General features: G+C 42.6%; 2 protein-coding genes across 9 annotated transcripts in view; one reads left to right on the forward strand and one right to left on the reverse strand.

Annotated features, from left to right (window-relative positions):
• Positions 1-4,624: 4,624 nt before the first annotated feature.
• On the reverse strand, positions 4,625-223,008 carry wnk1b (WNK lysine deficient protein kinase 1b). Of its 8 annotated transcripts, none has more exons than XM_060903417.1 (30): positions 222,324-223,008; positions 216,165-217,240; positions 118,598-118,770; positions 94,404-94,624; positions 90,477-90,634; positions 66,929-67,017; positions 61,343-61,562; positions 60,946-61,255; positions 56,761-56,957; positions 52,143-52,376; positions 42,809-44,041; positions 41,088-41,177; positions 40,714-40,749; positions 38,964-39,110; positions 33,839-33,909; positions 32,422-32,575; positions 32,225-32,341; positions 31,196-31,303; positions 30,992-31,046; positions 30,759-30,902; positions 29,670-30,640; positions 26,089-26,169; positions 25,150-25,236; positions 23,632-23,668; positions 21,155-21,207; positions 20,481-20,980; positions 18,806-19,008; positions 18,484-18,684; positions 7,857-8,062; positions 4,625-6,412 (listed from the first exon to the last, which is right to left on the reverse strand). In XM_060903417.1, exons 2-30 carry the CDS (start codon positions 216,873-216,875, stop codon positions 6,107-6,109), a joined length of 7,113 nt encoding a protein of 2,370 aa, XP_060759400.1. In that variant the 5' UTR covers positions 216,876-217,240; positions 222,324-223,008; the 3' UTR covers positions 4,625-6,106. The 8 variants fall into 8 exon arrangements, with proteins under 8 accessions (XP_060759400.1, XP_060759399.1, XP_060759398.1 ...); XM_060903416.1 differs by having other exon boundaries at positions 29,670-30,637; positions 60,934-61,255; XM_060903415.1 differs by having other exon boundaries at positions 60,934-61,255.
• A 45,307-nt stretch (positions 223,009-268,315) lies between these two features.
• The window catches only part of ninj2 (ninjurin 2), an 87,930-nt gene continuing 67,887 nt past the window's right edge, over positions 268,316-288,358 (forward strand). The window contains exon 1 of the mRNA XM_060903713.1: positions 268,316-268,412. Coding sequence (XP_060759696.1) covers positions 268,380-268,412 — 33 coding nt within the window. The 5' untranslated portion in view covers positions 268,316-268,379. The remainder of the gene's footprint in view (positions 268,413-288,358) is intronic.

The following is a 288,358-nucleotide window of genomic DNA, read 5'->3' on the forward strand; positions in this document are numbered from 1 at the left end:
TTCCCATTTACCGTATGTAGCATACAAGAGTCAAGGATGGAGATACTATCCACTCAGAAATGTATTTAAAAATAAAGGTTCTGCGTATCTGCTTTAAGGATTTTTTTTTCTCTAAATTTCCAGTTGGGGAGGAGTTGGGACAGTTCATCATGTTACAGGTTTTTTTCTTGTGGATTACAAATATATAGTTTTAAAATTGTTGTTAAAAGTGTGGGCGTGTCCCTGTATGAGGATTAAACTTTTCATTCCTTCTTGAGAATGGAATTGTTTTGTTGAGTCGGGTTTTGGGTAAACTGACGTTTTTCTATCGCTGTACCAGCATTGTATGTTCATACAGTTCAGATGGTACAGGATTTGATGATAAATAATTAAACATGTAGGATTAAGCGAGGTATTTTATTTTTGTTCCAAGTCTCCCCTGACTGTCTCATGTCTCCTCACAAAAAATAATGACAGAAAACGTGACTCCTTAAGGCCAGGATATGTGGCAAGCTGAGAAACTAGCGTTGTGGTAAGATGGTAGAGTAAATACTCTCATATGAACGTGACGCTACCTGCAAAGAATTTCACACAATCTACGAAAGCTGAAAACATATCCCAAGTCTCCCTGCTCTCCCCCGGTGCTGCAGCATACAAAAACATTCTATACAGTTGTGTGCTTCCAACAGTCAAACTGCAAAAAATGATATCTTAAGAGAAAATGTCTTTAATTTGCGTGAATTTATATACTATTCCTTATTAGATTATGAGAACTCAAATACAAGATTATTTAGCTAACTTTTAGACGCTTTCATTTCAAGCTGGTTGGTTATTTGGTTGGCAGATAATTTTGTGAACTTTAAGCATTTAATTCTAGAAAGAAGCAAAATGATGTCAGTAGAATAAGAAAATGTGAAGCTTGAAATGAGTAAAAGCCTCTAAACCTTAGCTAAATACTTAGATTTGAGTTCTAATAAGAAATATTAGATAAATTCACCCATAAAGATATTTTCTCTTCACAAGATATCATTTTTTGCAGTGCAGGTGTCCATAAACTTTTGGCAATATAGTGTATATTGTTGTGAAAATCAGCAGGCGTTCTGATCGTCTTTCAAAGTTACTCAGGAATATCAGCCCCCCCAAAATAAATAAATAAATAAATAAAAACCACCCTGTAACGTGAAATATGTACATTATGGGCAAATTTATCTAATATTTATTTTTATAGAGTATGATAAATTAAATATGAGCTTATCCAAGCCAGTTTTTAGATGCTTTTACACATTTCAAGCTTTAAATTTTCTTCTTCTATTGGTAGATAATCTTTCATCTTTCTAGAAATGTTTAAAATTAGAAAAAAGATCTGCCAACAGAACATTCAAGCTTGAAATTAGTAAATATATCGAAAAATAAGTTTAATTCTTATATTTTTGGTTTATTGTACTTTTATCATAGGAAATACTAGATATAATTGACTAAGACGGCATTTGTTGCACTGAATTACAAATTACATAAATAAATAGATTAAATAAAGAATGAACAAGGAAGAAATACGAGCTGGATGGAGTTTGGCAGGAGATAGATATTTTACAGCCTAACATTTAAGAGGACAGGGTTCAGAGCACAAGATGTGCTTTTCCACTCATCGAAGCCAAACAGTACGATTTCTTGAAATGCCTTTTCATTTATTAAATTTACAAATAAGGTAACAAATTGTGATTTATTGGAGCGCAAAGCGCAGTTTTATATGAAGCTTCAACATCCTATAGTGCAAACATTTAAACAGTTAAATGCTGCCAATGATTCATTGCATGTTTTTGCTTGGTTTTCATTTTATTCAACCTTTTTTTTTTTTTTAACATTTTGCACAATGTTAAATAGTGTATGGGGGAAAAAAAAATCACTGAATTGAAGTCACTAAATGGCAGAGACACAATGTAAAATAAAACGAGAATTCAGATAGTAGTACAAAACAAAATAACTTAATGACAGGTCAGTAGCATTAAGTAAACACACTGTTCGGATGCATTTCTTTCCACAGGAGACAAAATGGAAAAATTGGGGGGGAGAAACAAAAGAAAACAAAAAAACCCTCATTCCAATTAATGCAGGAGATTGATGCGACATCATGGTAAATATCACCTGTGACCAAAGAGGCATGCAAGTTCTTTTTCCCAGAAAGAAGAGCATATTTATTTATTATTATCTGAATGGTGTCCGGTGGTGCAGTGAACTGCATTTCTACATATTGGCACTTTGCGAAGCGGCATTTTTAACAGTTGGAAGGTGAGTGAAGATGTAAACAGAATAATATTTTGTAAGATGGTAGTAGCAGTGTCTACGTTCCAAATAATAATAAAAAAAAAATTATTTTATGATATTGGAGTAATAACACGTATGAATTCAGTAAATTCTCCTTACTGATGGAGTAAACCAGGGACATGGTCTCTACCCAGTGTATCCCATTATTAGATATATTGCATATTCTGCACTGCAGCTACTAAATATCACTTTTCTAACCGTAAACAAGGTGCTCAGTTTATGGAATTAAAATCGGATCCAACTACAACTCATGAGAAATGTAGGAATGGCACTCAGTCGTATGCTAGTTGAATTAACGGAACTGGAAAATTTGGATTTGCTCGCAACTTGAAAAAAAAACAAACAAACTAAGCACTTTGTTCTAGATTTACAGATAAAGCACTGAGTACAAACTAAATGGTGGGAAAAAAAATGTGTTAAAACCTTTTGTTTTTAAATACTGTAAGTACAATACAGCCACTCACAGAGAAAGAGAGAGAGAGAAACGTTTACTAATCTATTTTGTAGTTCTCTATAAAAGGACTGTATTAATAACGTGAACTTTTCTGGTACCAGATGCAGACAGCAAGCTTTAAGGCAATGGCGTGTAGTCTAGCAGGTCCTATCAGTGATCAGTAGTTAGGATGACAAGGTTCACTGCTCTATACCTTGTAGTTGTAACATGCTCATGCCAATCTATGGATTTGTAAAGCTGCCGTTTTCTGCTCTATGTGATTTTCACAGGTATGCGGCGGCACATCCACCGATTGGGTCTACACAGACGTTCTAGCCATAGAACACACACATACACGCACGCACGCACACTGTTCGGTTTGTTTTTTGTTGACTTTCTGAGTGGCATCAAGTGACTGCTACGAAAAGACCTTTTAAACAAGCTACTGATCTGCATGAAAAGCACAAGGCTGTTTTTTTTTCCTATAATAAACTGAGAAGTGGATGAGATAAAGGACAGCGTGAGGAGGAACGCAGTGCTGGTTCAGACACTACAGCAGAGCAGAGGCAGTCTAGTGTTAGTGAGGTGCCACCTACCACACTTCCCTTCCTGGTCCTACGACTGGACTGAACTGAACTTTCACTGTTGCATCGACAAGAATACAGGCCTCACTGGTTAAACACAGATGGTGAAAACAGAAATCACTGAAAATGCTTACAACCAGTGGGCTGGGACGAGTATTCTTCAATAGTTTCTCTCAAAATCCTCTCAACGTACCAGCTTCACTCGACTTACTTTCCTCATCTGGACACTTCTGATCCACAGCCAACACAAGACGACTGCCCTTGCTGTGAGCGCTGACTCTAATGGTTCGTCTATGCTAAAAGACAAGCTTTATTTAATATGGGACACATTTTTACACACACACACACACACACTATACAACTCGGTGTAGCTCTTCTTTAACTGATCATCGGCAGTGTGCTTGCTTACCTCCTGCAGAACCCTGCGTTCACACAGCGTGTCGTCGTTCACTTATGCGGTTCCTAATCTATCTCGACACTGGTTGCCATGATTTCTTTGGTATCTCCTCGATAAACTACAGAGCTAGCTGCAGAACGCAGGCTCGATCACAAACTACAAATGGTAGTTTTCATCAGCAGATGTCTTCTAGACGTATTCTAGAAATACCACTCGGATAAAGTTAATTTCACCCTCGCCAATGGTCGCTCTGCATCCGAAGCCCTAAACGACCGACTCGCGTTGGCCGTGCTGTGTTGCGTCCCATCACTCAGTGCCAGTGGAAACACAGGGTCACTTTCTGATACCACCTACCCATCTGCTGTCCCAAAGAGAACTGTGTAACTTACAGAACTTATAACTATCGTGGCAAGTTTACATGCTACTCCAAGGTCTTTGAAAGGGGGTGCGATTGATGTGAGAACGTTGGCAAGGGCAGGAAACTGAAGACAAGATGTCCACCAGTCTTCAGGCCAAAAAAAGCTCATCACTGATCTTCAGTGCTAGATAACGCTTTTAAACAATTCATACGCCCTTTCTAACAGTAATCAACTAGAACTATACATCACAAGGTCATTTTGGTCTTAACCAAATGTAAAAAAAAAAGGCACCAAACCCACAATCTTTTCCCTACAGTATAGTAGAGCAAACAGCATGTTTATCTTCGTCATGCGAGCCTGACTAGGCACTGACACACCTCTGCTGCCAAAAAAAAAAAAATTTAAATCGCAAAGCAAAGAAAGAAAGAAAGAAAAAGAAAGAAATGCAAGGCACTAGAAACTCCAGTACACTCATTGGGCACTGGGAAGGGAAGGGAAGGGAAGGGAAGGAAAAAACAGACTGGTTATTCAAGTACATTAATTGAAACTGTTTTACATTCACATTTATCTAATAAAATGAAAGAAGTACAAAGTGGGGGAGGGAAAGGGTTAAAGTGTCTCCAATAAGTTCTGTAATAAGGTAAATAGCTAGCCTTACATCACCTTTTACCTAATAGCAACAAATCCTCCTCGTTTCCACCCTTTTTCTACCATTGCTTTAAACTTATGTTGTCCAACAACATTTATAATAAATCACAGTGTTTCAACATCAATAACTGATGGATAAATACAGGTCCGTACAGAACACAACTTTTCTCATTTAAACATACAATTCAAAAAAAAAAATCAACCTGTCGTAAAGAGGTCCCTAACGCGCTTATGATTATAAAAGCTGTAACAATGCTAGCAGATAGTAGATTTAAAGCTTCCCCAGCCTGCAGTATGCGTGAACAAGCCAGACAGGCACCCCCTTCGTCAGTCAGGGTAAATAAACCTCGACCTCACCTCCAGCCTCTCTGATCGCTCGTTCCAAAACTGAATTAATAACGCAGGACGCCTTTTTGGCTTTAAAGAGAGTAAATTTGGGTTAATTTATCCGTTATAACAGGAGGCACAATGACCCCCCCCCAAAAAAAAAAAAAAAGGAGGTGGCGGCACTTGTATACCTACATTGTTAAACTAACATTGTATTGTTAGTTAAATAATTTTAGGGCAAATAAAACTCCCAAGAAGAGATGTGGAGGTGGAGGGTAAGCATGACTGTGTATTACAAAGCAAGCTGGGAGTTCTGTAGTTTTATAGAGTAGCTTTGCAGTCCAAACTCTCAGGGGTGGCTGAATGGCCACTGAGCACGCGAAATTCCACACAACTTTAAAACCATACCCCGATTTTTATACAAGAGAGAGAAGTTGTACACGAATACTCGTTTTCTCTACTAAAGGCCACTTTCTGTGTTTTTAAAATGGGCTTTTGATTTCTTTAATTATTGCATTACATAGCATTAGAACAGATACCAGGATGCCGGAAAGTCTGTAATGGAAAAACGGGGCACATCCATGACCTTCCTCGTTTTCCCCTCTTCCATCACTGGTTCCAGGGACCTCAACTGACTAAAAGTGTGTGAAATAAAGTGAAACAGTCAGGAAAAGCTTAGCAAGCTAGTCCCAGGCTACTCTGGAGCAACATCGTGATACACATTCATGAGATTTTTAAACAAGGGGTGGGGTGGGGTCACCATCCTCTTTGGCTGCTTTAACATTGCTCCCATTGTATTCATTTATTTTTCATCTCTTCTTTGTCCTCATGTCCATTCACCTCAGGGTATGTAAACCTGAGTGCAGGAGTGATTCATGCACACAAGATGTGTTTAAGTGTACGTGTCCACAAACCCTGGCTTATCTCTGTCCCATTTTCCAAAGGTGCAACACACGTGCCTAAGCTCACACCAACTTCGCCACCAGTTCATGTCTCAGCCCCCCTTTCTTTCTCTCTCTCTCTCTCTGTTGTAGCCTAGCACAGGCTAGACCCAACCTTATGTGGTCCTTAAATTATGCCCTCCTGGGTTGCTGACTGATTTTTGCAGCGTGTTGATGTGGAAGGCCTGCAGGGTACCCGGGGCTGCCGGAAACTGTCCGAGGGCCTGAGTGTGTGCGGCTGAGACACTGGCCCACGGGCCGTTGAAAGGTGCAGAGGAGTAGCCGTACTGCGGCGCAGGGCACATCGAGCCTTTACGTGCCCCCAGAGAGGTAGCAGGAGGGTTGAGCATGGATGAAGCCATGTTGGGACACAACTGACCCGGAGCGGAGAACTTCCGGGCCGTGCTTCCAGAAGGAATCATCTGAGGAGACACAATAATTAAGTTTGAGCTTATATCTAGAATTATTCTTTCCACATTTACTGGATATGAGCAATCGTGCACTCTGAGTGGCTACTCGACTACTAGGATATCATCTCATATACCGTGAGTAGAGAAAAAGAAAAATGGCAGAGCGTGCTGCTGAACCAACCGAGGATGAAATAAAAATTCTACTCGAAAACAAAACCTCCAAAATTGCTATTAAGTATTTAAAAGAAACAGAAATAGCTAAAAGAAAAACAAATCACAGATTATGCCCTCTCAATATGGCCTGTTCCACACTCCAGCCCAGTCGGTGGCAGTAATGCACCTGTAAGATGGTTTGCCAACCACCAAAAAACCCTAAAGAAGAACCCCCCCCCAAAAAAAAAAAAAAATATATATATATATATATATACACACAAAAAAAGCAACAAAATATGGAATAAAAGTATTTGATGGTAAGAACACACACATTATATAATTTCAAGAATTATCATCATCACATTTTTCACAGATTGCTCCTGTCATTTCGCCGGTTTGTTTACATTCTAAGCGGAAATGATTTTGTCGGACGTTTTGTATAAAGTTTTTATTTATCGAATTTGCAAAAAATAAAAATGCTCCGTTTCTCAAAATCCAGTGAATGTGGAGAGAATAAAACAGTTATTCCACTCAATCTCATCATACATGGATTACAGACAACTCGGTGCTACGCGCCTCGTCGACTATCAGCTCATGTACGACTCGATTTTGTGGAATAACTTAAATATATAAATGATATAGTTTTTTTTTTTAAAATGCAGCACCAAAAACGATTAAATGGATGTATAGATATTAAGAGTAAAAACCAAACCCTTTGCCTCTATAACAGTCACTGATGTCTTGTACCCAATCTTTAGATCCTCTCAGTTTTAAAAGGGTTACTACCAGTATATTTCTGAAATATCTATTATAACTCTACTATATTTTATAGGTTGCCTTGTTCAAAATAAGTCCAGGGTGGGAAAAAAAAAAGAAAACAAAGAAGTCAAAATATTTTGCTGTCTTGTCTACATAGACATCTCATTTGTAAAATATGAAACTCCTTATTTTTATAGAGATCAACGGTAGATATGTTTGGTTTTTTTTTTTTTTAAACCTAAAAACCATGGGTATACAAACTTTTGCACACGACTGTATTTATATATTTATGCTGACATTGACTTCTCAGCCTTTTCTATGACTATTCAGGCACTGCGTTTTGACTTAGACTAGGGTTACTAAATAGACGCTACCTTCTAGTCCGAGCCAAAGTCGACCATATGTAATCAAGCTCCTCATGAGTCTACTGGATTAGAAAAAAAAAATTAATCAAAATGTTCACTACATTCATTGTTTCCTGGATTTAAAAAAAAAAAAAGAAGAAGAAGAATGACGGCTCTCGGGGGCGAGTGCGGTATCTTACTTCATAGCTGTGGCCCTGGGATGGGGCCTGGTGCTGGGGTTTTGAGCCCCTCTTGCCCTGTGACAGGTTCATGGCATCTCTGGCCCAGTTGTCCACCAGTTTGTGCAGGTCGTCGGTGAATGTGCCCTTGCGACTCTGGGATGCAGTGGAAGGAGGCTGTGTTTGGTTCTGCCCCTGCCCGCCCACCGTGGTTGTGCTGTTCGTTCCTGTAGCCAAAAAAAGAGACAGGGATTTAGGGGCTTCCTGTTATAAACATGCTCAACAAATACAATCGAAGCACACAGAGCATATCGAGGTGTTCATGTTCATGTATATTCTCATATACATCACATCAGACTAGGTGTGTAAGGGAAGAGTGACGGTGGTGAAAAGCCCTAATGAGCACCTGGAGGTCCGCTCTGAGGCTAAAGGGGGAATTTTATCTCTCTGAATCCAGCCTGAAAAACAGGGGCACGGTGAAAGAGTTAAGACATCAGTGAAGGCACATTCACAGTGCTCCAGTCTCATCTCATCCCAGTTAGGCTTCAATCTCACGCTCTGGCTTGCTGCAGTGAGCTACAGCGGCGTTAGAGGGAGCCAAAGAGCAAGACATAGCAATGGAAATGGAGTTCACTGTGGAGTTGAGGTTTCCACTGCTGTAGCCTTAAATGAACTGTGATGACTCCAACTTAAAGTGGATCCTGGAGATTACTATGGGCTTCATTTGTTTTTTTTTTTCTGGGGTGAGCCAGATTTTCCTCTGACAAGTCACACAACTGCAGCTAGTCATGAATTAGTCGTGAAAATTAATAACTGAAATATTTCTTGCTAGTGAAGGTGTTTAATCCTGAGTGGAACAAAATCTACTTCTCGCCTATTAGACTAAATTCTAAGAAAAGTCAATTTCTTGATATAAATCAATCAAAGTATCCGTGTACGATTTAAATTTAACTATAGGGATGCTTATATATTAAATGCATCACCTTGGCTCCCTATGGACATGTCTGAGGATAACTGATGCTCGTGTGTTATTACTCATGTTCATGTCTCATGTATATGAGTTAAAACAAAGAGCGGCAGACGTGTACAGCAAAGGAACTAAACATGAACATAAATGACCTGAATGAAAGCTTAGTGCACGGAGCTTTTGGGCTGTCAGAAACGAAATGGAGAAACACGATATTTTTCTGATGATGATAGAAGAGGATCAGTGCAAGACAAAAAGCATCTAATAAAGCAGCAGCATTGGAAGGTAAAAATATAAAAGTTAAAAAAAAAAAAAAAGGGACATGGCACCAAGAACAACGCCAGAAGCAAAAGCAAAGCTATTCACAGAAGGAAAACACGAGAAAGAAGGAAGTTTGACACGGCTCGACTTCAGCATTTAACCGGATGACGTCCATTCACTTTGCTTTGATGACGAGTTTCAGAGCTATGTGCGGTTTACGGCAGGTTCTATACGCTTCGTAGCACACGGAGTGCTTAACTCACTAACCATGTTAGCTCCTTAACCAAGGATTAGACAAGTAAGCATGTTAATCTGGGCTGTATTATAGCTCTGCTGGGTGAGGATAACATAAGCGAAGAAAGAAAATAGCTACTACTAATAATTATTTGGATTATTATTATTTTTTAAAAACCACAAAAAAAAAACCACATAAAAGTATTTCTTTACAGCATTTTAATCAACTAATATGACTTGAGTTAGTTAAATAAGAGGTCACCAACAGTAATAGAACATTATTAATATTAATATATACACACACAACAGCGCTGTTCAGTGCTTAATTCTGATTGGTCAGAAGATGTTGACTGATTAATTCAGTGCTTTTTTTTTTTAACAGCTATTCCACAACATTATATGCAACTGTAAATGGATAAAAATTATCCTGCGTCATTCTTGAATAAATATTAATAAAAAATTTCAATCGTCGGCAAACTGCTGTTGAATTAGAGGAATAAAACACAATGGGTTGCTGATTATTTTCCTCCAACAGCACAACCCACTTTTCTAACTGATCATACCATGAGGATACAATATGAATTTTTTTTTTTTTACTCAGACACCCAAATTAATAGAAGTTCTCAAAAAATATTCCATACTTTTTTTTTTTTTAAACTCTATTTCAGGGTGACCAATAGACTGATGGTCTGAATTACTGAGGAAGGTCTTATCTTCACCAAATCTCTGATTTGTTCAATTCTGGTCAGTCACATTCAAAATAAAGGCAAATATCTACAGACTTTCTCTCTAACTAACTAAAAGACTCAGATTTGCCATATTTGCGCGGAGCGAATCATTTTCAACGTGTCAATTCGACTCCAAAGCTTTGGGTTTGACTCTTAGTTTTCAGTGCCTGGAATCAGGAAATCATTCGAAAGTTTGGGGTCACCCAGACAATTTTGTGTTTTCCATGAAAAGTCACACTTTTATTTACCACCATAAGTTGTAAAATGAATAGAAAATATAGTCGAGACATTTTTCTGGCCATTTTGAGCATTTAATCGACCCCACAAATGTGATGCTCCAGAAACTCAATCTGCTCAAAGGAAGGTCAGTTTTATAGCTTCTCTAAAGAGCTCAACTGTTTTCAGCTGTGCTAACATGATTGTACAAGGGTTTTCTAATCATCCATTAGCCTTCTGAGGCAATGAGCAAACACATTGTACCATTAGAACACTGGAGTGAGAGTTGCTGGAAATGGGCCTCTATACACCTATGGAGATATTGCACCAAAAACCACACATTTGCAGCTAGAATAGTCATTTACCACATTAGCAATGTATAGAGTGGATTTCTGATTAGTTTAAAGTGATCTTCATTGAAAAGAACAGTGCTTTTCTTTCAAAAATAAGGACATTTCAAAGTGACCCCAAACTTTTGAACGGTAGTGTATATGCCACTGGATTGAAAAAATAAATAAGTGAACAAATAATAGCTATCAGCTAACTGATTCAAACAGATTTGCTTCTTGTGGCCGAAATAATTTATTATCGATTTAGCCCATAGGAAGAAAGCAACCCAAGTGTATAAGGGTTAGTGCAGGGAATACGGGGCTTAGCTCTGATGTAATCGGATGAGAGCTCAGACTAGTCCGTTTGGATTGTACTCGATTGCCTGCTAAGGTAAACAGCGCTAGGAATAGAAATGCCTCTCAGCGAAGTGCGGGATTTATTTTCTTTTTTTGCAAGAAAAGAAGCACAAATAAGCAAATTGATGGGAATGATTCCACTGGCACAAATTTAGTGGAAAATATGGTTATTAAAGTTGACGTGCCACATTTACAGCACAGGAATGGATCATCAGGACGGAGAAATGCTCAAGTCAGGAATGACTGCTACGCAGTGCTCAGCGTGCCATGCTCAAACACCACACACACACACACACAAATACAGAACAGGACAACAGGAAGTGAGGGAGGAAGGAGGAAGGGACATAAAAAAGAGAGAAAGAGAGAGAGAGAGAGATAATTACTACAGAGTTGGTTGCAGGGGCACACTTTTTTCACCATCTTCCCTGAAGCATGGAGAGAAGCACGGGATTGAAGAGAGTCAGTGTTAAAGACACTCCACTTCCAACACAATGCATTACAGGGAGAGCATGTTTACCTGCTATGCTAAAGCTACCTCACGCCACCTCTGCGCCTGATATAGCAACGCTGTGCACTAAAACTTAAAATGGAAAGGAAATAGAGCAAAGGAGCTAACCTTCAGCATGACTTTCCTCATTTCAATAAAGTCACCTAAAAAAAAAGTGGACTGGCCATCATCCAACTGAAGCTCTATATAGACTTTAATAAGAGATACAAACGTTTGTGCACCCCATTTTATTATTATTATTATTATTATTATTAAATGATGCCACCAAAAAGACATTTCCTTCATCATAACATATGCTGTATGAATTTCTTCCATATTCCTCCTAAAGTCTTAAACATCCTGCTGCTTCTTTTTGGATTTTCCTGACTTATTTTCCACTCTTTCCTCACGTCTATACATCTGCGTTCTGCATTTCATGCTTTTCAACCGTTTCACAGCTCTACGAAAGATATTCTGTTTTAAGTCTTGTGATGGATTTTTCCCTGATTCCCCCCCCCCACACACAGAACTCGGAGAAAACAGCTGGAGGGTTTCACCCTGTTTGAACTTTCCAAGCCTTAAATGAGACTTAAAACAAAAAAAGTGAACAATTTTACTTTAAACCATTATGTGGCACATTCTAATAAATAAATACTAGGGATGCAGACATTTGAGCTTGTTAATGAAGACTCCTGATCTACACTATACTGACGTAATATTTAGGATGTGTCCGAACAGATTTTTAAAAACTGTATTCTTTCATGCAGAAAAGAAAGAGAGGGGGATGCAAATTTTTGCATTCGACTATGGATAAAGCGAGTAAATCCGAAACTATCTGACGTGCACAAGTACATCATGTTGCAATGAACCAAACACAAGAAATCATGATAAAATAATCCTTGGCTTATTTTAAATAATTTACATTTTAAAAAACCTCAGATATTTCAAAATGAATTAGTGGTTTGGTTTTAAGTGTCAGAACAAGAAGTTAAATAATCAATAAAAATGAAGGCACAAATGTATTAAATAGTTATGGTAAAGGTTAAAGTGTTTAGTATTTGAGTGAAGTATAATGCACTTTAATGCATGGCTGAGGGGTTAAAACAAGCCCAAAGAGTTGTGTTTTGGACTGAAGTGTGAGAGCATAAGACAATGGAGAATCACAGATGATCTTGGAATAATAAAATGGGCTAAAACTGGGATCACTATTAGCACGGAGGTGTCTCGGTATAGAAAATTAGCCTCCACAAATAACTAATCTCAATAATAAGATGCAAGGATCTTTTAATTATCTCCAAAAATATCAGTCTTCCCTGTTATAATCAGTAACCCAAGAATTCATTCGGTCATTAAAAGTTCCTGTAACTACATGGAGGCATAAACCTATTCCATGCTAGTACATAGTGACTCATGATGTTGGTTTAGTGGTTGAACCATTTTAGTGGTGAATTTGGATCATTTTGAGATGGCACGGTCCAGAAAGTGTTCCCAAAACAAGAATCACGTGAGAGTGTAGGAAAGAGACAAAGGAAAAGCGTTACACACAAAGAGCCAAGCACGGCGTACTCAGAAAACGGGTCCTTCTGCCACCTGGTTTGAAGGTCACTCTCTCCGACCCACAGCTGAACTTTACACAGCCTGTGGCACAAAAAGAGGAGAGAGAGAGAGAGAGAGAGAGAGAGAACAAGGTACAAAAAAAAGGAGAGGAAGAAGGAGACATACACAAATACACAGTAGGAAAATGGAAAACAAGGTCATGAGATCCAGAGAGAGAGGGAGAGAATGGGGAGGGGGGGGCAAAAAAGAGAAAGATGGGGAGGGAGAGAGAGAAAGAAGGGGGTAGAAGGGGGGACAAAAAGAGAGACACAGAGAGAGAAGGGGGTAGAAAGGGGGGACAAAAAGAGAGACACAAAGAGGGAGAAAAAGAGGAAGCGACAGAGATTGGGAGAGAGACAGAGAAGGGGGGGACAAAAAAAGGGACAGACAGAGAGAGAAGGGGGAGAAAGAGGGGGACAAAAAGAGGGAGAGAGAGAAAGAGGGGGACAAAAAGAGGGAGAGAGAGAAAGAGGGGGACAAAAAGAGGGAGAGAGAGAGAAAGAGGGGGACAAAAAGAGGGAGAGAGAGAGAGAAAGAGGGGGACAAAAAGAGGGAGAGAGAGAGAGAAAGAGGGGGACAAAAAGAGGGAGAGAGAGAGAGAAAGAGGGGGACAAAAAGAGGGAGAGAGAGAGAAAGAGGGGGACAAAAAGAGGGAGAGAGAGAGAGGGGGACAAAAAGAGGGAGAGAGAGAAAGAGGGGGACAAAAAGAGGGAGAGAGAGAAAGAGGGGGACAAAAAGAGGGAGAGAGAGAAAGAGGGGGACAAAAAGAGGGAGAGAGAGAGAGAGAGAGGGGGACAAAAAGAGGGAGAGAGAGAGAAAGAGGGGGACAAAAAGAGGGAGAGAGAGAGAGAAAGAGGGGGACAAAAAGAGGGAGAGAGAGAGAGAAAGAGGGGGACAAAAAGAGGGAGAGAGAGAAAGAGGGGGACAAAAAGAGGGAGAGAGAGAAAGAGGGGGACAAAAAGAGGGAGAGAGAGAAAGAGGGAGACAAAAAGAGGGAGAGAGAGAGAAAGAGGGGGACAAAAAGAGGGAGAGAGAGAGAAAGAGGGGGACAAAAAGAGGGAGAGAGAGAGAAAGAGGGGGACAAAAAGAGGGAGAGAGAGAGAGAAAGAAGGGGACAAAAAGAGGGAGAGAGATGGGGACGAGAGAGAGAGAGAGACGGAGGGAGAAGGGGAGAAAGAGGGGGACAAAAAGAGGGAGAGACAGAGAGATGTGGAGAAAGAGGGGGACAAAAAGAGAGAGAGGAGAGAGAGGCAGAAACAGACAGAGACAGACAGTAGTGGTAGCTCAAAAGATTGGTGAGCATGGAGATTCACTGCTCAGTGAAGGAGGCAAGCAGCAGCACACTACAGCTACCATCTCCAGAGGCATTTAAGCCAAATCATGCACTGGTGAGTTTCACAAAGAGGAGGCCACATCAACTTGTACAAAGTGATAAAAAGATTAATTGATAGAAAAGCAGGGATTCAAAAACACTAATGTCGAAGGTAAAGCTCACTCTGCATCACTCACTGTACAGAACATACACGATAAATTACACCCTGCACCATTTTCAGCAATTTTTAGCAAATGAGTTACAACCCCAAAATCAGAAAAAGTTGGGACGGTATGGAAAATGCAAATTAAAAAAAAGAAAGCAGTGATTTCTAAATTTACTTTGACTTGTATATTTCATTGCGGACTGTATGAATGAACCCAAGATATTTCATGTTTTGTTGGTCAACTTTTTCATTTAATATACATCTGTTCCTGCGTTTCCGACCTGCAACACATTCCAAAAAAAATTTGGGACGGCAGCAGTTTAGGACGAGTACTGAGGTAAAACAATTAAATAATAATGTTATTTGAAACAGCTGATGTCAACAGGTGACGGTAATCGTGATTTGGTATAAAATCAGTATTCAGGAAAGGCAGAGTCTTTGAGGAGCGAAGATGGGCCGAGGATCTCCAGTTTGTCAAGAAACACATGAGAAAGTTATTGAAATGTTTAAAAACAATGTTCCTCAAAGAAAGATAGGAAGGGATTTGGATATTTCACTCTCAACGGTGCATAAGATCATTAAACGATTCAAGGAATCTGGGGGAATTCTGGTGCGTAAAGGGCAAGGGCTCAAGCCTAATCTGAACCCCCGTGATCTCTGATCCCTCAGACGGCACTGCATCAAGAACCGTCATTCATCTACAGCTGATAGAACCACATGGGCTCGGGATTACTTTGGTAAACCTTTATCGAGCTACAGTACAGAGTTACATCCACAAACACCAGTTAAAACTTTACTGTGCAAAAAGGAAGCTTTGTGTTAACTGTGTCCAGAAGCGCCGTCGACTTCTCTGGGCTCGGAGGCGTCTGGGACGGACCATCGCACAGCGGAAACGTGTATTGTGGTCAAATGAATCAGTATTCCAGGTCTTTTTTGTAAAAAACGGACTATGTGTGCTCCAGACCAAATAAAAAAAAGGGCCATCCAGACTGTTACCAGGAACAATTCCAAAAGTCAGGGTGTGCCACGGTATGGTATTGTGTCAGCACCCTTGGCAAAGGTAACTTACACTTCTGTGATGGAGCATTAATGCAGAAAAGTACACTGAGATTTTGGAGCAACATCTGCTGCCTTCAAGACGACGTCTTTTCCAGGGAGATTTCAACAAGACAATGCAAAACCACATTCTGCTCACATTACAAAGGCGTGGCTGTGGAAGAAGAAGAGGGCGTGTCCTTTCTGTCTCCAATAGAGAATGGGTGGTGAATTTTGAAATGAAAAATATGACAACAACCCTGTACACCTGAAGACCTGTTTGGACGAAGAATGGGAGAAAACACCACCTGAAACGCTTCATCGCTTGGTGTCTTCAGGCCCTGAACATCTTTTAAATGTTTTGCAAAAATCAAAATTGAAATGTGTTTATTTTGAACAAACAAAACAATACAATTCATGAGGTGAAACATCAAATAATGTGCTGTTGTATTGTTTTGAGTGCAATACAAGTCAATTATTATTTACAAATCATTATTTTCAGTTTTAACACCAGTTTCAACATACCATACCAACATTTTCTGATTTAGGGTTGTAACTTTAAGCAACATTTCCATGTTCTGACACCGAGTTGTTGTTGTTTTTTTTTAACCCTCTGGGGTCTGAGAGTATTTTCTGGCACTCTAATGATTTTGTCATGCTTTGATTTTGTGATCAATTTCAACAAATCTAAGCAGTATTTTCAAAGTCATATGACTTTTTTGTATTCAGCACAAGTTCAGCTACAATAACATCTATGTAGTATGTATGTCATGACTGTAATTTAAAACAAACAAACGAAGATGTTGTAAAAAGCAGTTTTAGAACTGTGTCGAAATGTGTGAAAAAACATGACCTTACCCATTCTGTCAAACCGTTTTGATCACTTGAGGTGCTTCTGTTCAGTCTTAGGAATGTATCAAGCACAAAAACTTAAATCTGCTCCATTGATTTGGACAATTAACTGGCCACCAAAAAAAAAAATGTCCTATTGTTTTGGGATAAAGGGTTGGCAGTGGGAAAGGTATTCAATGAGAAGTGTAAAAAATTTCCATTCCATTCAATGAGAAGAGTGAAAACCCCTCCCACTGCCAACTCTTAATCCCATCAGGTCAAGTGATTAAAAGGTTCAACGCAATGGGTAAAGTAATGTTTTTTTCACACATTCCAACACAGTTCTAAAACTGGTTTTTACAACATCTTCATTTATCTGCTATTTGCCTTTATTTTGGTATTTGACTCTATTCAGTGTGTCTTGAAATTAACTCTTGTACTATTTTACTCAGTTCAGAGCCACAACCAACTCTGTTACACAATTACTCTGTAATTTTGCTCCCACTCCAACTTTTACTCTCTAAACTCAAAATCAAGCAAAATTAACTACTTTTGAGGAAACTACTTTTAACTCTGGAAAAACTACTCAGTCATTTTTCCTGTGTATGCACTACAGCGCACGTATATCAACCAATCTGATCATAATAAATAGAAGAAATATTTACACTTACTCGAGTTGATCTTCGGCCGGATCGAGTTGAAGGGGGGGGGGGGGGGGGGAATAAATAAATAAAAAGAGCACCGCTCATCATCAGTGTCGCAGCTCTCGATTGAACTGAATCGCTGTCCTGAATCATCCGAAGCGCATAAAATCCGCGTGCCATTTCGCAACAAGTTTTACCTCCAAATAACCTGAACTATGTCTGACAGATTTTATCCTGTTTACGGTGGGCGCTCCCACTGCGGAAGAGAAACCAATCGAAAGCAAAAGAGTGAAAGTGATCATCCTGCCGTTACCATGTGAATAGTCTTTTATGAATGCGCAAGTGTGCGCTCAGTGCTCCGACTCCGGTGTGACTGAGTAAGATGACAAGTTTTATGTTTCATCTAATTTAGGCAATTTAAAAACTATAATATTATTGGCCAGTGGGCACATAGGAAAGTGTAAAGTTTCTGTCAATATGTTTATCATGCTTGTATGATGAAAAACTCGAAGATATTTATCTAAATACATGACCTACTCATTCTAAACCTGCCGAGCTTCACTGGCGAAGCTCTCGACCCCAGAGGGTTAAATAAGAAAATCAAACTAACACGCCAGTGCTGTTGAATTCTCGATTCTGATTGGTCAGAACGTGTTGACTGATTTTCTAGAACATCAGTCCTGACAGTATTACAGCTGCAAATGACTGATAATGTTATCATTTCTATAGTAACAGCTCATTCACTGGGAGTTAAGTGGCTATAATTGTTGACATGGCACAGTTTTCTTTAAGGAGATATTTATTTAAACGTTTATAAGAGGACTCTGCGGCGTCGGCACTTTGTAACAGTCGGCAAGATTTCCGATTCAGGAACGTCTTCAGGACAGAAGAGTTTACGGTAATGCTTTCTGCTTTCGCAGTATCGTAACAAGCTGAATTTCTGTCTTATTAACTTTAAGAGAAAGAAAAAAAGATGGGCTGGTGAGGGCCGTTTATAGCAACTATAACGTAAGTGATGACGAGAACTAACTTGGTTTTTTTGCAGATGTTCTGTCAGATGACAAACGTTCAATTATTTAATTAAACTGTAAATGCTGGCAAACTGTTGTGGCATATGAGAAATAAAACGCTTCAGGATTTGCTATTACAAGAATAGTATCACTTGAGGGAACAGTGCATCATGCATCACATTACCGTCATTAATTACCTTCCTAGAACAGCACACCTGAAGAGTCTTATTTATTCTTTAAATAATTTAGAAGAAAAAGGTTGTGTAACATAATGACATGGATTTATTCAAACCTTTCTGTAATGATCTCGAGAACTTTGTCTCTAAATCTTTAAAAGGTTTAAAAAAAAAAAAAGGAAGAAAAAGCTATCAATCCCAGCAAAATCTGCTCATTATGCTGGCATGAAAGGCCTGCGGCTCAGTATAAAGGTTAGAAGAGGGGGCATGTGAGTGAATTGTTTGTGTGAGAAGGTTACCATGCGTGGGCAGACAGAGGCTGGGGGCGGACAGGGTGGCGTCACTGGTGTAGGGTGAGTATAGGTTCTCACTGGAGGGTGAGGGCTTAAAAGCCTGGAGCAGGGGGTTGCTCCCTGTCTCTCCCAACCCACCAGGGGCGGGACAGGACTGCTGGGTCAGGTACAGCAAAGGAGCGCTTTGAGTTGATAAAGTGGTGCTCCCTAACACACACAAACACACACACACAAACAGCAGCTTGTTATTTTCAAGGCCATGCTTCTATGCATAATGTATAATATAATCAGCACCCACTTTGTTTTCTGGTGTAGAATAAAAGCGTACCAGGCTGAACCGGGCTCTTACTGCCCTGAGAACTTGTGCGGCTCGATTTACTGCTTTTGCTTTTGGCCGGTCGGCGTCTGCGGCCAGCCAGATTTATTGCGGGTGGGTTAACGATAGCGGGTGGGACTTTGCCAACTCGGGCGAAAAGGGCATCGATCTCCTCTTTTTGCCGGGCGTACAGCGCCTGACTCTCCATCATGTGCCTGAACACAATAATAAGAAATGTGTGGAACATCTTAGACTTCAGCAAGAGAACCATTTATTACACAAAGTATTGCTGAACACTTCAATGTGAATCTCTCAAGACTACAAATAGTAGATCATCATCATAAGCTTCACTGAGAGGTCTTGTGGGTAATGGCTCAGGCAATGACGTGAAAGAAAAACATGAATGAAAAATAAAAGCTAAAGTAAGTGACGTAATACAGTGTAGGGGATGATCGGAAATGTAAAAGTAAATAAAAAAAAGTGTGTTAATTATTCAAATGATTATTAAATTTATGATTTGGAGCACTCCCATCTACTAAACATGCATGTATATTTTATGATTAATTATTTTGCATTTATATAGCATTTCTCAATTCACATGGAGGAGGAGAAGGAGAAGAAAGAAGGAGGAGAAAGAAGGAGAAGAAGGAAAAGAAGAAGGAGGAGGAAAAGGAGAAGAAAGAAGGAGAAGAAGGAAAAGGAGAAGAAGAAGAAAAAGGAGGAGAAGGAGCAGAAAGGAGGAGAAGGAGCAGAAAGAAGGAGAAGGAGCAGAAAGAAGGAGAAGGAGGAGAAGGAGCAGAAAGAAAGAGAAGGAGGAAAAGGAGCAGAAAGAAGAAGGAGGAAAAGGAGCAGAAAGAAGAAGGAGGAAAAGGAGAAGAAAGAAGAAGGAGGAGAAGGAAGAAAAAGAGAAGAAGGAGGAGGAAAAGGAGAAGAAAGAAGGAGGAGAAGAAGAAAGAAGGAGAAGGAGGAAAAGGAGAAGAAGAAAGAAGAGAAAAAAGGAAAAGGAGAAGAAGAAAGAAGAGAAAAAAGGAAAAGGAGAAGAAGAAAGAAGAGAAAGAAGAAGGAGGAGGAAAAGGAGAAGGAGGAAAATGAGAAGAAAGAAGGAAAAGGAGAAGAAGAAGGAGGAGGAAAAGGAGAAGAAAGAAGGAGAAGAAGAAAAGGAGAAGAAGAAGGAAAAGGAGAAGGAGGAAAAGGAGAAGGAGGAAAAGGAGAAGAAAGAAGGAGAAGGAGGAAAAGGAGCAGAAAGAAGGAGGAGAAGGAGGAAAAAGAGAAGGAGGAGGAGGAAAAGGAGAAGAAAGGAGGAGAAGAAAGAAGGAGAAGGAGGAAAAGGAGAAGAAAGAAGAGAAAGAAGGAGGAAAAGGAGAAAAAAGAGAAGAAGAAGAAGAAGAAAGAAGGAGAACAACAACAAAAGGGAAAAGAACCTAATAAACCTAAACTCCAAGACCAGGTAATTGTACCAAGGTCTTTAATTTGTAAAATGTAATTTCAGACTAATTAGGATGTTTAAACAATGTGCAGACATGAAACTGTATCTCTCCATTATACAGCATCACTTCTTCTTTTTTTTTTTGGGCTGCGACACTGTTAACAAAACCTCAACAAAACTGAACATTGTGATGTGTACTGTATATTGACATCATATCCAAGTAATAGTTTTTCATGAGCAGTGAAACAGAGAGAAACGTACTTCTCACGTAGCTTGCTAATTTCCTGTTTGAAGTCCTCGTCTTCAAACTCGGAGTCATTATCGCTGCTGAAGTAGGAGTTCAAGGAGTTGTTCAGGCTTATCAGGCTCTTGCCCTCAGGACTGAGTGCAGGGCCATTGCCCACAGCTGGAGGACTCTGGGGTGGCGGCGACGCCTCTGGAGACTCTGCATCCCCAGGTGTGGGAGCTATCGGCTCATCAGGGGCTCGACTCACTGAGAAACGACCCACTGTGGTTTCAGTGTTGGTGGTGACCTGGAGGAGGCCGACTCTAGCAGGCTGGCTGGGGGGTGCGGGGGGCAAATCGTCCACTATGTCAGCCACTGACTTGCACAGAGGAGGAGGAGAGGCCCTGTGCAGTGTGTTCTCAGGACTGGAGAGATTAGAGGAAGAGGAGGAGGTGGATGAAGAGGTGGTAGAGGAAGATGAGTCACCGGAGGTGACGGGTGGCAGCAGAGGAGAGTCATCAGCTGCTAATGACACCTGGAATACACGGAGAGAACAGAAAGAAACAAAGGGCCATCAACGAGCATGAAAATGGATGTCAAGAATCAGTTTTACAGGATGATAATTCACTACAGAATAGTAAAACGGAAACTTCTTTGGTTAAATAAGAAAGTTATAAAACTATGAACAGAGAGCTGTAATGGTCACCACCTGAAATCTGCCCAGTGTGAAGCCTCCAGGTACAGGCACAGCTCCTGGTTCCCCTTCAAGAGAAAGTAGAACTGAAATCATTAATAATTAACATCATAAATACAGTCGGAGGAAAATGTTTGTACACCCTTTGGGATTTTTTACATTTCTGCCTAAATTGGTCATAAAACATCGCCTGAACTCTCCAGCAATCTTAAGAATGAACAAACAGTGTCTGCTTGAACTAAAACCACCCAAACAATTACATGTTATCATATTTTTATTGGCCATAAGATGGAAATATTGACAGGATAGGGAGGCATAAGTAAGTACACCCTTAGCTAAGGCTCATCCAAGAGCTAATTAGACTAATTATGCCGCTTTTCCACTACAAACGCGGCTGAGTCGTGCCGTGCTGAGTTGGGCTGAGTCGAGCTGAGCGGGGCTGTTGGAGTTGCATTTCGACTACAACCGCGCTGAACCGTGCTGGCTGGAAGTGGGTGGACACATTGGGTGGAGTTAGCGAAAGTGGGTGGACGTCACGTGATGTCGTTAAGCAGCGCAAACAGTGACATCAGTGAGCTTTTAAGCGGTAGTCTCACGACCCGAATAGTAAACAATAAACATGGAGTCGTTAGTGTTGCTGGTCTTGGTGCTGTGGCTTGTTGTCACCGACAACGCCAACAGATACTGGCAAGAGCGTATAGATGAGGCGAGGCGCATAAGGCTTCAGAAATTCTCGTAATTCGTAATTCTTCTTCTTCTTCTTCCGGGTTTACAGATCCCAGCGTGCTCGCGGGGCGTGTGTTTGCATGTGAGGACACTCCTCCTCACCAATCAGTGCACAGGGGAGTGTCTGCTCACGCCCCCAGCCTCACTCGGCTCGCTTTGGCTCGCTTCAGCCCCACTCCAAAACGGTGCGAGCTTTAGGGGCTAAGCAGGGCTGAAGCGAGCCGAGTCGTGCTGTTCTTTGGTAGTCGAAACGCGAGCCGTGTCGGGCTGAAGCGAGCTGAAAAAGGGTAGTGGAAAAGGGCCATTAGATGATTAAACAATTTGACTCAGGTGTGAGCCAACCTGATGTCCAATCACTGAGGTGTGTCGTAAGCTACCCACCCCACTGGAAAACCAGTTAAAAGGTGTGTTTTGATGACAGGCATGTTCTGTGCATCATGCCTCGCTCAAAGGAGCTGTCTGAAGACTTAAGACACAAAATAACTGATTTGTATAAAGCTAAAAAGGGTTACAAAACCATCTCTAAGACCCTTGGTGTTCATGTGTCTACAATTAGAAAAATTGTGTATAAATGGAGACAATTTGGAACGGTTGTTACTCTGCCAAGGAGTGGCCGCCCTGCGAAGATCACTCCAAAGTCACTGCGAGTCATCATCAATGAGGTAAAAAAGAATCCAAGAGTGTCCGCTGAAGACTTGAGGAAATCACTGAAACATGCAGACATCTCTGTGGACACATCTACTATAAGAAAGACACTGAACAAGAATGGGATTCATGGGAGAAGGCCACGGAGGAAGCCATTGCTGTCCAGAAAGAACATTTCTGCTCGTTTGGAGTTCGTGAAAAAGCATTTGGATGCTCCTCAGCGCCACTGGAAAAAATATTGTGGTCTGATGAAACCAAAGTTGAATTGTTTGGGGGGAACACACCACATCATGTGTGGAGGAAAGTCGGTACAGCACACCATCAGCAAAACCTCATCCCCACCGTCAAGTATGGCGGCGGTAGCATCATGGTGTGGGGGTGCTTTGCTGCCTCTGGGCCTGGACAACTGGCTATAATCAATGGGAAAATGAATTCTCAAGTATATCAAGATATTTTGCAGAAAAACCTGAGGCAATCTGTCAAAAAGTTGAAACTCAAGAGAGGATGGGTCCTGCAACAGGACAATGACCCTAAACACAGAAGCAGATCGACATTAGAATGGTTTCAGAAGAACAAAATTCACGTTCTGGAATGGCCCAGTCAAAGCCCCGACCTCAATCCAATCGAGATGTTGTGGCATGACCTCAAGAAAGCCATCCATTCCAGGCATCTTGCTGAATTGCAACAGTTTTGCAAAGAGGAATGGTGCAAGATTTCTCCTGATCGTTGTGCCCGTCTAGTCTGCAACTACAGGAAACGTCTGGTTGAAGTTATTGCAGCCAGAGGAGGGTCAACCAGCTACTAAATCAAAGGGTGTACTTACTTATGCCTCCCTATCCTGTGAATAATTCCATCTTATGGTCAATAAAAATACGATAAAACGCAAATGTTTGGGTGGTTTTAGTTCAAGCAGACACTGTTTGTTCATTCTTAAGATTGCTGGAGAGTTCAGGCGATGTTTTATGACCAATTTAGGCAGAAATGTAAAAAATTCCAAAGGGTGTACAAACATTTTCCTCCGACTGTAATTAAGTACCCATTATATTGGAGAATAGAATAAAACCGTGGTCAAACACAGGGCTAAACTTATTCTGGATTTGAATGAAAGAGGAAGCACACACCTGGCTGCCCTCCAGCAGGTATCCCGGCATGAGAGGACTGCGGAAGAAAGAGAATTACACGTCATGTCCTGCGCACACAGCACAGAGTTCACAGCAATGCAAAAAGCAAAGCTTTAGACCCCGTCCACACGTAGCCGGGTATCTGCTAAATCGAAGATATTTTTCTACGTTTTGGCCTGTCATCCACATGAAAACACATCAAAAACGAATATTTAAAAAAACTCCGGGCAAAGTGAAGATTTTTGAAAACTCCGTGTATGCCTTTTCGTGTAGACAGAGATAACCGGAGTTTTGTGTTTTAGAACGTCACAATCTGCACCAAAAAAATGACAACAAATCTGCCCTGACGTCAAACGTGCGACCTTTGTTTACTGCAGAAGCCAGATTAAGCATGGACTTAAGCTAGCCGCACACCACGGCGATCCACGCGGTACCGAACCGACCCATTTCAGAGCCGACTCCCGACAGGGCACGCACATATCCCCCGACTGTTGACGAGTGCAGTCGCGATTGAAGCGACATGTGACAACTTAATAGCTTTGTGATTGGCTATTGGATATAGTTACTGTTAAATCCAACACTTGAAGATGCTACAGGCTGAATTACAAATGACACAACACGGAATATGTAGCGCACTATCTAGGCTGCATGAGCTATTATTCCCAACCTTAAATAGTGCACTTATATAGGGGAGTTAAAGCGATTTGGAATTCAGCCACACAACTTGAGCAGAGTGGCTTTCCAGCCCACTGTGTCTATGGATAAAGCTTCAGTCTATGGAATTACAGTATATACCTGCATTAGGTGCTACCAACACGCATTTCTCGCGCTAGAAATTGTGTTTAATGATGTCACGTGTTATATGCGAAAGATATGATTGGCTATTGCTAGCGACTCTCGCCGATCAGTCTGGCTCCCGATTAGTTTTTCGAATCGGCTGTGAGATGAGTCGGTACCATCGAAAACTAGTCTTTACGCCTGACTCGCGACTTCAGTTGGCTCGGTACGCTGAAAATCGGCGTAGTGTGCGGCTAGCTAAAGAGTAATGGATCGGAGTAGTGCCTTGAAAGTGTTAATTATTGTGCAGGTGCTATTTACATCTTTAATTTTAGAAGCCCAACTACTGCTCCAAGAGCACAGGCGATGTGATTAGGGGGTAGGATTTGGGGAAATAATGCCATCTACAGGTTTGGAATGCTTATGAATGTGATTGAAAACGCAGATGTTCGGTTATGTGTGGAAGGGATTTTTTTCGAAGATGAGGTGGTGTGGATAAAACATTTTTATAAACGGAGGGGGGGAAAATGTTCGGTTTTAAAAATACCCGGCTACGTGTGTACATGGCATTAGTTGAGCTCATGTTGGTTTTGCCGTCTATGTTTGTGTTTTGACTTTTTTGTCGAAAACAACTGCATGAACATTCATCTTCATCATTATCTCGAGATCAAGTACGCACACGCGTCACAAACGGCTGTCTTGTCTAACTCATTTAAACGCATGTTAGTGTGCGCTGTGCACCTGATGAGTGACGTTAGTAATCGACACAGTCTCAGGACTCAGAGCTCGTCTCAGCTGGGCATCCAGATCCTCCAGGGGCTGCTGGGACTGAAGAACAACCCGGTTAACTCATTAGTGAAGTCTGTTTAGTCACATCGTACAAAACCACAAATCATCACAAGAAAAAAAGCAGCTTAATTACATTCTTAAAAAAAAAAAAAAGCTTTAATGCAAGTCTCGAGTCTGCTGAACTTTTTCGACACAAACATTGTTCTAAATCAAACAACAAAGTCCTTTTTTTTAAAATCGCGTTTAATCTTTTTTTAAACAGGAAACTAAATGCTCTGCTTAAGTGTTCAATCTGTTATGAAGCGATTTGTATTAAGTGGCTTGGAGCCAGGGAAATTCACAGCTTCTTTCAAAAGCAAATGATATCCAAGTGTCTTGATGATGATTGAAGAAACGTCTTTTACAGTGCATGATGCACAAGGATATGAATATGGATGAATGGCTTTCTGTAAGATTACAGATTTCATATTTCCAAGTCCAGTACTAAATATATACAAAAATAAAAAAAAAAACCTGATGTAAAAAATAAATTAATTTAAAATAATAATAATAATAATAACAATAAACTCCCACCATTCCCTAAACTTCTCAAATAGAGAGAGAGAGAGAGAGAGAGAGAGAGAGAGAGAGAGAGAGAGAGAGAGGAGTTAATAAGAATCACAGGCCTAATGACGTTTACAGAAATGTGATGCCATGCAAAATTTATATTAATCTGATTAGCAAGCTCTTTGCATGCCTCACTTGTTTTTCAGGACAGTGGAAGAGAGAAGTCGTGGAGAGAGAGAGAGAGAGAGAGAGAGGGGCAGGAGAGGGTGAGCTGAGTGAGGAAAGTACAAGACAAGACTACACAACAGAAGTGAAGCACTGAAAGAAAAGGGAAGAATAATGCACCTGAGTTAGACAAGGTCCCGGGAAGAGAGGCGGGTGTTCTGTGGGTGGCGTGCCGGCCTGCTCAGAGCCGACAGGCAACACCTAACGAGAATAAGATGAAGATCAAACCACAGCATTTGGTACAGAGTGCTAGCAGAAAATGCTACTGTGCCACCTACAGCCCCCATGCAGCTTACAAGAGAGACGAGGCCCACCCTTAAACGTGCCAGACAGTATGGAGACTCAGCTACTGTTTATTACATTTAAAACCTATTCCACTAAAAACATCAGGTACTTAGGTTCTATTGCTGCGCTGTGCTACGGTACAGTATGTCCTGAAATACTTCCCTCCATGGAGCCCCTCAGTACAGATTTATTTTATAACACAATCCAATAAATAAGCTCTTTGTTTAATCGCTGAGGCTTATTTGTTTTTGAGTTATTGAGGATTTGGATTAAATAGTTAAACAAGAGTGCTCTGAGAGCACAATATCCCCCGCTGGCAACGAGGCCATAACTCTGGTAAAATGCGACTGAACTGAACAAAATTGCAATATGCGTACTACCAACATATAACAAGGAATCCTGTCAAGTTTCGTGAAATTCCTCCAAAAATTGTGAGAGGAGTTGATTTCAGAACGTGAGTACCCTTTCTGGGACGGACAGATGGACATCGCCACGACATAATCCCCCTTTCGGCCAGTGGGGGATAAAAACTTTTTGCCAAATTACATGAAATTCCTCCAAAAATTATGAGAGAAGTTGATTTCAGAAAGCAAGCACACCTTGATGAAACTGCCAAAGTACAAGTTTGTTAATATTCAAGGGCATAACTCTGGTAAAATGTGCCCAAATTAAACGAAATTTCGATATGTGTATAACGGTCATATAACAAAGAATCCTTCTGAGAAGTTTGGTGAAATTCCTCCACAAATTGTGAGAGGAGTTGATTTCAGAAGAGCGTACACCCTCATGAAATTGTCAAAGTTATTTAATCAAGGGTCAAAACTCTGGGAAAATTTTCAGAAACGAAATTAAATCGCAATCTGCGTATTACCGTCATATAACAAGGGCTTTTACCAAGCTTCGAGAAATTCGTCCAAAAATTGTGAGAGGAGTTGATGTCAGAACCAGGGCTTTGAACCGGTTCAAGGAACGAAAACGAAAACCGGGAACTTTTTCTATTTCACATGGAACAGAAACGAAACCAGAAACTTTATAATTTTTAATGTTCCGGAACAGAAACGCTTATTAAAAATAATGGTAACCGGTTAATACCGGTTTTTATTTCGTTCCTCAAAGTTTCTGTAGCCTACAAATAGTCATTCTTCTCCTGCGCAAGTTTCTATGACCCGCTGGGGTTCACTTCCTGTGTGACGTTCGCTGATTGAATGGAGAGAGCGGGAGGGTGGACTGCTATCACGTCTCCATTACTGAGTGTCTGAGCAAAGAAGAGCCTGAACGATGCAACCTCCCTATTGGCTGTTTATTGGCTGTTTGTAAAAATGCATCAATTGTTGCCCTTCCCACGGGAATCATCGCGGGCTCGAGAGACGAGACCTGACGAGTTAGTTCGTTGGTAGCAGAACAAAATGTCTGGACACAAATCGGGTTTTCAGAAAAGGAAAGAAAATAAGGAGGGCCGAAAATACAAAAAAGGAGGCAGAAAATGCAAAACGAGTTTTAAGGTAGGACAACAAATGGTTACTTTTCTGAGGCAGCCCGCCGTGGCTGCAGGCTTTCAGTTGTGTCATTGAATGGTTAGTTTTCTGAGGCAGCCCGCCGTGGCTGCCTGCAGGCTTATTTATTATAGCCCATTTAGTTAAAATAGTTGATATAAAATGTTTATAGTTATAGTTATGTGATGGTTGTCCTGATTTAGACTGTTTTTTTTTTTTGGGGGGGGGGGGGGGGGTGTTTGCGCGATGTTGCACCCGGGTCCAGATTAGGGCAGAACCGGCCCTGGCTACATTTCAGGTGTAGTTTGTTTTATGTATGTATGTACTTGCATAGATGTGTACTTCCAATATGGCGCCTAACAAAATCTCACGGCGCGGTGACGTCATGCGGTAGCCCTCTATAGGGCCTGACTAGCCTTTGGTAACGCACTAAACGAATTATCTTTCATTTTTGGCACTTTTTCTGTTTGTGTAGATGGGAAGACATATTGAGAATCCAAATCGCCAACATTTGAAATAATAATTGTTTTGAATTATTTCTTGTCTTATTTAATGAAGGTTGTAATAGAATTAGCCTACATTTGGCTTAAGCTGGATGAGACAGAGACAATTTTATAGCCATTTGTTAAACAGCTGACAGGGAACGTAATTAACCGTTCCGGGAACGAAATTTTTTTGTTCTAACCGGTTCGGGAACGTCTATTTAATGGTGGAACCCAAAACCGGAAACGTTAAAATTCCGTTTCTGTTTGGAACGAACCAATAGGAAAAAAATTCCGGTTCAAAGCCCTGGTCAGAAGGCAAACAGACCTTCATGAAATTGTGAAAATACAAGGTTGTTAATCAAGGGCTGGAACTCTGGGAAAATACAGCCAAATTTAATGAAATTACAATATGTGTGCTACCGACATACAACAAAGAATCCTGCCAAGTTTCGTGAAATTCCTGCAAAAATTGTGAGTTAATTTCAGAAGGTGAGCACCCTTCCTGGGACGGACGGACGGACATCGCCACGACATAATCCCCTTTTGGGCCTTTTGGCCAGCGGGGCATAACTACTAAAAAAAACATAAGTATTTTAATGATGTTATACCACAGCACTGCTGAATGCTTGATTCAGAAGGTGTTGATTAATTTTCTAGAACAGCCTTAGTTCGGACATTACCCTTTTTTTTTTTTTTACTAACACCTTACACAAGGACTTGTAGGGTGGACATGCTATATTAATGGATTAAAAAAAAAAAAGCATGTAATTGTTGATACGGCAAGGTTTCTGTAAGGATATATCAATTTAGCGTTTATGGAAGGGGTCTCCAGTGTCAGAGCTTTGTTACAGTCAGTCAGAGTTAAACCCGTAAAGTTAAGTCTTCAGGACAGGACTTTTCACGTTCTGGTTTCTCGATTACATGCCGAGCTGGATTTATTTTTGTCCTATTAACTTTGAGGCAAAAGAAAAGAAAAAAAAAAAAGAGGCTGGTGAGGGAACGACTGTTTGTAGCTGCTATAACATAAGTGATAACAGGAACTAACTTGTTTTGTAATATAAACTAATAAAAATATGATACGTGATTCTTTAAGAAATAATCACTGTGGCACAAGAGGGAAAAAAAAACACTTCAGGATGAACTGTTAGTGGGAAATAAAGGACTTCAGGGTGGAAAAAAAGTATTATTTTCCGATAACAGCACAACCACAAATGGTTTATTCCCCACATTAAAAAAAAAAACCAAAGATCACATGCATTAGATCTTGTGAAGAAGCCAAAGTTGTATGTGTGTGTGGTGTTAAACAGCAGAATAGTCATTCCATAGGGTGTTAGTGGTTCCACAGAATGAGGCTGCTGACAGAGAAAGGAAATAAGTGTTCATGTCAACTGATGCTTGGTTCTAACATCATTAACATCCAGACACAATGGCCACTCACCGGCAATCGGGACAACGGTGTTTTGCTGACAGGGGTGGCGCTAGTGACCGGGGTGGTCACAGGAGAGCTCAGAGGTAAGCTAGTGGGAGGAAGAGGGGTGGTGCTGGAGGTGGTAGGGGAGGATGTGCTGGGAGCAGCTGGCTCTGTGGCACTGGTGTCGGCTTGGGAGGAAGGCGGGCCAGCGCCCATGTCCATGAAGAGTGAGCGCAGCTTCTTGTCTAGAGCATGGATATCATCGATACCCGGGGTTTTGCTCTGAGGGTCGCTCTCACACTCGGTGCAGTGAGAATGACCCTGATTGGGCAGCGTGGAAGGCTGCGGTTGGCTGTGAACGAGCGTGGGCTGCACCACAGGGGCACCGCTGGTGACTGGCACCTGTGGCAATGGTGCGGTGACTGGGAGTGGCGTAATGACACTAGGGGTGAGCTGAGGAGTTTGAATGGCTGTGCTGGGGGTAGCGGGAGGAGTCATCTGGGCTACACTGGAAGTGACAGGAGGATGTTCTGCGATTCCTCCAGGAAAAGTGTGTTGGCAGGGCAGAGCTATGCTACTCGGCACTGCTGTGCCGATAGCGGTGTGTACTGGGACTGTCGGCTGGGGAAAAACCGCAGACGGGGAGGAAGAGGGCGGAGCTGAGAAAGGCTGACCCGCCATACTGGTCACAATAGGTTGACTGACAGGCAGGGGAATCTGAGGGGGTAAGGAGACCGCTACAGGAGCGAGTGATGGAGGAGGAGAGGACGACGAGGAGACGACTGTCGGAGGAGAGCCAGCATGCTCGGATGACCGTGGTGGAGATGACAGCATTGTAGTGGAGGAGGGAGGTAACAGCGGAGGAAGGGAGGTGTTGAGAGTAGGGGGCGCTGTACTCGGCCCAGGGTCATACTGTCCCTGACGGATCTCGGCAAACGCCTGCTGCAGAGAAAGCACTGATGCGGACTGAGACAGACCCATCGCAGGTGGTCCTGCTGCTGAAAAAAACACACACATATAATCGTTGCTATGTAACCAGCACCATCAGACCGTCCGTGAACAATTTTGATGATTCATGCACAATCACAAAAGAAAAAAAAAAAAAATTCAGCTTACATGCTACAGGCTGCTCAAAAATCGGAGCAGGGAGTTGAACCGCACTGAAGAATTGTTCCTCCAGTCTGGACTCGGGAACAGGACTGACGATGAACCTGCGGCCCGCCGAGGTCACCACCTGTGTCGTCATACTCGCACCAGCACCTGGACGAAGAGTGGAGACTCAAACTAACTTTTCTAAAGAAAATAATATTTAAAGCATGAAAAAAGACACCAGGATTGTGAGGTTCTACCTGGCTGGGGAGGTGTGTATGGAACAGTCAACTGCTCTTCAGGATTGCTCACAGTCTACAGAACAAGAGCAAGACGAGGATTAAACAGTTCGCCATCGTGGCATGAAGTGAAGGTGTTGTACAAAGCAGCAATTTCAATTCCGACTAACTGTTGATTAAAACAAGAACAGACTGTGTCGGCTCCAGATGTTTTGGATGCAGTACCTGGCTGCCTTCCCTTTCAAGACCCCTTTCATTTGCAGTCTCAATGACCTCCCGAACCTGCTCGATAAAGGACTCTCGCTCGCTCTCCAGAATAAACTCGCTCTCAACCTGGTGAGTGAAACACAAAGTTAACACAGTATGAATTTTATATCGCAAAAACAAAGCACAAACAAACACTTAGTGAATTGGAAAGGAAAAAAGTACATTCCATCCACGACCCTAATTTTCCTTTTGCTTTTAAACAGTGATGCCAAATACAAAATTTAATTAAAGTGAAACTAAATCAGTGTTCTAAACACTAGCCCATAATCAAGTCTGTTGTTCCTGGGATGTTATTCAATCTTGAGCTATCATGAGAACTCATTTATGGCCTTTGACAGTACATCTCAGTACAAACATCTGGTTAGTGCTGAAAAAAAAAAAACACGATACACTACCGTTCAAAAGTTTGGGGTCACCCAGACAATTTTGTGTTTTCCATGAAAAGTCACACTTTTATTTACCACCATAAGTTGTAAAATGAATAGAAAATATAGTCGAGACATTTTTCTGGCCGTTTTGAGCATTTAATCGACCCCACAAATGTGATGCTCCAGAAACTCAATCTGCTCAAAGGAAGGTCAGTTTTATAGCTTCTCTAAAGAGCTCAACTGTTTTCAGCTGTGCTAACATGATTGTACAAGGGTTTTCTAATCATCCATTAGCCTTCTGAGGCAATGAGCAAACACATTGTACCATTAGAACACTGGAGTGATAGTTGCTGGAAATGGGCCTCTATACACCTATGGAGATATTGCACCAAAAACCAGACATTTGCAGCTAGAATAGTCATTTACCACATTAGCAATGTATAGAGTGGATTTCTGATTAGTTTAAAGTGATCTGCATTGAAAAGAACAGTGCTTTTCTTTCAAAAATAAGGACATTTCAAAGTGACCCCAAACTTTTGAACGGTAGTGTACATTTCCCCCCAAAACTAGGAAATCAGGCCTGATGATGATGACGATGATGACCAGTATGTGCGGTTACCATGATCTGAGCAATTTCCTCAGGATTATCTCCATCCAGGTCGAACTTAAAAGTCACCATTTTTTTGTTATGCGTTTCCAGCTGGCACTCTGCAACCCTGTCGCCGATATTAGAGATCTAAAAGACAAACATCAGAAGTGCAGTTAAGTCTAATTAAATTTAAAAAAAAAAAACAGGATTGTATGCAGGAGACGTACATTGAGCACGTTAAGTTTGGCTTTGGTGATCTTGTCATGGCGGGAGCGGCTGCGTACGGATCTGCGCTGGTGCCGTTTAGCCGAACGACCTTCGTGCCTGCCGCCGGTCACGCCCTCGTTTCCGTCACTCATGCCGGACGCCACGTCAGAGTGACTGTTGAGGGAAACGCACACAAAACACATTTTAAAATGTGATGAACAGCTACACGGTAAGAAATAACGCACTTCATGAGACACTGTTACAGGAAAATAAATCAACAACAGGATGTTACGAAGCAGTCCAATCTGAAAAGCAGCTACTGTTACCATCCTGAAGCTGTTTATTTTCCAATAACAGCACTTCCTGAAGTGTTCGATTTCTCTTACGTGACAGAAATTTGCAAACAATTACAATTTTTAAAACGTGTTAAATGAGCTGCATATGTATTTGTCCATTTATAGTTGCATTTTATATTGAACATTTGCAAAACTAGTTTCTCTTCTCACTTACATTACTGTTTTCCTCACTTTTTTCCTTCTCTCTTGAAATTATAAAAACTCAAAATATCGTTACAGAAAAAAAAAAAAAAGTCCAAGACAGAGAAAATCTACTGTTGCACACTGCTGAAACTGGAGACTCCCTCCATAACAAATGTTTAACAAACATCTCCATACAGAAATCATGTTACGTTTTATTAAAACTTGTACGTTTTAATAGCATCATGTGTTTTCACGTTTGTTTATTATTAGGTGTACAAGTAAATAAAGTAAATGAACTGTTAAATATTATATATTAAAAAACAGTTATTCCACGAAATCGAATCGTACATGAGCTGATAGTCGACGAGGCGCGTAGCACCGAGTTGTCTATAATCCATGTACGACGAGATTGAGTGGAATAACTGTTTTATTCTCTCCACATTCACTGGATTTTGAGAAACGGAGCATTTTTATTTTTTGCAAATTTGAGAAATAAAACTTTATACAAAATCATTTCTGCTTAGAATATAAAACCGGCGAAATGACAGGAGCAATTTGTGAAAAATGCGATGATGATGATGATGATAATAATTCTTGGGGGAAAAAAAAGGATACGTCCTGTTGCTTTTTTGGGGTTTTGTTTTCGAGTTTTTATTTAATCCTCGGTTGGTCCAGTAGCACGCTCCGCTGTTTTGTTTTTCTCTATGCACAGTATATGAGCTGACATCTTAGTAGTCGAGTAGCCAATCAATCAGAGTGCGCGATTGCTCATATCCAGTGAACGTGGATAGAATTAATAAATAATTTTATCTATTAGGTATTAGAATAGGAACATTTAAACTGTGATTTGAATTCCAGCTAAAATTCTGTCTGAGCAAAATTAATAAATCGGTCAGAATTAAAACTGATCGCTGAGCAACGTGGTATGGAGGTATAAAGAAAGCGATAAGAGCTTTACCTTTCCATTCCACAGGGCACTGGAGCCTGAAGCTGTGACATATCTGCAGTCTGAGAACTGGTCTGGGATGCCTAGAATGGAAAATAACAAAATTGAACAACCACCTCACGATGAGATGCAGGCACTGAGTAGGATAAGCGGCTGAGTTTAAAAAAAAAAAAAAAAAAAGGGGGTGGGGGACTCAAGAGTAGTGTAGGCGAGTCTGATGTATCAATCATCCTGTGTATTCTGATCTGTCTTGTTTACTCCACATTAATGAAAAATTCTGATTAAAAAAACGGTCTAAGCAGCTTACTGATATAAATAACCACCAAACGAATACGAGTTAAAAACAAAAAAGAAATTAAATCAAATGCAAATTCACTGCAACACAATAACAGAGTCAGCTCAGTTTGATGTTGTTTGGCATGGCATCCTTTCCAGAGGTACCTGAGCCGGGGAGTCTGACGCTTGCTCAGTAGGGGTGGGGACAGTAGCCACACAGATTGTTGGCACAGTGGTCGCTAGCGGTAGAGGAGGAAGCATCATTTGGGGCTGCGATGATGCAGTGAGCAGTGTTGAGGGAGACGCTGATGGTACGGTTCCTGGTGCTGGGGACGAGGGAAGTGATGAAGCCACCACAAGGAGCGGCTGCTGTCCCTGGGCCACTGTAAGTGGCAGCGACTGAGCGGGCAGTGATACAGAGGGCACGAAGCCCAGGCCAGGCACAGACGGCTGGGGGAAATAGGAGAGGGGCAGTGGGGTAAGTGTGACAATCGGTTGGATGAAAGGCGAGAGATCTGGAGTCTGGATGGGCTGGATCGGAGGGGGCGATGAAGGCTGCAAGGCCAAATTCCGTAAGGGAAGAACAAGGTTCCATTTAGGCATGACCAATCAATCAATCAATCAATCAATCAATCAATCAATCAATCAAACAAACAAACAGAACAAAGGAGCAGGGATCAGCATAACATCATGCCTCAAGCAGAAACATGGCAGCACTGAAAACTTGTGGGGGGTGGGGGTGGGGGGGAGTGGCACTTCAAATACCAAAACAGTCCAGAGTGTTCGCAAAACCAATCCATGGAACAGGCATGACGAAAATAATACGAACAAAACACACTAAACCCACAGAATCAGTTCTGTTATCAGTGTGACACACACACACACACACACACACACACACACACAGGTTAACGCACACCAAATCATGGTGGTGAAGGCTAAAGCCTAGGTCACAACCGGACATACGATTTTTTTGGCCGTGCGATTTTTGGCGTTTCCCAAATCGCTGCATTTTTTTTTTGTTCGTGGAGAAAGACGCACGTTGGTCGTAAGTTTGTCTTGCAACCTGAAAAAAAACGTAAGCGCCCGTAGAGTTTGTTTGACATGACAAAGAACCTCTGCGGCCAGTCTACGGCTCGAAAATCAGCACGTCACATGCGCGCCCTCCGTGCGTTTCTTGCGTGTAGACCGGCCGTAGGAGCACGTACGGCCGGTTGTGACTGAGGCATAAAGTGAGCGTCCACCCAGAACGGCTACCTGTACCAGAGCGAGCTGAGCCGCCTGGTATTGGAAGAACAGACGCTCCACACACGGCGATGGGGACACAACCTGAGGACTCGACTCACTAACACACTGCTGACAACCATGCAAACACACACACACACACACACACACACACACACACACACACACACACACACACACACAGAGCATGCCAAGAGACATGTCAGACCTGAACCGACACACTTAAGGAGATGTATATGAGGTTCAGGTTCAGATATATTGTTCCCAATAAGAGGAAATGGGTATTAAAAGCTCAGAGAAAGATTGCGCAGTACATAATGAGAAGTTTTCTGTATATTAAATGAGTTACAGCTGTGGAAAGGTCCAGTCAGACCTTTCAATACGATTTGCTATCTTAAAGGAACAGTCCACCGTACTTCCATAATAAAATATGTTCTTCTCTGAATTGAGACGAGCTGATCCGTACCTCTCCGAGCTTTGTGCGACTTCCCAGTCAGTCAGACGCGCTGTCACTCCTGTTAGCAATGTAGCTAGGCTCAGCATGGCCAATGGTATTTTTTGGGGCTGTAGTTAGATGCGACCAAACTCTTCCGCGTTTTTCCTGTTTACACAGGTTTATATGACCAGTGACATGAAACAAAGTTCAGTTACACAAATTGAAACGTGGCGATTTTCTATGCTATGGAAAGTCCGCACTATAATGACAGGCGTACTAACACCTTCTGCGCGCTTCGACAGCGCATTGATACCTTCACTCCTGTTTTTTTTTTCTCTCCCCCGCCCCCCCTAACTTCCGTCAATACAACCAACGTGACGGGGGAGAGGGGGAAAACAGGAGTGAAGGTATCAATGCGCTGTCGAAGCGCGCAGAAGGTGTTAGTACGCCTGTCATTATAGTGCGGACTTTCCATAGCATAGAAAATCGCCACGTTTCAATTTGTGTAACTGAACTTTGTTTCATGTCACTGGTCATATAAACCTGTGTAAACAGGAAAAACGCGGAAGAGTTTGGTCGCATCTAACTACAGCCCCAAAAAATACCATTGGCCATGCTGAGCCTAGCTACATTGCTAACAGGAGTGACAGCGCGTCTGACTGACTGGGAGGTCGCACAAAGCTCGGAGAGGTACGGATCAGCTCGTCTCAATTCAGAGAAGAACATATTTTATTATGGAAGTACGGTGGACTGTTCCTTTAACTGGTTTTGCGCTCTCTCTCTCTCTCTCTGTGCGTGTGTGTATATTATATATATTTACACACACAACTTGATATTATTTACATCAGTGAAATAAGGAATAAAACACTTACTGGGATGTGCTGTTATAGGAAACTAATCAAAGACAGAGAGCTGTGATACCCTAGCACCCCCACAGTGTTTTATTCCTCTTATACCACAACAGTTTAGCAACATTTTTTATTTATTTTTTACTACACTTTTTTTTTTTTTAGCAAATAGTTCCTATTTATTATATAACGCTGTGGAAAATCTGCAAGGAAAGTTAGCTCCTGGCATTACTTGCGTTATAACATCTATACATAAAAAAAAAAAAAAAAAAATTCCCCAGCATCTCTTTCTCTCCCCGTCATACAGGACAAACACAAAGCATAATCTCCCCTACACTAAAAACATTCCCACTGCAGAAAACTTGCACTGGAGACTCCTTCCGAACTGGAAGCTGCACTACATCACCTCCGTTTTTAAATCTGTTTATTATATGAGCTGTTACTATGGAAACGATATCTTATTAGAACAAGTGCTTTAGTATTAACGTGTGATTTGTACTACAGCCGGTATTTCCGTCAGAGCTGCTGTTATGGAAAATTATTCAGCAGCACTGTGGTGTAATTCTGATTAACTGAATTGCAGCCTTGAAAATAAAATGCTTACCGTATTTTCCGGACTATACGTCGCTCCGGAGTTTAAGTCGCATCAGCCAAAAAATGCATTATGAAGACGAAAAAAACATATATACGTCGCACCGGACTATAAGTCGCACTTTTTTGAAGGGTTATTCTATCCATAGAATCTGTGATTGTATCTGATAAGCGGCGCGCGGTTACTGCGCGACTGCATTGTTTATTTAATAAACGAACAGCTGAGCAGTGATAACGCGCCCTTTGCCCTGTAAGTAGCCTAGTCTGATTATTTTAAATATCTACTACTATCTTTAATACTATCACTATCATTATTACTAATAGCCTATATTATTATTATAACTAATATTAGTAGCCTATTACTGATGCATTAATCAGTTTGCTTTTAGAATATTTTTACCGGTAGGGCTTATTATCGCCCCATGGCTCTTTCATCTTTGTTATTAAAGCTGTAGTCATCATCGAGGAGAGTCATTCTTCATTTTTGTCGAATTTTATTTCATTAAATCAGAGGTCAAGTAGGCTATAGGTATATCATCTCCAAAGACTAACCGTCTAGTGAAAAAAAAAAACAACAACCGCTTTTAAATACCCTACTTAAATCCTTAAAAAGAGTGATTTAACTCATGTGTTGTGTGATCTGATCTCCAATGGTGAAATAAACCGGTTGTGATATGAGTACAGTCTGTTATTTTAGAAGATAAATGTAATATATAATTTAATATATAGCCTAATAAAAATATTTTATAACATATCACGACATATTACTGTCTGTAACTGTTTGTCACTAAAGCGTTTTCTAAGATCATAATGTCTGATATTATTATTATTTTTTTTACACACACAATAAGCGCGTGTGCGTAAAGTTATAGTAAACCACCCCCGCCTTTTTTTTTTTTTGAGTCGCCGGACCCACCCACCTCCTGCGTTCTGGGACCTCCCACTTCACAAATTAAGCACTGCCTAAAATCATTACATAAGTTATTTAAATAACTATAGGCCTATCATTAATAATAAAACACAGGTCAATCAAATTTATCAAGCTGGCGATTTCACTCCAAATCAGCAAATCCATTGAATTCCTCATCCTCGGTGTCGCTTCTGAACAACTCTGCCAACTCCAGCGGCAGACGAAGCCCCGTTTCCTCTTCTTCTGCGTGGCTGTCGTCAGACTCAGCATCAGCTCCAGTTATTCCGTGGTGAAAAAAAAAAAAAAAACATATATACGTCGCACCGGAGTGAGTATAAGTCGCATGGCTAGCCGAACCATGAAAAAAAGTGCGACTTATAGTCCGAAAAATACGGTAAATTAATTGCAGCAAAATTGCTTTTTTTTTTTAAATCGCCAATCTAACGGTTCTATCCTGGTCATGGATATTTAATAAAGCTGGCCATATCTCTAATGTAAATTTGGCTTAACCAGTAGTAAGAGAACTAAGTGTTAGTCACCTGATGAAATTATTTCCCCATGGTCCTACAGATGTTTCCTCCTGTATTCAGCTACAAGACTATTATAACTCCATGTTACTAACGATTAATAGACTGAACAAACCTACTATTGATATGAACGAGTGCTTATACACTGGAGATATGTTAAATATCATATTAGATGAAAGTGTGAAGGTTTGTGTGGTAAGATCTAGATCTGGGACTTTGTGATGCTGTGTCTGGAAATAGTATGAATGAGAAATTCGTACTAATGTTAGCAATGTGTGTATGTGTGTGTGTGTGAGAGAGATACCTGAGAAGCAGGAGACCCAGGTTGGATGTGTGTTTGTGTGATGCTCTGTAGGCCTGAGCTGGCAGGCTGCGGTGGAGACGGCTGCTGGGGCAACGAGGCGCTGGGCTGCTGGGAAGCAGCGCTCAGAGGAATCTGCTGAGGAACCACCTGGAGCACAAAGTGCAACATTCACATTTAAGAAGCAGCCCAAACTGACATTTCAGCATGTAGCACACCTGGCAAAGTAGCCTTATCCAACCAAGTCCTCCTGATTAAAGCCGCAGTCACACGAGAAACGATCTGTTCATGTCTTTAAAACACAGGACAAGAAAATTGGCGATGAAAGAGCCGTCAATTTTTGGTGCAGTTAACAATCCTACAGCGCTAGTGTTCCCCATTATCGACTATTTGTTGGATCTATAATATTCCCAAAGGTGGGCTAGAGGAGATGGAAAACTATCTGAACAACAATCTGACTGCATGACATGCAAACACTTTTTGATGAAATGACTTACATTCGGGATGAGAAGTATTACATACAACCTAATGCCTGTGTCCTCCATTATGACTTTTTTTTTTTGTCGTTTAAAAAACAAACAAACAAAAAAAAAAAAACACCCCTTCAGAGACGGATGTTATTACTTGTGCTATTCATAGACACAGACATTTATTAAAGCAAATGTAATTTATTCACACCACAAATCTGGGACGTGCTGCTTGGTTGAGGTAATTTCTATTCAAATTTTGTTGAAAACAATGAGCAGTTAGAGTGACTGGGCACTTAAAGGAGAACTGAAGGCAAATTTATCATCAAAATTCTATTTCTCATTTTATTAAATATCGGAATGCATTTTGATCGCTATTTTGTCGCTGCTATAGCAAGTTCTGAGTGTTTGAAATATGCTCTGTAATACATCAGTCCATATGTCAAAGCGACGGCCGTAAACGAGATTCGTCGAGACCTGTGCGAGACATCGTAGGACGGAAGTAAAACGTACAGCGGAAATCAAAGCGACCGACATCTGCCAACGCTGTCAAAAGACGCGCGCGCCCTCTTTCGAATGCTGATGTGATCAAGCCGGAAGTTTAGTTTGTTTTGATAGCAATCAGGAAAGTTTGAAAAAAGTCGGCAGTAATCGTCATTTAAACTCGTTTTTGTGCGATATTTCGTTTGGAAAACAGTTTTCAAAATGGCGGCACTGACACCTGGCTGACACTTGACGTTTCGAAGTCTCGCACAAGTCTCGTGAAGATCGCGCGGATAAGCGACGCCTGCCGTGGACCAAACGAACTAAATTCAACACGGCTAAAAACCGAACAGGCCGATAAGTATAATATTTAATTGCGATTAGTTGCCAATACGAGTCACGATATAAGGTTACTAAAACTGAAAACGTAATTGAATAACACGTTAATTAAGAAATAAAGCAAGTTTAAAAATGACTTCAGTTCTCCTTTAAGATTGCCGTTTCTCTTTTTCTCTCATTACTCTAGGCGTACAAGCAGCATTTGTCCATAGAAATGAAAAATATACAATCTCACTAGAGGATACGAGATCTTTCATAAACTCTTCAAGAGAATCAAGAGAAGAGATTTATATAATGGACAAGGCTGATTCATGATGCACTAAGAAAAAGTGAAAACTGGAGAAGGCCAGGAGTGACGCAGCAAAGAGAGGTATGTGTGAGTGAGTGAGTGTGTGAAAGAGAGAGAGAGAGAGAGAGAGAGAGTTGGAGTGGTGGTGATGGTGGGTTTGGGGGAGTTTCTCTACCTGCGAAGGGACTGCTGGGATGTAGTAACCTCCATACTATAAGAAACAAATACAACACAGTGTAAGAAAGATAGATAGATAGATAGATAGATAGATAGATAGATAGATAGATAGATAGATAGATAGATAGATAGATAGATAGATAGATAGATAGAGACAAAGAGACTGAATGAGTGAGTGAGTGAGTGTGCAAGAGAGAGAGAGAGAGAGAGAGAGAGAGAGAGAGAGAGAGAGAGAGATATCGATCTCTGGAGTCCACAGCTTTCACACGCAGGAGAGAATTCAGAGAAAGAACAAAAATTTGCTTTGCTTTTGTCCACACTGGCCTCTTTAATAACTAAACTGCCAAAATGTACACCTCTGGATTGTCATACCTGCTGACTGACCGGATCGCTCCAGGGTGTGGCCTGGGCACTGGTGGAGACCATAGGAAGAGCTGTACTGGACTGGGGAGGTGGAGCCTGCTACAGTATGGACAGCGAGAGACAGAAAAATAGGAATGGAGGAAGAGAGAGATGGTAGTGGTGGAAACAGATACAAACAAAAAGAAAATTCAAGTCAGAATCACGGTCATCAGAAACCAGATAACTAACTGTGGATTAACAGACATGCATACACAAAGCGTGACCCTTCTGAGGAACCACTGAGGCGCTCAGAGGAGACCTTGCTCTTGGTATATGCTTGGAACATTTCGCACACAGACGGCATCATGTGTTAGTATGGGAGTGAGTTGGACATCATGCATGTGGAACTCTTAAGATGATTCGGAGCTCTAAGTGACTTAGCACTGAAAAGGTGTGCGGGTTGTGCTCGGTGCTGCTGTAACCACATCCCGCAATACATCAGGATATATTCGCTAGCTTACACACGTTTCCATCATGGAAGGGTGTGAGAGAATGAACCCTTAGAAAGCTGTAGGCAAGTATACTTGTCTCGCTGCCTCTCCGTCGGAGCGCGCAAGTATAGTTGCACGAGGCAGTTTTGCCTTACCTTGGCCTTCTGCCTTATATCAAAGAGCTATATAGAAGCAAAAAAAGTTCCCCAAGCAAGTGAGATGGAAGAAGTAATGGGAAAAAAAAAAAAGAAGGAAGCGAGAGACAGAATTGCAGGATGGCGCCGATGTCAGATTTCTAAGGGTTAAATATGAACGAACTCTCACCCTGAAGGCAAACCTAAATCCATTACAAATCACAAATTATACATCACGGTATGCGTCCTTAACAGAGACTTAAACAGAAAATTAAAAAAAAGTGTTATACTGTTTTAACCATTTCCAGCCAACTACAACAAAAGCACCAGCTCTAGAAAAGCAGCAATTAATATCAATATTTATTTATAAAAAAAAAAAAGGAAAAAAAAACCAATACATGTGGCTGAAATCACTAGTTGCAAAATTAAAAAGCAGGTTAAGGGAATATACATGTGTGGAGAAGTAAACCTGCTCAAACCCCCAGTTTTTGTTGTATGTTTGCGTGTGTTTGAAAATGCAAGTTCTCCGTTTCCTCTGGAACCCTTTTCTTGCGTCGCGATTTATCGTACGCACGTCACTTTATTCATTAAAACATTTTTTAATAAATAAACGTTCTCTTCAGAGTAAGGGGCTCCATTCAACGTTGAATTTGCATGTTAATGTTACAGATATACAGTGAATATTATATAGACTATATATCTTCAAACGCACACGTTTATATGAACATACACACAAAATAGTACTTACTCTTAAAGACTTCAGGAAAATAACAGACAAAGATTTAAAAAAAAAAAAAGACAATGCAACAATAAATCATCTGTTAAACGAACAAATGGAAAAAAAAAAATCCACCCAAGAAGACAAGGGGATTTCATTCGTCAGGTTTACTTTCACTTTGACCTACAAAGCCCCCGCATAAATTACAACCTTGTATTGAGGTTATGCATGGCTGGAGAGGGTTAAAACCACAACCACAACCACAGGAACAAACTGAATCAGGTAACAAAATGAGAATGTGTGTGTGTGTGTGTGTGTGTGTGTGTGTGTGTGTGTGTGTGTGTGTGTGTGTGTATGGGGGGAGGGGTTTCAGGGAGGAGGGTAAGAAGAGCGGGTGGGTGTAATCACCAAAGTAGAACCCTGTAGGCTCAGAGCAGACTCGTGGTAGGAAAACTCAGGATGGATGACGGTTTGTCGGGCCCAGGCGCTCTGTAGAGTGCTGATATGAGCGCTGGATGGCTCAGACGGAGGGATGAAGAGATAAGAGTGATGAGTAGGGGGATGGCCGTCGCATGTTCCGCTCCCTCTTTCGGGTGCGTAAAGCTGCGTCGTTGTCTGGGGGATGGACTGAGCGAGCGAGGCATCCAGACTCGGGCGTCCTGCATGCGGCAGAGGCGGCGAGTTAAAGTCTCCGGCGTCGGATGAGGTCAGAGAGTCGCTGGAAGGATCCGGGCTGCGCTCTTTTTGAGCGTGGAGTAACAGCAGGCTTCCTGGAGGCAGCGGCATCTCCGGGCTCACGTAGCTCCCCAGCTCCTCAGTGACCGGCTGCAGCCGGCTGCACGGCCCCGTGTTTCCTGACGCCTCCTCTAGATTGAGCTCCATGGAGCCGCGCCGGGCTCGGTACAGTCTCGCAGCCAGCGTCCCTGACTCTGATTGGATGTTGTGCATGTGGAACTCGAAGGCACTGCCAGGCTCAGGAGCGTGTGCCAGCACTGGAGGAGCAGAGTGAGGGAATGACGGGTGAGGCTGGTAGCAGGATTCTTGAGGATTCTGAATGATGGGACTTTGGCTCAGGCGCATGAGGCTCGGGATGTGCGGGTGTAGGTAGACCGGGCTGGGCTGAGGGCTCTCGTACGCCAGACTCACAGCAGCAGCAGCCTGCATTTGCTGGTGGAAGGTGAGCTGGTTGAGCTGATGTGCTGTTATCGGGTATCCACTATGCGCCATGGCCTCCAAATGGTCCAGCAGGACGGCCTGGTTGAGACTCAGTCTACGCACGGCCTCCTCCTGCTCCATTCGGATTTCCTTGTAGCTTTGCAAGGACTCCGCCGAAGCCTGCATGTGCTCAGCCAGTCTATGAGCCGCTATGTTCTGGAGCAGAAAGTGTGACGGCTCATGAGCGTCGATGCTAGAGAACGGGTGGAGGCTGCTCCCGTAGCTGCGGTACGCTGGCTGAAAGTGGCGCGTATGGGCCTCTAAGATGGAGGTGCTCTTGCGGCGCTGCACATTGAAGCCTTTGGGTGGGCAGGACGGCGGTGGAGAGAAGGAGACGGGCCGCTCGGGGATGGAGGGGAAAGAGAGCGGTGGTTCGCACACACCAGAGCCCTCTCCACCACCATACGGCTGAGCCAGAGACTGTGGCTAAAGTGACAATAATAACAACAACAACAACAACACATGGCATCGTCGTGAGGTAGCAGAAAAAAAAAATGCAGCATCAGACAAATACACAAAGAGAAACAGAACGTGTACGAAAGAGAATACATAACACAGCAGGTGAACTCATGAAGCACAAAGATATGAAATACATTCAAAAGCAGGAATCGTTGCAGTATATAGGTGTGGAATTAAATACAGACACGGTAAAGGTTGCGTAGCTCCAACTTCACTGGTTGCTGATGCTCTGGTGGTGATAAAAATACCGTACATCCACCAGGGGAGCAGCAGTCAGTCCTAGTTTCCAGAACGCAAAACCCCTAAGCATCTGTATTTAATGTGAAAAGGAGCGCTCGTGGTAGGCCAGCACAGGGAACACAAGGCACACAAGCATCTGAAAGCATTTATCATCAAAATGCAGATTTTCATTTTTGATCGTTCATACCGTTGAGCGTTCGTGTCAAGACGTCTCCGCTACTGCGTCGTGCTGTGCTTTCCAACATTCGAGCTTTCATTCTGAGAAATACGCGAGTTAAGATTCCTATTAGGGCTTGGTCAATAAAACCAGGTGATGGGAACATTCCAAATAGAGATTAAGGGTGTATTCAGACCAGGATAGTTCGATAGTTCACTTGCTTTGGTCCGAACCAAATGTTTTTTTTATTTTTTCATTTTGGTGCGGTTCGCTTTCACACTGTACATTTTAGTAAGCGGACCAAAATCTGTCAACAAAGCCACGCGCCCTGAGGCCGTTCAGCTATTGGTCAGAGACGACACGCGCACAAAGCATTAAGTTCAAAAGTAGTCACGGAGGATAGCGCTGATGAGCGCACATCATGTTGTGACCGTTCTGGCTCTTCACGCAAGTCGCTAGTACCGCCACTTTTTGAAAGAATGTCCCTGATTTTAATGTAGGTCTGACGGAGTTTCTTCACTTTTAGCCGACATTGTTCTGGGGAGCGCGTGAACCCCTTCTCCTTCATTTTCTCACTGAATACAGCAAACACGTCGGCATTTTTGTGTGTTCTCTCCAAAAGCTCAGATATGTGGACATCTGCCCATATATCCACAAGGGTACGCGTTTCTTCCTCGGCCCACGTTTGCCCCCTACTCATTTTTTGTACTCGCCTACCACTGGTGACTGAACGACTGTTGTAAGGTTCCCTTGACAACCGAAAGTGTTTGCACTTTACGGTGGAGTGTCAAGACTCTGTTTCCCATAATGCTCGACAAACGACGGAAGCTCCCGAGGTACAAAAAAGCAAAACTGTCAGATTAGGTCCGGTCTATTTTCACACCTCCAAAAGGTCCGCACCAGGGTTCCTTTGGTCCGGACCGAGTCCGACCTTGCAGCTCGGTCTCGGTCCGCTTGTTTGGTCCGGACCAGAGTTTGGTGGTTTGTATTCAGACCAACCCAAAAGGTCCGGACCAAGGGAAATTTGGTTCGTTTGGTCCGGACCAAACAACGTAGGTGTGAATACGCCCTTAGGATATCGGTAATTCAGGTATGAAACACAAATAGCACTTTAGAATGACTCATTCGTTTACAATGCTTATTAACGCCTCAGGTCATGGAGCTTAAGATCATGACCCACTTTACCCAAAGCTCAAAAGGATTTTTGTTGGTTTGTTTATATTACCGACATGATTTTCTGGATTACTGTCTCTGCAGAGTTTTAAAGTGGGGAGAAAAAAAAAAAGAAGTGTCTGGTTAATTTCATCTCTCATATCTACTCCGTCCTGATACCGAGGGAAAAATGACGTACGAGGTAGTTTAAAATGAATGTATTTTATCGAAGAGGGCCAATGAGAGATAACGTTGCTAAGTAACGAACATGAGGGTTAAAACTATTCAGCTATTTAGACTGAATGTGCTGTCACTGAGGCAGGCCTTAACCTGAAAAACGGTAGACATTTAATGCTGTGTTAAAGGGATGAACAACACCTCTGAGAGAAGAGCACAGTGCTCAAGCACCAAGTAAAACAGGAACAGGAACATTTATACCATATCACTACGGAAGCCGAGAGAGGCCCTTCATATAATCCTTTTTTTTTTTTATTCACCTTGTTATCCCGAGATAACGACATAATTAATTCAGGATCTCGAGAAAACAACACAACTAATTCGAGATCTTGAGAAAACAAAACCGTTATTTCGAGATCTTCTCATCTCATCTCATTATCTGTAGCCGCTTTATCCTGTTCTACAGGGTCGCAGGCAAGCTGGAGCCTATCCCAGCTGACTACGGGCGAAAGGCGGGGTACACCCTGGACAAGTCGCCAGGTCATCACAGGGCTGACACATAGACACAGACAACCATTCACACTCACATTCACACCTACGCTCAATTTAGAGTCACCAGTTAACCTAACCTGCATGTCTTTGGACTGTGGGGGAAACCGGAGCACCCGGAGGAAACCCACGCGGACACGGGGAGAACATGCAAACTCCACACAGAAAGGCCCTCGCCGGCCACGGGGCTCGAACCCGGACCTTCTTGCTGTGAGGCGACAGTGCTAACCACTACACCACCGTGTCGCCTTATTTCGAGATCTTGAGAAAACAAATTATTTTATGATCTCGAGTAAACAGCTGAGACGACCAAAGTTGCGTCTATACAGAATGAGAAATAGCCCCAAAGTCAGCATATCACAAGTCTCTTGGCGCACCTGAATGAACCATTTCTCAGCTGTTTACTCGAGATCATGAAATAATTGTTTTGTTTTCTCGAGATCTCGAAATAACGGTTTTGTTTTCTCGAGATCTCGAATTAGTTGTGTTGTTTTCTCGAGATCCTGAATTAATTATGTCGTTATCTCGGGATAACAAGGTGAATACCTAACAACGTGTTTTTACCTAACAACGTGTTTTCTTTCTCCCCCCCCCCAATCTGTCCCTCTGAGTTACATGTTGATCCTGGGATTGAGATGCTGGCCTCTTCTGCCCCTCGGACCTGCTTGATCCATCCTGGTGCCCTGTGTCTGGTCAGAGTTTTATCGCCCCACTCCTGTGAAGGACGGCCCCATGAGGACAGTTGAGGGTTATACCTGTTAAAACTGTTAATATTATAGTCAGGCTGTCTGTTGTTGCCCAAATGAGGATGGGTTCCCTTTTGAGTCTGGTTCCTCTCGAGGTTTCTTCCTCATGTCGTCTGAGGGAGTTTTTCCTTGCCACCGTCGCCACAGGCTTGCTCATTGGGGATAGATTAGGGATAAAATTAGCTCATGTTTTAAGTCGTTCAAATTCTGTAAAGCTGCTTTGCGACAATGTTTATTGTTAAAAGCGCTGTACAAATAAACTTGATTTGATTTGAATAAAAAAAAGATTATATGAAGGGCCTCTCGCAGCTTCCGTATATCACCATATATTTAATTCAACTTTATCTGAATTATTCTTATAGATTACTAATTACAAGTGAGTTGTGAATGAATTGGTTCAATACGATGTTAGTGCTAACTTTTTGTGCATGAGATTGACAATGTGTGTCATATGTCTAAAGCTGGAAACCAGAACGTCAAGGACGTAATCGCTCATCTGTCCTGCCATCAAAACCACCATGACGACCAAAACATCACGATGTGAGAGAGGACCAACCTCCACGACAAACTGTTTACAACAGGAACGTCAACAAAGGACTAAATTTTGCTCCCGGATTGAAGATCTTCCCAAAACATCAATCAGAACTGAATTCGCATTATAAATGAGAGATATCTGTGAAGAATCTCAGTCATCCAGGTACATAGTAATCTGCGGTTGGTTGAAGAGAACAACTGGACTTGCTTGAAGATTCTTGAAAACGTTTCGCCTCTCATCCTAAAGGCTTCCTCAGTTCTGTCTGACTAAAAGGGAGTATCCAGTATTTATCCTCTCATGGATCATCATAGAATCCGAATCAGAATGCTGATGGCTGCATTGTAGGTGGCTGATAAAAGATGTCATAGACACCCACCTCTGTTCAATGATGGTCGTTCCAGGTTGACAAAAATGAACGATCCTCTCTGGCTAAGATGTCTGCCAGCTTTCTGGAAGTCCTCTCATACTCCCGCACCAGTCGAAGGGATCTCATCCCGAAGTGCGTAAAAACATATCTGTGAAGAAACTCAGTCATCCAGGTACATAGTAACCTGTGGTTGGTTGAAGAGAGCAACTGTATGGATGAGAGGCGAAACGTTTTCAAGAATCTTCAAGCAAGTCCAGTTGCTCTCTTCTACCAACCACAGATTACTATGTACCTGGATGACTGAGATTCTTCACAGATATGTTTCTACGCACTTCGAGATGAGTTCCCTTCGACTGGTGCGGGAGTATGAGAGGACTTCCAGAAAACTGGCAGACATCTTAGCCAGAGAGGATCGTTCATTTTTGTCAACCTGGAACGACCATCATTGAACAGAGGTGGGTGTCTATAGGGGTGTTCACACGGCAACTTTTACTCCGGTGTAGCACCGGGGCTGCCCCGGTAGAAAAAGTTATACCGGTGTAGCCCCTGAAAACTGCTTAAACCGGTGCAAATCTAACCCTGCTCGGGAGGTGGTTTAAGAAATTTACTCCGGAGTAAATGCTAGTTTGCGGGGCAGCACCGATATAAAATGGGACGTCTGAACGCTACAGGGGTAGACTCGCTACGCGTGAGGAGAGTTGATTACATATGGGCATTGCATAATTTGCATCCTGGTATTTTGCGCTTCCAAAATGGCGAATATCAACAACAACAGAACTGCGTGTCTTCCAGTGTTGCCAGATTGGGCGGTTTTAAGTGCATTTTGGCGGCTTTGAACATATTTTGGGCTGGAAAACGTCAGCAGTATCTGGCAACACTGGTGTCTTCATCCACATTGTTTTCCCGCCGCTTGGTGATGCCATGACAACCGGGAAAAGGAAGTACATTTTCACGCATGCACATATTTCATTTCTGCATTATTACTATCGGAAATGATAGTAATAATGATAGGAAATGATAGTAATAAAAGGAAATGATATCAAAACTTTATTACTATCAAAGGAAGTGATAGTAATAAAGTTTTTGCAACTATTGCACGGTCGCAAAAACTGCCGTGTGACCGCAAGTGGGGCTGCACCGGTGCTTACACGCTTCTCTCTAGTAAGCAGGGTTGTGACGTGTGAACGCTCCACAAAATTTACACCGGTGTAAGATATATCGCAACAAAATACATCGGTGCAGCATCGATGCAAATATGTGCCGTGTGAACACCCCTTATGACATCTTTTATCAGCCACCTACAATGCAGCCATCAGCATTCTGATTCGGATTCTATGATGATCCATGAGAGGATAAATACTGGATTCTCCCTATTAGTCAGACAGAACTGAGGAAGCCTTTAGGATGAGAGGCGAAACGTTTTCAAGAATCTTCAAGCAAGTCCAGTTGTTCTCTTCAACCAACCGCAGATTATAAATGAGAGCGGAGATACAATTCTAGTCAGAAGAAAAATGTGTGTTAAATTGACCTAATTAGCAGTTTGTTCGCAAAAAAATTGACAATACAATGACAGAGTGTTGCGCAGAAGGTCAAGTTCTTTCAAATGAAACAATCAGAACTGAAATCAATTGAGAACTGAGGGAGGAGATACGATTTAACTGAAAATAAACTAATTGTTTAAAACAGGAAAATCAACAAACGAACGACCAAGTTTTGTTCCTCAAGGGAAGATCTACTCAAAACATCGATCAGACCTGAAATCGGATGAGAGAGGAGATACCGTACAATTCAAGTGAGAGGCCTGGAAAATGCCTTAATTTGGCCTAATTAGTAACTCATTAGCAAAAAAAAAAATGAAAACAACGACCAAGTTTTGTGCGGAGTGATGAGTTCTTTCACACAAAACAGTCAGAACGGAAATCCGTGGAGAACTGACGGAGGAGATACGATTTAACTGAATTGTGGACGACGGACGCCACACCGTGGCAATTGGCCTTATGGCCAGATGAGCTAATTTATAACCAGAGGTGGAGAGTAACGAAGTACATTTACTTGAGTTCTGTACTTAAGTACACTTTTTGAGTATCTGTACTTTACTTGAATATTGTTTTTTTTTGGAAACTTATATGACTTTAACTTCACTACATTTGAAAGACAAACATAGTACTTTTCACTCCACTACATTTCTATCAAGGTCCTCGTTACTATGAAGCGGCTTTGAAAGTGGATTGTTTTTTCTCTTTTCTTTTCTATAATGTGACTGATTTTTCCCCAAGTCAGTGCGTTTACATGCACATAGAGAAAATCGAATTTCTGCCGTAGCTCGACTGAAATCGAAGTTCTAAATGCCATGGAAACACCTTAGCTCGGCTGAAATTGAACCGAACTGGATTTCTCGTAATCGAGCTACGCGACCTAGATTATGCGACTGTAGCCGAGCTACTTAGTGCATGTAAACCCTATCGAGCTACATACTTCAGCACTGACCCTTCCGGAAGTGACGAGTGACGAGACCACAAGCGGGAAACACAACAGCCTCGGTCGGCATGACAACAGTAATAGTAGCGAGCAGCAGAAGAGGTCAGGAGGAACAACATCTCTCGATGTTGCTGTCCTCGTTGTCGTTCTTCTTGTGAACACGGAACTGATAACTTTGTTTATACTCTTGAATAGCTCTTCATGACGACAACCGGAAGTGTACCAACACGATGGGGCGTGTAGCGCCACCTGTGGCTCGGGTGCACAATGTACCTCACACAATAGCTCGATTTCCTTGTGTGCATGTAGGATTGGATTTCTCTGGCACCCCTGCTGGGACCCTCAGCTCGATTACCGACAGCAGCTCGATTTGGATGTGCATGTAAACGTACTGAGGTGACACTGAGAGCCGATCAGTAAATCACTCGGGTCACGCCACGTCCATAGACTGTATAAAATCAAGTTCAGTGATTTCTCAGCAGCGTTATTTGAACACGATCAGTTGATGTCAGAATGGAAGGAGGCGGTTCTTCTGGAGAACGCATGCACCCATGGCCCGAGGACCCGTGTTTCAGTTTTCTGAAAGGATTAAAGATTCGTTTCGTTTTAAATATTTGCTTTGTTTGCTGAAAACGAACCACATCACGGCCTACAAAAACTCGCCGTCCAACCTGCGGAAGCATATTGAGGGATGTAAACGTTTTATTCCAAGAGAAAGCTTGCAATGAAGTTGTCTGTGCTTTTAGACCTAGCGATAATGTTACAATAGCTATACAGTCTGGTTAATCAAATGACTTTCTATGGATTTGCCCGCCAAGTTGCCGTAGCCTTGTCCACAGCTAACGTTTACACACAGCGAGTTAAGTTGGACACTGTTAGTTAGTATGTAAAAATGGAGTTACGCTAACATGAATAACGTTAACTGATCTGAAGTCGTTTCAGAAATATGTTTTAGCACAATCTTGCCAAATAAACAGAATGTAGAAATCTTTCTTTTCTAGTAGCGTTAGCTACCCGATATGATTTTGAGTTTGAAAAGAGTTTACTAGCATGTCAGGTGGAGCTTCACTGACTAGCTAGCTTAATGTTAAACCACCATGACGGCACAGCACGCGCTCATTTTGTAAATCCAGTCGGTCGCTTCAGAGGCATTAGGTTTTGTAAGCGTTGTGGCAATAATACAACGATGCATTGACGGAAAATGTACTTTTAATACTTAAGTACTTTTAAAAGCGAGTACTTCAGTACTTTAACTTAAGCAAAAATTTGACTGGACAACTTTCACTTGTATCAGAGCAACATTTGACCAGCGGGATCTGTACTTCCGCTAAGTAATTAAGTTGGGTTCTTTGTCCACCTCTGTTTATAACTAATACATAATTGCCTTTATCATCACCGATCTGAAATTTTACATCCTTAAAATTAGTACCTGGCCTAATTTCTCTGCAGCATATTGAGATAATGATGAGAAATAAAGCTATTCAATTTATTCATTTTGTGTATGATCTATAATTTTAATAGGACCTAAAAGAGGTCTGAGAATTAAAGAAATGAAGTTTTTCTTCCAAGTGTGGCCAGTTCCTGAGTTTCAGATGCCAGTGCCTGAATGTGCCGCTGAAGCCCGACCCATCAGGACGCTCCTGTTTCACCCCAACACACTAACATACAGGGCTGGCAAAGAGTGCTGGGAGGCTGGCACGGCGCCGAGGTAAGACACACTCCAGAGCCTTGGACAGACGTCCTGCAAACGTCTCGCCGTCTGACATCCCCGGACTGGGCGAGAGCACCGGAGGAGGAGTGGAGGGAAGCTTGGGAGGGTATGATGGAGAAGGAGCACAGGGAAAGCAGGGCACGCAAACGGACATGCTACGACCACGGCGTGCAGCGGGAGGTGGAGAAGGCTGCAGGCGAAGGAGGGGGTAGAAATATAAATGTACAGAGGAATTGATGCAAACCGAGGAAAACGGATAAATGATGGAAACAAGAAAGAATGAATCACAGAAGATAAAACATCAGCGCAGAAACTTAAAACAGAAAGAGACGTAAACAGAATATGAATCCTCACACACAGACACGCAGTCTGAATTCATTTAGGTTAAGAATACACACTGAATGCTATTGGAGATGTACTTTAAATCCACCTGATGTTTATTAAAAAAAAAAAGAAAAAACCCACGTTTACGATTTGTAAAAATAAATGTTTAAAAGAAAGACCACTGAAAAACCTGAACATTAGCACTACATTTTTAAAATGCTCATCATACAGTGTATTTTGTATTTTTTTTTTTTTTACTTTAAGATGAAATTTTTAGGACTGTACAGACATTTGATAGCACAGAAAACAAATTAGAACACATCAAAACACAAGGATAAATAATAATAAAAAAAAAACAACAAATAACATGTCAGAAATAACAATGAATACAGTTAAACAAGTGAATAAAAACGGTTTGAAAAACATCAGTGCGATGCAGACTCCAGACTCATCATCAGTTTCTCAGTGAACTAGTTAACATCAGGTGTCTCAGGTACGGATATTTAACATTTCCAGACTACCACAGCAAACAAGCTCAGGAGCACTGAATCCGTGACTCTGACAAATTCCAAAATAAACGTTTCCAAAAAAAAAAAAAAACAGAAAAAGCACCAAAGAAAAGCAAGAAAAGGGATAAGACACTGAAGATGGATTTTAAAATATTTTACCCAAAATATCACTAGTTTCTCTGATACCAAATCAAATTCAGTGTCGATATTCCTTTTATATGAAAAACCCATATCAAAATTATTATGGATGACAAAACCATGAGATGCTTAATGAAGTCCCCAAACTCATGGAAAAGCACGATTCATTTAGTTTTGGAAACATTACCCGAAGTGTGCCGTTACATCTCTGAAGGTAAGAATAAAATATGCAAGTGTTTAATAAACTGGACTCCTAAAGTGTGTGTGAGAGAAGGGGGGGGGGGGGGGGGGGGGAGAGATGAGGAGTAATGGGGGGGGCGGGGAGAGAGAGAGAGAGAGATGGCGAGATAGAGAGGGTGGGAGATAGAGAGAGCCGGGGGGGAGGGGAGAGAGAGAGAGAGAGAGAGAGAGAGAGAGGGAGGGGGGAGATAGAGAGAGCCAGAGAGTGAGATGGGGAGATAGAGAGTGAGATAGAGAGAGGAGGGGAGATAGAGAAAGCCAGAGAGAGGGGGGAGGGGAGAGGGGGAGAGAGAGAGAGAGATGGAGAGAGAGAGGGGGGAGATAGAGATGGGGGGAGGGGGAGAAAGAGAGAGAGAGCACCAGCACAGGCGTACAGGAGTGATGGACTGATGGGAGTCTGGCAGTATGGAGAGATGGGGAGAGAGAGATGGAGGACATAGAGAGAGAGAGAGAGAGAGAGAGAGAGAGATGGCAAGATAGAGAGAGAAAGGGAGGGTGGGAGATAGAGAGAGCCGGGGGGAGGGGAGGGGAGGGGGGATCGACAGAGCCAGAGAGAGAGAGAGAGATAGATGGGGAGATAGAGTGTGAGATAGAGAGAGGGGGGGTGATATAGAGAGAGCCAGAGAGAGAGAGAGAGAGAGAGAGAGAGAGAGAGAGAGATGGGGAGATAGAGTGTGAGATAGAGAGAGGGGGGTGATATAGAGAGAGCCAGAGAGAGAGAGAGAGAGAGAGAGATGGGGAGATAGAGAGAGAGAGAGAGAGGGGGGAGATAGAGAGAGCCAAAGAGAGAGACAGATGGGAAGAGAGAGAGAGAGAGAGAGAGAGAGAGAGAGAGAGATGGGGAGAGAGAGAGATGGGAGATAGAGAGCGAGCAAGCGAGAGAGAGAGAGGGGAGATAGAGAGAGCCAGAGAGAGAGATCGAGAGAGAGAGAGAGATGGGAGATAGAGAGCGAGCAAGCGAGAGAGAGAGAGAGAGAGAGAGAGAGAGAGAGAGATGGGGAGAGAGAGAGATAGAGAGAGAATGGGGGAGGGGGAGAGAGAGCGCCAGCGCAGGTGTACAGGAGTGATGGACTGATGGGAGTCTGGCACTCGGCACAGCACTGTTGTGTCTCACAAAAGAACAAAACTCCGTGTGGACCAATAAACTGAACATGACACAAATAAGGAACTCATAAATAACATAGAAAATAAAAGTGTGGGAATGTGGAGGGGAGCCAGCGGGAGAGTGTACAGGGCAGTGATACATAATGAGTGTGTGTGTGTGCGCGCGCACGTGTGTGTGTGTGTGTGTGTGTGTGTGTGTGTGTGTGTGTGTGTGTGTATGAGAGAGAGAGAGAGAGAGAGAATGGACTATTTGAAAGCAATCCCACTGGTGGTGTTTTTGGTTCAGTAGATTTACTGCTGTCTTTCACAGGCATCATTCCTTAAACAAACCATAACCTCAAACAACCTCGCCATGTTACCACACCATCAAAACAAACCTGGGTAAGGCATGCATCGCAAACATTCACACAACCTTCGCAAACACACCAGCAGCGTTCATGACGTACATGCATCTCATCTCATCCCGAGTCTAGTACCTTATTAACTTCTTTATCTTTAATGTCGATGGTTTGTGGGTTCCTTAGGGCGAATTCTCACAATACCCATTTTATAGAGTGCGTTCATCTCAAACACCTTAAACTCCCAAAACAAAGTCTCGCTTTTCACCAGGAAACAGATTAGGGGGAAAAAATCCAAGTAGTGGATGTGATGCGGCAAAATTTAGCTGTTTACACTGAACTTGTGAACCATTTACAGTAATATTACATTGAAGCTGGTTGCAAAAAGATTCCGTCCCTTCTCTGCTTTATAATAAAATATATTTTATCTTCTTTTGTAAAGATCGGTCGTTTATACCACAGTGCTTACGAATCGCCAGTTCTGATTGGTCAGCAGCTCTGACAGTAGCGCAGCTGCAACACAAATCACAGGTTTATATTTAATCCAAGTTTTTATTTTTATAGTTACGAAAATTAACTTGTACAGAGACTTTCATGGTGCACGAGCCTCGTAAACAGGTTACAAAACATGTAATTACTGAAACTGTGATTTTTTTTTTTTTTGGTAAGGATACTTTTTTGGAAGGAGTCTCCAGTGCGAATGCTTTGTAACAATCAGAGGTAAAGCTGTAACTTTAAACCGACTTGTTTCGTGGCCTTTCCACAACATTAAATTAAACTATAAATGGATAAAAATGTCCAAGTTGTAATAAATAAAAAAAAACAAATAAATAAATAATCAGTAATTGTTACCCAACTGCAGTGGTGTAGGAGGAGTAAAACACTCAGTGGAGTGGTGTTATAGGAAAATAATCAACACCAGAGGTGGTGTGAAATGGCCTGAAGTGATGCAGAGCTCCTGTTCCCACCCTGAAGTGTTTCATTCCTCACACAACACGGCGTCTTAACTGCCAGCTGCTCCATTTTACTTTTGCGCTCCATACAATTTGGGTCTTGTCCCAATCCCAATGCTATGATGTAAACTTTCCTGATCAATTAACGTGACATATGTTCGATTCATTTAAATATGATAAACCTCAGCTATTAAACGCCTCGTTCTTGTTGCTGTATTCATTTCCTACGTATAGGTAATCGTATGGGGCCGAGTAAAATTAAGGATTAATTTCACGAGTGATTTCGAAGTTTTGAAAATTGCCTGAATCGCGAAGTGACAAGGGCAATTTCAAAACTTTTAAATCACGAGTGAAACTGATCCTTAATTTTACGAGGAACCATACGATTACTTGTTTATAACATATCGGGCCAAATTCAAACTTCGGAAGCCATTCAAGTTCACAACATTTGTCATTCACGTTTTCTGAACCAATCAGGGCGCGCGACTATCTTGCACGTTTGAATCAGTTTCTAAAGCGTCTTTCATCGTGACACGGCGACACGACACGAAGACCGCATTTCCACAGAATACCTTCTTCTTGTTTCGTCAGGCTTTTGGACTTGTTTGGCTTTTTACCCATTCCAACGAACTAGCCAATAGCATTTCAGAAATACGGCCCCGTGTTAAGGAAAAAAAAAAAGCCCTCCTTGATTGACCAATCAGAATTGAGTAATTTAGCCCTATGTATTATAAATGTCGTAATTACGAAAATATTCTTCAAGTTAAATAAACTGAATAACAAGTTGGGAGTTTAAGGGGTTAATGCATGGGCTATGAGCTACATCAAATCCTTAATCACTGTTTCAGCAGAACAAAGCATGACAAGGACAGGCTGCATGGTGGGAAATAAAACGAGACCGAGTCAGATTCAGACGCTTTCTGCTCTGCACTAAGCTGCCTCTCGGTCACTGGGAGTGTGGGTCTTACCATGGGCTGTGGGGAGAATACAGGGTGCTGCTGGGTAGCTTGTGAGGCAGTGGGGTAGGAGGGTTGTGCAGGCTGCTGCTGCTGCTGCAGGGGAGTCTGATGAGATGCTGTAGGAGAACTATACGGCATGTTGAGCTGACTCAGCGGCGTCTCGGAGAAGATGGATGAACCTTGTCTGCTATCCACCGTACCTTCAGCTGGGAAGAAAAAGTGCAGTATAAATGCACACACGTAACACACTCCAACGAGGGATGAATCCAAAGAATTTCCGAAGTTTAATAAATAAATGAATGAATAAGATATGGAAGGTCCCGTTTATTAAGTCCAATAAGCATTCTGAATACTAGAACATTCAGTGAGATCAGGGTGGTCAAATTCTTTTAAAAATTGCATTTCGATTTAAGCAGCTACTTCGATAAAACGATAAAGGGCAATTCCATGTAAATGTCAACCTCACCATGCAAAAATAAAGCAACATGTAATACATCAAAACCACTCCCAGAGATCTCACCTAGGCCTGTATTTTACAGATGTGAATAAGTTGAACCAATTTGTCACAAGAATTGTTCCCTTCGCCTTCACTACTTTAGCTAATGACACGAATAACTTCGATCATGTACAATTCTATATTATTGCCACAAGCCACAGAAATGTATGCTAAAATCCACAAAACAGCAAAACAATAGCCATCCTAAATATCATTTAAGAACTTTGATAGTTTTAGCTGATATTTAGAGAGTTTTTCAAAGGGTTATGGTGGTTAAATTGCTGATTTTCTAAACGTATGCCATGTCTATTTCAGACGCGTCACATCCATAACGGAATTTCGTCACATCCATAACGCTGACTTTTCCTTCCGAAACTCTGCATGAAATACAAAATATTTTAAACAAAGATTTTTTAATATTCACCTTGGACCCCTCTATCAAATGGATATCTCCATTTCGACATTAGGTTTACAATTTCACAGAGTTTGATAAAAATGTACAGTCACCCAAGAAAAGTGATACTTTTTCTGTCACATCCATAACGCATCTTTTATTGGCGTTTTCTGGCATGCCCTAGATGTACTATGGGAATTGTTCTTGTTCTATCACTTCTCCAGTATGGTACAGCCTTAAAATATGCAACACCTGTTTAAATACTGGGAGACAATAAAACATGCACTGGGTCATTTGTTGCCATTTTGAGTTCAAGTGTCACGTCCATAACGCTGGAATTGCTCTAAACGCTCAAACGTGTCCGAGTATTAATTAGCTTCGCAGCACGTCACCACACAAAATACAGAAGGTGAAAAATCTTAAAGGAAACCTTCAGAAAACTCTTAAAAAGTATTTCACTTTGAGGTTACCCTGGAGATATATATATATATATATATATATATATATATATATATATATATATATATACACACACACACACACAGGGTGCGATTTGTCAAAAAACCAGAAGGGGGGATGTTTTTTTTTTTTTAATCATGAAACGTCACAAAATTAAGGTAACAATAGGCTAACAGCTCAATAACATCCGATGATATCAAATGAATAACACTAAATGAAAACGAACACATCTTCCTATCTCTCTGACTAAATACACGAACACTAACACACAACAAAGTTCGCATTGCTGTGATGTTTCTCTCCCTCCGGATTAAATGGACAGTGACTCGAAAATCACTAAAATACATGAATAATAAATGAATAGTTTGCTCTGATGGCGCAGGTCATGTGGCCTTTTCTGCTTTCCCGTCGGTGCGCTATCCGCCGCGTTTCGCCCTTCTTTAATCCACATTTCTGCGAATTTCTCAGCAGGGAAGGAACGCACGTCTGGCCCATTGACAGCGAGGAAAAGAAGGCTGTCAGTGTGGATACATTCATTCTGTTGCGCTCATCAGTAAGGATGTGATTCATGGCGCTAAATCCACGTTCACACTCTGGATATTGTTATTATCTACAATGCATCTATTTGCTGGGGACGTTCGTGAACATCAAAGCTGCCACTTCGGGTCATTTTGAAAGTGAGTGCAATGTAGACCATAGAAAACTGTGTCACAACATGCCTGTCATGTCAACTTTATTTCTGGTTTGTTTGTTTTATTGACGGGGTTGTCCCCGAGGATTTTTTTTCAGCAGAGATAAAAACCAGAGGGGGGGATGATCCCCACCATCCCCCCCCAGCAAATCGCACCCAGTGTGTGTGTATATGTGTGTATATATATATATATATATATATATATATATATATATATATATATACACATACATATACACACACACACACACACACACACACACACACTAATAAACACCTTAACGAAATATCCTCGTCTGCCGAATGCTTCGATAGAGCGGTGCTACAATACCAACATGGCCTTGACAGCAGTGGCTATGAGCACCGCCTAAGTTTTGATGCGACCAACGCCCAAAGACTCCGCGCCAGACGAAATCGGGGCCGGAAGATAATGCGGTTTAACCCCCCCCTACAACAAACAGGTTAAAACAAACGTGGGGAGAAAATTCCTAGCAACAATCAAGGATTGCTTTAGACGTGGGCATTCCTTGGCCAGGATTTTCAACAAGAACACCCTTAAGTTGAGTTATTCCTGTATGCCAAGTTTGGCCGCCAAAATCAGCGCACACAACAAGAAAATACTGATGGAAACATCGGAGTCGCCCAAGATGTGCAAGACGACCTGCCCCCTCAACGGTGCGTGCCTCACAAAGAACATTATTTACCAAGCCACCGTTGAGAGTGAGCACGGTAAGGAAACCTATATCGGGCTTACGGGGGACACATTCAAGTCACGCTATGATAACCACACTGCGTCATTCCGTCACGAGGGCAAGCGTCACGCAACAGAGCTGAGCGAACATATATGGACTCTAAAGGAATCCGGAGAAAATTATATACTGACATGGGACATTATAGCACGCGCTCCGGCATATAATAATAATAGCACCAAGCGCTGTAATTTGTGCCTTGCAGAAAAATATTATATTGTATGCAAACCACATCTAGGCACGCTAAATAAGCGCAATGAACTAGCCAGCACGCTAGTAGGTTTGTTTTAGCAAACATCTTTTGAGTATAAAAGTAGCCGTGTACTGATATTCTTGCTGCACCTGATGAGAGAGCAAGTCACTCTCGAAACAGGCTTGTCGTGCGCAATAAAACCATGCGTACAAATTGAAGTATTTTCTCCCTTTATTTTGTTGTATATATATATATATATATATATATATATATCTCCACATTCACTGGATATGCGCAATTGTGTGCTCTGATTAGCTACTCTACTCGACTGCTAGGATATCAGCTCATATACTATGAGTAGAGAGAAACAAAATGGCAAAGCGTGTTGCTGAACCAACCGAGAATGAAATAAAAACTACTTGAAAACAAAACCCCAAAAATTGTAATCAAGTATTTAAAAGAAACAGAAATGGCTAAAATAATTTATTGCCCCCCCCCACCCCCATATCTCCTGGTCCATACTCCAGCCCAGTTGGTGGCGGTAATGCACATTTAAGTTGGTTTGCCAACCGCCAAAAAAAACTTTAAAGAAGGAAAAAAAAAATGCAAAAGCAACAAAATATGGAATAAAAGTATTTGATGGTAAGAACATATCTTTTTTTTTATTTTTCAAGAATTATTATAGCATTTTTCACAAATTGCTCATGTCATTTCGCTGGTTTGTTTACATTTTGAGCGGAAATTATTTTGTCGGACGTTTTGTATAAAGTTTTTATTTATCGAATTAGCAAAAAAATAAAAATGCTCCATTTCTCAAAATCCAGTGAATGTGGAGAGAATAAAACAGTTATTCCACTCAATCTCGTCGTACATGGATTATAGACGATTCGGTGCTACGCACCTTGTCGACTATCAGCTCACGTACGATTCGATTTCATGGAATAACTGTTACATATATTCATCAATGTTCAAAACAGATTCAGTGACAGAAACATTCCACTAAGTTCATGCCGGGAATTAAATACTACTTTAAGGCACGGATTTGTACGTTAAACCTGAATAGTACCCGAACGGTTAGATTCATTTTCAATGAGCTCATATGGGCCTGTCAAATACTTTTTTTTTAATATAAACAGCATGCATATTTTATATTATATATCATTTTTTAAATTTAATTGAAGCATCACTCCGTGTACGTACAGGAAATGGCACCTTGCTGGTACTGTAGTTGTTGGTGTTGGTCTGCTTCACACTCGTCTGGTTCGAGCTGTACAGGGCCGGCAGTGGGGGTCTGGAGGCTGCACGGAGTCTGAGTGGCTCCTGGAGTTCCTGGAGGGCCGAAATGCAAGGCCTTCTGAGACTCGCTCAACTGCTGCTGTTGATCAGCTTCCTGTTTGCGCTTCTCCTGCTCCTCTCGCACCAACTTTCTCTGTTCTCGTTTACGGCAGATCAGCGACACGCGGTCTTTGATGGCCTTGGTCATGGTCTTGTGGTCAGCCTCGCACACGTACCCAGACTCAACCTGCGAATCCACAAAGACAAATCCCCATCAGCATGTTAGACAGACATGCAGCTGAGATCTACAGAAAGAAACCGCCGAAGAACGCACCATTTCTTGGGCCACATCTTCAGGAACATCCTTATGGAGGTCGAAGGAGAACTCGATAGCTTCGTTGTCTTTATATTTGCCTTTCAGCTTTTTGGCGTCTTCGATGCGCAGCCAGAGCTTGATAGCGATCATTTCCCCATCGTCTTCCTCAGCCAGTTCCACTCGCACTCCTGTCTCCTCTTGGAAGAAGGCGTGATTCAGCAGGACTTTGATAGCATATCTGTGATGGAGAGATACAGAGAAAGAGATGGAGATGATACAGAAGGATCAGTTTCATTAAAAGTTAAACCAGACAACTAAAAAATCAACAAAAATTAAGATCGACATGACTTGGGTTAGACACAGAAATTAATCCGTATCAATCACAAAATACTCTGCTGATGTAGAACGGTTCCACACGCCGGTAACAATGTTTTTCTTCAATTTTACTATTTTAGAATAACAAAAAGATAAACAGTTTCAATGTGAAAATATAAAGGAAACAAACATGTTCAAAAATCCTTCCCTAGAAAACTATTCTAGATGTTAAAGTCTCCTAGCATTTTTGATAAAGGCTTGTACACACTCAGGAGCTTCGACATGAAACTTCTCAATATGAAAATGACTTGTTTGGGGAAATAATAAGTTTAAGTAAAATCTACTGACTAAAAAAACAAAACAAAAAAAACCTTTCAATTCAGAAAACAAATTCAAAAATATCTTTCAATTCAGGAAATATCTCAATTTCAACAATAACTTAAATATCTTTCAATTCAGGAAATATCTTTCAATTTAGAAAATTATTTCAAAAATATCTTTAAATTCAGGAAATATCTTTCCAATCAGAAAATTTATTTTTTTCACGGTACGGTTTCCATCAAATCCTACGCCCTGATTGGCTGGCGAGCGGGTCCGTATCCTACAGTATGGACCCCGGTTACGTACCTCTGGCGACTCGCTCGTTCACAACAACAACAAACATAGTAGCAATTTTTGTCAACATTTATCTTTTTTATAAGATTTATTTATAAGATTTTATCAAAAATCTTATACATTTTTGCCAGCATTTCTCAGCATAATAGCATTAATTTTATAGCATGGATAGCGATAACGACAGTGTTCACAGCGAAAGTGAGTTTTACTACCCTGAGGAAGAAGAAATAAAAGAAAACATTTCAGGAGAAAGCTAAAAACCTCTAACTGCTGCTAACGCCGAGCAAAAACATGGCTGAATCATGAATTACACAATTTTGTATAAATAGGGGACTACATAGGCGGCAAAATGTAGTTTTTTTCCTGCCATGGAAGTGCACTTGTATACCGAGGAGGAAGCCATTTGCATTACAGCCGTGAATGAGGATTCAAAATGGCGGCTCGGCTCGGTTTTCCCTTTTGGGCGCTCTCGTTTTCTGTTAGAATTTGGTAAAGAAAAAAATAAAATATATTATTTACCAGCTTAAGGCCGGTCCGTATGGTGAAATACCGTGACCTCGGCCCAGATGGCCTCGCTCAGTACTTTCAAGACCTCGGTCACGGTATTTCACGATATGGACCTCCCAGCTGGTAAATAACACACACACACACACACACAATATATATAAATTTTTTTTTTTCAATTTCAAAAATAATTTCAAAAATTTCAAAAGTATCTTTCAATTCAGTCAAACATTTGATTTAGAAAGAAATGTCTAAGAAAATAAAGTCAATCCAAACTATCAGTAGTGTACGTGTTATAAATAAATAAATAAATAAATAAATAAATTACCTATTTATTTACAAATGCTGTTACATGAATGTTACAGCAACAGAGTCCAAGTCGGCAACTGCATTCATTAACACGCTCCTAAGTTTGCATCCCTCTTCATACGCTCCATTTAACGCGCCTCATTAATGTGCCAAATTTAAACGTGCTTAAAGTTTTGAACCATTTGGTGTGTGAGATAAAAACACAGCCAAAAACTGGGACCCAAGACAGAACATATTGTCTGGAAAGGGGAAGAATATGGACATCATGAGCGACGGTGAAAATAACTTCAGAAATGGAATAAAACACATACATCAAGACATAACCAGAGTTTTGGAAAACAACTGAAACAAAAAAAAAAATTGACCTTACTTACATTACATCATTTTTAAAATAAGGGTGTTCAAACTTTTACAATCAGAATGTACCAAAGCAAAGACAGAGCAACCAGTTTCCTCTAATTTGTTTGTCCACCATTATCACATTCGTAACCCTTTTACAAAGCTTGGATCACAAAGGCTCTTTTCAGAAACACGGAGTTGTGGTAAAGACAAACCACACGGGCTTCTAAATGAAATCAGCCCAGCACCTGAACCTGGTCGAACAACATACAATTCCATTAACACCGCCACTAAACACCGACAAATCGAATACTAATGTGTCTAAAGAGCGTGTGTAACTCAACTACGCTGGACAAAAGGTTCCAGGTGAGGACTGAAAAGCCTTCATTATTTGGGAGAGCTGTGCTGGTTTTCAGTCTCCTGCCAGCTTTAAGGTTCCCACTGGAGGAAATCAGTTCCACAATTAACACCGTCGGGATATTCAGCTTGGCTTTAGCTACCTTAATATGACCGGGACTAATGGAGACCGAAAACAAAAAGCTGGAAGATCTTGATAAATGATGAATATCCACATATCTGTGTCAGGTCAGGATATTCTTGCTTTGTAAAAAAATATCTACACTGAATAAATCCCCAGATTTAAGTCATTAGGTTTTATAGAGCTTCATCAGCAAAATACTGTCCTCATTTTGTAGCTCTCTCTCGTTCACACACACCTGATTTTTTTTTTTTAAAGCTAGATGGCCTTTCAGATTTTTCAAGTGTAGGTCATAAAAATAATTTTCTCCAACACCCAATTATGTTTGTTTAGTGGACCAAAAGCTACTGAATTTGAATCATAGACTTCTAATTTTATTATTATTAAAAAAAATAGAACAATTAATAAATTTAAGGCCACATGGCCCTAAATTCTCCACTATTTTTTCCTGCTTCACCATGACCCAATTCAAGATACTACGTCATGCATCACGTGGTGGGCTTTCCTCATTTGTGCAAGGCATTGTGGGATACAAATTTGAAACAGGAGAGAAAAATGGAGGACGCGAGTGTGCGAAATGTGAACCGTGAAAGACCGACTACAGTAACGGAAAGCAAGAAGAAAAGACGTTATGTTATATACGAAGGAAAGGAAACGCAGGACCAAACTAATAAATATGGGCGCTCAGCGAGCACCTCGGTGTGATCAGCTGTTCGTTTAGAGACAGAATGATGGAACTGTCAGTGCACGCTCAAAGGGAAACCTGTAGATGGCAGTAATGCAACACTGTGGATGCCAGCTGCCGTAAAACCCAAAAGAAGAAGAAGGTAAACCTGCGCATGCGCACACGGACTTCCTCTGTCTGCTTGACTGCGCCAAGCGAGCGATTTCATGCACATTATTTGCTTTAATCCCCTCAAATTAAATAACTTCCCAGCCACAGAATGGCCTGATATTTTGAGAGATATTACAGAAATAAACATAAATCACAATGACCTAATTTCAGACGGAACTAAATTTCACCGATTTTATGAAATCAAAAGGCCGTCTAGCTTTAAATGCTTATGCAAAACTTTGTACTTATTCTGCATTATAAGGCATTTTTTATTATTAACATAATAGTAATTCAAGTAATTCAAATGCAAGTAAATGAAATATCTGCTTAGCTTTTCTTTAGTTTCTATCTAGGAGATACCACTTTTTCATTCCTGATACTGAGGTCAAAACCAATGCTGAGGTCAGCCAATACCAAGACCCATCCGATATTTTTTTCTTTAAAACTATGAAGCTTTAAAATGATTTTTAAAAACTGAAACACTTCACAAAACAGAATTTTACAGGGTTTTTTTTTTTTTTACAGTTAAACTTGTTCACAAAAAAAAAAAAAATCACTTGCATATAATCAAGTTAAAAAAAAAAAAGTATAAAATCAGTCTAAACAAAAAGAAATACATACATGTTATTTACCAGCTGGGAGGTCCGTATGGTGAAATACCGTGACCGAGGTCTTGAAAGTACTGAGCGAGGCCCTCTGGGCCGAGGTCAGTATTCAAGGCCGAGGTCACGGTATTTCACCATACGGACCGACCTTAAGCTGGTAAATAATAGATTTATTTTTTTCTTTACCAAATTCTAACAGAAAACGAGAGCGCCCGAAAGGGAAAACCGAGCCGAGCCGCCATTTTGAATCCTCATTCACGGCTGTAATGCAAATGGCTTCCTCCTCGGTATACAAGTGCACTTCCATGGCAGGAAAAAACTACATTTTGCCGCCTATGTAGTCCCCTAGTTATACAAAATTGAGTCATTCAGGATTCAGCCATGTTTTTGCTCGGCGTTAGCAACAGTTAGAGGTTTTTAGCTTTCTCCTGAAATGTTTTATTTTATTTCTTCTTCCTCAGGGTAGTAAAACTCACTTTCGCTGTGAACACTGTCGTTATCGCTATCCATGCTGTAAAATTAATGCTATTCTCCTGAGAAATGCGAAAATAAATGTTGACAAAAATTGTTACTATGTTTGCTGTTGTTGTGAACGAGCGAGTCGCCAGAGGTCCGTAACCGGGGTCCGTATCGTAGGATACGGACCTGCTCGCCAGCCAATCACAGCGCGGGATTTGATGTAAACCGCACCGCGAATAAAATCAAATATTTTTAAATGTAGCAATAATATTTATTTATTTATTTATTTTTAAAAACACTAAAGGAGGGTCAGGAAACATTACATTTCCAGTGTTTACATTACATCAGTAAACATTTACATTTCCAAAAAATAAACTTTTCCAAACCCAATTACAGTCTTTTCCATTTTAACAAGATTGGATCAAATTCATCCTTTTTATTCTCCGATATCCAATCTACCAATTTTTTTTTCCAACGTATCAACCCCATACTGATCCTGTGCATCAGACCGGTGCTATCTCTAATCAGACCCAGAGTCAACAAAATGCGTGTGCGCATATTTTTTTATATAAGACACTTTAAAAAAAAAACTCTCCTATGTACACAAGTTTTATTTGAAAATGAAATTTTTAAGAGGACCTTAAATTTTTGGACTTTTGCTGTGCAAGTTTAAAAAAAAAAAAAGTCAGTGAGATCAGACAATACTGTCGTCACCGAACAGGATTAGGGAATATAAGGACAGGAAAGTATTACGAGACACCAAAATACTTGACAGAAAAATGTGTGTTTAAGTATATTTCATAACTACACCTATTTATTTATTTTAAAAGTATTATTAGGGCACTATTTATACTGAAATCAAATACTCTCAGCTCTAAGAAAAAAAAAACTTTTTACCCTTTACTTTTTCATTTCGACCTCCCGAGTCCTCGTTACAAACGGCGGCAATCTGAAGAATTCTGTACTTCAGTGAATGATAGTGTTCTGTGTGGTCCTGGCCCAAACCTGCGAGTGTGTATGGCGTGTGTGGTTCTCATAATCAGCTCCGAGGATCTGCACGCTCCAACACGGCCCTCATGATTCCTGCTGCTTATTTCCCCCTGTTGTTAGCTGAACCTTCAAAAAGCAAGGAAACAACTGCTTACCTTTCATCTTTGTCCTGTCGAATGCAGCCTTCGATGATCTCCTTCACCTCAGGTATGGCCACCTTATCAAAGCTGCTCGGTTTCACACCCTGCAGAGTGAAAACGCAGATAAGACTGGTGAATTATTGTGTGTTAAAGACCCACTGACAGTCATTTCGTATTAATTTTTAAACAAACAATATATGACTCCAAAGATAAATTCTGGTTTTAATTCTTGGTTTAACTGTCCGTTTTAAACATCAGAAGTAATTTTAAATTTCGCGCAGGGAGATTGACCTGGATATGAACTGGGCTCATTCAGAGATGCCGGAAGTGACATCACATCAGTGTGTTGTTTTTGTTTACAAGTCACTATGTTGGTTCAGTTCTCACAAGTCTTGTGATATTGAGCTGTGGTTTTGTTGCGATTTCCTTGCGTGAAAAAGTTAAATGGTGTCGAACCGAAAAGGGATTATATGTGTGGCTTACGGGTGTTCTAACACCACGTCGGAAGGAGTGAAACTCCATTCCTTTCCTTGGAAAAAACACCCTGAAATAGCAAAAGAGTGGGAAAGAAACGTTTCCAAAACACGTGCGAACTGGAAGCCAACAAAATGGTCACGTCTCTGTTCAGCACATTTCGAGGAGCACTGTTTCACTTTGTCGTCCAGGACTCGAAGAACGTTTGATCCAACTTATCCACTGGTGTTGGAGGAGTCGGCTGTGCCGACGTTGTTTGACAGGCCCGGGCCGAATCAATCTGTCAAAAGAGAAACAGATGACAGCAGACCCCCCGAAGGGGCGGTCAAAAAGCGAAAGTCCGGTGGTGCCTTTGCCAAAAGAGAACGAGCCAGGGTACGTGGCTGTGTGTTGTTATTCAATACATGTATGTTGTTTAAAATTTGTTGTAACGTCACAAATGCGTCTTATACCATTGCATATTACTTATCAATAGGCCAAAGCAGCTAATACCAGTAATGTACAACAACTGAAAGGCCAATACCTTGTTTCATATATTTAGTTAGGATAATATACATGATATATGTGTGGACTGATAGATATAAGATGTCATCCGGCATGTTTTTTCCTATACCATAAAAGAAAAAAAATTACAACAAATTCCTTTCATCACCCCCTCCTCCGTGTCTTATTATAGAAATCGAAATACTGACAGACTATAATATAATGCAACTTTCTTCAAATTAGACGCTCCAAGAAATAGAAGACTCAGAACCCAATGTACATGTGCCAGATCATGCAGAGGAGGTTATTCCAAATATTGAATCTGAGGTTTGTCACAGACCATGCAGACACTGTTTTCAACTTCTACATGCCATGAAATTGTTCAAATGTTCTTTTGTCTCTTTATGGCCCTTTTCCACTACCCTTTTTCAGCTCACTTCAGCTCGACACAGCTCGCGTTTCGACTACCAAAGAACAGCACGACTCAGCTCGCTTCAGCCCTGCTTAGCCCCTAAAACTTGCACCGTTTTGGAGTGGGGCTGAAGCGAGCCAAACCGAGCCGAGTGAGGTTGGGGGCGTGAGCAGATACTCCCCTGTGCACTGATTGGTGAGGAGGAGTGTCCTCACATGCCCACACACGCCCCGCGAGCACGCTGGGATCTGTAAACACCGCAAACCCGGAAGAAGGAGAATAATTACGAATTACGAGAATTTCTGAAGCCTTATGCGCCTCGCCTCATCAATACGCTCTTGCCAGTATCTGTTGGCGTTGTCAGTGACAACAAGCCACAGCACCAAGACCAGTAACACTAATGACTCCATGTCCTCCATGTTTATTGTTTACTATCCAGGTTGTGAGACTACCGCTTAAAAGGTCACTGATGTCACTGTTTGCGCTGCTTAACGACATCACATGACGTCCACCCACTTTCGCTAACTCCACCCAATGTGTCCACCCACTTCCAGCCAGCACGGTTCAGCGCGGTTGTAGTCGAAATGCAACTCCAACAGCCCCACTCAGCTCGACTCAGCACGGCACGGCTCAGCCGCGTTTGTAGTGGAAAAGCGGCATTAGGTTATTCTTATTTTTAATAATAATTAATTATGATATTATGATAATTATGATTATCATTATTTAATAATGATAATTTTCAGCGTCAGTCTGTGACTGAGTATCGCCAGGAGTGTCTGAATCCGAGTTTGATGCCGACTGTGTTGGTTCGAACTGATACGGTAAAACGCCGAGTTTTGGATATTCTTCATAACACTCTTCTTCATGCTCTGAATCAGAAATATCCGCATATTCGCCACTGAAACTTGACGAAGAACAAGAGAAGTGATCGTCTTCGACATGAGCCATGTTTTGTTTTCATGCAATCCAGAACGACATACACTGATGTGACGTCACTCGCCCTAGCGGCAAAAACGGGCAAATGGCTCATGGCGCTTGTAGAAGCCGGGGCAAAAAACACAAAATTGGCTCTGAAATTCTTGATTTTCTACAAAGACGACCCTTTATTCAAGTTGAGTTTTGGATATTTTATTTCACAATACAGCAATAAAACAATAAATATACATATTACGTGGTGTAAAAAGTTGTGTCAGTGGGTCTTTAATTAGAAAAAGGAAAAAAAAAAAATTTTTTTGACCTATGTTGTGGGCAGGGCCGCTGACAGCTTTGGCTGGGCCCGGGACAAAATGCTCTGAATGGGCCCCCCCAACAACCCCCCGGGCCAACCCACACACACCTCTCTTATCCCAGTCTCTACTCACTCCAACCCTTAAATGACAGGTATTCAAAAACCATTCAACCGGTCAACAACCATTTCATTTTAGCATTTCAACATTTTTACAGTTTTAACATTTTAACATTTCCTTAGTCTGCAACTATTCAGGTGCGAAATGCAATGCGCCGGACTTTTGTTGCGCGTGCGTGCGTACTGTCCAGTGTGAAAAGCAGAGAAGAACACACCGCTCGAGAAACGGCGGGATATGATTGCGGGCTAATGTGAATATTCTTAGCTTCAATCAGATATATGAAACACAATGTTATTAAGCCGCTGTGGTTATGAAATGATTCAATGCCCTGTGCGTTTGATATGGTGTTCAGTGTGACTTGCTCTCCCCTCGTTTGTAACATGAATTGCGTGCCGTGCGTGCCTTGGTTGGGGTTACTTTACGGGGCTGGAAAAAGTTGGCTGTGTCTTACCCAGTGATGGGAATAACAGCATTACAAATAAACGGCGTTACTAACGGCGTTACTTTTTTTTAGTAACGAGTAATCTAACTAATTACTTTTTACATCGTTATAACGTCGTTCCCGTTACTTACAATAAAATACTATGCGTTACTTTATTAAAGCTGTTCTCATCTGGCACGCTGCTCGTTCAGCCTTTCTTTACTCTGCTTTCGTGTGGGGCGGGGAGACGCGAGACAACGGCACAGTAAGCCAATCAGAGTAGATTTGGACAACATACGTAGGTAGGCCACGCCTACTGCACTACTGCGCGCTCTTTCAATCGGAAGACCCAGCGATGGCGAGCGGTCAGCCCAGCACTGCGCTTTCACATTGGAAATACAGCCAGTACTTTTCATTACTTGAAATAAAAGGCAAGAGTGTTTACGTGCAATGCACATTATGTCGAGGAACAAAGCGTTTGTCCTCGTCAGTGGCCAGTAATTAGTAACATAATTTTAAAAACTACAAAAATATTACATTTGATAGATGTCTTATCTCACACTGTCCCACAAAAATATTAATATAGTGTAGATAACGTTACTAATTGGTTCTGTTAAGTGTCCATTTCAGTCATTAAACACATTTAACATTCACTTTTATTATGATTACACTAATTGAATTTGATTTTTTTTGAGGGGGAACAAAATGTAACGGAATAATTACTTTCCCTGGTAATTAGTTACTTTTATGACAAAGTAACTCCGTTACTAACTCAGTTACTTTTTGGGAAAAGTAACTAGTAACTATAACTAATTACTTTTTGAAAGTAACGTGCCCAACACTGGTCTTACCTGGCTCAGCTGCCCCACTGCCTTTGCTAGTACCTGCTGCATCATCCCAATCTTTTTTAAAATATTTATGCAGTGAGCCCCTGAGTCTCTTGGTTTCTTCCTCTCTTTTCTTTTCTTTGCTCCTGACTTGTGCATGTTGGCAAATGGCACGCACGCTGATTGTCGAAGCGCTATGATCGAACGATGTCATTTTTTTCCCCTTAATCAAAGAGTCAGACCAAACCATTTTTGCATTAGGGGTGGTAGGGGGTTCTTGACGCCTTTTTCAAAGACAATAAAGGGCCCCCCCATTCCTGGGCCCGGGACAACATACCCGTTTGTCCCCCCCCCCGTCGGCGGGCCTGGTTGTGGGTGAGGTGAAACTGAAAACTATATAAAATCAATCCATACATTTCTAATTAAAAAAAATTCTAAAATCATTCACTACACAATTTGATACAGCAGAAAAAGATATCATAATATCTGCGATCTGTCAGAAAATATATTGTGACAGAGTTCATCATAATCTCAATATTCTCAAGGCATTTTAATTTTCCCTTTAAACCACTTCAGTGTAGCTTTAGCAGGATGTTTAGGGTCATTGTCCTGCTGGAGCGTGAACCTTCGTCCCAGTCTCCAGAATTGCCCTGTATTTAGTGCCATCCATCTTTCCTTCAGTCCTGACCAGCTTTCCTGTCCCTGCAGATGAAAAACATCCCCACAGCATGATGCTGCCACCACCATGCTTCACTGTAGGAATGGTGTTCTCAGGGTGTTGGGTTTACGCCACACGTGGCATTTCCCATGATGGCCAAAAAGATCAATTTTAGTCTCATTTGACCAGAGAATCTTCTTCCATGTGTTTGGGGAGTCTGCCACATGCTGTTGAGTAAACTCCATACATGTTTTCTTAAGCAATGGGTTTTTTTCTGGCCACTCCTCCATAAAGCCCCGCCCACTCTGTGGAGTGTACGGCTTAAAGTGGTCCTATGGACAGATACTCCCATCTCCGCTATGGATCTTTGCAGCTCCTTCAGTGTTATCTTTGGTGTCTTTGTTGCATCTCTGATTAATGCCTTCCTTGCCCAGTCTGTGAGTTTTGGTGGGCGGGGCCTTCCCTTGTCAGGTTTATAGTGGTGCCATATTCTTTCCATTTTGCTATAATGGATTTAATGGTGCTCCGTGGTATATTCAAAGTTTGGGATATTTTTTATAACCCAACCCTGATCTATACTTCTCCACAACTTTGTCTCTGACCTGTTTGGAGGCTCCTTGGTTCTCATGTTTCTTGCTTAGTAGTGTTGCAGAGTCAGAGTCCTTCCAGAACAGGTGGATTTATACAGACATCATGTGACAGATCATGACACTTTGATTGCACACAGGTGGATCTTCATATCAGCTCATTATCTCTAGCCGCTTTATCCTGTTCTACAGGGTCGCAGGCAAGCTGGAGCCTATCCCAGCTGACTACGGGCGAAAGGCGGGGTACACCCTGGACAAGTCGCCAGGTCATCACAGGGCTGACACATAGACACAGACAACCATTCACACTCACATTCACACCTACGGGCAATTTAGAGTCACCAGTTAACCCAACCTGCATGTCTTTGGACTGTGGGGGAAACCGGAGCACCCGGAGGAAACCCACACGGGCACGGGGACAACATGCAAACTCCGCACAGAAAGGCCCTCGCCGGCCACGGGGCTCGAACCCGGACCTTCTTGCTGTGAGGCAACAGCGCTAACCACTACACCCAGGTGGATCTTAATCAACTAATTATGTGACCTATGAAATGAATTGGTTGAACCAGCTCTTCTTTAGGGGTGTCATACAAAGGGGGTGAATACTTATGCACACTCCAGATTTCTGGGTTTTTTTTTTCATCTTAATTATTGTTTGTGTCACAATAAAACAGCAATGGGCACCTTTAAAGTTGTAGGCATGTTGTGTAAATCAAATGGTGTGAACCCTCCAAAAAATCCATTTTGATTCCAGCTTGTAATGCGACAAAACAGGACAAACACCAAGGGGGATGAATACTTTTGCAAGGCACTGTATCATCATACTAATTGAATTGGACAGTCGATAAATACTATCGAGGTAAATTCATAGACAAAATATGTTTTTAAATGAGAGAGAGAGAGACAGTACTGTGCAAAAGTCTTAGCCCCCCCCTTTTTTATACAAATTTTGTTATAGATTTCTATTTTATCATTTCTACATTATCAAGTCAGAACATTACAAAAACATTTTAGACTCCAAATGTTCCTTTTCCAGCACAAAATTAAATGTTACAGGAAAAAAAAAAAAAAAATCTTTGTATCTGAGCAGCGTATTCCATAAGAGATCACTTTTCAGATGGAAAAAGAAAGCATAATGAAGGCTGCTGGGTTTTGGTGTAAAATGAAGAAGTGAGTGTGACGGTCAAAGTGTCCAGAAGAACTGTGGCTGGTTCTGGAAGATGCTCAGGAAAACCTACAGATCATTTCCATATAAAACTGACCTCACTGGACCTGAGATGGATATTTTTTTTTTTTTTAAAGCAAAGGGTCGTCTCACATCAAATATTGACTTTAATTTATTATGGCTCACTGATTACTGTTTATAGTATTTATTTTAATGTTGAAACTAGTGCTGTCAAGCAATTAAAATATTTAATCGCGATTAATGTCGCGACTGTCATAGTTAACTCGCGATTAATCGCAAATTTTTGTCACATGAAAAACCATTGTAATTCTCTTATCAGCATAAAAAAGTGAATGGGCTTGCTCACCGTTCGAACTACGGGGGTACTCGGGGGATCCGAGATCCCCTGAAACAGACATGAGATCCCTTGAAAACATGATTTGGGAAATGTTGGGGGGTCTCTAAAATATTGGCAAAATGATGTTTATTGACATAGCAATCGTGTGTAACGGGAAGCATTTGCATATCCGAAGTGAGCGCGCGATGGAGATCCGCGCTCTGAGACAAGCGCAAGCACCCCCCCCCCAGGGAAAAAAAGGGACCCCCTGAAAATATCGGCATAGTTCGAACACTGGTTGTACCAATGTTTTTTTTTTTTTTTTTATTACAGAGCATAACACGTCTTGTCACAGCCACTGCAAAGTCGGGCTGGAGCCGCCGATGGGAAAACGAAACCTAAGCCGAGCACCGTGGCTCTTCGGGGGAGGGCAGAGGACTCTGGCTGTGCGGGGCGTGGCATTACAGTCTAGCTGCTATCGTTTTTCTAAGCAAAGTCTCTGTTCCAAGTCCCTGGCAGTTTCAAAAGCTTATGAAAATCCTACATCATGTCACAGAGCGTTAATCTCGCGATAAAAAAATTATCGCCGTTAAAATTGAGTCAAGTTAACGCGTTAATAACGCAACATTTTTGACAGCACTAGTTGAAACATTTCATTATTTTCATTTCATTATTAGATGAGTGATACATCTCAGAGACGAGAACCTGGGCTCTACAAACTTGCACACAGTCCCCAAACACTTAAATAACGGAATTAATGTCAGGGTTTTGTTTTTTTTTAAAGAAAAGAAAAACCTTGATTTCTCACTAATAGGGTTTTAGCTTGATCGTACACTTAAACCCTGAATTATTTGTACCATCATAAGGATCTGTTTTTCATGGACAGCACAAGTCACTTCTCTAAGTGGATAAGAACACGTGTTAAAGGCTGCAAATTTAAACTCGAAAAAGGACATCATGGCACTCAGGAAGAAGTCTTAAAAGCAACACACAGTATAACTGGGCTTTGTAACAAACACCTTCACACAACAAGTGCAATAACATCAAGTGTAACACTAATATTTGTTCAAATTGTGCATCAAAGCAGCGCGTTATGCGTCGCCTGAAAATGTCAGAATTAAAACGGTGGAGTAATTAATCTATGAAAAATGGACCCATATCAGCATGGTGTTTTTTCCTCGTTAGCCACACAATAGCTGATGCTTGTACTTTGTACTGCGTGACATGTCATAACCAACACCCAAATGCAATACATGTCACGTCTGCACTTAAATGTAACTATAAAGATGGTTCTAATTTGATGTATAAACATGAAGATACAGTTGTGCTCATAAGTTTACATACCCTGGCAGAATTTTTGCTTTCTTGGCCTTTTTTCAGAGAATATGAATGATAACACAAAAACTTTTTTCCCCACTCATGGTTAGTGGTTGGGTGAAGCCATTTATTAATAAACAACTGTGTTTTCTATTTTTAAATCATAATGACAACAAAAAACATCCAAATGACCCTGATCAAAAGTTTACATACCCCAGTTCTTAATACCGTGTATTGCCCCCTCTAACATCAATGATGACCTGAAGTCTTTCGTGGTAGTTGTGGATGAGGCTCTTTATTTTCTCAGATGGTAAAGCTGCCCATTCTTCTTGGCAAAAAGCCTCCAGTTCCTGTAAATTCCTGGGCTGTCTTGCATGAACTGCGCGTTTGAGATCTCCCCAGAGTGGCTCGATGATATTGAGGTCAGGGGACTGAGATGGCCACTCCAGAACCTTCACTTTGTTCTGCTGTAGCCAATGACAGGTCGACCTGGCCTTGTGTTTTGGATCGTTGTCATGTTGGAACGTCCAAGTACGTCCCATGCGCAGCTTCCAGGCTGATGAGTGCAAATTTGCCTCCAGTATTTGCTGATAACGTGCTGCATTCATCTTTCCTTCAACTGCGACCAAGTTTCCTGTGCCTTTGTAGCTCACACATCCCCAAAACATCAGTGATCCACCTCCGTGCTTTACAGTAGGAATGGTGTTCCTTTCATCATTGGCCTTGTTGACACCTCTCCAAATGTAATGTTTATGGTTGTGGCCAAAAAGTTCAATTTTGGTCTTATCACTCCAAATTACCTTGTTCCAGAAGTTTTGAGGCTGGTCTCTGTGCTGTTTGGCATAAATTTTTGTTGGTCTACCTGACCGTGGTTTGGTTTTAACAGAGCCCCTGATTTTCCATTTGTTAATCACAGTTTGAACACTGCTGACTGGCATTATCAATTCCGTGCAGTGGCGTAGGCACATAAGGGCAACAGTGGGCCGGTGCCACTATGATTGACGGCTGGCCCACCCTATCGGAGGTGTCCAACTTGATTGACAGCTGGCTCGCCCACCATAGAGGAGGTGTTTTTAACGTGAAATTCAATGAACAGCAGGATAACAATAATGTAACACGAAACAAAACACTTTGAATTAAGTGTAATGTTACAACTATTTACAGAAATTATATTTTTGTCAGTGTTTTTTTTTTTCTCTATAATCATTTTGATTGGCTAATGCCCGCGTTTTTGATAAGCGGCAAGAAGCAAACATCCGTTGCTATGCCAAAAAACGGAAGTCATCGCTGACCTAGAATGCTAGTTTAGCTGCGCTAACTTAAACAGAAAATGTCTAAACAGACATCGCTGTCCTCTTTCTTTAATAAGCCAAAAAGATCGAAATCAGAAGAAACAGATGTGGACAATGATGATAATGCCGTCCCGGTATCAAGTTCGACCTCCGCCACCACACCAGATGCAACCCGCTCCACTCTCCCCATGACTAGCCCTCCTTCTGCCTCTCAGCCCAGCAGCCCCCCTGCAGACCTGTCCGCTCTCCTGGAACCGGCTACCCAGCCCGATCTGAAAGAATTCCCACGGACCGTGATGAACGGAAAGGCCAGGTCGTTTTCGGCGAAATGGTACAAAGAATTTCGTTTTCTAGAGTACAGTATTTCAAAAGATGCGATATTCTGCAAGGCCTGTCGTCATTTCCCTCCAGAGATGCAGGACCGTGTATGTTTACTAACTATTCATTATTACTATTTTATTCGTTTATTCTACTGCATTAAATTTAGACTTCAAAACGGCCATGTTTTTAAAAATTCTGTTGTTCTTTTTGTGAAAAATATATTTTGTTCTCTCTTACAAAACAATAGCGAATAAAGACCCGTTGTCTATAATGTAGGTTTTTTTTTTTTTAAAGTAAGCAAAATAGGGGGGTGAAAGGGTAGGGTTGTCAACTGTCCCTTACAATACGGAATCGTCCTGTATTTCAAAACAAAAGATCTGACCTGCTCTGAGCTGAAACTTGACACGATTCTTAATCTTGCCATTAATCAGAGGGCTGTGAATCAGATGGGATTTGCTAATATATTCACCCTAAAATTGGTTAGAATGCAGGAAATTGCATCTAAGAAATACAATTTTTTCTGGGGGAGGACCCCCAGGCCCCCCGCTTACAATGGGGTCCACTCTATTTCATAGAAGTCCACAGTATTACAAATTTCTGCCTACGCCCCTGATTCCGTGGATATCTTTTTGTATCCCTTTCCTGTTTTATACAGTTCAACTACCTTTTCCTGTAGATCCGTTGACAATTTTTTGCTTTCCCCATGACTCAGAATCCAGAAACGTCAGTGGTTGGATGAAAGATGCAAGAGTCTGTCTGGATCCCAGAAACTCACTCAGCTTTTATGCACACACACTGATTACAAGCAAACAGATCACAGGTGAGGACGCTACCTTTAGTAGCCATTCAAACTTCTGTGCATGTTATCAGGCCAAAATCACCAGGGTATGTGAACTTTTGATCAGGGTCATTTGGGTAGTTTCTGTTGTCATTATGATTTAAAAAGAGAAAACACAGTCGTTTGACAATAAATGGTTTCACCCAACCACTAAGCATGAGTGGAAAAGATGTTTTTGTGTTATCATTCATATTCTCTGAAAAATGGCCAAAGAATCATAGATTCTGCCAGGGTATGTAAACTTATGAGCACAACTGTACGATTCGGTGCTCTGCATTAAGGATTACGTGTCCAGAGGACAGACGACAGCTGTGCTGAGCCGTTAGCGAGTGCGATTAGCGAAGCCGTGCAGTGTAATTGAGTTTGGGTCAGGGCAATGAACTGCACATTATCACACCCTGAACCAGTAAACAAATACGAGCGCCCAGAACCCGTCCTTTAAAGAAGCACGAGGAAACACGGGTGTGGATTTCGTCCTTAGGAACGACCATTTCGAATTCTTTGCCATAGTTTTATCCCAGGAAGCAAGTTTGAGCAGCACTCTGAATCCTTCAATATCAAAGCAGAGCATGGAAAGTCTAAACAAAGCTGTTGAAACACCACATTGTTTCCAATAAAAGAAAAGAAAAGATCTGAGGAACTTACCGGAGATAACCTGGTACACAGAGTGCCGATGGCTAGGACGCTGTGATATTCTAGTCTGCTGCACTATTTACAAATCTAACAAAGTCTCTCTCTCGCTTATATAAGCATGTGCCTTCAGTCAAATTCCAACGCCAAACAAAGTTAAGGATGAGCCATGATTTAATGCAATTAAGCCAGAAAACCCTAGGTGATTAGTATGGATGCTTGCAGAGAAACGGTCTCTTTAATCCCAACACATGCTGCTTTATGATTTTTCACAAGCCAACAAAATGAAGGACTAATCAGAGCTAATCAATCAATTTCTTCGACTTCTGAAAGTAAGAGAAGTGGGAGGTAGACACGATGGTGGAAGCTGACTGATGTTTAAAAAAAAAAAATTACAAAAGCAATTACGAGTCGCAGATCTCGCTTTATACTTCCCGTGTAATGGTTTTATTTTCCGCTCGGGTTCTTTTGAGCAGCGTGCGCCATAATTGTGTTTAAGGGTCTGTTAAAGCCGTTTCCATGAAAACGAGAGACTAAAATAACTCGGACATTATCTCCAAATGACTGAGTCCGAGTCGAACTGTCAGATCTGGCGGTGAGCCGCTTGTTAAAACGCAGTCATTAAAAAACAAAGTTACAGCGATGAAGTCGAGGAAAACGTCAGACACAAAGTCTGAATGTGTGAAGCTCTGAAGAACACAAAACTCTCGAAGGTGAGCCTGATTTACACCATTCAACCGGTTTTACCGTATCGCACTCCATCTCCGTCTCCATCCGTGCGCATCAAAAGCAGCATCAAAGCACGAGCGCTCAGAATAATAATCCCTACTTCCTTTTATGTTGCACAGATGACGGGTAGAAATAATCCCTTTGAGAAGTTATCATGTTCGTTGTTCATTTTCTAACATTTCCGTGCGCCCTCATCCTGGAAATGCATGTATTTTTTTTGGGAAATCATGTTCCAGATAAATAACACACAGTTCTTAAAGAACTGAAGGCAAATTTTTTTATCATCAAAATCCGATTTATCTCATTTTATTAAATATCGGAATGTATTTTTGATCGCTATTTTGTCGCTGCTATAGCAAGTTCTGAGTGTTTGAAATATGCTCTGTAATATATCAGTCCATATGTCAAAGCGACGGCCGTAAACGAGATGCGTTGAGACCTGTGCGAGACATCGTAGGACGGAAGTAAAATGTACAGCAGAAATCAAAGTGACCGACATCTGCCAACGCTGTTAAAAGACACGCGCGCCCTCTTTCGAATGCTGATGTAATCAAGCCGGAAGTTTTGTTTGTTTTGATAGCAATCAGGAAAGTTTGATAAAAGTCAGCAGTAATCGTCATTTAAACTCGTTTTTGTGCAATATTTTGTTTGGAAAACAGTTTTCAAAATGGCGGCGCTGACGCTTCACGTTTCGAAGTCTCGCACAAGTCTCGTGAAGATCGCGCGGATAATGCCGCTTTTCCACTACAAACGCGGCTGAGTCGGGCTGAGCCGTGCCGTGCTGAGTCGAGCTGAGTGGGGCTGTTGGAGTTGCATTTCGACTACAACCGCGCTGAACCGTGCTGGCTGGAAGTGGGTGGACACATTGGGTGGAGTTAGCGAAAGTGGGTGGACGTCAGGTGATGTCGTTAAGCAGCGCAAACAGTGACATCAGTGAGCTTTTAAGCGGTAGTCTCACGACCCGAATAGTAAACAATAAACATGGAGGACATGGAGTCGTTAGTGTTGCTGGTCTTGGTGCTGTGGCTTGTTGTCACCGACAACGCGGACAGATACTGGCAAGAGCGTATAGATGAGGCGAGGCGCATAAGGCTTCAGAAATTCTTGTAATTCGTAATTCTTCTCCTTCCGGGTTTGCGGTGTTTACAGATCCCAGCGCGTTCGCGGGGCGTGTGTGGGCATGTGAGGACACTCCTCCTCACCAATCAGTGCACAGGGGAGTGTCTGCTCACGCCCCCAACCTCACTCGGCTCGCTTTGGCTCGCTTCAGCCCCACTCCAAAACGGTGCGAGTTTTAGGGGCTAAGCAGGGCTGAAGCGAGCCGAGTCGTGCTGGTTTTTGGTAGTTGAAACGCGAGCCGTGTCGGGCTGAAGTGAGCTGAAAAAGGGTAGTGGAAAAGGGCCATAAGCGACGCCTGCCGTGGACCAAACGAACTAAATTCAACACGGCTAAAAACCGAACAGGCCGATAAGTATAATATTTAATTGCGATTAGTTGCCGATACGAGTCACGATATAAGGTTACTCAAACCGAAAACGTAATTGAATAACACGTTAAGAAATAAAGCAAGTTTAAAAATGACTTCAGTTCTCCTTTAAATTACAAGTTTCATCATATTAACGACATATTTGCAACTGGACCAGCTTTAAAGGGGTACCAAATATAATATATACAGTTGCTGATGTGACAAAGTAACGTATTCTTAAGTATTCTATCAAATTTATATACTAGAAAACAACAAAATATCTTGGTAATTGTAAATATAATACTTTATACGCTAAACCGCACAAGAGTCGCCATTTTTAAAAGACCGTGACGTCAGCGCTACCCACTGCACTAGGAGAGAAGCGTGTAATCATGGCGTCGGGCGCATCAAGTGAAAGCGACAGCTCTGTCGAATCATACGAAGAGATCCCGCAAGACACACTGCAAGCAGGCTATGGCTTAGAAGGGTACCAGTTTGAACCTAGGAGAGGTACTATGTAGTGGAAGTTCATTATGTCTAACTATTAAAGCTATTTTAAGTTCGTTTCTTAAGACAAGGATTTTTTAAGATGTTACCTTGTTGACAGTTTCGGCGAGAATCTTCCGCCTTCTTCAAAACAGTCACCAGATGTCGAGTGGTGACGTGCCTTATCAGCTGATGTTACGCTACGGAGGCGTGAACGTCCCGCCCAATTTGACAGGTAGCTCACGCCTCCTGCTGTCAGGTCGCTCCCCCAGGACACATCTGGTGACTGTTTTGAAGAAGGCGGAAGATTCTCGCCGAAACTGTCAAGGTAACATCTTAAAAAATCCCTGTCTTAAGAAACGAACTTAAAATAGCTAGGAGAGGTACTCTCGACTCCGGTGATGAAATAAGAGAAGAAAGCTCGGATGATGGCGAGAATGAGACTGATGCTGACCATGGGCGTGGCGAGGGTGGGGCAGAGCGTCTGCGTGCAGGTGACACGGCGTGGTGCTCGTGCGGAAAATGTAACGTGGAGTTGCTCACGAGTCCAGCAGAATTTATTTGCTGCAATGAGATAGGCGCCACCCGTGGACTTGCGAAATCGTCGCAAGAGGCAGAAACAGGTATTTCACACGTGCTAGTCCCAACCTCAATGAGCCAACACAACTGGGCACATACATACGTCATGAGTGTTACGCAGAGAAAATGAACGTGCATTCCGATTGGATAAAATTAATATCATGGCGGGCTGTTCAAACTGTGGAAATAGTTTGCTCGAGCTACTTTCAAAACACTATAACTTTCCAACCTTAGAACAAAAAACTTTTGTAAGTCTTGAATAAGGTTCGTTAATGTGTGTTTTATTGTTATATTTACTCTATATATTGCCCTCTGTTCCCCTTTAAAGGATTTAATACAGTAGCTATCTTGCTAGCAACCTCGGCTACTGGTTTACACAATAAAATAACCTGAAGTTAGCCAGCTTTCTACCGGTTGGTTCGCAGCACCTGATATGATAGCAGAGCGTCAGCGACGCAGCAGCTCACGCGGCCGTACCGATCACAAAACCTGGGAGTAACGATTGTGCAGACTGATTAGACCTTCCGATCAGTCAGAATCAAAATCCACTGAAAACTCCGGGAGGAGTAGCAATTTTCGTGAATTGTGGACGGATGACGGACGCCGCGTGACGGCAATAGCTCATCGGGCTGTGGCCGTGTGAGCTAATAATAAAAAAATAAATATATACATGTAGCGTGCAAAAATCTCGTCAACAGTAGAATACACAGCCATGGAGGACTGCTAAGTGATAAATTAGCAACTTGTAAATAAAAATTCAACAAACCCAATAGTAATTTTTGTGAAGACTCACAATCATCCAAATCCATCTATTTTGGCCTAGTGACGTGGCCGCTCTGACAGCTTCAGCCATCAAAGTGTCTAGGGAGCATTACGGTAGTGGTTTCCCGTTGCCTTCTACTGGATTATTATGGAGGTTTTCTCTTCTCAACCATTCACACTCGCATTCACACCTACGGACAATTTAGAGTCACCAGTTAACCTAACCTGCATGTCTTTGGACTGTGGGGGAAACCGGAGCACCCGGAGGAAACCCACGCGGACACGGGGAGAACATGCAAACTCCGCACAGAAAGGCCCCTGTCGACCGTTGGGCTCGAACCCAGAACCTTCTTGCTGTGAAGCGACAGTGCTAACCACCGTGCTGCCAATCATCCCAGTAAAACAATCAAAATAAAAACCCACAGAGAACTCTACTAGGAAAAGCAAATTTCCAGAAAGTTCATCACACAGCTTAATTGGCAATTTCTTAATGAGAAATCAACAAATGAAATGTAGCCTGGCTAACGCGACTTCAAAGCTCTGCGAGCTATTGGTCTGGCCAAGATATTAAGCCCAACCGTTTCCCAGAGCCCGTGGTTGACCCGCCTCCCTGAAATGCCTCAGTTTGCTACTGGTCGAAGCCAGAAAAGGCTGTGACGAAGCTTAAACCAATCACATCACTCTTTCCTCTGACGTATGTGACGCGACGGGGCTAACTGGTAGATTAAACTCTTACCGAAGCTGGTCGGGAGCAAGGCGAAAACGTCCTTCCTTTCAATAAATACCTCCAGGGCTGCTCTTTGCTCCGTTTTCAATGAGAACTTCCCGTTGAATGCTTTCAATACAGCATCTATGCGTAATAGATGCGGAAGCGTGAATGAAGCGCTTCCGGCATAGATTCTGTAAACAATCTATGGCTTCCGGTCGCAGTTCTACTACGTCAGTGCCTTGAACACGCCTCTACCCAGGGCCGTTGGAGATGCTCAAAGTTGATTGGTTCCCGATTTTTCGGGAGCTTGGAAGAGCTGTAGATAGCTTGCCTGGCCAGACTAAGCTCGCCCTCGTGTTGCGTCACGCTTAGGATGGGCGGGCCCAGGCTAAATGAAATGGTAACTTTTGTGAAGAACAATGAGAGCTTCAAAGGAAAACAATCAGAATCAAAATGTGTTAAAAGCTCAGGGAGGAATAGCGATTTTCCTGGAAGTTCGTTAATCAGCCTGATTGGCAACTTGGTAACGAGAAATCACAAAACCAAAGAGTAACTTTTGTACACAATGATTAGATCTTCCAAACAAAACCATCAGAATCCATTGAAAACTCAGGGAGGAGGAGCGATTTTTGTGAATTGTGGACGGACGGATGGACAGACGGACGCTGCGTGACCGCAATAGCTCATCAGCTATGACCGGTGAGCTAATAACCTACATAAGTACCACGATATAATATGAGCTAACTTGTTAGCAAAACTTGGTCAAGTTAAACAGCTCCAGCTAGAGAGGCAACATTAGCTTAGCTAGCCAAATTAGCGCACTGCTGTGTTTAAGTAGCTGGATGGCTTAGCTAAATCTTGACATGTTGATTCTCTTCTTCTTCTGTACTCATTGGCATTTCTTAAACTCCCAAAGCTTTACTTGAAGCGCAGAATGGAAATTATATTATTCATATTAATGCTTATATAAGCCTTTCTAAAGCCTTCTTTATAAAAACATGCATAAACATGAAGGCAAGTAAATATGAAGATAAATACAGATTTCCTGTTTGTACATACTCTAGAACCACTTGCATTAAGGGATAAAATTGTTTCGCCCTTACAAAAGAACACTCTAAATCACTTCAAAATGAGAAATTCTTTTATGTAACAGGTCTCGGAGGGGGCTGGAAGGAACAGATGTGTCCGAAGGGTGAAGTCAAGATCTTTAAATGGCTTCCGACTGCATCGGTTTAATTTGCTTCTTTTCAAGCTCTTTAGACAGAGCAGCAGAATCCAGGCCATGTCCCGAGATTCTTGTGTGTCAACAGATGCAGAAGAATAACCGTCACCTGTCCGTCTGTCCCCCCTCGCAAAGTGCTAACAAATACAAAGCTGCGTCACCGTCATCATGAGGCCCGAGTTTCGACCGGATATAGCAAGTAATGAGTCAATGATATCTGTTTGAACTGAGATTTCACTGCTCAAATTCATACATGCATTTCATTCTAGTGTGGTAATGGGTCAGAGATGAAATGCCTTTTTGTCTGAAATGTCTGATGCAACAAATAGATTTACAATTACTATATATCTGACCTTTCATAAAACTATTTACCAGAAATTAATTAGAATAAAAATAAAAGTTCCAAGGTGACAAGATCCAAAGTACGCCCTGTTTAAAGTTTGTTCCAAAAGATACAGGACCCAAAATTCCAAGCTTCGATGTTACAAGTCCTAAAGTTCAGAAGAGCCAAAGTACCAAGTTGCAAATTTCAAAGTAAGTCCTGAAGTCACAAAGCTCCAAGTTCTGAGCTTCCAAAGAGAAGCGCCAAAGTTACTTGTTTGAAAGTTCCAAAGCTCCACGTTCCAGTGATCTGAAGTTACAGGTTTGGAAATTAAATGTTCTGAAGGTCTGACGTTCCAGGTTCAGAACCTAAATGTTACGAAGTTCCAAAGCACTGAAGTTACTTCAGAAGTTACTTCCACTCTCTCTTCCTTCAAAGCCAACTTGAAAACTTCTCTTTACCTCACACTATTCTTCCTAGTTTTTTTTTTTGGTGGTAATTCTTTTGTAAAGCGTCCTTGGGTTTGTGAAAGGCGCTATATAAATTGAACTTATTATTATTACTTGTTCGAAAGTTCCAAAGCTCTATGTTCCAATGCTCTGAAGTTACAGGTTTGGAAATTAAATGTTTTGAAGAGCCAAAGTTCCAAGATCCGACATTCCAGGTTCAGAACCTACATGTTATGAAGTTCCAAAGTGCCGAAGTTACTTGTTTGAAAGTTCCAAAGCTCTATGTTCCAATGCTCTGAAGTTACAGGTTTGGAAATTAAATGTTTTGAAGGGCCAAAGTTCCAAGATCTGACTTTCCAGGTTCAGAACCTACATGTTACAAAGTTCCAAAGCTTCAAAATTCTGATGGTCCTAAAGTTACAGGTTCAGAGTTCTAAAGCTTCAAAGTTTGAAAGGTCCATGTTCTGAAGATATCAAAGTTACAGTTTCTGAGTTCTGAAGTTTCAAAGTTCCAAGTTCTGAAATTACATGTTCTAAAGGACAACCATTTATACCAAGAGTGTTCTTTTAACGAAGTCTAAAACACTTTAATATTTTAAAGGAAGACAGCGGCAGAGCAGCCGGGGAAAACAAAGACCATGACTCGGCACTGCCCCCAACTGGTGACCTAGCCTGCACGAACCCCTATTTTTATTTCCACCTATTGCATACGGACAACTAAAAGTAAAGCGAAAAGCACAGCCTTGCTGGTTCCAAGCTCAGGTTTAACGTCAGCGTGCACTATATATTCTAAATTCATAAAAACTGGATTAATTCTGGATTCATGTATTAAATAAAACGGGAAATGATCAGAAACGCTGTTTTGAGAACATTATTGCCTTGATATTGCAGCCACCACAAATAATTCTCCAACACAATACTGGGAATGCTATGGTTGCTCAAATTAAACAGCCTGTTCTCCTGCAGCCTCAGGACTGGTTTATTATCTTCCAGCAGAAAAACAAGCATTTTGTGGAAGGAAATTAAAGGCCACCCATTAAAGCCTACATTTAGACTGGGTTTATTTAGGAGAACAGGACAGAACTTCTACACAATTTCTAACAATGGCCTGAACACACCCTGCTTCATGGTCCCCACACACACACACAGTTTCATGGTAAACAAGCTGCACTGGGCTTAAACAAACACTGCACATCTATAAATGTCTTATAAGGACAAACATGGATATTTGACGCTTTGGTACCGCACACTGATTTGTCAGAAGAACGCACTCAGGGCTAAAAGTGAAGCGCTAATTTTGCATTACATTAAAAAACAAACATTATAACACTACGACTGAAACCAGATGGTATATGAGAGCGTGTTAACGTTTCACAAAAATCTTCAAGTTTTATTTATAACTGGCCTAAAAGGGACGACAGGAGCTAATTATAAATCAAGAAAACCTTGAGTTTTGTTTGGTAACACAATAGACTGCGTAGCGTTTGCGAGGCTGGAGCTTTCAGCACAGGGTGACGTCATTTAAAGAAAAGATCCCGAGAGCACTTCTGAGAGTCTGTGTAGTTTTTTGAACGTGAATTTTTTTCCCCCAGCACTTTCTGGGTGGATAATCAGACTTGTTCCAGTATGACCGAGATTAACAGTTAAGCTCAAAATTGTACGGTTTTGGCATAAACAAGAGCACACGAGCCACTAAATTCCTAAGCAGAAGGAGTTCTAATGCTGAACGCCTTGAAATGATACAAGCCAATGATCCCGTTCTAGGCGAGCTGCTAGACTGAGTGTTATAATGTCTCTGGAGGTCCCAAACGTGCAAGAAAATCCATTATATCATGCAGAACTTGGAATATGTTTACAATACATGTGTTTGGTTCTTGTTGTAACCATGTCAGCCTGCAGCTTTGATTTTACAGCCAGTTTATTTCGCGAACTGTGAACAACCTCAATTCCAAAAAAGTTGGGGCACTGTGTAAAACATGAATAAAAACTGAACGTGAAGATTTGCAAATCATGGAAACCCTATATTTCATTGAAAATAGTACAAAGACAACATATCAAATGTTGAAACTGAGACACGTTATTGTTTTTTGAAAAATATATACTCATTTTGAATTTGATATCAGCAACACGTTTCAAAAATGTTGGGACAGGGGTGTGTTTACCACTGTATTGCATCACTTCTACTTTTATCAACACTGTAAACGTTTGGGAACTGAGGAGGCCTGTTGCTGTAGTTTTGAAAGAGAAGTGCCATCCCATTCTTGCCTGATATAAAATTTCAGTTGCTCAATCGTTCGGGGTCCCCTTTGTCGTATTTTTCACTTCATAATGCACCAAATGTTTTAAATAGGAGACAGGTCTGGACTGCAGGCAGGCCAGTTTAGCACCTGGACTCTTATACTACAGAGCCATGCAGTTTTAATATGTGCAGAAAGCGGTTTGGCGTTGTCTTGCTGAAAGAAAGGCGGCCTTCCCTGAAAAAGATTTTATCTGGATGGCAGCATATTGCTCTGAAATATGTAGATATCATTCAGCATTAATGACGCCTTCCCAGATGTACAAGCTACCCATGTCACATGCACTAATGCCCCCTCATACCATCACAGATGCTGGGTTTTGAACTGTGCACTGATAAGCCGGATGGTCCCTCTCCTCTTTAGCCTGGAGGACATGGTGTCCATGATTTCTAAAAAGAATTTCTACTTTTGATTCGTCAGACCTCAGAACAATTTTCCACTTTGCCTCAGTCCATCATAAAAGAGCTCGGGCCCAGAGAAGGTTGCGGTGTTTCTGGATATTGTTTATATCTGGTTTTAACTTGCATTTGTGGATGCAGTAAGGAAGTGTTTTCACAGATGATGGTTTTCTGAAGTGTTCCTGAGCCCATACAGTGATTTCCACTACAGACACGTGTCTGCTTTTAATGCAGTGTCTCCTGAGGGCCTGAAGATCACAGGCATCCAATGTCAGTTTTCAGCCTTGTCTCTTGCATACAGAGATTTCTCCAGATTCTCTGAAGCTTTTAATGATATTATGGACCATACATGATGTGATCCACAAATTCTTTGCAATTTTACACTGAGGAACATTATTCTTAAACTGTTGCACTGTTTGCTCTCGCAGTCTTTCATAAAGTGTTGAACCCATCCCCATCTTTACTTCTGAGAGGCTCCACCTCTCTGGGATGCTTTTTTTTTTTTAATCCAGTCATGTTACTGACCTGTTGCCAATTAACTAAATTATTATTTTTTTTTAGCATTACACAACTTTTTCAGTCTTTTGTTGCCCGTGTCCCAACTTTTCTGAAACGTGTTGCTGACATCAAATTCAAAATGAGTATCTCATCTCATCTCATGTCATTATCTCTAGCCGCTTTATCCTTCTACAGGGTCGCAAGCAAGCTGGAGTCTATCCCAGCTGACTATGGGCGAAAGGCGGGGTACACCCTGGACAAGTCGCCAGGTCATCACAGGGCTGACACATAGACACAGACAACCATTCACACTCACATTCACACCTACGCTCAATTTAGAGTCACCAGTTAACCTAACCTGCATGTCTTTGGACTGTGGGGGAAACCGGAGCACCCGGAGGAAACCCACGCGGACACGGGGAGAACATGCAAACTCCACACAGAAAGGCCCTCGCCGGCCCCGGGGCTCGAACCCAGGACCTTCTTGCTGTGAGGCGACAGCGCTAACCACTACACCACCGTGCCGCCCAAAATGAGTATATATTTTTCAAAAAACAATAAAATTTCTCAGTTTCAACATTTGATATGTTGTCTTTGTACTATTTTCAATTAAATATAGGGCTTCCATGATTTGCAAATCTTTGCATTCTGTTTTTGTTTTACACAGCGTCCCAACCTTTTTGGAATTGGGGTTGTATATTTTACTCAAGAAAACAAAATTAGCTGTGAAACTATGAAACCTCCGCCAAGGAGGTTATGTTTCCAGTGCCGTTTGTTTGTCTGCTTCAAGTAGGATTGTGCAAAACCGACTGACACAATTTCCATTAAACTTGGTGGAAGGGTGTCGCAAGGGCCAATGAAGAACCCAGTGGCGGATTGGTGGAGGTCTGCATTCATACATCTTAAAACCCTTCAGAAGATAATAAAATTCAATAGTGGCAAAACATAGCCAATGTAGAAATACAACGCCTCCATATCATAATCCACATTCAAGTGCATCAGTAATTCTCTGGAATAAACACATAGGCACACAATTCTAATAGATTTGGAAATCTATCCAGATATATAAAGTGCAGAGTTGATTTTTATCCTTGATGGAGGTTTGCGCTCTCCAAGTGCATTTCTTGCTGAATGATATAAGAACTACTTATAATGAAAAACTTCAGTATTTTCTGGCCATTTCTTCAGAATCAAAAAGACTTCACACAAGTGAGAAAGCCAGAAGCAAGCATGGGTAGCAATGAACGGGTTAAAGTGCTTGTGTTCATCTTTTAGTTTTCCATCTTTTGTTTTTTGTGTGTGTATATTTGTGGAATTAGAGCTGTGTTACTTCCACCTAAGCCGAAGTCACGCGTATTTCCGCTATTGTACGTGACTGCGCCCTGTACTGTCTAAACAGAATTACAATGAGGAAAAAACTAAGATTACGCAGCCTGATAATAATCACAATTCATTTTTTATTTCAACGATTCAAATAGTCAAAAATTTGGATCGCAGTTTATCATCACATGATATATGGTTGTATGCCTAAAGCCAGTATCGCACTGGGCTGCGACAGCTTGCGACAAATTGCGAACGTCATTCGCGAGAGAGTTTCAAAAGTGTCTTGACACATTTGCGGGGCTTCTCAATTTCCTCGCATGAGTCGCAAAGTGTCGCTCCTTCGTCGCTGAAATTTTGAACATGTTCAAAAACTTCATGCGACAAAATTTCTCTCAAAATAGCTGCAAATGCGTCGCTGGTGTTGCAAAGCCGTCGTGAACCCTTCTCAAGTCAGTTTCCGTGAGGCTTCCTCTACTTCCCTGCCTGCCGAGGGAAAGCCGGGCTGTGACAGCCTGCGACTAGTTGGAGACGCAACAATTGTGGTAAAATATGCGAATATCAATTCAGTGTGATTCCAAGTGAAAATTGTCGCTAATTCGCACATTTTATCGCAACTGTTGCGTCTCCAACTAGTCGCGGGCTGTCGCAGCCCAGTGAGATACTACCCTAACAGACATCCGCAAATAAACTAATCTAATCCGAACAGGGTTATTTTATTTTTTACAGCTGAACTGATGTTAAAAGTACTGTACTGTCAAATAGAAGAAATATTTTTTTTTCCATACATTTCAGGTTTAAGTCAAGCCTTCTACAGTTTACAATTCAAACTTCCCACAATTTTTCCCTTTTAAATACAAACACTTGTGTTTTGTTAGAAAACTTACACATCATGTACAGAGGAAATGAAATGAGGAACGTGTCATGAAATTATATATTTTTCTAATCAGCCACCTGTAAGATCAGAGACGTACACTCGTTATCGGAATAAGATATATAATTTAATCTGTTTTATTTATATAACGCTTGCGATACAAGGAAAGGGAGTGTATTCTGGTGTGGGTGTGGTATGTTTCAGCTTATGACCCGCCCCCTAGTGGAGGTACACAGGTGAACATGTAAGCGATTGCACTTGCATTAGCTACAGCATTTACAGAGTACACAATATAACCGCGACAGGCGAGCAGAGTTGTGTTTAAGGTGAGGTGAGGTGACTCACGCTGGTGACCCGCCGGTAGATCTGCGCTGGGTTCTGACACTCGGAGTACGGGTACTCTGAGGTAGCCATCTCCAGCATGCACATCCCAAAGGCGTACACGTCCACCGATTCGTCATACTTCTCCTCATACATCTCAGGCGCCATGAACTCGGGCGTACCTTAAAATCAAAAGAACCATTCAGAACTCTGAAACTGGCACTTTTACACACGCAGTGGGGCCAAGGAAGGGAGAGGAATGAGAATGCTCCGGTTTCCTGCTCTGCATGTCCCTGAGAGGAAAGAGAGAAGGGAGGCAAACAGATTTTTAAAAATAGGTACCCCTGGGGTCTATGTGGCTACTGCTTATAAATAAAATAGTTTTCTGATCCCATGTCCATACGGTAAATACAGCAGATATGCATGTTATCAATGATACTCGCCTCATCTCTTACAAGCATCGCCAAGCTGTGAGCAGCATCAGGGCTGGGAGTATTTTGGTTACCGATTTTGTTCACTGTGTTTTGTTCAAAATACAATGCTGTGAACTATATTTTCAAAATAGTAAGAAAGCAAGCACTTGTTCATGAATTGTCGGACTTAGAAGCATTATTTGGTACTAATGAGCAGATTTTTTCACAAGTGTAGTGTAAAGACTCGAAAAAAATTTTAAAAATGAAAGCGAACGGCAGAAGTTTGATATCGGCTTCTCAATATATCTGTCACAGAGCGCCAATTTAACTAACTAACTAACTAACTAATAATAATAATAAGTTTAACTTATATAGCGCCTTTCAAGAAACCCAAGGACGCTTTACAATTATAAACAAAGAAAAAAATAATAACAATAATAAATAAAATAATAAAAAGTCCACCAAGTAGGAGTCAGGATGTAATTCCAGTGGTGTAGCAGCCACAGTCCCACCAAAAGGCGCATGAAAACGAGTCCCACATCTCCAGCACCGCCGCCGTGACGCCGTCAGCAACATCGCTCAAACACCACGCCGTGGATCCACAAAGCGAGCAGAGAAGCTCCGCCACGCAGAGCGCTGGTGTGTCCCAAACCGCCTGCACAGCCGCCACGACGCCACCGAGCAACATCGCTCGGAACATCACGCCAAGCATTAAAGCGCAGAGCGCTGGACAACCATGAATGTTAAATGAGCAGCGAGCTCACTGCAGTCCACAGCTGGGAGCGCAGGCATCACCCACAGCGAACCAAGACCTGGAGGGAACCGACGCCCAAAACTGGGCCCGGAGCTACACCACAACCGGCGGACAAAACACTCAAACAAACATCAAACTACACAAACACACACAAAAAATAAATAAGTAAAATTAAAATTGAAAAAGAAAGAAAATAAAATTACAAAAAAAAAAAAGCTCTGGTGAGAAGCGGCAGCCAGAATGCGCATGACGTACTCTCAACCGGAAACAGAAACTAACTAACTAACTAACTAACTAACTAACTAACTAACTAACTAACTAACTAACTAGCTAGCTCGAATAGCAGAAGTTTGATATCGGCTTCTCGATATATCTGCCAAAGAGCACCAAATAAATAAATAAATTAATTAATTAATAAATTAAAGCAAATAGCAGAAGTTTGATATCGGCTTCTCAATATATCTGCCAAAGAGCACCAAATAAATAAATAAATAAATTAAAGCGAATGGCAGAAGTTTGATATCGGCTTCTCAATATATCTGCCAAAGAGCACCAAATAAATAAATAAATAAATTAATTAATTAAAGCGAATAGCAGAAGTTTGATATCGGCTTCTCAATATATCTGCCAAAGAGCACCAAATAAATAAATTAATTAATTAAAGCGAATGGCAGAAGTTTGATATCGGCTTCTCAATATATCTGCCAAAGAGCACCAAATAAATAAATAAATAAATTAAAGCGAATGGCAGAAGTTTGATATCGGCTTCTCAATATATCTGCCAAAGAGCACCAAATAAATAAATAAATTAATTAATTAATTAAAGCGAATAGCAGAAGTTTGATATCGGCTTCTCAATATATCTGCCAAAGAGCACCAAATAAATTAATTAATTAATTAAAGCGAATAGCAGAAGTTTGATATCGGCTTCTCAATATATCTGCCAAAGAGCACCAAATAAATAAATAAATAAATTAATTAATTAAAGCGAATAGCAGAAGTTTGATATCGGCTTCTCAATATATCTGCCAAAGAGCACCAAATAAATTAATTAATTAATTAAAGCGAATAGCAGAAGTTTGATATCGGCTTCTCAATATATCTGCCAAAGAGCACCAAATAAATAAATAAATAAATAAATTAAAGCGAATAGCAGAAGTTTGATATCGGCTTCTCAATATATCTGCCAAAGAGCACCAAATAAATAAATAAATTAATTAATTAATTAATTAAAGCGAATGGCAGAAGTTTGATATCGGCTTCTCAATATATCTGCCAAAGAGCACCAAATAAATAAATAAAATAAAGTCAAAACTTACAAAACCTTTCATTTGACCTTTCAGAAGGACCAAACAAAAGCTGCGATGATCAAAAGGTACATTTTCTTAAAATAAACACCACTTACTCCATATCGAATCGGTAGCCTTGGCGAATCACGAGGTGAATTTCGTTTATCTTTTTATCTGCCGATTATCTTCCGATACTACGAAGTTATAACAAGGTTTCTCTTATTTCGTTTCTGGTTCTGATTGGTTCCGAAGTTTATCAAGAAGCAGAACGGGTACTCAAACTTGATCAAGTGCTGACTGGTTACGAAGTTTCGCTATTGTTACACTCGTTCTTACAACATGACATAGCGACTTGTTCTTGTGTACCTTTGATGATGCGTGATCAACTGTTCGTATCGCGAGATCACGAGTCGCCGTTCTGGTGATTGTACTGCTTATGCGCAGTGCGCGACTGTTACATTCATTCTTACAACACGATGACATGGTGCTTTGTGGCTAGTAGCCACAAAAAAAAGTGAAGGGGGGTGGAGGGGTTCAGTCTCAATTATTAAGCGGGAAAAGATTCCCTCCCCCCTTTGGGCCAGACCGTTTGCTTTTAGCGTACAGATGCTGGCGCCCAGAGAAAGTTGGCGGATTTTTAGGCATCACAAAGAACATAGTGACAAAATGAAGTGCCCAAGTTAGGATCAGTGTGACCTTAGATGTGCGTTTCATACATTTGATTTGGACCACTCAGATAAAAAAAGAAAAAAAAGAGAGAGAAAAGAGCACAGGGAAATCATTCAGTGAACCGGTTAAGTTTGATAAAAGAAAAGGTCTCACATGGGGGAGGAAAAAAAAATTATTCCATTTAATTTGAATTATTTCAAATTTGTGGGCATGTTAACTTACCAGAACCACGTTAGAGTATGCTTAAAATCCTTGTGCTTAAAATCCTACGATTTTGATGCAAAAAAAAAAAAAAAAAAAAACACACACACGCTAAAGAGAGGCATAAAATGAAATGAAATAAAATAACAGACATGAAGAAGTGCAGGCAGCTTTAAAGAAAGAAAATCACAGCGTCTTAAACTCCTGAGAAGGAAGGAAAACACAAGTGATGACGCAGAGAAAAGTTCTTCAACAACATTAAAATTTTATCCGTTACAGTCCACGGTTCTCCAAAGCAAAGCATCGCTGTTGATCAGCCATGAGAGAAATCCCATCCCATGCAGCTGAAACACCAACACCGACTGCATAACGTAGCCAGGATGAAATTATAAACTTCAACAGGCCACATTTTATGGAAATTTAAAATGCTTTCATTAGGATGCTTTACAAGCCAATTAGCTGTTTGTTGTGCTTGTTGTTATTGTTTTCAGCAGGAGAGCAGAACTAAAAGGTGTTTTCCTGCAATTAAAAAGAAAAGCCTCCAGATTCTCCACTCGGCTTCCAGGAAAACCGTGGTGCTGCCGGAAAGTGAGAAACGGAGGAAACGGTTAAATCTAGGCCGTACCTATGACGCTCTTAGCAAAAGAAGAGCACTTTAGAGTAGCCAGGCCCAGGTCGCCGATCTTTACAGAGCCGGTGGGACCCGTGATGAAGATGTTGTCGCACTTCAGGTCCCGATGGATGATGGGAGGAGTCCTGGTGTGGAGGAAGTGAAGGCCCTTCAGGATCTGACGGCACCAGCTTCTCAGGACCTTGATCTTCATCACCTTAAATCGCTTCAGGTACCTGCACACATCACAGGAACATTTTACCACTCGGACTGTAGTTTTAATGATGAATATATCCCGTTTAATATTCATGCTGTCAACATGGACTTGCACTGCACTGAGAATACGAAATGTGAGTTTTTCAGTACAGCAGAAAAACAAAAACTTTTTTTAATAGAATATTTGTACTAGGGCCGTCAAAATTAATATATTAATCAATCATTGCGATTAATTACAAATATTTAACGTGTTAAAATAAATTAACACAGCTACGTTTGGTTTTCTTCCTGTGTGGGGGCGGACCTATGAAACCTTATCCGAGCCAGAGACGATCCCTGGCGAAAGATGGAGACGAACAGTGAAGTAGCTTTGGGCGGAAAGTTTCAGTATAAAAAGTTGCCCGACAGGACCAGTGAGAAAACTAAAAGTAATTTGCGCAGCTTACAAAGCCGAATTTAATTATCACAGAAACATCTCGTCTTTAAAAGATCACCTTCACGCAAAACACCCTGCGGAACCCATCTGTGCTGCTCGCCAGTCTACATTACAGGAGTGTGGTACTCATGGGCAAATACGGGTGCGTCTCAGAAACTGCTCTCTCATCTGGGACATTATGGTCAAAAAATAAATTTTCTAATTTTATTATTTTTTTTGCATTTACCCAACACTCAATGTTTCTTTTGTCATCTCATCTCATTATCTCTAGCCGCTTTATCCTTCTACAGGGTCGCAGGCAAGCTGGAGCCTATCCCAGCTGACTATGGGCGAAAGGTGGGGTACACCCTGGACATGGATTTGTCATGTTTAATAAAAATAAAGATAGCGTCTTGCTTTATCTGGCCTCCACTGTGGAAAGTTTTTTTGATTACAATTCAAATGCTTTTGTAAAATTGATTTCCATATAAAATAACTCCATCATGAAGAATTAAAGCCCCTCCTTCACAGAGGAGTGAAAATACTGAATAAATTTCCTCTTTTTGATTGCTTGGGTTAAAAATGCCAAGTTATGATGACTGAATTGATTATTCACTTAAATATGAATAATATGACACATTTTGGGGATTTGATACGGCGAAATAGGACACGATGGAAAAATCAAGAACACACCGGAAAGATGAGAATAACGGCGCTGGTAAAAGAACAGCGACTGTACCGGCTGAGGTCGCGCGGGTCTCTGCTGCGGCGCACGAGCAACGGGACATCACTACCGCACCGGACGGAGCGACTGGCCGTAGATTCTATCAAAAGTTCGATCTAAATTGACCATGGCTGCAAAATATTGGCCAAAAATACGCAAACACTACGAAATATGAAAGTAAGATGAAAAATAAACATTCTGTTGCCTTGTACTGCAAGACTAAAACAAAATAAAACTGTCAAAACTCACCTTTTCAGTGATAACGTCCGAACAGATCACCCGCGTAACAGAGAGACCGCAAATGGAAGCATGATCAACTTCTAACTGTTGGAGTGGAAAATTCCATTCTACACATGCAAATTGTTAATGCGTGTCCTTCCCCGCACACAAATAACACGCTACGGTAAAAAATAGACCACGACTCATTTTATAGCTCAGAAATTCACACAAGACCAGCTACCATCGTAACATATTCTGAAAGAAACATATTCTATACCTAACTTTCAGCTTTCGTTTTAAAAAACAAAATCGCAGATTTATAACTAAATGTTTATACAGCGTAGTGATTTTAAGTTCCTACTTTTGGTGAGGTCGTGACCTCGACCCTGAGGCTTTCCGTTTAGATCAAAACACACGATCGTATTGGTTTTGGGTTTGCGGAAAATGGAGTTACGACGGTGATGAAATATTTTGCATGATGTTTTATTACGGTTATGATTACTCTGTGAGCGCACCAATCCTTAGGTGGATAAAGTTACAACTTAAAATACAATTAGTGATAACTGTAGACTTTTCAGTGGACTACAACCTTTTTAAGGGAACGCGATGTGGTCAACCGTTTATCATGTCCCAGATCAAGCCGCCATTTTTCCACAAATTTGCAGAATTTTTGCCAAATTCTGAATATTCACATTAAAGATTGTTTTATCTGTATTATTTCTTTCATCATTTTATTTCAAATTAAAACCAACATCACCAGTCAAAAACGTATAGTTTATTGACTGTGAGTATATTTAGTGGGGGACCCCCACAGTACCCAGTTTCTGAGACAGACCCATAACTAAACCAGGAAGTGAAACGGTTACCAATGCTTTGGCTACTTGGAGAGCTAAAAACTGCCGACCCACAAGCGTATTGTTTTCTGCTGGTGCTTTCTGTATGTGCATTCTGTGTGTGTGTGTGTGTGTGTGTGTGTGTGGCCTTGATTTTGAAATCAACTGGCACTTTACAGGCCCGAGTTTTCTTTCTGCAACTACATAGTCCTGTGTGCAGTTCTGTGTTTAACCCCTTCAATGCCTGTGGACGAGTCACGTATGTCATGAAATCTTTTACCGCTGTGCCTTATGACATACGCTACTCGTCATAAACACCTCCTTTTATGTACCTTACATGGCACATTACTTTTACTTCACAGTGGCACGTTACCGTGAGTTGGCCTAGTGGTTAGCATGTCCGCCTCTCAATCGGAAGATCGCGAGTTCTATTCACAGTCGGGTCATACCAAAGACCATCGTAAAAATGGTACCCGGTTACTTGGTGTACATTGTGTTTTCAAGTACTAGTATTTCATGTTTATGGACAGGTTCTCATTGACAAGACCCACTGTCTTGGAGGGTTTTTTTGGATGTTTTTGATTACTAAAAAGTTATTTTTACTCTACAACAGTGTTTTTTGTGATTTTTCTATACAAATATTAAAAATATAAAGTTCTGAACAAGTTAGAGAAAGATAATCAAACTATCCCAATTTTAACCTATTTTTGTCCTATATGCCTGACACATTACAGTTAATTATGGGTGGCAGCCAAGGGGTTAAAGATGCTATTAAACAATGGTGTCTGAAATATACATCCTTTGTGATTATTCTACATTAATTTGGTGATTTTGCATTTAAATATGCGTGATACCAAGCTTTAGTCTTAAGAAGAGAAACAAGTTTTTTAAAATCGCAATTAATTCATTGCAAAATGTGTTATTAATTAGTAAATTTTTTTTAAATCGATTGACAGCCCTGATTTATATACAATTTAAAATCACAGACTTTATTTAGGTCAAATGAAACAATCGTTCCAATAACTTGTAGCTGAAACGAGCAACGGCGTCAAACAAGAAGAATCTGATCACCGCCATAGCGGACAATCAACATACGGTATAAACGACATTGATGACGGTCTCAGATTATGTAAAAGATTCCATATCAGTGCAAAACAACGATAGAAAATATACAAACTGCATAATAAAATCAATTGATCTATGGGGCAATGCAAATAAAGGTTTTGCTTTTCAGTACGTAATGTTTTCTGCATGTCACTAATGAAAAGCAATGTCTTTCTCCCCCACCACACATTTTTCAATACTTTTTCTCTCTGACGTGACTCTGGCACACAATTTCTAACATACATTTCATCAAGCAGTATTAGATCCGGGATGCAACCCAGGCTCTGGAGTGAGTGCAATATACACTGGAGATCAAAATTAGAGAACAACTTATAAAAACTTGAATAATTTTGAAATAATACCATCTTCACTGCTCAACAGTTTAAGGACATTTTGTTGTGTCTATACCATGCTACAACAACACTTTCACAAAATGGATAACGCATTTCAACAAAAAACCTGCATTTTGCAAAAAATGCACTGATCAAAATTAGAGAACACTTTCAGGTGCCTCCCACTTAATGGTGCTAATCTAGCACATGGTGCTAATTTCCTTGATTATCAGTCAACCCCTATTTAAGTGGCATTCTAACTGCCAGTTTCATTGACTTTGCAAGATGGTGGGTCGTTCTAAAGTGACTGAAAGCCTCCGGCAGCAGGTTGTCCAGATGAAAACCAAAGGGATGACCCTATCAGCCATAGCAAGACAAGTTGATCATTCCAAATCTGTGATTTCAAGAATATTGAATCTTTACAAAACTACAAACTCATTCAAGTCGCCCAAGAAGGCTGGTCGTCCACGGAAGACAAATGCAAGAGAGGACAGGTCACTGCGAAGGATGTCAATGGGTAATCGTTTCCATACTGCAGGTGGAATTGCTCGCCAGTTCAGTGCTGAACATGGTAAGGATCTGTCTCGCCATACAGTGGCTCGCCGTTTAAGAGCATTTGGACTGAAGGCCCACACTGCAGTGACCAAACCTCTCATTAGCAAAAAAAATCAAAAAGCTAGACTGAGCTTTGCTGAGGAGCATGTTGTGTGGACAGAGGAGAACTGGTCCAGGGTTCACTTCAGTGATGAAAGCAAATTTAATTTATTTGGGTCTGATGGGAAGCATTATGTTCGGCGACACATTGGAGAAAGACTAAACCCAAAGTGTGTAAAGAAGTCAGTGAAAGATGGAGGAGGAAGTTTGGGGCATGTTTTCTGCTGCGGGAGTTGGGCCTCTTGTACAGCTACATGGCCGAGTGAATGCAAATGTGTATCAGAACCTTCTTCAACAGCACATGGTTCCTTACTTGCGTTCATCGCCCAATCAGCCTGCAGTCTTTATGCAGGACAATGTTCCATGTCACACAGCAAAACGGGTAAAGAATTTCCTTGAAGGTGAAAACATTGAATTAATGGCATGGCCTGCCCAGAGTCCTGATCTCAACCCAATAGAGAACCTCTGGAAAATCCTTGGTGACAAAGTTATGGTCAAGAAACCCTCTACAATCACCGAACTGTGGAGGAGGCTGGAAGAAGAATGGACCAAAATCACACCAGAGCAGTGTGAGAGACTAGTGCTATCCTGTGGCCGCAGATGTGCTGAAGTCATTCACAGCAGAGGCCTGTACACTTCTTACTAATTGCTGACTGTTGTAACCTTCAGATTTTTGTTCCAGATTGTTGTTCTCTAATTTTGATCAGTGTGTTCTCTAATTTTGATCAGTGCGTTTTCTGAAAAATATTTTTTTTTGTGAAATGCCTTTAGTCATTTTGTGAAAAAAATGTTGTTGAACCATGATATGGACACAATAAAATGTCATTTAACTGTTGAGCAGTGAAGATGGTATTATTTCAAAATTATTCAAGTTTTTATAAGTTGTTCTCTAATTTTGATCTCCAGTGTATACCTGGGGAAAAAAAAAACCCAAAACAGTAGCAATGTGGAACAATTTACCAAAAACTAATTAATGAAGTAAACAAAAACAATTTCAGCCATCAAGTCTTACAACAAATGAAATCAAATTTTTACAATCAAATTATAATTATATTATTATTAAACTATAAGTGGGAATATGTATTCACGATTTTATACTAGTATTTGTATGAAGACATATTTCATTTATATATATATGTAATTATGAATGTATACGGGTATGTATATACAGTACATATACGTGTGTGCATGTATGTGGGTGTATATGTATGTAAATATATATTTTTATTTATTTTCTTGCATGTATATGTGTGTATGTATAGACATCTTTTTAATATTTCCTCCTAGTATAAACTGTTTTAGGAGCAATTTCATTAAAGGGGAACTGAAGGCAAATTTTTTATCATCAAAATTCTACTTCTCTCATTTTATTAAATGTCGGAATGCATTTTTGATCGCTATTTTGTCGCTGCTATAGCAAGTTCTGAGTGTTTGAAATATGCTCTGTAATATATCAATCAGTCCATATGTCAAAGCAACGGCTGTAAACGAGATTCGTTGAGACCTGTGCGAGACATCGTAGGACGGAAGTAAAACGTCCAGCGGAAATCAAGGTGACCAACATCTGCCAACGCTGTCAAAAGACGCGCGTGCCCTCTTTCACTGATGTAATCAAGCCGGAAGTTTTCCCTGTGTCCAAAATCACTCCCTACTCACTATATAGTGGGGACACCATTTTGTAGTACTGTCCGAAACCCCAGTGAGGATTATGTGGGAAATGTGCTCAGTATAATATGTATTTATCACAAAAATACATGCATGTACTTTTTTTGCAGTTCGGTTTCCATCAAATCCTGCGCTCTGATTGGCTGGCGAGCCAAATAAAAAATAAATAAATAAATAAAAAAGAGAAATGTTGACAAAAAATTCTACTATGTTGTTTGTTGTGAACGAGCCGTACCGTAGGATACGGACCCCAGTTACGAACCTCTGGCGACTCGCTCGTTCACAACAACAAACATAGTAGAATTTTTTGTCAACATTTCTTTTTTTTTTTATAAGACTTATAAGATTTATGATGATGCCCTTTATTATCACTAGTCACATGCACCAGCGAAATTAGCCGTCAACCTGTCCGTACATATACAACATACAATTAACATAAGGTAGACAGGACAGGATTTTTTTTATCAAAAATCTTATAAATTTTTGCCAGCATTTCTCAGGAGAATAGCATTAATTTTACAGCATGGATAGTGATAACGACAGTCTTCACAGCGAAAGCGAGTTTTACTACCCTGAGGAAGAAGAAACAAAAGAAAACATTTCAGGAGAAAGCTAAAAACCTCTAACTGTTGCTAACGCCGAGCAAAAACATGGCTGAATCCTGAATGACTCCTATTTGTATAAATAGGGGACTACATAGGCGGCAAAATGTAGTTTTTCCCTGCCATGGAAGTGCACTTGTATACCGAGGAGGAAGCAATTTGCATTACAGCCGTGAATGAGGATTCAAAATGGCGGCTCGGCTTGGTTTTCCCTTTCAGGCGCTCTCGTTTTCTGTTAGAATTTGGTAAAGAAAAAAATAAATCTATTATTTACCAGCTTAAGGTCGGTCTGTATGGTGAAATACTGTGACCTCGGCCTTGAATACTGACCTCGGCCCAGAGGGCCTCGCTCAGTACTTTCAAGACCTCGGTCACGGTATTTCACAATAGCCTATGTACCTCCCAGCTGCTAAATAACATATGCATTTATTATTTTGAAAACCCACCAGCCGCCTGATCTGGCACGTTTTAATTGTGTGACAGTAACGACGTAAATACCAGCGCAACAGACTCGTCCTTATCCTGTCGTCTTTCCAGCTCTTCTCTACTCCACATTGTTTCGAAGTTGTATGGAATAATCTCCATCACTGATGAAGCTGGCAAATCTCAAAATTAATCTAAATTGGAATGATATGGCGATCTGGCCACTGTGTAAACAGTTTTCAAAATGGTGGCGCTGACGTTTGAAGTCTTGCACAAGTCTTGTAAAGATCGCGCGGATAAGCGACGCCTGCCATGGACCAAACGAACTACTGTACATTCAACATGGCTAAAAACCAAAAAGGCCGATAAGCGTAATATAATATGCCAATACGAGTCACGATATAAGGTTAATAAAACCGAAAACGTAATTGAATAACACGTTAATTAAGAAATAAAGCACGTTTAAAAAAAGACTTCGGGGTAAAGTTAGTTTTCATCAGTCCTCCTTATACCCACAGAGCAGTTGATTACTCTGAGCTGGATTAGCTCGAGGTTTCAGGACATGAAATGTTTTCTGCTCTGTCTGGGATCATCATTTCAAAGAAGACGGCTGACGATCAACGTCACTTCACTGGCTACTCCGACAGAACGGTAGAATACATACGCAGCTCTGTTACATCAGCCAATTAATGAATATTAATTAACATTTCATATTAATGAGTAGTGTCATCACGGTCTGAATGGAAAACAGGTTGTGAGTTAGAGAGATAGAGAAAGGGAACTGAACAACAGCCATTTAAAATAACGAAGGATGAATTTTAAAGTAAAATACATGAGGTTTCACGGACGCTCTAAAAGACGTGGAAAATATTACTCAGTCAGGATCAGTTTATTTTGCGTGTTCGGCATGCGAGGAATCGGTCTTGCTGTGTTACACATTAACACTATGGGGAAGCCTAATAGTTAGAAAAGCACCTTTGGGACCAAAAGGTTGCCGGTTCAAGTCCCTGGAAGAGCAGGAATGGCTGAAGTGGCCTTCAGCAAGGCACCTAACCCCCAAACTGCTCCCCAGGCTGCTATGGGTATGTCGTACATCGCTCTGGATAAGAGCGTCTGCTCAATGCCATGAATGTAATGTAACAGAGTGGACAATTATACAGCTTACTATGCCATAATGAATAAGGCGAGGGATAAAAGCAGATAAAACGGCGCTAAATGTGATGGTCTGTTGAGGGCCGTACAACGATACATGTTTAGTGTGCGAGATATTTTTACTACAATATAGTAATGTGCATCATCATTATTATTATTATTATTATTAAGCTAGAGTAGGTTATAGGTTAATAAGGGCCACAGCTTTGGGGGTAAAACCTGTTCGTGTGCGGTGTTGTGTTGGCTTTGACAGCATGGAGACTTCCACCAGATGGAATAACTGATGAAGAAGAGGACCTTTTAGAAATTCAGTTGCACCAGTTAACTGGATCAATCCCAATTTCCATTGGGAAAATAGTTGTACCAGTGTGATTAATGAGCAGTGGTCCATAATGTGACTGTGGTAAACCAAATCTCAGCCAAAAATGCACGGCTACCTCAAACTCAATACACTGTGCAACTAAAATTACACACAAGTGCTTATTTCAGTGCAAATATTTCCAGCTATATGCCGTTTTATTCCCTCAAATAAGCCACGCTTCACAACGCAACAGCCGATACTGAAGGGGTTAAAATAAGCTCGGAGAGGTTTATAGAGGGCTTGTTAAATACCCTATAAAACCCATTTAAACCATTTCAAAAGCCCATAGCTAATCAGCGTATACACATGGGATAAGAGAAAAGTACCGAGAGAGCAGCTGTGATATTATTTAACGTGGAAGGGTGGAGTCAGGCTGCAGCATAATTAAAATGAAGATTTTTTTTTTTTAATGTTAATATTGGGTATGAATTTTTTGATCAGCCGTCACACATAATTGTCACTTAAAAAAAAAAAACAAGAGTGCTCTGAGAGTACAATATCCCCCACTGGGCAACTGTGCCATAACTCTGGTAAAGTGCGACGGATTGAACGAAAGTGCAATATGCCTATTACCAACATATAACAAAGAATCCTGCCAAGTTTCGTGAAATTCCTCCAAAAATTGTGAAAGGAGTTGATTTCAGAAGGTGAGTACCCTTCCCGGGACGGACATCGTCATGACATACAGTAATCCCTCTTCGGGCCTTTCGGCCAGCGGGGGATAATAAAAATGAGGGAAGTTGATTTCAGAAAGCAAGCACACCTTGATGAAACTGCCAAAGTACAAGTTTGTTAATATTCAAGGGCATAACTCTGGTAAAATGTGCCCAAATTAAACACAATTTCAATCTGCGTATAACTGCCATATAACAAAGAATCCTTTTGCCAAGTTTGGTGAAATTCCTCCACAAACTGTGAGAGGAGTTGAGTTCAGAAGAACGTACACCCTCATGAAATTGTCAAAGTTATTTAATCAAGGGTAAAAACTCTGGGAAAATTTTCACAAACGAAATTAAATCGCAACCTGCGTATTACCGTCATATAACGAGGCCTTTTGCCAAGCTTCGAGAAATTCGTCCAAAAATTGTGAGAGGAGTTGATGTCAGAAGGCAAACAGACCTTCATGAAATTGTGAAAGTGCAAGGTTGTTAATCAAGGGCTGGAACTCTGGGAAAATGTGACCGAATTTAATTAAATTCCAATTTGTGTACTACCGACATACAACAATGCCTTTTGCCAAGTTTGGTGAAATTCCTCAAAAAACTGTGAGAGGAGCTGATTTCAGAAGGTGAGCATCCTTCCCGGGACGAACGGAAATCACCACGACATAATCCCCTTTCCAGGGGTTTTTCTAGAAAAATTTAGTATGAGGGCGCTCACCATGGCGAGGGAGCGAGGCGGGGTATGGTGCCGGTTGTCCGTGCGAAGCCTTTGAAAAATTGAGGCTACAGTGGGACATTCTGAGGCTATCTGACAGGGAAATTGTAACAAATTGTCAACACTGAAAAAGTAATCGTCTTCTGCCCCGGACAGTCTTTGGCTTTCTTCCGTTTCGTGCCGCGGGATGACATCTTTAAATGCCCAAGTGTCAACAAAAACAACTCGCGAACTACTTCTGTCAAAAGCTCCCGCGCCGGTGGGTGAAAGGTCATTCAGTCTCGAGAAATCTCGCTCTACAAGTCAGCTGACCTTGTATGTAACCCATGTCAAATCTCGCGAGAGCAGCCGTGACAAGTAAACAACTAAACAGCATGGCGCCTCAGTCTGGAAAACGCCAATTCGGACTGTTTTTGCACCGTCTGGCGGTGCATCTACTATGATTGGAATATTTTTGGAGTAATTATAACGTATTTGATGATCAGACATATTGTCACGTGGTGTTGCTGGGATGTTTTCACGGAGAAAAGATCGTTTTGAGAAAGATTGCATGTTGTGCAGCAGCATATAAGTGCATGGCCTAAGTGTGACTTGGGGTTCAATCGGCATTTCGGTAAGAGGGCGCAGCGCCCCTGTTCCCCGGTTTAGACGAAAGCCTGCCCTTTCGGGCCTTTCAGCCAGCAGGGGGGACACAAAAAAAAAAAAAGTGTAATAAATATCCACACACCATCATTTATGCATGTAATGCAGTTACACTGTTTGCAAACCAGGGGTCGCAATCTGTACAACCCATAGAGTTAAAGTATACAGAGAGCACACTGGTCACCTGATCGTGTTCTTTTGTGGAGAGCTTCCGAGATCTGCTATTGTGAAATCCAATCGCAGCAATCAAACACGCTTTATACGGTACCATGTTTACATGACCATGTTATAGCAGTTATTTTTGATAGCTTTCAAATACCAAATGGCCACTTTAGCCAACTTTGGAGCTCTAATTCTATTATTAAACCTTAGTTCATAGCAGTTTTTAATTTATTTCCTACAGACCAAAAAAAAAAAAGCATACCGTTTTGCATTGTTTATGATTCAGGGGGAAAAAAAGGGAGTCTTTTCAGTCATTTTTTTCTCCATTCATGTTTTAAATATTCTGAGAGCTGTATCAAATCAAATCAAATCGTGACAGTGTAGTGTTACACTCCTAGAATTTATTACGGAGTTGTGAAAACCAAGTAATTAAAGCTCAAATAATCGTGATAGACATTGATGTAATAAAGTGTAGGTATTTGTTTTTATTAAAAGAACAAGGGACAAATGAGATGATTAATCAATCAATCACCTGTGCCCTTGCTCAACCGGTTTGTCGTGAGAAGAATCAGATAAGGCGCCGTTAGTTTACACAACTTGTTTACTTTGAGCTTTTGTGTCCTGCAGAGTATAAAAGCGTCAGGTCTGTGTTCAGAAGCTCAAGCTGTTGACTGGACCAGACATCACTTTATAGCTTTGGGTGGTTTCAGGTTCGTTCGTTACGCAAAACACGGCCAACTTGACGGAATGGCCTCGAGAGAAGAACCTGAATTTATTTATTTATTTATTTTCAAATCAGAAATTACATCTTGGCTCTGTCGCAAATATGAGAGCGGTGACACGTCAAAGAATTTGATCGTTTAAAAAAAATATATATATATATATAGCTACATATATGTAATTATATTAATTACACTTGCTGCATAAGCTAGGTAAATTTTTAATGGGTGGTTTCCAGCTAGTAAGGATTTATAGCAGATAAAAAGGGCGAGGCTCTTTTCAAAGGCAGAATCTGATTGACGTTTTGGCCAACAGCCAAATTCGAGCTCAGACGTAAAGACCCAGAAGGGAAACGAAAGAAAGCTCACGGTATAAATGTCACATCATTCACCAACTCCAGCACAGCCCAAAGAGCTCCACTCATATTTCTCAACGTATTCTAAAGAACAGAAAACGCTGATCACACATTAAAGCACCTTCCTGAACACCACCGCAGCTTGGGAGAGCCAACTATTCAGTGGACGTTTGTTTGGCGCTGACAGACAGCAGAGAGGAAAGCTCTTAAAAGGGTATTTTCCCAACCCCTTTAGGAGGTCTGGAGTAATAAACCCTTTACAATCTCTCACACAAAGTGAGCAAACGAGTTACAACAAAACAGACAAAAGTCACAAGATTTATTGAGGGAGATTGGGTGTCCTGCTGTCCGGATACGACACTACCACACACACTAACCTTTAAACACACACTCCCTGTAGGGGGAAAAAAAAAAAGTCTTTATTAATCTTTATGAGCATTATTAACTAAAGTAGGCGGCACGGTGGTGTAGTGGTTAGCGCTGTCGCCTCACAGCAAGAAGGTCCGGGTTCGAGCCCCGGGGCCGGCGAGGGCCTTTCTGTGCGGAGTTTGCATGTTCTCCCCGTGGGTTTCCTCCGGGTGCTCCGGTTTCCCCCACAGTCCAAAGACATGCAGGTTAGGTTAACTGGTGACTCTAAATTGACCGTAGGTGTGAGTGTGAGTGTGAATGGTTGTCTGTGTCTAATGCCGCTTTTCCACTACCAACGCGGCTGAGTCGGGCTGAGCCGTGCCGTGCTGAGTCGAGCTGAGCGGGGCTGTTGGAGTTGCATTTCGACTACAACCGCGCTGAACCGTGCTGGCTGGAAGTGGGTGGACACATTGGGTGGAGTTAGCGAAAGTGGGTGGACGTCACGTGATGTCGTTAGGCGGCACAAACAGTGACATCAGTGACCTTTTAAGCGGTAGTCTCACGACCCGGATAGTAAACAATAAACATGGAGGACATGGAGTCGTTAGTGTTGCTGGTCTTGGTGCTGTGGCTTGTTGTCACCGACAACGCCAACAGATACTGGCAAGAGCGTATAGATGAGGCGAGGCGCATAAGGCTTCGTAATTCTTCTTCTTCCGGGTTTACGGTGTTTACAGATCCCAGCGTGCTCACGGGGCGTGTGTGGGCATGTGAGGACACTCCTCCTCACCAATCAGTGCACAGGGGAGTGTCTCCTCACGCCCCTAGCCTCACTCGGCTCGGTTGGGCTCACTTCAGCCCCACTCCAAAACCGTGCGAGTTTTGGGTGCTGAGTAGGGCTGAAGCGAGCCCAGTCGTGCTGCTCTGAGGTAGTCGAAACGCTGAGTGTTGGGCTGAAGTGAGCTGAAAAAGGGTCGTGGAAAAGGGCCATATGTATCAGCCCTGTGATGACCTGGCGACTTGTCCAGGGTGTACCCCGCCTTTCGCCCGTAGTCAGCTGGGATAGGCTCCAGCTCGCCTGCGACCCTGTAGAACAGGATAAAGCAGCTAGAGATAATGAGATGAGATTAACTAAAGTAACTTTAAACTGTTATTGTTCTATGAAACATTCCAGAATGTTCTATGCAAAATAAGATCAGTTAGTTCTCAAAAATAACGTGTTTGTTGTTTATTCGCTCAAACAAACAATATGAGAGTTTAACATAAAATGATCATAAACTAACGCCAGTAATGTTCAGGCTTTGTCATAAAAAAAAAAAAATCCTGATTCACAGGAATGTAAGACATCCTCATGAACAGATTTGCATTTTGTTTATCACCTGCGTCTGCTCTCGCCTCAAGCCATCTTCTCGGAGTCTGCTCTTCAGTGGCGCATGGCGTAAATTCATCTGATAAAGAATTTGATCGCCGTTGTTTTATAACTAGCTCCTGTTCTACTTCATCGCCTATTTAAGATTAAAATTCACTTCACGGTACAATTTTTTTTTTTTTTTAAATTAACCACCTTTAAAAAGGGTCAGTGAGTCAGAGAATGAGCAGATCAACTGGTTGCTTTTCGCACATGATGGTTCTCTTGGCAGGCTTGTAGCACTCGAGTCCAGGACTCGGACTCGGGTCCGACTCGTGCCCTAATTTTAAGGGCTCATGACTTGACTTGGACTTGAGCGCTGATGACTTGAACTTAGACTCGTGCATGAACTGCATTCGGACTCGCAAACTGGAGACGAGGCCTTGGATTTTTTCTTTATTTTTTGTAGCATGCCATAATAATTTGGCATAAGATATTTATACCTACGTTAATTTTTGTACTAATTTCGTGCAAGAGTGTCACACCAGCGCGCCTTGGCGCGTGGATCAGATAGATTCTCGGGTGCGCCGCGGACAGCGCTCGCACCAAGCGGACTTTTGCGCACGCTGTAAACGACACGCGCCTGCACAGGATTAAGGCACAGTCAGTTCGCCGATATAAAAACTGTGAAAACATACTTACTTTGCGAAGTATTGAGTTGCATTGCTGACACATTACCGAGCCTTATTTCCTTGGTTGGGTTCCTGATCCCTGATTTCCTGTTTCTCGTCTTTGATTCTGCCGAGTCTATAATAGCCCGTTTGTGTCTCACTCGATCTATCGCCCGTTTCACCGGCCGTTCTGGATTGTTTACCGGCTTCATTTGTATTAATAAACACACCTTCTGCACTTACATCCGTCTCCCAACCATCTCTGACAGAATACTTCACACTCCCTGATAAAGAGAAGCACATTCACCTGTTCATACGCCATGTTCAGGAACAAACTCGCGTTAATGGCGCTGAAACAGCTGTTGGAGGTTGAAGTCTTGTTATCAGACTTGACTCAAAATTTTTTTAAGGACTTGGACTTGAGGATTCATGACTCGACTACAACACTGCCTCCTGGTAATTCCTCAGGAATTGCATCTCAACCATGATGTGGTTGGGACTCTTGTACTGACATTTAACTCATTCTTACTAAACTGACGTTGGATTATTAAAACAGCATGTGCTTGGGTGAAAAGGGTTTATCGTCAATCTGTCAAGTGAATAGGAGTGAGTGGCAGAGTACTTAACTAGAGTACAGAATGTTCCAGTATTTATTTAAATTTAACAAAGGAAAAGAAAACACACAAAGACTGGCTGTCCTAGTTTTCTTTTTGCTGTACTTTTGTTCTTTCTCAATCATCGTGATCTTTAATCATGATTATAATGACGGTGCTCTTGTTCTGCGTGAGATCATGAACACACTCAAGCCTTAACTACAAGTTCAGCACACACAGCTTCAACCAACGTTAGGAAGCAAGAACAACCACCTTGTAATCCCGACGTCTAACCTCACTCATCCTTTAAACACTCCATGGAGCTCAGTTTTCTACGTTTAGAATCCTACCCAAGCAAGCAAATCACATGAATGCATTCAAATTCAGATATTCCTGATTCTATGCAAAGTGAAGTAAGGAATTTGGCTAAAGAAAGAAAGGGAAAAAAAACATCAAACAACTGGTTCTCGGAAATCCCTCAGGGCAATCCTCTGAATCCCCTGATGTAGGACGACTGAAGTCTGCTGAAACTTCTACTCTCACATTTCCACCAACATGAACTAGGTACTAGTTCTGGGCTGGTGCTAGCGTTGGTTCAGAGTTGACTCAACTTGTGCACCTTCCAAGACCTGGTTTGCTTTTCCATGGGCGAGAGCGTCGCCATAGAACCATGCCATTGTGTCACTGTGTACACATCTCCACTTTCCCAGCAATGCTAGCACCAAGCACAACAACAATGATGGGCTACTGGAGTAGGCAGACCAGATGCTCCACCAGCTCTGTTTTTCACAATGGTGGTCAAAAAGTTTTAGTTGGTCTTACTGGTCAGGATAATCCTGTACCATCCCCATAAGCCATTAGTGCTGCTTTCGAATCAGCTTTCCTGGCCAATAGCTGGTTCTTTGGCTGTTGAAACATGAAGAACTGGTTTGAGATTAGGCCCTGGCTCCAAACCAGCTCTTGAACTGCCTCGGTAACAGATCACTTTTTCATTTTCTCTCCACTTTTCCTGCTGGGGGGTCTTGATGGCTGAGAAGCTCAGCTCAGCTCAGCCATCCCTATAACCCCAGAAATGGAGTCTCCTACTAGAGAATCTTCCCATGTCAACGGTCTCTCAAACAAATCCTCTTTCCCCCCCCCCCCCCCACAACCTCTTCATCCAATGTCTGAAAAGGCAGAAGTTGACCAGGCACCCAAACCACCTTGACAAGTTCTTCTTGCTTTGGAGGAGCAGCAGCTCGACTTCAAGGCTCACCCTGATCGCCAAGCCGTCGTGCTAATGAACAAACGACACTAAGGCTACGTTTACATTACGTCGAATCAGCGGATCATCAGATTAACGTTCTTAAAACGATTCGCGTTGACACTAAAACCGTTAGCCGTGCACACAGCAACACCAATACACGGATACGCTCGGCTCCGCAGGCATCCTGCGCTCCAAATCACTCCGCCCTGAACAGCGAGTGCCCTCTGGAGGGTGCGCACTCCGGCCCTGCGCAGCTCACAGAGCGCGCGAGTGAAGTGAACAAGCCACGATTCGGGACTGAGCCGCTGTGTGTGAGATCCCAGCGCAGATCACTTATTACTTGCAAGTGGAAGGATGACAAGCCTAAAGACAATCATAACTACACAATGGGCAGTATTTGCATCAGTATTTGCAGTATTTTCATACTTTTATACTCTTTAATGAAAGGTGATACAAGGCGGAAGTCTGCGCCGTTTTTCAGCAGTCGTGTCACATGACCAACGCCAGCGAATCAGGAAGGTGGATGTCACAGTGACGTTGTCCAATGAGACGCCAGCTAGAGCTCAGCACAGCGTATTCGCGTATTCTCAATGTTTACACAGCACCGGACCAGACACGATCTAGATTGAATACGTGGACGCTGGCGGATTCCCGTTTCCCTGCTTTTTCAGGGGGGTTAATGTAAACGGACAGTGCGTCCGCGAAGAAAACGAGACAGATACGGTCTAGTGTAAACGTAGCCTAAATGTCAGCGATCTGGATGTATTTGATGATTTAATGATGGCAATCAAATTCTAGCAGACTGCAAACTGTGCTCTGTGAAAATCAAGAGGAGGAGCTACAGCATCTTCCTACAATACAATACAAGTCACCTGATAAAATTCAGCATGAGGAGTTCATTGCTAGCACGCACATGCTAGCTATGGGAAAACAAGATCAACTGTGAGCTACTGCTCACTTGCGTATACCCCCCACTCTCCCTTATATCAGAAAATCCAGGCTACATGTTTCGTAAATACATTGTCAGCAAACAGGAAGTCGATGTGCGACAGATCTGAAAACGGTATACACGGTATAGAACCCCAAGCTGAAGCTCGGTACCAAATATCAAGCAGGTGTGATTTGGAGTTGCTGAGAAAAATGTTATGAAAATTTTTTAAATCCATTCTGCATGTTTTGTAAATAAATTCAGTCGGTAAACAGGAAGTCGATGTGCGACAGACCTGAAAACGGTAAACACGGTATAGAGCCCCAAGCTGAAGTTTGGTACCAAGTGGCGATGATTTGTGGTTGCTGAGAAAAAGGGTGTTTCGATTGGACGGACAGAAATACAGACGGACAGAGGTAAACCAGTATACCCCTCCTTCGGAGCGGGGTATAAAAAATGTCTACAAATGACACTAGGTGAGTGAAAAATCGCAGCTGTTTCGCAACGTTGCTGCTGATCAGCCAGTCATCGACAACGAAGGAATTTTCACGCAATTTAAAAACAACCCCCATACAATTTACTTACAGCTATACAGAAGCGCTTTATCAAAGTGAAATAAACCCCCCTCTTTTCCACTCAATCTAAGGAAGCTAATGTAAATAGCTTAAAATCAACTTCAAGGAGATACTGTACGCAGAGTCATGGCCTCACTTTTCGTTTATAAATGCCTTGAGACCTCAAGAATGGCACAGGAATAGTTTTAAGCGTTAAGAATAAATCTAATATAGTAATTTTTTACAATTAAAATGATTCATAGGAGGTAGCGGTCTGAGTGAATGACCTTGACATCTGTAACGTCACTGCAGGAAGTCTATCGGTCTCATCACCATTTCCGCTATACTAAAACACAGAGCTGACTGCGACTCCGATCCTCCATTTTGAGCTAATTTATCGCCGTGCCACGTAGATGTGTTGCTGGTGGATGCAGCAACACAACAGAAGGTGGATTTACGTTGCATTCATGGCCCAAGAATGTTCAAACTGCAAAGATTTCAACGCGGCACATTTTACTGAGGACTCGTACGAGACCTCTGATCTGCTGAGGAGCGTTGGCTATAAGCCCGTATTGAAAGAGGGTGCAGTACCAACAATTAAAGGAAAGGAAAACTACAAGAAAAGGAAAGCAAGTTCAGTTGCACCAGTTCTCCTGGAGCGTGAGCCGAGCAGTAATGGCGGAGTACTCAGTATGGAGAAAACGGCGAATGAGTGGCCCAGTCGTCAGATTTCTCGACTGGATATGCTTTTTTTTTTCCACTGGATATGCTTGTCTCGGCAGCAATATCTCACCCTTACGTGGAAGAAGCAAACAAACGAAGAACTGAAAGTCAGATTGTTTCAAAACAAATCGGCCTTCAAGAAGCGAGAACACAGACGGGTAAGATGCGACTCTCATTTGGTTACATAACACTCATTATTTACCTGTGTTTGGATTAATACATGTAACTTGTACTGTGTGTTTAAGTTACCGGTATAAGATTATTTAATTTGCTTCAGAATGTGATTGTCTCAGTTCATCTGATTATTTAATTAGCCTTTTACATTTTATCAGTGAAAATGCATGCATGTTGCATAAGTTATAACACCTATCCTGTTTTAACGAGAGTCACATGAGGTTGTCAGTTCAATTCCATCCAATTCTCTAGATGGCTTTATTCTCTGGCTTTATTTTGTAAGATGGGGGGCTCCGTGGCCGACGTGTTACTATCGGATTCACTTTCCGACGGTTCGAACTGATACGGTTCTGTGTGTATAGCAGTAGCATGTACACACACTCCAATTTCAGGACTATCACAGTCAGATGTATAACTATCTCAGGAATCCGAAGAATCTCCAATAAATCCGAACAAAGAGGCCATCGCAACCGTTCTCGCCTGCCAAGTCCGGCTTTGCACGGCTCGAAATTCGCGGTGGTCCGGTCGCCCGAGGCGACTTAATTTGTCATTTGGCGGGTAATTCCTGTCACTAGGCAGCCCGGCTGGCTAGTTGAAAATAAAAAATATATATGAAGCGAAGATTCAGACACACGGTCAACTAAAGCCGCCACATATTAAGCGCGTGCCGTGTCTGTGTTAATCGATGTGTTTATCAGCAGGACAGAAAATACCGAAGAATTCCGAATCATATCGTGTACGAGTCAGGCTGTCGGTTTTTCACTACTGCGCACGCATATAACGCATCTCGTTGAATATAGCGGTAATCACGTTCTCAAATTCAATAGATGTGGCCACATTATCGCCCATTTAAACATGTGTTTTTGTTGTTGTTTACATCTACATCTGCCAAAGCTACGTTGCGATGTGGAATTTTCTGAAAGGTGTCCAGAAACCTCCAGAGACGGGGACAAAGCGACCTCGGTCTGAAGAGGAGAAACGACAAAGGACTTGTAAGCAAACGTGGGAGCAGGGTAGGCCTCGGCTGCGATACGATTTTTATGGAATAATTAATTTTTTTCAAGTTGATTCCTAGTCAATATGAAGCTCCGAATGCTTTCTCTCTCATAAATGGTTAAATACAGAAAACATGTTGGACATATTTTGGGTGCTATAGTCATGATAGTAAGTATATTTGTTTTCAATACTCGTACACCAAGTTGCCAAGTTTTCCAATATATTATTATTTGTTGATATTATATTATGGTGCTCTGTGTTGTTCTCGTTTATGTATTTAACAACAGTATCAAAATACTCGGGTCTTGAAATAAATGCACATTAAGCCCTATTCGCACGGGATAAGTATTACCTGTGGACCTCTGGTAATTCGGAATAATTACAGAGAATGTCTGAGTTCTTAGTCCCGTGCGAATGCGCCATGTCCGTAATTTGCCAAGTAATAATTCCGCCGCGAATTACCTAGTGTGTTTCGGCAAAACACAGACGTCCAGTGGTAATACAAGTCCCGTGTGAATGCGCATGTCTGTGTTTGTAATTATTAAACGCGCGTCTCTTGTACTTTTCTGGAGTGAATAACGGAGGATACGAGCGAAATTTTGATAAACAGCATTTCGGGGCAAGTGGTAGTAGGCCTATCCTGTATTTGAACCAGATAAGCATTTTGAACTCCTGTCTACTAGTGTTGTGACGTTCGCGAACGAACCGATTCTTTTGAACGGCTCCTAGGCATGAACGATGAGAACCGAGTCTCGAGCTGGGGGAGCCGTTCTTTCTGTCGTTCTTTTTCTGTACTGTGTTTCAGATGAAAAAGCTTTTGCCCAAGGACAAGAAGTAGGCTAAACAGCATTTGCCTTTTATTTATTCAAGTTTTATATATGTTTGCCTAATAGTTCAAATTGTTTTGTATATAGTTTATAATGTTGTTGCGTGATATTAATGATAATATTGTGGGAAAACTACTTTGCACGGACGTTTATTTAATTTATTCTATCGTCATTTTGTTTCTTCTATTTCTGTGTATTTTATTTATTTATCTGTTTGTCTAGTTGTATCTATTTTTCTAATAATATATTTTTTGCATTAATAGTTTGTTTTTTCCTATTAAAATAATCTTGTGTTCTTGTTATAACTTTATTTATCTGACTGTTTAATTGTATCTATTTTTGTTACAATTTCAATATTTTTAATATAGAAAGTTTGTTTTTTTCTATTAAAATGTTCTTGTGTGATAACTAGTTCTTGTGTTATATTTATTGTAGTTGTATCTATTTTGTATCTCAGACTTAAATATTTTTGTAAAACAAGTGTTTTTCTATAAAATATTCTTGCGTTCTTGATAACCATGTTCTTGAGTGGGTTCTTTTTTTTTTTTACAGAAAAGCCGTTCTGCATGGACATTCATTGAAGCCCTCATTGTTTTTTAATGGTTATTTATGAGCGTTTAGGGGTTACAATAATGTAAGTCTAGGTTGCTTTATATAAAAGGTATGTCCAGAAATATTGACGTCACTGTCTAAGCAGAGGGATCTGGCTTCTTTAGACGCTGTCTTCTTAAAACTGAATAAATATTTAAAAAGAGCCAAATGAGCCAGTCTTTTGAACGGCTCTTTTCAAAGAACGGATCACAAAGATGCGGATCCCATCAAAGAGCCATAAATCCCATCTCTACTGTCTACAAGACGAAACAGGATGCTGTGAACTTACGACACATCCGGTCACAATGTCTGTAAATTCAGTGAATTACAGACTTTTGCTTATCCCGTCCGAATGCGCCACACAATAACACAGAGGTGCGGGGGTAATTGCGAATTACCAGAGGTCCATAGGTAATACTTATCCAGTGCGAATCGTACTTTAGTCATGAACAATGGTAACGACTCTCTTTTGTGTTATTTCTGACAGAAGTAAAATTCATACATGAACAAATTTTGGCGAGTTGATTTTCTGTTTGGCGAGTTACTTTGGAAGGGAACTAGTCCGGCTGGCTGGTGGGAAAAATATATGAATTTCTAGGCCTGCTTTGGTCTAGAGCACCGGTTCCCGCTGTGACGTCACGCCCTCAGGGCTGGCTGGCTCAGCGGGGCAGCTCGAATGCCAACTTTGTGGTCGATTTTCTCATCTCATCTCATTATCTCTAGCCGCTTTATCCTTCTACAGGGTCGCAGGCGAGCTGGAGCCTATCCCAGCTGACTACGGGCGAAAGGCGGGGTACACCCTGGACAAGTCGCCAGGTCATCACAGGGCTGACACATAGACAACCATTCACACTCACATTCACACCTACGGTCAATTTAGAGTCACTAGTTAACCTAACCTGCATGTCTTTGGGCTGTGGGGGAAACTGGAGCACCCGGAGGAAACCCACGCGGACACGGGGAGAACATGCAAACTCCGCACAGAAAGGCCCTCGCCGGCCACAGGGCTCGAACCCGGACCTTCTTGCTGTGAGGCGACAGCGCTAACCACTACACCACCGTGCCGCCCGTGGTCGATTTTAACTCTCCAAAAAAAAACAAATTTTTGTTCCATTTATGCAGCATACAAGAGTCAAGGCTGGAAATACTATCCACTCAGAAACGTATTTAAAAATAAAGGTTCTGCGTATCTGCTTTAAAGTTATACTCAAGTAGGTTACTTAGCATCAGAATCCATATCGGTGTGTGAAAGAGTGCCAGGAATCATGTCCTAGTTTTCTGTCTGGTAGCGATGCACATCTGTGTGTTACGTGTCAGGAAGAAAAAAAAAAAAAAACACGAGAAAACGCATAGCACGTGAGAACAAACAAACACGTTATAAATATAAATACAAAATGAACCATATTCAATTCTCCTCTCATTAGTTCCTGACTTTTCAGACAGCAGTAACACGGTGGTGTATAAATCTCAGAGCAGAACTTAAAAAAAAAATAAATAAATAAATAAATAAACTCTGAATGTCTAGACAGAGCAGGGTTGGACAGATAAAAGCCGTGTGTGTTATGGCGTAACGCGCGTGCGTGCACGCCACATGAGGGAGCTGCTCAGCCTGGAGTCTGGACTGCAGCTGGGTCTCTTGTTCTCTCTGGTCAGAAGCGCTGCGTCTCTTTCACTCACCCCTTGCAGGAATGTGTGGAATCTGTAAGAGCAGCAGCTGGCGAGAGGAAAGCAGCCCACACCGCACCTCTCACATGGAAGTGGCACGCCGCTCTCCTCCTGTAATTGCCCCCTCCCTTCTCTTCACAAATCCTCTCTATTGTGATTCAGCTTTATGAAACAGACAGCAGAACTGCTGTTCTGCTTTATATAAACCGTAACAGACACACAGCACGGCCTGTGAGTGACATTCTGGTGAAAAGAAGCCTCCCTACAGGCCTCAACAATGTTCCTGACACTTTCTGGATAAACAGCACATAAAAAAAAAAAAAAAAAAAAAAAAGCGCTATACGAGCATCTTTCAAGCTTTACAAAACATAACGAGGGCAAGATGTTAAAAGAAAATCAAAAGCCTGTGATTGAAGTGACCTCTTTTAACAGAAAAGATGTCACATTTTGCAGGAAGTAAAGAATAAAAAACAGGAGGGATGCTGTTCCAGGAAAATCAATCAATCAATCAATCAATCAATCAATCAATCAATCAATCAATCAATCAATCAAATCAATGACAGGTTGGGATGATGCAGCCTGATAAGAACTGGAGCAACAACTCTGAAGTTGATTATTTTCCAATAACACTTGCGTCCTGAAGCGTTTTATTCCTCTTACACGACAGCAATTTTGAATTTATTAAAGACTACTTGCTTTTTTTTTTTTCTTAATCCCTTTATAGCTTCTTTTAAATGTTATGGTAGTTATAAACGGGCGATCCCTCACCCTCTTCTTTCCTGAAGTCTTTAACGTGTCAGAAACTGAAAAATAAAGGCTTAGAAAGTGCTGAGCGCATATAAATTATAACGGATTGTCTTTCTTGCTTTTAATAACTACCGGAAGGCTGCGATTACATACAGTATCTGTTACACAAGTTCCTGGGAATGAGCCGTTACCATAGAAACGATAATGTATTATAGCAAACAAATATTCACGTTAATATAAACCTGTGATTCATGTCGCAGGTGGAACGACTGTCAGAGCTGCTGTTATTTAACAATTATTCACCGGAGGTGAAGTGAAGATCGGTGAACGGTACCCGAGATGAAGTCGAGGTCATTATTCACAGAGCCTAAGAATTGTTTTAGTATAAATACACAGGTGGTCATTTTAAAAAATGTAAAAACATATATATATATAAATTATTTGAAACTTCAAAAGCGGCATGTAAATCTAATAACGGTGCGGCGCAGACTTGTCTCACTTATCTACGGCGAGTCACGTAAAATATTTTGTTTTGAAATCAATAAAATAAATCCCAATCCCACTTCCCTTTTAATAGTTTTAGACCAAACTTTGTAGCATCTTTAGTGCTTTTAGGAACAGCGTTTTTTCTCATAACGTGTAATTCTTCCTCGCTTACAGTGACTAAGCGATCGGCCGCCATTTTGCCGAGTCCCTCGAGGCGATTATCGAGAAACAGTCTGAATTTTTCGACCAATCAGTGCGCTCGATTTTCTATAATCACCTTTGTATTTATACGAAGACAATTAATCAACTCCTTCTGACTAAGTCATGTGTACCATCAAAGCAGGACAGAAACTCACGTTTTCAGCGTGCCTGATGTCATGAGCTCCGTCACCAGGACGATGCACTTGCGGCCTTTTGAAGGAGACTCCCACGAATCATAGAAGCGCACGATGTTGGGGTGCTGCAGGCCCTTCAGCATGCCGGCCTCCTCTTTAAAACGCTGACGCTCAGATTTGGACAGCTTACGATCCTGTATCAAACACACACACACACACACACACACGTTAGACACGGAGCATAATCAGTATTTATTAAACCAACAAACCAAATCATGATTAATGGGTAACTGGACAATAAGCAATGTACTGCAGTAAAAGTTAAATAAATAAGGTATTAATGCAATATTCTCCATTTCTGTCATAAATACTGCTTTATTGAGAGTTACAGCTTATTAATATATTCATTACATGACAAAACAGTTGCAGATCACTTATAATTAAAAGCCTTGAACTTTTACTTTCTGTCAGAACTGCATTTATTCAGGGACACAAGCTCACAGAGAGCCGACAGACTGGCGAAGCTCTCCGGCAACACTGTTAGTGTGTTTAGTGTCCGGACAGTTGGAGAGCTGCCAGTGTATAAATCTGAGTCTCATCACTACATTAATGCACACACAGTTCTTCTCCAACACTTACATCTGCAAACCATTAGCAACTACTAATCCCCATGAGAGACAGAGAGAGAGAGAGAGAGAGAGAGAGAGAGAGAGAGAGAGACAGCTAGATATTGGGGGGGAGAGAGAAAGAGATACTAGGAGAAAGAGATTGGGGGGAGAGAGAGATACTAGGAGAAAGAGATTGGGGGGAGAGAGAGACAGCTAGATACTGGGGGAGAGAAAGAGAGATACTAGGAGAAAGAGATTGGGAGAGAGAGATACATATTGGGGAGGGAGAGAGAGAGACACACAGACAGACAGATAGATATTGGGGAGACAGAGAGAGACAGACAGACAGCTAGATATTGGAGAGAGAGAGATACTGGGAGAAAGAGATTGGGGAGAGAGATACACTGGAAGAAAGAGAGAGAGATAGATATTGGGGAGGGAGAGAAATACTGGGAGAAAGATTGGGAGAGTGGGAGAGAAACAGCTAGATATTGGGGAGGGAGAGAGAAAGACAGACAGACAGCTAGATATTGGAGAGAGAGATACTGGGAGAAAGAGAGATACACTGGAAGAGAGAGATAAATATTGGGGAGGGAGAGAGATACTGGGAGAAAGAGAGATTGGGGAGAGAGATACTGGGAGAAAGAGAGATCGGGAGAGTGGGAGAGAGAAAGAGACAGCTAGATATTGGGGAGGGAGAGAGAAAGACAGACAGACAGCTAGATATTGGAGAGAGAGAGAGAGAGAGAGAGAGAGAGAGAGAGAGAGAGACAGACAGACAGACAGCTAGATATTGGGGAGAGAGAGACTGGGAGAAAGAGAGAAAAACATATTGGGGGAGAGAGAGATGGAGCTAGATATTGGGGAGAGAGAGAGACTGGGAGAAAGAGAGAGATTGGGAGAAAGAGAGAGACAGACGGACAGATATTGGGGGAGAGAGAGATACAGCTAGATATTGGGGGAGAGAGAGAGATACAGCTAGATATTGAGAGAGACAGACAGCTAGATATTGGGGGAGAGAGAGACACACAGACAGCTAGATAATGGGAGAGAGCAAGCTAGATATTGGGCAAGAGAGACAGGGGTTAGGGACAGACAGACAGCTAGATATTAGAGAGAGACAGAGAGACAGACAGACAGCTAGATATTGGAGAGAGAGATACTGGGAGAAAGAGAGATTGGGGAGAGAGATACACTGGAAGAAAGAGAGATAGATATTGGAGAGGGAGAGAGATACTGGGAGAAAGAGAGTTTGGGAGAGTGGGAGAGAGAGAGACAGCTAGATATTGGGGAGGGAGAGAGAAAGACAGACAGACAGCTAGATATTGGGGAGAGAGAGACTGGGAGAAAGAGAGAGACAGACAAACAGATATTGGGGAGAGAGAGATGGAGCTAGATATTGGGGGAGAGAGACTGGGAGAAAGAGAGAGATTGGAGAAAGAGAGAGACAGATGGACAGATATTGGGGGAGAGAGAGATACAGCTAGATATTGGGGGAGAGAGAGAGATACAGCTAGATATTGAGAGAGACAGACAGCTAGATATTGGGGGAGAAAGAGAGACACACACACACACAGCTAGATAATGGGAGAGAGCGAGCTAGATATTGGGCAAGAGAGACGGGGGTTAGGGACAGACAGACAGCTAGATATTAGAGAGAGACAGACAGATATAAATAGAGAGGGGGACAGACAGACAGACAGACAGACAGACAGACTAGAGCAAGCAAGCAAGAGGACGGAGAAAGAAAAAAGGAAAGAGAATCAAAAAGAGACAAGAGATCAAAAAGAGACAGAGAGAGAGAGAGAGAGAGACTGAAAGAGACAGAATGTGTATAAAGGGGAGAGACAGACAGAGAGAATCCAAGAGAGTAAGAGATCAAGAATAAGAGAGAGGGAGATGGGGAGAGATCGGCTGACAGATCAATATATGAGAGGGAGAGAGAGAGAGAATATAAAGGAGAGAATAAGAAGGTGAAGTGAATCTTCAGAGCTGTGAACTCATCATGTCCGTGTTAGTGTTAAGAAGGCAAACAATCAGAACTTGTTCCACAGTTTAATCAATATTTCATCCAGAGAATTTTCAGCCGAGTCTTTAAATGAGTCGGACAGTGAGAGTTCATGCTCTCATATACGACACGACATGGTTCTCCGTCACATACTCGCACGTTTTTAGCTCATCATTCTTCCCGTAACATTACCAGAACCTTAAATAATCACCTCGGCAGACCACGAGCATCCTTTTTAACACCCTGCTGCTTAAAATACAAACACAAGCAGATGTGTGCTCTTTCCATTCATTTAATGCATATAATTAGAGCAGAAGGCTAACAGACCTTTAATCAGACAGCTCAGCAGCCCATGTACGTACACGGCTGCGTGCAGCGCTGACGGACTTCTAGAACATTCAAGTCAACAATTCTGAAAATAAATTAACACTAGGTACTCTGTTTTACTCTCAGTGCAACAGAGAGCTAGTTTAGCTAGCGCCTAAACATTCCACAGAAGCAGGAAAAGCTCTCAGGTAGAAGAGCTGTTTGTTTGTGTGTGTGGTTTGTTTTTTAAACTGGAACTCAGTAGCCGGATTGCATTAGGAGTCGTTCAACAGAGCAGCACAAACCCCATTAGGTCCATGGCTACAGATGGAGTCTGATCATACCATTAGCAGAAAGTCAGCTGGGGAGCAGCAGGGACCACAAAGAAAAGAAAAAAAAAATCAATGCAATCATCAGATACGTTCTACAAAGGAGACTGAAAAGGAGGTGGTGCAGAATCTTGGTGAGACTCGCCCGAACACTGCACTCGAATAACCCCGAGCTGAGAGCAGCGTTTGCAGCACTGGTGCGGAAATCACTGAAGCCAGCAGGGTTTTTTATTCGGCACCCCAGTAGAATACGGCAGCGGGGAACGATACAAGAGACAGATCAAAAGACCTGCAGCAACAAAGTGGGCATTAACCCAGTAATAAACCCCAGAGCTCGCTCTCTCTCTCTCTCTCTCACACCAATAGATAACGTTTATTCCAGTGTTATAGTCAAGTCACTAAACCTCGAGTCAGAGTCCAGTCTCGAGTCCCCGGTGTTCAAGTCCGAGTCAAGTCCAAGAACAAGACTCCAACCGCACCATCTGACGGCGTCTGTTTCAGCACCATTATCATTAGTTTGTTCCTGAACATGGCGTATGAACAGGTGAATATACTTCTCTTTATCAGGGAGCGTGCAGTATTCTGTCAGAGATGGTTGGGAGACGGATGCAAGTGCAGAAAGTGTGTTTATTAATACAAATGAAGACGGTAAACAATCCAGAACGGCAGGTAAAACGGTGAAACAGACAATAGATCGAGCGAGGCACAAGCAGGCTATCGTAGACTCGGCAGGGTCAAAGACGAGAAACAGGAAACCAAAAAAAGAAATCAGCAATACAGCTCAATACTTCGCAAAGTAAGTGTGTTTTCATAGTTGGCGGCTGATTGCACCTTAATCCTGTACCAGTGCGAGTCATTTACGGCGTGCGCGCTGTCCGGAGCGCGCCTGAGGGCCCGTTTACACGAGGACGCTGTCGGGTAAAAACGACTAAATATTTTATCGGAAGTGCCTTTCGTCTACACGGGGACGGCGTTTCTGAGGCTGAAAAACGGAAAAAATTGAAAACGCCTTCCAGAGTGGATAAGTTAAAAACAGCCCCCGTTGCATATCCGTCTAAACTACCCAATACGCGAAACTCTGCTCGGATCTGCTCACGTCGGGTACGCGTTTACGTCATACATATGTCATATACTGTACATGCCAGCCCGGGAAGTAAGAAAGTAAGTAAAAAAGTAAGAGCATGTCTGGTTACATCGATCCAACGGACCTTCAAGCTGCTCTGGCAGCTTTAATAAACGTCCAGGAGTCCTTCGAACATCTATACCGAATCTGCACATATACCGTTAATGAACAGAGGCGGGTATAGTATGCTCTTACTTACTTTCTTACTTACCATAGCCAGAGTAGTCAAAGTTTTCGCGGCGCAGATGTGCAGATCAGACAAGACGGAAGACGTTGCGCATGCGTGCAGACATAGTGGAGGTCTTTCACAGCACCGCCTAGCCGCCTGGCATGCACATCCAACTGAATTCCACACATTTATGCGTCACCGTATAGACGCAGATTTCCTCCTTGAAAACGGTCGTGTAGACGCGGAAAAAAGTGAGAACGAAAACGGACTTTTGCGTTTTTGTTTCAGACCGTCCCCGTGTAAAGTGGGCCTGAGAGTCTCTCTGATGCACATGCCAGATATGATGTGATATTCTTGCACAAAATTAGTACAAAAATTAATGTAAATATAAATATCTTATGCCAAATCATTATGGCATGTTACAAAAAATAAAAGTAAAAAATCCGACTCCTCGTCTCCAACTCACGAGTCCGAGTCAAGTCACGAGTCTTTAAAATTAGGGCACAAGTCCTGGACTTAAGTACTACAAGCCTGGTTTATTCGCCATTCTACACGTGTAGCACAAGTTCAGGAGTAGTGCTTTATCGTGCATTTTTCACAATTACGACACAAGCAATTCAATACTGTAGCTACTCTAGAATGAACTATCTGCCCTCTTCCACATACCAGCTCACAATGCGTCACTAATTAAAGGCGGAGTCATCGATTCTGGAGAAAGATTGTTGAAATCTGAACTCAACAGCCAAAACAAATACGGGCAATTCCATGTAAATGTCAACCTCACCATGCAAAAATAAAGCAACATGTAATACATCAAAACCACTCCCAGAGATCTCACCTAGGCCTGTATTTTACAGATGTGAATAAGTTGAACCAATTTGTCACAAGAATTGTTCCCTTCGCCTTCACTACTTTAGCTAATGACACGAATAACTTTGATCATGTACAATTCTATATTATTGCCACAAGCCACAGAAATGTATGCTAAAATCCACAAAACAGCAAAACAATAGCCATCCTAAATATCATTTAAGAACTTTGATAGTTTTAGCTGATATTTAGAGAGTTTTTCAAAGGGTTATGGTGGTTAAATTGCTGATTTTCTAAACATATGCCATGTCTATTTCAGACGCGTCACATCCATAACAGAATTTCGTCACATCCATAACGCTGACTTTTCCTTCCGAAACTCTGCATGAAATACAAAATATTTTAAACAAAGATTTTTTTAATATTCACCTTGGACCCCTCTATCAAATGGATATCTCCATTTCGACATTAGGTTTACAATTTCACAGAGTTTGATAAAAATGTACAGTCACCCAAGAAAAGTGATACTTTTTCTGTCACGTCCATAACGCATCTTTTATTGGCGTTTTCTGGCATGCCCTAGATGTACTATGGGAATTGTTCTTGTTCTATCACTTCTCCAGTATGGTACAGCCTTAAAATATGCAACACCTGTTTAAATACTGGGAGACAATAAAACATGCACTGGGTCATTTGTTGCCATTTTGAGTTCAAGTGTCACGTCCATAACGCTGGAATTGCTCACACACATCTCCTTTCGGTTCTGCTTCAGAAGCTCCGCCCCTTCAAATTCATGGACGTGCACTGCCAAGGGAACAACACTAACACCACAACGCCCTATTTTCCCTTCCCCCTCCTTCCTCATGTCATGTGCGTGGGTCATGATCGCCTCCCGTTTCTGATTGGCTGGAACGGTATCGCGTGGTTCGGTCCGAGCAACTTTCTTAGTTTTCCATTTTGAGACCCAGGGCTGTACAGGAACGCTGGATTTTTTTTTTTTTTCTCAGCACTCGCGCACACAAAATGAAGTAACGTTAGATTAAAGTAACATTACATTATTTTTGTCTTATTAGCTTCAAGAGAAAGCGCAAGAACAGCCGTCCTAACAACGTTCCACAACATTAAACGCAAACACGAGTGGATAAAACATACGTCATTCTTTAAATCAATAAAACAAATGAATGGTTGGTAATTAGTTGCGGTATAACAGGAATAAAACAGACATGCAGATGGAGGTGGTAATAACAACTCCAATCAACTTGGTATGAAAGACGTTGATTATTTTCCTGTAGCAGCATTCACATTCAACATCGTTTTGTACGGAAGCCGCGAGAGGCCCTTCATATAATCTTTTTTTTTAATTCACCTTGTTATCCCGAGATAACGACATAATTAATTCAGGATGTCGAGAAAACGACAACTAATTTGAGATCTCGAGAAAACAAAACCGTTATTCCGAGATAACGACATAATTAATTCAGGATGTCGAGAAAACAACACAACTAATTCAAGATCTCGAGAAAACAAGACAATTATTCCGTGATCTCGAAAAAACAAAACAATTATTTCATGATCTCGAGAAAACAGCTGCAATCTCTCCCCGTGTCAACCCCTGATCAAAATATTGCCTTATTAGCAGGGCTTTGAACCAGAATTTTTTTCCTATTGGTTCGTTCTGAACAGAAACAGAATTTTAACGTTTCCGGTTTTGGGTTCCACCATTAAATAGACGTTCCCGAACCGGTTAGAACAAAAAAAATTTCGTTCCTGGAACGGTTCATTACGTTCCCTGCCAGCTGTTTAACAAATGGCTATAAAATTATGTCTCTGTCTCATCCACCTTAAGCCAAATGTAGGCTAATTCTATTACAACCTTCATTAAATAAGACAAGAAATAATTCAAAACAATTATTATTTCAAATGTTGGCGATTTGGATTCTCAGTATGTCTTCCCATCTACACAAACAGAAAAAGTGCCAAAAATGAAAGATAATTCGTTTAGTGTGTTACCAAAGGCTAGTCAGGCCCTATACAGGGCTTTCCACAAGCGCCGGCTGCCGCCATACAGCCGGCACACAATTAAGTCCAGCCGGCTACTTTAATGACTATTATTTTTGTAGCCCACAGGTTCTAAATATTAATTTTCGATTTTAATAAAATTAAATGTTTATCTAACGGACTGACAATGTCAAACTGAACCGCACTCATTTAAGTCGTGATTCGCGCTGTTTGTACCGATAATAACCACAAATTCCCCGCCGACTTCGCTGATCCGCGGCCCCGACATGCGGTGTGCGTGTGCGTGCACTTGGCGGAGGCAGTAGTGTGCGCGCACTTGGCGGAGTTTATTTTATTTATTTTTTTTTAAAGATATTTTTTGGGCTTTTTTTCACCCCCATTGGATAGGACAGCGCAGAGACAGGACAGGAAACGAGTGGGAGAGAGAGACGGGGAGGGACCGGGAAACGACCCCGGGCCGGAACCGAACCCGGGTCCCCGGACCCATGGTATGGCGCCTTAGCCACCTGAGCCACGACGCCCCCGGCGGAGTTTATTTTGTGTTTAACACCACCCCCCAGCTGGCTACTTATTTGTCATGGCTGGCTAGTATGAGCCTTAGTGGAAAGCCCTGTATGCATTGATAGGCTAACAGAGGTTAACGTCATTTAATGTTCGTGAGCCTCTCATTAACGTGGACAAATATATCGATATCGTGTTTGAAATTGACGTTTTTGAATAACGATAGACTGCAATATTTACCTCTTATTTAAGATGTGGAGACGTGATAGTAGTCCACCCTCCCGCTCTCTCCATTCAGTCAGCGAACGTCACACAGGAAGTGAACCCCGGCGGGCCACAGAAACTTGCGCAGGAGAAGAATGACTTATTTGTAGGCTACGGAAACTTTGAGGAACGAAATAAAAACCGGTATTAACCGGTTACCATTATTTTTAATAAGCGTTTCTGTTCCGGAACATAAAAAATAATAAAGTTTCTGGTTTCGTTTCTGTTCCATGTGAAATAGAAAAAGCTCCCGGTTTTCGTTTTCGTTCCTTGAACCGGTTCAAAGCCCTGCTTATTAGGTGATCGATTATTCCAGACATTCTAATGACCAAAGTTGCGTCTATACAGAAAGAGAAACAGCCCCAAAGTCAGCATATCACAAGTCTCTTGGCGCACCTGAATGAACCATTTCTCAACTGTTTACTCGAGATCATGAAATAATTGTTTTATTTTCTCGAGATCTCGAATTAGTTGTGTTGTTTTCTCGAGATCCTGAATTAATTATGTCGTTATCTCGGGATAACAAGGTGAATAAAAAAAAGGATTATATGAAGGGCCTCTCGCGGCTTCCGTAGCTTTGAATGGATTTCTGCATTTTTTTTTTTTTAATCTGCACAGCTTAAGAGAGAAGAAATACTAAGGGACAGCGATGTGGATAATTTAGTTAGACCATGAAGTCATACATCATCAACGCGCCTATTCTGACCCATGATAACCTCTACGTTACCTACAGTCCGACATTTCATTCTCAAAGTGTCCGTTCGCTCTATTCACTTTCCTCCCCAAGGAGGCGATGCGTTTGTGACTGAAGTCAAATACGAGGAAAGAGAGGCTAGATTTTGTCTTCTGCTTGAACTGCAATGACATCTGTGCAAAGACAGGAGCCAAAAGAAAAAAAGAAAAAAAAAATTGGCATTACGCCCTGGTTTCTAGGAGCAGTGCTCTGTAATGGTGACGGTACTTTTCCATAATAACACAATTCAAATGGGAAAATCTTGTTTGGCCTCTTGCAGAATAGAAAACCCATCAACCGAGCACATCGGTTGCTCTTATCAGTCATTTCCATGAGTGAGACGCAAGCTCTCCTCCTTTTGGCTTCGTGAGCACTTTGTCAGAGTTAATAGATGGACCGAGTCGATCATCCTGTCCCTGGTGGCCTTTGAGGGATTCATATTTCACCCTGATACACTCCTTGCTAAAAATAAAGCTCATGGCTGATACCCAGAGTGCTCTAGATACCCGACGCTCCCTACGAGCTGAAGAAGCGGAGATAAAACGAGTGCATGCAGGAAAAAGAAAGCCTCAAAAACACCTGTGTGTGAGGGAAATACGATCTTACGGACGAGAGCAGAGAAAATCCAGACGCATGACCATGAAAATACAACAACTGCTCCGATGACTGCACTCTTACGCAACACATACAGTACGATGATCAGATCAATCCATCGGTATTCAGGGACGAACGTATTGCCGTCTGTATTGACGAAGACGCCGGTTTAAACAAACGACTCAAAGTCCTCTAGCTGTGAAAGGAAAAGCAACGGCACAAAAACAGGGTAATCATGAGGCTCGTCTATTACAGAGTGACCCGATGGCCCTTCTCATGACTGCTCTCTTCCCTCCAAATATCATAAGACTTCCATCTGATGGCTTAAAAATATCTGGCGTCTTGCTTTTTTTCATCACAAATTAGAAAATTGAGCACACTGTCCATTCTAGATGCTTAAAACTAGAGTAATGGAGTCCAGATCACCCACAGAGTAAACACACGGAGCGCTGATGGTGTGAGCCACGTGTTTTCGTCAGGCTCATTGCACTTCTCGGCTGCTAGAGAGAGAGAGAGAGAGAGAGAGAGAGAGAGAGAGAGAGAGAGAGAGAGAGAGAGAGAGATGACTTCTGACTTGTTGACGAGAAAAGCAAAATGTTTACTGGCTCTCTCTTGCTGGTCACATGAAGCCCAGGTCATCAGTTCATATTTCCCCATCCAATTCAGCTAATACTTCTTAATTAGGAGGAGTTTCAAATGACCCTGAAAACACTCGCCGGCCATGCCTGAATGTGAACCTTTCCATTTCAACACTTATCCATGATCAATATGGGCATACGGTACAATATTCAGGAGCCTTGAAGGAGCGGGGGGGACCCCGCACAGCTAACACCTTTAATCAGGACAAGACTTTCCACAGAGACACGGGTGGGCGGGCGGGCGGGCGGGCACGTGTTCGGGATGAGGACTACGTGGGTGGTTTTCCCTGTTGAGCGTTTTGTTGTTGAGAAGTAGTCGTTTCCCAGTGGCCCTGAGAGCAGGGCATCGCATCGACCCATCCGGAGGGATTTCAAGGCAAGACACAGGAAACAGAAAAGGAGGAGAAATGCATCTGCTTCGAGTAAAGATCTCCCACTTCAAGTAGACAGCAAACAAAGCCCCAAGTGTAACAGTAAAACTCCTCCGGTGCCTCCTTTAAAGTTTCGCTCGGAACATATACGTCTTCACTATAGGTTCGGTAAAGCGCCATGTATTCACGTACATGACCATTAATCCTAAATCCTCCTACAAGTCTTGGGAAACTTGCAGAAGAATTATACACGCTGTGGTCTTCCAGACTCCAGGAGAGCTACATGATGAATGAATCGATGTCTATACATTCGGGAAGCGTCACAATCACATCCAACAGAAAGTCGGCCATGTCCGCTCTGACAGCCGACAGATTTACATCAGGTTCAACCGTAATTTGGTCGACTGGATGTCGAGATATACAGGTTGCTCAATTACAAAGGAATTTTGGATACCTTAAAATGGTGTTGCCATGGCAATGCGATCATGAAACACCCCTTAAATGTGCTCATGAAAGAAACTCTCTTTGTGCTTGGGCTCTCCAGTCACTGATTATAGCTCTTGGGACTCTTTTTTTTTTTTTTTAAATGTAAAAATAAATAAATTTATTTATTCTCCCGGACATCTGGGTCTTTTTAAAGGAACAGTCCACCGTACTTCCATAATGAAATATGCTCTTATCTGAATTGAGACGAGCTGCTCCGTACCTGTCCGAGCTTTGCGCGACCTCCCAGTCAGTCAGACGCAGTCAGACGCGCTGTCACTCCTGTTAGCAATGTAGCTAGGCTCAGCATGGCCAACGGTATTTTTTGGGGCTGTAGTTAGATGCGACCAAACTCTTCCGCGTTTTTCCTGTTTACATAGGTTTATATGACCAGTGACATGAAACAAGTTCAGTTACACAAATTGAAACGTGGCGATTTTCTATGCTATGGAAAGTCCGCACTATAATGACAGGCGTACGAAGCGCGCAGAAGGTGTTAGTACGCCTGTCATTATAGTGCGGACTTTCCATACCATAGAAAATCGCTACGTTTCAATTTGTGTAACTGAACTTGTTTCATGTCACTGGTCATATAAACCTATATAAACAGGAAAAACGCGGAAGAGTTTGGTCGCATCTAACTACAGCCTCAAAAAATACCATTGGCCATGCTGAGCCTAGCTACATTGCTAACAGGAGTGACAGCGCGTCTGACTGCGTCTGACTGACTGGGAGGTCGCGCAAAGCTCGGACAGGTACGGAGCAGCTCGTCTCAATTCAGATAAGAGCATATTTCATTATGGAAGTACGGTGGACTGTTCCTTTAAAGCCCGTCATGTCACATTTCATTTCATTTGTATTTTATTACACTGTCGTTTACAATTACCTCACATTATTGTATTGTTCAACACACTTGTCTTTAAAGGAGAACTGAAGGCAAATTTATCATCAAAATTCTATTTCTCTCATTTCATTAAAGATAAGAATGCATTTCTGATCGCTATTTTGTTACTTATGACAAAAGTTCTGAGTGTTTGAAATATGCTCTGTAATATATCAGTCCATATGTCAAAGCAATGGGCGTAAACGAGATTCGTTGAGACCTGTGCGAGACATCGTAGGACGGAAGTAAAACGTACAGCGGAAATCAAACCCCATGTCTGAAACTGCTCACTCGTTCACTACTCCCTATATAGGGAATTACAATATAGAGGACTATATCGTGAGCTTATTGGCAAAATGAAAAGAAAAAAAACCCCGCTTTCGGACACTAGTCCGCCGTGCTGGTATTTACTTCATTACTGTCGCACAATTAAAACGTGCCAGATCAGTCGGCTGGTGGGTTTTCAAAATAATAAAAAACACATGCATGGGCGCATTTCCCACATCAATCAACACAAAATCCCGACATCTTTCAGTTCTTTTAAATCAAGGCTGAATGCTTTCTTCTTTGCTGCTGCCTTTTATTAAATCAAATTTGAGACTTTTAATGTGATTTCTTTCAGCGCGACCGCAATGCATGATGGGATATATTGCTTTGGTTAGTGACCATTACTGTACACTACTTTTCATGATGCATTGTGGGATACTTTGAGTGCACTATATAAGGTGTAAATAATCCTCACTAAGGTTTCGGACAGCACTACAAAATGGCGCCATCACTATATAGCGCCCTATACAGTGAGTAGGGAGCAATTTCGGACACAGGGAAAGTGACCAACATCTGCCAACGTTATCAAAAGACGCACGCGCCCTCTTTCGAATGCTGACATAATCAAGCTGGAAGTTTAGTTTGTTTTGATAGCGATCAGGAAAGTTTGAAAAAAGTAATCGTCATTTAAACTCGTTTTTGTGCAATACTTCGTTTGGAAAACAGTTTTCAAAATGGAGGCACTGACACCTGGCTGACGCTTTACGTTTCAAAGTCTCGTACAAGTCTTCGTGAAGATCGCGCGGATAAGCGACGCCTGCCGTGGACCAAACGAACTAAATTCAACACAGCTACAAACCGAACAGGCTGATAAGGATAATATTTAATTGCCAATACGAGTCACGATATAAGGTTACTAAAACCGAAAACGTAACTGAATAACACGTTAATTAAGAAATAAAGCAAGTTTAAAAATGACTTCCGTTCTCTTAAATGTACTACATTAAAAAAAAAAAAGGCGATAACTTTTTTTTTAAAAACAACATACAAGTGATCGTATTCAGTGATGCTCTTCACCGCGTGATTGAACTGGCTGAATGTGTAACCTCGTAAGCCGCTAAGTAAAGACAACTGCACTGCTAACCTACATAATCCTTCAAAAAATATGACGCGGCTTTATTTATATTTCAGTGCCTTCGTTGGCTGCTGCCATTTGCATCAATTAAGGCTCGAGAGGTTTCCATCTGATCCTCATTTTCACCGGCTGACTCAATAAAGAGCTCCTGCTGTAAGGAGACTGAAGCACGAGCACTGCGCGCTTCAAAACTCTGACCTCTGGAAAAGGTTTATAAGCAAAATCAATCAGTGACATTTCACTTGAACAAGAATTGTTTTAAGGTCAAATACAAAATGTCAAATGTACAAATCAAAATCAACTGAATTGTAATTAAAAACAGGGTTTAAAAAAACAAAAAACAGCCAGTCAGTGGGATAAAACAGTATAATAGTCGTGGTGATGTGATAAATTAGGTCACGATACACTTTTCAAAAGATATCATGGTTATCACGACGCCTTTTTACAGCCTTTTGTTTGGTTTAAGAACAGTTACCACCTCTGATTGGAAGCAGCTGATTTGATGCTAACATATATATTAGTGCTGTCAAAAATGTCGCGTTATTAACGCGTTAACTTGACTCAATTTTAACGGCGATAATTTTTTTTATCGCGAGATTAACGCTCTGTGACATGATGCCATGCCCCGCACAACCAGAGTCCTCTGCCCTCCCCCGAAGAGCCACGGTGCTCGGCTTAGGTTTCGTTTTCCCATCGGCGGCTCCAGCCCCACTTTGCAGTGGCTGTGACAAGACGTGTTATGCTCTGCAATTAAAAAAAAAAAAAACATTGGTACAACCAGTGTTCGAACTATGCCGATATTTTCAGGGGGTCCCTTTTTTCCCTTGGGGTGGGGGGGGTGGGGGTGTGCTTGCGCTTGTCTCAGAGCGCGGATCTCCATCGCGCGCTCACTTCGGATATGCAAATGCTTCCCGTTACACATGATTGCTATGTCAATAAACATCATTTTGCCAATATTTTAGAGACCCCCCCCCCAACATTTCCCAAATCATGTTTTCAAGGGATCTCATGTCTGTTTCAGGGGATCTCGGATCCCCCGAGTACCCCCGTAGTTCGAACGGTGAGCAAGCCCATTCACTTTTTTATGCTGATAAGAGAATTACAATGGTTTTTCATGTGACAAAAATGTGCGATTAAATTGCGATTAATCGTGAGTTAACTATGACAGTCGCGACATTAATCACGATTAAATATTTTAATCGCTTGACAGCACTAATATATATATATATATATATATATATATATATATATATATATATATATATACACACATACATACATAGTTCCTCCTTGTCTTCTATGTTAAATAATTTATTTTCTTCAACACTAAATACAAAATCATCCATACAGCACACTTTTTCAATGGAATAAAAACGTGTTCTATTCCCTTCTAGCAGGTTTCATTTATTTGGTTTGACAGCACGCAATATTGTTAGCATATCGCTTATCCTACGTGTATTACGTCACTCTACCCAATGGAGAACGAGCGTGCAATATTGTTATAATATTGCACGCTGTCAAGACATGACGTCACGCGTCGGAACTCGTGTGAGTATCCAATGACAAAACTTTTCTGCTGCGCCAGGAAAGCGAAAAGACGAGGCTAATCCAGTGCTACTGCTAGGAGTAGCTATGCTATAATTAAGCACTAAATAAATAAAAACTAAAAAGATGCGTTGAACACCTGAAAGGCCATCAAAACTTCATTCGAGATATTCTTCACACATATTTACAAGAGAAAAACATACCGATGGACATCGAAAAACTGGAAAAGAGACACGTCGGAGACGTAAAACTTCCGCGCAAGTGAGCGACTGTGACAATTTGTAAACAAGCACGGCTGCTAGGTTTGCTTTGTTAAATACGGAAGATTTTGAGAGAATTTTGGCCGTCAGGTCGCGCCGCTGTGTGTAGCTGTCGATGTTGATTTTAAAAGTAACTTAGGGAAATTAATCCTTAAGTCTGAGTGAAAAATACCATAGTGAGGGTGCAGCGTGGAAGAAGAGTCTGGAGACAGAAATCTTAGTTTCTCGGTCGTTAGCCTGTAGCTCTTAATAGATAGCACTGGCTTGACCGCTTCATTAGCTTTCGCTAACACTACTGATGAATGCTACACCAGCTGGACGGTAACTGGACTGCTGCGCTGACAGAGCCGGCTCACGGGTAAGCGTGTGTTGGCATTCGAGTATGCTGATATGAAGAGAGTGTGTGTATGTATAATAAAAATAATAATAATAATAATAATAATAATAATAATAATATTGGCTAGCGTTGAGTGGTATATCAGATATATTCCATTCAGTTAGACTCGTCTTCGACTCGCTCGATATCATGCTAGCTGAATGGAATATATCTGATATACCACTCAACGCCAGCCAATATTATTTCATTATAAAATCAGTTTTTGGCTGTATTCTTAAGACCCTTTTCATGTGACATCACAACAAACGCGGCCGCCATTTTGGACATGTACTACCAGTAGTTTACCACAGCCAGCATTGAGGAACGTCAGCAAAGAAAGTGTTTATTTTCAGCAAGACTTCCATCATGCCACTATATTGTTGTGCACCTGGATGTAGTAACCATCAACAAACAAGGCAAGGGTTATCATTTTATCGGATCCCGACGGAGAAGATGGATAGCGGCCATAAACAGGAAAGATTGGCAGCCCTCGGCATACCAGCGCTTGTGTAGTGACCACTTTGTTGGAGGTAAGACGAATAAAATTAGCCAGAAAAGGCATTACATTGCTGTTAACATTCTGTGGCGGCGAGTGTGTAACCAAATAGGCTAAAATAACCCATTGTAACCTCTTTGTTCTTCTGTAGTAGCTATTAGCTCACGACATTAGCTAGCGTTGTGTTCCTTTGCTGTTGGTAGACTGTAGGACAGATCAGAGGCAGTGTCCTACAAACAGCGCTTAATTTGAGGGGGAGCAAGCCGGAGCGCGCTCCGGAACCTCGGGCGTTGGCTCCGGCAGCTATTTACACTGGATCCAGTGATCCGACACCTCTTTTGACTATGTAACAAAAAAAAAAAAACCCAAATAATTAAATAAAAAAATGCAAGTTTATTTAGTGTTAATGTCTGATTTTGATATCTGTCTTGTTGGTGATTTCTCTCATGAAACGACATCCACAAAATATCTGCAGATGAACTTAATTTGCAGTGTTATTACAAAACATGCCCAGAAGTGCAGCGCCGCGCCCCCCTCCCCCCCTCTTTTTTCCCGCACTGGAGCCGCTCATCCTCTGCGCTCCGGGACCTCCCACTTTACAAATTAAGCACTGCCTACAAATAAGTGTTCAAAACAAGAGGAACATGTATTTGTCTCTTAAATCCAGGCCGTTCCCTGTAATCTGTAACAACGGTTGGAGAAAGTAATGGCAAATAGTGAGTGCACAAACCATAGAAGGTAAACTGTACACAGCGCCAGGGCAGTGTGATGGTATGTCTACTTTTAGATTGTGTTAGCTTATCAATGAACACACTCGTCACTCGACGAGTTTCACGTCTTTACGACGGATACTTAAATGTGTGTTAGGTATTATTGTTGCAGTCTAAGCAGTCATTGTAGCAGCTAGATGAGCGAGAACCGAAAGGGTCTGTGCCATAAACCGTTATTTCTGTACGTCGTTGCTAATGTGTCGTTACTGTTGTCATTTCTCCCTCTGCTCGCCCTGTAAATGCCCTACGTTGCTGGATAGCGAAGGTATTTTCTGCATCTCGCTCCTTTTTCTTGTGTGTTCTCCGTTTGTCGCCTTCCTCGCATTCAAACCAATTCGAGCCGAAGTCCGCTACATGTCCAAAATGGTGGTCGCGTTTACGAAGGTCACGTGACTGAAAAGGGTCTTAAGGGGGGAAAAAATGCACTATGGTTTGACTGGCAATTTGCTGCTGTTGTTATTGCTGTCATGATCCATATTAAATATCACAGAAATGTCTGAGTGTTGTGATGTTTTTATATATATATATATATATATATATATATATATATATATATATAGATAGATATACACACACATATACACACATATACACACACACACTTTTTTTTTACCTAAAACAGTGTATGTCTCTCTAGGGGCATTACCATGATCAGGGCCACGCCCCTCCCACGTTCTGTGGAATTTTTTTCCAATTTAACATTACACATACCGTATTTTCTGGACTATAGAGCGCACCTGTATATAAGCCACATCTGCTCTATTTAAAAAATAAAAATAAAAAAAAGATATACAAGCCGCACCGGGCTATAAGCCGCAGATATCTATGTTGAAAAATTAGATATTTACTGCATGTACAGAACGATTTTGTACTGTAAATGTACATGTATGTACCTGAACAGATTCTTTCCGAACAGAGCCTTTTAACACGGCAGCAACTTTGCTGATTAAAACGGAACAGAACCAAGAGAAAATAACCGGTATTTATTTACCTTCATTTCTCCTGTGTTTGAAACCACAAGTCACTTTAATCATCTTCGCTGGATTTGAAAATAATTACCAGTTAGTAATTTGTCGTGCGTGTTCTATCTGCTAAAGATCTGCTAATTCTTCTTTGCATTGATTTTTCATCTATCTTATTTTTGATTCTACTTCCGGTTAGAGCGCCCCTAGCGGTGGAAGAAAAATCCACAGAATAGCCGCACCTTTGTATAAGCCGCATGGTTCAAAACCTAGGAAAAAAGTAGCGGCTTATAGTCCAGAAAATACGGTAGCTTACATACAAACTAGCCTTACAGTAGTTTAAAAAAAATAAATGTTCATCTGGCTTAAATAAACTCACAATTTATAGTCAATTTACCTGATAAAGCTATAACTGAACACATTACCACATAGCAAAAAAATGCAAGAGCAAAACAAAACAAAATTAAACGGATGATCTTTCTGGCTTTCCATGTCCAGTAGTAGTTACTCGCTTTTACAGATGAATCAACCGGCGAAATCTAAAGAGGAGACGTGGATGAAGGCTGAACAGAAACGGAGTAGAAAAGTGTTTATTCGGATAAGGTTTAAAGGAGAACTGAAGTCATTTTTAAACTTGCTTTATTTCTTAATTAACGTGTTATTCAATTACGTTTTCGGTTTTAGTAACCTTATATCGTGACTCGTATTGGCAACTAATCGCAATTAAATATTATACTTATCGGCCTATTCGGTTTTTAGCCGTGTTGAATTTAGTTCGTTTGGTCCACGGCAGGCGTCGCTTATCCGCGCGATCTTCACGAGACTTGTGCAAGACTTCGAAACGTCAAGTGAAGTGTCAGCCAGGTGTCAGTGCCGCCATTTTGAAAACTGTTTTCCAAACGAAGTATTGCACAAAAACGAGTTTAAATGACACCTACTTTTTTCAAACTTTCCTGATTGCTATCAAAACAAACAAAACTTCCGGCTTGATTACGTCAGTATTCGAAAGAGGGCGCGCGAGTCTTTTGACGACGTTGGCAGATGTCGGTCGCTTTGATTTCCGCTGTACGTTTTACTTCCGTCCTACGATGTCTCACACAGGTCTCAACGAATCTCGTTTACGGCCGTTGCTTTGACATATGGACTGATATATTACAGAGCATATTTCAAACACTCAGAACTTGCTATAGCAGCGACAAAATAGCGATCAAAAATACATTCCGATATTTAATAAAATGAGATAAATAGAATTTTGATGAAAAAATTTGCCTTCAGTTCTCCTTTAATTGGTTCATGAAGGGAAGGCTTTGACCATAATAAATTAATCAAAAATGCATTCCTTTTTTTTCCTTTTCTTCATTTTATCCTGTGCAGCTCCTGATTTTGGGTTTGCTAAAGATTTTTTTTTCCATTTTTGCACATCATTTAAAAGCAACCCACAATTACGATCACAGAGTGCCGTGGTTTTTAAGGTCTTGCTTGCATGCAGGAGTTCCTTCACAAATCCAAGACTATTACAACGGAGCGGATTTCCACATGCTGGGAAATTGTGTCCTCGTTCAGCTCAAAAAACAAATAATTTAGCCCCCACAGCACAGCACATGGAGGCCACATGAACCTATTAATAAACTCTGAAAACAATAAACACAAAACAGCTCCAAAAAAACAATTGGAGAAAAAAAAAAAAAGGGCGTATGGTGAGATTTAGTTAAAACAAGCCTGGTTCACACTGATACTCTGAACAACATGCGAGTGCTGTAAGCTGTAACTCAGTCAGGAAACAAGGCCTCCTCAGTACTGTCATCTTTCCATCATCAGCCGTCGACAGCGAGGGTCAGGAGGTCGGACGAGCTCACCATCAGAGCCCGGCACACAGCGTCCCAGTGTCAGCCGGAGACAAGCTCCTTTGTCCAACAGATGGACTCGGAGTGACTACAGAACTGCGTCCAGTTTACCACCACAACCACCACTCATTCCCTTTTATCCAGTCTAATCCACTCCTTCACGACTGGGACAGGACTGTCGGCTTGGGCAATTTAAATCATTCCGACACAATCTTAGCTCATGAAGAAAAAGTTTACTCGGATTACATTATATTACCAATTGTGCAAGTTTGCCATTTTACTCTTTTTAATTGGTAAAAACGCATGAGATGTTAGTCTTGGAGGAAAGCGCTATCTGCCCTCTTCCTCATACAGGAGCTCACAGACGCACGCGATTGGCTACAGCCGGTATGACTGGGCGGGAGGGATGGCGCATTTCTGTTCCCCGGTCAGAGAAAATGACTAATTTACATGGGTGCAAGTATAAAATTTTCAAAAACCTGAAAAGTCTGAGGCACGGTGGTGTAGTGGTTAGCGCTGTCGCCTCACAGCAAGAAGGTCCTGGGTTCGAGCCCCGGGGCCGGCGAGGGCCTTTCTGTGCGGAGTTTGCATGTTCTCCCCGTGTCCGCGTGGGTTTCCTCCGGGTGCTCCGGTTTCCCCCACAGTCCAAAGACATGCAGGTTAGGTTAACTGGTGACTCTAAATTGAGCGTAGGTGTGAATGTGAGTGGTCGTCTGTGTCTATGTGTCAGCCCTGTGATGACCTGGCGACTTGTCCAGGGTGTACCCCGCCTTTCGCCCGTAGTCAGCTGGGATAGGCTCCAGCTTGCCTGCGACCCTGTAGAAGGATAAAGCGGCTAGAGATAATGTGATGTGTGATGTGATGTGAAAAGTCTGACAAAGTCAGACGTGCATGGTGGTGGTGGTGGTGGTGGGGGGTTTACAAAGGGGATGAGCCCCCCTTAAGGCTCAAAAAAATTTTTAATCACAAGTTAAAATGGTTGTCTCTCATGCAATCTCATGCAAACATTTATAATATTAATAGTTATATGATTTGCATATTCACATCAAATGTTTAATACATTTCATCAATTCATCTGAAATAATATTTCAAGTACAAGGCTTGATATTTCAAAACATCGAGCAACTACTAATTTAAATGTTGAAACAACCATTTTTAATATGCTTTTGCTGTGATACCTTTTTTACAATATATACACAGCTTGAGTTAAAATAAGGGGCCACATGTCTTGATGTCCTCAGAAACTCCTGGATTTTAGCAAATAAGATTCGGCTTTTTCCATATACAAAAATATCTATATTTTATAATCCATTACTGACTACAAATGAGTTTAACCTAACAACCACATTAGAAAAGATGATAAAGGGGGCATCGTGGCTCAGGTGGCTTACGCTACGTTCACACTGCAAGGCTTAATGCTCAATTCCGATTTTTTTGTGAAATCCGATTTTTTTGTGAGGTCGTTCACATTAACAAATATATGCGACTTGTATGTGATCCTCAGTATGAACGAAAAGCGACCTAAAAGTGTTCCGCATGCGCATTGCAGGATACGACGACGTCACACGCAGTGAGCATGGCCAGTGTTTATGGAAGTAAAACCGCCCGGTTGCGGTATGACCCATCCAATCTAGCTTGAATAGCTGTATCCCCCCAAATGGAAATCAGCTCCCTAACCTCTGCGTCCTTCCATTGAGAAGATTCAGAACCTTCACAGCCCGAAGCGTCCCTCGCATTGATGTCATGCGCCATGTTGTTGTAACTTTTTTTGAGAGACCCGCCGCCTACTTCAGCGCAGAACAGTGACGTTTGTGGCTTGTTGATGACGTGTAAGTCGGATGAATGCGACCTGGCGGTTCAGACTGAAGTCGCATATGAAAAAGGCGGATAGGAATCGGAATTAGGACCACATATCCAAACGGCCTGGGTCGGATTTGAAAAAATCGGATCTGTGTCGTTCATATTGTCAATAAAAGATCGGATACAGGTCACATATGGGCGAAAAGATCGGATTTGAGTCACTTCAGCCTGCAGTGTGAACATAGCCTAAGGCGCCATACCATAAATCCGGGGACCCGGGTTCGATTCCGACCCGAGGTCATTTCCCGATCCCTCCCCGTCTCTCTCTCCTGATCATTTCCTGTCCTGTCTCTACACTGTCCTATCCAATAAAGGTGAAAAAGCCCAAAAAAAATCTTTAAAAAAAATGATAAAGCTAACAAACTTATTTCAAGACCTACCTTACTTTTATTTAATAATTGAAAGGTAATCAAATGTCAAAAAAAAACGTTTATAAAAGCAGATACTTGTAATGAATAATTTCATTTCTAGAAGAAAGCACATTGCATTTGCACATCACACTATCAAACGACAATTTAAATCACCGATAAATGTTTTGAATTCACTTATTACTACATAGCACAAAAATCAGAAAAGTGATTCGTCTCATCGGCGTGACTTTTAAGTCCCTTCTTCCCGCTGGAGCCGTACTTGATAGTCTTTGAACAGCAGTCACAATACGCAACTCCCGGGACGTCCGGTTTTCTCAGCCATATTCCCCATTTGTCACCGTTTTTGTCACACTCGCTTAACCATTCCCATCTCCATTTATTTCTAGATGTCTTTTCTAATTTTGTATTGGAGCCTTCCGATAAAAACTTCATTCTGACATATTTTGATCAGCAACCAGAGGCAAAGCACGTGGATCTGTCGCAAGGGAGGGAAGCGAAATAAGGCTTATTATAAAAGCTGAAGTTTCATTGGACGGCAGTTAACAGTGAGCCAATCAAAAGCACCGTTCTAACTTGCACCAAAAGAAACGGCGACTCATGGGAACAGCTGTGTTGATTTGGTCGAACAACGTGCTACATACGTGAAACATGATATCACACGTATAGCGCCGTGAAACAACGGGCTAGTCAGGACCGCTCGTCGGTTAGCGGCGTATAAATTGAATGAGGTTTGCGGCAAAGATGAGATGAAAAGATTTGTCTCGTGCAGAGACTGTAACCCGGTAATACGCTGAGAGTGAGACAGTCAGTACGTTTACATGCACGTCCAAATCGAGCTGCTGTCGGTAATCGAGCAAAGGGTCCCAGCAGGGGTGCCAGAGAAATCCAATCCTACATGCACAAGTGAAATCGGGCTATTGTGCAAGGTGCATTGTGCACCCGAGCCACACGTGGCGCTACACGCCCCATCGTGTTGGTACACTTCCGGTTGTCGTCATGAAGAAGAGCTATAGTGTTGCCAGATACTGCTGACGTATTCCAGCCCAAAACATGTTCAAATCCGCTAAAATGCACTTAAAACCCCCAATCTGGCAACACTGGCAGTTCCGTGTTCAAGCTGTTAGGCTTGCTCTAACAGACTATGGCTACAAACTGTCCGGCGCAGACCACTGTTTTGTAAGACAACTTATTTTGCACAATAATATTTTTCTAAAGTCCATTTTTTGCTTAAAATTTAACTTATATGTCTTAATAAACACACAAAAAGTTCAATTGTTTTGCTTTTATTGACATTCTTCAGATGTTGGACATATATATATATATATATATATATATATATATATATATATATATATATATACACACACACACACACACGCAAATACAGTGACTTGTTTATGTACACAATTCACAGCTATGCAACAGCTGTACAGATGTATTTGGTGATACAGTAAGTGAGCTAAATTTTAACAGTGCAAACAATGCCACAAAAAGAAAAGATTCATGCCGTTGTCATGATTTGTTGTCATGCCGACCGAGGCTGTTGCGTTTCCCTTGTGGTCTCGTCACTCGTCACTTCCGGAAGGGGCAGTGCTGAAGTAAGTAGCTCGAATACGTAGTTCAATAGGGTTTACATGCACTAAGTAGCTCGGCAGAAATTGCATAATCTAGGTCGTGTAGCTCGATTCCGAGAAATCAAGTTCGGTTCAATTTCAGCCGAATTAAGGTGTATACATGGCATTTTGAACTTCGATTTCAGTCGAGCAACGGCATAAATTCGATTCCCTCTATGTGCATGTAAATGCACTGAGTGAGAGGGCCACCCCTATACCCCCCCCGGCCCGGAAAAACTCAATGGATTTACACGATTTGGAAAAATGACTTTCAGAACCAAAAAAACCGGAGCTTCTGGCACATGCCGGAAAACTTACACCCATGAATTTAGCTCTTTAGGACAGCAGAAAGATCGTTGGAATGTGAGCTCACAAGCTCTCGAAGATTTCCGAACAGGTTTCTGTCGCACCACTCAAGACCCCTCTTGTGATCATAATTGCAAGGGGAAAAAAAAAAAAAAAACAGTAGACCAATCTGGTGATTCTTTTTTTTTTTTTATGAAAATGGTCAACCATTAAATCCAAATGAAGTGCGTGCAACACATGGAACACAAAAGAATCCTCAGAATCAATGGGAAAAGGTTCCTCTGCAGGGTTGTTAGGATTAATCTCCATAACACCACGAGTTTCTCTACAGGAACACGCTGCCATAGTGATGCCAAAGGAGTTAACATGTAAGCCTCAAACAACAGTGCCATTCCACGACACGGTTTTATCTCCGTCTGATCAAATGGTCCATCAAGCTTTAACAGTAAATTGCAAGCAGGGAAAAATTAGCATTGCATCAGCCTACAAACTGGAAAGCAGTGATTCAGGCTGCCAATCCAAAGCCAAAAAACATACTCTATGATAGCGAGATAAATCAGGAAGCCAGAAAATAGCCAGCAAAAGCTTCTCTGAAACGAACCACTCAAGCTTCACTCGAGTGCACAGAACTAGAAAGACCTATTTGAGAAAGAAACTGGTTGTTGGAAAAAGCAAGAAAACTATAACCCTCAGTCAGCAATAAAAGGATTGAACACTTGGCATTTCAAACCCTTAAAACTGCTCTGCTCTTTATTAAAGAAAAAAAAAAAAAGAGAGACCCATGGTATAGCTTAGTTCAGGATTTATGAAGAGTTGTTCTTAGTTAAATATCACAAATGACAGATTTCCGGAATTTTACTTGGATCTTTTCTAATCCCATAATCCCATGAGCACCAGAGGACTGCAGCTAATCTGCTCACCAAATCCCCAAGAAATCCTGGTGGTGCTGGTTGTTATTTCTGCCTTGGGAATTTCGCAAACGACCGTGATTTTTCAGTGTTGGCTCACAGAAATACAAATCAAAGAAAATAAATTAGTGCTTGAATAAACAGTGTTCTTCATAATCCAGGCAAGACTAAACATGAGCGTACCGTATTTTTCAGCCGATAGGGCGCACCGGATTATATGGCGCACTGTGAATTGACGTGTCTATGTTCACACACAAGGCGCACCGGACTGTAAGGCGCATTAAGCAAAACGACACAGTCCGGTAAATCAAACTTTATTCCACTCAGTTGTAACAACAAATACCGCTACAGAAAAATACACTCACTTATTGATTCATTCCTCTTCCAACCCGCTTCGTAAGCATGCCTTTTAACAGGTGCCATTTTGGGGGTCCTTTTACGTACACACAAATGTACTGTAATATAATGTTGAAGCACAGTACGTATTACGTATAAAAAGTGGCAGGGGTAAGCGTTAGAGGTCTGCGCGGGACAGAATTTTCAGTCCCGCTCCCGTCCGCAAATCCTGCATGATCCAGACGTTCGCGTTATTTCTCACGAAAGTTCTTGTCATTGGCTTGGGGAATTAAACATGCTGAGCTCCCCACTGACCGATCCTTCACCTAGCGCACATAGCGAGGGTGCGCGTTGCCAGGCGGCATGTAGTCTGGCTAACGCAACTTCAAAGCTCTGCGAGCATTGGTCTGGCAAAGATATTAAGCCCAACCGTTTCCCAAAGTGCGTGGTTGACCCGCCTCCCTGAAATGCCTCAGTTTGCTACTGGTCGAAGCCACAAAAGGCTGTGACGAAGCTTAAACCAATCACATCACTCTTTCCTCTGACGTATGTGACGCGACGATAGGATTCTCGCTGAGCCCCATTGATTTGGCTACCAGCAGGGCTAACTGGTAGATTAAACTCTTACCGAAGCCGGTCGGGAGCAAGGCGAAAACGTCCTTCCTTTCAATAAATACCTCCAGGGCTGCTCTTTGCTCCGTTTTCAATGAGAACTTCCCGTTGAATGCTTTCAATACAGCATCTACCGCTGTGTCAAAGGCTTCTCCGCTGCTCCATGTTCGTAATGTTTCTAGTGAATGAAGCGCTTCCGGCATAGATTCTGTAAACAATCTATGGCTTCCGGTCGCAGTTCTACTACGTCACTGCCTTGAACACGCCTCTACCCAGGGCCGTTGGAGATGCTCAAAGTTGATTGGCTCCCGATTTTTTGGGAGCTTGGAACAGCTGGAGATAGCTTGCCTTGCCAGACTAAGTTCGCAACAGGCCCTCGTGTTGCGTCACACTTAGGATGGGCGGGCCCAGGCTAAGGCGGCATGCGCAGCTGAGGCTTTACAGAGATACCCAACACACCTACCAAAATCTACAGTGGATATTAAGAATATTGTACATTGCACATAGCTTATATGCCACTCCTCACATTTACATTCTAGGAAATACAAGTAGGCCTATAAGAAATTAATATAATTTAAAGACACAGCGTGATGGTGCCCCGCCCCCTACTTTCTTTTTAAAGCAGCACTTACTTCTGAAGCACTGTGAGCTTCACTAGAGGAGCTCTGCTCTTCTGCCATGATCGGAGATCTCAAACACGGAAGAGCGGAAAGGAATCGGAAACGTACGCGAGATTAGACCACATCCGCAAATTTAGGCATCTTAAAATGTTATTAATGCCAAATAAAATATCCAGCACAAATTATATATGATAGACATAAATTAATAATTTATAAATTTTATTTTAAACACGTTTTTAGTTAGCGGGACTGCAGCTTATCACCTCTCCCGCCCGCTCCCGCATTGTGCACTCTCCCTCCTGCCCGTGCCTGCAATGAGCTTTCAAAATTTGTCCCGCGCCGCACTGCTTTGCGTCGGGTCCCGCGGGACTCCCGCGGGAGTGCAGGGCTCTAGTAAACATACTAAATACTGTTCTCTGATTGGTTTATTGTTGCTAGCGTGTACTCCGGGCCCAGGCTGCCTTACATGAATGCACTTCTAGTTTAGACGTTGCAGTCAGGCAGTCTTGTAGACTGCTCAGGAGTCCTGTTACGGGGCCGATCAGGTAGTGACACGGTGGAGCGGCTTCACTGCTTACCAAAGTCGTACTTACATATTTCGACAAATTTTTGAGCACATTGTACCACCTATGGTCATGAGCTTTGGGTAATGACCGAAAGAACAAGATCGCGGATACAAGTGGCCGAAATGAGTTTCCTTCGCAGGGTGGCTGGGCGCTCCCTTAGAGATAGGGTGAGAAGCACAGTCACTCGGGAGGAGCTCGGAGTAGAGCCGCTGCTCCTCCACATCGAGAGGAATCAGCTGAGGTGGCTCGGGCATCTTTTTCGGATGCCTCCTGGACGCCTCCCTGGGGAGGTGTTCCAGGCATGTCCCCCCGGGGAAGACCCAGGACACGCTGGAGGGACTATGTCTCTCGGCTGGCCCGGGAACGCCTCGGTGTTCTTCCCGAGGAGCTGGCCGAGGTGTCTGGGGAAAGGGAAGTTTGGGCTTCCATGCTTAGACTGCTGCCTCCACGACCCGGTCCCGGATAAAGCGGAAGACGATGAGACGAGGCATTGTACCACATAAAATCGGTCAGTAAGCACAACAAGTAATCATACATAAGGCGCGCTGGATTATAAGGCGCACTGTCAATTTTTGAGAAAATTTAAGGATTTTAAGTGCGCCTTATAGTCCGAAAAATACGGTAGTTTGACAATAACATTTACACTTCAGGTACAAGCGGGAGTAGGTAACGGGTTGGGTTTTCTTCCAAAAGGCCCAAAAAACTAATGGCTGCCGACAAGAGATTGGCAACATTAAAATAAAACAAAACAAAAACCCAGAATTTGGGAAATTTTTTTTTTTTGCATTAGTGAAGAGCTGCAGCGTATAAAAAAGGGATAAGTGTGTATGGTGTCAAAAGTGGTCCAAAAATAGATTTTAAAATGTGACAATGTCTTCTATGTCAGCTTTACAAGTCTCCAGATGTCGATTAAATCCATGATGAACAAGCCAGTGACGACAGTGGGGAGGAAAAATTCCCTGAGATTCAAAACGGAACCTTCTTCTGACTGACTCCAAGTCATGGGAGAATAAATCATGACCGTACGATGATGTAGAAGAAGTGTAAAGCATCGAGTGCATTGAAAAGACGTTCAGATTGTGAATTAGAGTCTGGAATGAGTAACAGGATATTGTTTATGATTACAGCAGCAGGTACAAATCTACTCTATCGAGGTGAGATTATTCACGGACACAAGGGTGAGACTTTGGCATGACCCGTTTACTGGGCTCGTCACAGCAGAATAGTTCTAAAATCCCACCACGGTCCTGCGATCACCCAAAACCAGCTGCTCCTGAAAGCCACAAGAATGCTGTTGAGGGAAAATTCCTGAACAAGCTCGCTTCTGGTAGAGTCCAAACCAAACCCATGTTGTGAATGATGACTGTTTTATAACCACGTTCTGCTTATTTTACTGAAAACCTGAGGATACATTCCTCCGACAGTTCACAGAACAAGAAACCGGATCCGATTCCAGCAGCACAGGTACCATTTCCATCAAATGCCAGCTTCGACACAGAGCCAAATACAAGCTTTGCCTCGAGCCTATTGGATTTAAAGCTCGCTGTGGGTTTCATGAGCCAGCAGAGCAGCTGTAATCTTCTGCAATCCTCATGGAGATAAAGCGGGGTAAATGTAGGCCTTGTCTTTGTGTTCGCACACCTCCAGATGAAAAGACACAGCACCCACTCAGTCACACAGGGATTAGCTTGGTGCCAAATTAAAAAAAAAAAAAAAAAGCGAGGATTCAGAGTCGCCACATCTTCCAGTTAAACGATTCAAATTCAAAAGTGGAAGATTTGAAGAAGAAGTGTTTCTTTTCCCCTTTTTCTGACCTAGTAAAAGTCTTACTTGGGCAAAAATAATGTAAAAGGGGTTGCTTTGTAATGACGGACACACCGGCAAGTCCAAGTTCTGGTCTGGACCTCAGAAAGACCCAAGAAAAACTCTTCCACATGAGCATCCATCAGAGCAAAGTGGCTTCAAGCGGCACTTTAACCCAGTTTCCATGGCACAGCCAGATCCTCGTGGCAGGCTACGCCAGAAGGCAGCCAAATAGCAACAGCTAACAATAGCTTTTTTGGGGCCTGACAAACATTTGAGTGCCTAATAAACATGAAGAGAGAGAGAGAGAGAGAACGCGAGAGCGAGCGTGACATATGCTGCTGCGACACATTTTTGCCCCGTATCCGCGACACCAAACTATTTCTTCTCCCTCATGCATGTGCTGCAGCTCGTCATGCACAAGTTATAGTCTAATTATAATATACAGCTGTCTGAGTGAGCAGAAACCAGCAAACAGAAATAGTCAGCTACGCTGATCGTCAAGGCGAAGGACGGACTGGTGGTGACATTTCCTTTTTTGTGAAACAAAATTACTCATGCAAAGCGATCAATGATGTGGAAGTACACTACTGTTCAAAAGTTTGGGGTCACTTTGAAATGTCCTTATTTTTGAAAGAAAAGCACTGTTCTTTTCAATGAAGATCACTTTAAACTAATCAGAAATCCACTCTATACATTGCTAATGTGCTAAATGACTATTCTAGCTGCAAATGTCTGGTTTTTGGTGCAATATCTCCATAGGTGTATAGAGGCCCATTTCCAGCAACTATTGGGCCTTTTCCACGACCCTTTTTCAGCTCACTTCAGCCCAACACGGCTTGCGTTTTGACTACCTCAGAGCAGCACGACTGAGCTCACTTCAGCCTTACTCAGCACCCAAAACTCGCACGGTTTTGGAGTGGGGCTGAAGTGAGCCCAACCGAGCCGAGTGGGGCTAGGGGCGTGAGGAGACACTCCCCTGTGCACTGATTGGTGAGGAGGAGTGTCCTTACATGCCCGCACACGCCCCGCGAGCACGCTGGGATCTGTAAACACCGTAAACCCGGAAGAAGAAGAATTACGAAGCCTTATGCGCCTCGCTTCATCTATACGCTCTTGCCAGTATCTGTTGGCATTGTCGGTGACAACAAGCCACAGCACCAAGACCAGCAACACTAACGACTCCATGTCCTCCATGTTTATTGTTTACTATCTGGGTCGTGAGACTACCGCTTAAAAGTAATCTGTGGTTGGTAGAAGAGAGCAACTGGACTTGCTTGAAAAGTCTTGAAGACGTTTCTCCTCTCTTCCGAAAGGCATCCTCAGTTCAAAAGTCTTCAAGACTTTTCAAGCAAGTCCAGTTGCTCTCTTCTACCAACCACAGATTACTATGTACCTGGACGACTGAGTATCTTCACAGATATACCGCTTAAAAGGTCACTGATGTCACTGTTTGCGCCGCCTAACGACATCACGTGACGTCCACCCACTTTCGCTAACTCCACCCAATGTGTCCACCCACTTCCAGCCAGCACGGTTCAGCGCGGTTGTAGTCGAAATGCAACTCCAACAGCCCCACTCAACTCGACTCAGCCCAACTCAGCACGGCACGGCTCAGCCCAACTCAGCCACGTTGGTAGTGGAAAAGCCCCATATCACTCCAGTGTTCTAATGGTACAATGTGTTTGCTCATTGCCTCAGAAGGCTAATGGATGATTAGAAAACCCTTGTACAATCATGTTAGCACAGCTGAAAACAGTTGAGCTCTTTAGAGAAGCTATAAAACTGACCTTCCTTTGAGCAGATTGAGTTTCTGGAGCATCACATTTGTGGGATCGATTAAATGCTCAAAATGGCCAGAAAAATGGCTTGACTATATTTTCTATTCATTTTACAACTTATGGTGGTAAATAAAAGTGTGACTTTTCATGGAAAACACAAAATTGTCTGGTGCCCCTTTTCCACCAAAGCAGTTCCAGGGCTGGTTCGGGGCCAGTGCTTAGTTTGGAACCGGGTTTTCTGTTTCCACTGACAAAGAACTGGCTCTGGGGCCAGAAAAACCGGTTCCAGGCTAGCACCAACTCTCTGCTGGGCCAGAGGAAAGAACCGCTTACGTCAGCGGGGGGGCGGAGTTGTTAAGACCAACAACAATAACAAGACCGCAAAAGATCGTCATTTTTAAGCGACGAGAAGCAGCAGCTGTACAAACGCGAAGTCATCCATTATTATTATTATTGGTGTTGTTTTTGCTTCGATATTCGCGCCAAGGTTTATGCAAACATGGCGACATAAGTGACGTATACAGCAACGTAACGACGTGGCTTCCCTTAGCACCGTGAGCTATGGAAAAGCAAACTGGTTCTCAGCTGGCTCGCAAGTTGAACGAGTTGTGAACCAGCACTGGCCCCGAACCAGCCCTGGAACTGATTTGGTGGAAAAGGGGTATGGGTGACCCCAAACTTTTGAACGGTAGTGTAATTTTTTTTTCCTTTCTTAAAATGCCTACGTAAATGATAACACAGCATACATCTTTGCACTAAAATATGTACTTAGATATACTGTACGTTTTCCTGACAGTTCAAAGGCTGATTTGACAAAAACCTTTGTATATGCGCACACGTTACGTGCAGAGCTTGTATCCAATATATGACCGATGCACCTGAAAGCTTACGAGTCACTACATGTATATGAACCAATTATGGTTGCTCACATTACAAGCAAACTTGTATAAAAAGGTTAAAAGAGGAGAAGTTTCTCAATAAAATCTTTGTCCGCTTTTTAACAAATCTCTGAAACCAAGACAGGTGATCCAGAGTGAAGTACAAACACAAAAACACACCGAAACAATGAATTCCCGTTTGTATGCGTGTTATATTTTCTGTTTTATAATTAAATATACTCGCGAGAAAGGTTTCGCACGGCGTTTCGTTGAGACGAGAGGTGTTCGTGAGTGAAAGGTTTTTACATGAAGCTTGCAGGACTAAGAAAGACTGCATTCATTTACATGAAGAGGAACAACGGACTTCGTGTTCATTTGTTCATCCTTAGTGACCGCCTGGTCAGGATCAATTTGGGGTTAAATTACATGGATGCAAACGGCGCGCCTTTTGGCAGATGCCGCCTTTTTCACGGCTGTCTGGGGGACTTGTGTGAATCGCGCAGATCCGATGAGGTTTTTTTTTGGGGGGGGGGGGGGGGGGGGGGGGGGCGTTGGAGTGTCTGATTATAATTTCATCAGAGTAAATTCTGTATTAAAATTACTAAATAAGCAAATGCCGTTACAGTCCATGAAACATAGGAAGTATGAGAAGAAAACAGTAAATCAGAAAGCTGCGCACGTAAAGCCAATTACGTAACTTGCGTTGGACTGATGGAAATCCTTGCGCGTGCAGTGAAGTGCAGCCAGCAGCAGATAATGGCGCGCAGCCAATTGGCTTTACGTGCACAGCTTTCTGATTTACTGTTTTCTTCTCATACTTCCTATGTTTCATGGACTGTAACGGCATTTGCTTATTTAGTAATTTTAATACAGAATTTACTCTGATGAAATTATAATCAGACACTCCAATGCCCCCCCCAAAAAAAAAACTCATCAGATCTGCGCGATTCACACAAGTCCCCCAGACAGCCGTGAAAAAGGTGGCATCCGCCAAAAGGCGCGCCGTTTGCATCCATGAAATTAAGCTGTTATTCTGTTTATATTTTGGGAAATAGAAGCAAAAATTTCCAGTTTAGACCACGCACATTCCAGGTTTACATCTAAATAAAGATCTGAACATCTGGATCATGAAAGAAATTGAGACAGTAGGATCAAAGGACAATACAAGTAAAGAACACATCATCATCATCATCCGGCCTCAAGAGGTCGGGACACCCACAACCACCTTGTACACGTCTCGGTTGTTCCTTGCACTCCCCAAGTCCGACCTTTGTATCCCAGAGTCCCTCGCGATGACGTCAGTGAAGGTCATTCTCCTTGAGTGGACGCGGCCGCTCGGTTTCCAGAGCAGAATTGACTGGATCACTTCACCCGTTGCACGATGGCCGTGAACGGCAAATTGGAGGCGTCGCTTTGTGGGAAACAGGTGGAATGTTTCGGTAGATGCGCTCACGTGTGGCATGCTCTGACCAGTGAATGTTTTGGACTCGAAGGAAGTTGCTCTGTCTAGCCGTTGTTGTTGGCGCATGGTTAGCATCCATGTCTCAGATCCATAGAGGAGGAGTGGCTCGATCAGCATATGAAACAAGCTGAGTTTCTGGTCGTTAGCCAGGCTGGAGTTCCATACGTGGTTAAGCTTAATTCAACCTACCCACGCTCGTGAAGACCTTACGGGTCTTCATGTCCCTTTCCGAGTCCACGATATAAGACCCAAGGTATCTGAAGTCTTTGACTTGCTTGATGGTTGCACCTGCCAGCGATCGTAGGTGACAGTTCATGGCTGTACTCAGTTCTAGTCTCATTACAGTGTCGCCCCAGTAATTTTGGCGCCTTTTCAAGGGACTGTAGAAGGGATTCTGCGTTCTCAACAAGACCTGATAAGGCGAGATCATCTGCAAAGTCAAGATCTGTGAGATACTTTGCAGGGTGCCTCTGACTACGCCTAGGACATTACAGTACATTAGACTAATGACATTTAGCAGACGCTCTTATCCAGAGCAATGTACAACATATACCCAGAGCAGCCTGAGGAGCAGTTGGGGGTTACTCAAGGGCTCTTCAGCCATTCCTGCTGGTCCAGGGAATCAAACCAGCAACCGTTTGGTCCCAAAGCTGCTTCTCTAACCACGAGGCCATGGCTTCCTGCTGCAAGTATTAAGTGGGCCCTAAAGTCCATGAAAATGTTAAATCTGGGAGGTTAATTGTACCACGCTATACCAGGAGCCATCCTGTAAATGGGGCCCATCTTGGCAGTATGTGTGAAGATACCTGCACAAGTTTAAACAGAATGGTTGTTTCAAAAATGAAAAGAACTTACCTGTAGCTGAATGAACCCAAAGTCATTTTGGCAAGGAAGCAGCTAGGAATTGGCGCCCGGTTTGAAACGTTAATCTCACTGGCTTTCTTAATAGAAATAATCAGTTCTCATAATAGCTTGGTCTTGGTTAAAGGGGAACTGAAGTCATTTTTAAACTTGCTTTATTTCTTAATTAACGTGTTATTCAATTATGTTTTTGGTTTTAGTAACCTTATATCGTGACTCGTATTGGCAACTAATTGCAATTAAATATTATACTTATCGGCCTATTTGGTTTTTAGCCGTGTTGAATTTAGTTCGTTTGGTCCACGGCAGGCGTCGCTTATCCGTGCGATCTTCGCGAGACTTCGAAACGTGAAGTGTCAGCCAGGTGTCAGTGCCGCCATTTTGAAAACTGTTTTCCAAACAAAATATTGCACAAAAACGAGTTTAAATGACACCTACTTTTTTCAAACTTTCCTGATTGCTATCAAAACAAACAAAACTTCCGGCTTGATCACATTAGCATTCGAAAGAGGGCGCGCGCGTCTTTTAACAGCGTTGGCAGATGTCGGTCGCTTTGATTTCCGCTGTACGTTTTACTTCCGTCCTACGATGTCTCGCACAGGTCTCAACGAATCTCGTTTACGGCCGTTGCTTTGACATATGGACTGATATATTACAGAGCATATTTCAAACACTCAACTTGCTATAGCAGCGACAAAATAGTGATCAAAAATACATTCCGATATTTAATAAAATGAGAAATAGAATTTTGATGATAAAAAAAAAATGCCTTCAGATCCCGTTTAATGTTTTACCAATGGCGCCTATGGTCAAACCCTTTTCCTGATTCTGTGCAACAGAACGGCATTAAAGTGGGTGGAACAGAAGTCAGGACAGTCCCTGTACCTTCATCAAAGACAAGAACCACATCAAGAGCCGAACTCACAGCGCATGAAGACGGCTGTGTGTAAAAATCAGGAAGTCGAAAGCACGCGTCACGGCACAGCAGGCAGCTGAACAGACAGGAGGACCCGGGCCTGACCTCTGCAGTGTCACACTGATGAGTTAAAGAGACAGATCATGAGCAAGGTTGGACATGATGCGTGGCGTGTACCAGTGACGGCTCGAGGGACCACATTTCCACACAGCAAGGGGCTTTTTCTGGATGAACAAGTGAACTATAGGGGTGTTCACACGGCAACTATTTGCATCGATGCTGCACCGATGTATTTTGTTGCGATATATCTTACACCGGTGTAAATTTTGTAGAGCGTTCACACCAGGGCTCGAAATTAACTTTTTTTCTTTGTGTCCCCCAGTGGTCCCGAATTCTGTGTTGTATTGTCCCGAATGGAAGCAATAGTGTCCCCATTTTTTTTTCCTCTCTGAAATAACCAGTGGTTAATATTATCATATGAAGTTACTATTATATTTGTAACTATGCGATTTTGAACCCTTTATATCATTTTTACAATAAGTCACAAAACACAAGTGACACATGTCCTATACATCATCTACTTCAAAATTACAGTTATTGCATTTTCAGTTTATTAAACTTTGGCGATCTCACTGTATGAATAGATACCCGTTTATTTAAAGGGGCCAACTAGCTCATTCAGAAAATGTTTCAACTCCCTACATCTGCAGTACACTTTAGTTGAAATTAAGACCCCTTTTATGTTCATTTCATCTACTTATACCTTGAATATCTGTTGGCATTTATAAGGCCAACTTATAATTTTCACCATTACCGTTATCCATTTTTATGAACTTTCCGTTATCCATTACCGTTATCCATTTTTATGAATTTTCCGTTATCCATTTTTATGAATTTTCCGTTATCCATTACCGTTATCCATTTTTATGAACTTTCGCTGCCGAAACGTGGGTGCAAATGTTAGCAACATCAACATAGTGCCACGTCCTAGCCTAGTTGTGCTGCTGACTGACTAAACTTTCTGAACTAGAAAGACACCAAAAAAACTCACTTATTCTGTTGAACGGTATCTTCCGTCAATATCATCCACATCATTCCTGTTGTATTTTATAACGTGTCTAACAGTGTTCATTAAGTTCATTCAGTTGCTAGCGTTGCCTGCAGACCAGCCCTATCCACAGTAGTTCCTACCTAACCATAGCATCATAAGTCATAACCTAATAAATCACAAATAACTTACCACATTGACAGGCGATGACACTTTGGATCCTGAAGGTCCCGGAGACGTTATGTCTGCGCTTTCAGTTTCTTCCCCGCGGTCGGTCCGCTTCAACCACTTAAGCATTTTTGTTCTGGCAAGAGTCGGCGCAGCGTGTGCGGTAGCAATTCCATTCCAAGTCCATATAATGCGGACTCCGGCCGAAGATTCTAGAACAGAATGCGCTGCTCTGTAGCCTACGGATGCAGGTGCATCGAAAGTGTAGCTACTAATGTATTTTTCGCTGTTAACGTTTTAAAATTAAAATTGACAAATTAGGTGAATGTCTACGTATGGTTTACGGCTTTGTAAATAATATTAGTGTAGAACTTTTTTTCTAGATCTATTTTTTCCATTGTCCCAGGATTGTCCCAGATATGATAATTTTGTGTCCCGATGACATTTTTTATGGTCCCCGGGACACCGTTAGTTTCGAGCGCTGGTTCACACGTCACAAACCTGCTTACTAGAGAGAAGCGTGTTAGCACCGGTGCAGCCCCACTCGGACCCGGCGCCGTGGGGGGGTGAAAGGGGGCGTCGCCCCCTCGTGGCTACAGCCCCGCCCCCTCAACGGAGACTCAGATCACTTAATTGTTTTCTTATGAAAATATAATGTATTATAGACGTATTAATAATTTGCATTTTCAAATACGAAATATTAAGTGGTTGCGGATTGCACAAAAATACATTTCACATAAATCACTACTAAAACTGGCACGGTAGAACAAATCTGATTGGTTGTTATGACACTTACAAGTGCAATGTCTCTGCAATATCCTGTAATATGCAGTCAGTTTACGGGAGTAGTCTTTCCCCCACCGAATTAAACGAATTCAATCACAATATTGTGAATCCATTTTCTTTCTTTGTAGGCTAAGTTTATCTCCGTTTACGTTGTTCATATATGGTCCGCTTTGTGCGCAAATAGCGCAAGAATATGTGTCGTTGACGTCACCCCCCCATGCAGCGGGGGTGAAAATTCATCACTTCAGAGTGTTTAGTCCCCTACACGCCTAAACTGGGATCGCGGATTAAGTGGTTAGCGTTGACTCGGTGCGAGTCAGGAAGGCTATTACTGGTGCAGCCGCGGGGTCTGTTGATTTTTTTAAATTATGATTTTGGCCGCCGAGCCAAGTACCTTAGACTTGCATTGACGTTTTGTTTTCATGCCGCGGAGCTATTTGTATATATTTTAAATTTAAAGGACTTGCCTGTAGGTTTGTGTGTGTTTTATGTTTGGCATCTTTCCGGTTGTACCACGTGTCTGTGAGAAAATTAGAGGGGAGGGGTAACAGGTGGGCACGGGAGTTGATAAAGCGCAACTGCCCTGGTAATATGTCATGATCTTCCCGTACTAAAGCAACCTTCGGGGCCGTGGTTTTGTGGTTGGCGCCGTTAATTGTTTGAAACACGTTGTCAGACCGCCATCACTACTACACACGATATGAAAAATATTTGCCCCCTTGCGATTTCTAATTGCCCCCTTAGTAAACTGTTCCAGGTGCCGGGCCTGGCCCCACTTGCGTTCACGCGGCAGTTTTTGCGACCGTGCTATACGATAGTAATAATGCGGAAATGAAATATGCGCATGCGTGAAAACGTACTTCCTTTTCCCGGTTGTCATGGCATCACCAAGCGCCGGGAAAACAATGTGGATGAAGACACCAGTGTTGCCAGATACTGCTGATGTTTTCCAGCCCAAAATATGTTCAAATCCGCCAAAATGCACTTAAAACCGCCCAGTCTAGCAACACTGGAAGACACGCAGTTCTGTTGTTGTTGATATTCGCCAAAATACCAGGATGCAAATTATGCAATGCCCGTATGTAATCAACTCTCCTCACGCGTAGCGAGTCTACCCCTGTAGCGTTCAGATGTCCTATTTTATAATCGGTGCTGCCCCGCAAACTAGCATTTACTCCGGAGTAAATTTCTTAAACCACCTCCCGAGCAGGGTTAGATTTGCACCGGTTTAAGCCGCTTTCAGGGGCTACACCGGTATAACTTTGTACCGTGTGAACGCTCTACCGGGGCAGCCCCGGTGCTACACCGGAGTAAAAGCTGCCGTGTGAACACCCCTTATGTACATTAAAAATCACTACACCATTTGAACTCCACTCCCAAAACATTTCCTCTCAGGACTCTACACTTGAAACGAGTTCAACAAAATAATCCACATTTCCTACAAAGATCTTCAACCGAAAAGTTTAATTTAAAAGAAAAACACTTCAGCTCGATTTCACATAAAAATCGCTCTGTTGTGCAATGTGCTACTTTGAGACTCAAGTGTCAAGCTCGACATTGCAACACTGCACGCACGTCAACATGAAACACACCCATAAAACCTAATGAAACCCTGCTACACACCAACAGCGGCCCTAAATCTTTCCATGCTCCAGCTGAAAGCTTTTATTTGGGTGCAAACTCATGAGTCTTGTATACTTAAAAAAAAAAAAAAAAACCTATCAATCATCGGTTATAGCAAGTGGAATGTCATCACGCTTCCCCCCCCCGTTTATTTGCTTGCAAAGAAAGAAAGAAAGAAAGAAAACAAAACCCCACCCAAAGCATGCAAGTCTGAATAATGTACAAGCAGAAGATCAAAAATATTAAGTATTAACTTTTATATTTAAACTAAACAGCAACAAAAAGAAAAAAGGTAAGCCGCCGTAAACATCTTTTGAGTAAGTACACTCACTAATCACTGATAAATTGCTTGTCAGGTGATAAAAATGCGGCATGATGTGACTCTTAATCCGATTTAGGATGATTCCTGAATGGCACCGTCAGTCATATAAAGCCGGGTGCAATCTCCTCGTGATGAGATAGAGAGAAAATAAAGGAACACATTAATCATAATGATGGTGACACTTGTACAACTGATTCATAACGTTGCGCAACAAACTCAATGTGCAAGTTTCATGGAAATTGCATGTAGAATTTCCACGACAATAGCATGCACGTAAAATCATGGAAACATGGCACAGGGACAAAACATGTTTTTATAAACACGACGAAACTAAACTAAACACGGGCAGTTCAGATAAAACCGCTTCTGTCAAAGGAATTATTTGAATAATATTTATAACGACAGGTTCAATTGGCTCAGCTAGTTGTCTTTATAAATTTGCCAGAGATTCTCAGAAAGGTTTGTACTAAACTTCATTTTCATTTCATTTACAAAACCATCCCGTACAGCCCTCTGAGAACGTCCTGAGCATTTTATTTTTACTGATATCAGGCCAAACTAAACTAACTACACTGTCCTCAGGTGGATTTTACAGCTCTGAAGAACATCTAAAACGGCCGAGGGTACAAGTCATTTTCTGAATATTTGTATATTTAAGACTCAGTCCTGCCCTAAACATGGACGTTTCCAGCAAAGGAAAAAGAAAAAAAAAAAAAAGAAGAGGGGGGAGGAAAAAACAAACAAACAAAAAACCCAAACATGACATGGCAGCAATACAAAATAATGTACTGTACAATATAAGCATTAAATATAATTCTATTTATTTTAAATTAATTATGTTGTGTATATATTATTTACATACAAATATCTATTAATATTTGTAAATAATTTTACTATAACTGGTTCAATAATGTGTCATGTCTTATAACCTAATTATTAGACATACTTATTAAATATAAAATATACTATGTAGGATGATATCATTACTGATGGTGTCAAATTGTGTGTGTGTATATTGTATACATAACTGATTTTTCATCTCATCTCATCTCATCTCATTATCTCTAGCCGCTTTATCCTTCTACAGGGTCGCAGGCAAGCTGGAGCCTATCCCAGCTGACTACGGGCGAAAGGCGGGGTACACCCTGGACAAGTCGCCAGGTCATCACAGGGCTGACACATAGACACAGACAACCATTCACACTCACATTCACACCTACGCTCAATTTAGAGTCACCAGTTAACCTAACCTGCATGTCTTTGGACTGTGGGGGAAACCGGAGCACCCGGAGGAAACCCACGCGGACACGGGGAGAACATGCAAACTCCGCACAGAAAGGCCCTCGCCAGCCACGGGGCTCGAACCCAGGACCTTCTTGCTGTGAGGCGACAGCGCTAACCACTACACCACCGTGCCGCCTAACTGATTTTTATAAATTATAATTTAATTAATTTTAATAATTTGTATAATAAGCTAATTATTACACACTTATTAAATTAAAATATATACTTATACTATGTAGGTCATTATTATTATTATTACTACTACTACTACTGATGGTGCCAATAAATGTTTAGAATATTAAAATAATTTAATTTTATTCATAATAATGATAACATTATTATATTTTATAACTTGATTACACACACTAAATATAAAATATATACTTGTACTATGTAGGATATTATTGATAGTGTCAAACTGTGTATTTTTTTGTATACATAATTTTAAGAATGTTAGAATAGAACACTTAAATATTAATAGAAATAATAAATAAATAATGTATTATATTTTATAACCTGATTATTACAAACATTAAATATAAAATATATACTTGTACTATGTAGGATATTATTATTATTATTATTATTATTGATGGTGTCAAACTGTGTGTATAATTATCGTATACACAGAGACCGAGAGAAAGAAAACTAATACATAAAGAGCAGCTCAACCAAAAAAAAAAATATATATATATATATAAAATATATATATCTGGAATAATATTTGACTAATAATCTTTAAAATGTTTTTACGAGGTGTATACAATTTATAAAATCACCGACTGCGGGTATAAACTAGGCTGAGTTTATTAAAATCCTTTAATTGTTCATATGATGTTATCCAGACCTCATCTTGCTTGAATGATTCATGACCTGAAGGATCAGAGCTACCCACGAGCATGAGCTCATCTGGACCACAGGTCACTCCACCCATATCTACACCGGCTTATCAGGATCCAGCGTCATCGCTCACCGAACTCACTGAAAACCTGGACTGGACTACAGCAGGAGTTTAACAGACTCGTGTTCAACAACTGCAGCAAAGGCGGCACTGTGATTAAAAAGACGCGGGTAAAGAGTGTGATCCTGACAAAGCCATGTTACATAAAAAGAAGAAAGAGAAGGTATACTTTTACAGCCTGACAGCAGATCAGACACTAATAAGCATCTATTACGTGTCTCTTTAACTGACGAGTCGACTTGCACACTTTTATAAAAAGCACCAACCCTGTAATTATAATAACGCCAATCTGGAGCAATTACTTTTATGAAACCGTACGCAGTGAAATTTCAGCGTGAGGAGGTGCAAAATATAGATTTATTATTCACCTTCTTCACTAATGGCAGACAAAAGGCATATGATGTCCTTTTGTGTTTTCGTAGCGCACTTCGGGAAAAGCTCAAAACGATGGAATAAAAGTGATTACAGTATGAATAAAGTTACTGTGGAAGAAAGGCCCCTTTTCCTTGCTGCAAAAGGTTTTTGGGTTTCAGTTATGTAACGAGTGAAATGCTCAGGGGCGTGAGGTTACAGGAACATAATCCGTGATGATGATGGGGTGGCGTGATAAAGTGGAGTTACACTGACCATCATTATTGAAGTTGATTACTTTCCAGGAAAACTACACACCAAAAAGCGTTTTATTCCTCTTACACCACAACAGTTTGCCAGCGTCATATTAAGGCGACCCGTTTTAGATTTTTCGGATCACGGATCCGCCGACGGCAGTTAAACACTACCGCTAGCTAGAAAAATAAAAAGTCTGTGCGTATTTTTATTTTAACCGCCGAAACGTACAAAAAGAAATGTTAAAAAAAAAAAAAAAATCACATTTGTGTCAGAAAACAGAATCCAGGGACACATGTCTGCCCGGGGGCATTTTGAGTTATTGACAGATTCAGAAAGTACAGTTTCTAAGCTTTCCAATGATGCCTTCCATGTGGAGATCTGACAATATTTGAAGAATGTGTGGCCTTTTGAAAGTGTATACTTCTTTAAACAGAAAAGGGAGAAAATCGCCCTCAAAGTTTTCCATCTCAGCTACTCTGGGTGTAGGGCGGGCACATAATGCTGCTCATTTGCATGACATTAAGGAAAGCCCTACCCCCTACGAGCTAGCACGATCCTACTTTCATATAAACAAAGATCACCACGTCAATTTTCCTTCCATGCAAAGTATGCCCAACACAATTATGAAGTACAAAAATAAGTCCTAAAGTATACTTTAACGTTTTGTGGTTGAAAAATTACTCACACTGTAAGAAAGAAAGATAGCACGATGATGACACAACTAACACAACACTAGTTTCATGTAAAGCCTCGGTCACAACCGGCCGTACCGTGCTCCTACAGCCGGTCTACATGCAAGAAACGCACGAGAGCGCGCATGAAACGCACGAGAGCGCGCGTGTGATGTGCTGATTTTCGAGCCGCAGACCGGCCGCAGAGGTTCTTTGTCATGTCAAACAAACTCTACGGGCGCTTACGTTTTTTTCAGGTTGCAAGACAAACTTACGGCCAACGCGCGTCTTTCTCCATGAACAACAAAAAAAAAAAAAACGCAGCGATTTGGGAAACGCCAAAAATCACACGGCCAAAAAATCGTACGTCCGGTTGTGACCTAGGCTTAACCAAACCACAACACTCTCCGTTACATGCAAAAATAACCACACAGCCTTAGATTAATAAACTCACCCCATCAGAAAGAGAAACGGCGCCTTGCACACACCAATGCCTCCGATGGAATGTAATCCTAGAATGGTCCGTGTATCATCCGATCATTCAAGTATTCCATTCAATCTGGAAAACGAGGTTGCATTTTTTTTTTTTGCTAGAAATGGTGATCTCCGATGTAAATACCGTGTGTCTGTTTGCTTCGCGGTGTTTCAGCTCCTCTGCGCTCTGTTTAGTAACTCATTCCATGGTGAAATCACACACCTGTATGCAGTTAAGTAGCCATGCGCTCAGCTCGCATCATACAGCTGATTCGCGGAAAAAAAGACAAAAGACTTAAATCATCATGTGAATGGCCCATATGGTAATTTACCCACACCCCCCAGCAGGCTACAGTCCTGACAAAAACGAGACAATTTGCAACAAAAAAATGTATGCTTTTCCAACAAAACAATCTATTATCTGAAATACTGATTGCATTCTTCAAGATCTCAACTTGCACATTATGGAAAAAAACAAAAATCATAAATTTCGAAAAAAAAAAAGCTTCTTTTGCGATTATCTCGGATTCGTTTCGGCCAACATGTGTCCCTGGATTCGGTGAGGGGTCACATTTTTCTTGTAACAGCACTGTATCCCTGGTACTAGGTCATATTTCTTTAAGTAAAAAGTATTAGAATCGCAAATACAAACGACAATGTGTGTTGTATATCCACTTCAGCCGAGTCTGAAAACGAAACTATTTACGACATTGAGTATTCACTTGAATGTTTTTATGGTATTTACGACCGCTTTACGACAGTGTCAACCTCGTGCTGACCATGGCTGACGCTGACAGCATGGATTCCGAGCTATCGCCTCAACTGTACGTAAGCATAAAGTGTGGTCAAGAAAAGTCTTTTCACTGTCTCACTAACCAAAACGTGGGCGATTTCGTCTCTCAAGCGTTGAAAGTAAACAATGAAAAGATCAAAACGATCTTTGGTTCTCAGAAAGAAGGTGGTGATATAACGAGCGCGATGCCGAATATGCCTGCCATAACGTTAGTTCGTGATTTTGGCTGCAAGTATTTGACTGTGGAATTAGAAGAGGATGGTGCCGCAGAGGGTCTTATCAAATCAAGTAGCACGAACGTATCAGCCTTCGATGTGCTCATGAGAGCTCAACGGTCATATGACCACATACCTTCAGAGAAGCGAGTGTGTGTATGTAAAGTGTGTCTCTTGAATTTAAATTATTTTATCATTTTAATCAGATATTGAAATTTCGCCATGCAAAAAATAAATAAATAAATAAATAAATAATTATTATATTGGCCAAGGACACTTTTATTTTTATTTCGACCGACATCAAAAATATGTTGAAAAAAATCCGTGAACCTAAAGATAAAAAATGGGTGGCCTAAAGAATGACGAGTTTTTTTTTTATTTTTTTATCCGTTTATTGTTACTACTTTGCTCCTGTTACGTTAGAGCAGCTATAGTTTACTCACAAGCCTCTCTCAGCTTGTCACATCAACAATACACCATAAAGCGCTCCCATCTTGAAGTGTCAGAAAATTTCAGCTCAATTACAGCTGAACTGTCTGAAACCCATAGATATATATATATTTTTTTTGGCGAGTCCATCATACGATCCATATCCATTAGCCGTTCCGATAGAAACGGTAACGTTAGAACAAGCACATTAATATACAATAAAATTACATCAACACCTTCTGACTAATCAGAATCAAGAATTCAAAAACCCTGTGGCGACATGAAGCGTAGTCCGATTTCTCAAATCCAAGAAGAAGCTGTTTAATGAAAACTAGTGAAGAGAGGTTTTACAGAAACCTGTAGTGAAGAAACGCTTCACCACCTCGCTACGTTGTGTCCGTGAACGTCTGCGTGCAATGAGAAACAGCGTGGTTGTGGAATTTCTCTCTCGAGCCAAACGTTGTAAAACTTGCAGATATAACCATCTGCAGAAACAGAGGGAAGGAATCCAAATAATCAGACCTTTCTCCTTGGGGATCCCATAACTAGTTTACAAAGTGCTCAGAAGAAAAAAGAAGTGCTGCTGGAGAGGGGAGGGGAAAGAAAAAAAAAAGAAAGAAAGCCACCCACCCACGTTACATCACATGTTCAAGGTAAGATGGAGGAAAAAAAAAATTATATTTATATTCATATCACTGCGACATGGATAAATAAAAGCTGAAATATTTTCAAGACAGGACCACAAATATCATGTCCTGAGAAATGCAGGGTCCCCCCCCGACACACCCATACAGCTCTTTCACACAAATATTTAAAACAATTTTTTTTTAATGAATACAAAAGCATGAAAAAAGGCTTTATAAGCTCAGCTGAGGTGGAAAGGCTGATCTATCGATAAAGACGAGATGCAAGAAAAGATTAACGGAAACAGGTTTTCTGAAAGGAAAAAAAAAAAAAAAAAGACAACATAGGAGCCATTTCAGCTCTTTATCTTGACATATCTAAACATAAACATGGCTGAAGAGGACACTCGGGAGCCGTGTGGATAACCGCATGGTGACACCAGACATCAGTGTCAGGATTTTCACGTAACCGTAATCAATGGTGGGAAATAAATATATGTTATTTACCAGCTGGGAGGTCTGTACCGTGAATTACCGTGACCGAGGTCTTGAAAGTATTGAGCGAGGCCATCTGGGCCGAGGTCACAGCATTTCACCATACGGACCGACCTTAAGCTGGTAAATAATAGATTTATTTTTTTCTTTACCAAATTCTAACAGAAAACGAGAGCGCCCGAAAGGGAAAACCGAGCCGAGCCGCCATTTTGAATCCTCATTCACGGCTGTAATGCAAATGGGTTCCTCCTCGGTATACAAGTGCACTTCCATGGCAGGAAAAAAACTACATTTTGCCGCCTATGTAGTCCCCTATTTATACAAAATTGAGTCATTCAGGATTCAGCCATGTTTTTGCTCGGCGTTAGCAACAGTTAGAGGTTTTTAGCTTTCTCCTGAAATGTTTTCTTTTATTTCTTCTTCCTCAGGGTAATAAAACTCATTTTCACTGTGAAGACTGTCGTTATCACTATCCATGCTGTAAAATTAATGCTATTATGCTGAGAAATGCTGGCAAAAATTTATAAGATTTTTGATAAAAATCTTATAAATCAATCTTATAAAAAAGATAAATGCTACTATGTTTGTTCTTTCGAATGAGCGAGTCACCAGAGGTCCGTAACCGGGGTCCGTACCGTAGGATACAGACCCGCTCACCAGCTAATCAGAGCGCAGGATTTGGGCCGTGAAATTTTTTTTTTTTGCGGTCCGGTTTCCATCAAATCTTGCGCTCTGATTGGCTGGGGAGCGGGTCTGTATCCTACGGTACGGACCCCGGTTACGGACCTCTGGCGACTCACTCGTTCACAACAACAAACAACATAGTGGCAATTTTTGTCAACTTTTATCTTTTTTATAAGATTTATAAGATTTTTATCAAAAATCTTATAAATTTTTGCCAGCATTTCTCAGCATAATAGCATTAATTTTACAGCATGGATAGCGATAATGACAGTCTTCACAGCGAAAGCGAGTTTTACTACCCTGAGGAAGAAGAAATAAAAGAAAACATTTCAGGAGAAAGCTAAAAACCTCTAACTGTTGCTAACGCCGAGCAAAAACATGGCTGAATCCTGAATGACTCCTATTTGTATAAATAGGGGACTACATAGGCGGCAAAATGTAGTTTTTTTCCTGCCATGGAAGTGCACTTGTATACCGAGGAGGAAGCCATTTGCATTACAGCCGTGAATGAGGATTCAAAATGGCGGCTCGGCTCGGTTTTCCCTTTCGGGCGCTCTCGTTTTCTGTTAGAATTTGGTAAAGAAAAAAATAAATATATTATTTGCCAGCTTAAGGTCGGTCCGTATGGTGAAATACCGTGACCTCGGCCTTGAATACTGACCTCGGCCCAGACGGCCTCGCTCAGTACTTTCAAGACCTCGGTCACAGTATTTCACCATACGGACCTCCCAGCTGGTAAATAACATATGTATTTGAATTTCCTTTTTTGATATTCCTGATTTTATCTTTAATTGTTCAATAATAATAATAAGAAGAAAAAGAATTCATCCAGGTATGTGATATTTGCTCCAGCTCTAGGCTTAAAAATGTTGTCCTTGCTGGCTGCTTGTTCCTCTGAAACTATATTGTAGATAAAGCTGATTGATTTGGGTTGGTGTCTATTTCCTGTCTAGGAGCCCAAACCAAACTCCAAACCGCGAATCAGACTACACTGATAAAAGCGAAGAACAAATTTTCATGAGCCACATGACTGCAACAACATATAAATATGTAAATTCAGGAAAATATAGTAGTTTTACTGGAAAATCCAGATTACAGCTCCTCAGATCTTCGACTCGTCAGGAACCATTACTTCATAACGTCACTGATTCTCATTAACATTCACAACACAAGCGCATCAAACGGTCACGCTAAACTAACTGAACACGTCGCCAAAGTAAAATACACAACAAGGTGTTTTTAGAAAATTGCTAAATATTGACTAAAAGGTTGCTGAACTACACACAGGACAGATTTGTATTTACTCAGGTGGGATTTAACCAGGTTGTATTTATTTTACGAAGCAAACCTGACACATGAAGCTAATATTAGATTATAAACTGGCTGAATCACAGTCCAGAGAGAATTTCCTCCAAGTTACTATCAACAGTTTCACAACAAGTGTTTACAACAATTCGAAAACATCAATCATAACGCGCAATTGTGATACGCTTTTTAAAACTGTACACCGATCCACAGAGTATTATATACAAAACTACTGATAATGCTCTCGACAAAAAGAAAAACATTATTTTCAACAAAACACAACATTGTAAAGACACGCAGAGGAGGGACAAATTTAATAAGGTGTACACACACACACACACACACACACCCCAATGGATTTTTCAAACAAGCTACACCCGGGACACGGAGAACGTGGATCTGAGTGACGCATTTCCGGATATTTCACTCCAATGATGTCACTCGCAGTGTTTTCATGCTGACTAGACGTGAAGTTTATCTTCTCATGTTGAAAATATTTTTACTCGTTCACCTCGCTCGCAGAAAAAACAAAACACACACAAGCACAATGCAATTCCTCCTCTGCATTTAACCCATCTGAAGCAGTGAACACACACCTAAGTGAGCAATGAGCTCACTCACTCTCTCGCTCACACACACACACACACACACTCCCTCACACTAGGGATCGACCGATATGTTTTTTTCAGGGCCGATACCGATTATTATGGAATTGGGACGCCGATAACCGATATGTGCAACCGATAAATGTAAACATTATAATTCACATGAAATTAAACATAGCACACACTGACACAGACCTTCATATCCATGAAATGTATGTTTAATTGTAAAATTGAACATGAAATTTTGTGCAGGGAGATGCCAGCAGCATTTGTACAATAAAGTCAAACATTAGTTAGAATAAAATGAGAAATAAAATAATAAAATAAATATTCACCAATAAAAAAAAATAAAATCACTCCCTACTATATTACAGCTCACCATTTTCAGTGGAAAATAAATGAAAATACACTCTGGATTCTTTTACACTAAGAACTAAGTAAGACTTACCAACTTCAAGTAGTTTTTAAATAACAAATCAAGTGTAGGGAGCTGCCTGCAGCATTTTTTAAAAAGTAAAATCAAACATTCAGTAAAGTAGGCTATCACTCCCTATTAGGAGCGGCTGCTCCTTTGAGAGTATATCGCTTTCCGAATCAGAAGCGCTAGCGAGGAGAATCACTTGCACAAGAATTATAAATACTAGTCACACCTGGCGTGTTTAAATGTTCAAATAGCGCTTTATAAAGTTACCTAACATATACAAGTGCAATGCGCTTTTTGAGCACGAGTCACGTCATGAAGTTTACTCATCACCATAACAAATAGCCTTCTGTAGGCTAGGATTGCACTAGCCTACAGAACACAAACACTACATTTTATTTCGTCTTCCCTTGACCACCTCTCTGTATGGCTGTCATTCTACTGTTCGAGTAGAACTACTGACACATTCACAACGTTTCCAGACGGGGATTTAAAAATGACTGCAGCCTACGTTATGCTGTTTCAGCGAGACTAGTTGGTTGTAGGCTAATTCAAGTGCTTCCTTCCGTAAGCGAAGTTTGCCTGGCTACACAGATGCAAATGGACAATTTTAACGAGTAGTAGATGAAGAATGTAAACATATAATGATGTTGTGCTTTTGCAACTTGTGCGTTTGTGACTTATTGCGGCAAAAGCAGCGTGTCCTTACCTTGATACGGGCGCCTTGAAACAGTTCAGAGTGTTTAGCTACGGGTGTCGATTGGCTGTATCTCTTGTGCCAAACAAATCAGATGTTGTGGTGGGCGGGACCGTGTTCTTGAACTCCGAGAGGCGAGTGCAGGAAAGGACATGCAGTGACAGTCGCGTTAGGAACGAAATGGCTGCAAAAAGGCATGGTATCGGCATATCGGTGGAAATTATGGCCGATACCGATAACCCTAAAAATGCAGAATATCGGCCCGATATATCGGCCAGGCCGATTATCGGTCGACCCCTAACACACACACACACACACACACACACACACACACACACACACACACACACACACACACACACACTCTCCCTCACACACACACTCCCTCACACACACACACTCACTCTCCCTCACACACACACACACACACTCTCTCTCTCACACACTTTCACACACACACACACACTTTCACACACACACACACACACACTCTCCCTCACACACACACTCTCCCTCACACACACACACACACACACTCACACACACTCTCCCTCTCCCCCTCACACACACTCTCCCACACACACTCACTCTCTCTCACACACACTCACACTCTCCCTCACACACACACACACACACACACACACTCTCCCTCTCCCCCTCACACACACACACACACTTCTCTCTCTCTCTCACACACACACTCTTCTCTCTCTCTCACACACACACTCTTCTCTCTCTCTCACACACACACTCTTCTCTCTCTCTCTCACACACACACCTCTCTCTCTCTCTCTCTCTCTCTCTCTCTCTCACACACACACACACTCTCTTCTCTCTCTCTCTCTCTCACACACACACACACACACACACACAATATTGCCAAAAGTATTTGCTCACCTGCCTTGACTCCCATATGAGCTTAAGTGACATCCCATTCCTAATCCATAGGGTTCAATATGACGTCAGTCCACCCTTTGCAGCTAGAACAGCTTCGACTCTTCTGGGAAGGCTGTCCACAAGGTTTAGGAGTGTGTTTATGGGAATTTTTGACCATTCTTCCAGAAGCGCATTTGTGAGGTCACACACTGATGTTGGACGAGAAGGCCTGGCTCTCAGTCTCCGCTCTAATTCATCCCAAAGGTGTTCTATCGGGTTGAGGTCAGGTTTCTGTGCAGGCCAGTCAAGTTCATCCACGCCAGACTCTGTAATCCATGTCTTTATGGACCTTGCTTTGTGCACTGGTGCACAGTCATGTTGGAAGAGGAAGGGGCCAGCTCCAAACTGTAAAAACAGTCTGCATGCCTAGGCGCTTGATTTTATACACCTGTGGCCATGGAAGTGATTGGAACACCTGATTCCGATAATTTGGATGGGTGAGCAAATACTTTTGGCAATATAGTGTATCACTATATTTGAAAACATCTTCATAATACATGCACACTGTAATATAATTTGCGGTAACAAAAGCACCAAAAAAATTCAAATACTTCACAAGGAAAAGGAGAGAAAAATGAAAAAACAACTGGTATCTTTTTTGAAATCCAGCCACTAACCTTTTACTTTTAAAAACTCTATCACGCTGTTATTATATCACGGTATCGATACTGTATCCTCACATTACCCAGCTCGACACCGAACATCACAACATAACACGGGACTTCAAAAGATTCTCATGACCTAGTTTGATTAATGCTCGAGGAAACATGACATCTCTACGATTAAACAGCCGAAAGTTTATGACTCAATTGTTATTGATTTATGGCCCAGTCTCAGAGTCCTCGATTCCTTCCTGCTGATACAGGCATTGCCTTTGGGTAGGCGGTGGTTTTGTGAACGTGTTTCATTTCACGTGAATTCTATTTCTCTTGGTGCCAGTCAGCTAATCTACACGTGCGATGACTCACTTTTGTTGCGAAAAGCGAGCGCCAAAAAACGCCATCCACGTTAAAAACGAGCGCCGATGACCTCCGGCCACGTTAAAAACGAGCGCCGATGACCTCCGGCCACGTTAAAAATGAGCGGCAATAACAACGGCCACATTAAAAATGGCTGCCAAAATTACAGCTACGTAAAATCATCTGTCATCCGGTGAGCCGGTGACTTGATAAGATATCCTATCCCAGACCCGCCGGTCGAGCATAGCTGCTCTGAGTTGTTCTTCCTTCAACCCCGTCTCTCGCTCGAGGACCGTTTTCAGGGTGGTACGTGGTCAACCGACTTTGCGCTTCACCTCAGGCTCCCACAAGAGAACTTGTGCGGCAGGTTGATCGTGACGAAACACATGACCGCACAATGCCAGACAGCGTTTGGCGATTATGGTCGAGAGGCGTGGTCGGGAACCGTACAGGTGGTCGTTTGTCCAATGGTCCTGCCAGCTGACGCTGAACACTCTGCGGAGCATGCGGGTGTACATGCCATCCAAGGATTGCTCTTGTGCTCTTGTTAGAGACCAAGACTCGGATCCGTAGAGAAGAATGGATTCGACTGAGGCCTTGAACACTCTGACCTTTGTGTCTCTAGACAGCGGGGCAGCCCACACCTTGATTAGAGAATTTAGGGCGCCCCAGGCTTTGGCCTTTCTGGAGTTGATGTCATGAGCAGTGTTCATCCAACTGCCAAGGTATTTCAAGTCGTCCACCTTCTCGATAGTAGAGTTGTCAAGCGCGTGGAGAGATTGGTCCGTAGAGGAATTTATATGAATCCATTTGGTTTTGCATGCGTTCAACTGAAGGCCAACTGATTTAGCAGCCAGTTCTACTCGGTGGAGAAGATCCTCGCCCGAATTCACAGAGTCCTCGAGAAGAGCAATGTCATCAGCGAAGTCGAGATCGGATAGATGGACAGCAGGGTGGCGAGAACTTCTACGGCGTTTAAGAGTGAGCCCATCATCTTTTAAGAGTGAGCCCATCTCAGACCTTTCCCGGGCTGGCGATCAGACAGTGACCTCCCCTGGGGGTCCCCTGACAGGCATCGACAGGCACGGTACCGGGTGAACTTGGAGCACGGGCTTGAACCGTGGTGCAAGTATTGGATATCATCATCAAGTTTTCAAATTGCTGTGAAAAACCGGGGTGACGCAAATACTCCCGGGATTTTCTGTCTGGGTTTACTCCCATAGGTCCTGCAACACTAGGGGCGGCGCTGAGAGCCATGCGGACAGTCTCCGGCATGTGAGAGGCTAGATAGAGGGGCCGCTTGCTGACAAGTTGGTCCTATATTCCGCATCACATGCCGCTGGTATGGGGAGACCAGTCTGGGATGCCTCGATGATGATCGGCAACCAGAAAGGTACTACTCCTCCAGGGACCTTGCCTTTATGATGCCTCGATGATGATCAGCAACCAGAAAGGTACTACTCCTCCAGGGACCTTGCTACGTAAAAACAAGCCACAAAATACAGCTACATATTTTTTAAATGGCTGCGTGTTGAGATATTGGATCTTTAGATTTCTTTCCCCGCACATCTCTGAACCTCTGGTGCCTTTTTGTCCTGTGCAGATTAGAATCTCAGTCATAAGGAGAACTGAAGTGAATCACATGGTTAATCTGATAGCAGCCAAAACCCGCGTCGACAGCCCGCTTCCTACAGGAGATGATTCATCGTCATATTAACTAAACAGTCGTCTCACATTGATATCCGGCTTCTGTTCAGAAATGTGCTCACACGTGATACGATCCTGCCGAAAGAAGTCCTCGAGGTTTTTGAGCGACAAACCCGAACGCTCACCTGACTCACTGCCTCAAGGTGCTTTCACGTGTGCACACTGTTCTTCTGTTCAACTCGACCCCTGATTTCTTCCACAGAGCTCAACTGTGTTTCGATTGCAGCGGGAAACTAACGTGACCCTGAAACGACCCAGCTGCAGGAAGTGACCCAAATCCCAAAGGATGGTGTACTGTGGCTGACAACCGAGCCGGAGGAGTCGTCCTGCAGAAATACTTTGAATTCCGGATATGAAGACATTTTAAAGGAAAATCATTAAAGTTAGGCACGGTTCCTGAAATGACTCATGACGTAATCCAGTTAATTACAGAATTAACGAACAGTTTATCTGAGAGCTGCTTCGTGTTCATGCTCCGTTGATTTATTTTTCAAATTGTTTTACTTCTGAGCAATAAATAAATCAAGTTAAGAGCATACACACTCGTCAAGAAATGTTTGCTGAATTTTGTTTTGTTTAATTAATTTATTACAGGGATTGAAACGGGTGGTCGCCCACTCGCCAATGCGAGTTGGAAAGGGTACGGGCGACTAGTGACAACATGCACTCGACCGAGTGGGCGACTGGCTCGCCACGCTATATATATCAAACTACTCACTGCCTCGATGGTTTCTATCAACGATTCTCACCCATTTTAAGCAGAACTTGGTCTATTTTACCGTTTTTTTACGATAATTTCAATAGATTTTGTGAGACATTTGTCAAGTTGGGCAGCACGGTGGTGTAGTGGTTAGCGCTGTCGCCTCACAGCAAGAAGGTCCGGGTTCGAGCCCCGTGGCCGGCGAGGGCCTTTCTGTGTGGAGTTTGCATGTTCTCCCCGTGTCCGCGTGGGTTTCCTCCGGGTGCTCCGGTTTCCCCCACAGTCCAAAGACATGCAGGTTAGGTTAACTGGTGACTCTAAATTGACCGTAGGTGTGAATGTGAGTGTGAATGGTTGTCTGTGTCTATGTGTCAGCCCTGTGATGACCTGGCGACTTGTCCAGGGTGTACCCCGCCTTTCGCCCGTAGTCAGCTGGGATAGGCTCCAGCTTGCCTGCGACCCTGTAGAACAGGATAAAGCGGCTAGAGATAATGAGATGAGATGAGATTTGTCAAGTTGGCATAGACGCGGGCGCCGCCATATTGTTTACGTGCGCAGTATACACCGCTACATGCAGCATGGCTGCGCGAAGTTTCGTTTCTTCCTGTTCATTTTCGTTGCTGCCCGTGAAGACAAATGTAACTTGAACCGCTATTGGTCAGATAGATTAGACCCCCGCGAAGTTTAAAAGTCCTCGGCTTGACGTTTCTGACAGCTATCAAAACAAACGGATATCGCTCAACAAGTATGATGAGCCAGAGCAGCCTGCAGGTGATGAGAGGGAGTATGTGGCAGGAGATGTCGAGCCCCAGGAGAGACAGAATGAGGAGGTGGAAGATGAAGATGACGAGGAGGCGCAGCATGATGTGGTGTATGACCCGATAGATGATGATGATGATCTGGATGAGGGTTTCGAAGATTGTGATGATAATGAGATGACTGAGGAAGAAGTTTATCGACAGTTGAAACTGATCACTCGCGTATAATATGGTTATATTATATGAATAAATGTATAAAAATCGGCTTGAAATTTGTAATTATAAATACGGACCAGTGCTACTCCATTCAGACCAGTACCTCTGAGAGGTACTCCCAAATTCCCATTTCGATCCCTGTATTAATCAATCATCTACGCGCGGTGTGAAACCGAGATTCGGACTTTTTAAACAGATGAGAAAGCGGCTAGAACAGCTACAGCGACTATCACTTCAGTGCTGTAGAAATCGTGCCACTCCGCAGACGCTCCTCTCCCCCATGAGATCACTTATTTACAATGAGAACAAGTTTGCATGAGCAACAGTTGGCAAATTTGTTTTGGCACCCATGACTGACGATCAAAACAGGCCACTACTTTCACTACATTTCTCACTTTCTTCTCTTCTCTTGGCTCAAGCTTGTAAACGCAGAGGTCCGAGTTCATCTGAATCACTGTTTTGCTCACAATTTTACACTTTTAATTAACTCTAAATCTAGACACCACCTTAGATAAGTCGATACTGTTTGCTCATTAAGTGCACAAAGCGACATTTTTTTTTTTTTCCTCCTGAGACTAAAACAAAAATTAAAGCCGTTCTACATTCCAGAGAGCAAAGGGCATCTGGCTGAGCTGCAGTGAGAGCTCACAGACCCTCGGTTATCCTTTATAATGTCCAGCAACCAAAATCCAAAGCAGTTCTTCGTCTAACACACGTCTGCGCTCATGAAGAGCTCCAGCACACGTGGTAGTAGCGGTTAGAGGAAGGTGCTCTGTGGAGGCCACCTCCAGCTGAGAAGGAGTGAGAGAAGAAGTCACAGGACGCGCCTTACATTCAGGCCCTGAACAATACAAACAAACAAATCAGGTTAACCGTCGTGTTGTGAGTGATTACACAATCAAGCAAAACAGGATCCTCCTCAGATGAGCAGCACAAACTCTCCGTTCGAGTTTCTTTGTTCGAAACGAACAGAAAAAGGCGCAGCAGCGGCCTGGAAGACGTCACATACGGTAGCACAGCTGAATTCTCCACTCTGATTGGCCAGCTGCAAAACGCCAGGTTTCTATTGACGCACCATGCATTCTAATAGAAAGGTTACCGTTTCTTTATTATATGGCACAAGGTTACTTCCGGTAAAATCGTGCGCTCCGATTGGTCCCTTGACAGGCAGTATTTTCCCTTACGGACTTTCTTTGCAAGGCGCCGGCTTTCAATGTTGCAAAACCAAACAAAACAACAAAAAAGATTCATTGGAAATCAAAACAGAATCAAAAACGGCCGAAACACAAAAGACAAGAGTCATTCAAGAAAACTCAGAAACCGTTAAAAGAAATTCGGGTTTGAAACCGCTAGCCGTTTATTGTGCATGCCTGACTCAACTAGGTTACAAATGCGACGTGACTGAAAGTAGCAACGACAGACCGTTTTTTAAAGTCGTTATCACAGTGTTGTGTAACGTATCAAATTAAAGAGCGTGAAGATCTGAATTGAAATCTTGTTTAATTTTGTAAATGTCTTTTTTTTTAAAAAACCTAAGTTATGAATATTTTGAAAATCCAGCGTTTCATAAAATTTCCATTTTGGTCCGTTGCTCCGGTCACAAACCAGCAATCATTTTCCACTGGTTTAATTTTCCATTCATGAGAAAAAACCTCAATCAGAAATTAATCAACCAAAAAGACAAAAAGAAAGAGATTTAGAATTGAGTGTCAGGGTAAGAATTACAGATAAAGCCTTCTTCTTCTTGTAGATCACAATTCTGAACCTCAAAGGCTTAAAAGTAACACATCACTGAAATCGGTCCATCCTTTGTGTTTAAACATAAAAGCCAGAATTTAGCGGTACGTTCACTTTAAAGCTCATAGGCAACAGTTTTAAACTTTATATGTTAAAAAACCCTCTGTAATTTTCTTCTGGTCCCAAGAAGTATTGTTAATAAGTAATAAGTTAGCGCGGATCACGGCAAATTTCTGTTCGGCTATTTTCGTGACCACTCGGCGCATGACGTCATTTAAGCCAAGCAAACCGCTTGAGGTGAGTCCGCTTCCGTTTACTTACATTGCCGTTCGGTTTGAGTGCAGACGTGCATTCAGGAATTTCCAAAGTAAAAACCCACCCATGCCTTATTTGTTGTGCCGTGAACTGTAACAACGGGACCGGTTCAGGAAGAAGCTTTTACCTTTTTCCGAGAGAGGAGAAGAGGCGGAGCGAGTGGGTTGGCTTTTTCCAGAAGAGGAGAAGAGGCAGCGCGAGTGGGTTGGCTTTTTCCAGAAGAGGAGAATAGGTGGAGCAAGTGAGTTGGCTTTTTCCGAAAGAGAAGAGATGGAGCAAGTGAGTTGGCTTTTTCCAGAAGAGGAGAAGAGGTGGAGCAAGTGAGTTACCTTTTTCCAAGAGAGGAGAAGAGGCGGAGCGAGTGGGTTGGCTTTTTCCAGAAGAGGAGAAGAGGTGGAGCGAGTGAGTTGGCTTTTTCCAGAAGAGGAGAAGAGGTGGAGCAAGTGAGTTGGCTTTTTCCAGAAGAGGAGAAGAGGTGGAGCAAGTGAGTTACCTTTTTCCAAGAGAGGAGAAGAGGCGGAGCGAGTGAGTTGGCTTTTTCCAGAAGAGGAGAAGAGGCGGAGCGAGTGAGTTGGCTTTTTCCAGAAGAGGAGAAGAGGCGGAGCAAGTGAGTTGGCTTTTTCCAGAAGAGGAGAAGAGGTGGAGCGAGTGATTTGGCTTTTTCCGAAAGAGGAGATGAGGCGGAGCGAGAGGGTTGGCTTTTTCTGAAAGAGGAGAAGAGGCGGAGTGAATGGGTTGGCTTTTACCGAAAAAGGAGAAGAGGCGGAGCGAGTGAGTTGCCTTTTTCCGAAAGAGGAGAAGAGGCGGAGCGAGTGAGTTGGCTTTTTCCGGAAGAGGACACAAGGCGGAGAGAGTGGATTGTGTGCGTGTGAAACAAAATCAAGCAGTCAAAGAAGAAACGGAGCAGCAACGCTCAAGCAAAAAGGAGAAGATCGGAGGTAAACATTTTTACTTTTGCTTGCAATTGACAAGTCAAGAATCCTGAGGGATCCTGTACAATCATTGTGGAAATGAGACAAAAGGGATATTTCCTCGCTTAGAGTCGGCTATAAATAGTATAATGCCGCGGATGGCAGGCTAATGTGGCCTACCGGCGCACTGTCCAGTAATCGTTCCCTATATCCACTAGGGAGGGCGCTTTAATTATTCTTCAAAAGGGCTCTTATTTAGTATTACGACGAAAGTAGGAATTTATCATAACTACCAGGATAAATCGTTTGGGCGCGAGTCTTGTCGCGGTCCGGGGTCACCGCGATCAGAGTCGGCCGAGTCGCTGTCCGATTCCGAGACCGCACGGTCAAACCAGTGAGGAAAATTGAATTCGCTTTCTGGGTCGTTCTTTTAGACAATAAAGTTGATATTCTATGTTTCACCTCAGACCCTTGCCTATGACCTTTAAATTATGGACACTGAGCATGACTAATGACGGCGGTGCTCAAATGTGCTGTGTACAAGAGGCAATTCTCTTCAAAACGGTATCACTGATATTTATACACCTTCTCATTTTTTCTCCATGAAAAAAAAAATTAGAAAAATCATTGATTTTTAGGAAGGATACAAAATTTTCCTCAGTGATCCGATCTTTCGCAGGCACGAGACAGCAAAGTGTTTGGGTGATTTTATTGGAAAAACAAGTCAACATGAAGGATTCAACCACTAGGCGTGAATCATGAGTTTCAAGCTCACGGAATCAACAGTGAGTGAACTCGAAGCAACAACAAAACACGCAGACCGGTGACGAATAGCACTGAAAAACCCATAATGGCAGCACCCTTGAGTTTGGTGTATTGCATGCATTACACGTTTAAAAAAAAAAAAAGTGTATATATATATATATATATATATATATATATATATACACACACACACACACACACACACACACACATACATACACACAACCCCGATTCCAAAAAAGTTGGGACAAAGTACAAATTGTAAATAAAAACGGAATGCAATAATTTACAAATCTCAAAAACTGATATTGTATTCACAATAGAACATAGACAACATATCAAATGTCGAAAGTGAGACATTTTGAAATTTCATGCCAAATATTGGCTCATTTGAAATTTCATGACAGCAACACATCTCAAAAAAGTTGGGACAGGGGCAATAAGAGGCTGGAAAAGTTAAAGGTACAAAAAAGGAACAGCTGGAGGACCAAATCGCAACTCATTAGGTCAATTGGCAATAGGTCATTAACATGACTGGGTATAAAAAGAGCATCTTGGAGTGGCAGCAGCTCTCAGAAGTAAAGATGGGAAGAGGATCACCAATCCCCCTAATTCTGCGCCGACAAATAGTGGAGCAATATCAGAAAGGAGTTCGACAGTGTAAAATTGCAAAGAGTTTGAACATATCATCATCTACAGTGCATAATATCATCAAAAGATTCAGAGAATCTGGAAGAATCTCTGTGCGTAAGGATCAAGGCCGGAAAACCATACTGGGTGCCCGTGATCTTTGGGCCCTTAGACGGCACTGCATCACATACAGGCATGCTTCTGTATTGGAAATCACAAAATGGGCTCAGGAGTATTTCCAGAGAACATTATCTGTGAACACAATTCACCGTGCCATCCGCCGTTGCCAGCTAAAACTCTATAGTTCAAAGAAGAAGCCGTATCTAAACATGATCCAGAAGCGCAGACGTCTTCTCTGGGCCAAGGCTCATTTAAAATGGACTGTGGCAAAGTGGAAAACTGTTCTGTGGTCAGACGAATCAAAATTTGAAGTTCTTTATGGAAATCGGGGATGCCGTGTCATTCGGACTAAAGAGGAGAAGGACGACCCAAGTTGTTATCAGCGCTCAGTTCAGAAGCCTGCATCTCTGATGGTATGGGGTTGCATTAGTGCGTGTGGCATGGGCAGCTTACACATCTGGAAAGACACCATCAATGCTGAAAGGTATATCCAGGTTCTAGAGCAACATATGCTCCCTTCCAGACGACGTCTCTTTCAGGGAAGACCTTGCATTTTCCAACATGACAATGCCAAACCACATACTGCATCAATTACAGCATCATGGCTGCGTAGAAGAAGGGCCCGGGTACTGAACTGGCCAGCCTGCAGTCCTGATCTTTCACCCATAGAAAACATTTGGCGCATCATAAAACGGAAGATATGACAAAAAAGACCTAAGACAGTTGAGCAACTAGAATCCTACATTAGACAAGAATGGGTTAACATTCCTATCCCTAAACTTGAGCAACTTGTCTCCTCAGTCCCCAGACGTTTACAGACTGTTGTAAAGAGAAAAGGGGATGTCTCACAGTGCGAAACATGGCCTTGTCCCAACTTTTTTGAGATGTGTTGTTGTCATGAATTTTAAAAAATCACCCAATTTTTCTCTTTAAATGATACATTTTCTCAGTTTAAACATTTGATATGTCATCTATGTTCTATTCTGAATAAAATATGGAATTTTGAAACTTCCACGTCATTGCATTCCGTTTTTATTTACAATTTGTACTTTGTCCCAACTTTTTGGGAATCGGGGTGTTAGATTATATATATATATATATATATATATATATATATATATATATATATATATATATATCTTACAGTAAAAGCTCATCACAACACAGCACAAAATTAACAATGTATTCCGTAAATATATGTTACTTATTCTTGAATCAACACTAGTTTTATGTAGATTAAACGTCTTTAAAGGCTAAATGAAAACATGCCGTTCTCCCATACAGATGTACGGGAGGTTCATCAGCGCCGCGCCGTCCCGACTGAAAGCAGCATCACGCCTCATAATAACAACCGTCTATTTTAATCTCAGAAATAATTTTTTTAAAAAGCCATGTAATAAAAACCTCACTTGCTCAGTGTTTACGAGAAATACGACTCGGTCCATACTGTCAAGACCACGGTCTGATGTTTTCCCATAAAGTCCTCACGCTCAGTTAATTAGTAGTTAATAATTACAGCTCGTACACAGTGACTCATAATGGACACGACATAATAAACACAGAACACCGTATCAGACTACGGTGAACATTTTTCTGTAAACAGATTTTAAAAAACACACTTATGGCCCTTTTCCACTACCCTTTTTCAGCTCGCTTCAGCTCGCTTCAGCTCACTTCAGCCCGACACGGCTCGCGTTTCGACTACCAAAAACCAGCACGACTCAGCTCGTTTCAGCCCTGCTTAGCCCCTAAAACTCGCACCGTTTTGGAGTGGGGCTGAAGCGAGCCAAAGCGAGCCGACTGAGGTTGGGGGCGTGAGCAGACACTCCCCTGTGCACTGATTGGTGAGGAGGCGTGTCCTCACATGCCCACACACGCCCCGCGAGCGCGCTGGGATCTGTAAACACCGCAAACCCGGAAGAAGAATAATTATGAATTACGAGAATTTCTGAAGCCTTATGCGCCTCGCCTCATCTATACGCTCTTGCCAGTATCTGTCCGCGTTGTCGGTGACAACAAGCCACAGCACCAAGACCAGCAACACTAACGACTCCATGTCCTCCATGTTTATTGTTTACTATCCGGGTCGTGAGACTACTGCTTAAAAGCTCACTGAATCAGTGACATACAGAGCATCGTGGACGAGTTCGCGGAGCGCAAGGCTCGCCGTATGCCCTTCAAATAATGCGCGCAGTAGGCTATTGATGTTTTATTATGAGCCATGTACAGTATGTCGCCTAATGTTTTTTTGTTTCTGAGTTACATGTTCGTTTGAAGTACTTAATGTACAAAATAACATAGTTGCACCCCGTAGTGTTGAAATTGGTAAACACAGTGCATTCAGTGAGGTTTGCACCGCCCTCCTTTTATTTCTGACTCTTCCTGTCACCACTCTGAGCGCTCATTCGTATGCCCTTCAAATAATGTGCGCAGTATAGGCTATTGATGTTTTATTATGAGCCATGTACAGTATCCTAATGTTTTTTGTTTCTGAGTTACATGTTCGTTTGAAGGACTTGATGTACTAAATAACATAGTTGCACCTGGTAGTGTTGAAATTGGTAAACACCGCAGTTGCGGACATTTTGTAGCCTAAAATGATGTTATGATAAGCTTTAATAAAGGGCCCGGTCATTTGCCCCGCCCCCGGCCCGGCTCTGACTTGTTCCGCCACTGTCACTGATGTCACTGTTTGCGCTGCTTAACGACATCACGTGACGTCCACCCACTTTCGCTAACTCCACCCAATGTGTCCACCCACTTCCAGCCAGCACGGTTCAGCGCGGTTGTAGTCGAAATGCAACTTCAATAGCCCCGCTCAGCCCGACTCAGCTCGACTCGGCACGGCACGGCTCAGCCGCGTTTGTAGTGGAAAAGCGGCATTAGAGAAGGGATCGCCAGTGTCAGTGCTTTATAAAATGTACATTTTTCCCCCACGATGGACGAGTTTACGTTTTCCTGTTCCGTAAAATGAAAAACTGTGTTTTTGTCTTTAACTTCAAGAGAGAAGAAAAGGTGAGAAGCTGGTAATGGAGTGATGGTTTACCGTTGCTCTAGCGCAAGCGATAACAGGAATGAACTTGCTTCCTGGATGATTCACAACATCTGCAGCGATACATTTCAGGATGTGCTGCTATTGGAAAGTAATCAGCTTCATGGCAGCAACACTAACTCCGCTTCATCACACCACACCACGTCGATGTTGATCATTTTCCTCTAACAGCATACTCGGAAGTGTTTTTCCATCACGACAGCAGCTTAAGCCTTGGTGAACTGACTCACTGTACTGAATAAATAATAGAGTCAGATTTTATTCCGAGAACAGTAAATGTTTATACGTTATTGTTTTAATAATAAAAAGGCTTTTCCCTTTTTGCTTGAGAGAAACCACATGCTCATCCTGAACAAGTCTTCGTTTCCCAAACAAAATTATCAGCAGCCGTGATCCAACAAGCTTCCCTGCTGTGCTTCCTCCGGATCCATAACACACCTGAGCAGTGCGATTCAGAGAGGTAGGACGGTTGAGTTTCTATCAGCCGGACACAAATAAAAGGCTCTTTGAGGTTACGATGAGCATGCAGCCGCCTCTCCCGTGGAGAAAGCTTGGATCACGCTTTATCTCGGTGTGGCCAAGATAACAGATGAGCTTCTCTACACCGAATGCACATGAAGCATGGGAGAGAAAAGAAAGCTGGCGATGGGTTTTAATAAAAATAAAAGGAAAATAATCTGCAGGAGCGAGTGAGATTATCGTACGACTTTTTATAACGTAGCAGGTTTCATTCTGGTGGATAAAACGAACAGATCAGGAGAGTCTGTGTTCGAATCATCATCATCATTCAAAAATACTGCAAGATCATTTACTTTTAACATTCTGGTTACATCCCTTGTTAATTTATCATCTTTTATTATGCATTGTTGTGACTTTTTTAAAGTAATATTTCGTGTCTCAGTAGAACTGTTGCATTTTAATATTCTTATGACTTTACCTTAGTTTTATACTTTCTTGTATCTACCATTTTTATTCAGTAGCACTTTAAGATTTGCGTCAAACCAAAATTATGATTATTACTGATAGATGCCATGATACCCCTTTAAAAAAAAAACATTTCCAGTACAGATACTGACTCCTTGTGTATCAGCTGAGACCAACACACATCCCATATAGTTTTCTTTCAAAACTTCTGTTTGAATCCCCCCACCCACCCACCCACTTCCACAGTTAAACTCTTTTACGCAAGCGTTCCTTACATTATCAATGTAATACCACAGACTAAAGTATAAAATCAAAATATAATCAAATCGATCCTAACAAAAACTCTGTGTGCACATTTCTCGATAAAAAAAAAACAATTTATTTTCTAAATCAAATGCTATTTGTTGCAGGATCCAATGTCCCATATGTTTTCTCTGAATTCTGATCTTGCTTTTTTGCCGGTATCGCCCCAATAACAGTCTCGGGTATCGCATCAGTATCACTGATCACTGTCGTTAACTACTTGTGTGTGTGTGTGTGTGTGTGTGTGTGTGTGTGTGTGTGTGTGTGTGTACAATGAGATGTTTGTGGTGCTGTTGATTTCTGACATGGCTATACGACAGAGCACAAGGGCAGCACATTTCACTCAGCAGCTGAGTAACTTACACTCAGGAAGGTCCAGCTCGATACGTCATGAAAATCTTGCTCAAGCCTCTTCCTATGAAGTAAGAAGTGAAGCCGTGTGCAAGATGAGGAGTGAAAAGAGGAGCAGGATAAAGAGGATGGAAATGGAGAAGTTCCTTTTTCTGTTTGTCTGATTACAGTTTTGGATCTGGGTTTGGGGAGGGGTCGCATGAAGCCCCAGCAGCTGGTGGTGAAAGTGATGGATCAGTGCTGGGCCTAATGCCATAAAAGAAGGAGGAGGAGAAAAAGAAGAGAGGGAGGAGAAGGAAAAGAAGAAAGGGAGGAAGAGAAGGAAGGAGAAGAAAAAGAAGAAGAGAGGGAGGAGGAGAAAAAGAAGAAAGGGAGAAGGAGGAAGAGAAGGAGAAGAAGAAGGGGAGGAGAAGGAAAAGAAGAAGAAGAAGAAGAAGAAGAAGAAGAAGAAAGGGAGGAGAAGGAAAATAAGAAAGGGAGGAGGAGAAGAGAGGAGAAGGAAAAGAAGAAGAAAAGAGGGAGGAGGAGGAGGAGGAGGGAGAGAAGGAAGGTGAAAAAGAAGGAGGAGAAGATGAAGGAGGAGGACAAGACATTTCTTGCAAGTTTATGGAACTTAAAAAAAAAATTAAAAATAATTTTTTTAAAAGGCCAAACAGGCCACAGTTGGTCCCGCCTTCTTGTTTTCTATTGGCTCACAAGATTGAGGTTTGTGAAGTGAAGGTAATAACTCGGACCTGCTGCAGTGAATTGGCTTTTCTTCTGGGCAAATTTTATTTGGAAAATAAATATTTGCATAAAAAGCACACATTTTCAGGTGCCATAGTAAGAGATCAGCGATTACATCACCTGTAGGACTCAGAAGAACAACACCCCCGTTTACCCACGATACTGAGAATAATACAGACCTGACCCTGCACTCAACCTGGCCTCATTAAAGCTCTTTACATCTTATTAAAGTAATCACAAGCTTCTCCCCAGCAACCAGGCGGCGGTAAGCCATGAAACGACCTGAAAGCGACAGTGAAAACCTTACAGCCGCGAGCACGGAGACACCCGGAGAGCAGAGCCACTCGATTTAGCAAAACACCTCAGTTCAAACAGGAGACACACACACAATGGATCCTGTATCCATCCAATTTTACCAACACTGAGGTGTCAGACTCAATCATTTTAAACACACACACACGCACGCACACACACACACGCACGCGCACGCACACACACACACACACACACACACACACACACACACACACACCAAACAGGACTTTTTGGAAGATCAGAGAGGAGAACACAATGCAAGACACTTGACTCATTCCTTTTAAACAAATATTGCAAAAACCTAAAATTTGACATCAGTGAAACTTTGATAAGAACTGAAGTGAAGCTGAAGTGAGCGAGGGCCGGGTTACAGCGCCTGTTTATCAATCCCTCCGGAGTTCCTTTATTAGGAGAACAGCACAAGCTCTGCTGAGGTAAATAAACCCTGCACACAGTGTTAATGCTCTGCAAACACCTGTCTCACTCTCACATGACTTCTGTTTAGAGACAGAGAGATTCATAGTTCCAGAGAGTGAGAGAGAAAGAAAGCAGGCAGAGAGACAGTTTCAGAGTTCCAGAGAGTGAGTGAGTCAGTGACTGAGTGAGAGAAAGAAAGGACAGACAGACCAGCAGATACAGAGAGCAAGAAAGACAAAGTGAAAGAGAGAGAAGGCAGGCAGAGAGACAGATTCACAGTTCCAGAGTGTGTGTGAGAGAGAGAGAAAGAAAGAAGGCAGGCAGAGAGACCGTTTCACAGTTCCAGAAAGTGAGCGAGTCAGTGAGAGAAAGACAGACACGGGGGGGTGGACAGCAGATACAGAGAGCAAGAAAGAGACAGGGTGAAAGAGAGAGAAGGCAAGCAGAGAGGACAGATTCACAGTTCTAGAGAGTGAAAGAAAGAAAGAAAGAAAGAAAGAAAGAAAGAAAGAAAGAAAGAAAGAAAGAAAGAAAGAAAGAAAGAAAGAAAGAAAGAAAGAAAGAAAGAAAGAAAGAAAGAAAGAAAGAAAGAAAGAAAGAAAGAAAGAAAGAAAGAAAGAAAGAAAGAAAGAAAGAAAGAAAGAAAGAAAGAAAGAAAGAAAGAAAGAAAGAAAGAAAGAAAGAAAGAAAGAAAGAAAGAAAGAAGAAAGAAAGAAAGAAGAAAGAAAGAAAGAAAGAAAGCAGCAGATACAGAGAGCGAGCGAGCGAGCAAGCGAGCGAGAGAGAGAGAGAGAACAGCCATAAGAAAGAGACAAATGTTGACAAACAGCAAGACACATGGGGGGGAGAGAGAGAGAGAGAGAGAGAGAGAGAGAGAGAGAGAGAGAGAAAGAAACACTGCCATAAGAGAGAAAGAAGAAAGAGACAAATGTTGACAGACAGCAAGACACATGGGGGGGGAGAGAGAGAGAGAGAGAGAGAGAGAGAGAGAGAAAGAAACACCGCCATAAGAGAGAAAGAAGAAAGAGACAAATGTTGACAGACAGCAAGACACATGGAGAAATGTGAGAGAGAGACAAATGGAAACAGAGAGAAAAAGAAACATGGAGAGGTGTGTGTGTGTGTGTGTGTGTGTGTGTGTGTGTGTGTGTGTGTGTGTGTGAGAGAGAGAGAAAAGACAAAGATGAAGAGACAAATGTTGACAGAGAGAGAGAGACTCAAAGGGGGAAAGAGAAGAGAGGGTATAAGAATAGGAATAAAGGTCTTGAACTTTAAAACCCACACACGTTCTCTGAGGGAGAAAACACACACACACACACACACACACAGAGATTATGGTGTTGCTGTGCCAGAGTAAACAGGTCTGGGGAGTTATGTGGACAATAGCGGCGGACAGAGAACTGGGCTAAATCCGTCAGCAAAGCTGAGAACAGTGTAGGCCGTGACCCAGAACACCAGTGGACACGGCGAGGAGGACGCTCTCTCTGCAAACAGCAGGGCAGAAAGCAGGCTGTAATGCAGGACACAGTGATTCACACATCTGGAAAGCATCCTGCTGTGAGAGAAGCACTTTAATGGTCTATTTATTTGATGTGGGGAGGGCTGGCATGAGACACTGCACACAAGGGCAGGCTTCATTCTGTCCTCAGCGTGGACACGGAGACTGAGGAACAGGAACCAAACAAACAACAAAAAGTTCCTCAGTCAACCTCATTCACTAACATTTATCCTCCCTGCACATGTTCAATACTGCGTTCGGCTTCACGATCGGGTTCACCAGCACCACCAGAGACACGAAGTGGACTTCTGTCTGGCGTTTCTTTGTACGTTAAGCAAGCGACAAGCTTTTACCGTTTCAAACACCACACGGTTTTCACAAATCTGTGAATCCGAGCCTCATCAGGGTGAAGTGCAGGCACATCATGCAGCAGGTCCTGGGAACCGGCACACTAACACCACCTCGACACCGTACCTGCGCCACATTACCTCATCCACACACCTGTCTGACAGCATGAGTCAGTCCTTTATCACCACTGTAAACCTGACAAACTCTCTCTCTCTCACACACACACACACACACACGAGAGAGACAAGACCGACACCACAACCACATCCGCCTCCTTCATAAACGATTTACACATCTTACTCACAGCTTGTTTACAGGAAACGAAACGGTTAAAGAAGGAAAGAAAAAAAAAGTGAGAGAGAGATTCAGACAGAGAGGTTGATTGGGTAAACCCCCTTTATTGGGTCAATCAAATATTTAAAACACACACACACACTTACTTCACATCAGAAACACAAAACAAAAAAAAAAAAATCCACTTAAATGAAAGAAAAAGAAAGAATGAATCACAGAGAGAGAGAGAGAGAGAGAGAGAGAGAGAGAGAGAGAGAGAGAGAGTTGATTGGGTAAACCCCCTTTATTGGGTCAATCAAATATTTAAAACACCGCACACACACACACACACACACACTTCACGTCAGAAACACAAAACAAAAAAAATCCACTTAAATGAAAGAAAGAAAAAGAATCAGAGAGAGAGAGAGAGAGAGAGAGAGAGAGAGAGAGGTTGATCGGGCAAACCCCCTTTATTGGGTCAATCAAATATTTAAAACACACACACTTCACGTCAAACACAAAACAAAAAAAATCCACTTAAATGAAAGAAAGAAAGAATCAGAGAGAGAGAGAGAGAGAGAGAGAGAGAGAGAGAGAGAGGTTGATCGGGCAAACCCCCTTTATTGGGTCAATCAAATATTTAAAAAACACACACACACACACACACACACACACACACACACACACACACACACTTCACATCAGAAACACACAAAAAAATCCACTAAAGAAAGAAAGAAAAAGAAAGAAAGAAAGAAATCACACAGGGATTCAGACAGAGGTTGATTAGGTAAAAAAAAAAATCCACTAATCCATTTGTAAGAGAGAAAGAAAGAAAAATTGAAGGAAAGAAAGAAAAAGAATGAATCACAGAAGGAGAGAGTTAGAGCAACAACAAAAAAAAAAGAGAACAAAAGAGAGGAAGACAGCGAGACAATGAGAAAGAGAGAGAGAGATCAGTGTTTCCTGCAGTATGAACGAGTGAAGTCCTGTTACTATCACAGTCTGATGGTTTCAGAAGCTTTCCAGGATTACAGACTGGACACCACGAGCTCCATCACACCACACATCAGACGTTACGTTCGAAAGTCACGTTCCTGATCTGCGTCAGTTCGCACAGTATCTTACTGGGGCAGCCGATTGGTTTCCTCAATCCTTCAATTTCTTTTTCGCTTTAAATCCAAGAGCTTTATCTTTATTTTTTTAAATGAAGTTCAACGATGCATTGAAAGCTCTGGTTATGCAAGAGGTCAGGAAGGAAGTCGCGCAGACGTATCCTATTCACGGTATCGTATTCATCCTACCTCACAGTTTACCTCACAGGCAACACCTGACGCTCACGATTGATACGCCATGCTTCTCAGCCTGACCTACAAAATCTCTGGATATGTAGAAGCTCGTCGTTGCGCGTCTAGAAATGACTCATAACCGGTGCAGATCTAGCACACGGCTTATATCTGATCATCGCTTCAGAGTGAAGGAGAAAGAGGAAAATCTCGTCCTATAAACGATACACTCGCGTAGAGAGCTTCCTCATGTCCGGTGCTAATGACTGCCTAACTTATTTACACTCGTTTTATATTTATTTGTAGCTTACAGGTGAATGAAAGGGTGCTTAGAGATGGTGCTTCTTGGTACTCTTAAGGCCAATTTATGCTGACAACCCAGTCCTCGCAGATAGCGTCGCAGATGGCTTCTGCGTAGCCCCCCCACCTTCGCAGACGCTCTGCGCGCATCTCCCCAAAATTGTGATCACCGCAGAAGCCTCGCAGACAACATCGCAGACAAGAGGGCTCTGATTGGTCCACTCTACATCCGCTGTACACGCACTTCCGCTTCCCTACTTTCCCGGTTTGGTTTGTTTTCACGACCAGCATTTTTAAAAACACGAGCGAAGATGGAGCAGCACGAAGATCGGTTGATCGAGGAAGTGAGGAAGTACGTACATCTATACGACTCCAGTTCTAGTCATTATAAGTAACCGGAGGATAAACACTCCACTAACCACACCCACCAACTACTCCTAGCGATTTCGCGACTTCGCGCCCCCTTGCGTTGTGGCGGTGAATAACATCGCGCACGCCTATTACTCCCCGCTCAACGATAAATTACAACTGTCTGCGAAAAGCTATCTGCGAAAGCCTTGTCGCAAGAGCATGCAGAGGCTCTTACTGGTGCCAAGATCAAAAGCTCAAACCCCATAATTGTTGTTCTTTCTAGAAAAAGATATATTTTTAAGAACGAGCTCTCTTTTACTCTGTCCGTATTTATCACGATGAAGTTCTAGAACGCGCCAAGTCTGAAGACATTGAGAACCTACTTATCAGAAACAAACTGCATTTGGTGGGACATGTTGCACGTTTACCAGATGACCGGTCAGTCAAAGCAAAGCACAATTTTATGATGAACTGGCAGAATGTTCTAGAAAGATCAGTCGTCCATTTCTTAGATACAAAGACGCCATCAAAGATATTCTGAAACGTGGTGATGCACTAGACACATGGTACAAGGACACTGTAACCGAGAGGCTGTAATGGCGGAAGCGCATTTACGACATGTGCAAAAAGACAGACAGTGACCGAAAGGAAGACAACAAAAGAAGACGACGACCCAAGCGCCATGAGAAGAGAGCTTTGAAAGGAAAGGACGCCAAGTGCATCAATGAAGTGTCCATCACTGACTTCCATCAGGAACTTTCACATCCATATTTATAGCCATTCATACAGGACTATTTACTACGTCTCTTGTAGCCCTGCTTGTAATTTGTATTTACCTGTATCAGGCGGCATAGTGGTCTAGTGGTTAGCACTGTTGCCTCACAGCAAGAAGGTTCCAAGTTCAAACCTCACGGCTGACGGGGGTCTTGCTGTGTGCAGTTTGCATGTTCTCCCCACGTGGTTTCCTCTGGGTGTTCCAGTTTCCCCCACAGTTCAAAGACATACAGATTGGGTAAAATACCCAGCCACTGGGGTTGCACAAGCCAGTGCATACTTAGTGCTGGTTCCAAGCCCGGATAGATTGGGGAGGGTTGAGTCAGGAAGGGCATCTGGTGTAAAACCTATGCCAAATCAAATATGTGGAACAGATCTGCTGTGACGACTCTTAACAGGAGCAGCCAAAAGAAGAAAAAGAGGTCTTAGGCGTATATAAATTTATCGCCGTGTTGTCATCATAGTCATGAAAAGAGAGCAGTTTTTGCCGAACACACTTCGGTTTAGTTCTAGTCAACAGTGCTGTGTATGATAAAGTTACAAGCTTGCTCATAGTCAAAGTAACAAATGCAACGTTTATAACCGTAACGGATCACGCAAACAAAGTGCGTATTGTGCAATTTCGGGTGAGTTCTGAGGAAACGTTGTGAAATTCGCAGCCAGATACAAGAAGGTCAAGAACCATGGCGTAGGCAGGTAGGCAGTTAGATTTATTGCCATTTTAGCATCTGCGGCCATGTCATGACAAGAAGGCGTCTCAGAAATAACAACAACGATTGACAAGATAATACAAGACACAGCTACCACCAGAGTAAGGCCCTTGATCAGGTAGGTGGTACAAGACAAATGCACTTTAATCCATGTTTTGAAAGTCAACAGTGAGCTAACCATCAGAACGTAACGGTTAAGGGGCGACCGTCAGGATGCCTCACATTCCTTCTGTGTGAAGACGAAGGAACAATCATGTTCAAACCTATACCATGTAATACCATATTAAGAAAAAGTGTTGCAAAATTTTCATGCTGAACTGGAACGTACTGTGAATCAGCTGTATACCCGTTTGATAAACAGATACTAGTGAAAACAAAACACAAAAAGAAAGAATGCAACAACTTGCCTGGAAATGCTGCAAGGTTTCTCAGGAACATAACTGCTTGGCTGATATGATCATGCATGTTAGACATCAGGATTCATAAAAGCCAGAACTTGGTCAAGTTTTGCAAGTCGTAAGATTATCCCAGACCATTGCTGCAAGTTTGAATCCAGCAGTCAGGAGTCTAAAATGATTCTCCACCAGACACCGTGGGAGGGTAACAAATTCGTTGACCCACAATGCAGTCGTTTCCACTGCCAAGGATCACTATTTGGTTAATTGTTTTTTGCTTGACGGTACCAACAGTAGTCTACCAAATGACAAAAATTGGGTGGTGCGAGATTTGGTTAAATGCAATCACCACAGAATGGTCACCAGTTGTCACTTGTGTTAGACAAACAAGTGATAGAAGTTCACTGGAACCAGATTTACCTTTCTGACTAAATCAGGTGGTGTTTACATTAGACCGTATCAGCGGATCATCAGATTAACATTTTTAAAACGATTCGCGTGCACACAGCAACGCCAATACACGGATACGCTCGGCTCCGCAGGCATCCTGCGCTCCAAATCACTCCGCCCTGAACAGCGAGTGCCCTCTGGAGGGTGCGCACTCCGGCCCTGCGCAGCTCACAGAGCGCGCGAGTGAAGTGCACGAGCAGTGATTCGGGACAAATAGCAGGAAGTGAAGTCCGCGCCGTTTTTCAGCAGTCGCGTCACATGACCAACGTGGCATGACCAACGCCAGCGAATCAGGAAGGTGGATGTCACAGTGACGCTGTCCAATGACGACGTCAGCTAGAGCTCAGCACAGCGTATCCTCGTTCCTCAATGTTTACACAGCACTGGATCAGATACGTAATGGATTGAATACGTGGGCCCTGGCGGATTCAAGTTGTTCCGCCTGTGGAGTCATTTCCCGGCGTTTTAATGTGAACGGACAGTGCATCCGCAACGAAAACGAGACGGATACGGTCTAATGTAAACACCACCTCAGACTGAACTGCTACAAGGTTACTCCAAAATACTTGTCGTAAAGTCTACACATTGGGTGGCCATCTTGGCAATGCCCCTGGGCTCAAACACCACCCACAAAAACATTCGTTTCATGTGACTCCGGGTACCATATACAGGGATGAGAGTGGCTTGTGATGAAAAAATCTGAAAAATTAGCCGGGGGTCTGGGGGCCATAGGCCCCCAGTGGGGTCCAGGGGCGAAGCCCCCGGGAGCTCATGGATTTTAGAGATTTTTTTTACCCTAAAAACCATTTATTTTATCATCAAAATTTTACAAATGTTGTTGAAATACCATACCCTGTTTGCTTACAAAATTGACACTTATACAAAAGTAGAACTCTCTTTCAAGTACATACATTACTTAAACTTTCATTTGATAAAGATCAACTACACCTATGTAAAGGAAACACTGACATAGGCCTTTTGTGATAAATTTTGCATATACATTCCAGGTGAGCACCAACATGATACTTCAAATTTGCTGCTCTAAATCCAAACTAAGGTAACACATTCACTGCTATATTAAATAATGGTTTATGAATACATTTTTCCTTTGGTTCTATAAAGTGTTTATTTACAATGTATACAACTATTTACAGTTTCATGGTGCAGAAAATTTATTTCTTCTTTATTTTGAGCTTTTTAGCAAGAGCTAAAAGCTTGTTGGTCCTCTCCCTCTTTTTAGCCAACTCCTCTTGATTTTTCACATGCTCCAGCCTTGCTTTCTTTTGCTCCCTGTCTAACTCATACTTTCAGAATGCACTGGCCAAGGCAGGACTAAACTCGATGTGCCTTCTAATAATAATTAAAAAAAAAAACAGAATAGTAATTTGGGGCGGCACGGTGGTGTAGTGGTTAGCGCTGTCGCCTCACAGCAAGAAGGTCCTGGGTTCGAGCCCCGGGGCCGGCGAGGGCCTTTCTGTGCGGAGTTTGCATGTTCTCCCCGTGTCCGCGTGGGTTTCCTCCGGGTGCTCCGGTTTCCCCCACAGTCCAAAGACATGCAGGTTAGGTTAACTGGTGACTCTAAATTGAGCGTAGGTGTGAATGTGAGTGTGAATGGTTGTCTGTGTCTATGTGTCAGCCCTGTGATGACCTGGCGACTTGTCCAGGGTGTACCCCGCCTTTCGCCTGTAGTCAGCTGGGATAGGCTCCAGCTTGCCTGCGACCCTGTAGAAGGATAAAGCGGCTAGAGATAATGAGATGAGATGAGAATAGTAATTTGTAAGCTAAAAAGCCTGTGTCTACACTTTTTTCTTTTGCAGAGTGGTAGCTGTGTTCAACTGGGGCGGGACATGACTGAATGGGTGTTTCTGATTTGTTAGCTGTCTTTAACTGGGGCAGGAGGGCGGGACATGACTGAATGGGTGTTTCTGATTTGTCAGCTTTCTTTAACTGGGGCGGGAGGGCGGGACATGACTGAACGGGTGTTTCTGATTTGTCAGCTGTCTTTAACTGGGGCGGGAGGGCGGGACATGACTGAATGGGTGTTTCTGATTCGTCAGCTGTCGTCCTTACACTGCATGGCATGCTCCAAAATCGGCTGCTTCAAAACGATTGATTTTTTTTTTTAACCGACAAGCAAAAAAAAATTAACCTATTGACGTTGATTCGGTCAACCACCGGTCAAACGGTCATCGGTTAACATCCCGATACCCTACCCCCCTAAAATTTTCTCAACGGATTTGCAACAATATAAAAAAGGTCCATTTTGACTGAAAAAAAGCGGAATTCCACCAAAAAGTGGAAAACTCTCATCCCTGCATATAATGCCAATACTTTTACCACCAAGCCTCTTTATACCAAGATGTCATGCTTACAAAAAACAGCCACCATTCTGAAAACAAGTCTCCAACACGAACAGCACTCTTTCCAGTTCTGGTATGACCTGACTAACTAGCCTTGCTTTCTCCTTAGGCTACGTTTACATTACGTCGAATCAGCGGATCATCAGATTAACGTTCTTAAAACGATTCGCGTTTACACTAAAACCGTTAGCCGTGCACACAGCAACGCCAATACGCGGATACGCTCGGCTCCGCAGGCATCCTGCGCTCCAAATCACTCCGCCCTGAACAGCGAGTGCCCTCTGGAGGGTGCGCACTCCGGCCCTGCGCAGCTCACAGAGCGCGCGAGTGAAGTGCACAAGCCACGATTCGGGACTGAGACGCTGTGTGTGTGATCCCAGCGCATATCACTTACTACTTGCAAGTGGAAGGATGGCAAGCCTAAAGACAATCATAACTACACAATGGGCAGTATTTGCATCAGTATTTGCAGTATTTTCATACTTTTATACTCTTTAATGAAAGGTGATACAAGGCGGAAGTCCGCGCCGTTTTTCAGCAGTCGCGTCACATGACCAACGCCAGCGAATCAGGAAGGTGGATGTCACAGTGACGTTGTCCAATGAGACGCCAGCTAGAGCTCAGCACAGCGTATCCGCGTATTTTGAATGTTTACACAGCACCGGAGCTGACACGATCTGGATTGAATACGTGGACGCTGGCGGATTCCCGTTTCCAGGCGGTTTAATGTAAACGGACAGTGCATCCGCGAAGAAAACGAGACAGATACGGTCTAGTGTAAACGTAGCCTTAGATAATGGAGAGGAAATGGAGTAATGGAAACTGGTGTCAATCTGGTGATGAAAATGTTGTTTGCCTTCACTGTAGCTTCGGGGCAAATCAAATCAAACCTGTGGGATGTCACATCACGTATGGATGAACGTCTCACAAATAGACACATTCTTTTAGGTCAGACTGTAATGGCGGACTATTCAACAGGTCATAACTCTTCTAATGTTTGGTCACTAATAGGACAAATTTCACTAGCACTTCATACTCCATGTTTGTTTTTCCTCCCTTGGCACCCGACGTTGCAACCCAAGTCAGGAGATTTTTTTAAAAAGTTGATGCGACTTCCTGAGAACTTGGTTCAACTTTAGAAACTCCGCTGTAACGAGAACAATGCTGACAGCAGCACTTTTACAAGAGGCCACCTTCCGTCTTCGGAAAAGGCAAGTGTGAAAGCACCCCGGTGGCATCATCCCTGCCCTGTGTTTGTCTCACCATGCCAAAACTAAGGGGTCATTAGCATTCTTCCATTTCTTATCAGGGGCAAGAATGGGGCTTCTGTAACATGACCATATCAGAGATACTCAAATTAAAAAAAAAAAAAAACAGGTCTGGCATCAAAAAGCTCAAGCTACAACACACATCTATATGTCTCATCTCATTATCTCTAGCCACTTTATCCTTCTACAGGGTCGCAGGCAAGCTGGAGCCTATCCCAGCTGACTACGGGCGAAAGGCGGGGTACACCCTGGACAAGTCGCCAGGTCATCACAGGGCTGACACATAGACACAGACAACCATTCACACTCACGCCTACGGTCAATTTAGAGTCACCAGTTAACCTAACCTGCATGTCTTTGGACTGTGGGGGAAACCGGAGCACCCGGAGGAAACCCACGCGGACATGGGGAGAACATGCAAACTCCACACAGAAAGGCCCTCGCCGGCCACGGGGCTCGAACCCGGACCTTCTTGCTGTGAGGCGACAGCGCTAACCACTACACCACCGTGCCGCCCCCACATCTATATGTATTAAAGAATAAATAATAATTTAAAAAAAAGATCTGAAAGGTCAAATTTGAAATCCAATCAGATTTGAAAGTCAGGTCATGGATGAAGGTGCAACCAGAGATGTATTGGTTTTCTGAGGTGTGACCTTCAACCCTCCTGAAAATAGTCATGGATGTATAAGACACTGGAATACTTTTGAAGACACTACGTGGCCTGTGCCCTTGACCTCGTGAACACTTGTTGGGAATATGCTGACCTCGGAGGTTGCTGTGACCAACAGGCACGCGTGTGGTCATGAGGGTCGAGACGGGTGCAGCTGCCGGTGATCACGGCTCTGTACGAGAGATACATTCCTGATGACTCTCACTGGCCCACATTGCTATTCTGTACACTCTGCTCCAATTCCGACTATACACTTCAATGACTATAGCTGATGAGGCGATGATATTTTTGGCTCATCGAGCTATAAGGACGGGGAAGAAAAATGAAAGGAACAGGCTCTCAAAAAGAAATTTTAGTAAGGTCGAGTCAGGTTTGGCAACCTAACACAAATCCTTTTACATTTCAATTAAAACAACCCACAAATGATGAAAATAACATGTAACCACTTAGGAGTTTGTAACGCTTGGACAGTTTCCATTTAAATACAAGATGGAGGAAATATAAAAAAAGTACAGTAAGCAATATACATCTGAACATGAGTTAAAAATTTCCATAAATGAAAAGCCAAGTGAATTTTATCTAAAATGTACCCAAGTGTTGACTTGGCAACTAAAGCTGTTGAAAGAAAAATCAAACCACTTCTTTATTTCGATCTGGATTAGGCAACATAAACGTCTTGTACTACACATAACCAGAACAAAAACTCAAAGATGATGTGAGATATGAACCAAGTATAGTTCAAAAAATAAATGAATAAAATAAACACCTACACAGATTTACAAATTTCCAGCACTTTCCTTTAAACCCATCTTAATTTTTTAAACTTTTTTTTTCCTCCATTTCATCTTTAATCACATTAATTGCCTTTAGTCATACTAATCATGGCAAGGGGCGGTCAGTTTAAAGGAGAACTGAAGGCAAATTTATCATCAAAATCCTATTTATCTCATTTTATTAAATATCGGAATGCATTTTTGATCGCTATTTTGTCGCTGCTATAGCAAGTTCTGAGTGTTTGAAATATGCTCTGTAATACATCAGTCCATATGTCAAAGCGACGGCCGTAAACGAGATTCGTTGAGACCTGTGCGAGACATCGTAGGACGGAAGTAAAACGTACAGCGGAAATCAAAGTGACCGACATCTGCCAACGCTGTCAAAAGATGCGCGCCCTCTTTCGACGAAGGCTGGAAGTTTTGTTTGTTTTGATAGCGATCAGGAAAGTTTGAAAAAAGTCGGCAGTAATCGTCATTTAAACTCGTTTTTGTGCAATATTTCGTTTGGAAAACAGTTTTCAAAACGGCGGCGCTGACGCCTGGCTGACACTTCGCTTGACGTTTCGAAGTCTTGCACAAGTCTCGTGAAGATCGCGCGGATAAGCGACGCCTGCCGTGGACCAAATGAACTAAATTCAACACGGCTAAAAACCGAACAGGCCGATAAGTATAATATTTAATTGCGATTAGTTGCCAATACGAGTCACGATATAAGGTTACTAAAACCGAAAACGTAATTGAAGAACACGTTAATTAAAAATAAAGCAAGTTTAAAAATGACTTCAGTTCTCCTTTAAACCTTGGCAGCGAGTTTGTTGGCATTCTTTACTAGGCCCTTAAAGGGCTGATGACACGAACGTGACTCTATGCAATTTCTTAAATAAACTATACAACATGGCAAACATGTTAGATTTCTGTTATAATTACGTGAAAAGAAGCTGGTGTTACGCAAATATCCAACTTTTAATTGCACAGCGCAAGAAAACTGGGTCCGTGGCTCGCGGCCATGTTGTGACGTCAGTGGGAGAACACGCTGAGGTTCACTGGCTGTTCTACTCTGGTTCTACTCAATGGAAATGGCGCATGAAAACGCCGGTGAACTCTCTAGTGCTAGCTCTTCCTCTTCTGGGAGTCTAGAATTGTGTTGATCTCTTCCGAATAGAATCTATGATAGCCTACCCTCTTTACCCTCTGCCTCTCGTTGCTAGGCGGCAGTTACATGAAAGCCGCAAGCTTTCACAAGCAAATACATGACTGATATCACGCCGACTTTATGATTACATTTATGATTATCATGTAGAATCTATAGCTCTACGTACCTTTATCTTATGTCGTTTCACAACACATGTTCTGACAGGAGGACTGTCTTTGGATCCGGCATAGCTACTAGTAGACCCCCTCCGGCATACTGGCAGTGTTGCCAGATTGGGAGGAATCCCGCCCAGTTGAGCGGTTTCAAGTGCATTTTGGTGGGTTTTGAACATATTTTGGGCTGGAAAACGTCAGCAGTATCTGGCAACAGATACTGCTGACGTTTTCCAGCCCAAAATATGTTCAAAACCCACCAAAATGCACTTGAAACCGCTCAACTGGGCGGGAAACCTCCCAATCTGGCAACACTGTGTAGGCACTGCTGATGGTAGTAACACACGTTTGTGCTGAACTGAACACCCAAGAGATTCTTTTAAGCTGGGAAGGGTGTCAAAACAATCCAAATCGAAGTGTTCAGAGCACAGGACGGATGTTGGTGAGGGCTCCCACTTGTCACGAGTGCGCCTGACTTGCTTCACCCACTTCGCATGCAGCTCGGGATCTCTGGGAAACTTGAATAAACTTACCCCATCCTTGTAGGTTTTGGAGCAAAAGCCGGCAACACAACGCGAAGGCATAATAACTAATATATATATATATAAAAAATAATGTATAATAATAATACTAATAATGACAAACTGAACACCTGTCGCATCAACAACAAACTGGTAAGTTAGGAGGAAGGTTCTTTCGCTGACGTCATATAGCTCCTCCTCCCCTTTCGTCTCCTGGGTGCTGCAGCCCTGTCAGATTTGCCCAAATAGCCGCGTTTTTTATCATAACTTGTAAAATAGGTGCCTTCGTGAATTAATATATGGATCATCGGGAATTACTTTTTATGTTATAAAACATCGCCAAAGATGTCAAAAACGTGTCATCAGCACTTTAAACAAAGTTAGTGTTCTAGCATTGACATCATCAGGTGGAGACAGTTCCACACTGGTACACGGCGAGAAGAAGGGGGAAAGGAGGAAAGCAAACAAACAAACAAAAAAAAAAGCACACTTGTACAAGTCGATAGTAGCAGGTAGAAACTTGTAGGTCTTGCAATGTGTCTTTCTGCTACGGGAGGTATTAACAGACATGTCACTCGGAAAAGATAAATCGTAAGTTATACTGGATCTTGTAAAAGAGAGAAAGGTCTATCAGTGTCCGTCGCTCTTGAAGTGATGGCCAGCGAAGCTCGTTAAGTAAAGAAGACACACTTGTAGATCTCTGATAGTCTTCAAAAACACAAATCTAGCTGCACGCCTTTGAACTGGCCAGCACTGCTTTTGGAAGGGTATGTTCATCGGCGTGGGTACATCAGGGAGTAAACCTCTCATCCAAGCTCAGGGTCTATACAGCAGTAATCTTCCCTACTCTCCTACCCTGTCCACACTAGGGATTTTGTACTGATACGAAACTACTTTCGTACCGCAACACCTGTCCACGCTAGCAACTATACCGGTACTGTAGCAGTATAACTGTATCGGTACGAAACCCACAAATGTATGGGTTTCGTACCGGTACAGTATCGGTACAGTAGCGCTTCGCTGTAGTGTGGACAGATGAACCGGCTCTGTATCGATACAAATATAATGCACATGCGCAAAGTCACACACCTCAATCGATGTCTTCGCTGAATAAAATAGTGAAGAACGGAGATTCGTTTGTTTCTTTCTTTCTTTCTCAACTGCCTCACGCGTTTTATACGATTCGACTGAATAAATGACCACCAGAAATACAGGCTGTACACTGACAACAAAAAGCACACACACACACACACGTTGTTTCATCCGTACGGAAGCCGAGAGAGGCCCTTCATATAATCCTTTTTTTTTTTATTCACCTTGTTATCCCGAGATAACGACATAATTAATTCAGGATCTCGAGAAAACACCACAATTATTCCGTGATCTCGAGTAAACAGCTGAGAAATGGTTCATTCAGGTGCGCCAAGAGACTTGTGATATGCTGACTTTGGGGCTATTTCTCATTCTGTATAGACGCAACTTTGGTCATTAGAATGTCTGGAATAATTGATCACCTAATAAGGCAATATTTTGATCAGGGGTTGACACAGGGAGAGATTGCATTAAGTCTTTTAATAACGGATCATTTCAAAATTAATCCGCGGCACCTCCGCAGAAGACTGGCCCGGCTTCGTCTCTACCGACGGAGATAAAGTGACCCAGCTGAGATCATGAAATAATTGTTTTGCTTTCTCGAGATCACAGAATAATTGTTTTGTTTTCTCGAGATTTCGAAATAACGGTTGCCATATATTCTCGGAAGGAAGTTACTCGGTAACCACGGAAACATTTCGCGCACGCGCATTTCAACTACCGTGAAGAAAACCGCAAACATTTCTCGCTAGTGTGGACAGATGCACTAAACTGTACCGGTATACTTTGTATCGATACAGTTATACCACTTTCGTACCGGTATAAGTGTGAACACAGCATCCTATATGCATCGGAGACCTGGACTGTTTACCAGAGGCACACAAAGAAGCTTAACTGCTTCCATCTCAGCTGCCTTCGCAAACTAATCAAGATAAAATGGCAAGATAAGATCCCAGACACAGACGTTCTGGAACAGTCAGGAATGATCAGCATATTTGCAATGCTTCACATGACTCAACTTCACTGGGTTGGTCACGTCACTCGGATGTCCTGAAGCGCATCCTGTATAGAGAATTGGCAACAGGAGCTCGATCACATACATGGCGGCCCAAAAGAGATATAAAAAGACACGCTCAAAGCCTCATTGAAAGACTTTGGTCTCGACCATGAAAACTGAGAAAACGTTGCTCCAAAGTCACTCTAAAATGGCGCACGACAGTATCCAAAAGGTGCCGCTAGCTACGAAAAGCAGTGCGTCGCATCACTGGGGCCAAATCAAAACTTGCAACACGAGAAAAGAGTACCACCTCTGCCCAGGAGTATCTTCTTGCACTGTCCTGCCCTCACTGCCCCCGCACATTCCGTGGAAAGATTGGCCTATCAGCCATCTGAGAACACAAGGATCTACATCAACAATGGATATCATTGGTAAAGATGGTCATCTTCCCTCAAAAAGGACGAACAACATAAGGGCTCCAAGCTGTCCAAGCACACTCGGTGACGGGTTGGACAAGGGCTTAAGAGGCACGTTCTTTAACATATGCATGTTCAGTTCTACCATTTGTTATTCGGACAGGATAAGATTCCTGGATGTACAGCGTATTTGTTAGGTAATGCTGTCCGAGGCAGTCTGGGGTAAGTATGATTGATTTTCATCCAGGAGAAGTGAAGTGATCACTGAGGCCAAGTTTACATTAGACCGTATCTGTCTCGTTTTCTTCGCGGATGCGCTGTCCGTTTACATTAAAACGCCTGGAAACGCCGGGAAACGGGAATCCGCCAGGGTCCACGTATTCAATCCAGATCGTGTCTGGTCCGGTGCTGTGTAAACATTGAGAATACGCGGATACGCTGTGCTGAGCTCTAGCTGGCGTCGTCATTGGACAACGTCACTGTGACATCCACCTTCCTGATTCGCTGGCGTTGGTCACGTGACGCGACTGCTGAAAAACGGCGCGGACTTCCGCCTTGTATCACCTTTCATTAAAGAGTATAAAAGTATGAAAATACTGCAAATACTGATGCAAATACTGCCCATTGTGTAGTTATGATGGTCTTTAGGCTTGCCATCCTTCCACTTGCAAGTGGTAAGTGACTTGCGCACAGCGGCTCAGTCCCGAATCACTGCTCGTGCACTTCACTCGTGCGCTCTGTGAGCTGCGCAGGGCCGGAGTGCGCACCCTCCAGAGGGCACTCGCTGTTCAGGGCGGAGTGATTTGGAGCGCAGCCGCTGAGGAGGAAGCGATGAGCCGCAATGACACATTTCAACTTGCGTGCCGAATTAGTCATGTGATTAGCGTATCTGTGTATTGGCGTTGCTGTGTGCACGCTAATCGTTTTTAAAAACGTTAATCTGATGATCCGCTGATACGGTCTAATGTAAACCCCACCTGAGAGTCATGAAGTTTGTGGCGCAAGAAAGGTCATTCCATCTGTCCGGTGTTGTCGTCATATCTTGAAAACTTTAAAGGGGCCAGGTTATGAAAAGCTCGCTTTTTCAGTGCTTGTGCACGTCCATTTGGATATCTGGAGCCCACCAACCTACAAACTCTGAAATAAGGCAACCCAGTTTCTTGTGGGCTGCATGTTACAGGAAACGTGATGTGTTTTAAGCCTCGGTCGCAACCGGCCGTACGTGCTCCTACGGCCGGTCTACGTGCAAAAAAACGCAAGAAACGCACGGAAGGCGCGCGTGACGTGCTGATTTTCGAGCCGTAGACTGGCTGCAGAGGTTCTTTGTCATGTCAAACAAATTCTACGGGCACTTACGGTTTTTTCAGGTTGCAAGACAAACTTACGGCCAACGTGCGTCTTTCTCCACGAACAAAAAAACGCAGCGATTTGGGAAACGCCAAAAATCGCACGTCCGGTTGTGACCTAGGCTTTAACAAGCCGTTCAGATTTGAGTCCCCTTTCTATGTCACAAGTGGATCTCATTCGAATTATCCCGCCCCGTCATTTGAATAGCTCCACTCATGGCTTGAGAACTGCTTTTGCGAATGAATATACATGAGTACAAAGTGCTACCTGATTGGCTGGTGGAAGAGGGGGGTGGGGTAGGGTAAGCAGTGGCTCATTATCATTTAAAGGGGCAGGAGCTCAAATGAGCCGTTTTGAACGGGGCTGTTTAGACAGGGCGAGAAGGGCGCGGTTGTGTTTTATCCTTGTGGTGTTTTGATCAAAGCATGTCACAGACATTTCATTAAGACCTCAGGGAACTGTGTCAACTTGTGGAAAAGGGCGATGATATGCCACCTTTAAAACTCTATTATAAGTGAAGATCACTTGACTATAACCACATGACTGCAACCTGTACCAGTGTTAGGAAATCCATAACCTACTTAAAACCCCCGGAAGTGTTGCTTCTCTGACTAGACATGTGAAACGACTTCTGCAATTTAACTGCGCGATTTAAAGCTTTCAGCTTGGGTTTTGGCAAGAAGCGAGTGAGGCGAGCGAGCGCTTCATGGAGCGTCTCAGTACCAACATGTCAGTCTGGACAGGATGAATATTACCTGGGGTCGTTTCTACAGGTGACTTTGGCCCAATCCCAATTCTAATTTCTACCCCTACCCCTCCCCCTTCCCCTCCCCCTTCCCCTTGGCCCTTCCCCTTGAAACTGAGCTACAAGGGATAGGGCTTGAAATTCAACCCTTACGTATTGGGATAGCCCTTCAACGATCGCATACGTCATCGCGTACCTCCGTCAGCGTTTACGTTAGCAAAACGCGACCAAATGCGTCATTGGCTGCGACCAGCCGCTACAGTCAGAGCCAGAGATCTCTGCTGGCAGGGTGTGATTTGTTAACTAACACCACTGAATGGGATATCTTTGGCGCTTCGTGCACCACATCCGACAGAATGAGGTGTCAGAACACTCATGTAAACAATAAAAGCGAGAATAACAGAACAAAACGTACGCAGTAAAGCAACCGAAAACAATACTCACTCCCAAAGCTTTTTAGCAGCAGCTTGGATTTCAGAAATCGCTGCTCATTCTCAGCTCGAAAGCGAATCAAGCGGCGTGTTTCCTCTGGATAACAACTTAAAACACGTAAATAATGGAGAAAATACATTTATGACAATCTTTCGCCGCGGGAACCGCCATCTTTCTGAAATCCGCATGAAATCTCGCCGAAATCCGCATGGCATTGTGGGAAATCACTCAAACCCCTTCGTTCGGAGTCAGCTCCAGGAAAATCTCCGTTTGGAGGGGTACAGAAGCCCTACCCCTTCCCCTACCCCTCCGCGTTAACTGGGATTGGGATACCCCTACCCCTTCACGTGAACGCGCAAAATGGAGGGGAAGGGCCAAGGGGTTGGTCCAAGGGGTGAAATGGGATTCGGCCTTTGTAGCAGGTAAAACTTTCCAGATGTATTTACGTGCAGTCCGTTTTTTAAAAAAAATAAAAAATAAAATCCTGACAGATTTGCACAGGACCAAAATCCCAGAGCTACACCAGTAATGATGACATCATCCCACCTCCATATTTCTGCGCAGGACATTTCTGCTTATATAAAGCACTTCGAATGACTATGTAATGAAGCGCTCTATAAAAAATAAACGTGCTTGCAGTTATTTATCGATAAGTATTGACAAGTGGTTTGATGAGGACGGGAGAGAAACTCTCGTGTATGGTGGTTAACTCGTCCTGGCCTTGTTCGAGTACAGTCTGTCTCCATCTCTGACATCCAACGCAGACCCAAAGTTACTTTTGGAGGAGCGAGTGTCCTAGTTTTCCTCCTTCGTAGCTTTGGGTAAAACACAAAGCACGGTGTGATATAACAGTTTGTGACAGCACAGCGAACTCAAAGCTCACCTTGCACCAAGCCCGCTTGATACACAGTCCAGGCTAGAACTGTGCGGCATTGTTTATAAAAGTGTGACTTTACTAAAATAGACTTGACATTTAACATAAAAGGACTGCTGCAGATCCAATTAGGCAAGACGCATTCCTTCATGCCGAATGCGCATCATTGAGGGGATGATAAAAAAAAAATAAATACCTGGAAGAACAAAAATATGAGCGAGAAAGAGGAAAAAACAAAAACAAGCACATCTTTCTGAAACACACTGATCTGATAAGATGAGTTTTAGATCTGAGCTCTCAGAGACCCAAGATTGCTCGAGACATTATGGGATATGATGTACTGAAAAGATAACGTAAAATTATGCGAGAGATTAAATAAGGAGGAGGAGAATGTGAGGAAGGCTCTGGTTCACAGAGAGAGAGAGAGAGAGAGAGAGAGAGAGAGAGAGAGAGAGAGACTCTCTTGGAGGAAGTGAAAGCTTTGATTCGAAGTAAATTGTGAAATGGTGAGTAAAATCAAATCTTGTCGAGTGCAAGCTGTCCGTCAGCAGTTTCTAATCAAGCATCCCACCTTATGACGAGACACAGACTTATTTTTCTCAGCACTGAATGCTCTGTAATTTCCAAACGATGTTTTGCTAAGCACAACTTGAGTCAACAGCAGTGAGCTAAACCCCCCCCCCCGCTTGAACTTTCTACTTGGTTTGGTTTGGATTGTCTGCTGGCTGGACAAAAGCAAAAAGAGATGAGAGGAAAAAGAAGCCTGGTCGGTAAAGCCGGCGACCTCGGTGTCCTCTCTTGTTCTTTTTTGTCCACTTAGCGAACAGTGGCACTTGCAAATCATTGACGTCCTGCCACAGGAATCCTGAGAATGCACGAGCAACACAAAACAGCACCCAAAACCCAAAGGCAGGGGGCCAAACCAATCTGCAAACCAGTTTCAACCGTAAGCCCATTGCAGCAAAACCGTCCTTCAAATAGCTTAGAAACGTCTGAATTTAGAACACTAATGGCTTTCTGACCAGTGACATGGCTTTTTCATGCAAATTTCCAACTAGCATGTGGTTGCAAAACTGGAAGGTTGAGAAAAGCCAGAGGTTATCAATCCTGTCTCAATGCACACCCAATACAATTTAAAGAACTCGCAGGAAAGTTCAGACTGAAGCGAGTCATGCAAAGAGAACAGGAAGACGCAAAAGAGCTGGGTTAATCAGTTTGATATTAGCAAGCAAACAGACTTGTGCTATTGCAAGGCAAAAACACATGAAGCGCTTGAACTCTTGAATCATTTGGACTAAAGTCAAAATTCATTTTGTGACAGATTTCTTGTCTCCAAATTAACCCTTTGATGCAAAACATGGGTCAAAAGTGACTCGGCTGAGTTTTTATCTTCTATATCTTTGCAATAAATTAATTCCATCATTCAGTATTCAAGGTATTCCTCAATTAACTTGTTTTTGATCATCATACATCCTTATTTTATTTTTTCCTTTCTTACTTTTTGAATAAAAACCCTTTTTGTATCACTACCCTTCTAATGCACAACATGGGTCAAAAATGACCTGCATTCATTTTCCAGGTTATTTCATGTACGGCTGAGTGTTTCTATGATATACTTTTGAAATAAATTCATTTTGTCATTTACTTTTCCAAATATGCAGTAAATATCTCGTTTTTGTTTAGCGCAAATCATCATTTTTATTTTTCCTTTCTTAAGTTATGAACAAGCACAGCTTTTGTAATTCTACATCAAGTTTACACACATGGGTCAGAACCGACCCGCATGCATTTACTCCAGCGTTTGGTGGGAACTGTGAATTGTGCTTGTGTCAGACATTTCACAGCTCAGCACGGCGCCCTTTGCCCATCTAATACATGCAAGTAATGGTTTTCAATTGTTCGAACATTACCTTAGGAAAAAAAAATGATGTTGTTTAGGTTCCCTTGAGAGTGAGTAGATTACTCGTCAGAAAGTTACAAGTAATTACTATTAGCTACCGAGCTGTCGACATATTCTACTTTAGTTAGCTAATTTTATTGTAGTTGGCTTAGCTAACTACATAGTTAACTAGACCGGACAATTCCCCGGGGGAAATTGTGAGAGGATGCAGTGCGCGAAGCAATTCGGTCACGCATGTTTGCTGGCCGTGAATGTGTGACCTGCAATGATGTTTCAATGCAATGATCATGTGTGTGCTTGAGACAGCAGCCGTCATGAAGAAGAGCTATTCAAGAGTATAAACAAAGTGACTACAGGCGGAAATTAGCATGTACTGCTATAACCTGGGACAGACATCTGTCCTTACCACAAGGATAATGTTTAATTTGTGCACTGTCCCTTTTAAAAATAAAATAAACTCTAAACTCTAAGAAGAGTGTTTGTAGTTTGTATGTACGAACAGAAGTGTTCCTAATAAAGTGGGCGGCTAAGGTGAAGTGTCATGCTGACCGAGGCTGTTTTTCTGTCATGTTTATAATGGGTGTCAATGAGGCCATTCTGCTGCCCTCTTCTCAGTTTGAGGCTTCTCATTCCAGAACTCTAAATCCTATCGTTTAGGTAGACACATTGTGTGAATCAGGACAAGTTTTCCTACTACTTTTGAGAAAATCATGTCTGTAGAGTGAAATTTGTGGCTGAAAACACGGTTTAAGCGAGAAAGTTTGAGCTTTATTTTCAACCTCTCTCCACTCTAAGTTAACGAGCTTCACTGGTGTGTGACGCAATAGACACCCATTCAAAAGCCGGATTTTCTCCCAGAACCCACATGGCATTTGAGCCGAGACTGATCCGAAAGTGTAGAACCTAGCAGAAAAGTTGAATGCCAGATCCACAGAGGAGAAGTTTTCCTACGTTTTAGAGTTTGAATCATGTCTGTAGGTGAAAGCATGCCAGAGCAGCGGACATTTGAAAAACGTTGAAAAAGTGCTTTTTTTCCAATTAATTCCATAGAAATGAATGGGGTTTTTTTGGACGATTTTTTCGCGACTACGTCGCGAAAAAATCGTATTCTGTAGAGAAAAGTAATAGCATAGCGAGTCCGATCGAGCCGCACGTTTTGATATATTGTTTGTCTGTGTGCAATGTACGGTTGTGTGACCTGCTATGAAGCTACAATGCCATGATTTATGTGTGTGCTTGAGACAGCCGCCCCCTCCCCTCTGTGCTCGCTTACTGAGGCCAGTAAGCATGGTGACAGGCCTGAGCAGGTTAAGACACACACACAAGATTTTGTCAGGTGTCTGCTGTAAATTGCTAAGGACCAGGCCTCGAACAATGACAAATAACTCGACAACGGAAGCAGCTATTCACAAAATTCTTTCACAGTGAGCGCTAGAAGGGTCTCCTGAATAAAATGATGTATTTTTTTGTTTGTAGTCTTAAAAATAACGACACTAGAGCGATTTAAAAACGAGTGACTTTCCTGTCCCGTTTATAATGCGTGTCAATGAGCTAAGACACACAAGGTCTTGAATTTTGTGCTGTGTTTTACTACGGACCAGACCTCGAACAATGACAAATAACTCGACAACGGAAGCAGCTATTCACAAAATTCTTTCACAGTGAGCGCTAGAAGGGTCTCCTGAATAAAATGATGTATTTTTTTGTTTGTAGTCTTAAAAATAACGACACTAGAGCGATTTAAAAACGAGTGACTTTCCTGTCCCGTTTATAATGCGTGTCAATGAGCTAAGACACACAAGGTCTTGAATTTTGTGCTGTGTTTTACTACGGACCAGACCTCGAACAATGACAAATAACTCGACAACGGAAGCAGCTATTCACAAAATTCTTTCACAGTGAGCGCTAGAAGGGTCTCCTGAATAAAATGATGTATTTTTTTGTTTGTAGTCTAAAAAATAACGACACTAGAGCGATTTAAAAACGAGTGACTTTTCTCTCACGTTTATAATGCGTGTCAATGAGGGCTCTCAGCTGCCCTGTCCTCAGTTTGACGCTTGTCATTCAAAAACTGTAAATCCTATCGCTTAGGGAGACACATTGTGTGAATCAGGACAAGTTTTCCTACTACTTTTGAGAAAATCATGTCTGTAGAGTGAAATTTGTGGCTGAAAACACGGTTTAAGCGAGAAAGTTTGAGCTTTATTTTCAACCTCTCTCCACTCTAAGTTAACGAGCTTCACTGGTGTGTGACGCAATAGACACCCATTCAAAAGCCGGATTTTCTCCCAGAACCCACATGGCGGTTGAGCCGGGACTGAACCGAAAGTGTAGAACCTAGCAGAAAAGTTGAATGCCAGATCCACAGAGGAGAAGTTTTCCTACGTTTTAGAGTTTGAATCACGTCTCTAGGTTAAAGCATGCCAGAGCAGCGGACGTTTGAAAAACGTTGAAAAAGTGCTTTTTTTTCAATTAATTCCATAGAAATGAATGGGGTTTTTTGGGGCGATTTTTTCGCGACTATGTCGCGAAAAAATCGTATTCTGTAGTGAAAAGTAATAGCATAGCGAGTCCGATCGAGCCGCACATTTTGATATATTGTTTGTCTGTGTGCGACGTACGGTTATTGAGTTATTCGAAATCAAAATTTGCGTAGGAATAAGAAGAAGAAGAAGAGAAAATACGTAGAAGAACAATAGTTGCAGTGCTTTGCACTGCAACCTATGGGCTCCCCTAGGGGAGCCCATAGGTTGCTGTGCTGCAGCACTGCATCCTAATAAATAAATAACTGGCCCCATTCACTGCTAAAGTAATTACCGTATTTTCTGGACTATAGAGTGCACCTGTATATAAGCCGCATCCGCTCTATTTTTTAAAAAAAATTTAAAAAAAGATATACAAGCCACACCGGGCTATAAGCCGCAGATATCCATGTTGAAAAATTAGATATTTACTGCATGTATAGAACGATTTTGTACTGTAAATGTACATGTATGTACCTGAACAGATTCTTTCCGAACAGTGCCTTTTAACACGGCAGCAACTTTGCTGATTAAAACGGAACAGAACCAAGAGAAAATAACCGGTATTTATTTACCTTCATTTCTCCTGTGTTTGAAACCACAAGTCACTTTAATCATCTTCGCTGGATTTGAAAATAATTACCAGTTAGTAATTTGTCGTGCGTGTTCTATCTGCTAAAGATCTGCTAATTCTTCTTTGCATTGATTTTTCGTCTATCTTATTTTTGATTCTACTTCCGGTTAGAGCGCCCCTAGCGGTGGAAGAAAAATCCACAGAATAGCCGCACCTTTGTATAAGCCGCATGGTTCAAAACCTAGGAAAAAAGTAGCGGCTTATAGTCCAGAAAATACGGTACTTGAAAAAATTATTATTATAGTATTAAGACATTTAATTTTAAAATCACACTTGGATGACCTATGTGTAGTAATATAAAAAGTATTTTTGTTCATAAAGTAGGAAAGAAAAAATGAAATTAATGATTTGTGGTAATTAAAAACAAGATATTTAAAGAATACTTGGAATATTCAATCATAAAATAAATTGATTTCAAAAGATAGAGCAAAGAAAAACTTAGTCAGCATGAAATAACCTGGAAAATGAATGCGGGTCATTTTTGACCCACGTTGTGCATTAGAAGTAGCCTGGGCCCGCCCATCCTAAGCGTGACGCAACACGAGGGCCTGTTGCGAGCTTAGTCTGGCCAGGCAAGCTATCGCCAGCATTTCCAAGCTCCGGAAAAATCGGGAGCCAATCAACTCTGAGCATCTCCAACGGCCCTGGGTAGAGGCGCGTTCAAGGCAGTGACGTAGTAGAACTGCGACCGGAAGCCATAGATTGTTTACAGAATCTATGCCGGAAGCGCTTCGTTCACGCTTCCGCATCTATTACGCATAGATGCTGTATTGAAAGCATTCAACGGGAAGTTCTCATTGAAAACGGAGCAAAGAGCAGCCCTGGAGGTATTTATTGAAAGGAAGGACGTTTTCGCCTTGCTCCCGACCGGCTTTGATAAGAGTTTAATCTACCAGTTAGCCCCGCTAGTAGCCAAATCAATGGGGCTCAGCGAGAATCCTATCGTCGCGTCACATACATCAGAGGAAAGAGTGATGTGATTGGTTTAAGCTTCGTCACAGCTTTTTCTGGCTTCGACCAGTAGCAAACTGAGGCATTTCAGGGAGGCGGGTCAACCATGCACTTTGGGAAACGGTTGGGCTGAATATCTTGGCCAGACCAATAGCTCGTAGAGCTTTGCAGTCGCGTTAGCCAGACTACATTAGAATAGGTGTGCATATGTTTTGCATCAAAGGGTTAACAAAAAAAGCTTATCGGACCAAAATGATCCCATGTCGTATTATCCACCATGTTGATTTTTTTTTTCCCCCTCAACATTTAAAATCCATCTCCTCCTGCACGGTTTGTCCAATTTGTACGAAATTTGGTAGACTGCATCTTCAGACTAATATCTTTAAATATCATATAAATAATTTTGATCAGACAATATTTCAAAGTTAAACCACTGAAGATAAAAATCTGAAATTTGGTATACTTACACTTGGCCCCATTGGTCTACATTTCACCAAAACGGCCACCAAATTTCAGCCAAACTATATGTATGTTAGGGAGCCCAAACACGACAACTCGAGTCCTAGAATCACCCACTACTCAGATTAGAAAAATTACCCTGATCATCTTACATCGTCGACAGACCATGCGGATAAAGATTTGCAAAAAGAATTTTGATTCATCAAACCTTTTCCAGCAAATCAAGCCAAAGAATTTTTAGCGCATGGTCCGTATTGACTCTATGGCAATATCTTGTGATGGAAAAGTTAGTTTCATGAACCTTAATATGCTTAATCATGATCACATTCCAATGTCGCACGTTTTATTACCTTTTGCCTGTAGGGGGCACTATAACTGAAACATTACAAAATATTCAGAACCACTGTAGCTAAAAATTTTAAAATTGGTCATTGTTGTACTTATGTTGTTAAAGATGTTGAACCACTTCGAATTCCACCATTTTGTGCAACTTCCACGAATCTATTTGGACCCCGATGATCGCTGCTTGCGGCAAGGTTCGTGCTGCTTTTTGCATTAAAGAATACAGAGAAAACCAGGAAAAAGAAAAGATAATCGGAATAAACTTGAGGTTTAAGAATAACTGGAGCGATCAAGCAAGACCCTTTAAGTTTTTTTTTTTTAAATATAAAGAAAATTGAACATACACATCTGCGTGTATGGGTAAAACCAGAGGCTAGTTTTAACAGAGGGGGCTGGGGTGAGAAGCACAAGGAATGCAAAACACGAAGAATTTACTACCCTGCCAACACACTTCAATCACGTGTGCACGGAAAGAAGATAAAGGGGGAATATTAGGAGATTTACAGTAAAAGGAACGAGGGATTAAACCCATCTTTTCTCATATACTGGAGTCCCTGATGAAATGTGTGGAATTACAGAGCACGTCATCGTATGATGTAGCCCAGATATCTGGGAGATGACGAGACAAGACGAGACGAGATGAGAGGAGAGGAGAGGAGTCGAGCATGATAGGAGCAAGAGATGGAAGGAGCAAGTCCTGGCAAGCTGATGCTCTCTACATTTCTGAGACAGACGTGGAAAACTACAAAAAAAAAAAAAGATTACACATTCTTTTCAAGGGAGTAGGGGCTGCTTTACATTAGCAGAGATGTATTCAGGGTCGTTTTGGGATTTAAAAAGTCCGTCCCACAACAGCCCAGCACAATGATAAAGTGAGTGGCTGGGCGTGTGTCCAACTACCTCACACTGCTGTCGGACGTACACTCGCTGTCTACAGAAACACTAGAACTTCAGTAGAGTTTACCTCATTTGTCATAATTCTCCCCTACGTAGATTTTCGGCACTAAACCAAAATGACGTTTTATGGTATGTCAGTGAAGGTTTTCCAGGAAAAAAAAAACGAACCAGCCTCCTTATGAGGGATTGCATGTGCCTGGAAACTGCATTCTCGCAACGTCTACACAGTCACTGAACACCTGAGCAAGCACACCTGGTATTTCCTGTCTTATCTCATTTAGGAGTAAATTTGAACCCACCACCCCCTCCCCTTTGGCTAATGTTTGGTTTTTACTTCAAAGGTTTGAAAGCTTGCTGCTATTTAGATAACCATGCTACCTACAGCTGAGTGCAGGAGTTCTCTTAGGCCAAGTTTACATTAGACCGTATCTGTCTCGTTTTCTTCGCGGATGCACTGTCCGTTTACATTAAAACGCCTGGAAATGCCGGGAAACGGGAATCCGCCAGGGTCCACGTATTCAATCCAGATCGTGTCTGGTCCGGTGCTGTGTAAACATTGAGAATACGCGGATACGCTGTGCTGAGCTCTAGCTGGCGTCGTCATTGGACAACGTCACTGTGACCTCCACCTTCCTGATTCGCTGGCACTGGTCATGTGACGCGACTGCTGAAAAACGGCGCGGACTTCCACCTTGTATCACCTTTCATTAAAGAGTATAAAAGTATGAAAATACTGCAAATACTGATGCAAATACTGCCCATTGTGTAGTTATGATTGTCTTTAGGCTTGCCATCCTTCCACTTGCAAGTGGTAAGTGATATGCGCTGGGATCACACACACAGCGGCTCAGTCCCGAATCGTGGCTTGTGCACTTCACTTGCGTGCTCTGTGAGCTGCGCAGGGCCGGAGTGCGCACCCTCCAGAGGGCACTCGCTGTTCAGGGCGGAGTGATTTGGAGCGCAGGATGCCTGCGGAGCCGAGCGTATCCGTGTATTGGTGTTGCTGTGTGCACGCGAATCGTGTATTGGTGTTGCTGTGTGCACACTAATCGTTTTAAAAACGTTAATCTGATGATCCGCTGATATGGTCTAATGTAAACCCCACCTTAAGCAGCTCACATACCTTCTGAATAGGTGAAGGGGGGGGGGCCGAATTCCAAAATATCAACCAAAAAAATTAAATACACATGCCAAAAAAAAAAAAAAAACAATAATAATAAGTTAAATTTATATAGCGCCTTTCAAAAAACCCAAGGACGCTTTACAATTATAGACAAGGAAAGACAAAAATAAATAAATAAATAATACAAATAAAAAAAGTCCACCAAGTAGGGGTCAGGATGTAATTCCCGTGGTGTAGCAGCCACAGTCCCACCAAAAGGCGCACAAAAACAAGTCCCACATCTCCAGCACCGCCGCCGTCAGCAACATTGCTCGAACACCACGCCGTGGATCCACACAGTGAGCAGAGAAGCTCCGCCACGCAGAGCGCTGGTGTGTCCCAAACCGCCTGCACAGCCGCCGCGACGCCACCGAGCAACATCGCTCGGAACATCACGCCAAGCACTAAAGCGCAGAGCGCTGGACAACCACGATGTAAATTGAGCAACGAGCTCACTGCAGTCCATAGCTGGGAGCGCAGGCATCACCCACAGCAACGATGATTTAAAGTGAACCACTGAGGCAAACGAATTTTTTCCCATCTTCAGCTTGTCGTAAGGGGTGCACAAACTTTTGCACTCAACAGCATGAATACAAAGTCTCTCTTATTCACCTTAATTTTAGTCTTGCTGCATGACTTTCTGAACCCTCACACGTTAAACATCCTTTGGCTAGAAAGTTAATCGCCGCTATCATGGGGTGCACAAACTTTTAATATGAATTTTGTTTAGATTTTATTGTAGGAGGTTGCAAAGAAAGGGTGACTTAACACAAACCGAAGCAACACAGCACATTTCCATTCCCGGATAGTGACTCTTCCTTCCAGTCTTGGCAAACAAACAAACACGCACACTATTAGGAAGGACACTATGATATAAATGAAGGAAATGTTGTCATTCCAATTGTCTTCCTCCTCAGAACAAAGTCCAACAATTAAACGGGAAACAGTCATGGCCCAAAGAGATCCATAGAACTCGTGTTTCTTCCTCACCCACTTGATTCACATCCTTTATTCACACATGACGCCACCTTTTACTTCTCACTGGGGCATAACTCTTAAATGATGTCATGGATGATCTCCTGCTCTATCTACACCGGCTGACGGTATTGCAGTGACGTTTTAAATCGCAACAGTAAAATTATGGAGCACGAAGAACATTCATCACTCGTCTGCATGTGTGTGTGTGTGTTGTGGTTAATGAAGAAGAAGTGGGAAAATCAAAGACACGCTCCCACATGCTTACAACTGCATAGCTGGCACAGCTCCAAAAGAAAAGTGGGAGATACGGGATGAGTGAAGCGTAAGAGGAGAGGCAGGAGTACGATAACCGGCTCATGAGTGCACTAACAGCCACAGGGTCCAAAAATAGGACACAAAATGAGAAGTTACAAGAGAAAAATACTTTTTTTTTTTTTAAATCCATGCATTAACTCCATGGCACTGTTAAAATATAACTCCGTGTTCCGCTAAAAGTCATAACTCGTAATTTCTGACCCAACAAATGCCGAAGAAAACAACTGGGAATTCCTACTCGCAGGACTCCAACACTGAGCTCAGAAAGTGCCGTCAAATCAAAATGGCTGCTCATAACAACAACAGTAAATAAAGTAGTACGAAGCGGTTAGATTGCTGCTTAGAAAAGACAAACGCCATCTAAAGTGGGCCAGCTTCCTTGCGCAATAAACACTGCAAGCTATATAGAAGCGATATCCACCCTAGGAATACCGACCTATTTACCAGAAAGAATCCAAAACGGCGAGGAACTGACCGAGAAGAAGCGATTTTTGTTGAACTGCTTAAAGCATTAAGGCTTAATTAGTCCATAACTTCATTAATAATTGTAATTATGCAAATCTGAGTAGAAGTTATAATGCACCCTAGGTACCCCTGCCTTCATGCTAGAAAGAATCAAAATCGGTGAAGAATTGAAGAAGTGATGTGTGGAAACTGCTCATTAGGGATTGATTAATTACACCATATCTTCATTATTAATTACAATTATACAAATTTGTGCAGAAGCCATATGCACCCTAGGTGGACCTACCTTCCTGCCAAAAAGAATAAAAATCTATGAAGAATTGAGGGAGAAGAAGCAAATTTCATGAAATGTGGACGATGCCAGACAAACAATGGACAACACATGATATAAAGTTCATCCATCGCCTGTTGGCTGGATGAGATGATGATGATAATAATCCTCACAAATCTTTCTTCTGGTTTCTATCTGTGTAAAAATTAAGACTTACACTCCCGTTCAAAGGTTTGGGGTCACCCAGACAATTTTGTGTTTTCCATGAAAAGTCACACTTTTATTTCCCACCATAAGTTGTAAAATGAATAGAAAATATAGTCAAGACATTTTTCTGGCCATTTTGAGCATTTAATCGACCCCACAAATGTGATGCTCCAGAAACTCGGGCTACATCCACACGACAACGGCAACGAGATGTTATTTAAAAAAATATCGCGTCCACATGGGCAACGGATCAGTAAAATATCAGGTACATATGGCGACGCAACGTTTGCTGAAAACGGTGCAATACACATGCCACACCTCTAGGGGCGCTGTAAGACGGTCCCTTCGGAGACACCAGGACAATAGAAGAAGTAAGGACGCATGCACATAAACTATTATGCGCGAGACTTCATATTAGCCACAAAGTCAGAAAAATCTGTTGGTAAAATTACATTATAATGACCAAATACAATGAAAAGTATTTTTCCAGTCTCACCTGTGAAAGGTAATCCCATGTGATCTCGTTTGGACGGCAAACCTGTTGGTACAGTTAAACGCAGCACATGAATGAGGCATCTTTATTCTCCGCTTTGACCCATCCAATATGGCAACGAGGATGACGCATGATTCTACGCGGAAGGCGGCGTCTTTAATGGTCCGGAATAAATTGAATGCTACACGTTGATGGATTAATTTGTTCTTCTACGTCCTTTTTGAGGAATGTATTGTAGGACCTGCCCTAACTCTCTCTCTCTCTCACTCTCACTTTGCACCATTACACAATAAATATTCGCAGTGAAAATATTTTGTAAGCGCGTTTCATGAACCAAGTTATAGGATTTGTTGACAACTCGCATCGAGTTCGTTACACTTCTACCCGGCGTGAAGCACATGTGGTTGTGACGTCATCGTAAACAAATCCGTTCTACTCATCCAGACGACTTCGCAACGGCGCCGTTGCCAGATCTTTCCACTCTGGAACCCGTTCTCAAAAGATTTCGTTTTGGGGCACCCAAAACGCCGGTGCCATGTGGACGCCAGGCCGAAACGATAAACAATTTTATCGGATTCACCTGAATCCGTTGCCGTGTGGACAGGGCCTCAATCTGCTCAAAGGAAGGTCAGTTTTATAGCTTCTCTAAAGAGCTCAACTGTTTTCAGCTGTGCTAACATGATTGTACAAGGGTTTTCTAATCATCCATTAGCCTTCTGAGGCAATGAGCAAACACATTGTACCATTAGAACACTGGAGTGAGAGTTGCTGGAAATGGGCCTCTATACACCTATGGAGATATTGCACCAAAAACCACACATTTGCAGCTAGAATAGTCATTTACCACATTAGCAATGTATAGAGTGGATTTCTGATTAGTTTAAAGCGATCTTCATTGAAAAGAACAGTGCTTTTCTTTCAAAAATAAGGACATTTCAAAGTGACCCCAAACTTTTGAACGGTAGTGTAAATTCTGCAAAAAATAAAATAAAAATACTTCTTGGAAAAGAAACTTAGCGATACACAAATAGCCCAATTCCAGGAAAGTTGCACATTTTTCATAGTCAGTGAAGGAGGGTGGGGTGGGGGTGGGGGTGGGGGGGACAGACAACTTCCCAGAATGGATTTTCAATTTAATCCAAATTCACCGTTTCGTGTTTCTCTCTCTCTCTCTCTCTCTCTCGCAGATCACGGAGGCATGGTTGTGATATTAATCTGGAAATTTTTGGTTCTGGGAAGCAAACTGATCAAGAAAGTGATTTTTTTTTTTTGTGGTGAAAGAGAGCAGAGTAAATGGTTCCAGATTAGGCATGGGTTGGCATCATTGGGGGCAAGAGCTAAAAGAGAACAACAACAGACCTGGACGGAGCTAGAAATATGTAACACAGATCAATATCGACCTACTCTATCGATGAAAATACAACATGGGATTCGGTCGTGATTCCAGAGTGGAAAGTCCCTCGCTTCTTTCACACTTGGAAGAAAATAGTTTACCCAAAAAAAAAAAGAATAAGCTCGTCTGCTTTAAATCTTTCACCTCGGGTTTGATTTCAGAGCAATTACACTGCAGATCTCTCTAGGGCTTCATACAAACCAGGCCTCTATTCCTTCCTCAGTCTCTCTCACACACACAGGCTTCTAGCTCATGGTGGCCAAACCCCCTGATACACCCACTTGACCTCTAACCCCCCTGAGACACTTAGGGTTCTGCTCTGAAATCAGGATTGATTTATCTAAGAATGCGCCCCCACGATCTCTGGCGGAGAGCGCACAAACGTGCCAATTTGCACGCACGGCTCCATGCGTCACTGCCATCGAGACCCCCTAAGGCTAAATAAGCCTGGGACATGTGCAGTAGGGTTCCTCCTCCTCAAAGCCTGGCTGCAGAACTTCAACCAAGAAACACTCAGAAATCCAGAACTCATTTCTTTTGCTATTACTCTGAGTCAGATTTGCACTTCTACACTAAAAGCCTGACCCGTATGCCCCAACGTAACCTGACGATCACTCGGAAACTAAGACTGACATTTTGAGAAGACAGAAGAGTCATTTCTGCCAAATATGAAGTGTTATTCAGCTATCAACCTCTTCTGAGCAGCGGAGGTTCCCTCTTCTGAGTAGCGGAGGTTCCCTCTTCTTCTTCAATGACCTTCATGATGCACCACGAGAATCTCAGCAACAAACACAAACACTCTGCAGGAGTCAAGTGATGAGACTTCCTGCTTTCTGCGCTGCTCAGTTTCAACACTGCAAAAACCTGTTTTTCTCAATGTGCGGTTTTCATTTTAATACTCCGATGCCCTGCAGCTACCACAGCCACTTTGACTACTGTTCGATTCTCATCTTTCATTCTTACCTGAAGCTCGCACCACGCTACTTCCACGGTCGTCTCGGTATCCAAGCCCTTGTAGACGGTTTTGAAAGAGCCGCGTCCGATCTCGATGTCAAATTTCAGGAAGCGGCCGTCCGGCGACGTCCCGACGGCTTTGGTTTCCACCTCCTCGTCCTCCTGCTTCTTCTCCTGCTTCTTCTCCGCCTCTCGTTGCTCCGCTTCTATGCGAGCCTTCACAGCTTCCTTTTCCTCCTCGTATTTCTCCGGCACTTCGCCTTCGCGCTCAGGTACACTCGTCACTTCAGGCTGCGTGTCTGCAGTCCTGAGACTCTCGTTCTGCACACACACGATCTGCTCGTCTATCCTTTCTTCACTATTGAGTTCGCATACTTCAACCGCATCCTCCACGTGTTCTTCTACTACAACGGCTGTACAGACGTCCAGAGCGTCGTCAGGGGCCGAACTCGAACCCACAGGGCACGGAGACGGGAGAGACGTAGTAGGGATGCAGGCTTTGCTCGGGAGGTCAAGCGCCGTGACGTTAGAGTCGCAAATGACGCTGCGGCGGAAAAATCGGTGCTCTGCCGTCTTCAGATCTTTGTCCATGGTGTGGCGGCGGTGCCGGACCTCAACGCCCAGCTTCTCACCCAGCATCGAGTCCGAGCCAGAGCCATTCACATTTTTAGGAGAAGGAGGAGCCAGAAACTCCACATTATCATCAGGGTTTTGGGACATCTTCCCAAATGTAAACTTACTGAAGGGGGGGGGAAAAAATTTGGCAAAATAAGTTTGGGTGAGAGCCTCGTATTATTTTCTATAGTATTTATAAACAGTTATCGATGATGCACTTTGTAGGGCCTGAGCCCAAAAGAGGAGGAGTTCTTTTATAAACGTAAAAGAACAGGATGCAGTCACAGATCAGCAAGCGCGTATGGCGAGAGACGAGAAGCGTCAGATCCACACCATCCATCCTGCAGCGAAGCGGCGAGAGTCCACGCTAAGCATGAGGAACCACAGGGAGGTCGGGCTCAGAGCCTGCTGTCCTTTTTTTTTTTTAAATCGTTCCACTGTATGAACAGCCAAACTCAGGTCCGGAGTCACTGTAAGGGAACACATGCAGAGACGATGTTTAATGTGGGGGGGAAAAGGGAACGCTCAACAGTTTTTTGCTCACAAGTAGGGCTGCTCGATTACGGAAAAAATAATAATCACGATTATTTCAGTCAATATTGAAATCACGATTATTCAAACGATTTTTTGAAACAATGCATTTATTCAGCATTTCTCTTTAAAAAAAAAAAAACTCTGTTATTGATCATTTACGTTCACCTTTCTTTCAAACTGAAAATAATTAATAGTCTAGAAAAATTTAAGTTTGCGATGTATAAAACAAAATAAAAATATTCTTTTGACATAAGACAGAGAAAAACAAATGTACACTCTATCCAGTTGTCCACAATCTCTATATTTAAAAAAATAAAATAAATGTACTTATTTATATAAAGAATATCCAAAAATAAACTTTGGTACACTTTAGTGCAATACTACAAAATTCCAAATCAAACATTTTTGTAAACAACACCCACTATCGCATGGGTGCAAAGCAACTGCCATCGGCTTGATCATTTTGTTTGTTTTTTATTGTTTCGTCGTGAATAACTTTATGGCTCAGTTTCAGGTGGTTGAAGAGGTTTGTGATGTTGCCAAGAGGCGCAGATACTAGGCTACCTTATTGCAAATCTTACACACGATGCGCTTCTGTTCCACGTCGGATTCTTCGAATCCAAACTGATCCCGTATTACAGACGTTTTTCGTCCCTTTTTGTCGACCAACCGATTCTGCCCTCCTTCTGTCATCTTGCGAGCCTACCTCGCGCCAAACAATTCACAATCTCTCCTCCTTTCAGCTGCGTGAGTGGAGAGCCTTTAGGCCAATTTATGCCGACAACCCAGTCCTCGCAGATAGCATCGCAGACAGTGTCTGCGTAGCCCCCCCACCTTCGCAGACGCTCTGCGCGCACCTCCCAAAAATTGTGACCACCGCAGAAGCCTCGCAGACAGCGCCGCAGACAAGAGGGCTCTGATTGGTCCACTCTACATCCGCTGTACACGCACTTCCGCTTCCCTACTTTCCCGGTTTGGTTCGTTTTCACGACCGGCATTTTTAAAAACGCGAGCGAAGATGGAGCAGCACGAAGAGCGGTTGATTGAGGAAGTACGTACATCTATACGACTCCAGTTCTAGTCATTATAAGTAACCGGAGGATAAACACTCAACTAACCACACCCACCAACTACTCCTAGCGACTTCGCGCCCCCTTGCGTTGTGGCGGTGAATAACATCGCGCACGCCTATTACTCCCCGCTCAACGATAAATTACAACTGTCTGCGAAAAGCTGTCTGCGAAAGCCTTGTCGCAAGAGCATGCAGAGGCCTATAGACACACACACACTGCTTCCGCCGCGTGAGTGTTGTCGGCAAGTCTGCGCATGGGCCCGCGGGAAGGAAACGTATTGCGTGTGCGCGTCCCCGACAAATGGCAAAATAATCGTTTCAACTCAATTATATGAATTTTGAGATCGTTTGACACAAAAATCGAAATCGTGATCAAAATTCGATTAATTGCACAGCCCTACTCACAAGTAACAATTACAAGGTGTACATGATCTGCGCATACCTCTTAAATACATCCACTTTTCAAACTTGTATATTTCAGATTCTTCTTATTTTTTTTTATTCCATAACTACTTCCGTTTGTTTTTTGTTTAATTCTTTTATCTTCGCTGTTCAAGCGCCAATCACCAAAGCAAATTCCCTGTATGTAAACAAACTCAATTCTGATTCGGATTCTGATTCTGTTTAAATTTGACTTTCAGTTAAAGAAAAAAAAAAAATCCATCCAGAACATCTTGCAGAACCATTTTGATGATAAAAATTAAGATAAACATTCTTTGAACCTGTCCAGATCTCTGGCACAAATTTCACTTGCCATCTCATAGTTCACCGACGATCCGAGCAGAGACTTGACCTGAATGCGGAGGAGTCGTATAGCAGGATGCAGTGCATTCTGGGAACTCGGAGTCCAGCGTTTGCATCCCCAACATCTCCACTACATCCAAGTTGGATTTCTTGTTCATATGATGCTAAACATTGCTGAAAAATGTCAAAGCTCTTGCTCTTTTTGGTTTCTGAGCCGACGTTAAAATCTGAGTGTTGTAATATAATCACTAGCAACGTCTGTCTATGACATCGGGACAGCAGACGACCGGAAATTTCTCACAGTAACACCACAAACAGAGCACCAACCAACAAACTAGCACCACAATCACTTTATTTAATGGGTTTCAGACTGGAGATTTACTTTAAGGAGGTTTTAGTAGCAAGAACCTTTTAAAACAGTTCCATCGCACTGACACGAGCAGTTATTGAGTTTTTAGAACACGTTCATATCACTGATGAACAAAAAAAAAAAATTTAATTTACAGAATAACCAATTAACTCTAATGAAGACCATGCAGGACAGTAATCGCATCAAAATCACATCATTTCAGAGTGGTACATTTCTCCATGTTTAATCTCAAGCTAAACATTTCCAGGAAGGAAAAAAATAATAATTAAAAAAAAAAAACCCTCTTAACTTCCTTCTTAGTAATTACAAACCCAGTGCTTGAACTGAAGACATTTTTTGGCAGCGCAGGCTCTCGGTTACATCCACTAACAGCTCAGTGGTTTGGCATGCAGCTACACCGAGGGAAGAGGAAACACAGGGGGAAACTAGTCTCAGTGACTTGGAGTTGTTTTAGCAGTTTTATGGAGATCCATCACAGCTTCCCATGTGACAAAGTACAAATACAAACCCAAACACACACCGAGGTCCAGTTAGGTTAATTTATGGCTGTTTTTTTTCTCTTTCTTCGGGGAGGGATTTAAGGTTTATGGCTTGTTCTTGACCTCGTGTGACAGCTGAAGGAGATGTAATGAGCCTGAACAGGCACGTTTTTACCTAATTTCATTAACATAATAATGTTAATTCAGAGGTAGGGGGCAAGCGAGGGAGGGAACACTTCAGGAGCGACAGCTTTATAAAGAAACCCCGTACACAACTGAACAAAGAGCTCAGACAACACAATGCTGAACATATGTCTCATTATAAACATACATGTCAAACTCATAACGTAAAAGAAATTCACTTTTTTTTCCTTCTTTCTTTAAAACTAGCTAGCTGTCCAGAGACAGGCTTTCAGATTCATACATACTGTATCTAAAACAGCTGGATTTAGACAGAATGACTGATACGACTCGTTCGTAAAACACACACTTAGTAGTAACATTTCATGGTTTAACAAGGCTGGTTATGTTTAACCCGATTCATTTGTGAAGGCTTGATTTAATCTGGCTTGTTTAAGAGTAAGATTATTTCTAAGTGATTCAGTACTCTTTGAGAAAGACAGAAAAAAAAGGGATTTAAAATCAAGTTTCTGGTGTTTTTATATTAAACGAATTTCCTGGTCAAACTCCTTATTTGTAATACAAATTGATTATTATTAGGTACTTTATTAGGTACACCCATCCACCTGCTCTTTTCTGCAGTTCTGTAATCAGCCGATCCCTTGATAGCAGCATAATGCATCAAATCATGCAGATCCAAATCAAGAGCTTCAGTTAACGTTCACAATGTTCAAACATCAGAATGGGGGAAAATTGGGATCTCAAAGTGTGACTTTCTTTCACTGTAGCATGGGTGTTGGTCTGAGTATTTCAGAAACTGCTCATCTCCTGGGGTTTTCACACACAAACGTCTCTAGAGTTTATACAGAATGGTGTGAAAAACAAAAAACAATGAGTGAGCGACAGTTCTGTGGGTGGAAATAAACACCTTGTTGATAAGAGAGGTCAGAGGGAAACGGCCAGATTGGTTCAAGCTTTTTTGCCAGGAAGGATAGAGCAACTCATATAATCACTCTTTACAACCGTGGTGAGCAGAAAAGCATCTCAGGAGGTTCCACTCCTGCAGCCAAGAACAGGGATCTTAGAATCAAGAACAAGTACCTATTAAAGTGGGGAGTGTGTGTGTGTGTGTGTACATGTATAATTTATAATAGATAGATAGATAGATAGATAGATAGATAGATAGATAGATAGATAGATAGATAGATAGATAGATAGATCTCCCTAGAGAAGCATGAGCAAGATGTTAAAATGTTTTTATTACCTGTTTTCTTTTACATTATATTTACTTATAAATAAATTAATAGAGCTGTTTACATTTATAAACCACATTTACAACGACTTACTCGTCAATTAATTCACGTGAATAATTACTGAATGTTAAAATTTTAAAAACCTGCATATTCAGTCATTATTTAATACAAAATTAAAAAATAATTAGTTTAAAATAATTATTTTTTTCTCAGTCGTACTAGTCAGCTAGCTTGTCCTTCTGACTGTTATGCGCTCTGGGTATTCCAGAGAACGAACCAATCCTTGCACAGGAATCCGGAAGACCAGCCAATCATCTTTTTAAGGATACGCGCTTACCAACCAATCACCATTCAGGAGGCAGGATTTGTCGTAAACGGATGGGATTTTAAACCCCAAAAAAATGGGAACGACGCTGCGTTTGGGGATGTCACAACACGAGCCAATCCGTGCGCAGGAATCGGGACGCCTAGCCAATCGGTTGTCGAGAAGACGCTCCGGCTGGCCAATCATCAACCATGAGGCGGGGTTTGTCAGAAAGCGGGTAGGATTGATCAGCAATAACGCTGCGTTTTGTGGATGTGGTGTGTCGGTTGGCCTCTTCCCGTCCATGCCGGTTAGCAACGTTTGTTTGCGTAGTTGCGAACAGTTATGTATTTTATAAACGTGAAAAGGAGCGAGTAAAAATGAGATTAATAATTATGTCATGGTGAGGGAAGTTTTTAAAGATGGTGGTGGTGATGCAGTAATGTTGAACTGTTAAAGGACCATACAGACATCCTTATCATGAATAAACATTATCTTGGAGATAATAATAATAATACAGTGCGACACAGAGCTGTGTCAGTCTGCCAACAGCAGCTGATCTCTCTCAGCAGCATTAACACACCTCAAGCAGAACACTCAGCCCTCATCACATCACATCACATCAGGGGAAATAAACACAGCACTTGTACTGCTGTATGAAGAACATTAAAGCTTACCTTTACTATTATGTCCATGCTTCTTCCTCTTCAGCAGTTGGTGGAGTGTTTTGTTTGGTTTTTTTGCCACAAAATAAAGCGTGAGAAAGGCAGTAAAGCCCGGAGCTAGCTCTGTGCTCTCTCTCTCTCTACCACACGACCAAGAGTCGTAAATAACAACAATATTATCTCAACATGCTGACTTGTGACCTTGTGGAAATCTTCTGGGTGTCCAAGAAGAAGAAAAAAACCACTGACGTCTCTGTGTGTGTGTGTGAAGGGTTTGTTATTATTTTGAAATAAAAATAAAACATATATTCTCCACACGCTACTACACACGCTTCATCACACTCCTCCGGGTTTCTGAGCCTTTTTTAACCGATTCTGGTTAAAGATTACCACAGAAAACCCGTGGTCCCGTCTGGGATGAGTCCAAATCCGGTCCGGATGATGTGCAAAGCGAAACAAAGTGGATTTAGAGTCCTGTAAAGGAGAGAAAACGGAGGAATATCAAAAGAAATCGCGTCTCTCAGTCTCTTTCCCTCACTGTCCGCGTGCACGCGCTCTAACGTGTCGGGTCGCGCGCGTGTCCATGTAGAAATAATGGAATATAAATTAATATATATATAAATTACATACAAGTGTGTGTGTGTGTTTAATCTCTCTCTCTTTCTGTTCAGCTTTCTTCTGCTTTCTGCTTCTTCAGTGTGTCACGTTAGAGCTGCACAGAACTCGACCCGCCCACCAGGCACCATTTTGTTTTTCCTCTTCATGACCGACAGAGGGCGCTTTTCAATTCAACACAGTACGAGCGCGAGCACGGAGAGATGGATGGTTAGCTCTCGATGCTAACGCGACTGGACTGCGTTACAAACTATTTTTAAAGCAGAAACAAATACTACTCCTGTTCGTATCCATCCATCCATTATCTCTAGCCGCTTATCCTGTTCTACAGGGTCACAGGCAAGCTGGAGCCTATCCCAGCTGACTATGGGCAAGAGGTGGGGTACACCCTGGACAAGTCCCCAGGTCATCACAGGGCTCTGTTAGTATCCATCCATCCATCCATCATCTATAGCCGCTTATCCTGTTCTACAGGCAAGCTGGAGCCTATCCCAGCTGACTATGGGAAAGAGGTGGGGTACACCCTGGACAAGTCGCCAGGTCATCACAGGGCTCTGTTAGTATCCATCCATCCATCCATCATCTATAGCCACTTATCCTGTTCTACAGGGTCACAGGCGAGCTGGAGCCTATCCCAGCTGACTATGAGCGAGAGGCAGGGTACACCCTGGACAAGTCACCAGGTTATCACAGGGCTCTGTTAGTATCCATCCATCCATTATCTATAGCCGCTTATCCTGTTCTACAGGGTCACAGGCAAGCTGGAGCCTATCCCAGCTGACTATGGGCAAGAGGCAGGGTACACCCTGGACAAGTAGCCAGGTTATCACAGGGCTCTGTTAGTATCCATCCATCCATCCATCCATTATCCTTAGCCGCTTATCCTGTTCTACAGGGTCGCAGGCAAGCTGGAGCCTATCCCAGCTGACTATGGGTGAGAGGCAGGATATACCCTGGACAAGTCACCAGGTTATCGCAGGGCTCTGTTAGTATCCATCCATCCATTATCTGTAGCCACTTATCCTGTTCTCCAGGGTCGCAGACAAGCTGGAGCCTATCCCAGCTGACTATGGGCGAGAGGCAGGGTACACCCTGGACAAGTAGCCAGGTTATCGCAGGGCTCTGTTAGTATCCATCCACCCATCCATCCATTATCCTTAGCCGCTTATCCTGTTCTACAGGGTCGCAGGCGAGCTGGAGCCTATTCCAGCTGACTATGGGCGAGAGGCGGGGTACACCCTGGACAAGTCGCCAGGTTATCACAGGGCTCTGTTAGTATCCATCCATCATCTATAGACACTTATCCTGTTCTATGGGGTCGCAGGCAAGCTGGAGCCTATCCCAGCTGACTATGGGCGAGAGGCAGGGTACACCCTGGACAAGTCACAAGGTTATTGCAGGGCTCTGTTAGTATCCATCCATCCATCCATCCTTCCATCCATCCATCCATCCATTATCTATAGCCACTTATCCTGTTCTATGGGGTCGCAGGCAAGCTGGAGCCTATCCCAGCTGACTATGGGCGAGAGGCAGGGTACACCCTGGACAAGTCACCAGGTTATCACAGGGCTCTGTAAGTATCCATCCATCCATCCATCCATCCATCCATCCATCCATCCATCCATTATCTGTAGCCACTTATCCTGTTCTACAGGGTCACAGGCAAGCTGGAGCCTATCCCAGCTGACTATGGGCGAGAGGTGGGGTACACCCTGGACAAGTCGCCAGGTTATCGCAGGGCTCTGTTAGTATCCATCCATCCATCCATCCATTATCCTTAGCCGCTTATCCTGTTCTACACGGTCACAGGCGAGCTGGAGCCTATCCCAGCTGACTATGGGTGAGAGGCGGGGTACACCCTGGACAAGTCGCCAGGTTATCACAGGGCTCTGTTAGTATCCATCCATCCATCCATCCATCCATCCATCCTTCCATCCATCCATCCATCCATCCATCCATCCATCCATTATCTATAGCCACTTATCCTGTTCTATGGGGTCGCAGGCAAGCTGGAGCCTATCCCAGCTGACTATGGGCGAGAGGCAGGGTACACCCTGGACAAGTCACCAGGTTATCACAGGGCTCTGTAAGTATCCATCCATCCATCCATCCATCCATTATCTGTAGCCACTTATCCTGTTCTACAGGGTCACAGGCAAGCTGGAGCCTATCCCAGCTGACTATGGGCGAGAGGTGGGGTACACCCTGCACAAGTCGCCAGGTTATCGCAGGGCTCTGTTAGTATCCATCCATCCATCCATCCATTATCCTTAGCCGCTTATCCTGTTCTACACGGTCACAGGCGAGCTGGAGCCTATCCCAGCTGACTATGGGTGAGAGGCGGGGTACACCCTGGACAAGTCGCCAGGTTATCACAGGGCTCTGTTAGTATCCATCCATCCATCCATCCATCCATCCATCCATTATCCTTAGCTGCTTATCCTGTTCTACAGGGTTGCAGGCGAGCTGGAGCCTATCCCAACTGACTATGGGCAAGAGGCGGGGTACACCCTGGACAAGTAGCCAGGTTATCACAGGGCTCTGTTAGTATCCATCCATCCATCCATCCATCATCTATAGCCACTTATCCTGTTCTATGGGGTCGCAGGCAAGCTGGAGCCTATCCCAGCTGACTATGGGCGAGAGGCAGGGTACACCCTGGACAAGTCGCCAGGTTATCACAGGGCTCTGTTAGTATCCATCCATCCATCCATCCATCCATCCATCCATCCATTATCCTTAGCCGCTTATCCTGTTCTACAGGGTCGCAGGCGAGCTGGAGCCTATTCCAGCTGACTATGGGCGAGAGGCGGGGTACACCCTGGACAAGTCGCCAGGTTATCACAGGGCTCTGTTAGTATCCATCCATCATCTATAGACACTTATCCTGTTCTATGGGGTCGCAGGCAAGCTGGAGCCTATCCCAGCTGACTATGGGCGAGAGGCAGGGTACACCCTGGACAAGTCACAAGGTTATTGCAGGGCTCTGTTAGTATCCATCCATCCATCCATCCTTCCATCCATCCATCCATCCATCCATTATCTATAGCCACTTATCCTGTTCTATGGGGTCGCAGGCAAGCTGGAGCCTATCCTAGCTGACTATGGGCGAGAGGCAGGGTACACCCTGGACAAGTCACCAGGTTATCACAGGGCTCTGTAAGTATCCATCCATCCATCCATCCATCCATCCATCCATTATCTGTAGCCACTTATCCTGTTCTACAGGGTCACAGGCAAGCTGGAGCCTATCCCAGCTGACTATGGGCGAGAGGTGGGGTACACCCTGGACAAGTCGCCAGGTTATCGCAGGGCTCTGTTAGTATCCATCCATCCATCCATCCATCCATCCATTATCCTTAGCCGCTTATCCTGTTCTACACGGTCACAGGCGAGCTGGAGCCTATCCCAGCTGACTATGGGTGAGAGGCGGGGTACACCCTGGACAAGTCGCCAGGTTATCACAGGGCTCTGTTAGTATCCATCCATCCATCCATCCATCCATCCATCCATTATCCTTAGCTGCTTATCCTGTTCTACAGGGTTGCAGGCGAGCTGGAGCCTATCCCAGCTGACTATGGGCAAGAGGCGGGGTACACCCTGGACAAGTAGCCAGGTTATCACAGGGCTCTGTTAGTATCCATCCATCCATCCATCCATCCATCCATCCATCATCTATAGCCACTTATCCTGTTCTATGGGGTCGCAGGCAAGCTGGAGCCTATCCCAGCTGACTATGGGCGAGAGGCAGGGTACACCCTGGACAAGTCGCCAGGTTATCACAGGGCTCTGTTAGTATCCATCCATCCATCCATCCATCCATCCATTATCCTTAGCCGCTTATCCTGTTCTACAGGGTTGCAGGCGACCTGGAGCCTATCCCAGCTGACTATGGGCGAGAGGCGGGGTACACCCTGGACAAGTAGCCAGGTTATCACAGGGCTCTGTTAGCATCCATCCATCCATCCATCCATCCATCCATCCATCCATTATCCTTAGCCGCTTATCCTGTTCTACAGGGTTGCAGGCGACCTGGAGCCTATCCCAGCTGACTATGGGCGAGAGGCGGGGTACACCCTGGACAAGTAGCCAGGTTATCGCAGGGCTCTGTTAATATCCATCCATCCATTATCTGTAGCCACTTATCCTGTTCTCCAGGGTCGCAGGCAAGCTGGAGCCTGTCCCAGCTGACTATGGGCGAGAGGCGGGGTACACTCTGAACAAGTAACCAAGTTATCGCAGGGCTCTGTTAGTATCCATCCATCCATCCATCCATCCATCCATCCATTATCCTTAGCCGCTTATCCTGTTCTACAGGGTCGCAGGTGAGCTGGAGCCTATCCCAGCTGACTATGGCGAGAGGCAGGGTACACCCTGGACAAGTCGCCAGGTTATCACAGGGCTCTGTTAGTATCCATCCATCCATCCATCCATCCATCCATAATCTATAGACACTTATCCTGTTCTACAGGGTCGCAGGCAAGCTGGAGCCTATCCCAGCTGACTATGGGCAAGAGGCAGGGTACACCCTGGACAAGTCACCAGGTTATTGCAGGGCTCTGTTAGTATCCATCTCTCCATCCATCCATTATCTATAGCCACTTATCTTGTTCTATGGGGTCGCAGGCAAGCTGGAGCCTATCCCAGCTGACTATGGGCGAGAGGCAGGGTACACCCTGGACAAGTCACCAGGTTATCACAGGGCTCTGTTAGTATCCATCCATCCATCCATCCATCCATCCATCCATCCATCCATCCATCATCTATAGCAGCTTATCCTGTTCTACAGGGTCACAGGCAAGCTGGAGCCTATCCCAGCTGACTATGGGCAGGAGGCGGGATACATCCTGGACAAGTCACCAGGTTATTGCAGGGCTCTGTTACCATCCATCCATCCATCCATCCATCCATCCATCCATCCATCCATTATCTATAGCCGCTTATCCTGTTCTACAGGGTCGCAGGCAAGCTGGAGCCTATCCCAACTGACTATGGGCAGGAGGCGGGGTACACCCTGGACAAGTCGCCAGGTTATCGCAGGGCTCTGTTAGTATCCATCCATCCATCCATCCATCCATCCATCATCTATAGCCACTTATCCTGTTCTATGGGGTCGCAGGCAAGCTGGAGCCTATCCCAGCTGACTATGGGCGAGAGGCCGGGTACACCCTGGACAAGTCTCCAAGTTATCACAGGGCTCTGTTAGTATCCATCCATCCATCCATCCATCCATCCATTATCTATAGCCGCTTATCCTGTTCTACAGGGTCACAGGCAAGCTGGAGCCTATCCCAACTGACTATGGGCAGGAGGCGGGGTACACCCTGGACAAGTCACCAGGTTATCGCAGGGCTCTGTTAGTATCCATCCATCCATCCATCCATCCATCCATCCATCCATCCATAGCCACTTATCCTGTTCTATGGGGTCGCAGGCAAGCTGGAGCCTATCCCAGCTGACTATGGGCGAGAGGCAGGGTACACCCTGGACAAGTCGCCAAGTTATCACAGGGCTCTGTTAGTATCCATCCATCCATCCATCCATCCATTATCTATAGCCACTTATCCTGTTCTACAGGGTCGCAGGCGAGCTGGAGCCTATCCCAGCTGACTATGGGCGAGAGGCGGGGTACACCCTGGACAAGTCGCCAGGTTATCGCAGGGCTCTGTTAGTATTATTATTATTATTATTATTTGTTGTTGTTGTTGTTGTGATGGAGTCTCCCGTCGAGCCGACAGATGAGTAGACAATCAGGCTATTTGTTCATGTGAGTCTGCATCTGGGAGTAGAGTCCAATTCTTGATGCACAGGATTTCCCACAGGTGTTACAGCCAAAGACGTCTGTGGGAGGTGCACCTTGCTTACGCTGCTCTCGTTTCTCCGTTATGGCCAGTGTTCTTTTTTTGTTCAAAAGCTCTGATGCCCGTAGAACACAACTGCCTCCAGTGCAGGTGGTCAAGGGCATGGTATTCCCAAGAGTTAATATATATGTCACAGGCTTTGAGGCTTGTCTTCAAGATATCCTTGTAGCATTTGAATGGTCTTCTGGGATTTCGGTGTCCCTGTTTCAACTGACCATACAACAACATCTTGGGTATCCTAGAGTCTTCCATGTGGATGACGTGTCCTGTCCAACACAGCTGGCTCTGAACTAACAGGCTTTCTATGCAGGGCAGTCCACATCTCTCCAGGACCTCCAGGTTGGAGACCTTGTCTTGCCATCTTATGTTCATTATTTTTTGCAGGCATCTCTGATGGAACTGTTCGAGCAGCTGGATGTGGCAACGATAGGTTGTCCAGGACTCTGAGCAGTACAATAAGGTGCTCAAAACAACAGTTCTGTAGGTGGCTACTTTTGTGCTGAGCTTGAAGCCTTTGTCATTCCAGAGTCTGTTGTTAAGTCTGCCAAAGGCCTGGCTTGCTTTAGCAATGCGTAGTACCACTTCTGCATCAAGGGATCCATTGCTACAGATCGTACTTCCCAGGTAACAGAATCTGTCGACAGAGTTGATTTCTGTGTTGTCAGTCTTAATCACAGGAGGAGGTATGGCATGCATGTGTTGCACAGGTGCTGCTTGGTACATGGACTCCGTTTTGCTGAGGCTGATTGAGTCCAAATCGTTTGCAGGCGACTGCAAATCTGTCTGTTGTGCACTGTATGTCCTCAAGTGTATGAGCAGCAAAGGCACAATTGTCGGCGAAGAGAAACTCTCGTAGGAGTGCCTCGAACACTTTTGACCTGGACTGCGTCCGTCTTAAGTTAAAAAGCTTGCCATCTATGCGAAACTGGATGTAGATGCCCCTGTCACAGTCCTTGAAGGCGTCAATCAACATTGCCGCAAAATAGATTAAGAACAGGCTGGGGGCCAAGACACAGCCCTGTTTTACACCATTTTCCACTAGGAATGGGTCCGAGATGTCAGCATTTTCCTGTACTCTGGCTTGCATGCCATCATGAAATGATGCTATGAGTTGTATGAGGCTCTCTGGGTATCCAAATTTATGGAGAACCTTCCACAAACCCTTCCTGTTTACTGAATCAAATGCCTTAGTCAGATCAACAAACACCATGTGAAGCTCTTTGTTTTGCTCTTGACACTTTTCCTACATCTGGTGGACAGCAAAAAGCATGTCACATGTTCCCCTGCCTAAGCGGAAACCACATTGAGCTTCTGGGATAATGTGCCTGAGATGTGGTCAATAAGTCTGTTCAGTATGACGCGGGCAAGAATCTTTCCCGCTATGCAGAGGAGTGAGATTCCTCTATGGTCATCGCAGGATGATTTGTCTCCCTTTCTCTTGTAGATGTGAACAATTGATGTGTCTTTGAAGTCTTGAGGGACTTGACCTGTCTTCCAGATCAACTGAAACAGAGTGGTCAGTCTACTTTCCAGCACCCCTCCTCTAGCTTTGTAGATGTCAGCCTGAATACCATCTGCTCCTGGTGCTTTTCCAGACGCAGTCTGTTTCACGGCCTTCTGGGTCTCGGCTTGACTGGGAGGGGTAGCTAATGAATCATTTACTGGTAACTGTGGGAGAGCTGTGATAGCCTCATCAGAAATGGTGGATTCCCTATTGAGGAGGGCATTGAAATATTCTGCCCAGCGGGCAAGGATATCCTTTTTATCAGTCAAGAGGGTTGATTTGTCCGCAGTTCATACTGGGATGGTGCCTGTGTTTTTGGGCCTGTATACAGCTCTGAGACCATCATGGAAGGTCTTCATGTTGTGGGCATCCGCTGTGGCTTGTAGCTCTTCAGACTTCGTCTTCCACCAGGCATTCTTCATCTCACATAGCCTTTTCTGCACAAGTTGCTTGGTTTGCTGGTACCGATCCTTTTTCCTTCTACAGTCTCTGTCCGAGATGTACTTTTGGTGTCTCTTGTGCAGTGTGTCAAGGAGCTGACTCATCTCGGTGTCATTTTCATCAAACCAGTCCTTGTGACTATGCTGTGCAAGGCCAAGGGCATCAGTTGCAGCTGCATAAACAGCATCTTGGAGAGTACTCCATTCCTTTTCCACATCATTTGGTGCAGGACATTCAGGAAGAGACCCTTGGATTCTTTGCTGTAGCTGTTAGGGTGGGTGGAGGTATGGTGAAGTTAGGATCCACAAGCAGAACACAGACAGTAATCCAATAAATAATATGATTTAATTCACGGAAGAAAGGGCATGGCAAAAAGGTAAACAAACAGGACAAAAAACAAATGGCAAAAATAGTCTGGACAAAATGAGACAAACAACTTAACAAAAACATGAGACAGGCAAAGACAAAAACGTGGTGCAAAAAAACATAAACAAGAAAAGACCCTTAGTGCAAGAAACCATGAATCAGAAATAACCTTTAGTGCAAAAAAACACCATGAACCAGAAGAATGCTAGTGCAAAAACCATGAACAAGAAAACGTCAGTAGAGAGAATAACCATGAACAGCGAGAGAGGCACAGAAACGGCTAAAGAAGCAAACGAGACGTTCTGGCAAAGTCTGAGTCTGAGAACGGCTTATTTATACACAGCAGTGAAAACCAGTAAGTGAATACGGGTGAGAAGGAATTCCAGTCCCGGATTCAGTCCTGGTGTGAGAGATCCGTAATCTCCGGAGTGGATGTCCAGGGCAGAGCATGACAGTAGCTCTTGCTTCATAACAGGAAGACGACAGATGTTCAGCTTCTTGGGGGGGCTTCTGCTTAGCTGTTTGCAGTCAAGTCTGATGTTCATCTTGCTGTGGACCAAGTGGTGACCTGACCAGCATGTTGTTCCTCTCATGCAGTGAGTGATGAGTATGTCTCTCCTATCCCTTTGGAGAGCAATGACATAGTCCAATATATGCCATTGTTTTGAGTGAGGATGCATCCAGGTGCTTTTATATTTGTTTGCTAGCTGAAAGAGGGTGTTTGTCATAGTCAACTCATGCTAAGTGCAGAGTGACAGCAGGAGCAATCCGTTGGAGCTGCACTTGCCAGTGCCATGATGTCCTATAACCTTTGGCCATGTGGAGAAGTCTCTACCAACAACGTGCATTAAAGTCTCCTAGGATAATCAGCTTGACCTTTCTGGGCACCCCAGTGATGATGTGGTTCAGCTCTTCATAGAAGGCCTCTTTGCTGTCATCTGGGTTCGTCATTGTTGGTGCATAGCAGCTGATCAAAGTTGCATAGTGCTGTTTGGAGATTCTGAGGCATAGAGTCATTAATCTCCTGTTTACTCCCTGAGGTAGGTTGCCTAGTTGCCTTACCAGGCATGTGCGGATTGCAAAGCCGACACCGCAGGTTCTTGGGGAGCTGTCCAGTTTTCCAATACAGTAGAAGGTATAACCACCACTGACTTCCTCCAATTGTGTCTCACCAGCAAGTCTGGTTTTGCTTAAGGCCACTATGTCAATTTGGTAGTGTGCCAGCATCCTGGCAATGAGTGCTGTACATTGTTCTAGTCTGTCATCTCTGTCCAGCAGTGTGTGGACATTCCAGACTCCTAGAGGCATAGTGTGGCTTTTTAATGCTTTTCTTTGTTTGGGTTGCCCACGGGATTGGATGACCAAGTAGGTGCGGGCCCCTGCTAAGTGTTAAGTGAGGCAGGCTTTTTTTTTAAGGATCCTTTTATCTCCCCTTCCCCATGCGGGGAGAGCAGTGCTATCTCTTAAAAGAGCTGCTCTGACGCTGTAGGAGGATACGGGCACCACATCTGCCTCTGTCTACGGTGGATGACCATTACCCTACAGCCGCCTCCATGCAGAGTTAAAGCTAGGGACTGCCAACAGCACCCTCTGCCTATCCCCATCACTCCTTCCCCATCGCTGAAAGACTTGTGGTAGTTGCTGGTGATTGTTGTTGAGACATGGGACATAGGACATGCCGAATATCTGACCAGCACAAGTGACTTTTTATGGTGAGAAGAGGTTGTGCAGCCCTCTTCTCACCCTCTCGCCAGCCGAGGCTTACAGGTCCCACAGGTGCATAGTATGCCACATGTGGAACAACTTCAGCTAGTGCAGCTTTATTTTCAGAGCATCCATCTCCTAGAAGGACTTCTGACCAAGGATATAGGGCTCCTTCTACCTTTTCATGGGTTTGGAATCAGGGTTTACCTTCCCGTAGACAGATTACCTGCCAAGGCTAAGGAGCTTTGTCTACTCATGCTGTTTACCCATAGCTGGGGGTCTGGTTCATGCGGCATCTGGGCGTATCCACACACAGGTGGGCCATGCATGCCGCATGTCTGGGGACCAGACCTCCTCTGAGCTCCCTGCAGTTTGGCCTGGGGCCTTGCGGTGCCCAGTTTCCGTCTGTAACCATGTGGAGGCACTGCATAGGACTCGCTGTGGAGAGGCTATGTACTGGCAGGAGAGACTTACACACTCTGCTCTCTTTTCGTAATGCTGCACAACAGCTCTGCTAGCCAGCGGTGAGGGCTGAAAGCGAGTGGTGGCAAGCACACTAACACTACGCCTACACACTAGATGCATCACACATCCATTTACAGACAGTTGTTGTTGGATATATGTATAAAATGTAATAAAATATAATTTCACCCTGATTATAACTCATTTATAAACACAGAGAAATATTGAACAATTGTTATCCTCGCTAGTAACGTTTCACTTCCTAACTCTTACACGAGACATTAAACCAACGCTGAATGCTGATTAGTTACCCAATGTTATCCAACAACCAATTGCTGAAAGCCATCTCATAAATATTCATAAGGTCCTGATCCTCTTCTTTTTCCATATGATTGTAAACCAATACTGATCTCTGATTAGTTATTATAAAAAAAGAACAAAATATAATATTTCACCATTAATGATAATTTTGATGTGTGAACACGTATGGAAATCATGGAAATTGCATACAAAACCTTAGTAAGACCCCGATTTGAATATTGTGCATCGGTATGAGATCTTTATCAAAAGGACTACATATCTCAACCGGAGGAAGGGAGTTCAACAACGCGCCACCGTTTACAAAATATGGACAACTCACGGAATATGGATTCACGGAAAATGAAAAAAATTAATACAGAGCATGGATATTTTATTCACGGATATGTGATTTTTCTGTGAAATATCAATAGTAAATTAATAAAGTAAACATAAATGCAGGTAAGATGTTTTGATTATGAACTTCGGTAATCCAAACATTTAATTTTTTTTTTACTTCTTAATTTGTTTTATCCGTGATACATCATCATTCGTATGAAATCCGTAACCAATCAGTAATATACTGAAACATCCCTGACCAATCCGTAAATTACTAGCATCTGTGATGCATCCATATTAAAGTCTACAAATCAGTGAATAAGTTAATTGCCCTGGACACAGACTCATACCAAACTAAGGTGGTGTTTACATTAGACCGTATCCGTTTCGTTTTCGTCGCGGATGCACTGTCCGTTCACATTAAAACGCCGGGAAACGACTCCACAGGCGGAACAACTTGAATCCGCCAGGGCCCACGTATTCGATCCATTACATATCTGATCCGGTGCTGTGTAAACATTGAGGAACGAGGATACGCTGTGCTGAACTCTAGCTGACTTCGTCATTGGACAACGTCACTGTGACATCCACCTTCCTGATTCGCTGGCGTTGGTCATGCCACGTTGGTCATGTAACGCGACTGCTGAAAAACGGCGCGGACTTTCACTTCCTGCTATTTGTCCCGAATCACTGCTCGTGCGCTTCACTCGCGCGCTCTGTGAGCTGTGCAGGGCCGGAGTGCGCACCCTCCAGAGGGCACTCGCTGTTCAGGGCGGAGTGATTTGGAGCGCAGGATGCCTGCGGAGCTGAGCGTATCCGTGTATTGGCGTTGCTGTGTGCACGCGAATCGTTTTAAAAACGTTAACCTGATGATCCGCTGATACGGTCTAATGTAAACACCACCTAAGCCATCTACACAACAAGGAAAAGTACAGCCAACTCATTTGACAAAATATCAGCTAATAAGGATTGTTACCAATATTCATTATTTCCAAGGACATTTGCACAATGGAATTGCCTCCCAGCAAATGTTAGAGATGTTGCCACCATAGAGACCTTTAAATCCAGACTGCAGATAGTTGATCTGGGTAACGTTATCCAAAAATCCCTGTTCAAAAATTAATATACCACTCAGTTGACTTGCATGTTACATTCCATCTGTAGAGTTTACGCAGCAGCCCACCAGAACCATCCATCCATCCATCCATTATCTGTAGCTGCTTATCCTGTGCAGGGTCGCAGGCAAGCTGTAGCCTATCCCAGCTGACTATGGGCTAGAGGCGAGGTACACCCTGGACAAGTCGCCAGGTCATCACAGGGCTGACACATAGAGACACACAACCATTCACACTCACATTCACACCTACGGTCAATTTAGAACCACCAATTATCCTAACCTGCATGTCTTTGGACTGTGGGGGAAACCAGAGGACCCGGAGGAAACCCACGCAGACACGGGGAGAACATGCAAATTCCACACAGAAAGGCCCCTGGCGGCTGCTGGGCTCGAACCCAGAACCTTCTTGCTGTGAGGTGACAGTGCTAACCACTACACCACCGTGCCACCAAACCAGAACCATAATGTATACATTTGCAGAAGTTATTATCCTTGTCTTTTCGCTCATTTTTTTTCAAACCTTTCCACATGATAGTATACCAATCCTGAACAGTGATTCAAGATTCAAGATTTTTTATTTGTCACATGCATAATTGTATAAGTACAACAGCAGTGAAATGATATTGCAATGAGTCTGGTAACTGTGCAAATAGCAAACGTAAACTTAGAAATCATCATGGAGAAAAACGTAACTCAAAAAAGAAAGTCAGAGTAAAAATATAATTTCACTCTTAATTGTCATTAAACATGTATGTTAATACTTGAACGTTGATATCCTCATCTTTTTGCTGGTCATGTTTCACGTTCAAACTTTTCCACGTCAATTTAAATCTTTTTCGCGAGTCACGTATCGTTTTCGAAATTTTCCACATTAGTAAACCAATACTGAGCTCTTACTGCTTAACCTGAAAGTCACAATAAAAATATAATTTCATCTTCAGATATTATTTACTGTATAAACACACGCATACTATAAATCATGGATAAATACTCATAGAGGTCATTATCCTCCTCTTTTTTTTTTCAAGTAACACTTTCAAACTTTTCCATGTGACAGTAAACCAACAGTGGATACTGAATGGTTACCAAATACTCATCAATAACCAATTACAAATTGTTAATCAGAGTAAAAATTATAATTTCTCCAAATTATTATGTTAATCTTTAAACATGTAGAAGCATATGTATAAATACATAAAATTGCGTATGAATATTTTTTTCCTAATTACTTTTGGACTTTTCCGCATGATAGTAAACGAACACTGAACTCTGGTTACCCAATACTTTCCAACAACCAATGGTCAAATTGTTGAAAGTTATAAAAAGAAGAAGTTGTATTTATATAGCACCTTTTTCAAACCCAAGGTTGCTGTACATCAGGATGATAATAAACAATTCTTAAGTGCAAAAGGTTAAAGAAAAAAAAAACACATGACAGTTAACAGAACTGGTTAAAAGAAAAGGTTAAAAAAACACATGACAGTTAACAGAACTGGGTGAAGGATGAAGCGATGGAAAATATTAGGTGAAAGGGCTTGGAGCTACTTATACAATCAGGAATTATAGCACTGAGTGATGAAATGGGTTTTGAAGGATGACAAATATTAACTCACGTTCACATGAATGATCGCACTCTTTCTTTGTCCCACAAGCTCCATATTTGACCGTTAACTCATGTAAACAAGATTCATATCTGGCCACTTGCCAATGTAAAAATAAAACCCTGCACTCCATGGGTTCCCAGTTCAACCCATCTCTTTAGTCTCAGACAGATTTCTGGCAACATTTCCAAAAAAATCCTTATATCTGTTTAGAAAACACGTGTTTACTGCAGATAATATATTCATATTTGGCGATGCAGTTCTCTAATCAGCCGATCCCCTGACAGCAGCACAATGCATAAAATCGTGCAGATACAAATCAAGAGCTTCGGTTAATGTTCACAATGTTCAAACATCGGAATGGGAAAAATGGTGATCTCAAAGTGTGACTTTCTTTCACTATGGTATGGGTGTTGGTTTGAGCCAGATGGACTGGTTTGAGCATTTCAGAAACTGCTGACCTCCTGGAGTCTTCACACGCAACGGTCTCTAGAGTTTACACAGAATGGTGCGAAAAACAAAAAACACTGAGTGCGTGAAGGACAGTTCTGTGGGTGGAAACAAATGCCTTGTTGAAAAGAGAGGTCAGAGGAAAATGGACAGATTGGTTGGAGCTGCCAGGAAGGATATAGTAACTCATATAATCACTCTTTACAACTGTGGTGAGCAGAAAAGCATCTCATTGGGTTCCACTCCTGCCAGCCAAGAACAGGGATCTTAGAATCAAGAACAAGTTCCGATTAAAGTGGCCGATGAGTGTGTGTGTAATAAATAATTCAATGTGAGAGTGGATATTAAGAAATACACATTATACACATACCATATGTCTAAATAAAAAAATTAAAAATAAAAACAAGAGAATTTGGAACATGCAGAAGAAAAAGTAGGCTATATAAAACACACAGGGGCAACTGTGGCTATACTAGCCCTCTGAGGCGATTCCCAGGAGTGAGCATATAGATATCCTGTTAAAGCTGCAGGACAGGCTGTGTATGGTGGTGTATACTGTGTGTTTCCCCAGTAGGATATAAACACACAGCCTGCTCAGTCTGATCATGTGTATTTTCCGTTCATGTTCTCAAACACTGTTACCCTGAAAAAACTGCCACAAAATCAAATATACTCTGTAGTCCCAAATTTTACTGCCCCCCAACACCTCTGATGAGACAAATTTAGCCTATATGAACGGCCTCAAAGCTGGATAGTATGAGCAAACAGATTCTTTAATTAATTTATTAATTTAATTAATCTTGCAACAAATTCTTATAATGAAATGATGAAGCCATTGTGTAATATTATATATTTAAATAATATTGGCTGGCTTCGAATGGTATATCAGATATATTTCATTCAGCTAGCATGATATTAAACGAGTTGAAGACGAGTCGAATGTAATTCAATGTTCTGTCAATGCATCGTACTGTACAAAGTCAAAGTTCTAACAATAAAAATGGTACAAGTCCAAAAAGCCTGAACAACAACCCAACTTATATACAAGCAGGTTGACAGTTCAAGTTCAAAGTTACTTTTGGTCGTAGTTAACTGTTACATTGCAGTTGTATAAAATAAAAGGGCTTTGCTGAGTGAAGTCCTCTTGTAAAAGTCTCCGTCACTTTTCCTTAGGGAACTTTATAGTTCCGCGATTGCTCTCTTTTCCAGTTTTTCGATGTCCATTGGTATGTTTTTCTCTGGAAAATACTGTATACATGAAGAATACCCAGTGAAGTTTTAGTAGCCTTTCGGGTGTTCAGCGCATCTTTAGTTTCAGTTTTCAATTTATTTATTTAGTGCTTAAACCTAGCCTCGTCTGAGCCTCGTCTTCTCTCTCTGCCGGCCGACAAAGAAATTATTGTGCGCATGCGCAGCAAAAACGTTTTGTCATTGGATCTTTGCATGAGCTCTGACATGTGACTTTGTGTTGTCTTGACAACATGCAATATTATAACAATATTGCACACTCATTCTCCATTGGGTAGAGTGGCGTAATACACAGAGGATAAGTGATATGATAACAACATTGCATGCCATCAAGAAACCCGCTAGAAGGGAACAGAACACGTTTTTATTCCATGGAAAAAGTGGCCTGTATGTATAATAATAATACCTTATATAAATCAGGCATTTTATTTTTATCATTATATTGTACTCCGAGACTCTTATTTATTGTGTGTCTATGTACAAATGTGTGCAAATGGAGGTTTTTTTTTATAACATTATGAATTTCTTGTGCATTATATTGTCCCTTTGAGAAAGGTCAGGTTCTTCTTTTATATTTGTTTAAATGTCATTGTTGTTCAAGAATCCTGAAGCTAAGAAACTAAAACAGGAAGAGGAACTCTGTGGATGCTCACTCATACAAATGTTTTTTGGAAAGAAAGAGAGCAAGAGAGAGAGAGGGGGAGATGGAGAGAGAGAGAGAGAGAGAGAGCTTGTTCATATATATATATATATATATATATATATATATATATATATATATATATATACACTGTAAAAAAAAAAAATCCGTTGTTTTTACGGAAAAATACTGGCAGCTGTGGTTGCCAGAATAATCCTGTTAAAAATACAGTGAAATGTAAGCAACATTACAGAATAACTTGTACATTTCACTGGGATTCCATGTACAGTTAATGATAACTAAATGTAAATTTTACAGGTATTCAATGTACAATAATCAGTACATAACTGTTAATTTTACGGATATTCATTGTACAATAAACAATGATTGCATGAACATTTCACCGGGATTCAATGTAAAATGATGGTTACAAGCAATGATCTACTAGACAGATATTTTATTTGATTTAGAGTTTTACGAAATGTGCCGGAGAGCCTCTACTGACATTTTTTAATTTTTTTAACAGGGCAATGATGTAATTTTAACTATCACATTCTGTTTTAGTATTACAGTTTGTCTGTGTTTAAACTACAACAATTTGTAAATTCTACAAAAAAATATGATCAATTCAACATATTCTGACTGTTAAATTAACAGTGGTATTTGGTTAGGAGTTTTACAGTATATTGATGTAAATTACACACTGCTTCATTGTTTTTGTATTTACAGTTTTTTTATGTCATGATTTTACATAAATTCACTGTTAATTCTACGGACATTTTTACAGTGTGTGTATATATATATATATATATATATATATATATATATATATATATATATATATATACACACACACTACCGTTCAAAAGTTTGGGGTCACTTTGAAATGTCCTTATTTTTGAAAGAAAAGCACTGTTCTTTTCAATGAAGATCACTTTAAACTAATCAGAAATCCACTCTATACATTGCTAATGTGGTAAATGACTATTCTAGCTGCAAATGTCTGGTTTTTGGTGCAATATCTCCATAGGTGTATAGAGGCCCATTTCCAGCAACTCTCACTCCAGTGTTCTAATGGTACAATGTGTTTGCTCATTGCCTCAGAAGGCTAATGGATGATTAGAAAACCCTTGTACAATCATGTTAGCACAGCTGAAAACAGTTGAGCTCTTTAGAGAAGCTATAAAACTGACCTTCCTTTGAGCAGATTGAGTTTCTGGAGCATCACATTTGTGGGGTCGATTAAATGCTCAAAATGGCCAGAAAAGTGTCTTGACTATATTTTCTATTCATTTTACAACTTATGGTGGTAAATAAAAGTGTGACTTTTCATGGAAAACACAAAATTGTCTGGGTGACCCCAAACCTTTGAACGGTAGTGTATATATATATATATATATATATATATATATATATATATATATATATAAATTTTAACAGAATTTAAACATATTAATTTAAAATGATGTAAATTACAGATATATCAGAGAGACACAAAACCAAGAGTAGGATTTGGAGCAATACTGTGCATGACCTGATAATGAGGCACCCAAGTCACCTACATGTATATAATAAAGCTACAAAGCCCCTAAATAAGGAAAAATCACTTAAATGTACAGCAACTTTGAAGAAACATGTTTTTCTTAGTGAAACACCTATTTAGGGTTGATCTTCTCCACCGTGTTCCTCTGTGCATTATAACCAGCCCACCCAGATTATATTAATGACAGAAGTTGACCTAACTTTGCTTTTAACTGTCACAGGATTCACTGTTAAATGGCTTCACATCATGTTATGAATGTATATCAAGTCAGGAATAAAACACTTACAGGTTTGATGTTATAAAAAAAACAATCAACAACAGTATAGTGGGATGCGACCCGGCGCAAATGGAGTTACCTTTACAATCCTGAAGTTGATGATTTTCCTATAGCAGCATGTCCTGTTATGTTTTAATCCCTTTCATAAGACAGCAATTTGCTAATTCTAAATATTTTTTTCCATTCAATAAAGAATGAAACGTCACACTTTTCTGTAATTTTTTGGAACGTCTGCAAAACCAGTTAGTTCCTGTAACTACTTACGATTTTCATAGCAACTGAAACACTCGTTCATTCAGCAGCATCTCTTTTTTAATCTCTTTTGCAGATAATAATCCGAGCAACTGCAAAGCGTAAACTCCTCCGTAAATTCCTGAAGACTTTCGTATGATGGAAAACTGTCTGACTGATACACAGTGCTGACACTGGAGTCTCCTTTCATTAAATATTAAATAAACCACTTCTGAGATTCAAAAAAAGAAAATCACCATATAAACAAGAATACGTTTTTATTTTGTTAAATACTGTATTGATACATTTTTATCTGTTTATTATTCGGTCCAGATGATTAGGTCCATCAGACCTTTTTAGTACTATTAATGCACATTCACCTGTACAAAGCACAAACATGGATATATTTTTTTTTTCGCATGTCTGATAACTTGCTGTTGTAATATAACAATTTCCCAGCTTGGGATCAATAAAGTAAAAAACAAACGCCTTATGAACCGCAAAAAAGGCTATAGCACAGCTTGTTCTCCTCTCCTCTCTTTTCTTTCTCCTGTTCTTGTAAAGTTCTATCCTCTTGTCATTGTGACTGTCACACACGAATGGCACCAGCTCTCTCCATCTTTATCTATTCTACATGGGCACCTTTCAAGGCGCTTTTGCAAGTGTCTTTAAACCTCAATTTTAAGGTTTAAAATGATCTCAGGGGGCCGAGTTCCCTCAGATAGTTCACCATATAGAAGTGCTTTTACAGGTCTGTCATCATCCATCCTGCAAACATGGCCGAACTGGTGAAGGCGATTTCTAATCAATTTCAGTTTTGTGTCTTCAGCATCTGCATGTGTGAGGACTTCCTCATTCCTCAGTGAGGAATAAAGTAAATCTATCTATCTATCTATCTATCTATCTATCTATCTATCTATCTATCTATCTATCTATCTATCTATCTATCTATCTGTCTGTTTATCCATCCATCCATCTACAGTGGTGCTTGAAAGTTTGTGAACCCTTTAGAATTTTCTATATTTCTGCATAAATATGACCTAAAACATCATCAGATTTTCACACAAGTCCTAAAAGTAGACAAAGAAAACCCAGTTAAACAAATGAGACAAAAATATTATACTTGGTCATTTATTTATCGAGGAAAATGATCCAATATTACATATCTGTGAGTGGCAAAAGTATGTGAACCTCTAGGATTAACAGTTAATTTGAAGGTGAAATTAGAGTCAGGTGTTTTCAATCAATGGGATGACAATCAGGTGTGAGTGGGCACCCTGTTTTATTTAAAGAACAGAGATCTATCAAAGTCTGATCTTCACAACACACTTTTGTGGAAGTGTATCATAGCATGAACAAAGGAGATTTCTGAGGACCTCAGAAAAAACATTGATGATGCTCATCAGGCTGGAAAAGGTTACAAAACCATCTCTAAAGAGTTTGGACTCCACCAATCCACAGTCAGACAGATTGTGTACAAATGAAGGAAATTCAGGACCATTGTTACACTCCCCAGGAGTGGTCGACCAACAAAGATCACTCCAAGAGCAAGGCGTGTAATAGTCAGCAAGGTCACAAAGGACCCCAGGGTAACTTCTAAGCAACTGAAGGCCTCTCTCAAATTGGTTAAGGTTAATGTTCATGAGTCTACCATCAGGAGAACACTGAACAAAAATGGTGTGCATGGCAGGGTTGCAAGGAGAAAGCCACTGCTCTCCAAAAAGAACATTGCTGCTCATCTGCAGTTTGCTAAAGATCACGTGGACAAGCCAGAAGGCTATTGGAAAAATCGTTTGTGGACAGATGAGACCAAAATAGAACTTTTTGGTTTAAATGAGAAGCGTTATGTTTGGAGAAAGGAAAACACTGCATTCCAGCATAATAACCTTATCCCATCTGTGAAACATGGTGGTGGTAGTATCATGGTTTGGGCCTGTTTTGCTGCATCTGGGCCAGGACGGCTTGCCATCATTGCTGGAACAATGAATTCTGAATTATACCAGCGAATTCTAAAGGAAAATGTCAGGACATCTGTCCATGAACTGAATCTCAAGAGAAGGTGGGTCATGCAGCAAGACAACAACCCTAAGCACACAAGTTGTTCTACCAAAGAATGGTTAAAGAAGAATAAAGTTAATGTTTTGGAATGGCCAAGTCAAAGTCCTGACCTTAATTCAATTGAAATGCTGTGCAAGGACCTGAAGCGAGCAGTTCATGTGAGGAAACCCACCAACATCCCAGAGTTGAAGCTGTTCTGTACGGAGGAACGGGCTAAAACTCCTCCAAGCCGGTGTGCAGGACTGATCAACAGTTACCGGAAATGTTTAGTTGCAGTTATTGCTGCACAAGGGGGTCACACCAGATACAGAAAGCAAAGGTTCACATACTTTTGCCACTCACAGATATGTAATATTGGATCACTTTCCTCAATAAATAAATAACCAAGTATAATATTTTTTGTCTGAGTTATTTAACTGGGTTCTCTTTATCTACTTTTAGGACTTGTGTGAAAATCTGATGATGTTTTAGGTTATATTTATGCAGAAATGTAGAAAATTCTAAAGGGTTCACAAACTTTCAAGCACCACTGTATCTATCTATCTGTTTGTCCACCCATCTATCTATCTATCTATCTATCTATCTATCTATCTATCTATCTATCTATCTATCTGTTTGTCCATCCGTCCGTCCGTCTATCTATCTGTCTGTCTGTCTGTCTGTCTATCTATCTATCTATCTAGACACATCCCTCTGAATGAGCTGCTGCCCAGTCGGAATCAAGCTCTGTGCTATAAATGGATGTATAGAACGGCCTGTGTGTTTTTCCGAAATTGCAACATGTCTAGTTTTCATGGTGACATAAACATGGAGCCATTTACATATATTTCTGCTCATCGTATAGAGCACATGTGCAAGATCTTTTTTTTTTCCATTTTATTTGAAAGGGACCATGTGCAATTAAAAACATAAACGTTGCCATTTGATGCATTGCACCAGAGTTAGCCTTAGGCTAATTTACATCTGCAGAAATTTTACCTCAGCTCGCAATCTTTCAGCATCTCGCTGTGTACTGAGAGATCATGGCTGCACTGTATGTCCTGCCTGCACTATTTTGTTCCCTGTCCAAATGAAGGCCAAATCTGAACTTCCTGCTTGCTGCACATACTGTACTGTAATGGCCTTGTGCTTTTGGTCACTTATAGTTTTCTTCTTCTTCTGCTTCTTCTTCTTCTTAATGGTACAACAACTTTAGTTCAGAAATACAAAAACCAAATAAATGCTATCATTTACAAATCATCAAATTACTCAACAGTTAATTATGTATGCATTAACATTTGAGTCAGTATATTCACATCCTTAGCTATGTAAAAGAAAATATATAAAAATGGTAATGGAAAAACATGTAAATAAAAGAAATAAGGGTAAACAAATCAGAAGTGTCAAGACCTAGTAGTAAACAAGAACCATTTCACCCAACTCTTAAATAGTTTAAATGGTTTCTGAATTAATTGCTCACCAGTTACTGAGTCAAAACCATCGTTTGTGTTGGAGCCATTTTCCTGACTGCTTAAATATTTTCTTAAATATAAAATTGTGTCTTCAAACAACTTTATCTGGAGAATAGAGTATGTCCTGACATACTGTAGCGCCAATAAAAATACACACACACACAAAAGGAAATATCCATATATAAACTTGAACTCATTCCTCCAAAAGCTCTACACCAATTAAAAAAAAATTATAGAAGGAGCCAAAGAACTGTAAGATGCTTATCTGACATCGTGGCATTTATAGTATTGGATTACATTAAAAGTGTGTGTGTGTGGGGGGGGGGGGGGGGGGGGGGGGAGTACTTTTGCTTTTATTTTACATGCATATCCTGTAAGAGCATGGGGATGGGGGTAGGAAATGTGCAACACTATACCCTTTTTAGTTTGAGGTACCACTGGGGGGAGTAGAGAGAGGATATGTCTGACTGACTCCTTTTTTGGCTTCTTGTCAAAGCTGATTCTTAGAGAAGGAAAAAAAAATAGCATGATTTATCCAGTTGTATGATTTCTTTTACAAAACACTGTAGTACAAAGTGATCTTGAATGTGTTTTTTTTTCGACAATACATGGTGCACGTACATACCTACACATTCAAAAAATGCTGTATATAAATCTGTTGTACAAATACCATGGACATGGAGGAGGTGAGTCTGTGCTGAAGTACGTTTGCAGTGATGTCTTCCCATCTTCAACATGCACACAGTTACAGGCCAGAGCCTACGGTGCCTTTTCATGCAAAAATAAAAGTGGCCTACATAAACACAGCAAGGACATTTATTTATTAATGGTCATACTGATAAGTACATGCACTGCAAAATAAATTATCTTAGCAATATATCTTAAAATATCTTGAATATGGACAAATTGAAGTGTTTATTTTGAAAAAGATGCAAAATAAAAATGATCTGCCAACAGAATAGGACAAGTTTAAGCTTGACATTAGTAAATATGTCTAGAAATCAGCTTAAGGGGTTTATAGCGGCGGCACGGTGGTGTAGTGGTTAGCACTGTCGCCTCACAGCAAGAAGGTTCTGGGTTTGAGCCCAGAGGCCGACAGGGGTCTTTCTGTGTGGAGTTTGTATGTTCTCCCTGTGTCTGTATGGGCTTTCTCCAGGTGCTCCAGTTTCCCCCACAGTCCAAAGACATGCGGTTAGGTTAACATGGGGCGGCCTTGGGCTGAAGTGCCCTTGAGCAACGCGCCTAACCCCTAACTGTTCCCTTGGCACTGTAGCAAAGCTGCCCACTCCTCTGGCTATGTGTGTGTGCTCACTGCTCACTTGTGTGTGCATGCGTGTGTTCACTGCTTCAGATGGGTTAAATGCAAAGGATGAATTTCACTGTGCTTGAGTGTGCATGTGACAAATAAAGGCTTCTTCTTGTTGCACTGTGGGATTCCTATATGAGATGTATTCCGATTTTTTATTTTGCTTGAATACACATAATAATGATGAGGAGGAGGAGGAGGAGGAAAAGGAGGGGGAGGAGGAGGAGCAGCAGAAGAAGAAGACGGAAACAAGGACATGATAACTTTCTGTATTAAAGGTAATTTGGATACATACATGAGAAACCATGATGATACTTTTACAACCGATTTTTGCTTAGACTTTAATAATCCATCCATCCATTATCTCTAGCCGCTTTATCCTGTTCTACAGGGTCGCAGGCAAGCTGAATCCTATCCCAGCTGACTATGGGTGAGAGGCGGGGTACACCCTGGACAAGTCGCCATGTTATTGCAGGGCTGACACAGAGACAAACAACCATTCACACTCACATTCACACCTACGCTCAATTTAGAGTCACCAGTTAACCTAACCTGCATGTCTTTGGACTGTGGGGGAAACCGGAGCACCCGGAGGAAACCCACACGGACACGGGGAGAACATGCAGACTCCGCACAGAAAGGCCCTCGCCGGCCACGGGGCTCGAACCCGGACCTTCTTGCTGTGAGGCGACAGTGCTAACCACTACACCACCGTGCTGCTGACTTTAATAATAATAATAATAATAATAATAATTTTATAAAAAAAACATTTAGAAAAAATAAATATAATAAATAAATATATTTATAAAGAGTTATTTTCTATCTATCTATCTATCTATCTATCTATCTATCTATCTATCTATAGGGAAAGAGCATTGAATAAATAAACAATAGCTTTGTATACCCTAGAAGATTGTATTTTTATTTTGATCTTTGGTATTACCTAATATTGTACAGTTGGTTAATAATAATAATAATAATAATTATTATTATTATTATTATTATTATTATTGCTGTCCCTGATTAAGCATTCTACACCATTTTAGTGGAGGTTTAAAGCTATTTAGACTTCCTGACGCAAAATAATTTGCCTATAAATGTACAATTAATCAAATCAGAAATGTATTCAACAATGCAGAAATACTACTAATCATTTCTGCTCATTAACATTTTTAAAAGATGTGTGTGTGTGTGTGTGTGTGTGTGTGTTAAACATTAACCAACAGATCTGTTAAACTTGTCAAAACAAATATACTATCAATACTGTGAAATCTTACACACTATGGGCACAGAAACTGAAATGTTTGTTTAAGTTCAATCCAATAGCTATAGTCTTGTACTGATTTGCAAGACATTTTACATTATGTACATTTGTTTAGCAAACAGGGGACTTCCTAGACAGCCATTTATTTAATGCATAGATTTCAGAGGGGCTTTAAAACAACCCACTGAGTGTTAGCAGACGCTGGGACATCCCTTTTTAAAGCACTTTCAGGGACAGACTTCAGGGTTATTGTTCTGCCCTCTAACGAGCGCTGTAGAGAACCCACTAAAAATAAACCCCTGGGTTGATTGTGCAATACAAATCCATTCTTTCCAGTTCCTCAGTTCACTTCTAATACAATTGACACAGAATAGCTCCAGTCCATCAACTTCCCTTTACGGTTTCCGCATTGCTTTTGCAGCAGTGTGTTAGTATGGATAGGTGTTTTGCACAAAGGTTATGACCCTGCTATCAGGACAGCTGCAACGTCACCGAGTCTTTGACTTGTCATTCACTGGTGCAGAACATAAAGGCTCTTTATGAAGCTTGGAGAGGCGCTGAATGAGTGACTAGCACAGCCTGTCACACTGAAGACACATTATGAAAGCATGCACGGCCATTTCCAAGCTGAAAGTTGATGCTGTTTAATTTTCTGGAGACACTGCGCTGAAGAGCATTTTTTCTTGAAACCGAAGTAACTATTTATCACTATTAAAACACCCAGTGTACCCAAAATATTTTCAACATCCAGAACAGTCTCAACCTTTCTGGACTTCTGCAGAATTTGGTGTTTTTTTCCCAGCAGTTTTTTTTTTCCCAGCTTGCACAAACACAAGCTTGTTTAACATACCTGAATCAGACCACGGCCCCTCTCAAAGGCCTCTCTGTCAGTTTGAGCTCGACACAATCATTTAAGAGCTTCTTAGTCCATAGTCTTCACCTCCAAATAGCCCTGTTTGATCCTTTGTGTCAGTGGATGTACTTTTAAAGCACATAATTATATTGTTGATCACTTCCTGTTGTGTGCTTGTGTGTGCACTTCTTAGGATTGCTGCATAATACAACCCCGATTCCAAAAAAGTTGGGACAAAGTACAAATTGTAAATAAAAACGGAATGCAATAATTTACAAATCTCAAAAACTGACATTGGATTCACAATAGAACATAGACAACATATCAAATGTCGAAAGTGAGACATTTTGAAATTTCATGCCAAATATTGGCTCATTTGAAATTTCATGAGAGCAACACATCTCAAAAAAGTTGGGACAGGGGCAATAAGAGGCTGGAAAAGTTAAAGGTACAAAAAAGGAAGAGCTGGAGGACCAAATTGCAACTCATTAGGTCAACTGGCAATAGGTCACTAACATGACTGGGTATAAAAAGAGCATCTTGGAGTGGCAGCGGCTCTCAGAAGTAAAGATGGGAAAAGGATCACCAATCCCCCTAATTCTGCGCCGACAAATAGTGGAGCAATATCAGAAAGGAGTTCGACAGTGTAAAATTGCAAAGAGTTTGAACATATCATCATCTACAGTGCATAATATCATCAAAAGATTCAGAGAATCTGGAAGAATCTCTGTGCGTAAGGGTCAAGGCCGGAAAACCATACTGGGTGCCCGTGATCTTCGGGCCCTTAGACGGCACTGCATCACATACAGGCATGCTTCTGTATTGGAAATCACAAAATGGGCTCAGGAATATTTCCAGAGAACATTATCTGTGAACACAATTCACCGTGCCATCCGCCGTTGCCAGCTAAAACTCTATAGTTCAAAGAAGAAGCCATATCTAAACATGATCCAGAAGCGCAGACGCCTTCTCTGGGCCAAGGCTCATTTAAAATGGACTGTGGCAAAGTGGAAAACTGTTCTGTGGTCAGACGAATCAAAATTTGAAGTTCTTTATGGAAATCAGGGATGCCGTGTCATTCGGACTAAAGAGGAGAAGGACAACCCAAGTTGTAATCAGTGCTCGATTCAGAAGCCTGCATCTCTGATGGTATGGGGTTGCATTAGTGCGTGTGGCATGGGCAGCTTACACATCTGGAAAGACACCATCAGTGCTGAAAGGTATATCCAGGATCTAGAGCAACATATGCTCCCATCCAGGTGATGTCTCTTTCAGGGAAGACCTTGCATTTTCCAACATGACAATGCCAAACCACATACTGCATCAATTACAGCATCATGGCTGCATAGAAGAAGGGTCCGGGTACTGAACTGGCCAGCCTGCAGTCCAGATCTTTCACTCATAGAAAACATTTGGCGCATCATAAAACAGAAGATACGACAAAAAAGACCTAAGACAGTTGAGCAACTAGAATCCTACATTAGACAAGAATGGGTTAACATTCCTATCCCTAAACTTGAGCAACTTGTCTCCTCAGTCCCCAGACGTTTACAGACTGTTGTAAAGAGAAAAGGGGATGTCTCACAGTGGTAAACATGGCCTTGTCCCAACTTTTTTGAGGTGTGTTGTTGTCATGCAATTTAAAATCACCTAATTTTTCTCTTTAAATGATACATTTTCTCAGTTTAAACATTTGATATGTCATCTATGTTCTATTCTGAATAAAATGTGGAATTTTGAAACTTCCACATCACTGCATTCCGTTTTTATTTACAATTTGTACTTTGTCCCAACTTTTTTGGAATTGGGGTTGTAGGTGTAACGCTGATCTCTGTTTCAATAGCCCTCGGCCTGTACAGCTAGGGTTACAGTAAGGGGCTAGTCCTCTGGTAACCATGAGATTTTGACTTCCCCACTTCCATCTGTATTGCAGTGTGCCTTGCCAGATAGTAGTAGGTACCATTTTTATGATGGTCTTTGGTATGACCCGACTGCGAGTAGAACTCGCGATATCCCGGTCAAGAGGCAGACACGCTAACCACTAGGCCAACTCGCGGTCTAGGAAAAATATAGTAGCATATATTTTATTAATATTTCCAAGTCTACTGTTCTGAAAGCCAAATCTTGGATGTAAGATCAGGGCTTTAGTAAAATAAATTGAGGCTTCTTCTTCTGGCTCTTGTGGATCAATTCCATTTCCAGGGGTCGCCACAGCAGATCATCACGATCCACATATTTGATTTGGCATAGGTTTTACACCAGTTGTCCTTCCTGACACAAACCTCCCCAATCAATCCAGGCTTAGGATGAGCACAAAGTATGCACTGGCTTGTATAACCCCAGTGGCTGGGTATTTTACCTAATCTGCATATCTTTGGACTGTGGGGGAAAACAGAACACCCAGAGGAAACCCACACAGACACGGGGGAGAACATGCAAACTCCACACAGCAAGGCCCCCATTGGCCATGAGGTTCGAACCCAGAACCGTCTTGCTGTGAGGCAACAGTGCTAACCATTGCACCACTGCGCCTCCTGGCAGACACTTTTAAAAATAGATTGAGGCAAACCATCCAAAACAGCAAACCAATCCTCAAAGATATACAGCAGACATAGGGTCAGGCGATCAAACAGACCAGACTAGGCAAAGACAAAAGAAATAACCAGAACAAGAATAGTCAAAACCGAATCAACAATACACAAGAGAGTTCAGAAACATCACTGTTTAAACCAGGAGCATGACTTTTCAATAAATTGAAGTGGGTCCTGGTGATGGAACAGGTTCTGAGCAGATGCGGGTCAGCAAAATCTGGCAAATGTGAACAGGAATATGGCTCATGGACAAGGCTTGGTCACTGTTCAGCATAGGACCATGGGAAGTATAATTCTTAATAGAACCCTCCACCCAAAGAGCTAACTCTCTTTGAGAATGCTGTGAAGATTTGCATGGTCTACTTCTAGGACATGTTGCTAGGTGGACTGACACAGTCAAACACAAGACTCTCCTGTCCATCCTCATGAGTTTTGGAATTTGTTTTTCTTACCTACTCATATCAGGTAACATGGAGAGGATCCATATCTGGATCATGCAGACTGTCCTCTGGTGTCCAACAAGGCTCAATGCTGGGTCATCATCCATTCAACCTTAATCTCTGTTACCTTCTCTCTCTCTCTCTCTCTCTCTCTCTCTCTCTGTGGTGTCATATCCTCACATTGGTTTTCATACTACTGTTATGCTGATGACACTCAACTCATCCTCTCTTGTCCTCCTTCAGACACTCGTGTTTCTACACAGATCTCAACATGTCTGTGTAGTGTTCCCTACGTGTGGGTGGAGCACAGAGGACGGCAGGCCAGAATAAAGTTCAATCACTTTGTTTTATTATTGCTCTTTTCAGACGCAAAACACCACTCTCTCAGTCATGCACACAGACACACACACAAGACGTCTGGCTGGGGAGAGACCTTCCACTCTCGCTCTCCCTCCTCATATAGGGCGCAGTCACTGGGAAGACACACAAACAGGTTAAGTGCTCTCAGGTGAAGTGGTTCTGCCACTTACCTTCCCTGACTCCGCCCTCCTGTCACAGACCGGTGTTTGACCACGCCCCCGCTGCCACAGTCTGACAGACATCTTGTCATGGATGGCAGGTCATCAGCTGAAACTACTGTAAATCCCTGTAAAGCTGGAGATGCATCCCCATGTCAGGATTTTATGGTCTCCCTGGACAACTCTCAGATGAACCATAGACAACCAACTATCTTTCTCACCTCACATCACAAAAGTGACTAACTCATGCAGGTTTCTCCTCTCACTCCTGGAAGTTCTGCCCCAGTGTGCCATCCAACCTCTGCAACTAATCCAGAATGCAACTGCACGACTTGTTTTCAACCTCCCTTTATTATCCTACACCACCTGATTTTTACACTTTCTCTCCACCGGCTTCCATTGGAAAGCCAAAAACAAACCAGTACCCACATACCTTAAAGCATTTATTACAACTCTTGGGTATGAGGAAGACATGCATCAAGGCTCTTTCTGTCTTAGCATCCAGGTGGTAGAATAAACTTCCCTGGCTGTCTGAATAGTTGAGTGAATGTCTGTCTTTAAACAAGGACTAAATCCCTACCACTTCATCAAGCACTTAAATTAGCACTTTGTTATTGTGGCAGCGGGGGCGTGGTCAAGCGCCGGTCTGTGACAGGAGGGCGGAGTCAGGGAAGGTAAGTGGCAGAATCACTACACCTGACGGCAATTAACCTGTGTGTGTGTGTGTCTTCCCAGTGACCGCGCCCTATTTGGGGAGGGAGAGCGAGAGCAGAGGAGCTCTTCCCGGAACCAGACGCCGAGTGTGTGTGTGTCTGTAAAATCTAAACCATAGTTGTTAGACTGAAAAGTGTGACAATAAAACAGTGTATCAACCTGATCTCTGTCCTGCCGTCCTCTGTACTCCACTCATACCTATCGAACCGCTACAGTGGTGCCGAAACCCGGGAGAAAGTGGAGCACCAGCCGATCAGCTCCATGGAGTCCTCCCCATTCGCCGACCTGGTCCACGCCCTCGCCACGGCCCAGCAAAGCCAGCACCAGGCGCTCGTCACCCTCCGAAAGGAACAAGAGCGACACTTCGAGGCCCTGGTGCTGGCCCAGCAAGAAGACCGAGAGGCATTCCGGCAACTCCTCACGTCAGCGGGGTCCACCAGCACTCCTACCGCGGGCCCGTCTCCCCTCACCGTCACCAAGATGGGCCCGCAGGACGACCCCGAGGCATTCATCACGCTCTTCGAGCACGTCGTAGAAGCCTCGGGGTGGCCGATGGAGCAGCGCACAGTGCGCCTCCTCCCCCTGCTAACGGGAGAGGCACAGCTGGCCGTGCTACAGCTGCCCGCCAACCGCCGGCTGGCCTACGCGGACCTCCGCCGGGCAGTCCTCCAGCGCTTGGGGCGCACCCCAGAACAGCAGCGTCAGCGCTTCCGTGCGTTGCGCTTGGAGGAAGTCAGCCAGCCGTTCGCGTTTGGCCAGCAGCTCCGGGACGCCTGCTGGCGGTGGTTGAGGGCCGACAACCACGACACCGAGGGAATCATCGACCAGGTGATGCTGGAACAATTCATCGCTCGCTTGCCAGCAGGAACCGTGGAGTGGGTCCAGTGCCACACCCGGCATCGCTGGATCAGGCAGTCGAGCTGGCGGAGGACCATTTGGCGGCTGTCCCGGCAGCAGGACAGCAGACGGCATCTTCTCTTCTCTCCTCTTCTCTCTCTCTCTCTCTCCCCCTCCTCCTGTGTCCCGTCCTCGCCCCATTCCCCCACCGCGGAGGCAGGGGCCAGCACCACCCCAGCCGGCCCGCCGCAGCCGCGGTGCCCTCCCGTTTCTCCCTTCTGAGTCTGTCTCTCCCCCCCTCAGGTGAGTGAGCCCCAGAACACCGGTGCAGAGGGAAAGCCCAGGCCGGTTTGCTGGCGCTGCGGGGAGCCGGGCCACCTACAACAGCAGTGCACGGCGATGGAGGTGGGCGTGGTGGTTCGGATCCCTGACGCGCCAGAGGCCGCCCTCGATCGGGCCGGAGCGTATTGCATACCGGTGAGTATCCAAGGGGATACATATCAGGCGTTGGTGGATTCTGGCTGTAATCAGGCCTCAATTCACCAAAGCCTGGTACAAAATGAGGCATTGGGGGGAGCACAGGGGGTGAAGGTGTTGTGTGTGCACGGGGACGTTCACAGCTACCCTTTGGTGTCGGTCCACATTTTTTTCAGAGGGGAAAAAGTTATAGTGAAGGCGGCGGTTAATCCTCGCCTTACCCACTCTTTAATTTTGGGGACTGATTGGCCGGGATTTCGGGCACTTAGTCAAGAGTGGGTCCTGCCATTTAACGGGGGGAGGTCCCGGGGTCGCTTTGGCGGGAGCAGCTGTCACAGAGCCATCTACATCATCTCCACGTCAGAGTGAGGAGCTTCTGGCCCTTCCTCTCTCTCTTGGGGAATCCCTCGCAGATTTCCCATTAGAGCAATCGCAAGACGAGACTCTGCGACATGCGTTTGACCAAGTGAGAGTAATCATTGGTCAAATGCTCCAGCCGAACGCCACCCCGTCCTTCCCCTACTTCGCGATTATGAAGGATAGGTTATATCGAGTGACGCAGGACACTCAAACTAAAGAGCGAGTCACGCAGCTTTTAATTCCGAAGAGCTGCTGGGAATTGGTATTCCAGGCGGCTCACTGTAATCCCATGGCTGGACACCTAGGGCAGGATAAGACGCTAGCCCGAATAATGGCCCAATTCTATTGGCCGGGGATTCGCGGCGATGTTCGTAGGTGGTGTATGGCATGCCGCGAATGCCAGTTAGTAAATCCAGCGGCCATTCCAAAAGCGCCTTTGCGCCATCTTCCATTGATCGAGACCCCATTTGAGAGAATTGGGATGGATCTCGTCGGGCCATTAGATCGGTCAGCACGGGGGTACCGCTTTATATTAGTTCTGGTGGACTATGCAACGCGATACCCGGAAGCAGTGCCTCTGCACAATATCTCAGCACGCAGTATTGCAGAGGCACTCTTCCACGTCATCTCCCGAGTCAGAATCCCGAAAGAGATTCTGACTGATCAAGGCACTACATTTATGTCACGGACACTGCGCGAACTGTATGGGTTATTGGGGATTAAGCCGATCCACACCAGTGTGTATCACCCACAAACAGATGGTTTAGTGGAACGGTTCAATCGCACCCTCAAAAATATCATTAAAAAATTTGTAAGTGAGGACGCACGTAATTGGGATAAGTGGCTCGAGCCCTTGTTGTTCTCAGTGCGAGAGGTTCCCCAAGCCTCCACAGGGTTCTCCCCGTTCTAATTATTATATGGGCATAGGCCGCGCGGCATCCTAGACGTGCTGCGGGAAAATTGGGAGGAGAGACCTTCACAAAGCAGGAACGAAATTCAATATGTTATGGACCTGCGCGCAAAACTCCACACACCCACCTAACCCAGGAGAATTTGCGGCAGGCCCAGGAATGGCAAGCCCGCCTGTACAACAAGGGTACGCGCCTTAGGGAGTTCACACAGGGAGATAAAGTACTCGTACTGTTGCCCACTTCGAGCTCCAAATTGATCGCCAAGTGGCAAGGACCCTTTGAGGTCACACGGCGAGTCGGGGACGTCGACTGCGAGGTGAGGCGAACGGACAGGGGTGGGGCGCTACAAATTTACCACCTCAATCTGCTTAAGCTCTGGAAGGAGGAGGTCCCCCTGGCGTTGGTGTCGGTGGTTCCGGAGAAGGCGGAGCTGGGGCCGGAGGTTCAAAAAGGGGCATTGACATCACGTACCCCTCCGGTCCCCTGTGGAGACCACCTCTCCCCGACCCAGCTCACGGAGGTCGCCCAGTTGCAGACCGAGTTTTCGGTTGTGTTCTCGCCCCTGCCCGGTCGCACTAACCTCATAGAGCACCACATAGAGACGCCCCCGGAGGTAGTAGTGCGTAGCCGCCCTTACAGACTACCCGAACACAAAAAAAAGGTGGTTCGGGAAGAACTTGAGACCATGCTCGAAATGGGCATCATCGAGGAGTCCCACAGTGACTGGAGCAGCCCGGTGGTCTTGGTATCCAAGGCCGACGGGTCGGTCCGGTTCTGTGTGGACTACAGAAAAGTCAATGCGGTGTCTAAATTCGATGCGTACCCAATGCCTCGTATTGATGAGTTGCTCGATCGACTCGGCACTGCTCGCTTTTATTCGACACTGGATTTGACGAAGGGATATTGGCAGATCCTCTTGACTCCCCTATCCCGAGAAAAAACGGCCTTTTCCACACCGTTTGGTTTACACCAATTCGTCACCCTTCCATTTGGGCTGTTTGGGGCGCCCGCTACGTTTCAGCGGCTGATGGACAGAGTCCTCCGCCCCCACGCCACTTATGCGGCCGCTTACCTAGACGATATCATCATCTATAGTAATGACTGGCCGAGGTACCTTGAACATCTGAGGGCCATCCTTAGGTCGCTGAGGCGAGCGGGGCTCACAGCCAACCCAAAGAAGTGTGCGATTGGGCGGGTGGAAGTACGGTATCTGGGCTTCCACTTGGGCAATGGGCAGGTGCGTCCCCAAATTAATAAGATGGCAGCGATTGCGGCCTGCCCGAGGCCCAAGACCAAAAAGGGGGTGAGACAGTTCCTGGGGCTGGCTGGCTATTACCGTAGGTTTGTACCTAATTATTCGGACGTCACCAGCCCACTGACTGATCTCACTAAAAAGGGGGCCCCAGATCCGGTCCAGTGGACGGAGCAATGCCAGCGGGCTTTTTCTGAGGTAAAGGCTGCACTGTGTGGGGGGCCACTTTTACACTCCCCTGACTTTTCTCTCCCCTTTGTGTTGCAGACCGATGCGTCGGACAGAGGGCTGGGGGCAGTTTTGTCCCAGGAGGGGGAGGACCGCCCCGTCCTCTACATCAGTAGGAAGCTGTCAATGCGTGAGGGGCACTACAGCACCATTGAAAAGGAGTGTCTGGCGATCAAGTGGGCAGTCCTCGCCCTCCATTACTACCTGCTGGGGCGCCCTTTCACCCTCTGTTTGGACCACGCACCCCTCCAGTGGCTCCACCGCATGAAAGATGCCAACGCACGGATCACTTGTTGGTATCTGGCACTCCAACCCTTCAATTTTAAGGTGGTCCACAGGCCGGGGGCGCAGATGGTCGTGGCGGACTTCCTCTCCCGTCAAGGGGGGAGGGAGTCGGCTGTGGGCCCGACGGCCGCCCGGCCTGAGTCGGGCAGTGGGGGTATGTGGCAGCGGGGGCGTGGTCAAGCGCCGGTCTGCGACAGGAGGGCGGAGTCAGGGAAGGTAAGTGGCAGAATCACTACACCTGACGGCAATTAACCTGTGTGTGTGTGTGTGTCTTCCCAGTGACCGTGCCCTATTTGGGGAGGGAGAGCGAGAGCAGAGGAGCTCTTCCCGGAACCAGACACCGAGTGTGTGTGTGTCTGTAAAATCTAAACCATAGTTGTTAGATTGAAAAGTGTGACAATAAAACAGTGTATCAACCTGATCTCTGTCCTGCCGTCCTCTGTGCTCCACTCATACCTATCAAACCGCTACAGTTATTATTTAAAATAATCCTACTCTTGTATGGACTCTTGGTCCTTGACCTATTGGACTAGCAAAAGGATGTGTTTTTGATAGAAATTGCAAAGTACTTCTGTAAGTCAATCTGAGTAACAGCATCTGTCAAATGTCATAAATGTAAATGTAGGTGGTTGGGGTGAACACCATGGAGTTATTTGATAAGAATGGGGCCTAAAACATCCTGATCTGGGACCTAGCATCTCTCCTCAGAATGATATCCCTCTAGTCAGTACTGCCAGTCCTGACTAAGCACATTGAACTGCCACTGTGTATGAAATGCGCTATATAAATAAACTTGCCTTGCCTTGCCTCCAAGGCAGGTTTCACTGCTAGTAATTCTCAATTAGTAATCTCATAGAGTGTGTGGGGAAAGAAAGCCACTGGGTACAAGTTCTTCTGGAAGAGGTGTGCTATAACCACAGATGAAGTTAAATCTATAAAAGTATTGTGTTTGTTTATTTTTTATAACACTTATTCATTGCAGGTGACTGGTGGGCTGGAGACAATCCCAGCTGACACTGGAAAAAAGGTGAGGTACACCATAGACAGGTCACTAATCGATCATGGGTCTAACACAGAAAGACATTCACACCTATGGGCAATTTAGAGTAGCCATTTGACCTGATCCATATGTCTTTGGAATGGAAGATGCAACCAGAGGAAACCCACACAGGCACAAGAAGAACATGCAAACTCCACATAGAAAGGTCCCAGTTAACCAGCAGGTTTGAACCGAGAACCTACTTGCTGTGCGATGACCGTGCTAACCACTGCACCTCCATGCCATCCCAAAGTACTGTATTGAGATGTCTTTCAATGGTCTTGCTTTCTGTAGCTGAGAGAGGAAAAAACAAAGACAGGGTAGTGTCTAGCAACAGGAAAGTTTCAGAACTTTTTATTGAGGTTGATACACTAGTGGAAGAGTGTTTGAAGCAGGAATGATGGTATTGTCATGACTATTTGAGAATCTTTTTGTAGCCAACAAATACCCCTTTTCCACCAAATCAGTTCCAGGGCTGGTTCGGAGCCAGTGCTGGTGCTGGTTCACAACTCGTTCAACTTGCGAGCCAGCTGAGAATCAGTTTGCTTTTCCATAGCTCGCGGTGCTAAGCGGAGCCACGTCATTACGTAGCTGTATACGTCAATTACGGCGCTACGTTTGCATAAACCTTGGCGCGAATATCAAAGCAAAAACAACACGGAAGAAGCAGCAGCGGCAACAACAACAATAATAATAATGGATGACTTCGCGTTTGTACAGCTGCTGCTTCTCGTCGCTTAAAAATGGCGATCTTTCGCAGTCTTGTTATTGTTGTTGGTCTTAACAACTCCGCCCTCCCCCCGCTGACGTAAGCGGTTCTTTCCTCTGGCCCAGCAGAGAGTTGGTGCTAGCCTGGAACCAGTTTTTCTGGCCCCAGAGCCAGTTCTTTGTCAGTGGAAACAGAAAACCCGGTTCCAAACTAAGCACTGGCCCCGAACCAGCCCTGGAACTGCTTTGGTGGAAAAGGGGCATAAGTGCTTAAACAACCTGGTACTTGGGTGAAGCTATCAGCAGAAATGAGATGTTCTCCTGGTGTTGTGTGATGGGTGTTAACTCTCTCCTCGTCAACCATCCAAGGCTGGAAGTGATGCATACCTCTTTGAAGTCTTGGGCCAAATTGTGGTTGATGAAGTTCCCCACAGCTCCTGTGCCGATGAGGGCTGAAAAAAAACAGTGCTTGAATGATCTAACACCACCCTAAGTGTAAGTGACTATGAGCATGTGTGAGTAATTGGAAATCTAATGATTGTGAACAGGAATATGGTGTAAAAAATGAGACAGTTCATGTGACATGGCTGTTTACTGTTAAGTTGAGAATCATGGGAATAAAAAAAAGGATAAAATGATATAATTTACTTGCAAAATGAGTTACCACTATGATAACTGAACATGTGATTGATTCCAGGCTATGACTGTCTAGTAGTGTTGTGGTACGTGAGGCCGGTCTTGAGCCAACAAATCAACATTCTCAGTCTTGTCATGAACTTTACTCAGCCTTGTCTCGGTTTCAGCCTACAAAGACTTGAAATATTTTTTCGCCACCACCCAAGACCATGATATCATTTCCATGAACAAGTACTTTGTAATATTCTCATTACAGTCCAAAATGTAAATGTCAGTCTCTGCATGTGGAATTGTATAGCGTATATATATTTCAAGTGACTATGTTTCAAAATATTTCATTTTCTTTTGTTTAAAATAACCACTCTAAATTGCCCATAGGTGTGAATGTGAGTGTGAATGGCTGTTTGTCTCTGTGTTAGCCCTGAGATGGATTGGTGGCCTGCCCATAGTGTAGCCCACCTCTTGAGATTGGCTCCAGCTTCCTCTGCAACCCTGGCAGATAATTGATGAATCTTTTGTATGACTCACAAACTCTATTTCATTTACCTCACACATGCATTTGACATGGACTTGCCCTGTGTGGTGTTGGTCTCGTCTTGGTCTTGCTCCCCATCATACTTGGTCTTGACTCTGACTCCATTGGCTATGGTCTTGGTTTTAGCTCGTTCTTGGCAAAGATGGTCTTCAATCAAACACTTCTGGATAAATTATGATGTGTTTTTACAGTATTTTCATATTTTGTGCATGACTGTAGTGTGAAATAACATTTTTGCATGACCAACAAATAGCTGTGCAATGTAATTTCAGCTCATAACTATTGGCAGTAATTTACTATAAAATCAACATGATTTTTTTTACACTCTTACCATATATTTAATGACTGGGGCATTATGGGGCAACCAGGAGGGCCTGAAGGATCGAGAAGCAGCTTTGGGCCCAAAGGGTCGCTGGTTTGATTCCCTGGACTGGCAGGAAAATCCATGGCTGAAATGTTCTTGAGCAAGGCACTTCACCCCCAACTGCTTCCCAGGTGCTGAGTATGTGTGTACTCGTTGTATGTCACTCTGGATAAGAGCATCTGCTAAATGCCTCGAATGTAATGTAAAGATTGTGCTTGACTTGAAACTCAACTGTACATCTTCAACTGTTTTCGCTAGTTCTCCCAATGAAACACAAAGATTACCAACTTAACGTGTGTAGGTGCTTTGACCAAGACACATGAAACATCTTTCTGAACTGTGTGAGGAAGTCCATCATGACATTACTAGGATTCCAATTTAAGATCCACCAGGACAAGCCAAAGACTTTACCACTGTGCCACTCAGGAAATTATTTTAATACACATCGTTTGTTTGTCTTTTGGTCACATCAGAACACAAATTTATTTGTTGTAAGGAATAAAACACTACAACACTACAGGTCATGCTGATATAAGAAAATTTGCCAATGATTACAAATTGTTTTATTCAACAAAGAATGAAATATCGGCGGCACGGTGGTGTAGTGGTTAGCGCTGTTGCCTCACAGCAAGAAGGTCCGGGTTCGAGCCCCGTGGCCGGCGAGGGCCTTTCTGTGCGGAGTTTACATGTTCTCCCCGTGTCCGCGTGGGTTTCCTCCGGGTGCTCCGGTTTCCCCCACAGTCCAAAGACATGCAGGTTAGGTTAACTGGTGACTCTAAATTGACCGTAGGTGTGAATGTGAGTGTGAATGGGTGTCTATGGCGGGGTTTACATTAGGCCGTATCAGCGGATCATCAGATTGACGTTATTAAAACGATTAGTGTGCACACAGCAACGCCAATACACGATTCGCCTGCACACAGCAATGCCAATACACGGATACGCTCGGCTCCGCAGGCATCCTGCGCTCCAAATCACTCCGCCCTGAACAGCGAGTGCCCTCTGGAGGGTGCGCACTCCGGCCCTGCGCAGTTCACAGAGCGTGCGAGTGGAGTGCACGAGCAGTGATTTGGGACTGAGCCGCTGTGTGTGTGATCTCAGTGCATGTCGGGCATGCGCGTCACTTACCACTTGCAAGTGGAAGGATGGCAAGCCTAAAGACAATCATAACTACACAATGGGCAGTATTTGCATCAGTATTTGCAGTATTTTCATACTTTTATACTCTTTAATGAAAGGTGATACAAGGCGGAAGTCCGCGCCGTTTTTCAGCAGTCGCGTCACATGACCAACGCCAGCAAATCAGGAAGGTGGATGTCACAGTGACGTTGTCCAATGACGACGCCAGCTAGAGCTCAGCACAGCGTATCCACGTATTCTCAATGTTTACACAGCACCGGACCAGACACGATCTGGATTGAATACGTGGACCCTGGCGGATTCCCATTTCCCGGCGTTTCCAGGCGTTTTAATGTAAATGGACAGTGCATCCGCGAAGAAAACGAGACAGATACGGTCTAATGTAAACTTGGCCTATATGTCAGCCCTGTGATGACCTGGCGACTTGTCCAGGGTGTACCCCGCCTTTCGCCCGTAGTCAGCTGGGATAGGCTCCAGCTTGCCTGCGACCCTGTAGAACAGGATAAAGCGGCTACAGATAATGAGATGAGATGAGAATGAAATATCATTTTTTTTTACTTTTTATCCATGTACAGTTAATGTTGAAGATCATCCATGCAACAAGTTTGTGACTGTTATCACTTATGTTACAGCAGCTTTGTCGTTCCCTCACCATGCTCTCTTTTTTTCTCTCTCTTGAAGTTAATAAGACAAAGTCCTCTGTTCTGGAAAGTTCTCTGTTCTCATGGTGGAGGAAAAAGAACTAGTACAAAGTGCATTTATCATTCCATAAATGTCTCCTCACAGAAAGCTTCATCATGCCAGTGAACACGTTTTTAGTCAGATTATAACTCTCTACATCTTTTTACCACTTCTATGTGGGCCAATGTTACTAGATTGAGCCAGTAAGGTTAAGGGCTTTGCCCAAGAGTGGCAGCTTGACAGGGCTGGTGCTCAAACCCCAACCCTCCAATTAGCAAGCCAGAGCCTTAAAGTGCATATTCTGGACCAATTTCGTTTTTGTTTTTTGTATATGAAAGTATGTCTCTTTACACACTCATCCAGAAGGGTAATTTTGCACAAGGCCATCTGTCTACAGCAGAAAAAAAAAATAATAATAAAACGTGTCTGGAAAAATCCCAAGGGAGTCTGGAGCCAGATTCGTGACGTTACCTGTGGAAGCGCCAGCAGACTGCGAGAGCTTTGCACGGTTTCAGTGCACAGCCTGTGTAGACCAAGCGTTCCCATTTCTCTCTCATTGTCCGGTCTTTTGGGAAACGATGAGTACTAATCCCATCATGATTGGTGTTGCTCCACCCTCCTACGATACATCTATTAACCATTTTAATAATTACGTGATAACATTGAAGAAATTTGCAGAAAACCACCAGGTCGTTTTCTCATAAACAAACCAGCGCTGACATAGGATTCAGAGGGAGGTGTCCCGCATGCGACATCACGAAAATCAATGTCTCCCGGGAAATCCAAATGGCAAGTTTTTTCAGAGGCGGACCAATTCGCCTCAAATGGCTTGATTTCAACTGAATTTTTCTGGTATTGCGCAAGGTAAAAAAATTGCACAAAATGCAAAATGTGACAGATATTTGACCAAAGTTTAATATAAAATAGGAGAATTACATTGATCTTGCTCCTGAATTTACCCGTGATATGCACTTTAAACTGATGACCACTACCCCTTTAGTCAGCATTTATTTCAGAACAAGTGTGTTAATATCTTCTTCTTCTTCTTTCAGATGTTCCCATTAGGAGTCACCACAGCAGATAATGTCCCTCCATCTCCTCCTGTCCTCTGTATCTTTTTCTGTCACACCAACCATCCCCATATCCTCCTTCATCACATCCATAAATCTCATCTTTGGCCTTCCTCTTTTCCTTCTACCTGGCAACTCCATTGCCAGCATTCTTTTCCCAATATTCCCTGGATCTCTCTTCTGTACGTGTCCAAACCATCTCAATCTCGCCTCTCTTATCTCACTTTGTCTCCAAGCTGTTCTACATGTCCTGTCCCTCTAATATACTCATTTCTAATCCTGTCCAACTTTCTCACTTCCAGTGAAAATCTCAACATCTTCAGCTCTGCTCTCTCCACTTCAGCCTCCTGTCTTTTTGTCTCCAAACCATACAACATTCCTGCTCTTACTACTGTCTGGTACACTTTCCCTTTCACTCTTGCTGGCAACCTTCTGTCCCAAATCACTCTTGACCCTCTCCTCCATCCATTCCAATCTGCATGCACTCTCTTCTTCACTTCTCTTCCACATTCGCCATTACTTTGTACAGCTGACCCCAGATAACAAATGTGTTCATATAAACCTGTGATTTGCAGCTTCACTTCTGTCAGAGCTGCTCATTCATTCATTATCTCTAGCCGCTTTATCCTTCTACAGGGTCGCAGGCAAGCTGGAGCCTATCCCAGCTGACACCCTGGACAAGTCGCCAGGTCATCACAGGGCTGACACATAGACACAGACAACCATTCACACTCACATTCACACCTACGGTCAATTTAGAGTCACCAGTTAACCTAACCTGCATGTCTTTGGACTGTGGGGGAAACCGGAGCAACCAGAGGAAACCCACGCGGACACGGGGAGAACATGCAAACTCCACACAGAAAGGCCCTCGCCGGCCCCGGGGCTCGAACCCAGGACCTTCTTGCTGTGAGGCGACAGCGCTAACCACTACACCACCGTGCCGCCTTGTCAGAGCTGCTGTTATAGAAAATTAATCAGACCAATCCTATTTGAGACTTTACCAGCACTGTGATATAATAAAACCTTCTTGGTTTTAACACATTTAAGGGTATGTTAGCCAAAAGGCTGCACAGTAAAATCAGGTTAAAATAAAATCTTGTCTCCAAACATACTTTAAAACATTTGATAAAATGTTCTGAGCAAATTGTATCCCGGATTAAAATCTGCTCACATAAAACCCATAATAAATGGGACCTAATTTAAATAGGCCTGAATACTTGACCAGTACTTTATTAGTGAGTACTGAATAACACACTTGTTTGTCCAGACGCCTGTTTGCACTGGTGTCCCAAAATTATTCAAAAGTGTCTTGCCAACTTTTCCTCTCTAAGCAACTTCTGTTCCTTTTTTTAGTTTCTGTTACGTTCTTGTAAAGCAACTACGTACTTGTAGAGCAACTTGTAAAGTGGGTGTTCAAAAGGTGAGGTGCGATATAAATTCAACAGATACATAAATAAATATAAATAAATAACCACATTATTACTGTAGTACAGCGGGGTCTCAAAGTGGTGTCTGAGGACATGGGTGAGGGTGGTTCATGATTTAATTTTTTTTTCATGTATTTTTGTTACAATGGTGGAAATCACAACCTACCATTATCAAGGTTATTATATTTAGGGATCCAAGCATGAAATTAAACTCAGACTGCAGTTGTTCTATCACTGGAAAGCTCAAAAATAGAAACTTCTATCATTCCAAAAAATATATAAACTAAACATTTGAAATCATGTTCATGAAATAAATCCATACTAAGTGGGTCTGTGGAATGTATAGTATACAGTGGGGCAAAAAAGTATTTAGTCAGCCACCAATTGTGCAAGTTCTCCCACTTGAAAAGGTGAGAGAGGCCTGTAATTTTCATCATAGGTACACTTCAACTATGAGAGACAGAATGGGGGGAAAGAATCCAGGAAATTACATTGTAGGATTTTTAATGAATTAATTGGTAAATTCCTCAGTAAAATAAGTATTTGGTCACCTACAAACAAGCAAGATTTCTGGCTCTCACAGACCTGTAACTTCTTCTTTAAGAGGCTCCTCTGTCCTCCACTCATTACCTGTATTAATGGCACCTGTTTGAACTCGTTATCAGTATAAAAGACACCTGTCCACAACCTCAAACAGTCACACTCCAAACTCCACTATGGCCAAGACCAAAGAGCTGTCAAAGGACACCAGAAACAAAATTGTAGACCTGCACCAGGCTGGGAAGACTGAATCTGCAATAGGTAAGCAGCTTGGTGTGAAGAAATCAACTGTGGGAGCAATTATTAGAAAATGGAAGACATACAAGACCACTGATAATCTCCCTCGATCTGGGGCTCCACGCAAGATCTCACCCCGTGGGGTCAAAATGATCACAAGAACGGTGAGCAAAAATCCCAGAACCACACGGAGGGACCTAGTGAATGACCTGCAGAGAGCTGGGACCAAAGTAACAAAGGCTACCATCAGTAACACACTACGCCGCCAGGGACTCAAATCCTGCAGTGCCAGCCGTGTCCCCCTGCTTAAGCCAGTGCATGACCAGGCCCGTCTGAAGTTTGCTAGAGAGCATTTGGATGATCCAGAAGAGGACTGGAAGAATGTCATATGGTCAGATGAAACCAAAATAGAACTTTTTGGTAAAAACTCAACTTGTCGTGTTTGGAAGAGAAAGAATGCTGAGTTGCATCCAAAGAACACCATACCTACTGTGAAGCATGGGGGTGGAAACATCATGCTTTGGGGCTGTTTTTCTGCAAAGGGACCAGGACGACTGATCCGTGTAAAGGAAAGAATGAATGGGGCCATGTATCGTGAGATTTTGAGTGAAAACCTCCTTCCATCAGCAAGGGCATTGAAGATGAAACATGGCTGGGTCTTTCAGCATGACAATGATCCCAAACACACTGCCCGGGCAACGAAGGAGTGGCTTCGTAAGAAACATTTCAAGGTCCTGGAGTGGCCTAGCCAGTCTCCAGATCTCAACCCCATAGAAAATCTTTGGAGGGCGTTGAAAGTCCATGTTGCCCAGCGACAGCCCCAAAACATCACTGCTCTAGAGGAGATCTGCATGGAGGAATGGGCCAAAATACCAGCAACTGTGTGTGAAAACCTTGTGAAGACTTACAGAAATCGTTTGACCTCTGTCATTGCCAACAAAGGGTATATAACAAAGTATTGAGATGAACTTTTGTTATTGACCAAATACTTATTTTCCACCATAATTTGCAAATAAATTCTTTAAAACTCAGACAATGTGATTTTCTGGATTTTTTTTTTCTCATTTTGTCTCTCATAGTTGCGGTATACCTATGATGAAAATTACAGGCCTCTCTCATCTTTTTAAGTGGGAGAACTTGCACAATTGGGGACTGACTAAATACTTTTTTGCCCCACTGTAGTTAACAGAGTTCCTGGCTACAAAGATTTCAGGATTTGCTGTTATACTGTACAGTGGTGGGTCAACGGTTAAGGCTTTGGATTATTAATCAGAAAGTCAGGGGCTCAAGCTGCCACCTTAAGCAGGGTCTTTAACCTTCTCTCTGCTCCAGTGGCGCTCTATCATGGCTGACCCCAATCTCCAAACAAGCTGGGATATGCAAAGTAAAGAATTTCTCGATGCTGTAATGTATATGTGACAAACAAAGGCTTCTTCGTCTATGTAGAAATAAACAGTGTGTTTTTCCTAAAATATACAGTACTTAGAAACCCTAGTACTAGTATATAAAAAGTAACTAATGTACTTCTCTCGATGTAAACATCTCAGTATGCTCCTAGCAAATCTGGATAAACTTGTCGCCTATTAGACTGGCTTGTTTTCCTCAGGGTATTGTCATTTGTTTATTCTTTATTCATTCTTGGTGCTGGTGTTGGTAACTTTTTAAAAAGATAATGTAAAAAATATAACCGCAAGTGGCGATGAAGGGCCCAAGCACCTCCGGTATACCAAATCTGCCATGAATCCAACAAACTGCCTAGGAAGAGAACATCAAAATGTAACATGTGTCAAAATGCCCAAAACTAAAAATAACTCACTTCCTGTTGAGTATGGCTAATACAATGTACATTACAATTTTGTTCATCTTGGGGCACTCCACACACCTACCAAATTTGACATGGATAGGTGAAACTATATACTGGGCAAAAGTCTCAATGAGATGTTGGGGCGCTATGGAGTCCCCTGGACACACCCAGGGCCAAGCCTCTATGCCTGAGTAGCAGTGGCCAGGACTGATGTGTGTACCAAATTTCATGAGCTTTTGACCATGGGAACCAACTCAAAAATGGTCAAGTCTTGAAGAAGAAGAAGATCTTTATTTATCACACGTACACTTAAGCACAGTGAAATTCCTCTCTGCATTTAAGCCATCTGAAGCAGTGAACACACACAAATACCTAGAGCAATGGGCAGCTATGCTACAGCACCCAGGGAGCAGTTAGGGATTAGGTGCCTTGCTCAAGAACACTTCAGCCCAAGGCCACCCCATGTTTGGACTGTGGGGGAAACCAGAGCACCTGGAGGAAACCCATGCAGACACGGCGAGAACATGCAAACTCCACATAGAAAGGCCTCCATCAGCCACTGGGCTTGAACCCAGAACCTTCTTGCCGTGAGGCAACAGTGCAAACCACTACACCACCCATAATAAGAATCCTTAGAAAAACAATATGGCCTTGCACCTCCGGTGCTCGGGCCCTAATGACACAAACTTTAGTCAAGGCACTGATTTGGATTGATGCGCTGTATGAAGTCCTACTTCTGAAGTGCTCATTTTTATGGTTTTCTGCTCTTTAGGGAAGTGGAACAGAACCAGTGGTGTTAATGCAGCCAAAATAACTACATCAGTCCATCCAGGGGGGCCAGCTGTGATTAAGTAGCACCATCATAAAGCTTTTCGAACTTGAAGATATCATCTTACATTGGTATTTGATCAGTGTGCTTTTACCTAATAACCCACTTGTAGCCAAGCACATGAATCATTTACAAAGAGTATGCAAATTTACAGAATGTAGAGCACTGCCAGAGCGCTGGCATCAGAGAGGTCTGGCAACCCTTATCCAGTCACTCCACTCCCTGTTATAAATCACTGTTACAGGTAGGTGTTTCCTAGCACAGCAGTTCTGCGCTCTAGAATGTATGCCACTAATGCATAAACTCTTTGTATGATGAAATGCTTTTAGTGGTTACTCATGTGAGAAGAATTCCTCCTTTTCAGGCGGCTGTTTTGAGTATTTAGTGTATGCTGTAATGTTGTCATAGTTGACTCAGTCATGCACAAATAACCAACTTGATAATCAGAATATACTGTAGCTATTTGGGAATCTGGTATGACCATGTCCTTTGATATAGACTTTAATAACAAGCCTATTGTGAGCCGTGGACTGGAAATAATGTTGTTATTATTCTCAACACAAGGTTTATTAGACTCGTTTAGTGAAAAAGAAAAAGAGCTTGTTTTTTTTCTGTACTGTCCCCATGTAATGCTCTCATGAGTGGGTTAAAAAATGAATAGCACTCTTGTTTGCAGTGAAATTATTCAGAAGCGACTTGCCAACTTTTCCTGTCTAAGCAAGCTCCTGTTCATTTTCCCTGCAGAAAAGAGAGAAGCGTTCGAAGGACGAAGGAAGCCCGACACTCATCATCATCATCATCATCATCATCCACCATGTCAGCAGCGAGAGCACGAGCAAGTCTGCAGGTAGGCTGTGAAAGTACACACATTACATTCCTTCCTTCTTCTCGCTCAACTATTCTCTCTCCCCATCTTGCTCCATTCTTCTCTCTCTCTCTTTCAGTTTTCACAGAGAGGTGCAGTATGTTCTATGTGTTTGGCAGGAACCGATCAGAAGGTCTTCCTTTTCTTTTCTTACTGCAAAATATCAATTAGATACAGACTGCAAGGAACAACTAGACCTTTAATGTCACTCAGGATCAAGAAAGCACGGATTTACCAGACAATTATTAGAGTTGGGAGGATTGTCACAGTTCTTTGATAGTCTTCTCTTCCCAGGGAGAGAGTCATAACACTCGACAAACAAAGCATGAAACTACGTGTAGACATTTTGCGATTGTGTGATTATGTGACCTCAATTATTTCTGCCCAGGGTTTCTGTGGCCTCAAGCAGCAGGTCAGAGTTCTTCAAGGCTACAGTGTGCTGCAGTGTAACACTTTATTTACAACCCCGATTCCAAAAAAGTTGGGACAAAGAACAAATTGTAAATAAAAATGGAATGCAATGATGTGGAAGTTTCAAAATTCCATATTTTATTCAGAATAGAACATAGATGACATATCAAATGTTTAAACTGAGAAAATGTATCATTTAAAGAGAAAAATTAGGTGATTTTAAATTTCATGACAACAACACATCTCAAAAAAGTTGGGACAAGGCCATGTTTCGCACTGTGAGACATCCCCTTTTCTCTTTACAACAGTCTGTAAACGTCTGGGGACTGAGGAGACAAGTTGCTCAAGTTTAGGGATAGGAATGTTAACCCATTCTTGTCTAATGTAGGATTCTAGTTGCTCAACTGTCTCAGGTCTTTTTTGTCATATCTTTTGTTTTATGATGCGCCAAATGTTTTCTATGGGTGAAAGATCTGGACTGCAGGCTGGCCAGTTCAGTACCCGGACCCTTCTTCTACGCAGCCATGATGCTGTAATTGATGCAGTATGTGGTTTGGCATTGTCATGTTGGAAAATGCAAGGTCTTCCCTGAAAGAGACGTCGTCTGGATGGGAGCATATGTTGCTCTAGAACCTGGATATACCTTTCAGCATTGATGGTGTCTTTCCAGATGTGTAAGCTGCCCATGCCACACGCACTAATGCAACCCCATACCATCAGAGATGCAGGCTTCTGAACTGAGCGCTGATAACAACTAGGGTCGTCCTTCTCCTCTTTAGTCCGAATGACACGGCGTCCCTGATTTCCATAAAGAACTTCAAATTTTGATTCGTCTGACCACAGAACAGTTTTCCACTTTGCCACAGTCCATTTTAAATGAGCCTTGGCCCAGAGAAGACGTCTGCGCTTCTGGATCATGTTTAGATATGGCTTCTTCTTTGAACTATAGAGTTTTAGCTGGCAACGGCAGATGGCACGGTGAATTGTGTTCATAGATAATGTTCTCTGGAAATATTCCTGAGCCCATTTTGTGATTTCCAATACAGAAGCATGCCTGTATGTGATGCAGTGCCGTCTAAGGGCCCGAAGATCACGGGCACCCAGTATGGTTTTCCGGCCTTGACCCTTACGCACAGAGATTCTTCCAGATTCTCTGAATCTTTTGATGATATTATGCACTGTAGATGATGATATGTTCAAACTCTTTGCAATTTTACACTGTCGAACTCCTTTCTGATATTGCTCCACTATTTGTCGGCGCAGAATTAGGGGGATTGGTGATCCTCTTCCCATCTTTACTTCTGAGAGCCGCTGCCACTCCAAGATGCTCTTTTTATACCCAGTCATGTTAACGATCTATTGCCAATTGACCTAATGAGTTGCAATTTGGTCCTCCAGCTGTTCCTTTTTTGTACTTTTAACTTTTCCAGCCTCTTATTGCCCCTGTCCCAACTTTTTTGAGATGTGTTGCTGTCATGAAATTTCAAATGAGCCAATATTTGGCATTGAATTTCAAAATGTCTCACTTTCGACATTTGATATGTTGTCTATGTTCTATTGTGAATACAATATCAGTTTTTGAGATTTGAAAATTATTGCATTCTGTTTTTATTTACAATTTGTACTTTGTCCCAACTTTTTTGGAATCGGGGTTGTAGGTTTATTCAACTGTCAAGCAACTATGAACTGGAACAGGTGGATGTTCATATAACACAGAAGTACTAGCACCCTTCTAGAAGTATTGGCACCCTTCAAGGGGAAAAAAGGATGTTATAAAAACAACTGAAGAGAAAATATTTCCTTCCATTGAAAAAAATGGTTCTTATAATAAGTCACGATGGTGTAGTGGTTAGCACTGTTGCCTCACACCAAGAAGGTTCTGGGTTCGAGCCCAGTGGCCGACGGGGGGCTTTCGGTGTGGAGTTTGCATGTTGTCTGCATGGGTTTCCTCCGGGTGCTCCAGTGTCCCCCACAGTCCAAAGACATGCAGTTAGGTTAACATGGGGCAGCCTTGGGCTGAAGTGCCCAAGAATGGCAGCGCACACGTACCGTATGCAGTGGCTTTGTTCGCCTATGATGAACTAAATTTTGTTGTACATTTGTGCAGTGACAATAAAGGCATTCTAAAAATTCAATTATTATTCAATTATTTATTTACAATGGTGTTTTAAATAATAATGCTTCTTTCTGAGTGCTGAAAACAGTGTTGTAATTGAGTCACGAAACCTCAAGTCTGAGTCCAGTCTTGAGTCCCCAGTGTTCAAGTCCGAGTCAAGTCCAAGTCATTAAAAAATTTCGAGTTGAGTCCGAGTCGAGTCCACTATTGATCCGAGTCAAGTCCGAGAACAAGACTCCAACCGCACCATTTGACGGTGGCCGTTTCAGCGCCATTAGCATTAGTTTGTTCCTGAACATGGCGTATGAACAGGTGAATCAGAATCAGAATTACTTTATTAATCCCCGGAGGGAAATTCAAATTTGCTACCAAGCTCCTGAATCAGAGAAGTAAACATGTCTAAAAATAGAAGATAAAATCGTTTGAAAAAAGAATAAATAAAATAAATTTAAATGAGTTCAATAACTTAAGTAAAGGGCGGCACGGTGGTGTAGTGGTTTGCGCTGTCGCCTCACAGCAAGAAGGTCCGGGTTCGAGCCCCGTGGCCGGCGAGGGCCTTTCTGTGTGGAGTTTGCATGTTCTCCCCGTGTCCGCGTGGGTTTCCTCCGGGTGCTCTGGTTTCCCCCACAGTCCAAAGACATGCAGGTTAGGTTAACTGGTGACTCTAAATTGAGCGTAGGTGTGAATGTGAGTGTGAATGGTTGTCTGTGTCTATGTGTCGGCCCTGTGATGACCTGGCGACTTGTCCAGGGTGTACCCCGCCTTTCACCCGTAGTCAGCTGGGATAGGCTCCAGCTTGCCTGCAACCCTGTAGAACAGGATAAAGCGGCTAGAGATAATGAGATGAATGAGATGAGAACTTAAGTAAAAGCAAAATGAAGTGATGCTATACAATGATTCCTATATACATATATTGCACCTGAGTTAAGGATACATGGTAAGACAGTGTACCACAGTTATACAGTGGCATTGTACAGCTTGACTGCAACAGGTAGGAATGATTTCCTGGGTCTCTCAGTTGTGCAGCATGGAAGAATCAGCCGTTTACTGAACGCGCTCCTGTGGCTGATCAGCTCCTCATGTAGAGGGTGGGAAGGACAGTCTAAGATTGTTTTTATTTTGGACAGTGTCCTCTTCTCCAACACCACTGTCAGAGAGTCCAGTTCCATGCCTACAACATGGCCGGCCTTCCTGATGATCTTATCTGTTAGTGTCCTTCACCTTCAAGCTGCTGCCCCAGCAGACGACAGTGTACAGGATGGCACTGGCCAACCATAGAACATCAGCAGCATCGTTCAGCAGATGTTGAAGGACCTCAGCCATCTCAGAAAATAGAGGCGGCTCTGGCCCTTTTTGTATACCGTGCCCACGTTTTTGGACCAGTCCAGTTTATTATCCAAAAGTTATTATCAATGCGCTTCTCTTTATCAGGGAGTGTGCAGTATTCTGTCAGAGATGGTTGGGAGACAGATGTAAGTGCAGAAGGTGTGTTTATTAATACAAGTGAAGATGGTAAACAATCCAGAATGGCAGGCAAAATCGTAAAACAGTGAAACAGGCGATAGGTTGAATGAGGCACAAACAGGCTATCGTGGACTCGATAAGAATCAAAGACGAGAAACAGGAAATCAGGGATCAGGAAACCAAACAAGGAAATAAAGCTCGGTAATGTGTCAGCAACGCAACTCAATACTTCGCAAAGTAAGTGTGTTTTCACAGTTTTTACAACCCCGATTCCAAAAAAGTTGGGACAAAGTACAAATTGTAAATAAAAACGGAATGCAATGATGTGGAAGTTTCAAAATTCCATATTTTATTCAGAATAGAATGTAGATAACATATCAAATGTTTAAACTGAGAAAATGTATCATTTAAAGAGAAAAATTAGGTGATTTTAAATTTCATGACAACAACACACCTCAAAAAAGTTGGGACAAGGCCATGTTTACCACTGTGAGACATCCCCTTTTCTCTTTACAACAGTCTCTAAACGTCTGGGGACTGAGGAGACAAGTTGCTCAAGTTTAGGGATAGGAATGTTAACCCATTCTTGTCTAATGTAGGATTCTAGTTGCTCAACTGTCTTAGGTCTTTTTTGTTGTATCTTCCGTTTTATGATGTGCCAAATGTTTTCTATGGGTGAAAGATCTGGACTGCAGGCTGGCCAGTTCAGTACCCAGACCCTTCTTCTACACAGCCATGATGCTGTAATTGATGCAGTATGTGGTTTGGCATTGTCATGTTGGAAAATGCAAGGCCTTCCCTGAAAGAGACGTCGTCTGGATGGGAGCATATGTTGCTCTAGAACCTGGATATACCTTTCAGCATTGATGGTGTCTTTCCAGATGTGTAAGCTGCCCATGCCACACGCACTAATGCAACCCCATACCATCAGAGATGCAGGCTTCTGAACTGAGCGCTGATAACAACTTGGGTCGTCCTTCTCCTCTTTAGTCCGAATGACACGGCGTCCCTGATTTCCATAAAGAACTTCAAATTTTGATTCGTCTGACCACAGAACAGTTTTCCACTTTGCCACAGTCCATTTTAAATGAGCCTTGGCCCAGAGAAGACGTCTGCGCTTCTGGATCATGTTTAGATACGGCTCCTTCTTTGAACTATAGAGTTTTAGCTGGCAACGGCGGATGGCACGGTGAATTGTGTTCACAGATAATGTTCCCTGGAAATATTCCTGAGCCCATTTTATGATTTCCAATACAGAAGCATGCCTGTATGTGATGCAGTGCCGTGTAAGGGCCCGAAGATCACGGGCACCCAGTATGGTTTTCCGGCCTTGACCCTTACGCACAGAGATTCTTCCAGATTCTCTGAATCTTTTGATGATATTATGCACTGTAGATGATGATATGTTCAAACTCTTTGCAATTTTACACTGTCGAACTCCTTTCTGATATTGCTCCACTATTTGTCGGCGCAGCATTAGGGGGATTGGTGATCCTCTTCCCATCTTTACTTCTGAGAGCCGCTGCCACTCCAAGATGCTCTTTTTATACCCAGTCATGTTAACGATCTATTGCCAATTGACCTAATGAGTTGCAATTCGGTCCTCCAGCTGTTCCTTTTTTGTACCTTTAACTTTTCCAGCCTCTTATTGCCCCTGTCCCAACTTTTTTGAGATGTGTTGCTGTCATGAAATTTCAAATGAGCCAATATTTGGCATGAAATTTCAAAATGTCTCACTTTCGACATTTGATATGTTGTCTATGTTCTATTGTGAATACAATATCAGTTTTTGAGATTTGTAAATTATTGCATTCCGTTTTTATTTACAATTTGTACTTTGTCCCAACTTTTTTGGAATCGGGGTTGTATATAGGCACGCTGATTGCGCCTTAATCCTGTGCAGGTGCGAGTTTTACGTGTGCAAGAGTCTGCTTGGCGTGCGCGCTGTCCGGCGTGTGCCCAAGAATCTATCTGATGCACGCGCCAAGGCGCACAGGTGTGACACTCTTGCACTCTTGTATTAGTACAAAAATGAATGTAGATATAAATATCTTATGCCAAATTATTATGGCATGTTACAAAAAATAAAGAAAAAATCTGAGTCCTCGTCTCCAATTTACGAATCTGAATGCAGTTAATGCACGAGTCCGAGTCCAAGTCATCATTGCTCAAGTCCAAATCAAGTCACGAGTCCCTAAAATTAGGGCACGAGTCAGACTCGAGTACTACAAGCCTGGCTGAAAAATATGTAAAATAAATGCAAACTATTTGATCTTTGTCTCCATGTCCATATCATGTACTGTACTAATATCAGGACACATATTTACATCGCTTCATCTCACATTGAAATAAAAAAGAGAAAAATCCAACTTTTATTTAAAATCATTTTTATTCAGTGGAATTTATTTATTTTTTTATTTATAATTTTATATATAAAAATACACACACACACACACACACACACACACACACACACACACACACACACAGAGCGGCCACTTTAAGAGTAACTTGTTGTTGATTCTAAGATTCCTGCCTGCAGGAGTGGAACCCAATGTGTTCTGTTTTCTGTTGCTTGCTGAGATGCTTTTCTGCTCACCACGGTTGTAAAGAGTGATTATATCAATTGCTATATCCTTCCTGGCAAAAAAAGCTCAGACCAATTTGTCCATTTTCTTCTGACCTCTCTTATCAACAAGGCGTTTGTTTCCACCCACAGAACTGTCGCTCACACAGTGTTTTTTGTTTTTCGCACCATTCTGTCTGTGTAAACTCTAGAGACTGTTGTGTGTGAAAACCCCAGGAGATCAGCAGGTTCTGAAATACTCAAACCAGTCCATCTGGCTCAAACCAACACCCATGCCACAGTGAAAGAGAGTCACACTTTGAGATCACAAATTTTCCCATTCTGATGTTTGAACAGGGCGGCACAGTGGTGTAGTGGTTAGCGCTGTCGCCTCACAGCAAGAAGGTCCGGGTTCGAGCCCCGTGGCCGGCGAGGGCCTTTCTGTGCGGAGTTTGCATGTTCTCCGCGTGGGTTTCCTCTGGGTGCTCCGGTTTCCCCCACAGTCCAAAGACATGCAGGTTAGGTTAACTGGTGACTCTAAATTGACCGTAGGTGTGAATGTGAGTGTGAATGGTTGTCTATCTTACAGTGCGTTTACATGCACATCCAAATCGAGCTACTGTCGGTAATCGAGCTAAGGGTCCCAGCAGGGGTGCCAGAGAAATCCAATCCTACATGCACACAAGGAAATCAAGCTATTGTGTGAGGTACATTGTGCACCCGAGCCACAGGTGGCGCTACACGCCCCATCGTGTTGGTACACTTCCAGTTGTCATCATGAAGAAGAGGAGTGATTTCCACTTTACATTCACACCACATGTCATTGCCACCTGTTGGCTACAAACTGTCCTGCGCAGACCACTGTTTTGTAAGACAACTTATTTTGCACAATTGTATATTTTTCTAAAGTCCATTTTTGCTTACAATTTAACTTATGTCTTAATAAACACACAAAAAGTTCAATTGTTTTTGTTTTTTGTCTCCTTGTTCCTCCTGACCTCTTCTGCTGCTCGCCACTACTACTGTTGTAATGCCAACCGAGGCTGTTGTGTTTCCCGCTTGTGGTCTCATTACTCGTCACTTCCGGAAGGGAAGTAAGTAGCTCGACTACGTAGCTCGATAGGGTTACATGCACTAAGTAGCTCGGCTACAATCGCATAATCTAGGTCGCGTAGCTCGATTACGAGAAATCCAGTTTGTTTCGATTTCAGCCGAGCTAAGGTGTATCCATGGCATTTAGAACTTCGATTTCAGTCGAGCTACAGCAGAAATTCAATTTTCTCTATGTGCATGTAAACGCACTCTATGTGTCAGCCCTGTGATGACCTGGCGACTTGTCCAGGGTGTACCCCGCCTTTCGCCCGTAGTCAGCTGGGATAGGCTCCAGCTTGCCTGCGACCCTGTAGAAGGATAAAGCGGCTAGAGATAATGAGATGAGATTAGATGTTTGAACATTGTGAACATTAACCGAAGCTCTTGATTTGCATCTGCGTGATTTTATGCATTGTGCTGCTGTCAAGGAATTGGCTGTCTAGAGAACAGCATAAAACAGCATGTGTATGTATGGGTGTTCCTAATGAAGTGGCCGGTGAGTGTATATTTTATCTTTCTGTTATTGTCATTATGACTTCCCAGCAATCCAAGTACTCATGACACAGTCACATGGAATTAAATCCTCTAAATCCACATAATTTCCTGTTGGATTTGAACTCCACCTCTATTCTGTATCTCTCCATTTAATACATTGAGTCATGATGTAAAAAAGAAAATAAAATTCATGAGTATGGTCTGCTAATGTTCATCTGATGGCACGACACTCGGCAGCTGTGACCGTGAAGATATTAGACATGTCACGGTACGACTCTCGACATGAACACGTGATAAGATCAGGACAGATTTAAGCAACCATCTGCACTGAGGGTGTAGATATAGGAATGTTACATGCTAACGCTTCATGTGTCCTAGAAACATCAGTCAGCTCCAGGGGGGCGGGGATGGGGCGGGGATGGGGGTGGGTCGTCTTTATTCCAACGTCTAACCCTCAGTATCGACCCTTACTACTGATGATCCTTCTTGCCCCTCCATTAACCTGCTTCTGCAAAGCACATCATCTCCTTCAGGAAATGTGGGAAAGCCACATATTGATTCAGTTCTGGTGAGAAAGAAAAGTGAAATGGTGATGGCAGCTCAAGCCATTTGTGTATTTAAGTTACTGTTAAATCACGGAGATAAAGACAGAACGTGCTTACTGCTTGTTTGCTCATTAAACAGGAACCTTGTAAGGTTTAAATCAAGCCTTAAATTGATATCATGATGATAATTCAGTCTTACTTTTGTGTATTGCTAGCTGCATTGTCCTTTTCTTTAAATCTCCCTGCACTGAGTCTCTCACCTCTTCCTGAATTCCTTCGACCTTTTCTCATCTCCTCCTGGGCTGCTGAAACATTCTGACTGTCTCTGTGAGTTACATACCAGTGGCAGCTGCTTTCTGGGAATTGCTAGCTCAGCTTGGCCTCTACTGGCACCTTGGTGCCACTTTGGACCATCTTTGTTGTGGGCAATCAAGCTCGATTTGGCATTTCTCAGAGCACTGTTATACACTTGAATCACCACAAAGCCACAGAGCTAAGAATTTCCTTCAACTTGTGCATGCTGAATTTTTTTCCCCTCCTCCCTTTTATATCTTTTCCTTCTGTATGCCTTTCCTTTGGTGGCTGTAACTGCTCTGTTGAGATCTGTGAAATAGTGTATTGTCATCAGTCTCGTGTGTTTCGTTTCATGGAAACTGGGCGAGAGATCAGGATCTTGGCTCATGCTTTAGCGATGTCACTGACAGCTACGACATATACACTGATGGTTATGACTACCTAACAAAAAGAAAAAGAGTGTTTCCAGATGTTTACAGCAAACTTTTTTTTTTGCACAATTATACTATGATTTATGAAGGTTTAATACTAAGCCAAAAGGTGAAATGGAAGTCTGATCGACAAAACATCTCTCTAAAGCCTTATGGACAAAGCGGTCCTCTTCGAGACATGCGATATCCAAACATCTAGCTCTCCTAGTCATAATCTTTTGATATCATTTTTCCACCAAGGCAGTACAAGGGCTGATTTGGAGTTGGTGCCTAATCTTGAACCAGTTCTCTGTTTCAACAGCCAAAGAACTGGCTCTTGGCCAGGAAAACTGGTTCGAGAGTAGCGCCAACATTTTGCTGGTCTTGAACCAAGAACCACTGGGGTGGGATTATCATGACCAACAAGACCAACTTAAACATTCTTCAACTTAAACATTCTTGTCCAGGAAAACTGATTTGAGAGTAGCACCAACATTTGTTTCAACAGCCAAGGAACTGGCTCTTGGCCAGGAAAACTGATTCGAGAGTAGCACCAATATTTTGCTGGTCTAGAACTAAGAACCGATGGGGGCGGGATTATTATGAGCAACAAGACCAATTTAGACTTTATGACCACCATTTTTTTTTTTTTTAAGATTCTTTTTGGGGTTTTTTTCACCTTTATTGGATAGGACAGTGTAGAGACAGGAAATGAGCAGGAGAGAGAGACTGGGAGGGATCAGGAAATGACCTCAGGTCGGAATCGAACCCGGGTCCCCAGATTTATGGTATGGCGCCTTAGCCACCTGAGCCATGATGCCCTAAATGACCACCATTTTTAAAAACTGAGAGCTTGTGAAGCGCCTAGTCTGCCTATTCTGAAGAAGAAGACAAAGAAGAAGAAGAGCTTCAGGATGGACTTTAGTAGAAACGATGTAGTTCACTATTGTTCCATTGTTATTGTTGTGCTTAGTGCTAGCATTGCTGGGAACACAGAGTTGTATACAGACGTACACTGTGATGTAATGGCATGGCTCTATGGTGGCTCTCTAGCTCATGGAAAAGTAGGCCAGTTCTTTGAAGGTTCTCAAAATTCAATCAACTTGAACTAGCACTAGCACCTGCCCAGAACTAGCACCTAGTATAGCATTGGTGGAAAGGGGGTATGAGCTGCCTTAACGAAAAGCTCAGTAAACACTTGGTGTTCATGTAGTGGATAAGTGTAGGGTACTGAACATCAGCTCTAATCAGAATGGTGATTAGAAATTAGGTTCATTACCCGTGAGTAACATTTATCCCCAGGGCTCGAAAAACAGTAATCCTGTGTTTTGTCACCATGGGGACTCTGAGACACGTGACTGTGGCTGCTGTTGTTCTCAGCGAGTGAGTATGAGGCCTACAGTGGGGTTTTTTGTTTCGATTCCTCAAACGACGTAATCTATATTTTAAATCAAAGGAAACCGTGATTACTCGCAGCATGCTAATAAACTTAATTACTCCCAGTTTGCATACCAAACCATGCCTCCTGTTATTTTACAGCTCTTTGACCTACTTCTGAACAGTAGAACAACCAAAGAAGTACTAACAAAGCATGAACATTTATTTATCCACCTTTAATATGCTAATTATGAAATGCAATGGAGGGAAGAATTCTCAAACAGTGTGAGATAAGCGGTAAAATATGTCTCTTAAGTTATTTTCCAGACGATCTAGGGGTCAGATGTACTAAAATTCTCTGCAGGAGTCTTAGATCATTTTTTTGGTCTGGGGAATGTAAGAGTAGCCTCCTTGCAGCTGTTAGTAATCTTCCTTTGCATGCCCACATCTAGCTTAATGAAATTAGACGGTATTTCTGTTTTATTTCTGGCTCGAGATGTTATATGCACTTGGGTTTGAGATCATTAGATTTACAGAGGCAGGATAAGAAGGATCGCTGTACTATGCTTTTAGAATGTACCTCAGCATCTGAAAAATGATTCAGTCGAGGTCATCTGAGAAAATAAAGTATGAAGTCCAGCGTAGGGGCTCTGAACAATAGAATGTGTGTTTTATTCATTTTATAGACAGTGAAAAACATGGTTCAGTTTGCAAGGGTTTCTGTAAAAAAAAAAAACTGAGTTACAATCAGGTCATGAGAAATTTGATGGCAGTTTCCTCTAAACTTAAGGCTAAAAAAACAAGGACAGAAATAATCTGTGCAGAATAGTGACCCATCTGTTGTGTGCAATTTGGATGCATTTTATTTGGATTTGTGATAACCGTCAGCAGTAGCGTCATGAACACAACATTAACAGAAAAGACACAACAAGGAAAAATAATCACACCTCGTAGATGTCTGGTGTTAACTTGGGTATTACATTAGTCAGCTCATGTAGGTTTTGGATTTATATAGGTTTCGGCCAGGCTTGTCGTACTCGAATCCAGGACTCGGACTCAAGTCCGACTCGTGCCCTGATTTTAAGGACTCGTGACTTGACTTGGACATGAGCACTGATGACTTGGACTCATGCATTAACTGCATTTGGACTTGTAAATTGAAGACGAGGACTCGGATATTTTCTTAATTTTTTGTCACATGCCATAATAATTTGGCATAAGATATTTATATCTACACTAATTTTTATACTAATTTTGTGCAAGAGAATGCACATTCACCTGTTCATACATCACGTTCAGGAACAAACTAACATTAATGGCACTAAAATACCTGGCGAGACCGCCGCTAGGATTGTCTGCTTTGCTTATACAGACTTCTCCTGCAGTGGGAAAAAATGCACTGCTATGTGTTCCATACCATATGTAGAAGAACTATCGAGGAGACGATGGGGACAACCTCGAACTTCAATCGCCATTTGGTAAGACTCCACCCAGAGAAGGAAGTGACATGCTATGTTCATTGCTCTGTTGATAGCGGGGCTTGCTGAGGCCCTGTCCACACGGCAACGGATTCAGGTGAATCTGATAAAATTGTTTATCGTTTCGGCCTGGCATCCACACGGCACCGGCGTTTTGGGTGCCCCAAAACGAAATCTTTTGAGAACGGGTTCCAGAGTGGAAAAATCTGGCAACGACGCCGTTGCGAAGTCGTCTGGATGAGTAGAACAGATTTGTTTACGATGACGTCACAACCACATGACTGTCAGTGCTTCACGCCTGGTAGAAGTGTAACGAACTCAATGCGAGTTGTCAACAAATCCTATAACTTGGTTCATGAAACGCGCTTACAAAATATTTTCACTGTGAATATTTATTGTGTAATGGTGCAAAGTGAGAGAGAGAGAGAGAGAGAGAGAGAAAGAGAGAGAGAGAGAGAGAGAGAGAGAGTGAGAGAATAGCCCTTAGGGCAGAGTCTTTAGTCCAAACACTGCGGAAGTACTGAGTATAACCAAACCGCGCACCGCCCGTGCGCTTTCCAAAAACAAAAACAATCCCGCCAGCAAAAATAGGAAAAAAAAAAGGAGCGATCTCACCTCTTCAGATGTTGGTTTAAGTCCGACAATACATTCCTCAAAAAGGGCATAGAAGAACAAAGTAATCCATCAACGTGTAGCATTCAAGATATCAGAATGTTGGCGTACCAGCTTCCATCTACCCCCATTCATTCCTCTTTCCGCGTCTTTCATTTTACGCTACTGATTAATAATCAAAACTTTATGTGGCTAATGCTACAGAAGAAGGGGTTTATGCGCATGCGTCTACTTCTTCTATTGTTCTGGTGTCTCCGATGGGACCGTCTTACAGCGCACGTAGAGGTGTGGCATGTGTATTGCATCGTTTTCAGCAAGCGTTGCGTTGCAATATGTACCTGATATTTTACTGATCCGTTGCCCATGTGGACGCGATATTTAAAAAAAAAATCTCGTTGCCGTTGTCGTGTGGATGTAGCCTGAGTGATGAACTAGCTAGTGTTAACCCTTTCTCATGTTATTTGCCCTGTTGATAGTGGGCGGGGCTTGCTTAGCGATGAACAAGCTTTTTATCTGTAGCCTATTAACTAAAACGGGGCAGTCAAGCAGTCACGTTAATCCAACACAGTAGCAGAGATGCTTTCACGTAAAGACAGCAACAGCCACCGTCAAATGGTACAGGTGGAGTCTTGTTCTCAGACTCAATTTGGATCAATAGTGGACTCGACTCAAAATTTTCTTTAATGACTTGGACTTGACTCAGACTTGAACACTGGGGACTCAAGACTGGACTCGGACTTGAGGTTTAGTGACTCAACTACAACACTGACTTCAGCTTATGTGGATTTCAGGGCTTTTCCAGATAAATACAATTCCATTTGTGAAAAACAATCTTTTTATGTATCCTCAACTAACATACAGTAGGTTTTTCAATATAGCTTCAACCAATTGCCCTCCCAAATTTTTTTTCACAGTTTTAGAGCAAGTCTTATGAAGTACAATACTATGCACAAGTCTTAGGCACATGTAAAGAAATGCTGTCGATCAAAAGTGGCTTTAAAAGAATGAAATTAAATGTTTCAACATAAAAAATACTATCAACAGTAATCAGTAAACCATAATAAGACATAGTAAGACATAAAGGCTCTTCTTAAGGAGAAGCGGAGGGCTTTCAGGTCTGGAGACGAGGTGGAGCTGAAGGCTGTGCAGAGGGAGCTGAAGAGGAGGATTAGAGAGGGAAAGAGGAGCTACAGGAGGAAAATGGAGGAGGTGCTGCAGCTGAACAACACCAGAGGAGTTTGGAAAGGACTAAAGACCATCTCTGGCCACCAGTCTTCAAACTCCCAGGCTGAGGGAGACCAGCAGTGGGCAAATGATGTGAATCTCTTCTTCAATAGATTTGATCAGGCGTCTGCACCTCCCCCGGTCCAGACACCTCGGCTGCAGCCCTCGTTCACACCTCAAGGACTCTGCCCCTCCCAATGTCTAGCAGCTCACAGCCACCACACACACCAACTAACTCCCACCCCCACTCACCACCCACAGATTCATACATCACCCCAAATTCAAACCACCACAGACAATATACATCACACAACACACACCCCACTGTTTTACACATCACCCCAAATTCAAACAACCATGAACAACACACAACACACAGCCCCCCTGCTCAAACCCATCCCTCACAACACTCCAGGTGAGGAACCAGCTGAGGAAGATGAAGGTGAGGGAGGCTGCGGGTCCGGATGGCATCAGCTCCAGGCTCCTCAGGTCCTGTGCAGACGAGCTGTGCGGGATAGTTGGACATCTGTTCAACCTGAGCTTGAAGCTGGGGAGAGTATGATGGCTATGGAAGACATCCTGCGTGGTACCTGTACCCAAGACTCCACACCCCAAGGACCTCAACAGCTACAGGCCAGTGGTGCTAACATCACACCTGATGAAGACCCTGGAGTGGCTGATCCTGGTCCATCTGCACCCCGTGGTGAGCCCGTCCATCGACCCGCTGCAGTTTGCCTACCAGCCAGGCATGGGGGTGGATGACCCCATCATCTTCCTCCATCACTGAGCTCTGTCTCACCTGGAGAAGCCTGGAAATTCTGTGAGAATAGCATTTTTTGATTTGTCCAGTGCTTTCAACATCATCCAGCCCGCACTTTTGGGGAACAAGCTGAAGAACCTAGGAGTAGACCACTACCTCACATCATGGATTGTGGACTACCTCACTGACCATCCACACTATGTGAGGACATGGGACTGTGTGTCGGACATGGTTGTCTGCACTATGGGGGCCCCGCAGGAAAGGGTTCTGGTCCTGTTCCTGTTCACCCTCTACACTGAAGACTTCTCCTATAATTCACCCACCTGTCACCAGCAGAAGTTCTCTGATGACTCTGCTATCATTAGTTTCATCACACATGGGGATGACAGGGAGTACAGAGGACTGTTCCAGGACTTTGTGGACTGGTGCCAGCAAAACCACCTCCAGATCAACCCAGGGAAAACTAAGGAGCTGGTGGTGGCTTTTTGCAGGTGCTCTCACTCCCCCCCCCCAACACCAGTGAGCATCCAGGGGAAGGACATTGAGCTGGTGATATCTTATAAGTACCTAGGTGTTCACCTGAACAACAAACTGGACTGGACTGAGAACACCACAGCACTGTACAGGAAAGGTCAGAGCAGGCTGTATCTGCTGTGGAGACTCAGGTCTTTTGGAGTGCAAGGGGCACTCCTGAAGACCTTTTTTGACACTGTGGTGGCGTCAGCTATCTTTCATGGTATGGTTTGCTGGGAGAGCAGCATCTCCACAGTGGACAGGAAGAGATTGGACAAACTGATCAGGAGGGCCAGCTCTGTGTTGGGATGCCCCCTGGAGCCAGTAGAGGTAGTGGGTAGGAGGAGAATGATGGCTAAGCTGTCATCTATGATGGAGAACGACTCCCACCCCCTACAGGACTTACTCACTGGACTGCAGAGCTCCTTCAGTGGGAGGTTGCTCTACCCTAAGGGTGTGAAGGAGCATTACCGCAGATCATTCCTTCCTGCAGCTGTTAGACTGTACAACCAGCACTGCTCACAGTAGACTCACATCTGTATGTCTGTCAATAGTTGTTGCATTGTTTTTTTCTGTTTTATCTTTTGCAATTATGACCACCTGATATGTGCAATAAGTGTGTTTCATCTACTTCATAATTCCTCTAATTTAGTATTTATCTTTGGTATATATTTTTTCTTTTTTTTTAAATATATATATTTTTTACCTGTGTGGCTTGATATGTCCTCTTCTGCTGCTATCCACCGTTCTGCTGCAAACAGGAAATTTCCCCATTGTGGGATAATAAAGGTCTTTTTATATTATAATAAATGAAACAAAGTCAGTATTTGGGGTGGCACGGTGGTGTAGTGGTTAGCGCTGTCGCCTCACAGCAAGAAGGTCCGGGTTCGAGCCCCGTGGCCGGCGAGGGCCTTTCTGTGTGGAGTTTGCATGTTCTCCCCGTGTCTGCGTGGGTTTCCTCCGGGTGCTCCGGTTTCCCCCACAGTCCAAAGACATGCAGGTTAGGTTAACTGGTGACTCTAAATTGAGCGTAGGTGTGAATGTGAGTGTGAATGGCTGTCTGTGTCTATGTGTCAGCCCTGTGATGACCTGGCGACTTGTCCAGGGTGTACCCCACCTTTCGCCCGTAGTCAGCTGGGATAGGCTCCAGCTTGCCTGCAACCCTGTAGAAGGATAAAGCGGCTAGAGATAATGAGATGAGATGAGAAAGTCAGTATTTGATGTGAGACGACCCTTTGCTTAAAAAAAAATAGTGGTCTGAGGTGCAGTTTTATGCGGAAATGAGCTGTAGGTTTTACTGAGCATCTTACAGAACCAGCCACAGTTCTTCTGGACACTTTGACTGTCACACTCGCTTCTTCATTTTGCACCAAACCCCAATAGCCTTCAATCCCACAATGCTTTCTTTTTTAATCTGAAAAGTGGTCTGCTGAGATACAAAATATTTTTTCTGTAGCATTTAATTTTGTGCTGGAAAATGAACGTTTGTAACTCTAAAATGTTTTTGGACTCAATCGATAATGTAGAAGTCATAAAATAGAAATCTATGGCAAAGTTTATATGAAAAAAAAACATAGGGTGAAGAAGACTTTTGCACAGTACTGCGTGACACAGTGGAAAGCTGAGCCTGCGATGTGATTTATACGGTGTTGTAAAAGCTGGTCATATTTTATCTTTTACTGTAGAATGTGTTAGTGTTAAGGGGAAGTCCTAACACAGACCGAGTCACAGCAGGGGCTCCAAATGTCTGCACTCCAAAGCAACCTCCTCCCTAGTTAAAGTGGCGTCTTTAACCGAGCCACCTGGATGTTGTACATTTCTGTAGTTTTCCTCTGACATACAGTACCAACATCTACAAAGTGTTTTAGCTGAAGGTTAAGCGACGGTACGTACACGGCCCAGTGTGATTCCAGTTTTTGGACGCTGCAGAGTTAAAGGTCAGGTGCAGAGGCGTATTTCTCACCTGTGGAATGAACATTACAACTGAGAGAAGCTCAAAGACAGCTTCTTCTTTTTTTTTTGTGACACCGCTCATGTGCAACAGCCTACAACACATCCATGCAGCATGTTGCACCAGGCTGAGAATACAGCAGCCCATGATAAGGCAGTTAAAAAGTAACAGCTGAGATGAAACTGAAACTCTGAGCCATGGATATGTGTGACTGCAACTGCAACACATCTCAGTTCTCTGCTGAAGGTTATCTGTGACTCTGAAACATCTCTTGCTAAAAACAAGGTCACAGGAGCGGTAACTTTACGTCTTAGTGATGAGCTCAGGGACCTCAACCCTCACCTCTAATTAAGACGGTGTTTAGTATGAGTGTGATTTGTGTGTTTGTTTGTTTTTTTAATTATGTATGTGTGCATTGAAGTGGGAGCTTATTGGGAGAGATGTTATTTTGTTGTTTGTCTTTGACACACCTTTTAGTGAAATGAGATGCTTGTACTCAGACAAGTACAAATTGTGGAAAAAAAAAACCCAACCAGTGATAAACAGCTTATGACTTTCATTCAATTTGAATTTTACTCCATACTTCTGCTTTGGTGTACTAATCCCACCCCTGATATAGCACATTATAGCTTAGGATATATTTAAACCAGTGACATGTATGGATTGTCTTGTCTTTCAATGGAACACGTGTAACACTACTGAGTCATGAGGGGTTTTTGTGCTCTATCTACCATGGCATGGCTGATCACTATATCTAGACACATACACACATTTCTGTATCCTGTCTTGGTCAGTTTCAGTGGTTGGCATGCTGTTGGTTCTCTCTCTCGCTCGTTCGCTCTTTTTAACTCCCTGTCTCTCTGGTGGTTGGCTTGTGGTGTACTGTCAGAAATAGAGGTACTGTAGGAATCCATTTCTGTCCCCCAAGGTACAATCTACACTAATGTACAACCCCGATTCCAAAAAAGTTGGGACAAAGTACAAATTGTAAATAAAAACGGAATGCAATAATTTACAAATCTCAAAAACTGATATTGTATTCACAATAGAACATAGACAACATATCAAATGTCGAAAGTGAGACATTTTGAAATTTCATGCCAAATATTGGCTCATTTGAAATTTCATGACAGCAACACATCTCAAAAAAGTTGGGACAGGGGCAATAAGAGGCTGGAAAAGTTAAAGGTACAAAAAAGGAACAGCTGGAGGACCAAATTGCAACTCATTAGGTCAATTGGCAATAGGTCATTAACATGACTGGGTATAAAAAGAGCATCTTGGAGTGGCAGCGGCTCTCAGAAGTAAAGATGGGAAGAGGATCACCAATCCCCCTAATTCTGCGCCGACAAATAGTGGAGCAATATCAGAAAGGAGTTCGACAGTGTAAAATTGCAAAGAGTTTGAACATATCATCTACAGTGCATAATATCATCAAAAGATTCAGAGAATCTGGAAGAATCTCTGTGCGTAAGGGTCAAGGCTGGAAAACCATACTGGATGCCCGTGATCTTCGGGCCCTTAGACGGCACTGCATCACATACAGGCATGCTTCTGTATTGGAAATCACAAAATGGGCTCAGGAATATTTCCAGAGAACATGATCTGTGAACACAATTCACCGTGCCATCCGCCGGTGCCAGCTAAAACTCTATAGTTCAAAAAAGCAGCCATATCTAAACATGATCCAGAAGCACAGATGTCTTCTCTGGGCCAAGGCTCATTTAAAATGGACTGTGGCAAAGTGGAAAACTGTTCTGTGGTCAGACGAATCAAAATTTGAAGTTCTTTATGGAAATCAGGGACGCCGTGTCATTCGGACTAAAGAGGAGAAGGACGACCCAAGTTGTTATCAGCGCTCAGTTCAGAAGCCTGCATCTCTGATGGTATGGGGTTGCATTAGTGCGTGTGGCATGGGCAGCTTACATATCTGGAAAGACACCATCAATGCTGAAAGGTATATCCAGGTCCTAGAGCAACATATGCTCCCATCCAGACGACGTCTCTTTCAGGGAAGACCTTGCATTTTCCAACATGACAATGCCAAACCACATACTGCATCAATTACAGCATCATGGCTGCGTAGAAGAAGGGTCTGGGTACTGAACTGGCCAGCCTGCAGTCCAGATCTTTCACCCATAGAAAACATTTGGTGCATCATAAAACGGAAGATACGACAAAAAAGACCTAAGACAGTTGAGCAGCTAGAATCCTACATTAGACAAGAATGGGTTAACATTCCTATCCCTAAACTTGAGCAACTTGTCTCCTCAGTCCCCAGACGTTTACAGACTGTTGTAAAGAGAAAAGGGGATGTCTCACAGTGGTAAACATGGCCTTGTCCCAACTTTTTTGAGATGTGTTGTTGTCATGAAATTTAAAATCACCTAATTTTTCTTTTTAAATGATACATTTTCTCAGTTTAAACATTTGATATGTCATCTATGTTCTATTCTGAATAAAATATGGAATTTTGAAACTTCCACATCATTGCATTCCATTTTTATTTACAATTTGTACTTTGTCCCAACTTTTTTGGAATCGGGGTTGTACCTCCAGAGCTCATTATTGGACTTGAAGGTAACTACGTGTCCCTTTTAAGGGCCAAAAAGTTAAATAT

Source organism: Neoarius graeffei, chromosome 21, assembly GCF_027579695.1.
Source record: "Neoarius graeffei isolate fNeoGra1 chromosome 21, fNeoGra1.pri, whole genome shotgun sequence".
Classification (NCBI taxonomy): Eukaryota; Metazoa; Chordata; class Actinopteri; order Siluriformes; family Ariidae; genus Neoarius; species Neoarius graeffei.

Excerpts from the sequence above, each read along its gene's own strand:
- wnk1b (XM_060903415.1), bottom strand. The coding sequence starts at position 216,875 with ATGTCCCAAAACCCTGATGATAATGTGGAGTTTCTGGCTCCTCCTTCT. Across the intron at positions 33,910-38,963 it reads CTGGGTCTCCTGCTTCTCAG|GCATCCCAGACCAGTTCTCA; the intron begins GTATCTCTCTCA and ends TTTCCATTCTAG. Across the intron at positions 31,304-32,224 it reads AGGAAATTGCTCAGATCATG|GTTGAGAGCGAGTTTATTCT; the intron begins GTAACCGCACAT and ends TTCACTCACCAG.